At 43.2% G+C, this 244,074-nt stretch overlaps 1 protein-coding gene across 13 annotated transcripts; it reads right to left on the bottom strand.

Annotated features, from left to right (window-relative positions):
- Positions 1-1,583: 1,583 nt before the first annotated feature.
- On the bottom strand, positions 1,584-226,032 carry FAM13A (family with sequence similarity 13 member A). Of its 13 annotated transcripts, none has more exons than XM_030564847.1 (24): positions 214,482-214,551; positions 211,445-211,634; positions 202,048-202,257; positions 189,878-190,058; positions 172,145-172,304; positions 162,706-162,786; positions 123,080-123,252; positions 73,636-73,677; positions 56,725-56,769; positions 53,842-54,021; positions 50,446-50,632; positions 45,486-45,562; positions 44,393-44,435; positions 37,974-38,121; positions 30,075-30,288; positions 28,518-28,656; positions 25,305-25,386; positions 24,956-25,176; positions 23,537-23,620; positions 19,350-19,445; positions 17,593-17,676; positions 11,905-12,101; positions 11,513-11,614; positions 1,585-9,254 (listed from the first exon to the last, which is right to left on the bottom strand). In XM_030564847.1, exons 1-24 carry the CDS (start codon positions 214,506-214,508, stop codon positions 9,128-9,130), a joined length of 3,090 nt encoding a protein of 1,029 aa, XP_030420707.1. In that variant the 5' UTR covers positions 214,509-214,551; the 3' UTR covers positions 1,585-9,127. The 13 variants fall into 13 exon arrangements, with proteins under 13 accessions (XP_030420710.1, XP_030420707.1, XP_030420712.1 ...); XM_030564852.1 differs by having other exon boundaries at positions 1,586-9,254; positions 37,974-38,124; positions 50,563-50,632; positions 214,482-214,550; XM_030564846.1 differs by having other exon boundaries at positions 1,586-9,254; positions 37,974-38,124; positions 214,482-214,549.
- Positions 226,033-244,074: the final 18,042 nt, after the last annotated feature.

Here is a 244,074-nt window from a genome sequence, read left to right as displayed (position 1 = left end):
GCAAGACTGTAACAGGGTTCAAAAAAGGACTAGATAAATTCATGGAGGATAGGTCCATCAATGGCTATTAGTGAGGATGGGCAGGGATGGTGTCCCTAGTCTGTTTGCAGAAGCTGGGAATGGGTAACAGGGGATGGATCACTTGATTCTGTTCTGTTCATTCCCTCTGAAGTACCTGGCATTGGCTGCTGTTAGAAGACAGGATGCTGGGCTAGATGGACTTTTCATGGAATCATTAGGGTTGGAAGGGACCTCAAGAGATCATTTAGTCCAACTCCCTACTCAAAGCAGGACCAATTGCCAAATGGCCCCCTCAAGGATTGAACTCACAACCCTGGGTTTAACAGGCCAATGCTCAAACCACTGAGGTATCCCTCCCCCCTTTGGTCTGATGCAGTGTGGCTGTTTTTATGTAATTGAGTGCTGGTGCCAGAGCCCAGTCACAGCCCTAGAGCCTGCAATCTCCTGTTTATCTATGGCTCCAGCACACCAGAGGCAAATTCTCCCACTCCCACCCCATTGCCTTTGCCAATAAAGCTCCAGTCACAGGCAGAGCCCTCCCAAGTGCTGCTCATTTAGCCTTAAGTTGCAAATTCTCATGCTAGTGCTTAGAGATGATGACCCTTGGCTTCTGCGTGGCTGCTTCATTCTTCCAGCTAGTGCAGTCTGTCCCAACCAGAGCAAGCATCTCTCATTGGTTCCAAGAGAGCTCTTCCTATCTCAGGATTGGGTGACAAATAAGGGTTCTACTGTACCAATGGGAGTTTTGCTTGAGTAAGAAGTGCTTAGCTAAAGCCTCAAAGGGAGACAAGATGCCAGGTTAGAACCTGCTCCTGAGTCTGCTTTGAGAGGAGTTAGCGTGATCAGGTCTATTCAGGAGAGAGAACTTGGATAGGGAGGAGGAACGTCTACTGGCAGCAATCCTGCATTGCTGAGAGTGGCAGATGCTTTCCAGCCCCGCCACCCGAGTAAGAAACTCACAAAGCTTTACAGCGTAGAACTCCTCCACTACGGGAATGAGGGCGGCAGCCTGGAAGGAGGGGATCATGTGCACTTGGCAGTAAGTCAGCACTTTAATGCTCCAAGATTAAAGGAATCTGTGGGATAATTAGAGGATCACAGATGTTTTAAACAAGTGCACCAGTCCCTCCTACTGCATGGAGCACGAGTCCCTATCCCAGAGAGCCACACAGGGATGGAGTTTGCAATGCAATTAAACTGGAAATCTGGGCCACACCCACACCATCACTTCACCACTAGGGAGCAAGTGCTGGAGTCCTTTCAAAATGGCTTCAGGTTTGCCTCTGTTTGCAGAAAACTAAAAGCTTTGAGGTGAGGGTGCGACCTGGAAACATAGATGCCTTTGGCATGACCCGCATCTTGGTTATTATCTTCCTGCACACTTCAGAGTGGCATCCCCCTTTTGCTGCAGCAGACTTCTATAAGGAAGCTCCCTGTGTACCCTATGAGACAACATATCAGAGGGGCAGGGGATGGGCTGAAGGGGGCTCTTGTAAACATTTTCTCACCAAATTCATGGCAGTGGGGTGATTTCTCCACCTCTCGTGGGGTGCATACTTCTCTCTGGATATTGCTAAATCATGCCTGCTGGTGAGAGAGCCTAAAGCTCAGCAAAACACTCTTGCAGGGCAAACATTTTGCCTTTAAATGACCCAGATTTATTTACCAAATCAGCAAAAACTCCCAAGGCAGGATATACCTAACATTTATTTCCGGCCATGGTGATCTGTGCCAAGTGTCTGGGACTAGCAGGGCAGTTTCCTCACACCCCTAGTTGAGGACTTAACATAGCAAGGCCCTCACCTCGGAACGATACCGTATTCTATCCCTGGAGATGGGTGCAGCTGCTTTTTCCCTCTCCTCACCCCTAATCCTCGCCAGCCAGATCCCTCATGAGGGTTACTGAGCCTGTTGATTGTTGCACCAGTCCCTTGTCAGCAATTCATGCAGATGGCAAGGATTGCTAGAGACCTGCAGTCAAAATAGTTTTATTTCCTCTGTTTCATACAAAATACAATCATGTACAAAAATGTACACATAACATTTGTCAATCAGTTTACATTAAAAAAGACACTGTAGATTCAAATTAAATTTGCTTACATAAATCATGTAAACAGAGAACTGGGCCCACACTGGCTAAGATTGCATTATTTGTTAAATATGTCATTTGCATGAGACGGTTATGGAGTTGCTTTCATACAGAGAATGAAGTCTGCAAAAGTGATTTCTCCAGCCACACACCTGGCTGTTACTGGCTTCTGAACTCTAAAATCAAATTGTATACACACATGCACAGTCATTTGTGTAAATATATACCTCTCTATGTATATACATATACACATAATAGAAGATGGTTTACACCAATGCATGCAGATGTCCGCAGAGAGGCACAAGTAGGCACAATGAATACTTCGAACATACAAAGTTGTAGCAAGCATTAAATACCCTGTGTCATACAGAACAGATAATATACAGGTTGGACAGAGTTTGATGCCCCGCATGCCATCATGAATAGCTTGGATGTGCAGATCCTCTAGATGTACAAGGCCAAGAACTTTTACAATTCTTTTTGCCAAGGACAATAAGATATTCAACGATACATCAAAGTGTAAGGCTACCACAGCATATGGTTCCTTCACGGATAAAGCTAATAAGATGACCGGTAGAGGACTCACCAATCTCATGTCCAAAAATAAAGAGGTATTATACACTGCAAATTATGGTTTCCAGGGGCAGAAATCTATTTGCCTCAAAAGAATGCAGCCTTTCCTCATCCTTTTTTGTTTTTAGTACCTTCCTATAAAAAGCACGTAGAAATAGAGTGTGAGAGAAAAGAGGTCAGAGGTCATTCTGGTGAAACCACATTCTCGTCTATCTAATTTGACCTCCAAACAGTCTGCAACATTTGGAAAAGCGAATATAATGCTGTGCATACTTCCTCTACATTTCCACTTCAATCTGCTACGGGTTACCTTGCATTTTCCATCAGTGTTGACAGCAAAGGGTAAATGCATTTTTGGATGGCCTGACAATTACAGCTCCGTTATTATTGATGGGGGAAGAGGAAATATATAAACTGTTAGTTCTGCTTAGTTTTCCTCGTTTCCTAAAAAGAGAAATTTAAACGGACATAGTGGGTGAAAACTGAGTCCTGCTGCAGTCAATGGCAAAACTCAGTGGGGTCAGGATTTCACTCCATGTAATTTTAAGTAGGCTGATTATTAATAATGCATTAGAGATTGAGACAGAGTGAAACTGCAACAAATCTTTTCACCCATCATGCTGTGTGTTTACTTTCACTCAGCAGGGACGTTAACAAACACAGCAGTCAGTCTCACATTCTGGTTTGCATGCACTAGCACACAGCTGCAATGCTGTTTGCAGACACTACCACAGGCATGTTTACATTCAGATGGAAACTGGCCAAAATGAACTTTAAAAAATTTACCCCAATATTAGGGTTTTGAAGGGCCAATTTTTTTTTAAGCCCGGTCATATCCCTTTAAAATCCTAGACCTCCATATCGTGCAATTGAGGATAAAGGGCAGAATTTTCAATAGTGCTGAAGGAAGTTAGATGACTTCCAGACGGAGCTGGGTGCCTTCCTCCCTCAGGCTGCTTTGAGAAACCCACCCTGAATGCACAAACAGGACTTAAAAAAAAATGGCTCTAAGTACCTCCCCTCTTGCCTACCAATAAAGAGACTTGCTGATTGTCAGAGTATTTGCATAAAATACACCCACAGAAATGTCTCCTCCGCTTTCCTCACAGCCCATGTTAACTGGAAGGATTTAGAATGTCTCACATTTCCCACATGTAAATCCCTTCCCCTGCTTAGTAGGGGCCATGCAGACACTTGCAGGCAAATAAGAAAAGAAACCACTTTCCAGAACAGCGAGAGTTGGATTAAGGCTGCTCAGGAGCAGCCGGTCAGACCCATGTGTATGTCACTGTGCAGACGAGGTTCAGAGTCAGACAGGTCTCACATATCGCACTATGTTCTGTGACTCCAAAGTCCACACCCTTTTCCAGCTGGCACTACTAAGGGTAAATGCATTTTTGCTTGGCCTAACTGACAATTACAGCTCCATTCTTTTTGATGAAGGAAGAGGAAATATATAAACTGTTAGTTCTGCTTAGTTTTCCTCGTTTCCTGAAAGAGAAATTTAAAGGGACACGCTGTGGACTTTAGCGGCAGCAGGATCAGGTCCCACATAGCACAGGTATTTCAATAACCCAATGACTCCCTGAGGGGAAAAGCAAGAGGAACCAGTCAATGTTATGCATTTAACTGCACTGCAAGGATTTTGGCAGGAAGTGGGCATACAGTCGATGCACTTAAAAGGTTCCTTCTTGTTCTGCAGATATTGCCAGTTCTAACAATGATCCGAGGTACAGGCTATTGCTAGAGCCAGTAATCTCTCAACAACGAGACAGCAATTTTTAAGTGCATACACTGTAGCAAAGTGCTTCTTACTTTCTGAAATATACAAAAAATGAGAGCCATTCACAACATTAGCAGCTGCAAACAGGCAGCGGCTGTTAACCATGTGCAGTTATCCCCCAAACTAGCACAAAGGCATAGCTAAAGATAACGACTGCAAATGGCAACAGTTCCAGAATGCAAAGTTACTTTCCTCTCTAGGATGAACAAGGGTGCACAAATTCCACGCCCTCGCAATCACTGGCCTCCAACCCAATTTCTCTCCCACATCAATAAGAAACCCCGATGTTGCTGTGGGTCCTCGTAGTGAGTGGGGCACGGAAAATGGGAATAAGTCAACAGTACAACTTTGCATACTGCCTGCAAAGTATTAGTGTTTGACAAAATCCATGCTACAAGCACGCAGCATGTGAACTGCTGTTCTAGGAGCCTTCACAAATTTAACAAACACCGTACCTAAACAATATTACACCAAGGCTGCAAATAAAGCCCTCTCTGACTTCTAACCAGCTACTTCCATTACAACCTAGACATGAGATCTGTACAGAACCAGGCATCGACTGAAAGATCTTATTCTCAGTGATTTATCCACCTTATACTACTGGACAGCAAGCAAGCTTCTATTTCTGTTGTTTCCAGTGTGTCTGAATTACCATTTTGCAAACATTCCCCTAAATAGAAGTCTTGCTGAGATGTCACTAAACTATGCTTTTCCTTCTCAGGCACAAAGGCTTTTACCATGACTTGATGGCACTTACGAATTTTTGCACATACATGTAATAAAAACTGAATCCTAACAGAATAATCAAGAGATAAGATGCTTTAATTACACCATATTTAATATAAACATCTATTAACTGAGTGTTTACACCAAAGTAAACAGAATAAAAGCAAATGCTACCTGTGAAAATTACAAGCTTTTGCCATCTTTAAGTCTTTTCGTTTTATCATTATATTTATACCCTGTTTATCATCATCATCACCATTAAATAAACCCTCAGTCATTTATGATGTTCACATTTGGTAATACACAATCACACATTGCTGAAAAAACAAAAAAGACACGTGCCTGTATCATTCTAGGCCATGCGAAGCCAGATACCAAACAGGCCATAATGCCAGCAGAGAACACACTACAAGTTCTATTGCCATGGAAGTATATTTTGTCTTATTCCAACAGCTTACTCATTTTATTTGAAGCAGATACTTGCTCAGCACTTCACTCCTATTAAAAGAACTCTCACTTGCATTCAAATGTTCTCATGTAAACAGCAATATAAACTGGGCTGTACACTCAAGAGCCTGCAGTAAGTGAAATAACAAAGGAAAACTGAAATGAAAAAATTACAGCAATGATTTGATTTTTGCATGACTATTTTTTTGGAGGTGGCGGGGGTTGATCAGTACCTGAATGGCTATTTTGTAAATTGCAGTAAATTCTACCAAACTCAAATCAGTTTGCAGGAGATACAGAGACTTCATGGAATTGAGCTCAACTGGTGCTATTCATTTTATGTTTTTGTTTAAAGAACAGCCTTTTAACAAGAGAGAGCTAGACAAGGATTTTTAGAGTACAATTTTGGCTATATAGGTTTTATTATTAGCTTTCAAACTTTAAAAATATAATCTCTCTAAAGTGCATCATTATACTTATCATTTATATAAAATATCTGAAATCACAGCAATGTGCCATGAAAACAACAGTAGCTAGGCAGTCAGAAAACCCTATAGTCTTATCAATTTAAAAACAAAATATTCTGCTATATACTGTTGGTCAAGAATTGCTGGGGCAACAAAACAGTTAATTATCAGTACACAGTTCAAGCAGGCTTTTAACAACAAAATGTACTCCTTGTGACTTCTGGAGTTTTGCATGAAGGCTATGGACACTGATGGCTATATCACAGGTAATCACAGCCACTGTAATTTAGGTATTAAGGAGATAAGGCCCTGATTCAGCAAAGTATTTAAGTTTGTGCTTAAGTTCGTGCTTAAGTTCATCTCTACTTACAAAAACACCAGCCACAGGCTTGACTTCAAGCATGCGCTTATTTCAATAGGACTGACACATGGCTAAAGTTAAGCATTGGTCTCAATGCTTCACTTAACTAAACGTATAAAAGGCAACCAGCAATACTGACTTCTGAGGAACGCAGCAGCCATTTTTGTCCTATCATTTCTGCTACTAAACATCACTGTCCTATTAAACAGTTATGCCCCAAATACCCAACCCTCCCATGCATCCTTTCAACTGGCATAAAGCTGGTTTGGAGGACAATGGCACCACCATTATTTACTGGAATTCTCAGACGTCCTGCATGCAGAAGGAAAAGAGGACGGCAGTCAGCCAATCCGGCCCACATTTTCAAAAGTTGCCTCTGCATGTGTGTGCCCAGGTATAGACACCTCTGGGGTCTGGTTCTCAGAGATGCTAAGTGCCTACAACTCCCAGGTCAATGGAAGTTGTGGGTGCTCAACACCGCTGAAAATCAGGCCCTAGGCTGGGCGCCCAAAAACTAGGCTACCTTTTTAAATATAGGCTTCAGTCTCTCCTACTTCTGTTATTTCTTCTAGGTGGAGGGGATAATTCTGTGATCGATGAAGAACCACCTGGAAAATACCCCTAAGTGCAATGAATTTGGTGACTAGCAAAAGAAAAGATCCAACTTATGCTACCTCTTACCAACTGGCGCTGGCTTATCTTTAATGTACTACTTCTCACGGGCACTGTCCGACACCTGACATTCTAGAGAACCTTGCCAGGGTTCATGGATGGGGAAGAGAGACATTTCTTTTTAATAAGTTTTGAGATACAGAAGCTATTGAAACCCGCTGTAGATGTTCTGTATCTATTGTGGCAAGAGTCAACATAACATAGCAACGTGGGGGAAATGCGCTTAGGGAACATGAACTGCCATGTATCTTGGAGCCAGACTGTCCTGGTATGTAAGCACGGGGTAGGGCACAGGCAGGCTTCCCACCCCTTCATCTAATCTACACAAGGGCCAAATACAATTGCAATCCCTGCACTCAATATCACTGCCCTGCTCCTCCACACTGGCTCACTGATGGGATCAATATGCAGGAGGGAACATGCTGGCTTGCTCTACCCATGTGCAGCAGGGATGAATCCTGCCCTGGGAAGTTAGACTTTTTATTCTAGTTCCAACTAGGGGCTTCTCCCTGGGCTGTGTGAAGCTGCACATTGACGCTCTTGAGGGTGACACAAGGAAATAATGGAGCCCAATGGCTCTGCATGACAGAAATAAGAGCCTTCCACTTCTTTTTTTTAGCTCATTTCCCTTCAAAATAGCAAATGTCTAACATGAGTGTCTAAACTACCTGTCTATAATTCATTCATAACAAGGTTTTCCTTTCTGAAAATTGTTCATGTTGATTTGAGTGAGTTAAGTTCCAACTTTTGACCTCAGATTCACACACTTCCAAGGGCAGAATCTGGCTCAAAGTTTCTCATTTCCTGAAGCATCCCCTCTCCTCTAACGTATTTATATTTGCAATTATCATCGGGAAGAAAAGACCATGAGTTCACTGTGTGCTGTATCCCCAACTCTGCAATTCACATTTAGTGCTGCAATCCATGTGGTCTTACCATTTAGGTGCACAAAAGAAAAAAGTTTAGGGTGTGTGCACTATATGTGTATGGACTGTCCAGCTCAGTCTTTAAAGTCAGTATCAGACACTGAAAGATTGGTGGCCTGTCTATGCTGATATGGACAGATCTTCACTCTGCTTACCGGATACCTGAACTGGGAGAGCTGTAGTGACAGAGCAGCGCGTTCATTTCAATAGAACATCTCAGCTACTAAAACCCAATAGGATTCTGACTGCTGCCATCAGAACCTCCACTCTGATCCAAATGCCCAGCCACAGTCCCAATGTCACAATTCAAAATGCCAGCTAAGACGACCCGGCAACTAAGCGTATTGCTGACCTTTCTTTGACAGTGCTTTTCTCATCGGAGGCAGCTACCGTCTACCTAAGCAGCAGTGACAGCTAGAAAACACATGTAAGAAAATCAAACACTGGGAAAAGTCACACTAAAGGCCAATACAGTAGGCAGGGCGTTGATTAATAGCAATTCTCCAGCACTCAGTGGGGTAACTGAAAAGGCCCAATTCCCAAACCTACAGGTAATTTGGGAGCCAAAGCTCACTGTCATGGTAGCTAAGAGAGAACATCCTCAGGACTTCCCGACAGCAGGAACCGTGCATCACTTTCCATCGGACAGGGCACTCGGTTGGGAAAGAAGAGGACATTATTGGACGATTCACCACTATTCATAGCAGTCAGCCTCTCACTATGATTCTCTGGAAAAATGTAATCTGACTCTGATATTCTAAACATGACAGAATTGGTAAGCGAATCAAAACTAAGGACCCTTTCGGCGCCATCTCTGAGCACAGCATTACCTCTCTCTTGCTGGCAACTCCAGTCTAGATGACTGGCCTGGTGGCACAATGGATTACACCGAGTGCAGAGAGTGATAAGCCACCCTTCCTCCACCTCCCATGTCTAAAAATGGCCTTTCAGTTCTTGGGGAGCTGCTAAGCCCCTCATTGTCGGGCTCCTGCTGCACCCTTCATGCATTCATCTGGTTGTCTCGGTCTCTTCTTAGCCTCTCTGTGAAGTCGATCAGCTTCATTACATAATCTTGGAACTAATATCTCTTTTACTGATCAGCACCTCCAGCAACCTCAGCTTTGCCTTAATCTGCTTGTATTCATTGTATTCTTCAGCCATGGGAGTACGATCTTCTTTCTGGACATTTCTAACAGAAAAACGGAGGAGATGTGAGAATTTTCGGGCAGGACATTACTTCCTCAGCCATCCCCCCGCCTCTGTTACTTGTCATTTGAAGAGAAAAATGATGAATGTCATTTTTAGTTAGCTACAAAAGGAAAAAAAGGTGCATAACCTAACCTAATAATGGGGGGGGGGGTGAAACTCAGCATATTTCTGTGTCAAAGCTGAAAGTGATCCTGATGCTATTCTAGAGTCAAAACATACTGACATCCTTGTATCAGAGCCAGTTATGCTATCCCCTCCACCCCTCGATCTCAAGCAGTGGTCAGCTTATCATGTCTTATGACAGCTTCCTGTTCCATTGAAACGCTCTCACTGGCTATAACAGAAGCTATTATGAGTGGGTACCCGTTTCCAAAGGTATAAAAGCTTCCATTTCTAGTTCTGGAGGGTCATGAGATATCAGACCATACATCTGTCAGTGGACCAAGACTGAACACTGCTCATCCTGGGATCCAGGCCACACATTTTGGGCAGAAACTTCTGCGACTATAGAAAGGAGGAAACTTTTTGTTGCAGATTAACCCCGGGTCCTTTTTGAAGCAGCGCAGAGATTCAGCATGTTAGAAAAAGTCTCTTCGAGTGCTGAGCCAGGGCTGGTGAGGTTGTCAAAGGTGCATAAATAGATGAATTTATCACATGGGTATCATCAGCTCACATACTACATAGATATGTGTCCATGTGCAAGTTTACATATGCACACAAACACCAGCAGCTGATGCAACTGAAGTGAATTCCCAGGGGCATTAACTTTCTGAGCTCTGATGCTATTCACAGAGCGAGTGCTCGAGCTGCATGCTTATGGCCAAATTCTCCACATAGATGTACTTGGTTTATACTGAGGCAAACGGGAACCATGCTCATACAAGGAGAAAATTTGGCTCGTAGGGTTTATGATGTCAGTTGAGCCTAGGGTGACCAGATGGCCCAATTTTATAGGGACAGTCCCGATATTTGGGGTTTTTTCTTATATAGGCTCCTATTACTCCCCACCCCGTCCCGATTTTTCACACTTGCTGTCTGGTCAGCCTAGCTGAGCCCTTCCCCAAAGTGGGCCTAGCCTTGTGTTCACTGGGACCATCTTTCCCCCTAGAGCACGTATTTTCAGTATCCAGAATCTCTAAAGTCTATGATGTAGCATGTATTTCTCATTATGGAGACTCAAATATGGAACAGACTCTTCATATACACAATATGTTACAAGAAATCACATGCATTTAACTATTGAGTTTCACATTTCTTTTTGAGAGATGATTACACGTCTTGTTGCATTGTTTTCTTGTGCTGCTATTTAACATTAATTTATTCCATGAATTACCTATTAAGTACCAAAGTAGTGTTTGCGCAGACCCACAGATGGGAGGAAGGGATCGAGAGATACATTTCTATAGTGTCCCTTCAGACAAGATTATTATTCTGTCCAGGGCTTTGGAGCTGTGCTCCAGCTCTAGGCAAAAACCTGCAGTTCCACTGCTCCAGACCTGCTCCGGGCTCCGCTCCAAAGCCCTGATTCTGTCCCAAAGAATTACATTCCTAGGAGTCAGTCCATGAGTTGGCTCTAGATTTTATCTTATGGTTTATGTGATTTACTACTCTGTACATATGAGAAGGAGCTTGGAACACTTGGGTTTTCATCTTGGCTCCACTGCTGTGTTAGGGCAAAATTTTCAAAAGCCCCAAAGTCCCTTAGGAGCCTAACTCCTCATGGGATTTAGGTGCTTTTGAAAATTTTACTCTTAATCTCAATGTGCTGTGTCTCACAGAATTAACGAGAAGACTCTCAGGCCTGGTCTACGCTGGGGGGAGGACGGGGTCGATCTAAGTTATGCAACTTCAGCTACGTGAATAACATAGCTGAAGTCAACATACTTAGATCTACTCACCGCGGTGTCTTCACTGCAGTGAGTCGACTGCTGCCGCTCCCCCATCGACTCCGCCTGCGCCTCTTGTGGCGGCGGCGTACAGGAATCGACGAGAGAGCGCTCGGGGGTCGATGCTGCCCGCCGATCCGGCGGGTAGTATAGACACACCCCTAGTGACTTCAACTGGCCTTGGAACAGATGCACTGTATCCCAGCTTCCCTATCAACAAATTGAGGATGATAAAGTGAGGATTAATTTGGTAGCATACTTAGGGCACTTTTTATTTTCAAAGCCTTTTGCTCTCAGTAAGTATTACTGGCAGTAGCTATAGAGATAGATGGATGAATTAGATATGAAATACCTTCCATTTTCTCGGAAAAAATTATCTTCAAATTCTCTCAACTTTTTTCTGATCTGTTTTTTCTCTTCCCTGACTTCTTGGAGCTGCTCTAAGAGTTCTGGCCTGTAGGGTTAAAGTATAGATATAAAAATTACATATAAAATTAAAACAGGAGTGGTATAGTAATTCTACCAAAATATATGTAGCCAATCCTACAAACACTCCCTAACAAATTGACACGACTCTTAAGTTTAAGAATGTGAACAGTCCCATCACTGATCAGCAAAACAACTAGCATTTGCTTAACTTTAACCATGTGCTAAGGTCCCTTTGGCTTCAATGAGATTTAAGCAAATGCTGTGGTTTGCTGCATCTAGGCCCACACTTGGTATAGTACAAGAAATATGACATACATAGAAGCAGCATGGAGGGTAGACAGCCCCATGTCCTGGCTGCTCTTTGAAGGCATCTTATCATCCACTGGAGAAATGAAGCCATCAGCCTCATCTTCTAGTTGATCCAGGAAACTCCGCACGCTGAAATCTGGTTTCAGGGTGACTGTGAAATCTGGTTTCACGGTGCTGTCCTCGTCGGAACCCTCCTCTTCCTCCTACAGAAAGAGAGACAGAGCCCCCATAACAAGAGGTTACTACTTCTCTCTGCAGACACAACCCGCATATTATATTCTTTCACCACAAGCACTGGGCTACAGATATGGAAAGCGGTCAATAGACAGAGACAGCACCTTAATTGCTCTAAGATTTACAGTGCACTAAAGTATCAGTAGTAACCCCCTTCCACACACACAGAGCCTCAACCCATTATTAGTAGAAACCACCACCACAAATTCAGCTTTGTTAGTGAGACAAAGTGCGGCAGAATCACCATGATGAAGAAAAATCAGAATTCTTGGCAGCCTGCTATTGTTTGTTCATTTGTTTTCAGTATTCTTGATTAAGCTACAAGTACTTCCAAACTTGACAACTATTGGACACAATGTCTCAATGGTGCCAGTCGTCTTCCACACCTAAGCCCATCAGTAATTTAGTTGTGACAAATCCACAAGCTGCCACATTAATTTGCATTAAACCTCCCCTGCGGTGGATGCCTCGCAAAGGGCTCTGTAGCACTTGGCATGTTGCCGATAACTTTACATATGGTGAGGATAGAACACAGCAAGGAACCTGTCAGAACCAGAGAGCTAAAGGACTGATTTGTGTTGCAACAAGGAGTTACAAAGGGAAGGTTTGTGATATTTCTGTCCAGTAGAGGAGTTCAAGAATTAGACTGTCTATCTTGATTAAACTAGAACACTGAACTCAGCCCAGAATTTCAATTATACGATAGAGTGAGAGTGAGTGTATAAAATGCAGTTGTTGCTGACTTGATCTGTTACCAGTTCTGTCCCCACATGGATTGTTTGTTGTCTGGAAAAATACAATGCTAAACATTAAAAAGCTGAAATACTTTAGTGAGAGCGCTTCCTTCAAGATGCACTTGGGGGCCTGGCTAAGTGAAAGCTCCCTTTGTTTACGGCTACGCAATGTGAAGGGCTCTGCACACCCAACTACACACCCACAATCTGGCGCTCCCAAAGAGGAACCTGTTCTGGGATTGAGTTATTTGTTCAGATCTTGTTCTGGCTTCTAAACAATTGAGCCCTGTCCTCCTCTCACATCCAGCTAAGTTGCTGTAAGCCAGTTGTATGCCAAAATATAGGTAGCAAGGGAATGAGATAGCAAATGAGATAAAATAAATAAATAATAGGATAGGGAAGAAATATTTTAAACAGGGACTGACACGCCTGGTTCAGCAAGGTACTGACGGACACTCTAGGTTTAATGAGCTCCTGGGCAGTCCCAATGAAGTCCTGAAGGAAACGATGTATGCTAAAACACATTGCTGAACTGGGGCCAAAAAGAGCCACTTCCTTTGCTGTTTCTCCTGCGTTTCCTTTGCTAGTATTTCAACTGTTTCTATAAAATCTTTCTCCCTTTCAAACCTAGATCTCCTTCTGCTTCACTCAGTAAGGAAGCAACAGAGCCAGATTCAGAGCTTGTGTACTCAGGTCGGAATCCACTGAGGTCAATGATGTGTAATCCTAGAATACTCAACGAGTTAATAGAGGAGGTATCTGAGCCTCTAGCTATTATCTTTGGGAAATCATGGGAGACGGGGGAGATTCCAGAAGACTGGAAAAGGGCAAATATAGTGCCCATCTATAAAAAGGGAAATAAAAACAACCCAGGAAACTACAGACCAGTTAGTTTAACTTCTGTGCCAGGGAAGATAATGGAGCAAGTAATTAAAGAAATCATCTGCAAACACTTGGAAGGTGGTAAGGTGATAAGGAATAGCCAGCATGAATTTGTAAAGAACAAATCGTGTCAAACTAATCTGATAGCATTCTTTGATAGGATAACGAGCCTTGTGGATAAGGGAGAAGCGGTGGATGTGATATACTTAGACTTTAGTAAGGCATTTGATACGGTCTCGCATGACATTCTTATAGATAAACTAGAAAAGTACAATTTAGATGGGGCTACTATAAGGTGGGTGCATAACTGGCTGGATAACCGTACTCACAGAGTAGTTATTAATGGCTCCCAATCCTGCTGGAAAGGTATAACAAGTGGGGTGCCACAGGGGTCTGTTTTGGGACCGGTTCTGTTCAATATCTTCATCAACGATTTAGATGTTGGCATAGAAAGTACGCTTATTAAGTTTGCGGACGATACCAAACTGGGAGGGATTGCAACTGCTTTGGAGGACAGGGTCAAAATTCAAAATGATCTGAACAAATTGGAGAAATGGTCTGAGGTAAACAGGATGAAGTTCAATAAAGATAAATGCAAAGTGCTCCACTTAGGAAGGAACAATCAGTTTCACACATACAGATTGGGAACAGACTGTCTAGGAAGGAGTATGGCAGAAAGAGATCTAGGGGTCATAGTGGACCACAAGCTTAATATGAGTCAACAGTGTGATACTGTTGCAAAAAAAAGCAAACGTGATTCTGGGATGCATTAACAGGTGTCTTGTAAACAAGACACGAGAAGTCATTCATCCGCTTTACTCTGCGCTGGTTAGGCCTCAGCTGGAGTATTGTGTCCAGTTCTGGGCACCGCATTTCAAGAAAGATGTGGAGAAATTGGAGAGGGTCCAGAGAAGAGCAACGAGAATGATTAGAAGTCTTGAGAACATGACCTATGAAGGAAGGCAGAAACAATTGGGTTTGTTTAGTTTGGAAAAGAGAAGACTGAGAGGGGACATGATAGCAGTTTTCAGGTATCTAAAAGGATGTCATCAGGAGGAGGGAGAAAACTTGTTCACCTTAGCCTCCAATGATAGAACAAGAAGCAATGGGCTTAAACTGCGGCAAGGGAGATTTAGGTTGGACATTAGGAAAAAGTTCCTAACTGTCAGGGTAGTTAAACACTGGAATAGATTGCCTAGGGAAGTTGTGGAATCTCCAACTCTGGAGATATTTAAGAGTAGGTTAGATAAATGTCTATTAGGGATGGTCTAGACAGTATTTGGTCCTGCCATGAGGGCAGGGGACTGGACTCGATGACCTCTCAAGGTCCCTTCCAGTCCTAGAGTCTATGAGTCTATAAATTGCCAAAAATATACCAGGTCTGGATTTGGCCCGTAGTCTTGTGGTTATGAGGTCAGTGGCCTTTCCCAGGGAAATGTAATCTGAAGCCACAGACTGAGAATAACGACAGATGGAGCACCCACTGGCTAGCCAGGGACAAACTAAGTAAAAACAGAAACCTGAAAACATCGGAAGGAAAACAGCAGGGAACAGATAAAAGATAATGCGATTTCTGATTGATGATTAGATTTTAAAGCTTTTCTAGAGACAGACCATGGCACAGTTTCATTGCCAGTTATAAAACTTAGGCCAAGGAAAAATGATTGCCAGTGCCTTCGGTTGTGTACTGTTCTCACACCTCATCCTGCTGGCTAATTCAGAGTGCAGTGCGTGGGTTTCTGCATTCAGGTACAGGGTGCTGTGCACATTAGCCGTAAGTGCTATGATAAAAGCAAAGAAGAAGGCAGAAGGTGACAACAGCACCTGCTCAGATGTCTGGGAGTGTCTGCTACTCTCCTTTGCCACAGGGAGAGAAATTTTAAAACTGATTACTTCAGACCCCTCCCCCTCTAGAGGGCTGTGGATATTATGTCAATGAAGTCTATCCCAGTGGGGCTAGTTCAGGTAGCTTTTTCCATTTCTAACTGCACTGTACTTGCTGTCACGACTGCCAAGGAGTAGTGCGATTCAAAAACATGCTACTAGCTTTTGCCAACTGGAACCAGACACCATCAGACATAGCACAGAATTGTCACTTGTCCAGGGCATTAGTGCCTCAGATTATAATTTATAGTCACAGATCATCCGCAAAGATTTCAGCTCCTTGAACTGAAGGGAGTGAATCGGAAGGCTCTTTAGTGAGAATTCAACTGGAAATGCCTGACAGACACGTAGGAGCATGATTTTAAATGGGCCTCAACCTGGCCTGGAATTTTGTCCCCACAATCAATTCACTTCTGCAGCCAATCAGACTGTTACTGCATGTGACTATTTGCATCTGCAATCCATTTATTTTTAGTTATTTTTTCACCTTTGTGGGCATTTGGCGCTCCCAGCACCTTAAAACATTCTAAAATACACAATTACAAATACACAATTTAAAATCCAATACTACAGTGCATCAGTTTTCCGAGTGAACAAACTTTCCAATGAATTGACCTGGCTACGGCCTCTCAGGGAGGTGGACTATTTATGCCAATAGGAGAACCCCTCCCAGTGGCGTAGGTATAGTCTACACTGAAGTGTGGCTGCGACCCAGCTCTGCCGCTGGAGTGTGTTAAGTGCAGACAAGCCCTTGGGCAGATAGCCACAACTTCACTACTGCTGGTACCCATGCTAGCTAGATTAAAGCTAGCTCAGGTATGTCTACACATATTGCAATCACTCCTGGAGTTGGAAAGAAATCGCAGCGCAAAGTTGGTGGTGTAAAATTAGAGGACACTTTAAAAGAATATAGCCCTTAATTCAGGCTTGGTTCAGCAATTATCTATTAAATATTAAGAACAATTCACTGAGGGATAAGCAGCTATGTAAACACAAAGCCACTTAACACGTATGATATTGTAACTTCACCTTAATTCATATGTACTTCATATATGCAATTAATATTTAGCCTGCAATAATTATAATTAAAGAATATTTAGTTCATGGTATCTGCAATATTACCCAGTTTTGGATGGTTAGCATGAAATCAGAATGCATTGCAGCATGTTTCTCTTTTTCATACTGTGATGGCAATAACAAGCATGCAGATAATTGTGTCATATGCTAAGCCCCTTGGTGCTGGTGATTGGACCTTTCTTGGACAAAAGTAATATGGACCAAATTAATCCCTAGGGCGTTAACTATTTAAGGCACATGCAGTAATGAATCTGGCCCAATGTTTTCATATCAGTGCTTAACACTGGGAAATACCAACCCATGGCTGCACAGAGTCAAAAAAAAAAATCCAGCCAAACAAACCAGATCAAAAATTCACTAACGTTACTAAGCTGTACTTACTCTGCTTCTAGAAGTGTAGTTTCAAAGTGTAAAATAAGAACTGAACACAGCCAGAAGGCGAACAGGGGTGGGTAAATTTCCATAACCGATACGAGTGTGCTAGCTATAACCTATTTGTGTTCTGGGAAAGCCCAACCCAGCTGTGATGTGGCATAAACGCCTCAGAGCTTTGGTGCGAGAAAAAGAACAGCAAAAAACTGGTGGGGAATATTCAAAAGCAAAAGAAAGCAGAGGTGCAACCAATAATCATGAAGTTTTTACAAAGTAAAATACGTGTGGAGAGGAAAAACACAAAGCCAAGGAAATACTGTAGGCTGATCTGCAGTAACATAAAGGAGGGATTTGTTCAAAATTGGCTAGGCTTAAGCAGCTACTGATGATTTTTTTTTGGCGACACTGCAAAGAATCAATACTAATGAAAAAAATCAATCAATCTCTGTCATTGGCGGGAAGGGAAAACTGATGCAGACTGAGCAATTAGTTAGCAGCTGGAGGTCTTCACCTTTATCTCCTTGACGAAGGAAGCTGTTTCGCCCTCGATAATTGGCTGCAGCAAAGGGCTTCTCCGCTTGCTGGAGGGGGAACCCTGTGACAGGTGTTAACAAGTAGGTTATATTGTGAACCCCTTTCTCCTCCACCACCTGTTCTCTTGCTCTCCTCATCTCCATGACTCTTTTAGCTCATCCAGATCATCATAAGAAAACTGCTTCTTAAAAAGAAAAAGCTTCTGGAAAAAACCTTGAAGCAGAGAAAGGTTTTGTTTTTTTTCAAGTCGCTGCTTAGCAATGGACATCAGTGCCAAGTGCAGGCAAACACAACACTATGCAAGGAAGGGCCAGCAGTGCATGAGCGGGAAAATAAATGCTTTAAGGAAGGGGAAAACAAAAAAAAGCAACCCCATAGATGTATAACGACAACATGTGGCTCTCTGCAGCTACGTTATATGCCCTGCAAAACTCCACAGGCCGATTTTCGAAAGCACTCAGCACTCACGGCTGAGGCCAAACTTTCAATAAATCAGTTCCCATTTAGGCACTTAATTGACATGGCTGGATCTGCGAAGGTGCTCTGCCCCCATGAGCTCCCACTGTTCTCAGAGAGGTGGGTAAAGGAGAAAGACATGCCCCATTGCTCTCAATGGCAGCTGCTGGGGGCTGACTGAGCACTTTTGAAATTCTGGTCATTTCATTTTGGTGCCTGAATGGGAACTGAGCTCCTTGGAGAAGCTGGCTGTAAACTGCCAAGAGGTGGCTGCTGGGTTGGAAGGCTTCCTTCTACTTGCTAGCCTTACGTATCTAGTTCACACAGGGGACTAATCACAACAGTGATTCCAGGAGTTTCGGGGGTTTTAAAAAAAATACAACAGGACATGCCGAGAACGCCCAGAAAAGTGTGCTTGCCAGTGTGTCTGACTGCTCTGAGTAACACTTCGCCGGTCTGTTCTTCTGAACAGACACCCTGTCCAAACAGCTGCCAAGACACAAGCATGGCCTCGCAATAGTGAAAGGACAAAGGATCATTCATGAAACAAAGAGCAGGCAGAAACCAATATAAAACAGCTTACTTTCACTGGCCGGGCGAAATGAGTGTGCATATGTATTTTATAGTACAATAATTTTAGGGCCAGTGACAAGAGCAATACCAGATGTGTGATGCAAGGCGCTTCAAATTTGGGTCACTGAAGATAAAAGCATGTCGGTGGAGCGGATGACAATGGCCCTGCAGGACAGATGTGTGGGACTCCGTGGAAGCGGTAGCACTCGATTGATTGCATCAACTTAGAAAGCAGCAGCAGAGATTTGTGTATTCTGCTAGTAAGTGTTGCAGACTGGGAGACTGGGCTGTCTGGCTGCTGATGCAGTTGAGCTCCTCAGCAGCGTAGGCCAGACACAAGTCTCTGTTCCTGCCAATGTAAGTAACCAACACCGAGTCTACGATGTTGAGGGAAAAAGGAGGTGAGGCCTTAGCCAAAAACCATGTAATGAAAAATCAACAGCAACCCAGTGGAAGGAGCAGCACCAGAAGGTGAAAAGTGCTCAACATCCAGCTCTGGGGCACTGGAGTCCTTGATCAGCTCGACACTAGTCCCAGTTGCTATGGTATCATTGACTTGCAGTCGTTCAGATACTTGGTTCTTTGGTGACCAGGGAGGTTGGGCCTCTGTAACTGTGCAGACGTGTGATTCTCCTGTCCTCCTCCCACCCAAAAAGCTCCCTCACCAAACCAAAGCAATCCCCCCTAGAGAAGTACTGTACTCACAATAACAGGGATGGTGTTGGCCCTGGAGAGGATCTGTTTGACCAAGCGGTACCTGTCATACAAAGGCTTCATCACCTGGCGCTCATTTTTTGTTACCTGAAAAGCAAGAAAGAATGGGACCATGAGGCTGGCAGCAGATACTCTAGTCTGTAATGTATGCTCCTGCACCCTCATTTATCTGGGTTCAAAAGAACGGTGTGCTAGCGGCAATGGTCCTGAGATTAGTATGGGGGGAGGGAGAGCTCAGTGGTTTGAGCATTGGCCTGCTAAACCTGGGGTTGTGAGTTCAATCCTTGAGGGGGCCATTTAGAGAATTGGGGTAAAAATCTGTCTGGGGATTGGCCCTGCTTTGAGCAGGGGGTTGGACTAGATGATCTCCTGAGGTCCCTTCCAACCTGATATTCTATGAACTTTGCCACTCTGACCTGCCAGTGTACCTTTAGCCCTGCTCTTCCAATCCCTGGCATAACTTCCAGCTGTGTGATGCTTTTGTAATGTGGTTAATCGGAGGTTAAGACATTTAGGCTCAAGCTAGTATTCATTTGTCCTCATCATAACCCCCACCCCAACACACACACACTAGGCAGTCTGCATCTGTGGCCACTTCTGTACTCGTGGCCAAAAGCACAGGGCTCACACCCACAGTCTTGTGTCTGGAATCCCAGAACAGACCTAGGAACAAAGGAAAGGAGCTGTGATGACTAACTGCCTTCCCTTGGAGGCCCCTCCCCAAGCATGCTGATCTACAGCCCTTATGTAAAATGACATTGCAATGACCCTCCTCTGCCTCTGCACTTTCTCCCCTAAGATGCCTGCAAGTTGTTAGCATAGAATTGCTCATTTTACTCTCCAGCTCATCTTCTGGAACAAAGCTAGGGAGCAAAACTCCCTTGTAATGACTGGGGAGAATGTAGGAGAGGAGAGGGGGAGATTTAAAGCGACACTAGCTAAGAGTGGTACATGAGAAAGTGAAGCTCTACACTTCTACAGAATCGTTTGCTTAAATGGGTTTCTGTATCTTTAATATCTTGTGGGTGAGACTGGAAACCAGCAACTAGACTATTTCACATGACCATGTAGTTTATCCTCTTCATTTTATTCACCCCAGTGTCTTACTCCCACCCTGGGTCTGTCCTTCCACTGTATCTTGGCTCTAAGTTTACATTAGGAGGCTCTTAGGGCAGGGCCTTTAACTGTGATGTCATTTCTATCTACCTACATTAGGATTTTAAAATGCTGCTCATCACTGTAGTATCTGAGCAACTCCCACGTAAAACCGATAGCAATAGAAAAGTCCTTCATGTAAAAACTCTGCTTGGGGTAGGGTGTGCACTTCGGACAGTTTAAATTTTATTAATTTACTTTTTTGCTGTTTTGTTTTAGGTTGATTCTTTTCAGGATAGATTTGGGATTTTTTCTCTAAAGGTGTTTTTGCGGGGGTTGGTTGGGTGTTTTGGATAGAAGGGAGGAATGTAACCAGCAGTACGGAGCCCAGAGATACACCACCCATTTACAGGACTCGCAAGGCCAGGTTCACCACTGTCTTCACTGGGTTTCATGCTGATGTGATTATATTCATTACAGGTGCAGTCAGCGTTGCCTTGTAAACTGTGAACTATTGTCTGTAACTAGATGGTTTTAATGGTGTTACAAGGGCACAAAATGGAGTAATGCAGTGGTGAATCCTCCCTGCCTAGGCTATGTTGGGACCGAAAAATGGGTAGAATGCCCTGGCACTGCTTTGCTGTTGGACCATACTGTCCTTAAGGGTTAGAAAACAACATGAGAAGGTGCCTGTTGAGGGAAAGAACCGAACCGTCAGTTAATGCCACCTCAAAGAGGATAAACTCCCATGTTTTGTAAAAAAAATAAAAAAAAATAAGGTTTGGACTGGGAAAAATAATCTCTAAGTGTGCAGAGGAAATGGAGGCTTCTTACCCGTCACTAGAGGTTCTTCCAGATGTGTGGTCCCTATCTGTACATCTGAATATTTTCATTATTGATTTCGATAATAGCATAGAGAGTACACTTATAAAGTTTGTGTCTGATACCAAGCTGGTTTGGGTTGCATGTGCTTTGGAGGATAGGATTAAAATTCAAAACGATCTACACAAACTAGAGAAATGGTCTGAAGTAAATAGGATGAAATTCAATAAGGACAAATGTAAAGTACTCCACTTTGGAAGGAATGATCAGTTGCACATACAAAATGGGAAATGACTGCCTAGGAAAGAGTGCTGCGGAAAGGGATCGAGGGGTCATAGTGGATCAGAAACTAAATATGAGTCAACAGTCTGACAAGGTTGCAAAAAAAAGCAAACATGATTCTGGGATGTATAAGCAGGAGTGTCGTAAGCAAGATACGAGAAGTAATTCTTCTGCTCTACTCTGCACTGATTAGGCCTCAGCTAGAGTATTGTGTCCAGTTCTGGGCACCGCATTTCAGGAAAGATGTGGAGAAGTTGTAGAAAATCCAGAAGAGCAACAAAAATGATTAAAGGTCTAGAAAACATGACCTATGAAGGAAGATTGAACAAACTGAGTTTGTTTAGTCTGGAAAAGAGAAGACAGAGAGGGGACACGATAACAGTTTTCAAGAACATAAAAGATTGTTACATGGAGGAAGGAGAAAAATTATTCTTCTTAACCTCTGAGGATTAATGGCATAAATTGCAGCAAAGGCAGTTTAGGTAGGACATTAGGAAAAACTTCCTGTCAGGGTGGTTAAGCACTGGAATAAATTGCTTAGGGAGGTGGTGGAATCTCACTCAAAGGAGATTTGTAAGAGGAAGTTACATAAACACCTGCCAGGGATGGTCTAGATAATACTTAGTCCTGCCCTGAGCGTAGGGGACTGGACTACATGACCTCTTGAGGTCCCTTCCAATCTTACAATTCTATGAAAAAACAGTTAGCATAATGGAGCCTTTGGTCAAAATTTCAGGCCCACGCCATGTGGCAAATAGCAGCTAATGAAGAACAGATCATTTCTTGCTTCATTAGAGTGGCTCCAGGAATTCTGCAAAAATAGATTCTCTGGTTTAACTATAGCTGTTCAGTCCCTACCTCTGCATGCTCATCTGACACCGATGCAGACCCAGTTACACAATAAATCTGAGCTCCACTGATTTTTGTTGTTTTTTAATTTTATTTTAAGTGGCCCAACTGTCCACATTATCCTAGATCTCTCAGTACTTTTCCACTGCAGTAATGCCAGTAGTTGGAAACAGGAAAGCTGGTCAGCTGTAGCCTTCCTTGCTACTAGGTTCAGTTTTGCTGGGTTGTAAAAGTAGTATATTTAAAAAAATTGAATAGTTATGCTACTAAAAAACAAAGCAAAATATATTATAACAACAGGCCAGATTCTGCCCCCACACTGGTTTTACATGGGTGTACATTCATTAACTTCAGTGGAGGATTACCCCTGATTTACATCACTGTGAGAGCAGAATCCAGACTCAGAAAGGAGACAGGAAAAACAAATTATTTCCCTGGAATGGTTTGTTGCTATGCCTTACACAGTAATAAAAGTCTAATACCTAGATGGCTGAGTGTAGGCAGTAATAATCATGTGGCCTTTGAGCAGCCATGTAGATGGCATTGAGAGGGGGAAATTAAAGTAAATAATTTTAGAACAACAGGCTGAGAAGCAAATATTTCAGGCGTGAGGGAAAAAAAGGGATCAGAGACTCCAAAGCACCAGCACAATGAAGGGGAGAGAGAATTTGCCAGCTTGGCACCTTCGGATACATTGGCAGCAGAAAGCAGGCGAAGTGGAACTAGAAAACTTTAGCATTTACCAGAGGTGTGCACTGTTTAAACAATTGTTACAACGGTCTCAGAAAGGTGACAAATGAATTTGCGCTCTCTCATATTATCAACGTCACAAATGAGTTTCCTTTTACATCCAGCCAGCCTCCACCAGGACAAGACTCAGGGATACCAATCATAATTAAGAGCCTGTTGCTCTGACAGACACGAAACTTTGCAGTTAATGCAAGGCTAAAAGCACTTCTCACCAGATGAGTGATTGCACTGAGTAAAGGGCCTGGGACTGATTAACAAAATCATTGCGCTTTTTTCCCCACCAGCGTAGGTGTTGGTGTACTTGTAAGGTGGAGGGAGGTTAACTATGAAAGGCGAAGACAATTCAAGCAACTATTTTACATGGGTGTGGCTGTACGTACCGGTCTTCCATGAATGCTTTCATAATACAAGAGTGCTTTCTGAAGAGCCACTTTCTCAGCTGATATCTCATCTCTAGTCATGTCCTATATAAAAGATGGAGGGAGGGGGAAGAGAAAAAAAAGTCACATTTCTGCACTCAGAGAACACTGGGCTTTAGCCTTATCTGCATTCATACTGTACTCTGAAAGATTAAGCCATCTTTATTTTGCAATAAAGCCTGCAATACTTGCCACTACTTCCCCGAATCCCTTATCCTGTGATGCACTTTAAAAAATTGTTACCATAACGGACCCATGTTATGTGCCATGGAAACAACTTACAGCTAAATGACATTTAGATTTCAGGGGTATGGGTTTGTGTGTTCATCTAGGGGATTCATTAGTTTTTTCCATGCTTTGAAAATGTAAAATGCTCTATAATTGTTAAAGTTTATTATTTATTTTGAAGTAAGAGGACATAATAGTGTAAGTCCTCTTGCCCTTCGAATCCAACACCATTCATTCTCTTGTCCCATCACTGCACTCAATATTACAGTAGCCCACACAGAACGAGCACTTTTGAAATCTCTCAGCTTGCAGCTTTTTGTCTTGCAAATCCGAAGTGATGAGAGAATTCTGTCTGCACCTTTTCTAAAAGCAGTTTTCAGAGATTACATTTTTGTTTTTGTTTTTCAAAAAAAGGATTTTGCTTAGTGGACATGTCAGCAAACTCAAGGCCTTAATGTACAAGGCTATCAACATTTCAGGAACTAGCTACATCAGATCGAGACCGCTTCTTTGCCAATCACCCTCAAAGACAACCATGTAGCTAACAGGGCCAGATACGAAACTCTTAAGAGTGCAGATAAAGTGCCCTCAGACAAGGGCAATCGACTTTGAACGAGCTAGCAGGAAATATAAGACTAAGCCAAAGCATGCCCGCCTTCAGAAACTGCGAAAAGACCCACGTGATTTGCCTAAACCTTCCCGTCATAACAGAAGATAGAGAAACCCAAACATGAGAAGGAGGAACCCACAAACAAAAGCATATCAAACACTTCTTGGAACCTGGGAGAGGCAAAGAACAAAATCCATTATGAAATTCAGTGTGGATAGTTCTTTGAGAACCTAAATGATCAATTCCGTACTTCAACCCTCTGGTGAGAGATGCCACGGAAAAACGAGAGAGAGAGAGAGAGACTAAGCAAGACCAATGTAGTATCATAATTAGATTATTTGACAAAAATTGATGTTACAGTACTCCAGTGAAAAGTAAAACTACTTTAAAAATGTTGTATGTTATACATATATCACTATCACTAGATTCTAAACTCAGCAGTTTGCAAGATGTTGCATGGATTTCAGAAGATGTCATACAGCTGTGCATTACAGGACTGTATTTGAAGTCCTGATATCTAACCTGACCTGCATGCACTGTACCTTAATGTCCTCAGGCCGGTTCGTCTCTGCTCGTTTTTCTTCCAGCTTCTTTTGGATGGAGTCGAAGGTCACTTCCACTGCAGGTTTTGCAGATTTATCGGACAGATCTTGCTTCTTGTCATCTTCCTTCTCAAGCTGTGACCCAAAGCTCTTGGGGAGCGTGTTGCTCCGCTGGCGCCTCACAGGAGCCAGATCCTCTTCTGATATCTTTAGTTTTGACTCTAGATGGATTTTTTTGGATGGGGATGGAAAAAACAGAATATTTTCAGTTACTGGGTAATAGCTCCACGAAGCGTTTCAAAATAGGTCAAAGTCAATCCAGGACATTTTTCCCCTGCCAGTTACTCACCTTTAAGCTGCTTCCGTAACTTTGCCAGTTCATTTGTCCATTTCAGCACCTCTGGGTTGGCTGCTTTGTCACTGTGGGAAGGCTAGAGGAAGAGAACAGAAATCCACAGTGAAATCATTCTGAAAAGAGCAGTGAGAGAACCTCAAACCGAGATCTGTATAAACAGGTTTACTGCCTACAGCAGAGGTTTGGCCATAGCAGAGGGAGCCAGGAACTTCTGCTTTCCAATCACAATTCTATTTATTAACACCCTCTGTGGCTTGGGGCGACTTTCTTAAAACTTCCTGCCTCAGCTTCTCCCTCTGTAAAACATGGATAACAACTCTCATGCAAGGGTGCTGGAAGGGTTAATTCATATGCATAAAGCACTCTGAATGTGGAAAGTACAAGATATTATATTGTAAAGAAGAAACGTTGAATCATCACTGCTATCTGCCTCAGCTGCCAAACAATGCATGTCTGGTGCTAGCTTTTCCTAACACAGACAAGACTGTTTCAGAACTAACCTTTTCTGGTTAAATCACTAGCAAATGTGGGTGTGTGTGAATCCTTTCTCCCTTAGAAAGCTTCCTGTGCCTCAGAAGAAAACATCAGCAGTGACTGGAGTACAGTTCACATGTCCTGCTCAGCAACACTTTGCAAGTGTGAAGGAACCAAAGTCAAGGAGCGCATTCCCCATCCCTCCCGAGTACACGAATACCCTGGAGTTACTGCTTTCCTCAGAGTGAGAACCTCACTAAAACACGATGTGCATTCCATCAGCCCAATTGTCAATAAATAAGAAGTTTAACTTAGCCATTCTCTCACACAATTACCAGCTTTGGGCAGATTTACTAAACAGGTAATAAAAATCCTAACAGTTTCTTAGGGTATGTCTACACTATGGGATTATTCTGATTTTACATAAATCAGTTTTGTAAAACAGATTGCATAAAGTTGAGTGCACACAGCCACACTAAGCACATTAATTCGGCGGTGTGCGTCCATGTACTGAGGCTAGCGTCGATTTCTGGAGCATTGCACTGTGGGTAGCTATCCCGTAGCTATCCCACAGTTCCCGTGGTCTCCCCCGCCCATTGGAATTCTGGGTTGAGATCCCAATGCATGATGGTGCAAAAACAGTGTTGCGAGTGATTCTGGGTAAATGTCGTCACTCAATCCTTCCTCCGTGAAAGCAACGGCAGACAATCATTTTGCGCCCTTTTTCCCTGGATTGCCCTGGCAGACGCCATAGCATGGCAACCATGGAGCCCATTTTGCCTTGTCACTGTCACCGTATGTGTACTGGATGCTGCTGACAGACGCGGTACTGCAGTGCTACACAGCAGCATTCATTTGCCTTTGCAAGGTAGCAGAGATGGTTACCATCCCTATTGCACTATCTGCCATTGTAAATTGGCGATGAGATGACGGTTATCAATCATTTTGTACCATCTGCTGCTGTCATGGGTGCTTCTGGCTGGCCTCGCTGAGGTCAGCCGGGGGCACATGGACAAAAATGGGAATGACTCCCCGGGTCATTCCCTTCTTTATGTTGTGTCTAAAAATAGAGTCAATCCTGCCTAGAATATGGGGCATGTGCACTAGAGAATCAGAGAGCACAGCCGCTCTGGGTCAGAGCCCCAGAGATCCTGCAGAAATGAAGAGCTGCGTGCCATTTTAGGTGGTGCCCTGCAACAACCCTACCCGTTGCTTCCCTCCTCCCGCAACCCTCCTGGGCTACCGTGGCAGTGTCCCCCCATTTGTGTGATGAAGTAATAAAGAATGCAGGAATAAGAAACACTGACTTGTTAGTGAGATAAAATGAGGGGGAGGAAGCCTCCAGCTGCTATGATAGTCCAGACAGGACATCAAAGGGTGGCGGGGGGGCAGAGGAGTGCATCTTCCCGCTGCTATGATAGTCCAGGCAGTACAAAATCTTTTCTTTAGACATGAAAGGGGGGGGCTGATGGAGCTCAGCCTCCAGTTGCTATGATGAGGACGGTTACCAGCTGTTCTGTACCATCTGCTGGGTATGACCAGGAGTCATTCCCATTTTTACCCAGGCGCCCCCAGCCGACCTCACTGAGGCCAGCCACGAGCACTCATGGGCTGATGATGATGATGGATAGCAGTCATATTGTACCATCTGCCACAAGGAAGGGGATGCTGGTGTTCAGCGCTGCAGCACCCCGTCTACCAGCAGCATGCAATAGACATAGGGTGAAACTGAAAAAGGGCGAGAAACTTTTTTTTCCCCCTTTTCTTTCGGGGGGTGGGGGGAAGGGTGTAAATTGATGACATATACCCTGAAACACCCGGGAAAATGTTTTTGACCCTTCAGGCATTAGGAGCTCAGCCAAGAATGCAAATGATTTTCGGAGACTGCGGGGACTGTGAGATAGCTGGAGTCCTCAGCCCCCCCGCCCCTCTATGAGCGTGCATTTTATTCTTTGGCTTTCCGTTACGCTTGTCACACAGCACTGTGCTGTGGCCTCTGTCTATCATAGCCTGGAGATTTTTTCAAATGCTTTGTCATTTAGTCTTCTGTAACGGAGCTCTGATAGAACAGATTTGTCTCCCCATACAGCGATCAGATCCAGTATCTCCCGTACGGTCCATGCTGGAGCTCTTTTTGGATTTGGGACTGCATCGCCACCCAAGTTGATCAGAGCTCTACGCTGAGCAAACAGGAAATTAAATTCAAAAGTTCTTGGGGCTTTTCCTATCTACCTGGCCAGTGCATCTGAGTTCAGATTGCTGTCCAGAGCGGCCACAATGGTGCACTGTGGGATACCGCCCGGAGGCCAATACCGTCGATTTGCAGCCACACTTACTCTAATCTGACATGGCAATACCGATTTCAGCACTACTTCTCTCATCGGGGAGGAGTACAGAAATCGGTTTAAAGAGGCCTTTATATCGATATAAAGGGCTTCATTGTGTGGATGGGTGCAGGGTTAAATCGGTTTAATGCTGCTAAATTTGGTTTAAATGCGTAGTGTAGACCAGGCCTTAGATTACTTCCTGCATGCACTCCCAGCACCTAATGCTTTGGAAGGGAATTCGCTTGGCGGTGCTAACACATGAATATGTGCTTTCCATTGGTTGTATGGCAGCTCCACCTCCCTTTGTTTCCTGGTACTCAGGCTGTATCTGAAAATCTCCCCTGAAGACCTTGTCAGCTTGGGCTCTATTCCTTTGCTTACATAAGCTCACTTGCGAAGAACTTACTCTGTATTTTCTCTCCTCCTCAAATCTGTCCTCAAACTTCCTGATTTTCTTCTTAAGCCCCTGAATCCTCCGGGTCAGCTGTGCAGGTGTCAGATCCTCTCGGTCATCTTCACAAGATCCTAAAGAAGAACTCCTTCTCCTGTAGGGAGCACAGAAAGCAGACAGATCTTATGCAAGCAGCCAGTTTACATCTGCATGCACAGAGGGTCAATTACACCTGATTGTAAGTACATTCAACTCTTGTAGACATCATAAAGCCAAATTCAGGCGTGATGTAATTGGTAGCTAAAGGGCTAGCATCCCAGGAGCAGTGAGACCAAGAAATGGGGTGTTAAGTCTCTTTAGATTGAAGGTAAACAGGTTGACTGTTGGCTGCGATTCCGAAGAAACTAAGCAGGGAATTTAGGAGAAAGCAGGCCCACTAATTTGCTCTCTAAAATGAGGTACAAGACCTGAAGATTAGGTGGCCAACTCCAGAGAGGTGATGGAGAACTGGTAACTGGCCCTCCCTCCAGAAGCCAGGCTTCCTGCAAGGGAGGGGAGTTTGGGGAGGGAGGTGAGGGAATATTCTCACATTATTCATTGTCCAGAGTTTAAACATTTCCCAAAGAGCAGGAGCTCCGAATAAAAACACCTGAATGTCAGTGATGAGCCACTCTTGCATCGCTATTTTCAGGGTATTTCGTACTTCTGGAGCGGCTCAGGTTCACCTTTAGCCCTCATGCTAAAACAGGATTAACAGCACCTGGGATGAGCTACCATTGGGCCAAAATGCAGAGCTTGTGATGTGCCATTGTTCAGACTGAATTTAAAAATATCAATATATTATATATGACATGGAACTGGTAATAAAAAGGAGGGGGGGGGAGTTCTACATTTGTTTTGCCATTCTTTGCCAGAATTTCCACACTCCCGGGTCCAAATTATTTCCATTAAAAAAAACCCCTCTAATCTCAGACCACATTTCAGCAGGGAGAAAGTTTTTATGGCCAAATGATAAATCCCTTAAAATACATATTGACCAGTATGTAGGAGATCACAACAGTTTTCACCACGCCACCACCTGGGCAACCTCCTCCTCATCTTTAGCACTTCAAGTGCTTTTTATCTGAGGATGCCCTCAAAGCCTTTTACACAGGAAGGTAAGTACCATTATTCCCATGTCATAGATGAAGAAACCTGGGGCATACAAAGTTAAGTAACTTTTCCAAAGCAACACAGAAAATCAATGGCAGAGCTGGGAATCCAATCAGGCATCCACTGCCGCCTCTCTGTAATGACAGACACACTGCAGCAAGATATGACAGCTTCCTTATTGTGACAGAAGAATCCTGGGTATTCAGGCATGAACCTGGAAGCCACTTCTAGAAATCATTGCAATAGCAAGTGAGGAGGCTTCTGTTGGTGGGGATCACCAGCCTCACCCACACATCGGGTTACATGGCATTATCTTGCTAAATGAGATGCTGCTCATTACCACTGTGCAGTCCTTTGCTACTGGGCAGTACTGGGAGCAAAGCCAGCAGCTCAGATGGCTGCTGTGAAACCACCACCTACCTCATGAATGAATGGGAGTTAGGAGGGGAGGGAGGCACTTCTGTATCATCCAGGTACTGCTGGCTTTGCCCATAGGCATAGAAACGAGGGGACAGCATTGGATCGCTGTCCTCATCCAGAAGCTGGCGAATTAGACCTCCAGCCTGTGGGGACAGATGAGCTTCATTGGAGTCTAAGCCATCTCGTTCCCTGGAGGAGAAAGCTGGGACGGGCTCTGGAAATCAATTGAAACCACTCAATGAACATGAGCTTTAATTTTCCTTATTCTAAATGCATTCAATGATCACCACAACCATGGGCCAGTTTTTAAAGTCATATTTGTCTCAAATATGTCCTTCAGAGAGAGGGCCTGATTCTTCACTGGCTGGCACCCATGGTCACCCTTTACTTGTGCGCAAAGTGAGTGCAGGAGGAGTGTGAAATGCTACCAGATTGGAATGGGAGCATGCTGCACAGGTGCATATGACTCCACAAGGTGCCAGGCAGGGGAGAATTAAGCCCTAAATCTGACCAGTCATCACTGCTCATTGATTCCAATAGACACTAAACCTGACAGCAACTGCCCCCTTTGCTGTCCAAACCTTTGGGGCAGGAACCGAACAGACTTGAATATATTCAAGTATAAAGGGGGTAACTCAGGGCAGCAGAACAGTACATGCAGGAGGAATCAATTGATTCACAAGATGTGCAGATGCCATAAATGATTAACAAGGTGATCCCATTGTTGTAAACCCCCCACCCTTCCCCACCTTATTCCTACCCTGCTTTATGATACCCTCAATCACTGCATCATGGCTAACAGTCGATTTTTATCTCAAGGGGGCATGGTTCAGATCTTACTATTTTGTGCTGTGGCGTGCCTAGCCTACTACAGCTGTAAAAGTGTTAACAACAATAAATCATTCAGGCTCAATTATTCTCATGTTAAAAAAAAAAAAGATAACGACGACACCTGGAGCCACTCAGTCTCTCTCACACTAGCACTGCTAATAAATCTCCCACCCACGAGCTGAAGTAACCATCTTGGAAGACTGGGGGTGTGAGAAAGGGAAATATGTTTTGGGAATGCCGATTAGCATACTGGAACAAACCGAAAAAAATCATTTCAATCCCGTGGTCACTCTGTCCAGATGCCATAAGGGGTCTAATATTCTCTGTTCAGATCATTTACTAAGCTGGTTTGCATGCTCCTACTTAGCTCCAGAGGATTAGACGATCTAAGAGTTGTGCTTTGAACATGCAATTCTAACAAGAAGTTCTGAAATCAAATAAAAAAGTTAGAAAAAACATCAAATAGTGGATGATGAATCATTGGAAAGGGCCTTAAAACAGCTACAGAGTCATCTGCTTCCTGCGGATACAGGCTCTGATCCTGATCTTATACCAATCAGAGAGATCAGGCCTTTTTATTTTGTGAATTTTGAAAAATGTAGCACTTCCATTTACTGCATAATGTTACATTTCCGTGTTCCTATCCTCTTGTAAAACCACCGTATGGCCCAATAGCTTTAAGGTACTCCACTGTCCTCTGCACTACTGAATTCAAGGGATACTCAATTCAGTACCAAATGGAGTGTAAAGCGTTTTCCATTATTTATGCATCAAAGGCTAGATGCACGCCTCTGTCTCAAAGACTGATGCTGTTCCCAGAAAGTTGAGCCACTCCTGAAGGAATGGCAGGTGGTATTCGCACAATGGACCTTCTCCAGGGTTCTGAGACGGAAAAGGCAAACTTTCACTTGTGGCCAGCCTCCAGAAAACCCCAAAGGACCACAGTTGCAGAGAAGATGCACTGATTCAGCTATGATGGATGCATAATTTTTTTTAAACCACAACACATGTACATCAAGTTACCACTAGTTTTTATATATATATATAGAGGGCCCTATCAAATTCATTGCTGTGAAAAGTGCATCACAGACCGTGAAATCTGGTCTTTTGGCTATTTTTTTACCCTATACTGTACAGATTTCACAGGGGAGACCCGCGTTTCTCAAACTGGGGGTCCCAACCGAAAAGAGAGTTGTTGGGGAAGTTGCAAAGTTACTGTAGGGGGGTTGCAGTATAGCAACCCTTACTTCTATGCTGCCTTCAGAGCTGAGGGGCTGGAGAGCAGCGGCTTTTGGCCAGGTGTCCAGTTCTGAAGGCAGCGCCCTACCCCCAGCAGGGCAGAAGTAAGTTGCAACACCATACCATGCCACTCTTTCTTCTGCGCTGCTGCCTTCAGAGTTGGGCCAGGATCCCTACCTACACGTACAACACCATGATAGTTCAGATTTAAATATGTGAAATCATGAAATTTACTAATTTAAAAATCCCATGACTGTGAAATTGACCAAAATGGACCCTGAATTTGGTAGGGCCCTATATATATTATGCAGTTCCCTTGCATAATCTCTGCAGCAAATGTTTTCTAAATTGCCTTACCCTGAAGGAACCCAATAATAGAGAGAAAATACAGCAGTTTAAGGTTAAAAAATATACTCGCAATCTACAAGCCATTGAATCAAACTTTGATGATTTGGAGCCATGCACATTCCAGAGTCCAACTATTTCCCTGAATTTTAACACAGCCCAATGTTTTCAGAAAGGTCTTTTGAGACCCTGTGGTAGTGAAATGTGGAAACTAATGTCTTTTGATTCCCCACCCTCACTGGTCAAGTTACTCTCATATAATTCTTCCAGTGATCCCACTTCCCATCATGGAGAATTAACAACTTTAGAGTAGGATCTTCTAAAATAAGAAGTATTTGGGTAGTTTACAGTCAGTGGGATTAGCATTATGCCTTGCTGGGATTTAGAAGAGACAAAATGAGGGCAAAAAGGAATGCATATAGTAGTAAACAAACTCAGCTACTACCCAACCTGTGAACAAAGATGTATGTGACTTTGTCCTGAGGTAGATTTACATTCCAGATATCAGGTACCATATAAAGTATCACAATGACTCCAGAGGGCTCTGAGATAAGAGGTTTTACAGTCAGCAGTGACTGAGGCATGTGCGGTACCACTATTAATTTCAAATACAGATGAAAAACTGAAATGTACATTCTAAAGGAGAATGGGTCAGAAAAGGGAGAGAGGAAGGAAGTCCTAAAAGAAAAGAAAGTTTGAAACTTGGACGGAACAAATGGCAGCTACAGAAAACTGACTATTTCCCACTTTCATTCCTCGAGGTCTTGACTCTTTGAGTTAGTTGTTCCACTTGCGGTATATAATATTTTGAAATAATTAGATCAGGAGGTCAAAATGGCTAACAAAGCCTGAACAGAAACGGAGCAAGTAGCAAAGGAATACATGATCTGCTGTATGGAATCAGATCAATGAATGGCCCAACTAGTCCAGTATCTCATTTCCCACAGTGGTTAATGCCAAATGCTCCTTGTCATGCACAATTATAGAATAACTGACCCAAAGGGGAAAGTTCTCCTAGTCCCTGGTTGGCTTATGGCCTGAAGCATAAGGATTTGTATTATTTGTGTGTTTATCTTACCTAATGTAACACTCTCATAATGGAAGCTCTCATTACCAATATAAACAACTAAGACTTTAAGAAACCTGCTAAATTCTTGGACTGGGTAAGTTCTACAGGTTATTTATGTGTTGTGTTAAAAATATTTTCTCATTACTTTTACATATACTTTCAGCTTTACTGAATGTCCCTTGTCCTTGTGTGAGTAAAACGGTGAACAGGAGTGCTCTATCTTCTCTAAGCCATTGATTAATTTGAATACCTTTATCATGTCTCCTCTTATTCACCTTCTCTCTCAACTAAACAGTGCCAGTCTTGTCAACCTCTCCTCCATAGGGGAGTCCCTCCATGCCTCTAACCAGCAGCCAGAGCACTTCTATTTTAGGATATCTTTTTTCATTCTCCAGTAATAAGGGACATGCATAAATACAGGGAAGAAATTACTTAGAGATTGTGCACATGGGTGTAAACACTTCAGAGTGTCTATGTATAAACATTCTATTTGTTGGTTTGGAACTTCCATTTCAATTCCTTTAGCCTTGCCTCTTCCGAGTTTGTGTGGAAAAGGAAAACTTATGTTTGTAGCCTTCACTCTCTCCTCTTCAATACTGGTCTATTACCTTTCAGAGTCCCACAACTAATCTGCCATTGACGCTTTCAGCCACCTGTTGTGCATGCATGCAACTGTGTAGGTTCACATATATATGTTACCATGTTACCTCTTTAATAAATGGCCATAGGAAGGACAAATGATGGTCTTCAGTTGACAATAAAAGTATTTTAATCAAGAGGTGAGGAGAACGCAGTGTAGTGGTCTCTAGGCTGAATAAATGAATATTTATAATATAATTCTCAAGACCATCTGTTATCCTCTTATAGGGAATTTTTTATATTTTTATTTTGTTTACCCTCAAAAAATTCATGTGGTCCTCTGCAGGACAAAATATCACCTAAGCATATGTAAAATACCTATGCATACAGATGTAAATACAGTTGCAAAATGGGTTCATACACTGAACAATGATATCTAAAGTGCTGTACCAGTACTTCGCGATAAATCAATCTACGACAGATCGATCCCTAGCGGGTAGTGTGGACGTACTCTATGTAGCACAAGACTGGTTTGTGTGCCAGCTATGTGGGGATGGTCCAGGGAGGGCCCACATCAGGAGCTTTTTTTATGCAGATCCACTGGCTCCAGCCCTTGAGAATTTGCAACTGCTATTCCAGCTGAATGGTAGCCCTTGTGTGTATATGGGTGGTGGTGGTCGTGGGGGGATTACACCTCCCCAAACTCCTCCTGCATAGGACCCAAATAGTCAGTCTTTATGCAGACAGAACAAATGTCACTCCATGTCAGGATGACCATTCTGTGTGTGAGGGCCTCTCCATTCATAAAGTTAATCAGCAACAACTCCACATGTAGACTAGCCCCAAATCTGACTTCATTCCAGCTGCCAACAAGCGAGCCACCTCCATAGATCGCTTAGATCAGAGCGAAGAGCACAGAGAGGTGGAGGGGGGGGGGCACAGAGTTATCCATGTCGCAGTGGTCCCAAAGATGAACATTTCTAACCTGATGCTATCTCAGGTGGGCTGGATAATTGCTACTTTGTGCCTCTACCCCCAAAAGATACTCAGTTCTAGTGAAGTGCCTGGAAGAATCCCCTGAGGGAGAGAGACTCTGATGTGCGTTAAGACATTGTGGTTTAAATACGATGAGATTTAGTGTGTGTGTGTAAAGGTAAGAGAACAGTAGCCATTCCTCACACAAGACTATCTTGTACAACTGTTTTCATATCTGCTTCCCCTTAGAGCTTTCCTAAGAATTTTAATCGGAGGCTGTAATACCTGGAGGTGAAGGGAACCTCAGCTACTGAATTTGTGTTCACAAACCAATTAAGAGCCACTCCACCAGAAACCCAGTGTTCTGTGGCTTCTAAATACCTAACAGCGGATACAATCAGGAGTACACAATGCTAGAATTTCACAGGCAGTCCAAACCACAACCTGAGCTGCTTGCCTAAGGAATTGGCCATTTCACTGATTTTAAGGGCAGATTCTGAGCTGTTACACCAGAATTTAATAGAACACAATGATGAACATTGTTACTTGTATTTGAATTTGGAAGATTTTGCTGTTTACCATGGAAGGAGCAGAGCTGTAGTGCCAGTTCAGAGGAAGAGGGAGGACATGCAGTAGACTGCCATGCGGGTCAGACTGCCTAGATCATAAGAATAGAGGCTAGACTGTGAACCCCTTACTCATATTTGTGAGCAGTGATTTATGAGTCATCTCACAGACAAAATCTGACTCTAGATGTGGAAATTATGTCTGAGTTTGGGCTAGCAGCTTCCTCTTTTTAGCCACTGCCAGACTGACTACATGTTCATAGCTGAAATGGGTTCAAAGTCTCCTGTTCACCAAGACACAGAAGCCACCATTTTGCTCCACTCATACTGCAACTACAAAATGGTGGCATTTGGAGACAACTGACACATGTTTCACCTGCTCTGGCTGTCCCTTTTGCCAAACTCCTCTTCCATAACATATGTATTTTAAACAGGGAGGAGGAAGAAAAACAGTCTGAAAAAAGTGCTTTCTAAAAATATATATATACATACACACACACACACATACACACACCCCTTTCATTTTCATGAAAATGGTCCTGAGTCCTTATGGCAAGTCAGAGCATCTCTAGAAAAGTTCTTTGTATCAGAACTAAAATGTGTAACATGAGGTAGGGTAGTTTCTGGGAGACAAGCTTATCAGTCTATTCTCCCCTTGAGGCATACATATGACTCCGTTAATGTCAATGGGAGTTACGTGCAGGAATCAAGGAAAGAAAATAATCTTTATTTCAAAAGGCTCAAGTGACAGCAGAATACACAGGGGAGATTCTTGCCTCTGTCACCTTTAAAAACACAAAAACTCCTATGCTTGTCCAAACCCTTCAGGTTATGGCTAATTAGAATCCCAATAAAATATAATGAATCAGATGTCTCTTGGGAGACTTCCTTGCAGTACGTGTTGCCCTTTAATCAGATGTGTTGTACATGATGATATCATCTAGGGAATTCCCAAGCTGGAGGTGGAGGTGGAGAAATTCAGTGCCACTGAAGGTAGCTGGTGGCCTGACTTTGAATCACTGCTACTGGTTTGGTCTGCCCAGCCCCACACTGTCATCACTAGTCCCTCCTACATGGAAAGCAGAAGACATGTGTCACGTAGGCTGTGGAACCAGGAACAAAGAACCTGTCCATTGTCAACATGCTGCACTGCTCACAGGTTTTGTTTTCCAGAGTAGTAGATGCCTGTTACATGCTTGTCTCTCTCTCTGTCTCTTTTTTTAAACACTCTTTTTCTATACCAAGAGCCCCTCCCAATCCATGCCTGCCAAGTTTCAGGACTAACAACAAAAGCACACTCACTTGCACACTGGAAAAAAGGATATAGGCAGGAATCATAATTGATTTGATCCTAAAAGATGCTGAGCGTCTTCAACTCCTCTTGATGTCACTGGCAGTTGAGTTGCTCAGCATCTCGCAGGATTGGGCCGAAAATGTGTAATTCAACAAATATGCATTTTAAAAAAAGTTATTTTTCTTAGCCACTTGGCCCCTTAGCATCTCTGGGATAGATCAGAATGCCTGGTCATTTTGCTGACAGGAAAATGCTAATGACAGTAAGTGGCTCCCCTCCCCACAAACATGCAGCATATATGGTGTAAATTACTCAGCAGTATGCTTGTAAATAAACACTGAAATCAATGTAAACAACAAACACACCACAACTCCTGCATTAATCTCTGCAAAGCGCTATACTGAAAAGATCGCTTTGTGTGTCTGAATATAGGTAACCCATTAACAAAGTCAGTGCAAAAAAACCTCTAGAAAACCAAACTAAGAGCATTAAGATATTTGAACTGCAAGCAACTTAACATTTTTTTTTAACCTGGTGAATAGAATTCTACACGGAGTATAACACAGACTAGGGAAGCACTGTCCCTAAGGACCACTAAAGGACAGGAAATAGAACCCTGATTTTCATATCTATGTAGGGGGGAGTGGGGAGAGGTAGCACAGGGAGAAAGCAGGATATTCTTTTTTGTCTTTAAAATACTCAGTTTTGCTTAAGTAGGATCCAGCTCCTCACTAGCCTGGGCTGCAAAACACCATGAAAAGAATAATTCTTAATCAGAAAGGAAGAATCATTGCAAGAAAGGAGCAAACACACTCTCCCGCCTTTCTCTACATTACAGTCAGACTTGGCACCAACCCACTGTTCCATTTCCAGTTTCTCCAGACAAAAATATATTTCCTGTTGTTTTTGGCCAGGCACTATAAACCCAAAGATACGCCCACCCTACTCATGTTCCCCTCACTCTCTCTTTCGGTGTCATACCAGCAAGCACACAACTGTACCTTCCCAGCTGTTGTCATCGCACAAGGCTGTCAAGTCCAGGCGAGGCACTTCTGAGACGAAGCTATCTTCCTGACCATCAGCATCTTGGTGCCTCTGTAATTTGGTTTCGGGGATGCTCGGGTGCTCCTGAATCTTCATGCTCGAAATCTGCTATAATCCCAAACACACAGGAAAAGAAAAAAAAAAGAGTAATGTTCAGAAGGAGGTAAAAAATACCTATAGCTGCAGAAACGTGTGTTCCTTTAAACTAAAAGATCAAAAACAAACAGTCCACAATGTTTCCAGCTCAGAAACTAAATTCCCTGTTCAGTGACCCCGAAATTCTAATTGGTCACTCACACTGGCAAAAACATCCGTTCCTCTGCTTTCCTTGAACTTTTCCTTGTTTGGAAAGCCACAAGAAGCTCCCGAAGCTGTTTGTCCAGACAACTGCATGCAGCTGAAAAACGCCTCCAATCATTGACTAGGAAGAACAGAGATGGAGGGGGGAGAGAGGGTGGGTGCCTTTCCTTAAAGAAGTGAAACTCTTTGGAACGACAACAAAAATGCCGCTGTTGTTGCTACGGGTACAGCAGCAACATGGTGTCTTTTAAAAGCAGCTGTCCCTGCTCCTGAGGCAGCAGCAGCAGCTCTGGAGAGTGAGAAGCGCAAGCCCCACACACAAATGCTCTCATGCAGGCTGTGCAGGCTCAGATCAATTAATGCCAGCTAAGCTGTGCTGGCTGCACATGCCCTGATTTCCTGTGGTTGTTTGCTAGCTGGGCGTGGGGAGAGCAGAACTATTTATGGAGGAGCTCTGGGCATTAAAGCAATGTTGCGCAAACCTAAACGGCTGTAGGGTTTGGCATCACAGCTGGAAGTAGTGTGGACCCTGGGAAAAAGCCAAAAAAATGCAGGGAAAGAGCAAGTAGCTTCTTTTTTTAAAAAAAAGCACACAACTTGCTGTCAAGAAAGTGATCCATAATTTATATCTAGCATGAAGCAACTGCTGCTAGCTTCACTATTATTCACCCACTGAATACTACATAGGCTGTGTGTTCATGCAGAAATCACTTCTATTCTCTCACTCCAGACACACTGCAAGTGTGTGCATAAAGTAAAGCATGTATGTATGTATGTATGTATATACACCTAAACAAACACAGAGCATTCGGATATATACATAAACTGTTACATAATACTTGATTTCAGTAAGCATAGTTTATTCTTAGCTGATAAATCATAGTGAAGTAGGTAACTGAAAAGCAGAATGTTAAAAACAAACAAACAAAAAGACCTTCTAGCAATCCAGTGAGTGATATAGAGTAGCACAAATGATTATACTGAGAGTTTGTGTGTCCAAAAAACTTGACTCTAAAGAGAATTGTTATTGTACAGACAGTGACACTGGATCCAGCCCACACTTCAAAGCTGCACAGAATGAGCTGTCAGAATTGACACTGCATACATGCATGTCCCTAAATCACATACAAATTTTGTGTCCTACTTACAATATTCTAAAGCATAACAATTTTTGTATTCAGCATAGCAATGAATATTCGACGTTAGAGAAAATTGCTCAGAGAATATGCATGACATCTTGATTTAAAAAACATTATAACCTTGATACTCAAGTTCCTGGTATTTATAAATACTGCAACATAATGCATTTGCATAACTTTACATTTTGTTTCTCTTTTCGGTAGATTAGCTTTTTTAAACATTAATTAACCATAATAAGGCAATGCCAGCTGATATTACCATGAATTAGAAACTTAACTCTCCCTGTTTTACATTGCACCAAGGAAATACTTAACACTAGAATGTGTGTATCATGAGCACAATGTCAGTTTACTATCCGATATCTTACAAGCTGCTTCCCACATGTGGACTTAAAATATTTCCTTACATTCAACAAAAATGTCTTCTGTTTTGTTTTTTCCGAAGAGATTTAAATGATTGCAAACCCCTATAACAACAGGATTCATGACAGGGCAGAAATAAACACTGTTATCCACTCCCTAAAGGACAAACTGTACCATTTTATAATCTGCCCTCGTGTTGTCATCACACTAATTTAAGACTGAAAATCCTGCAATGAGCTTTCAAAGTGATGTAATTAATAAAATCATCTGAAGGGAAAAACATACTAAGTTTCTACAGCAACTTGAGTAAACTAAACTATTTTCTTTAGCAGTTAACAGAACATTCAGGAATAAATGGAGCATTTAGAAGGCAGCAACCAGAAAAAGTAATTTACCTTATTACCATCATCTATACTTATTACAGAATTAACTGTTTTCCCACAACAACCTTATAATTTCATGATTCATCATGACTCTGAATACATTTATATCTGCTGCAGATATAATGTATGTTCCAGATGGGTACATTTCACCACACTGTAAATATTTCCATTGACATAGTAACTTAATGACATGTGTTTTCCTTTGAGTTCACTTAGCTGATTGCAATATTTGAAATTCTTGCTTAAAAATGGATCTGTCCTGTTATAACAATCAGTTACTCTCAGTTCTTGAGGGTATGGGCTACTTACTCACTCATGTAGCTCCTAATACTATGAATAAACCATTAGGCATTCTGAAAAATAATGGTGGCATAAACCCAAGAGAGACAAGAAGACAGATGTGCACTAGTGTAACCTAATGCATTTGAATTAACAATCTCAACCTACAGTTCCACGGATAGTTCACTATTTTAACGACAACAATTTTCTTTTTGGTTGCCTGATGCAACTAGCTTCCAGCCTTATGAAGCTGAGTTGGAAGTATAAATAGCAACAGAAAAAATGGGAAACAGTATGCTTCAGGGGTCAATATATTACCATTCCTTACAAATCTAAAGAACTCTGTACTGATCTTACTAGCCTGAAGTCATGATATACTGTTGATACTAGTAACATTAACAACAACAAAATCTTACGAGACACTTTGGATATGATTTTTAGAAACCGTTCACAGCTACATTTTCTAAAAACAAATATTGTGGTTGCAAATAACTGGGATTGCAATTGATGCCACCTAGAGTTTAATTACATGACAATCAATAAATCAGGTAGGCTGATATTTACATGATTTATTTGTACCTGGCAAAACTGGAGCTGCAAAATAGAAGGCCAGGTTCTGATCCCTTTCAAAAAATCACGCCCTTTATTGAGCTGTTTATTTTAGGGACGGAAGATTACATAGGGGCAAGCAGCATATTTCAACACCATAGCTGAAATGCTGGTACTAGAGCCAGAATGGAAGTGACTGACATAGATGCAGATCTCTCTCATTCATGGTGCTTCATGGGTAAGACAACAACAAAGCAGAGGTAGCCATTTATGCTTATTTTAATTCTGCCTGGGGAATGATGATAGTGATTATTGTTTTGGTTGCAGTAAGTGTACTAGGTGCTGTCTGAACAGAGAAAGTCGTGATTCTTATTCTGAAGTGTGTATGACAATGTGCTCAGCCATCTCAAAATGTTAGAAAGAAACAGAAACGTCTCGGAATCGAGTTCAGAAGTCTGTATTCTACTGACAGCTGGAAGTGGATCCAAATCTCTTTTGTGTTTGTTTTAAAGGGCTCTCTGACCCTCCCAGTAACAAACTACTAGAACTGTGAAACATGGCACATCTTCCCAAAGCTCCAAGACACTATCCGTTCTGTGGCTAACCCCTGAATTATGCAAATCTCACTGCATCTGGGGAATCATTTGCAGCTTTACATAAATGTAAAAACCTAAAGATTTTAGTGATTTAATTGGGGGAAAAAATAATACCACCCGACAGGACCCCTCTGTTAGTTCATCTGGCATTAAATTCCATTTATTTTACTCAACCCTTGACATGTTTCATGTGCTGCAGAGTTGAATACTGGAAATGCATTAACTGTATTATAAAGATTGGCAGGTGGAAGCTAGAGGTTTTTGCAGTTGAAGCCCCCACATCAGTTTTTTTTTTAAGACCTGGGAAGGTCTGGGAAGCCATTCTAGTTTGTGGAATGAGCACATCAGCTGGATGTCAATATGATCAGCAGTTAATATGCTGACAAACAGACTGGCATCATTACATTTCAAGGTCAACACTGAAATGAATGGGAACAGTTTACATGCCTCTGAGAGCTACTGTTTCAGGATGTATGCAGACCCAGACAGACATCATTTACATTGGTTACATTCAATTCCAGTTTGGAAAGGTTTCCTTCGCAACCGTTAAGTGCTAGAAACCTTTTTTTTTTTTAAAATGAAAGTTTAGATTCTGGAGCACGGCTCTACATGCCTGCATCCAGGGTCCAGTGCAAACCAAAAACTGTATCAGGAAAAACCAATGCCTATTCAATTATCTCAACTTGCAAGCTCCTCATATCTTCTTCAAAATTCTTATACTGGAGATGGTGTGGGTGGGTGGAAGGGTAAGTAAAAGTCTTTCACTTTTAGTCAATGAGTTGTTTGTTACAAAAGGTATGTTTTAAGCTCCCCTAAGCAACAGGCTTACAAAGCACAAGGAATGTAAAACTACCGTGAAGGAATGCAACATTTTCTTGACCTTGTAATTCCTATATAATGCGATCTCAGGGTTAATGCTGCACTTTTCTCATTGAATTTTAAGTTATTTATAAGGAGAAGTTCATTTTGAAACCATAATTTAATATTCCAGATTTTTTAAAATAAAATGAAACAAAACAAAACTAGTTTGAAATCCAAGGGGCAGCTCTTAGAAAGTTACTGTCCATACCATGCAGCAGTTTGGAGACAGCAGCCTCTGCAGACCCGTGTCCTCTCCTACACAGAATGGAGAGGTAGGGGAAAGGCATGGTTGAAACCTGGGCTCTATCCCCAAGCCCCCATAAATGTGCTAGCCAGCCCAGCTGAGCTGATGTGGAGTTATCTGTACCCGGTGCAGGGCTGTCACAGATAGTTCCCCTGGGCTCCAGGGAGGAAAACAGGGGACTATACTGTATTTCTAGTCACAGAGTGAACTCTGGTCAAGTTGAGAGCTTGTGGCAAAGCTACAAATTGAGTCTTAAGTCATTGCCACCTCCCTCAGTGAAAACACGGCCTGCATAACCTCTGTAGCAACATGCCATGACAGGGCCATGCTGAGCCCAATGATTCATCATTTTCAGACAATCACTTCCAGTTCTCTCTATCCTTCCTGCTTCTCGAGAGTACCACTGCTGGAAATCAAAGGGTCTAACAACATCAACAAAACAGCAGCAACTATTTTTAAACAGCGCAAAGAGATGGGTTTAAAAATATCAGCTGCAATACCCCTCTCAACCTCCAACCCATCACGTGGAATACAGACAGCCCTTGTCCACAATAGTTTTTTCTTTTCCCCATCCCTGTTATAAATTAAACTAATGGAGACATCCTATCTCCTAGAACTGGAAGGGACCTTGAAAGGTCATTGAGTCCAGCCCCCTGCCTTCACTAGCAGGACCAAGTACTGATTTTGCCCCAGATCCCTAAGTGGTCCCCTCAAGGACTGAACTCATAACCCTGGGTTTAGCAGGCCAGTGGTCAAATGACTGAGATATCCCTCCCCCCACTGCAAGTATCTAAAGGGCCGCTGGTGCAGATAAGTCTTCAGTGGCATTTTAACTGCTGTGCTGTCTAGACCTGCTGAGAGTGTTAAATGAACCAGTGATTAAAATGCTGGCAGCCCTAGTTACACTGGCACTCCTTTTATGGCACTTACGGCACAGCTGCACTCGCAGTATTGCAACTTTAAGGGAAAAAAAGTCTTGTGCAGGCACAGCCGCAGGGAAAGAAATGTGGTGTAAAAAGATGGCATGAATGCTTTTCAGGTCATAACTCCAATTAAACCATATCTAGCTGGCTTCTCAGGGTACATTTCTTAGAATAGTTACAGAGTCACTGGCAAAAGCCAGGGTGAAAAATGATTAGCATAGGGCAGAAACAGACCCCTTCTAAATAAGCAATTCCCTCCCTCAAGTCACCATCCCCAAGAGAGAAAGGGAAGAAAAAATGAATTTGCATCAGACAGCGTCATGAAAATTTATCCACCAAGATTAGGAAACCACAATGGGAAGTCATATATAAAAGACCAAAATTATTTCAGAAAAAAACAGGAGACACAAAGTTAATCTCAGTACACGGTGAACTAATCAGTCACATGCCCTGCTCACTAGGATCTTTATGGAACTCAATGTCAAACTGCTGACTTCAGTGACTTTTGTTTTTTTGATAAGTAAGAGTTACAGGGAAAGGAACAGATGTTTTAAGCCTCATTGTTCAATTACATCCAGGAGAAAAACAAAGCAAACTTCATTTTGGAGGTCTGGACGCTGCCTCAGAGTTACAACGTTTCATTTGAAGCATTTACCTTCCTGACCGGCTAGTTCTATAAAATTGAACTTTTTTGTTTGTTTTGCCCAGGATCAAATCTCAAAAATATGAAGATACCAACCTGTGAGTGCCTGAAAAACACATCGTCGTTTTCATTTTCTTTGCTATTTAAAAAAAAAGAAAAAGGAAAAACAAAAATAAACCAGACTGTCTCACAGTGAAAGCAAACAAACTTTTGTACCCTCCACTTTTTATGCTTTGGCTACCATTGTCAATAACATCTCTTTTAAAAGGATTGGAGTGTGTTTGCTATTGCTTGTAAATACAGCAATATGTAATACTCAGTGTCACGGCACTCTAAGCTGCTACCCCATCCATTTTGCTTCCTCTTAGAAGCTATTTTTGGAAAATATAATAGAATTAAATTCTTCTGCCCTTAATCCAAACAAATTCACATCTCCCAACAACGCCCACACTCACAAATACAGCGATGGAGTAAAATTCTCCTTACTCAAGCAAAGTTGAGTGATTGGGCTCTATGAGGGCGGAAAATGAAGTGCAGAAAAGGGGGCTGGGATCCCCAAACTTGGGGCTAGGGAGTTCGGCTAAAGTGCATCTGTTGCCATTCTGCAGCAGTTGTTGGGGGGGAGTGGGATTTGGAGTTTACAGTACCCATGAAAACACGGATCCTGGGGCCCTTTTCCTGGGCCTACCCGTCTTCCTACCCTCCATGCTATTCTATGTGGCATGGGGGACGAGCCCTTTTTGGTATATAAGAGGGGGCCAAGGCCTTCCTGCAGAGCCTCTCTCCTCTCTATACAAGTCCAATGTGGGGCTGTGGTGATGAAGCCCCTCTGCAGCAAACTGAAAGTCACCCCCCCATGGACTAATGAGGGTCTGTCTGTACAGCAGATGGGAGCATGCCTGCCAGCACAGAGAGACAGAACACTAAAAGGAGCAGCACAGCCACAGTAACAGGGGTGGCTCAGGCTAGTGCCCGAGTACACACCCACCCATGCGGTGGCTAGCCCGAGCTGCTGCCCATTACCTACGCCACAGCGCTATTTTCAGCAAGCTAGCTTGAGCAGAACTAGCAAGCGTCCGTCTGCTTGCCCTGGGAAGCACGCACCCAGCTGCAGTGTGGACGTACCCTAAGAAGCAACAATCACATCACACAGAGCCACGGAGAGCAAAACGTAAGTTATAAAAGTCACCTTTCGTCAGACAAAACCTCCATGTCATCAGGTCCTGCTCTGGCTATTGGCCTTGAGGAGCTAAAGCTTTCCATACTCTGTAACACAGCAAATATTAAGACAATAAGTTAGATAAAAGGAATAATCATACTGGAGGCCATTACAACACCATATCCAAACCAAATACTACATAGAACTAGGGGACAGTCACGGGTCTTTTATACAATTACAATTTAAAAACCATGCTTTTTTACTATCAATTTCCTGCACTAAAAACAACAGTGTGGCACTAAAACAAGTGCCCCTCACCAGAAGCCCTTAAAGTGTTTCACAAAGAGCAGTTTGTGACACAAGGAGTCTTGTCCCCATTTAACAGACTGGGAAAAAGAACAAGAGAAGGGCAAATCTCTTAACAAGCTGTGGAAGAGCTGGTAACAAAATCCAAGACATCTGCCACCAGCCAATCCTATGCTTTACTCACTAAATCACATTCATATCAAGAATTTTAAGGTAAAAGCAACCAAAGTAATAGAGTTGCCTCAAAACACATTTTAATGACAGCACAGTTTGTGTTTGTCTCAGGAAGGATCATGAAGTGCCTCTTCTTGAAAGAGGAAGAGACTAAGGATGAAAAATGATTACTATATACATGGAGGTTACATAACTACAACAACATGAGTACAGGACAATCAATTACACAATCTTGATTTGAGGTTTGCTCTAGTCACCAGCTATAAGAAATATTAATGATGTCACTCATCTCAAGTTTGAAAAACTATGAAAAGAATCTGAACTTTGATCTATCCTGGTTCGCTTGTGTAAAAAGGCTTATAAATGACGTGTGTCAGTTTTACAGACATGATTTCATTAGACACTGGTTATCCCAGCCACTGACCATAAGGCTGTTTGTGTCTCTTACAGTCTCCACGCTGAATTCTAAATGGAGCACCAAAAAAAACAGGCAAAAAATGGGTGCACAAAAAGACCTACATTTGGACACACAGCACATACAGAGTAATGACATACACAAACAGCTAATTAGGAACACAAGATACAAATGTCAGATTTTACAAGTGTAACTGATGTGAAAATCTAATCCTTAAATTTTTTTTTAACCTTTCATCACTCAAGGTCAAGTCACATACTCTAACTTGTAAGCAACTCACGTAGTTCACTTTCTTTCTGCTCAATATATCTCACCTCTACAGTGCCTATAAAAACAGATAAATGAAAGGGACTGGGAAAGCAGACATATGTGAGCAAGTCTTGTATACACTTGAGTGTCTGCTTACTGAAAATTATTTTCCTACTGAGTTTTTTTCAAACTGGAAGCATGTTTCAAAATCGCCTCTAGTCTCTTACTAGATACGTTGAATATGACCATTTCATGCATGCAAAATACAATTTTTCAGTTCTTATGTTTGGATATGTCTCCTTCCAGAAAGGCAGTCTTCAGTCGTTTTTGAACAGAAGAAAAAGCCCTCTGCTAGTGCATCAGAGTGCAGTTCCTGAACAAGACTACGTGAGAACAGAATTCCCACAGCACTCAGAGACATTCATGATGCGGAACTCCCTTCTCTTTAAAATCCAAGCAGATGTGTTCTTTTGGCTAAACGACTCCATCAGCACAGTCTAGTTATGCTTCAGCATTGCCTTAGGAGCCTCTTCTGATCTCATTTTTATGCCTGGTCATCTTGAATTTTAGCAGTGTAAATAAAAACGGGGCATAACAAGTTTTAATGTTTATTATTTGGTTTTGCTTAGGAGGGTTAATTGAAGAGGATTTCTCTTTGAGTGTCCCTTCACACTCTGGCTCAGATGCTACTGAGCAGATAAGACAAGAGTTCCCACACAATTCCTTACTAACCACTTCAAGCTTCACTGCTGAGGTGGGAAGAGTTAAGAGAAAATGGGAAAGAGGGTGTCGCCTGAGTGCTCTTGGGGCAGAAACTGTCTCTTAGGGCTTTTCTACGGAGTAAAGTTATATTGGGATAAGCTAAGGAAGGAACTTAAACCTGTACAGTAATACCAGTGTAGTATAACCACTCATGTGGACACCCTAATTCTGGTATAAGAGTGCCTTTTTCGGTTTACTTTACATCATTTGGAAAAGGGTTTATGGTAAACTGAAAAAAAGTCACTCATATACCCGAATAAGAGTATCCATGTGGGAGGTTATACTGATATATCTATAATGATATAACTGGACAACAGTGTTTAGACAAGGCCTTACTATGTATCTATACTTCACCAAGAACAATAGGGCCTTCTTCCTGGCTGGGTCTCTGGGTACTACTGTAATACAAATAGGAAATAAATCACATTCATAATAGAGAGTTCAGTCGCCATGCCAGCTCAAGCTGCATCTTAGGGTCCCATAGGAGCAGTAACTTACGAGTATATGTGCATGCTTTGTGTATGATGGGAGATGCAGATCTCCTATTTATTTTCCAAGCAATTTACTGGGCAATGTCCTGTTGGCAGAGGCTGCCTCTCTACAGCTGCATCCTATACTATGTGTATTTTGTGCATTCTGACTTGTGCTTTCTTTAAACTGTCACAGAAATATTCCTCCTGTTTCCATTTGACCGTTCCACAGAGATACACTTTCAGCCACACCACACAAGGTGACAACGTGCCTGGCCATGTCTCATAGGTGTGCTCCAGGTAGGATCTGTGCAGCCAGTGTACGAATGCCAAGCTCCAGCAGATCCACAGTTCAGAGAAGGGCCACAGAAGGGAAATGTATAAGAGACAGAGAAGCTATAGGCAATGCAATTTGATGGCCCTTCATTTGAGAGCGGTTAGAGCAGTGGTCACCAACTGGTTGATCGCGATTGACTGGGCGATCCTAGAGGTGAAAGTGAGTGAGGGTGGGGGAGAGCAAGCAACCGGGGGGGGGGGGGTTAGAGTGAGTAGGGTGGGGCCTCAGGGAAGGGACAGGGTAAATCCTGGGTTGCACTTAGATTCAAAAAGTGATCTTGGGCGTAAAAAGGTTGGAGACCACTGGGTTAGAGACTCCCCAACCCCTCAACCCCAAGGTATTCAGTCAAGTAGGTATTTTGGCAGTCTTTCCTTCTTGAAGGCCACATTCTGGGCCAGATTCTCATTTACTCTTCACTCTGGCAGAGTGAAGGGGCCTGAATGGGGACATCAGTGTAATGTCCTCCCACTTTCAGGCCCCTTTATACTGCCAGAGTGGTATTAAGGGGCCTTAGTGTAAAAGCAAATCAGGCTCTCTATGGCACTTCAGTGGAAGTTGCACATGTGTATCCAGAGCCAGGACATGGTCCCACGTCTGCAGAAACTAATTTGCTTTACGTTTATTTAAAAGAAAAGGAGAAATATTTCCAATGTCTGTGGACGGTCACCGTACCACCCATTAACGCAGTAATGGGAAGTAGAAGAAGAATCCCCCACCAAAGAAAATCATGCAGTCTTCTCCAGTAAAGAGGAGGAAAGGAGGCAACTGCACATACTGTCCCACAGGGAAGCTACTGCATGTTCAGTACTTGCCGCCAGAGGGCAGTTAGCTCTACTCTGGCCAGTTACAATTGTACTTGCAATTCCAAAGTAAGTACAAGAGGGTCTTTTTTGGATGGGGGAGGCTCCTTTCCCACCTCCAGAACACCCACAAAAGAGCCACTTGCACTCTTGGCCCAAATGCTGAAATCTGTCTTATGCAGCAGCTCTAAGGGTGCAGAGATTAAATGTCTATTATATGTGATAGAATATGCTTCGTGCTAAATCTAATACATGGAGCCTATGATTTCTCAGTTTCTTTCCTTAATGTTATCAATACCATTTCTATCTAGCACACAAAAGAACTCAACTCATTCTCTCATTGGTATCTGTGTACATTTTAGACTGATAAATAACCACGGTTGTGTAACCTAAAACAAGTGTGCCAGAACACAATGTACTTTTTCAAAACAAACCTATCACATTTCACGGGCACTCACCTATAGGAGACTTTGGAACTCAACCAAGAACAACCAGAGAAAATACTCCACAGCTGGCAAAGCCTACTCTTTTCTCAGGGTATTGTAATGCTACCAATGGTGCTAAAAGCTTGCGATGTCTCAGGTACCATATGGCATTGCATGCCTGTCTTTATCAAGGGCCCAAGTTGAAAGACTCTGTAGGTTCTAACTGCTAACACAACATTTGGTACCTGTGTTGGCTATGGGGGAAGGAGATGTTGCATCAGCAATTTTTGCGGTTTGTCACTGTGAGCAAACTGTCTTCTACTGGGAAGGTCAAACAGGGATCACAAACATGCTGTGATTCAAAACAAAAACGCTGCGCAGTTTAAACCCGTGTCTTCTATAGGCTCTGGTACATTGCAAACTGGTGCATTTGCAGTAAGAAGGTGTGATGTATCTAGATTCATCACCTTTCATCCTAAATGCTTTGCAGAGTGCATGCATTGAGCACCACTGAAATGCAGCCATTGCTGGGAGGAAGGGCAACCACTGAACTGACCCACTCGCAATGCCCCTGGCACTCATTACAAACACCACACTGATGAGCTACATTGTGATGGAAAACTATCGGACAGAATTAAAAAAAAAAGCCCCCTCCCGCCCCAAGCTGATGGTCCAACCTGCGAAGTGCTGAACAGTCTCAATCCTACTAAACTCTTGCAGAGTTGGGGACAAATTTCACTTCCTTACTCTATTTTTGAAACCATGTTGTTTTGCTTTATTAAAACCAAAAATAGCTATGTGTAGACTAAGAGGGTCAAAGTGTGAATTTGGCCCTTCTGTAACCACAATGCACTTGTTAAAAGTGTAGGGCCTGTTTCTCCATGGCCCTAACTAGCCATTTACAGCTGTGCAAAGTGCAAGTGATCATATGTGTGTAAATGGCTACACAAGGTACAAGGCAGCGGAGAAGTATGATGCTTGCTTGTGAGTGGGATTCTCTCTCCCAGCATGATACTGACCCTCTCTGCAAGCAGTACAGCATGTTCGCTTACCACAGGGCCATCCTGGTTATCATTAAGCTCAGAAAGTTTAGTGCTGGATTTCTGCCGTTTTGGTTTATTCCTTTCTCCAATATACCCCGAGTTGTTTTCTTGTAATTTTTCTACTTCCTGAGGAGTCAGAATACAATCTTCAAGGTTTCCAAATCCAGAAGGAATGTTTTCTTTGTTGATGACCTCTCTGAGGAAGGAAAACAACACTTCAACAAAACTGTTTTTTAAAAACACGATCCTATTGCAATTATGCTACTGGCAGAGAAATGCATTATGCTAACTGGTGCAGTTCTGGATTTGTCTCTTAAACTCCATCTGCGTTTCATCCTATTGCAAGAAACACACACAGGCTGTGACATCCTAAATCCCAACAAGGAGTTAAAAACAGGTGCACTACATTGCATGAGAAAACATGGTGATCAACACCGTGGACCAGATCCAACTCCCACCAAAGTCAGTGGAAAGAATGGATCAGCCCCTGGATGTACTAATTATTTTTATAAGGTTATGAGAGTTAACTTTCCCAGAGACAAATGTTAGTTGCTAAAAAAAAAAACACCAAACAACTTGTAATAATTTCCTGTATAAACTGAAAGCAGAATTTGGGCATGGCTCCCAAACCTACTGTAACTCATCCTTTTACCCAAGTTTGCAGGATAAGAATACATAAGGCATTTCCACTGCACACTCCTTTTCTTTTTTGGGGGGCAGGGGTGGGAGAGAGATCAGTAAGACAACGGGATGGGAATTAAAGTGCCTCATCAACAATAACTGTACTACTATGATAGAGAACTGTGTGATTTGTTGCGCTGCATGGAAATGTGTTAGCTTGCTTAAATGCTTCTTATTGGACACTGTGATAAATTCCTGTTTGTCTAGTCAGAACTGTGTGTTTTCCAGAAATGTAATTTATTTCATCTTTGCCTCCTTGTTTAGGAGGGTGGAGATCTTCTCCTAGCTCCCTTTCCCTGCAGTCATTCTTCTGCAGGGCCACTCCTCTGCCCTCTTTAATAGGTTTTTTTTTATTACGTGCAATAATAGAGACACTTTGAAAAATACAGACATCACTGTATTTCTTCTATTTGTATATTGATATGTATTTCCCTCCTCCCAACCTCTGTGCTCCCTTTGGCTAAAAGCACATCTATCCTGCCAGAGATGGAAGGCTGGAATGGAGGGTAACAGCTGTCAGCATCCACAGCAGTTTTGTACAAGAGAGGCACAAAGCTCAAGTTCTGCTTTCAGTAACACCAGTGAAGTTGCTCTAGAGTGGCACTGGTGTAAATGAGAGAGGAGGATCTGGCCCGAAAGTGTTTTGCTAGTCCTCATGAGGGAGAAAGTATTCAGATTTTTTAAAAACGCTCTAGTTATTTTCTAGGTCACAAGTCAGTTCTATGTTATGTTTCTGGAAAAGGTGACAGAGGCTTTATCCAGAGATCTATACTTCTATCAGACTCATTTAACTTTGTGCAATTATTATTTTTAAACCACTGAGATGTGATTTATTGCATTTAGATGGTAGGTCATGTGTGTGCAAAATGTAAGCCTCTGCATATGTTTATGCCATAAATATTATCCCAGCTGTATGCTGCCACTGTATTGTGTAGCACCATGGGTCTTCTTTAGATCTGTGTCCAGACAGCAAAAAGATAAAGCCAGCCAAAATCAAAAAGATCTCAAATGAAATTTTAAATTTTCAGAATTTTCCATAACAGATCCCAGGACAATTTATGCCTATGAAACCACAGAAATGACCTGATTTCTCAGTGCCATTAAGTTAGGATTTTTGATTTGCTTAAAATTAATGTCTGGGGCTTTGGGGTCTATCCAGTATTGAAGAGTTAACAGCTGAATGGACTAGAAAGCATTAACGGCAAATATACAGTGCAATGCAGAGGCTGTGCAGAAAAAAAATGCAGTGCTATATATGCCGCCAAACACGTACAATAGCCCGCCTCTGATCTACTTACCTGAAAAGCCATTAGAAATGCTTTTACTGCAGTTACATCTCTCTGCTATGTTAACATTCCATATTTACCTAAGTTGTGGCATATTCTCCATTACTGACCATTTTTAAATCAAGACTGGATGTTTTTCTAGAAGACGTACACTAGGGATTATTTTGGGGAAGTTCTATTGCCTGCGTTATACACAATGGTGAACACAATGATCCCTTCTGGCCTTGAAATCTATTAATCTATATTCCTGGATGTTAAGTAGTATGGATTACAATTTTTGAGCCTGGGTGCCTAAAGTGAGGCCCCCTAAATAAAAGTGGCTTGATTTTAAAAGATACTAAGGCCTGTAGTTCCAGTAAAATTTATTGGTGTTCAGCAACTCTAAAATAAGGTAATTTTTATAAAAGCATCTATAACATGTATTTAAGAGCCTAACTTTAGGCTCTCAATTATGCGAACATTTATGCACATGATTAACTTTAATATGACAACTCATATGTTTAATGTTAAACAGACGTGTATATGTTTCCAAGATCAGGGCTTCAGCTTAAAAATGTTGGCCACAGTATACAGTTGTGCTCAGTTACTGCCCTACAAAAAAAAAAATCTTTCAGTTTCCCCTCACACACCCATACTACACATTCTTGGGATTACGTTTTCTATATATGTATTTTGAAACAGTTTAGACTGTGCAAACATCTTGCCCATTTAAAAATACTTTTTATTTGCTAAAAGTGGGGAAAGGTCACATTTTCCATTTCAGTAAAAAAAAATCCTTAGATCTCTGCGTGAATACCACCTCTATTCAGAATGCAATGGTGACACATCTGTAGTATATGCTGTATGTTATCAGTAGGAATACTATGTATGACAAATCCTTGAGAGGCGTTTAAAAAAAAGCTGTCTCAAAATACCGTTGATTTGTCTTATAACCATTTAGACAAAAATGGTTTATTTTTTATTAATAAAAGGGGTACATTCTTCTCTCAAATGCTCATATGGAGCATTGCAAAATCTGAACAGAAGCTGTCTTTCTACATGTGAAATTAGAATTTGGTCCAAATTTTGTATCTGTTTTGTTATAAAGCATTTGAAAGGGTTTTTTGTCCAGTATTAAGTTACAAATGCCCAAACTTATTTTTTCAGGAGTCTTACTATTTCCAGATACATACAATTAAAACAAAAACTGAACACTACTTTTAGCCCATTCTGTTGTGAAATGACCACAAATCAAGGCCCTGGTTCTGCAGTTCACAGCTCCAAGCAAGTCAATGGAGCCCGGCACAGGTGCAGCAGTCACTCTGTATGCTCTCAGCTGCAGAACTGGGGCCAAGGCTTGTAATAACAGAACTACTGACAGTCTTGCCTATTTAATGGGTGTGATTATGATGCTATCAATTAAATATAATTTTTAAAGGACAAGAAATCATGAACATACATGTCTCTATTTCGTCGGCCTTCATCTTGTTCTTTGTGATGCCGCCTCCTCTGCCTGGTGGACACATTTGAAGAGGCTGACGATGTTCCTGATTCAGAGTCTTCTGAACTCTGCCCACCAGAGCCATGAGCATCAAAGAGATGCTGTTCCACTGCTGAGCGGATTGTCTTCTCTAAATATCTGTCAAGATGAAAAAATAAGGTCAATTAAACTTACAAACTTACCAGGAAACCTCTCCCTTTTTAAAAGTCCCAATTTTTTAATAACTACAGTAGTGTCCAAAACATGCTAAGGATGGTACAGAAACATGGCAAGACATCAGCTAAATTGTTCAGATGTGGGTGACTAAAATGGGGCACATAGAATAAAGTGATCCAATTTTCAGAAGCGCTGAGCACTCTCGGCTCCCATTACCATCAACGGCTGTTATGGCCGCTCAATAGTTCTGTAAATGAATCCACTTTTACGAAGATGCCTAACTGGAGCCCCCCGAATTAACAGACCCCAGCATGAAGAGCTTTAGTTTGAAATGAGAATTTAAGATTCAAGTGATTAGACAATCCATACTAAGATAACAGGGTCTATGGTTCTTTAGTGTGTGTTTTTAAATTCACTCCCATTTCTGGAGGGGGGGGGAACTGGGGGTGGTGGCAGAAAGAGGGATACAGCCCGGGCAAAACAAGAATCACCTCATGCTGGGACTCACGACAAACAAACCCAAGGTAGGGGGGTTGCTTTAGGTTTGGATAGCTGGAGCACGCAAATATGTGCAAACGGTCCTGCATCATCCCTTCTCTCACCTGCTCTTCATGTACTGACCCACACAGGGGGTGGAGTGGTGTGTACAGGCGGGGAACACCACTTCTCACAGCTCCCTAGTGCACTAGCAGAATGCTCCTGTTGCACCTCCACTTCCGATGGTGCAGTGCACTCCCCTCACAGCACCTGACCAGCACTGTTGGCCTGGATAATGTGAGGCTGGGGCTATATGCCTCCTCTTTAACTTGCCTCCGTTCTTTTGGGGTGATTGATTCCCAGAGGAGCTAGGAGGGAGCAGTCCCTTGTGACAGAGTGCACAGACTGCAACTGTGATTGGCCCCTGTGAAAGGCTGCCAGAAGGAAAGGCTCTTTGAAGTAAGGACCTTAAGTGACCTATAGATAAAAGGCCATGAACGTGTGTAGCAAGTTCTTTAATAAGTGTATGTTAAGGGCATGCTACTGAAAGCAGGGTTAGACAGGTTATCAGGGTGAATGCTATTCAGATTTACATTCATCATGCATCTCCACCGTCACTGACTAAGGGGGAGATTTTCAAAGGCACAAAGGGCACTGAAATGGGACCTGGGCACCCAACTGTTCATTGTGCCTTTGCCCATCTCCTCCTAAATACACGGAAGTCATTCTAACATTTGCACATTTTTCAACAGAAATCATGCCAATGCCAATAATCAATTCAAAGAAGGTCCATTTTCATTTCGGTAATATTTTTTTAGCTATAATTGCTGCTCTGAAAAGTATCTTTTTATGTGAACTGGTTATTCACTGTATTTTTTTCACATGGCCAGCTATAAAACTCAAAGAATCCACTCTTATTTAAACTAGATTATGGCATTCAATACCCTCCTCGTTTGTTCACAAGACGAGAGCAGTCAGATAGAACGTCTGGATGGTACAACCTGTCTGTGTAACAAAACAAAGCCAGTAGGTCAAATCTGACAATGCCCAGCAGCCTTACAGTGCCCAGGTGAAACTACATTCTATAAGAAATGATAGCATCTATGAGAATGAGGAGTGACTACCTTCTCACAAGTATGTGAACCACACAGTAGGGCAACTCATCATAAACTTTACTCAGTTATATATATAAAAAAATGCCCAAATCTGATCTCATGCTGTTTTAACACTGCTGCAACTTCACTGATTTCAATGGAACGACTCCTGTTTGATTCTGGTGTGAGATTGGAATCAGAACTACTGTGAGCAACAGAGCTTTTATTCACTTCAGTACAGCGATGGAGTCACTGCAGTGACACTGGAGATAAGGTTGCGAGACTGCTTCCGTTGTAAACCTAACTGAATCTTCCCATTCTCACTTTGCGGAAAAAAAAGTTCCTTTTTCCTTGAAATTTCTTCAGCTTATTTTTAGGACAGAGGAGGGTTTGGAGGTAAAGACTGAGATAAATCAAACATTTTTGATACATGACAGTTTGAAAAAAGGAATTTCTCTCCCTGTCCCCCCAATATTTTGAAAAGTCTTATGTTCTCTGGAACATCATGGCTCACAAAAGGTTTGATTAGAAACTCCAGATTTGTTTCATTCATTCATGTTCAATAACATTTAGTGCACGAAAATGATTTATTGAGAGAATCTGATGGTTAATTGTGAACGTGTTAGCTATGAATGTGAATCTGTACATGGGCCATGAGGCCACTGAAGAGTTTATAAACTTGTTGCTAACTACTATGTTAGCTGAGTTTGTAAACCCTCAAAAAAATAGCAATATCATAAAAGTGTATTTTAACTTTGCTGCGTATGTGTGTGCATGCATGTAATATAAGGGCAAGAGTAAATTCATATGTCATAAGTTAGGACTTGAATGTCAGGCAGGTAAGGAGACTCCTTACAGCACAGCGAGGTTGTGCTTCGTGAAATCTCTGTGGTTACATAATAACCATAACATCCCATGGGTGTGGGAAAAAAGCAAGGAACTATGACACCCAGGCCCTTATTTGAGAGGAAGTGGTTTATGATCACTATACCCAATGCACTTTTCTTTGGACAATACTAGGCTATTACAGAAAAATAAGAGAATAACATTTTTAAAACCTTAAATAGACAACAAATGATAGCAACAAAACTTAAAAATAAGCAGAGTCACTTACTCTCCAGTAGCAGGAATGTTACTGCTCACTTGGGATACATGGGTACTGTAGAAAGGGAAGAAAGATCTAATTACCAAAGTAATGTCACAGAACACCTGAAGGACAATGTTGGCTTTTCTTCTCTCATTGCCTTTTCTCAGACACTCCATCATCTACTACATTAATTAAAGGTATGATCTGTGAGCAGGAATTCATGTCCTAGAATTACATACGCATATGACAAGCTTCTGACCCCCACAGAATTTTGACTCGCACTGTTAGAACGCACATTTACACAAGGCTCGTACACTCAGAATTGGATTGCTTGTCATTTACTACCAAGAGACTGCAGTAAAAAGGAAGGCATTTTAGCTATAGCACATTATGATTCTTCTCCGCCTGAATATTCTGCAGTCGTAGATCACACTTAGTTTAATCAAATGAGCTCTGTTCTTTTGAGTCAAGATTTCAAAATGTACACACTATAAAGTGACTTAACATGTTTTAAACTACTCTTATTTCCTCTTCAGATTCCCCTTAACCAACTCCCCATTTTTCACGTTCTTGGCTTCCTATCCACTTTTTTTTTTTAAAGTATATTTTCTCTGCTCTCTGTTTGCCTCTCAGTCTGACTCCAGGCTCAGAAAGAGGTAAAATAACCTAATTCTAGTTGTCACCACTCACTGTTCAAAGCGCTTTCAAGTAAGGTGACGTGCCATCCCGCATGGCCGTTACAGATCTGTTCCCTAACTGCAGGGTCAGATTAAATTAGGCTAAAGAAAGTCCCTCCCATTTCATGTAGCATCAGATTGCTCCCCATGTGTTGACTCAGCTTTGCAGATAAGAGGGCATGTGATATTTCACTCCTGTTCACCCGCCTACAATACTAATTACACCAAATAAGTTAGCTTAAACGTTGCATTTGGCTTTATCCTCTTATCAGCAAGAGGATCAATAGCAGGGATGCCTGGTGTACTCAGACGTAAATTGACCCTACACATTAGATTACAAGAGGGACTTGTGAAAGTCTTACTTCGGAATTCTAGGTTTACTGTGCCACCCTAACAGAAAATTTACTGCTTTTAATCTACACATGCAAGGGGTGTTCTTTCAGAAACTTTAATTGCTGATGATTCAACAATCGCTCTATTACTTTAAACCAATCACAGTTTCTAAGGTTTCTTCTATCCTTTCTCTTTAATATTTCCTCCACCAAACCACTGCAGCTTCCCTGCAGAGACCTGATGCCAGCCGAAAGGCTGGAGCACTCATGCTCCTCAGAAGGCAAGCACACTGTCGCTTCGCTGGTAGCAAGTGGTAGGGAGAGGGGGTTGAACTGGTGTGAGGAGGTAAAATAAAAAAAAGTGTCACAAAAATCAGTTTAGTAAAGCCACACAACAGCACACATCTCTACAGGTCTAGAGGACAGAACTACTGTAAGCCTATATGTTGTAGATAAGCCAGCATGTTGCAAGGAAATCAGTGAACCCTCACTAACCAGCTTGGTGTGTGTAAATTAGTGCAGTGCACCCACACATGCCACTCCCTTCAACTGTGCAATCTGACTTCTACCCCAGACACAGTTCCTCAAAGGATTCACATACCATGAAAGCACATGTATATTTGGAAGTCTATTCCATGTATACATAGATGTTATACCTATATAATACACATACAGGTGTATATTTCCGATTAATACATTTATCGTCTGTATCATCTTATTGTATTTAATATTACCCTTACACACACAGAGTTGCATAATAAATGTAATTTCTCACAAATGTGTAACTGGCACAAGTGTGGTTGTACTTTAACTTTACATCAAATTTCTGTACTTTCTCATTTCTAATATTTACATACAATACATATCAAATACTGATACCTAACACACACACACGCATTCACTTGCCCTTTATCTCATCTCTCTTCATCCTCCATCCCTAATAAGCTTTCTGTTTCAGGGTCGTTTTTTATTGTTTGTTTGTTTTTAAGACATGGGGTCTGAAAAGGAAAGGACACTTGAGGATATTAAACTCAGAAAATAGCATTTTCCTTCACATTATGCCATATAATTCCAGCAAAATTACTGTTGTGTAAAAATGCAAACGCCTGTTTCATGACTGTAGTCTTGAGCTCTTCCTTCCATTTGTTTACTGGTGATATTTCACGCTTTGGGCAGAATTCTGAAGGTTTATGCGGGAATGATTATTATTCCCTAAAATTATTTTTCACCTTTTATCATTTAACTTCATTTAAACCTGGGGAGAAAGGATTATTAGAGCATGCAGTTCCTTCTTCCAGGAAAAAAGTAAATAAAAATCAAATGCATAACAGTGTATAAAATTCCAAACATTTTCATAATTTCAACATATACTTAGTAGTGATTTTAACCTATAACAAAAGTGACCTCATCAACACTGATTCAGTTTTAGTCCATTAAACCTGCTATTTTCTAATGACACATATACATATGGCAATCATTTTGGGGCAGCTATTAAAATATCTACTAAGGGACTGTAGGTTCTGAGAGCTAAACAACACTGATTTTAAAATTACTTCATGGACATAGAGAGCATGAAGTAAATACATCGCCACCCCCTGCCAACCACCACCACCTGGTGAAGAGAAAAAAAAAAAAAAAGCTTCATTAGCCCTTTTAAATTTAGAAACTACCTTTTTCTTGGTCCCGTGATATGTTAATGCTCTTTACTGGGCCTTTCTCTCAATAGCAGTGGGATTTTGAAGAAGTTTTCAGATATACTAAATTTCTTGTAATTCCACAGTAATTGGCTTTCCATGCTATTTAAGCTCAAAGCTTAATTAAAATGCACTGCCAAATTGGTTCTATTCTGTACCATTAGCCAGGAGGTTACACCACTTTTAAAAAAATATCTTGATGGAGTAAACAGAATTAGGAAATAGCTTTAGAATGTTAGGCACAAATGGTATGTGTGTATTATTGCCTATGTTAATAACCTCCAGCACATGGAGATATTTAATGAGAAATTGTCAAAAAGCTACAGCAAAGAAACACTTCTGGTAACAAATTCGAAGGGGTTTGCTGAACTTCTTGGGTGGCTGAAGTCACTTGGTCCTCAGCTTCATGCTTCTCAAAGCACCCAAAGGCATGCTATGAATGCCCAAAACACATTATTTGTCATATCTTACTGCGTAATTAATTGCCTCTAAACAGCAGCTTTGTTCATTAAATCAGTGAAACAATGTGAATGCATGTCCTGCTTGGTTAATAATTTTCTCCTTCTGTGTTTGACGCATTGATATATACAGTCGATTATTTTCATTACATTATACTGTACTTCTACCGCTCCACCCCACACCCCACTGACATCATTTTGGAGAGTTATCCAGTTCTGGGACTTCATGCTCCCTCAGAACGAGCCAAGGCCATAAATTCCTGACAAAAGTCTTGTTTTAAACACCAACCCCTCACTGACCTGCTCCCACAACCCCTTCATACTTCTTTCCCTGGGGGGGGGGGGGCTGAATCACCAAAGTGCCTCACTGTTAGCTTACATTAGAGGTGGGCAAACTATGGCCCGCAGGTCATACCTAGCCCGTGGGACCATCCTGCCTGGCCCCTGACCTCCCGGCCCAGGAAGCTAGCCCCAGGCCCCTCCCCCGCTGTCCCACCTCTCCGAGGGTCTCAGTGCACTGTACCACCAGCACTTTGGCCCACCACTCCTGCCAGACAGCACAGGCGGCATGGCTGGCTTCAGCTGGGTGGCGGGGCTGAGAGCTCCTGCTGCTCTGAGCAGCATGATAAAGGGGCAGGGGGGTTAGATAAGGGGCAGAGGGTCCCGGGGACAGTCAGGTGACAAGGAGTGATTGGATGGGGCGTAGGTTTGGGGGGGGGCAGTCAAGGGACAGGGGACATTGGACAGGCATGGAAGTCTCAGGGTGGCCTGTCAGGGGGCGGGGATGTGGATAGGAGTTGGGGCACTCAGGGGACTGGGGGCAGGGGGGTTGGAAAGGGAGTGGGGCCCCAGGAGCGGTTAGGGGTGGGAGTCCCAAAAGGGGGTAGTCAAGGGACAAGAAGCAAGGGGGGTTGGACAGGTCGGGAGTCCTGAGGGGGGCAGTCGGGGGTGGGAAGTGAGAGGGGATGAATGGGGGGCGGAGGCCAGGCTGTTTGGGGAGGCATAGCCTTCCCTACCTGGCCCTCCAGACAGTTTTGCAACCCCGATGTGGCGCTTGGGCAAAAAAGTTTGCCCACCCCGGCTTACACCCAGCTCCCTAGACTTGCAAATACAACCTAAGTCTCATGGACCCCTCAGCCTCTGTCAAGTGTACCTTATCACCTCAAGGGCACCTTCTCCCATGCATAGGAAAAAATGATTTACTTCATGGGCCACATCCTCCAAGTCCCTGTCCATCTCGGACAACAGATGCTAATCTTTTCTAGCACTACTCCATTATTACAGGGCAAAATATTAATATCCAGCTACGGTACATAAAGGCCAAATCATTCAAACCTGGGTGTCTAAAAGTAGGCCTCCAAATTCATATTTAGGCACCTAGTTATGGGCATCTGACTTTATTTACAGGTACTGACCAACCCCAGCTCCCAGTGCTATTAACTCCAGTGAAAGGAGAGTCTTGTGGGGGGAGGTCGCATATACTGTTCCATTTAGGCCCGTTAGGCAAGTGGACTGATTTATTTCTGTTACTGTTCAATAGACCAGTTTTTATTAGAATTAGTTCCAATCTCACCTAAATATTACAAAGGTGGGCATGTTCATTGTAAGGGGCTTGATTTTCCTTGCACACAAGGGCAAAACAGGAGTAACTTCACAAAATTAATGGAGTTCCAGTGGGGTCAAACTGATGTAAGAGAAGAATCTGATCCAAAGAATCTGTTAGCAAAGGGAAAGCCTTCATCACTTGCTCGATCATTTTGGCCTCCGTTCTCCTTATTTATGTTATTTTTAAATATTGCAAAGAAACTTCTGACACTAATACACTGAAAGCTGGAAATTACAATCAGCGTAGTTTAGAATTAGTCAGACTGAACACAGCAATGTTACGGAGAGGCATGCATCTCCAGATAACTAGTTACTGCTTGGATATCTTTGGAAATTAATGTTAAAAGATCTTGATTGTGATTTTACATGTAAGTCATCAAGGTAAAAATACAGGGTGAGATTCTCATCTCTGCTCTGGTACCTTTACACCAGGTAAAAGGGCTGGAGTGATGTAAATGGGCCCTAAAAACCTCGGTTCTGCCTTGAGGAGGATTCCTCTCCAATGTAAGCACTGCAGAAGACAGTTATAAGGTTGCCCTCTGAGACCTCCATTACAATGCCAGGAGTAGCAAGGCTGCTGGGAAAGGGGGATGGAGACAGGAGGGAGGTTCGGGGTGGGGGTGGGGGGCTGCAACACACAGTACTGTGGAGATTCTGGGCAGAGGCAGCCCAAGGAAGTAGCCATAACTTAGACAGGCCCTCAGGGTTGTCTAAATTATGCCAGAGTCCTCTCCAGCTCCCAGGGCAGTTCAAGACTTGCAGGTTTCGTAGGTGGCTTAAGCCACTTTAGCCACACCCCACTTGGTCTACAAGCTCTATGTTTGTGTCTCTTAAGCCTGGTCTACAGTACGCGTTTATACCGAATTTAGCAGAGTTAAACCGATTTAATCCTGCACACAATGAAGCCCTTTATATTGATATAAAGCGCTCTTAAAACCGATTTCTGTACTCCTCCCCGACGAGGGGAGTAGTGCTGAAATTGATATTGCCATGTTGGATTAGGGTTAATGTGGCCGCAAATCGACGGTATTGGCCTCCGGGCGGTATCCCACAGTGCACCATTGTGACTGCTCTGGAAAGCCATCTAAACTCGGATGCACTGGCCAGGTAGACAGGAAAAGCCCCGCGAACTTTTGAATTTCATTTCCTGTTTGGCCAGCGTGGAGCGCTCACCAGCACAGGTGACCACGCAGAGCTCATCCGCACAGGTAACAATGCAGTCTCCTGAGAATCGAAAAAGAACTACAGCATGGACTGCACTGGAGGTACTGGATCTGATTGCTGTATGGGGAGAGGATTCCGTGCTAACAGGAGTCTGTTCCAAAAGATGAAATGAAAAAACATTTGAAAAAATTTCCAAGACCATGATGCAGAGAGGCCACACCAGGGACTCAGTACAGTGCTGTGTGAAAGTTAAGGAACTCAGACAAGCCTACCAGAAAACCAAAGAAGCAAACAGAAGGTCCTGGGCAGGGCCGAAAACATGCCACTTCTACGCTGAGCTGCATGCAATTCTCGAGGGGTCCACCACCAGTTCCCCACCCCTGTCCGTGGATTCCGAGGTGGGGGTGGTAATCTCAGCCATGGCTGTGGAGTCTGCGGAAGGGGAAGATGAGGAGAAGGAAGAGGAGGACGAGCTTGCCAAGAGCACACAGCACTCCGTTCTCCCAACAGCCAGGAGCTTTTTCTCACCGTGATGGAATTACTCTCCCAGCCCTCCCAAGCCACTAGCCCACACAATGAAGCCATGGAAGGGACCTCTGGTGAGTGTACCTTTGTAAATATAAAACATGGTTTAAAAGCAAGCGTTTTTTAATGATTAATTTGCCCTGAGGACTTAGGATGCATTCGCAGCCAGTACAGTTACTGGAAAAGTCTGTTAACATGTCTGGGGATGGAGCGGAAATCCTCCAGGGACATCTCCATGAAGCTCTCCTGGAGGTACTCCAAAAGCCTTTGCAGAAGGTTTCTGGGCAGGGCAGCCTTATTCCGTCCTCCATGGTAGGACACTTTACCACGCCATGCATGTAGCAAGTAATTGGGTATCATTGCATAACAAAGCCTAGCTGCATATAGTCCCAGTGTTTGCTGGCATTCAAGTAACATCCGTTCTTTATCTCGCTGTGTTATCCTCAGGAGAGTGATATTGTTCATGGTAACCTGGTGGCCACTCCTACTCGGCTGTTTGCCTGTTGCTTAAAAGAAATCCTTCCTTGCAGGTAGCCAAGCAGGGGGCAGGGGGGCGGGTGATTGGCGCTGAGCTTTTTCGCGTTTGGCTAGCAGAGATCTTCCCTGCTACCAGCCACGTGGTGGGAGGAGGGGTAAAGCAATCATCCCAGAGAATTGGATGGGGGGCTGATTTCTGCTGCTGCGTGTCAACAGGAAAGAAGCAGCACTGAATGGGATTTGCTTGGTATTTGGGAAAGGAGGGTGCTGGATATATGAAGGCTGCAGAAGCCGAAAGACAATTTCTTACCATGACCGCATGCAAGCCAAATTCTGCTGCCTGGACCTGCGTCTGTGAGATCTCTAACACCAGAGCCGCAGGCACTCAATATTAAGATGCAAAATGCGACCTTGTAGTGAAATCACATGTGCTATGTAAGGTGAATAGTGTTGTTTACCGTGAAAGAGTATAAGCATTGTTCTATAAAATGTATCTTTTTAAATACTTCTCTCCCTTTTTTCCCTCCCTTATGCAGCTGACAATTTTTCGAGCCTCCCTACTCCATCCCGAAGGCTAGCTCAGATAAGGTGGCGGAAAAAAAAAAAAGACTCAAGACGAAATGTTCTCGGAAATCATGGAAGTGACGCGCAATGAAAGAGCTCATCTGAATGAGTGGAAGGACGTGGCATCAAATTACAGGAAAGATGACAGTGAACGTGAGGACAGGAGAGACACTCGAGTGAGAGGTGTAGGCAGGAAGATCAGAGGTGACGGGATACAACTCTGGGGCTGCTGCGTGATCAAACTGACATGCTCCGACGTCTGGTGGAGCTTCAGGAACAGCAGCAGGGTCACAGAGTGCCGCTGCAGCCCCTGTGTAACCACCCTCACCACTCACCATGTTCCTTAGCCTCGTCACCCAGACGTGTAAGAACGCATGGGGGAGGCTCCGTGCACCCGCCCATTCCACCCCAGTGGACAGCCCAACCAAAAGGCTGTCATTACTTTGAAATTTTTTTAATGGCCTTTTCCCTCCCTCCTATCCTCCTAAACCCCACCTGGGCTACCTTATCAGTTCTCTCCCTCTTTTTATAAAGAATTAATAAAGAATACATGATTTTTAAATGATAGTGACTTTATTTCCTTAAGCAAGCTGTAATTGAAGGGGGAGGGTGGGTTGTTTACAGGGAATGAGTCAATCAAGGGGGGGGGGGATTCATCAAGGGGAAACAAACACAGCAGTCAAACCATACCCTGGCCCATGATGAAACTGGTTTTCAAAGCTTCTCTGATGCGCACCGCTTCCTGGTGTGCCCTTCTAATCGCCCTGGTGTCTGGCTGCACGTAATCAGCGGCCAGGTGATTTGCCTCAGCCTCCTACCCCGCCATAAAGGTCTCCCCCTTACTCTCACAGAGATTGTGGAGCACACAGCAAGCAGCAATAACAAAGGGGACATTGGTTTGGCTGAGGTCAGAGCGAGTCAGTAATGTGCGCCAGCGTGCCTTTAAACGGCTAAATGCACATTCTACCACCATTCTGCACTTGCTCAGCCTGTAGTTGAACAACTCCTGACTACTGTCCAGGCTGCCTGTGTATGGCTTCATGAGCCATGGCATCAAGGGGTAGGGCTGGGTCCCCCAGGATAACTACAGGCATTTCAACATCCCCAACTGTTATTTTCTGATCTGGGAAGTAATTCCCTTGCTGGAGCCATTTAAACAGAGTAGTGTTCCTGAAGACACGAGTGTCATGAACCCTTCCTGTCCATCCCACGTGGATGTTGGTGAAACGTCCCTTGTGATCCACCAGTGCTTGCAGCACCACTGAAAAGTACCTATTGCAGTTTACATACTGGGTACCCTGGTGCTCCGGTGCCAAGATAAGGAGATGGGTTCCATCTATTGCCCCACTACAGTTAGGGAATCCCATTGCAGCAAAGCCATCCACTATGACCTGCACCATTTCCCAGAGTCACAACCTTTCATAGCAGCAGCTTAATGACTGCTTTGGCTACTTGCATCACAGGAGCCCCCACAGTAGATTTTCCCACTCCAAATTGATTCCCGACTGACTGGTAGCTATCTGGTGTTGCATGCTTCCAGAGGGCTATCGCCACTCGCTTCTCAACTGTGAGGGCTGCTCTCATCTTGGTATTCTGGCGTTTCAGGGCAGGGGAAAGCAAGTCACAAAGTGCCATGAAAGTGCCCTCAGGCATGTGAAAGTTTCGCAGCCACTGGGAATCGACCCAAACTTGCAAAACTATGCAGTCCCACCAGTCTATGCTTGTTTCCCGGGCCCAAAATCGGCGTTCAATGGCTAGAACCTGCCTCATTACCAGCAGGATCTCCAAAGCACAGGGGCCCGCGGTTTGAGAGAATTCTGTGTCCATGTCCTCATCACTCTCGTCGCTGTGCTGCCGTAGCCACCTCCTCCTCGCCTGGTTTTGCTGGTCCTGGTTCAGCATAGACTGCACGAGAATGTGCAAGGTGTTTACAACATCCATGATTGTTGTCTTGAGCTCAGCAGAGTTCATGCTTGCTGTGCTATGGCATTTGCATAGTTCACCCAGGAAAAAAGGCGCGGAACAGCTGTCTGCTGCTTTCATGGAGGGAGGGTGAGGCTGTACCCAGAACCACCCGCGACAATGTTTTTTGCCCCATCAGGCACTGGGATCTCAACCCAGAATTCCAAGGGCAGGGGAGACTGCAAGAACTATGGGATAGCTATGGGATAGCTACCCACAGTGCAACGCTCTGGAAATCGACACCAGCCTTGGTACATGGATGCACACCGCCGAATTAATGTGCTTAGTGTGGCCGCGTGCACTCGACTTTATACAATCTGTTTTAAAAAACCAGTTTCTGTGAAATCAGTATAATCCCGTAGTGCAGACATACCCTTAGAGAAAGTCTACACTGGAAAAAAAATAAAAATAAAAAAGATGTGTTCTGAACACAGGTTAACTAATTTGCATTAAAATAGTAGCAAAGACCCAGCAACTAGGCATTTAATTCATGATCAACCCCAGGGAGCCCTGCTCTCTAGGTTTTAACTAACACTGTTAGCCTGAGTTTAAAGCCAAGTCTCTCTCTCTTCACTGTTATTTTAACCCCAGTTAAGAACATGCTTTTTTCTGCAGTGTAGACACTCTTAAGAGGCACAGTCCAGAATTTCACCTATTGTCCTTTGCTACAATAAAGCTACCAAAAATGTGCAAACGACAGATTTCATTTTGCACTTGGTCTCACACATTTGTCATGGCTCCCACAGAGGCCACAACTGGAAAAGTTTGGGTACCACAACTCTTTACCTCTTTAATGAATCCTAGTCTTTTAATCTAAACTGAATATACCTTGTCATGATTTTGAATTAAACTTCCCAATATCTGCACCTTCTGCAGAGTGTATCATTAACCTATTATTGCATTAGCCACATGATTGATGTTACTCAGGAACTGAAAACCTTCCCCCCACCTCCCCTGCAATAATAGAGGCACTGCAGAGCAAAATGTATTACTGTTAAATATTAAGAATTGTAATTAAAATTAGTCAGAACCTACCATACTATAATCTTGCACAGGATTATAGGATATACCTAGACTTTAGTAAGGCATTTGATACGGTCTCGCATGATATTCTTATAGATAAACTTGGAAAGTACAATTTAGATGGGGCTACTATAAGGTGGGTGCATAACTGGCTGGATAACCGTACTCACAGAGTAGTTGTTAATGGCTCCCAATCCTGCTGGAAAGGTATAACAAGTGGGGTTCCGCAGGGGTCTGTTTTGGGACCGGCTCTGTTCAATATCTTCATCAACGATTTAGATGTTGGCATAGAAAGTACACTTATTAAGTTTGCGGACGATACCAAACTGGGAGGGATTGCAACTGCTTTGGAGGACAGGGTCAAAATTCAAAATGATCTGAACAAATTGGAGAAATGGTCTGAGGTAAACAGGATGAAGTTCAATAAAGATAAATGCAAAGTGTTCCACCTAGGAAGGAACAATCAGTTTCACACATACAGAATGGGAAGAGACTGTCTAGGAAGGAGTATGGCAGAAAGAGATCTAGGGGTCATAGTGGACCACAAGCTTAATATGAGTCAACAGTGTGATACTGTTGCAAAAAAAAGCAAACGTGATTCTGGGATGCATTAATAGGTGTGTTGTAAACAAGACACGAGAAGTCATTCTTCCGCTTTACTCTGCGCTGGTTAGGCCTCAACTGGAGTATTGTGTCCAGTTCTGGGCACTGCATTTCAAGAAAGATGTGGAGAAATTGGAGAGGGTCCAGAGAAGAGCAACAAGAATGATTAAAGGTCTTGAGAACATGACCTATGAAGGAAGGCTGAAGGAATTGGATTTGTTTAGTTTGGAAAAGAGAAGACTGAGAGGGGACATGATAGCAGTTTTCAGGTATCTAAAAGGGTGTCATCAGGAGGAGGGAGAAAACTTGTTCACCTTAGCCTCCAATGATAGAACAAGAAGCAATGGGCTTAAACTGCAGCAAGGGAGATTTAGGTTGGACATTAGGAAAAAGTTCCTAACTGTCAGGGTAGTTAAACACTGGAATAGATTGCCTAGGGAAGTTGTGGAATCTCCATCTCTGAAGATATTTAAGAGTAGGTTAGATAAATGTCTATTATGGATGGTCTAGACAGTATTTGGTCCTGCCATGAGGGCAGGGGACTGGACTCGATGACCTCTCAAGGTCCCTTCCAGTCCTAGAGCCTATGAGTCTATGAGGATTGGCTTTTCCCTTCTGCCCTAGGGAAGGTGCATTACAACAGCATGGAAACATCTATAAATTTAATCTAAAACATTAAAAATATATTAAAAGCATACAGTGTTGCTTCCTGGCCATCAGTAATGACCTATAATTACCAAGGTCTCAGGCTATGGAGAGCTCAAAGCTTGGAACTAATGCTATCATTTGCACAAGGGGTTACTTATAATGCACATACTTAATGCAGATAAACAAAATGTTCAAAAAGAAAATGTAAATGAAAAACGAAGGAAAATTACAGAAGAGGCAAACAAGTTCACTCTTCTAGCAAAGCTGCTTGAGGAAAAATGCCAACGAAAACAGTTTCTACAGCTTTTTAAAAACAGAACAATTCCAAAGTCTAGTTGGTACATAATTCCTCTGGTTTAACAATGGGACTTTTCAATGTTTAAATGTACCAGAAGACATTGGAATCGGTCTAAAAGTTATTTATTATCCAGAATTGTAATGCTAGGTGCTTTCCCCTTTACAGTTCAAGGTATGTAACATACCTTGTGTTTTGTCTAGAAGTTACAATTCCATTATAAGAAATTTGCTTCATGCTGTAATTTGATGTACAAATCTTCAAAGCAGGAGAGGATTGTTTTTTGTATATAAAATCTGAAAATGGTGATGTGCTGCAAATGCCCAGCTATGTTCAACCATGGTATGGACTTACTTGATTTCAACCTTCTCTTAATAGTTTCATATTTTTGAAAGCTCAAATACAACACAATTAGCCTTGCCTTAATGTGGTATATTGTATTTGCACGATTATCTTAATGTTAGGAAAAATGAATCCTATGAAGAACAGTGATTCTCCTTTGCTTTTCGTATATATGCCTCCCTTTATCCCTTGTTCTGGTATAATCTCCTGTGACTGGCACCTACCGTTCAAAGCAGAGATATCTGAGTGATGCAAGTACCCTGGCTAAGGCTAGAACTCTACTGGAGTGGAGCACTAAATATACAGAGATCTACACTCCAAGCTTCTTTCCCCCCCTACCACTTTCATCTACTGCACATGCAGTGGAGCACAGAGCCACCAGCCCAGCAACGTTTCGTTTGTTAAAAGGGCCCAACACTCAAAGGGGTGTGACTAGCTAACATTAGGACTCTGATTCTCTCAGGATCAGCCCCTTAAGTAACAGCCAGTAACTCTACAAACAGATTTTCAATGTTGTCCTGAAAGGCTGACATCAGAACAGACACAGTAAATGTCACTGCATGACTTGCCCATACGCACCACACAGGCTAAGACTCTTGTCAGTAATGCTGCACCGACAAGACCATTTCTCTTGTGTAACATGGGACAGATGTTAAAGAGAGGAGGGGCATTACCACCGAGAAAGTGGGATTGAAAGACAAAACACAAGGATAACACTGGGGAATACCACCTGATGTATGAATGCAGTGTGTGCAGGGCCAGACCCAAAGTCAATGCACGCTTTGTCACACACTTCAGTAACAGCTGGGTTGGGCATGGTATCATTTCAATATAGTACTCATCAGTGGTGCTGGAACCCTTTTAATAGTGGGGAATGCTGAAAGCCAGCCCCCTTACGCCTGTCTGTGCCCTCCTACCCCACAGCTGGGGCCGGGAGTAGTGACATGTCGGGGGGAGGGGGGAGCTGGATGGGGTAAGAGGGCAAAGGCTGGGGACAGGCACGGGGCCAGTTGCAGAGCCCCAGCTTCAGGGCCAGCGGCCCGGATCCTGAGAGCACAGTCCTGAGAGTGGTGGGGCCAGGCACATGGCCAGTGACCCCGTGTAAAACCTGAGGGTGCTGCAGCACCCCCTGCACGTCTAGTTCCTGTGGCTATGGTACTCATTAGTGAGATAGCCCTGCATCTCAAAGCAGCCCATTAATAGTGACTCAGGAATCATGCTATTTTCTTTTTCCATTCCTTTGGTTTACGTCAGGATATACCCACTGAGAAATTTCTTTAAAAACAGTCTATATGACAGTGTAATTTCTAGAACATACATGTCACCACAGATCACTATTACCTTCTATTAGTTCATCCCCACCAGGCTGGGCGCAACTGCCCTTACTTGGAATTGACTTTGCCAGCTGCTATTTGTATGTGAAACTGCGTTATCTAACACAACAGACATTAGCTTTCCTGTTGTATAAGCTAAATAGTCCAGAACACACCATCTTATGTAACCATTTCAGTTCTAATGTTCACATGGCTTTCAGTATAAGACGTTCTGGAACATAGATACCCTTCAAGCACGAACAGGTCTGTCACATTTTACGCTGGGGTTACGTTCCGCAGTCAGCGCAAAAAGCGAAAATCACATATAGTCAAAATTACATTGAGTGTAATGACGGGCAGAATCACCTGCACTACAGATACATTATTCAATTTGTTGTTTTTTAATTTTTTTTTGGTTTTTGCCAACCGCATAAAGCGGAAATCACACATGTTAAATAAGCATGAGGTGCGACAGACCTGAACTTCTAGGACAAGCAGACGCCAGTAAGGTTTTCCTTTTCTTTTATTATTCAATATTCACATTGCAAGATATTCAATACAGCACTGCTGAGAAAATGAACTAGATCTTCTTGATCAGGCTCACTTGAGTTGTATTCTCCCCCCAATTTCCAATAAAATCCCCTAAAGATGGATTTTTTATTAGTATATTTTAATAATAGTGGGTTAAGAACACTTTTGATTCACAATAACACATGGAACATCATTTAAGTACTAATTCTTGCCCTTCTTTTTGTTTGTTTATTTGAAGTAAGATCAAGGAAAAGAAAGTTGTTTCTCACTAGTCATGGACTATGAAATACAGAATCAAGTAAAAGAGTTTAATAGAAACATCATGACATTGGCAAAAGTGATAGAATGTTCTGCTGATTGGCAGAAGCCAAGTATTACGTAGCATTTGGAATATGAACAGCTCTTGTTCACATCCAACCAGCCTGTTACATAACAGTCTGCATGAAATTACTGTACTACAGTACAAACCAAGAAATAACTATACCCCCAGCAACCCACATCCCTATGTATTTACATTAATTATTCCACTGTTGCATCACATGAATAAGGCTGCAGACTATGTAAGCTTAGTTAACAGCAAACCAGGGCAAATAAAATGGACCACCAGACAGACTTATGCACTGATTCAAAGGGCTCCCCCGGCCCCTTGCATGGAATAAAGTTGATTACAACACATGTCATCTGCTTCCCTGAAGCAGCAATAAAAATGGTAAAAGTCACATGGGAAAATCTGCCACCCACTACAGGAGCTCTGAACCTGGCACCTAGCCTAACATTTACACATTTCTGATGTGTGACAAATAACAGCAAGAGTTACAAGCAGTTGCTTTTCTTTACCAGTAATTGCTCGTCAGTGTTGTCACAAGCGAAACAAGCTAGGCAGGAGGGCTGATATCACAAGGTGTGCTACTCCCTCTTTGTTCTTGTTTGCCATTTCTTCAAACTACTTATTGGCTCTCATTTACTCCTCTTCAAAATTTGCAAAGTATATCTTCCCATTCCCTTAGAAGTCACCCTCCTTCAGAGCTCTCTCATCCATTCCTATTAAAGCCAAACCCATACTTAAGAGATCACTTGAATCTTCCTAATTTCCTCCTCCTAAGAAATATTGTTCCTCTAATCCCATAGAGTCCATCTTTCCCTCTAATAGGCTTCTTGATTCTTCATCAATAACTCCACTCAAACCATGCATCCTAATCTCTCTTGATCACTCCAGCTCAACTGATATTCTCCTGGATCCTTTCCAGATTTCTGCTCTAAGGGAGGTCTCAGCTCTCACTAGGTCCCAAATCAGGAATGCACTTAGGCATGTGTTTAGTCCATCCCTCTTCAGAAAAGTACAGGCTTAAGAGCTTTCCTGAATAGGGATGCTTTCATGAGTTTGATCTTGAAGAAATATACACTTCATTTTTAACAGAAAGGAAACTTGAAGGAAAACAGTATGGTACATAATTAGTAAGAGTCCTTATTATATTCCCTCCGCCTGCCACAACCTCCAGGGTTAGTTAGAAAGAAGTATATCTGTTTCAATTTTTGTCCAATGATCTTTTATTTTTAGCTATTGTTGTAACAATATCTACAAGGAATTGTCTATTAGAGTAAAAATAAAACACAGCATTAAGGGTAATACAGAAATGAAAATGCAATGAGATGTGGGGAAGCTGCATAGCATGGATACTACAGATCTTACTTACATCTTCATTAATGATCTGGGAGGTGGAACGAACAGCATGCTAATGAAATTTGCAGATGATGCTAAAGTGGGTAGAGTTACAAACACCAGGCAAGATGGAGACACAACAATAAAGGAAACTAAAGCGGTTAGAAATATGGGTAGAAAATAACAAAAATGAGACTCCACAAGGAAAAATGTAAGATAAGGAAAAATAATCTGGAACATGTACACTAAATGGGAGAGAGAAACATGGGAATCAGTTATTCTGACAGAGAGCTAGGAGTGAAGTTTCTAGGCAACAACTAAAAGGGGAAGGGGGAAATACAGTGAGAGTCCACCAGTATCTGAGTGTAAACACCGAAGAGGGAGGGGAATTATTCAGTGGGGTAGACAGAGGCATAGCTTGGAGTGATGGGCTGAAATTGTAGGCTACTTAGCAAGCTGCAAATGTATCTCCACTGCTATGACAATCAATAAACCACCCCCCAAACACACCTTTCAAGATCTCTGAGTCCTACACAAGCCTCTCTCTCATACAAACAGATGGTCACTCCTCTCCCCCCCACCAAAACAGGCATGTCTGGAAGTAAGGCATTTTCTTATTTTCCTGCACTGCCTTCCTGCAATAGCAGGAAAGCTGCCACTGCATGGCTGCTAACTTTCAGTCAGATCTGGGGCAGCTAACTATGTGCTGTCTCTTACTCAGGGCTTGTGGCAAAGCTGCCATTAAGCTTGTACAGCAGGAGTTGTTTATAATGAATACTATTTAATGAAGTTATATAATCAACATGAAAATCAAGTTAATCCGCTAACTGAAAAGTTTACCAGTCTGATGTTAAATCAAACCCCACGCCCACAAGCTTTCAATCTTTTTACATCTCAGAGGATTCACCCACCCCACTGGCTGCTGAGGTGATCATGACAGTAAACAATAATCTCAGACTTGATTAGAGACTGTTGGCACATTTCTGGCATCACCCCCAACATTATGTTAAAATATTAAAGCCTTCCCACACAGAGAAACCAACCAAAAGGAGGAGGAGTAAATACCTCAAATAGAAGGGTGACATGGGCCGCTCATCTTCTTGGGAACTAAAAATAAAACACATTTTTGAAGTTAGTATGTAGTTCTGTTCTTTATTTGCAAGTTAATTTGTAGCAAAACATTTGCTCTTTCAAAAACAAGATAAAAATAGAACACCATGTGTCTGGCCCAGAGGCTATATTTAATATGTGTATTTTGTTCTACAATAACTCATGAAAGGGAATTTTAAATTACAGTCCTCAAAGTTACGAAATCTCAACTAATTTGCCAGTGATCATGAATGTGGAACAATCTGCTGTAGAACTGTCCAGAGTCACTGCAGTTCTGCAGCACTTCAGGGATTATTCCCATAGCAACAATATAGAAATTCTGCAACAGAATAACAGGGCCTTTTGCTTCGTGCAATACCAGAATTGAATAATCTGCTAGTAAAGGTAAACAGAAAAGCTTCTGTTAAACAAGGGAGATTATTTAAAAACATTTAAGATGCCAATTTAGTAACTAACTATGCACAGAGTGAAACATTCCAGGCTTGATTCACCATGCAATACGCTGGTTTTACTCTACTTAAATGAAACTGAGTTGCACTGGTATAAAACTGAAGTGGCACAGTGGTGAGTCAGGCCTGAATAAAACTCAATCATTTTAAAAATAAATATAGATGAAAAAAAGCAGCTCCTCCTTGACTTGAGTCCATTGAGTCCCTGATTTGAGATTACTGGCCAAATTCCAACTCCATTGATTGCAGGGCTGTGTTGACAATTAGAATCAATTTAACACTAAAGGATTCTCCTCTCTGAAGTGTTATTCAGTGTTTTGCCTTTGTATTATTTAAAGACCCGTTTGTTCTAGCACCCTAATTCTACTTACATTTACACATGTTCTTAATTTTCATGCTGCGAATAGTCCAAGTTAATAGGACTATTCACAACAGTAAGGTTAAGCACCTAAGTGTTTGTAGGATCAGGGCCTAGAAGTCTAATTGTGTCAGGGAACAGCTAGAAGTGTTTACCTGTTTACTATTTGTAGTGTGGAAAAAAAAAAGATTAGAGACTCATGTCAAGGAACTGTGTTGCAGTCTAGGTCATACCTAGTCACTTCAGTGTTCCCACTTCAGCAGTGGGATGTCCAGATTCTAAAGCAGATTGAACAGTGGAGGAAAATACTGTTTCTGGTATTATCAACTCCTATCCACAGATTGTAACACCCTTCTCCAACACGGTTATATGATCACCTCCTAGCCATCATACAAACCCAGTGTTAGAACACAAACTTCTCTAATCAAGCCATACAAAAATAAACGTTATGGTGAGATGTATAGGGTAGATAGACACTTAGACTGTAAATCTTTGGGGCAAGAAACTTGCCTTACTCTATATGCATATAGCACATGATCCAAAGCCCATTGAAATCAGTGAAAGTCTTTCCAATGTCATCACTGAGCTGTGAATCAGGCCCATAAAGAGCTGTGTAAATTTGGGGGTCTGTATAAAGTATTTTAAAGAAAATAAATAATCATAGTAAAAGATTTGAGAAACAGAGAATTTATAGTCTTTCCATTGTTTCAGAAGCTTGATGTCAGGAGATCACAACCAGGACATGGGTGGTCATGCCCAATGGTCAGAGCCAGGGGTGGCCAGGCCTCAAGGTTAGCGTGGCGCCAGAGTCAAGAATCAAGACATCGAGACACACCTGGGAGCATGGCTGGGAAGCAGAAGCTGAATGCCACAGCCAAAGGGTGAACCAGAGATATGGCTGAGAAGCAGAGCCAGGGGAGTCAAGGATGGAGAAGGGCAGGAATTGAAGTGGGCACAAGAACAGACTAGGCAGGAACAGGCACAGGAAGCAGGACCATGGAATGTGTTGAGCAGCCAGGCAAGCTCTGGCTGCTGCTTGGTTAAGTAGCAGCTTAGCTATACCCCTCACCCAGTGAGGAAGTGCAGTCAACCAGGCAGCCCCTGCCAGCTGTGCCCAGTGTGTGGCCAGGAGACTGATCACAACAACATACGCAGTCCTTATGTGTGTATATTAATCTGTGGCATTCTTTATTAAATCAATATAGTTTATTATGACTCATAAGGCTAGAGGCAGAGTTTCCATCATTTGCTCATTACGCTTCAATAACATAACAGTTTTACTTATAGCCTGAATACCAGTACAGCCCCTATGGTCTAAGCAGAACATAAAAAATAAAGCCGAAGTGCCGAACAATCCACAGTGCTGTCAGAACTTCTAGACATCAGTGTAATTTGGTATGATAACACAAAATGCATTTCTGTATAGAACAGACATTAACTTCATCACAACCACACACATTGTCTTCCCCTATCTTAGGCTTACCAGTTAGCTCCCAGGTCATAGAAAACATTACAATGACATTAAAAGGTCAAAATGACTTCCTTATATAGATAGCCACTCTAGATTTTTTAGTGGGTTTGTTGGAGTGGTAGCATTAGTAGAAGTTTCTGCTTGTTTCAGTTATCATATTTTCATTTGATTGCTAGTAAAATCATTGCATTATGAGTTCCATTTAACAAGTTTTATATGTACACAAACATATTCACCACTAGATATTTTTGCAAAGTAAACCAGAAGAAAAACTATTCTGACAGCATTAGTCGGGCGGGGGCTCGGGGAGAACCATTTCATTTACCTCACAGACTTATGAATTTTCACAGACTAAATAATAACTTTAAATGCTTTATAACTGTCTATACCAAGCAGCACTAACATACAGCCACCTCTGGGATGAATGGTGGCAACTTATCATGTCACAGCATCTTCATAGGGAGAGGGGAAGACTTTGGACAGGAACACTGGTGTTACTCTAACCGTACGAAGTATGCTATGGTGCTTTGATATCCACAAAGAGCAGGTTCTCTCCATTTCTAAGATCTATTCCAAAAAGCACCTCCTCCCCCTGACAAGTGCATGTTAGTCACTCGATCTACTGCGCACTGGAAGGTTGAAGACCTGCGTAAACCATGCTCAGATTTGAACCACTGGTTCCATGTAATCTAGAGATTCCCAAAATCGGATGTCAGACCATCAAGCCCCCTGAAAATCCAAATAAAATTCCCATATATAAATTGTTACATTTTTTTAATTTAAAACTACGTTTTGTAGCCTGCTGCTGTAAGGTAACACCTTGTTTATACAAACACAAATTGTAGTATGAGTAGAATTGGGAGCATGATACAAGAGCTTTTAAACTAATTTCTATCTACTTTAATGTTTTGAAAAATCAGATGCGAGATATAAAAAACAAACCAATAAGCAATATGATTTAAACCATAAAGGGTTATCTTCCAGTCATTATGCCATAAAAGTAGGATGGTAATACATTTTAAAGTATTTTGCACAAGACTCCTTTACTGCCAGCAACACTAATGATGTTTCCTCAAAGAAAGATCGCTGACTGGCACAGTGAAACGTTTTGTTCGGAGGGATCTATCATTGATGACACACAGCAAAAAGGGTTCCTCACCCTGCAACCTTTCAGAACACAGCCATGAACAACATGCTTGAAGTCCTTAAGAAATCTTAAACATTTAAGTGGACTGCAATGCGTAATAGGAATTCGACAAGGACCTTTTCAGAAAGAAAGGATTACTTAGCACTTAACACTGTAAAACCAAGTCAACTGCTTGCACAGCGGTAGAATGAGTGAGCAATTCTAAAGTTAATTTCTGGTACATTCTAGACTTCTATAGTCCTCAGCAGAATATTCACCCATTAGTCCTTCTGTAAACTACAGAACACACGTAGAAAATAGTAACTACTGGAGTTTCCGTTGTAAATTATGATTTTCCACTCCCACCTCCCTGTTAAACGTTATACACTATTTATAGCCACAAAGCACTGAATATATATTGGGAGGGGAGAAGTGATTTAAGTTAATAGTTGTCTGTTCAGCTGCCATTCGCTGGCACGGCTAAGCAGTTGACTGGGGAGCAGAGTGGACTAACTCTGCTCCAGACATTCATATGTTTCCCACAATTAGGATTTTGAACAGACATGCATGGTACTTTCAGCCAATCCTTCAAAAGGAGGCAATTTCTCACTCACCCCTCAGCAACATCTAAATCCTGACCATGTCCTTGCTGCTAAAACACATAAAATAACAATCTCAATGCATTTATCTTTAGTTGTCCTTGCTGCTAAAGAAATGTTGCAATTCCTGTCTCCTACTGAGCTGATGAAAAAAAAATCTTATTTGAATGACTGGGAGAATGCCAGTAATGTTCCCTAGCTGGTGTAACACCTAATAGGAGACACGATCTTTAAGCAAATATTTTCCTTATGGAAAACAACAAAACGTTATCCATAAAAAATAAAACAAGACAATATTTAACGCAATAACATCAGTGAAGTTTGAACTGTTTATTGATACACTGTCATAATCCAAACAAGCAAAAACACCCTTGTGCTATATTTAGCCAGCGGTCAATAGCCTGGCAGGAACTGTGCCTTGCAGGTAACACACTGTAAGGGATGTATTCATGAGTTCTGACTCCATTCAAGTCAAAAGAGGATTATTGGTTTTCCTGAAAAAACTGACACACACACTGGACGACTGTGTGTGTGTGTGCGCGCGCTTAAATTTCTGAATGCTTATAAAATACAGAGCTGTGCCACTCCTTTCCCTGAGCCTTTGTAAGGGTGGACTACATTGGCTCCCCAAAGATGTTCCCACCATCATATGGCAAGTTCTTAAAGTTCCACTGTGCCTCTGGCTGAAGGCCAAACATTCACAGCCAATGCATCTGTGAGCATCTATCCTGGAAGCTATTTCCCTTCCTTTTGCAACATAGTCATTACGGGTAGGCTGTACCTGCTGCTGGCCTGTGTTCATGCTCTCAGTGGGAGTATTTTTTTTAAATATTCCTCATATTTCTAGTTAGATAAAATAAGAGAACAGGCAAGCCTTTCCCAGAGCTCAAGCTAATTCTTGTCCATTTGGACTGATAGTCTTTAATGAGGGTAACCAATACTGAGGATGGATAAACTTTTCATCCCAGGATATCCCAGAATCCTGGCCCCAGGATGCCAAATGAACAATCTTGTCCTTGGCTACAGCTTTCCACAACCACACCCTTGTCAGAAATGCAGCTCTACAAAAAGTACAAAGACTGGGAAGGACCTTTATTTTAATCCTTCATTTGTTTTAAATTAGAATAGTTCAAAATGTACTTTGACTGAAAGGTCATTGTTTCGCACTGGAGACAAAGCAGCTAGACATCAGCAGGGTATGCTACTCAGCCAAGGTCATGTTTTCCTATGGCTGTGCCATAGACTGCATGTTTGTTCTGTCCCCAAAAGTTAGATAAAAATAAAGGCTCTCCTTTCCTCTCCATTGCATTTCAAAAAGCTATTCTGGACTGCACTTTATCAATTTATTTTTTGTCACAACACTATCTTTATGGAAATACACTGTTGTTGCTACTTTTAATACGGACAAACAGAGGAGCCACGGAAAAGCCAATGGTATCAGTTTACCACTGGAATCTATGCTAAAACAGGTTTTGTTATTTTGGGCTCAACTGGGAGATCTGCTATTCTGAGACCAAAAAGGCATCACAGTCTAGTCTTCTTCCTTCCATTCAAAATGAGCATGTCAGGCTAATCTACATGTGTAAGAGACAGCAACACTTTTCTTTCGCAAAAGATTTTAGTGGCACTTTTTGGTTTTGCTTATTTTGATATTCAATATTTATAAATCTCTATAGAATATTTCGTAATGAAGTTATTGGACACAAACAGTCCTCACAAAAAGCCGGTATCTTATGGTTTGGTAGTATTTTGCACCGACTGTATAAGTTTTCCCCACAGATTCTTCAGCACTCCATTATTTTTTAAAGCCGACGTGGTTTGAGTGAAAGGTGAAAGACTGAAATACCTGATTCATCTTTATTGCATGTGATTTCTTAACATCACAACTGTTCCCTTGTACTCCCCTCCTCCACAACCCTGGGCGAAAGGGAAGGATTGCTAATGAGAAATATTATCAGGCTATTTCAGGTTCTTTGAAGAGAAGAAGCTGCAGACTAAAAACATTAGCAATAATACCGAGGTGGGTGATGGAGAAAAAAGGAAGGAGAAGGCATAATAACTAGTAGAAATAAAATCCAGCTTCCTTTATGCAAATAAGAGGAAACAAGTTTAACTTAATGTTGTAACACAGCTGTTTCAGCACACTGAGTGGTCACCATTAAAAATCAACATTTACTTCAGTTATTAAGAGATACCACTGTGATTTCCTACTTTAATTACAGAGGGGGTGTTGTGGCATTTCAGAAACCATGGTATAGTAACTGTGGGCATGTCCTGACTTTTTTTAAGCAGAGACCAGTTCTCTTCATTAGTTCTGTGGATGCCCTAAAGATCAACTTTCATATCCAGCAAATTTCAGAAAGATTTTATGTCTGTAGCACTTCTCTTCCCAATGGCCTCAATGCAGTAAAGTACTTAAGGACGTGTATAACTTTAAGCATGTCAGCAGTCCTACTGAAATCAAGTTAGGCAAATAAGTACTTTTGCTGACTGGGGCCTACGCAACAAAGCATTAGACAGTTATTCAATAACAGTTATCTTTCTTCTGAACCTATGCCACATATATAATCTAAAAGGCCCTTAACAATATTTCAGCGACCAGCTTGGCATTGACTTAGGAGTCTCCTACTCCATGTTCCACAAAACCTGAGCTTTTCTCTCAAGGTGTCTCATCCAAGGGTTGACCCAAGCAGACCTTGCCTTAACTTGTAAGATTATGGCTTGGGGGGGGGGGGGGGGGCAGGGTATGACTGCAGGCTGTGAGGAAGGCAGGGTGACCTCTTAGTATGAGATCTCCATATTAGATATCAACGTGGGCGAGCCTCTGTGTTGATTAAAGCACTGATTTATCTGGCATTCAATAAATGGCCAATTTTATAATAAAAAACAGAGAAATGTGCAGGATCAGTATGTCATACCACTGAGAAGGTCTTATTAGCTAACCTATGTCTCAACAACAAGTCTCAGGCATCAGTACCAAGTCTATAATGGGAAGTCATTCTCTTCTAACCCTAGAGAATGCCACCATACAGTATATGCATGTATCATTTAAACCACTACTAAGTATCTACATGTGCACTGCCTCAATAATATACACTGATTCCTGAGGACGAGGAGATGAAGGACTGCAGACTCAATAATAGCAATGACATTTCCTTCAGCCTGGGCAGGGTTTTGGTATATATTTTGCCAGTGTTCTCTCATTACAAAACAGCAGTGTGGAAAGAGACATTAATTTAATAAGGCTACCATTTTGGGGGAGAGGTCACCATGAATTTGAATGAAGGTAACCATCAAGGTAATCGTGAATCTGAATGAAGTCCATGACCTATCAGCAGTACCTACTATCCCACAGAGCTCGGCCTGGCTCCCCGTTCCAGGCATTGTGACCTGGCCAACTCCGGTTTGGCACATCCCCCCTTCTGTAGATGGAGACAGAGGGGCAGTGAGCCAAATTTGATCAGCGTTGTGACCGAGAGCATGGGATTGCAATGCCACTCAGTTTTGGCCCATCTGTCTCCATCGATGGAATGGTGCTACAACCACGTGGGCCCTGGTGCAACACCCAGAGCAGGGAGCTGGAGCCAGGCCCAGTCCCAGGAGACAGGAGCCATCGCAGAAGGGTGAGTGGGGGTGGGCTTGCTCTCCAACACCCCCCTATGGGCTCCTTGCTCTCCACTTTCCCTGACTTATCTTTTTCCTCACACCTCTATTCTGAAATTTATTAAAAATGTCTGTGACAAAACTCTAGCGCTAATTATAACACAGGGCAATAAGCAGAGTGGAACCACCCCCTTTCCATTGCAAACTACAGTCCATATTTTACATTTCACTTTGTTTATTTATATGTCGTGGAAACTTCTGATTGTGGAATTTTGTACAATTATTTTCCTCTCGTATCGTTATATTACTGATAAGTTTGTCTTTGTAAGCTGCTGTAAATAGTATTCAACCCTGTTCCTTCCTTTTTATTTTATTTTTTTTAAGATTAAAATTAGTTGAGGTTTATAATAAAAAAAAAGAAAGGGCAGCGTTTTGTCTCATTTGCAGTTTGGCAACGGTAAGATAAAATCAGAAAATAGGTTAGAAAGAGGTGGAAGGAATGACTCCACGTGTACTCCAGCCAAAGTTGCACCCTTTCCTAGAATTTAACAGTGGCAAGTTGTACAATCGCTTACACACACCTTGCATAATAATGGAACGAAACTGACTATAACTGCAGGCTTTTTTGTTTCAGGATTGCTTCTAAAATGTTGATGGGTGTCAAGTGAACATTGTTGAAAGGCCCAATCTTTCAGTATAAAAAGCTAGATTTTCTTCTTTAATCTGCCGATTCTGGCAAGAGAAAATAATCAAACGTGGTTACAGAGAGCTCAAGTTAACAATACTATATTTCATTCACAAAGTTTATCACATCCAGAATATTTATCACAGAAAAAAAATTGGAAGCAAAGCTTAATACATGAGAAGATTTACAGATCAGATTGCACTTTAGGAGCTGGAAGCCAACTCGCACTGAAGTCAATGGAAAGACTCCTATCCAATGGTTTCAATGGGCACTGAGTCACAGAGCTAGCAGATCAGGCCTGGGACTTGAAGTCAAGAGATATGGACAGTATTCCTGGCTCTGTCGTGGCCTTCATATCTGACCTTGCACACGTCATTTATTATCTGTACCTCAGTTTCCCCTACCTGTAAAATGGGTTTAATAATTCCAACCCCCTACCCCCAGAGTTAAACTGTGAAGCTTATTTCACTAATGTTTGTAAAGCACTTTGAGTTCCTGGGAGGGAAGGTGATACAGAAGTTCAAAGGATCAATATGATTTCATCAAGCTTATCTTACAATATGACTTTCTGATCAGCTGCTCATTGCTCTGAAAAAGAAAAGCTAAAATAAACAACCTGTCTACAGTTCCAACAAGAAGAAAACGCACTAGAATAGGAACATTTTACGCCAGCTAAAATACAGTTGTACTCATAAAAACAGACCGTAAATGAAACAATCAGATGGGGAACGAAGGGAGTTCGGCCTTACCAGCAACCCAGTTGGAAATCATTAGCCACACTCATCAGCCCATAAAAGGGTTTAAAAATATCTGACATGGTTTTCTTACTCCTTCCTCCAATTTATTTATTTCTGGCAGAGTAAAAACATTAGAGGTCACTGGACTGCACACAGAATCTAAATCACATACATGGCTCTCTTAACAGCCAGCTCCTTGAACCTGAGATGTGGCAGGTACATTTTGCAAAAGCAGCCTCATGAAGTCTGTAATATGATACATACATTCAGCTAGAATAAATAAGATAAAATATGAGTCAATAGTACTGCTAATAAGATAACTTAATAAAATGATGTTACTGTTATTCAGAAGAATACTTTATGTATTAACTCAGCAGTTCTCAAACTGTGGGTCGGGGCCCCAAAGTTGGAGAAACTCTGTTTTATTTAAATGAAATGAAAAATGTCATTGACTGATGCTGACTTTGGAAAACAGGAATGTGGTTAAGTGTTTTGGGAACAGTGAAGTACCAGCTGCACTCAACATTCCACCTCGTATGCCACAATAAAGTGCATCCTGGGCATGCATACTGTGTTTCTCTCTTACAAAGACAGCATGCCTATTCACATACCATTCCTTAGACAAACATCTATACATGGTATGAAATGCATATGTACAGTACACATGGTTATGTGCACACATAATTATATAATATGTGATATCTAGACAGACCGTCCCCTACATGAATATCTTGATTAGAGCTGGGCAAATTTTTCAGCTGAAACTTTCTTGGCTGACAAATGGAGATTTGGGTCAACCAACCAAAACATGTTGCCAATGTGTGTCTATTTTGCCAAAATGCTTCGGCTGAAATGAAAACAAAACAAAAATTCAGAAGTATTAAAATGGTTCATGTTGTCATTTACAAAATGAAATATTTTGATTTTTTGGGCTAGATTCAGATATAGATCAAGGAACAACAGTTGTGGACGTAGCACAGACACATCACAGAAAAATGGTCTGTGTCGCCAACACCTCACAATCAATTTTGTGCTTATGAGCCCCGGTCCATGATGCAGAGGTCTATCTGCACAGATCTTATTGAAGGATTCAGGCCAGAATTTGGTGGTTGCTGGGAAGAGATTTGTTTTCTGAAAAAGGTACAAGGAGACTGAAGCTCATTGTACAAGTGCTTCCATTTGCTAGTCTGTGGAGTAGCACTTGAAGTTGTCATTAGCCTGCCTATCAAGTAAGCCAATGGGAGCAGTGCACCCAGGAATCAAAGGCTCTGTCTTCGCTGCTGAAAAAATTGTGTTTTACCACAGGATATTGTAACACACATCAACTCTCCAGCTGTAAAGTATTAATGGTGCCAAGGCACTGCAGTTTTATCACAAAGTAAACTAAGCAAGGTCAACACCCGGTGCCTTGTCTCCATTAGGATAGGTAAGACACAGGATACGTAAGCACAGGGATCCCAGTGTAACCCCCCGCCACCTTTTCTGCAGTGAAACGACAGCATGGAAAGAAAGATGATATTAGGTTAGGGAGTTCTAGGAGAGAATGATGTTGTAGGACTTTATGTGCATCTGCCTAGATAAGGGAAATTGGGTGTAGAAACTAAGGAGCAGGGCCGGTGCTAGGATATTTTGAGCCCTAGGCGAAACTTCCATCTTGCGCCCTTCTCCCCTGCCCCCAAACAAAAAATCACATACATTATACACAATACACGGTCACAGAGTAATATGTTATAATTTAGAATTTATGTTTCCGCGCTTTAAGTTTAGCAAATTTAGAAACAAGTTCCTCCAAGTCAATGCTGTGAGCAATGTCATGTTCTAGTGACCAGGTAGATAGCCCAACAAGTCTTTGTTGCAACATTGATGTTCGCATGTATGTTTTTATCAACTTGAGCTTCGAGAAGCTTCGCTCACCACTGGCCACAGAAACTGGGAGAGTCAAGAGGATGCGAAGAGCAATAACTGTGTTGGGGACAATCAGCTGGGGGTCAGGGGGTTTCCAGCTCAGAGGGACTGGGCTCGGAGCTGGGGGTCAGGGCTGTGGGGGGATGGGGTTGAGGGGGTTTCCAGCTCAGAGGGACTGGGCTCGGAGCTGGGGGTCAGGGCTGTGGGGGGCATGGGGTCAGGGGGGTGCCTGGGGGCACTGGGACAGCTCAGCTCTGCAGGCTGCTGTTCTCTCCAGCCATCCAGGCACAAGGGGAGCAGCAGCAGGGACCAGCCAAGGACCAAGGGGGCAGGAGCACAGGCACCTGAGGCCAAGCTGTGGGGAAGCACTTGCTTACCTTGCCCAACGCATGAGCATCGGGGTCCTCTTTCTTCCTCCACTCCACCAGACCACCACTGAGGCTCTTTTCTTCTCCGTGCCCCTCGCTGGGGCTGACGTGGAGGCTAAGCCAGGGGGCAGCCCCCGCTTTCCTCCAGAAGCCCTGGTGTCGTGCTGCCCTCACAGGGCTCCTGCCACGTGCCCTAAGCAGAGCTGCGCAGCTCTGCCCCGCCGGCAACGAGAAAAATGGCATAGGCTGGAGCCCCTGCTCTGGGAGGGAGAGGGATTCTGAGTCTCTGCCTGCAGCCCAGGGATTCCCCTGGGTCAGCGCGCGGTGGGCAGCCCGAACCTCTGGGCTGCTGCGGCGGAGCCCTGACCCGGGGGGGCCCTGGGCTGCTGGTTGTCACGGTGGCGCCCTGACCCGGGGGTGGGGGGACCTCCTGGGCTGCCGGCTGCCACGGCGGCGCCCTGACCCAGGGGGAGGACCCGCTGGGCTGCCAGTGGCGCCCTGACCGGGGGGGGGGGGGGGGGGTGGAGGGGCTGGGCTGCTGGCCGCCGGCAGCTCAGACTCCCTCTCTGTCCCAGCAGCAGCGGCTGCTCAACCATTTAAAAAAAATTGGGAGGAACTGCTTTTTGGCACCCCAGGCAACCGCCTAGTCCGCCTAAATGGTTGCACCGGCCCTGCTAAGGAGATACAATATTCATGTGTCTATTCTAAGCTGTCACTTTAAAATAGGCAACCCAAATGATTCTACACCACATGCACAGTTTCATCACCAACTAAGAATTTTAAAAAAGCTTCCTTTTATAATTGCTCTCAGGTTAATCATTTCAACTAACAGAAACAAGGAGCATAGTTAAGACAGCCCTGTGAATAAGAGCTACTTTCCCCAGCAGAGCACACCTTTACGGTCAAGAGGCTGCTACAGGGAACACAGTAACAGCCACTGGTTCTGACAGCAGAGAGACAGTATCTTGGAACTGAAATCAGCACAGTGAATATTCGATCCTGTAAGGCACAGTCAGTATTTCTGTTTCTCTGCAGACATCAACATGAAGGCGTCTTGACTGCATTACCGCAAAACAGAGCTGCCTGCATAGGACTGATTCTCCATGTTCCACAGTACATTGAGTCCAGGATCAGGGCAATAAGATTTGGACATCAAATTCAATTACTATTTATCATTGCAAAGAACACACAGCAACTTCAGAGAAGCTGTTAAAATAACAACGCTAACTCCTTAGAACTATATTGAAAAAGCATGATCACTCACTCACTGCATTTACTGGTCTTTAGTTTGCATTGAAAGTGACTATTCACCATATTTTATTGAAGAGGGAGGCAAACACAACAACATTTAGAAAATTAACACACCAACCAGCAAAAATATTAATAATGACACAATCAAGGGATTGATTACATTTCCCCCAACTGGTTATATATTTCCATGTTAAGAGCCCAGTAGCAGTTCACCCTACACTGTTTTAGCACAGGCACACAACAGCACACACTGCTAAGGAGCTGTGCATCCAGGTGCTATGAAAAAAGAACAGTCCAGTGAAAAGCCCTGCTTTCCCACTGTTTCTAAGGCAACTATAAAGGAAGATTACACCTGACATGTATCTGGGTGAAAGTATTCAGAGGTTCAGGGAATCTCTAGTTGTGTTCTGTCAGTCCAGCTGTTAATTCTTCATTCCTGCATTACAGCCATACATTACAGGAAAGAGATGGGAAACCCCTATCAATCAATAGGAGAGAAATTTACAAAGGCAAAAAGGGCTTTCAAGCACTCAAATCCCATTGAAAGTCAATGGGATTTGGGTATCGAAATCTGTTAGTGCCCTTTCAAAATATCTGTCTGTGTCACCATGGTAGGCTCCCCGGAAAGGAATGGGGGTCATCTTTGTACTAAGCACTGAAATCAGGGGCACTGGAACAAGTTTTATAGTGGGTGCTGAGAGCCATTGAACCAAACTGTAAACCATGGATATAATGGAAACCACTTCAAGCCAGGGGTGCTGCAGCACCCCCCGCACCCTTAGTTCCAGCACTTATGACTGAAACCTTCACACAGAAAACAAAGCAAAGATGTGGCTCATATGCTCCAAAGGACCGGTAAGGAGCTGGTCAGACACATCCTGTAAACCTGCCTCAGGAACTCTAGAAATTCAGGTATTTGCTATAAAGAATATGCAACTAGGTTTGAAGTGGAGGAGGTTAAGGAGGCAAGTCTAGTATTTTACATTGAGCTGCACAGGAATAAGACGAACTTTTAAACAACTACACAAGTTTCACTCAGCAACGAAAAGAAAATCATATCCTGTAAACTATCAGAAAAACATCATCCATATATAATATACAGCGCTATGACAAGGCACAAGTACTACTGGCATTGCATCACTTCAGCCCTGGTAATGATTAATGTCTACATGAATCCAAATAATAGCTAGTAAAAAAACCCAGCAATATACCTTTGCAGAGGCATGATTTCACAAGCCATTCCTGAAATGAAAGTCTATATTGGTAACATACAACTGTTTCTTCCACAACCGGTTTTTCTCTGCAGTGAAGGTCTTCTCACACTACCAACAGTGCATTCCTATTTGCTAGCCACAGAGAGAGGCACGGGATTACCACTGCAATAGGCTACACAGAGAAAACTCACTGGAGAGTACAGCAAGCTACTATCACCCAAGGAAGCTAGCGAAGTACTGCACCCTTCCAAACTTCTCCGAGTAAAAGTAATGCTGCGTTATCTGCTGCTTCGCTGTGCTACAATATGCTGCTGCAGTACTCTTTGACCTTTTGTTCCAGAGAAGCAGCTGAAGCATGTAGCCAATCAGGAATAGCAGCTGCAACTGTTCTGTCTGCCTACCTCCGCCTCTTCTGTGGGCTTGCCATCCTGGTAACTTGAAACTTTCCCACTGCTGAGGCTGACAGTCAGAGGACACGCAACCAATGGCTGCTCCTGAGAAAAGCACACGCAGCCTCGTCAGGAGACAAAAGGTTCCAGTAAGAAACTGCATTGACACGAGGAAGTAATTGCCAGTCAACCAGACTAAGATCACCAGCCAGATTAAAAAACAACAGCAACACAGGTATCATCAGTAGGAATGCGTGTGCTTTTCAAACTGACGTGACTACGCGAAAAGGCACAGCAGGTTTCTCTAGGGGAAACATTCTACGTGATCCCTGTCCATGCCATGCCTGCTTCTATTTCCTGTCGATATTTGTTTTCACCCTGCTGCAGGCATGTCTGCTGCAGATTGCAGTACTGACTCCAGACCTGTGACATCACGTTAGGCACGTAGCTCTCGCTTCTTGGGGGAGGACAAGAACAGAACATCTTTTGATGCAACCCGTTGCGTCTTGCTCTTAATAAACAAAGAGGTGCCACCAAACACTGGGAGCCAGCCACATACACACAATCAATGAATGTCAAACCCAAGCAAGTTGGAAAAACAACTGGGTTTCTAATGACTAAGGGATTGGATGGGTCCTGAGTCACAGTGAAAAAATTAAAAAAAAAATATGTAGCTTTGGGGGTTTAAACAGCCATAAAGTCATGTACATAATCCAAGGGAGAGCAGAATCCAGTTATACTGAAAATGCAAGTTACAGCTGTTGAGCCATTAAGTGGAAAAGATCTTTTTCTTTCAAGTGAATTTTGTGCAAGGCAAAGTGCCAGACTGAAAGCCCTGATGACTGAAATCTATTTGTCCTCAGAACAGGCAAAACATGGGAAGCAGCAGCACTTCAGTTATTCTTTATCTATATACAGCACCTAACACAGAGAGCACTAATTTCAGTTACTGTCTGTAGGTGCTACCACAAAGCAAATAATTAATAATAATGTTAACATAGTGCAGAGAGGCCAACCAGGTTAGGCCCTCTTAGTCTACAGTAGAAAGGATGCTATATCAGCAAATGCTCCTAGTCTAGATGCAGCTTATACTTGTAAAAGGGTGTTTTTGCTGGTATAGGTTATACCAGTTTCCCGAAAGAAAGAAGCTACAGTGGCAGAAGTACTGTTATACTGGTATAATTTCATTTACACCAAAGCTGGTGCCAGTATAGAAATGTCATTTTAAAAAAAAGTCACTCCTGAATCGACACTACTGTACTGGCATAAATTGCTAGCACAGACCCAAGCTTAGAGGCTACTGGAAATGCTACATACCTAAGCAAGATGCCAAACTTATATCCTTTTTGTTTACAGCACAGATACAAGTTAATGAAACACTGAGCAAAGCCTCTTGCCTAATTCCCCATAACTGAACTAGAAGTTTATTTGTGTTTCAAAAATGTCATCCTGAGTTTTAAATGAGTGACTAAGAAACATCAAAAATACAATGATCTATTCCAGCCATGCGGACAGCTCCGTGGTGGAGCTGTGCAGCCTAGTGAACTGGACTAATGGTATAAGACTGAGATACAACCAAACTGTCTCCCTTAGCCCTCGTCCAGACTAACCCGCGGCATCGGCGGGTTAAAATCGATTGCTCGGGGATCGATATATCACGTCTAGTCTGGACGCGATGTATCGATCCCCGAGCGCGCTTACATCGATTCCGGAACTCCATCAACCCGAACGGAGTTCCGGAATCGACACGGAGACCCGCGGACATCGATGCAGCGCCGTCCAGACGGGTGAGTACCTCGATTTTAGAAATTCGACTTCAGCTATGTTATTCCCGTAGCTGAAGTTGCGTATCTAAAATCGATTTTAATATCTAGTCTGGACGTGGCCTTAGACACCTACTAGCTGCAAAGGGATTCTCAAGGAATCACTGCTATCCTCAGCAATGTGTGCCAATGTTTCTAAAGACATTTAGAATGCACCAGCCCAAAGTGCTCTCTCTAAACCTTAATGATGACCACCATTTATTATTTGTATTGTGGTAGTGCCAAGGAACTGCTGTCATAGACCAAGTCCTGTACAAACACAACAAAAATATGTTCCCTGCCCCAAAGAGCATAAGCTTTAATGTCAGAAATCAGTCTCTTAATAACAATGGACCAAACTGAAACCTAGTATAAGCAAGCACAAAACTAGTAACTTCAGTGGAGTTGCATCAGGTTTGAATCTGGCCCAGTGCCTTTTTCTAATGTAAACACCCTTCAGTGTTCAGCAATTATATAGAAAAAGCATCAAATAACTGAATTTTTGCAATAAAATTGAGCAGATATTCTAATTACTTGTACACTTGCTAATATTTTACAGTATATACAGTGACTGCTGTTGATATAAAAAAGATCCTAAAGTGCTTTAGTAATTAGACACACATCTCTGAAATGCAGCCATCTCTGACGTTGAAGGTAAAAAGCACACATCACACTACAGAAAAATGCAAGGAGGTGAAATTCTCACCAAGTACACAGTATACATTCTCTACTCTTATGAAAAACACCATGAGATCTTTCATACACACCACAGAGACAGAACCTTCATTTAAGTAATATCTCGCTAGCCTGACTCGTGTATTCTACTCTACTACTTCTATCCTGGTTTTAAAATCCATGTATCAGGATAGACCTATTGAATAGCAGGGAATGAACAGAACAGGGCAATCATCAAGTGGTCCATCCCCTGTCATCTAGTCTTAGCATCTGGTAGTCAGAGGCCTAGGGACAACCCAGAGCATGGGGTTGCAGATTTGATTTCTCCTCCCCAACCACACAAAGGATCTGAGTCATAGGCGCCGACCTGGAGCACCCACGGAAAAAACTTAGCGGCAGCCAAGCTCCTCCCCCCTCTCCCGGCGCCCCCTACACACCGCGCCACTCCTGCGGCGTGGAGGCGCTGGGTGAGAGGGGAAGGAGCAGGGATGGGTCACACTCAGGCTAGGGAAGAGGCAGGGTTAGGGTGACCAGATGTCCCAATTGTATAGGGACAATCCCAATTTTTTGAGCTTTTTCTTACATAGGCACCTATTACCCCCCCCACCCTCTGTCCTGATTTTTCACACCTGCTATCTGGTCAATCTAGGCAGGGGGAGGTTGGGGACTTGGGGGAAGAGGCGGGTGGGGATGGGGTTTGATGAAGGGGTGGAGTGGGGGCGGGAAAAGGTTGGGGGGCTTGGAAGAAGGAGTGGAGTGGGGGTGGGCTAGGAGAGGGGGGAGGAGGAAATCAAGCATCCCCCCCAGGTAAAGAGGAAGTCAGCGCCTATGATCTGAGAAAATCTGTTTTAACAAGGTGCTTATACTATTAATAATACTTTATATGGATTTTGTTTTATTTAGATCTTAGGCTCTTCAAGCCAGCGACTGACTCTTACTCTGGGTATGTACCTGGCCCAGCACAACAGAGCCTCAGTCTCAGCTGGGGCCCCTAGCCACCAGCGTAATGCAAATAAATAATAAATAGTTGACACGGTATTTAACAACATAAAGCCAGGCTCCATACAGAGGAGTAGAATGGACAGGAACTGTACATTTTCAAATGGTATAGGGAGAGTGCACTGCAGCAACAGCACAGGTTAGTTTGACTGATGTTCCCAATATGCCCCTTCTGACTAGGTTTGCCAACTTTCCAATTTCTTAAAACCAGACACTACACCCTCCCACCCCATTGCTTGATCCCCCTGCCCTCGCCCCACTGGTTGCAGTCTCCCTGCCCTCTCAGGACTTACCTGTGGCCTGCAGAGCCAGGCTTGGTAAGGCCTGGCCTGCTTACCTGCCTGCCCAGGAGTTGCAGGTAGGAAGTGGCCCTGGCTGAGAAGGAGCTGGCATGGGCTGACTATCCGGTGCCCGCCCTGTGCTGCTCTGGCCCCCTGCCTTGGCCCCTCCCAATCCACAGGCCAGGCTGGCAGGGGGAAGGCTGGTGGGCTGGCAGTGGCATTTGGAGGCAGCAATTCCCTGTTTCGGTGCCCTGGCAAGTGGTAACTGGGCTTTTAGTGTCCGGGCAGAACTTTTGACCGGACACCTTACAGGTCCCCCTTCAACTGGACTTTCTGGTCGAAAACTGGACACCTGGCAATCCTACTTCTGATGCCCTCAAAATCTGCTGCCTCCACATCCTCTGTAAACCCTGACCCTCGATCTTCACGTTCCAAGATGAGGAAAGCTGGGGGGCGTAGGGTGGGACAACCAATGGTGGGATGCGTGGGGCCACTAACCAGTTGTTCTGGGACACTGGGGTCTTGGAAAGCAAATTCTCCGATATCTGGAACATGATCCTGCATTCAAGGAACAGTGAGGCAGGCATGCAGAGAGTTTCTGGCATCCCCGCATTACGCACTGGCCAAGAATTCCCAGGAAATGAGCAATGACTTTGCTGCCACATCTAAAATAAATAAAAACCCATCATGCAGCAAAAGTTACTCCTTGGAAATGAACGATTTTGCTAGCTGGATAGGGAAGCTTTCTGCCATCTTCCTCACTGAAAATGAGAAGGATCTCAGATTAAAGGAAGGCATAAACAGTGCTCTGAATAATGCCCTTGGTCATTCTCATGTAGGAGCTAAAATTCTAATGATCTGTGGGCAGGTTCTAACACAGTGATTCCAATCCCATCTTGTAACCCTGATTTAATATCAACATTGACAGCATCAGCCTTAAGAGACATTAAGGCTCAGAGGAGCCAGACACAGACTCCGGGGAAGCAGTGGCCAGAGTCTGTTAACTACATGTTTAAAGCTTCCATGTGGATGTAGGTCATATGAATTAGTTATGAGCAGTCAGATCCTTTGAGAACCAAAAGACCCTCATAGATTAGCAGAGGTTTGCCAGACATCAGACAAGGATGCCTAAAATCTGCACCTCCTGGTCCCTCACAGCAGGAGAAGGAACAGTTTGCATTTAAAAAACAAAACCGAACAAAAACAATGGACAGGCCTGCAGACACACAGGAGTAGGGGGCGTGTCATGGAAACACATAAAAGAGGCTAATAAACTGAGAAGTGGCTCTGCTTCAGCTTGTTAAGCTGTTTGTTTAGTGCTTGCTACCGTTGACAGGCTCACTGAAAGGTCATTAACAATGCTTCCGTAAATTGTTTCAGATGTAGCGCTCTGTTGCATAACAATCACACCCATACACATTATAACATGATGCTGTTTTTAAAAAAAGAACAAGCAGTGCTAACATACGCTTCTCTGCCATCTCAGATCTTTGGTGTTATTATCTCACCTCTCTCTAAGTAAGTGACTATTCACAGCACATAAGCCTCCATGGTTTCCTGTTAAATTAAATGTGTTTTTATTTATCTAAAATCAGGTACAACATAAAAGAGGAAGATTTAAATAATCTTATATATAAAATTGCTCTTTAGCTGGGAAAAAAAACTCTTGTACAGTATAGTTTCCTGACTTGATATTAAATGCACCTGATATTTATCAGGAAATGCCTTATTTATCATATAAAACAGCAATTATTGCCATAGTATATTTCTATAAATCCTGGTACAGTAGAATCTCAGTTATGAACATCAGAGTTATGAACTGACCAGTCAACCACACATGTCATTTGGAACTGGAGGTGTGCAATCAGGCAGCAGCAGACACAAACAAACAAAAGCAAATACACTACAGGATTGTGTTAAATGTAAACTACTAAATAAAGGGAAAGCAGCATTTTTCTTCTGCATAGTGAAGTTTCAAAGCTGTATTAAGTCAATGTTCAGTTGTAAACTTTTGAAACAACCACCATAGCATTTTGTTCAGAGTTATGAACAACATTCATTCCTGAGTTGTTCAGAACTCTGATGTTCTACTGTATTGCCATCAGGATGCAAAATCAGCTACCAAAAAAAAATCAACTAAAATTTACCTAAAAGTCTATTGATTGAAGAGAATTTTCAGATGAAAGGGGAGCTGGTAATTACCAAAAGATTTTAATTTGGAAATCTGCATCAGAAAAGAAAGACCATTCCTGGCATTATTCTAAAATAAGTTGTAGGGCTCGGGCGAGTATTAGTTGTTATTCCTTAATGTGCTCTATGAAACTCAGCATCACCCTCTTTTGCCTTTTTCCCATGGTGTTTCCCTTCAAGGGGCCTTCGCTTCCTGCACTGCCTCCCTCAGCTGCGTCTTTAACATTTCTACAATGCCAAGTCTGTGGCACGGTATCATGGCTCATGTTTCCCCACACGTTCACTGGTATGAAACTTTAATGCCCATTAAGTGCAGAGAGATCAAAGATGGAAAAACGTAACTGCTGGCCTTTTGCTAGAAGGCCTGCTTTCCCAAGGCTTTAATTATTTCTGGAGTAAAGGCAGCTTTAAGAATCAAATGGTGTAGACATTGGAAAATGTGAAGAGGAGTAAAAAAAGTACTGTATGGGACTGAGGTCAGCCATGTCTGTGCCTGGGACTATCTGCTATTCAAACTGGGGAAAGTCGCACCAGTGCAAACTTGCATTTACACTGGTGCAGCACATCACTGGGGATTTTATCCCATCACTACATCTGTGTCGCTACACCAGTGCAAAATTCCCTAATCTTTGATCTCTCAATATGAGAAATTTCTCACTATACACTATGCAGACCATGAACACTTTATATATTCCTCCTTTAACAGTAACTACCTGTAATAATGACAGGTTTCAGAGTAGCAGCCATGTTAGTCTGTATCCGCAAAAAGAACAGGAGTACTTGTGGCACCTTAGAGACTAACAAATTTATTTGAGCATAAGCTTTCGTGGGCTACAGCCCACTTCTTCGGATGCATGCTGTAGCCCATGAAAGCTTATGCTCAAATAAATTCGTTAGTCTCTAGGGTGCCACAAGTACTCCTGCTCTTTTTACCTGTAATGGTAATAGCAGACTAGACAATGCATGGTTAATTTGAAGTCATTTCGCTACCTTAAAGGTAGCAGAGATTTTTTTCTGTCCCCCCAATCATACTTTTAACTTATGCTCCCACATAACTGAGGCTATTTATCACATGTAAAACTTGGGCATCACATAATTTTTGTTGTTGATTGTTGTCTGTACTTGTTAAATCTGTTTCCAAGACTAAACAAAAAAAATTCTTTTATGCACGTTTTCTCTATCAAATTTCTATTGCTTAGGCCTGGTCTACACTACGCATTTAAACCGATTTTAGCAGCGTTAAACTGATTTAATGCAGTACCCGCCCACACAAGGCCCTTTATATAGATATAAAGGGCTCTTTAAACCGGTTTCTGTACTCCTCCCCAACGAGAGGAGTAGCGCTAAAATCGGTATTACCATATCGGATTAGGGTTAGTGTGGCCGCAAACAGACAGTATTGGCCTCCGGGTGGTATCCCACAGTGCTCCACTGTGACTGCTCTGGACAGCAATCTGAAATCGGATGCGGTGGCCAGGTAGACAGGAAAAGCCCCGTGAACTTTTGAATTTCATTTCCTGTTTGCCCAGCATGGAGCACTGATCAGCATGGGTGGCAATGCAGTCCCAAATCCAAAAAGAGCTCCAGCATGGACCGCACGGGAGATACTGGATCTGACCGCTGTATGGGGAGACAAATCTGTTCTATCAGAGCTCATTACAGAAGACAAAATGACAAAGCATTTGAAAAAAATTTCCAGGCTGTGATACAGAGTCCACAGCACAGTGCTGCGTGACATGCGTAACGAAAGCCAAAGAATCAAATGGAAGCTCATGGAGGGAGGGAGGGGATACCGAGGACTCCAGCTATCCCACAGTCCCCGCAGTCTCCGAAAATCATTTGCATTCTTGGCTGAGCTCCTCGTGCCTGTAGGGTCAAACACATTGTCCAAGGTGGTTCAGGGTCTGTCTCGTCAATTTACCCCCTCTCCCCCTCCGTGATAGAAAAGGGGAAAAAATTGTTTCTTGACTTTTTTATATGTCACCCTATGTCTACTGCTGGTAGAAACACTGCTGCAGCAGTAAACAGTAGCATCCTCTCCCGTCCCCTCCCCTCCCCTCCCCTCGCTGGTGGCAGATGGTGCAGTGCAGTAGGACTGATAGCCGTCATCTCATTGCCAATTTACAATGGCACAGCAGACAGTACAAAATGACTGATAACCATCTCTGCTATCATGCAAAGGCAAATGAATGCTGCTGTGTAGCGCTGCAGTACCGCCTCTGTCAGCGGCATCTGGTACACATACAGTGACAAAAGGCAAAACAGGCTCCACGGTTGCCGTGCTATAGCGTCTGCCAGGGCAATCCAGGGAAAAAGAGTGCGAAATGATTGTCTGCCGTTGCTTTCCCGGAGAAAGGAATGACTGACGACATTTACCCAGAACCACCCGTGACAATGATTTTTGCCCCATCAGGCACTGGGATCTAACCCAGAATTCCAAGGGCCGGGGGAGACTGTGGGAACTATGGGATAGCTACGGAATAGCTACCCACAGTGCAACGCTCCAGAAATCGATGCTAGCCTCGGACCATGGACACACACCACCGAATTAATGTGCTTAGTGTGGCCGCGTGCACTCGACTTTATACAATCTGTTTTACAAAGCCAGTTATGTAAAATCGGAATAATCCCGTAGTGTAAACATACCCTTAGGCTGGCAAAACTAATTTGTTCACAGGGGGGTGTATATTTCAGCGGCTGCGTACTTATCCTGGGATAAATGGCATCACCACTTCAAGAGAACGTTAGCCCACGGTTTATCCCCACCATATATCAGGAAGGGCTCAGAGTGGAATCAACCATCATTCTTACATTAGAGGCAGAATGGTCTAATGGACAGAGCTTTGGCATGGGAGAACCTGGGTTCTATTTCCAGCTATGCCGCTAGCCTGGTGGATAAACTTGGGCAAGTCACGTCACCTTTCCAAAGCTCAGTTTCCCCATCTATAAAATGGGGATAATACTCTCCTCCTTTGTAAGCTCTTTGAGAGCAACTGCTGAAAAGATGTAAGAGGGAGGGATTGTTATTATACAACCCCTACTCTCATACACAAAGGTGTGTGTACTTGCATAGAAAGATTACAGGCACTATAGAAATTAGCTAATGTAGGCAGGGACAGGGCCGCCTTCTTAGCATATTGTATGTGCTATCAGAAATAAACAACAAAAGAAAGAGTGAAAAAAGTGTCTGAGGCCAAATATTCCAACTGGGTTACTTAAAACTAGGCATCTAAATTCATATCGGCACCCAAATTTGAACAACTTGCGCTCATAATCTTTTATCAAGGTTTCTTTAAAAATATATATATATACCTAAAAGACACTGGCTGAGACCACACAAATAATCTCAGCTTCCCAAAAATCAATGTTTAGAGATTGAACGTAAGGATTTGGGCAGGAAGCATCATGACAATCATTATTATACTGTTGTTTTCTATTCTTTCTTTACTTTAAACACTTTTCTCCCAGAGTATGAAAAAAAAAAAGACAAGAGACCAGGAACTGTGAACTGCACAGAGGCTGAGGAAATAACGGATCTACTTAATGGATTTTATAAGGATTGTGGCGGTGTCTGCCACTTGAAAAGCATTATAGCAATTATCCAGTGCCTCCCTTCACTGTGATACACACTTAAGATATCCATTGAAACAGTAAGATCCTGACTGTTCTGATGAAAGTTTTAGTTAAAGCTAAAGATCAGTTCAGTGCCTCTTAAACATTGCTTTAAGACAGGGGTCAGCAACCTTTCAGAAGTGGTGTGCTGAATCTTCATTTGTTCACTCTAATTTAAGGTTTCGTGTGCCAGTAATACACTTTAAGGTTTTTAGAAGGTCTCTTTCTATAAGTCTATAAACTATTGTTGTATGTAAAGTAAACAAGTTTTTTAAATGTTTAAGAAGATTCAATTAAAATTAAATTAAAATGAGGACCTATCAGTTTAGTGCAGTGGTTCTTAACCTGGGGTGCACACACCCCCTGGGGCAGGGCCAGTGCAAGAATATTTTGTGCCCTAGGTGAAATTTCCACCTTGTGCCCTCCTCCCCCCTTGCACATCGGTTCATTGAGGGGCAAATCCCAATGAGCCTTTACAGACCCCAGGGGCCAGCCATGTTCAGCCGTGCCCAGGGACTGCTCCCCAGACCAGGTTCTCCCCTCCCCACCCCCTGAACTCCCCTGGAAGGTGCACAACCCCCCCCCAAGCCTTCCCCTCCCCACCCCACCCCAGTGGCCCCCGCCCTGAGTCCACTCACTGGCTTTGCCGAGCGTGGGCCGCTGCAGCAGCACGGCAGGGAGAAGCCGCCTTCCGGAGACACTGGAGAGCCACAGCATCCCGCTTGGAGCAGCATCAAGCCCCAGCCATGGAGGAGCCGGCGCATTGCAAGGAGGCAGCAGCTCTGCAAAGGCGGCAGTGCCGCTAGTGGGGAACAGCCGTAACCCCCCTGCCCCTCCTGCCCAGGCTGCGGCCCGGCGCCCCCCTGGGGACTCCTGCAGGCTGCAGTGGATGTATGCACCCCCCAGCTCTCCCCTCGCCTAGGGTTACCATATTTCAACAATCAAAAAGAGGGGAGAGCCCTACTCTAGCCCCGCCTCCATCCACTCCCTCCCACTTCCCACCCCGATGGCCCTGGTCAGAACCCCCAACCCCCCTGCTCCTTGTCCCCTGACTGCCCCCTCCTGGGACCCCTGCCCCTAACTGCCCCCCAGAAACCCTACCCCTAGGGTGACCAGATTTCCCAATTTTATAGAGACAGTCCCAATTTTGGGGTCTTTTTCTTATATAGGCTTCTATTACCCCTGACCCCTGTCCCGATTTTTCACATTTGCTGTCTGGTCACCCTACCCACCCCCTACCTAAGCCTCCCTGCTCCTTGTCCCCTGACTACCTCTTCCTGAGATCCCCTCACCTTAACTGCCCCCCTAGGACCGTACCCCTACCTGTCCCCTGACTGCCCCAACCCTTATTCAAACCCCCACCCCCAGACAGACCCCCAGGACTCCCATGCCCCATCCAACCACTCCCTTGCCCCTGAGAGGACCCCCAGAATTCCCAACCCATCCAATCCTCCCCCTGCTCCCTGACTGCCCCCAGGACTGCCCTTACCATGCCCATGCCGGTCAGACACTGGCTCCATGTGGAGGCAAAACTCCATGTGGAGTGCTGGGGCAGCGGGAGTGGGGGAGCTGTGGGAAAGGTGGCAGCAACAGCGGCTCACATTTCCGGGAGCCGCAGAACCTGATCGCGGTGAGGGGGAGCCAGAGGATGCGCTTGCCTGGGCTGCGGCCTGGTGCCCCCCCTGGGGGAGTCCTGCAGCGGATGCATGGGGCGGCGGTCTCTGTGTACCCCTCAGCTCCTCTCTCGCCGCCGGGGCCCCTGAGCCTGCTGCAGGAGAGGCAGCAGCTCACACTCCCGGGAGCCACAGAACCCGAGTGTGGTGAGGGGAGAGCCGGGGCCCGCGCCTGCCGCCAGTCTGGGGTCCCGACTGCCGGACCCGCTCAGCCTCCTGCTGGCTGCGTGATCGGAACCCCAGGCTGGCAGGATGCTGAGTGGGGCCAGCGGCCAGGACTCCGGCTGGCAGCTGTGTGCCAGGCAAAATCAGCTTGCATACCAAAGGTGGCACATGTGCTGTAGGTTGCCAACCCCTGCTTTAATATTTACTAAATTATGTAGTAGCTTCTTCTTTTCAGAAACATCAGATGTGAAGCAGTGGTATAAGCACCTCCTAATCAGATGCCTGATGGAAGTCTTATGTACATTACAAGGAAAATAAAGTATCTAAACAACTTAAAAAAAAACCAACCCAATACTATTTGTGAACACACTGGATAGGTGCAGATTTTGGTGTAATATAATTTGTGCAAGTAAATGATGGCATTTCTATGTGAAAAATCCATTGGAAAGAGTTTTGCGTATGTAAGATGGTCCGTGTGCATATAAATAGAAGGTGCATTTTCAAAATGTAGCTCTTAATTGTCCATGTAAAGCAGCCCGAATATCACACTTAAACAGTCCTCTCCAAAATATCTATATACATTGCATGGGATTCAGTTTATTTCAAAAGGACGAATTAATAATTGATAGATTTCAAAGCGTAACTGTAAACAGGGAACTGTCATCAAGCAAGTGTGTTTACACTCAGCATCGCAGGACTTAGTTCCTGGCCCTATGCTATTTTTAACATTTTTATCAATGACCTGGAAGAAAACATTACTGATCAAGTTTTCAAATGACAAGGATTGTGGTAGTGGTAAAAATGTAGAGGACTGGCCAGTGATACAGAGCAATCTGGATCGTTTGGTGAACTGGAAGCAAGCGAACAATCATAGAAATGTAGGGCTGGAAGAGGCGTCAAGCGGTCGTCTAGTCCAGTGGTTCTCAAAGCTGGTCCACCGCTTGTTCAGGGAAAGTCCCTGGCGGGCCAGGCAGGTTTGTTTACCTGCCGCATCCAGCTGCGGTTCACTGCTCCAGGCCAATGGGGGCTGTGGGAAGTGTGGCCAGCACATCCTCGGCCCACGTCGCTTCCTGCAGCCCCCATTGGCCTGAAGTGGCAAACCATGGCCAGTGGGAGCCGCGATTGGCCAAACCTGTGGACATGGCAGGTAAACACACTGGCCTGGACCACCAGGGGCTCTCCTGAACAAGTGGTGGACTGGCTTTGAGAACCACTGATCTAGTCCATCCCCCTGTGCTGTGGCAGAATCAAATAAACCCAGACCATCCCTGACGGATGTTTGTCTAACCACAACCACATTTCAGAACAGCCGAAGTCACACATCTAGGAACAAAGAACGCAGGTCATATTTACAGGACAGGGGACTCTATCGTGGGAAGCATTGACTCTGATAAAGACATGAAGGTCATGGTGGCTAATCAGCTGAACATGAGCTCCCAGTGCAACACTGGCTAAATGGGCTAATGTGATCCTTTGAGGTATAAGTAGGAGTAGGAAGGTTATATTACCTCTGTATCTGGCACAATACAATTGCTACTGAAAATTCTGTCGAGTTCTGGTGTCCACAATTCAAGATAGATGGTGCTAAGTTGAAGAGGGTTCAGAGAAGAGCAACAAAAAAGGATTCAAGGACTGGAACACATGCCTTACGGTGAAAGATGCAAGGAGCTCCATCTATTTAGCTTAACAAAGAAACCATTAAGGAGTGACCTGATGAACACAGTCTTTAAGTATCTACATGGGGAACAAAAATTTGAAAAAAAGTGTTCTTCAATCTAGCAGATAAAAGTATAACAAGATCTAATGGCTGGAAGCTGAAGCTAGACAAATTCAGATTAGAAATATGATTTTAAAAATTATCAGTGAGGATAATTAACCACTGAAACAACTTACCAAGGGTTGTGGTGGATTCTCTATTGCTGGAAAATTTTAAATCATAATTGGATGTTTTACTAAGAGATATGCTCTTGTTTAAACACAGATACTCGATTCAAAGCAGGAATTAATTAATGGAAGCCCTAAAGCATGTTTTACACAGGGAGATCAGACTAGATCAGGTGTTGGCAACCTGTGGCACGCGAGCTGATTTACTATGGCACGCTGCTCCTGGCCCAGGGTCCTGGCCGCCGGCCCCGCTCAGCCCGCTGCCGGCCTGGATGGACGGAACCCCGGGCTGGCAGCGGGCTGAGCAGAGCTGGCAGCTGAGACCCTGGCTTGCAGGGGCCAGCGGCCAGAACCCAAGACTGGCAGCGGGCTGAGTGGCTCAGCCCACTGCCTGCCTGGGGTTCCATCCGCCAGCCCCTGTAAATGTAAAACGTATTACTGGCATGCAAAACTTTAAATTACAGCAAGTGAAGACTTGGCACACCACTTCTCTTACCAACTCCTGGACTAGATGATCACAATGGTCCTTCAAAATGGTCCTCCAGGACTGGAGCACCCACAAGGAAAAAAAATGGTGGGTGCGGAGCACCCACTGGCTGCCTATCAGCTCCCTCACACTCCCCAGTGCAGCCCACCTACTGGCAGGCCCCATGGATCAGCACCTCCCCCTGCCTCACACCCATGGTGATCAACTATTTTGTGGCATGAAGGAGGCTCAGGGGATGGGGTGAGGATATGGCATGCTCGGGGAGGGGGTAGAACTGGGTGGGAAGAGGCGGGGCAGGGGTGGGGACTTGGGGGAAGGAGTGGAGTGGAGGTGGGCCTGGGGTAGAGCCCGGGGTCGAGCACCCCTCGACACTTTGGAAAGTCAGCATCTGTGACCCTATGGTTCCAGAAATTGACAATAGTTCAAATCTGATGCTTACAGTATATCACTAAGACATGTTTGTCCCCTTTTATCAAAGTCCAGTAATAATTAAAACATGGTACTTGTGGAAACAAAACCCAGTCAAATTACTTGAGGTCCGTATTAAAAGGGATTATGAAAATAAGTGTATAATGAGTAAATTACTAAATGAAGTAAGATTTACTAGACATGTAACGTATAAAGTAGGAAATTAAGAGAAAAGAGTTATCCTAAAGGGCCTGTAATGCACATATCAACGATTTCAGACACACAAAACATATACCATGCCACAAAGAGATCTTGTTGGAAAGCTGAGAAGATAGCTGTTACCTTAAGTAAGGACGGGCTAGTGCTCCTCCATAATGAGTGTGCTGTCTACATCCATATTGTGACCTTTGTGGCCTTTAACAATGCATAGACGTTCCAACTGGCAGACTGCCCCTACTCTGGAAACTCACTTGCAGCTGCCCATGTGGGAGAAGACTGAGCTTTCGATAAGCTGCAGAGATGGGATTTCTTTAATCATCTATATATTTCCCCAACATCACTAACTGATTCCCTCTTGTTCAAAAGAAAAATAAGCCAACCTCAGCTAAATGTTGTCAGGTTTTATTTTCTGCATTGATGACTAAAGACTATAAAAGGATAACCCTTAGACAAAAAGGAGCAGAATATGAAGTGCTTTTTTCCTGCAATTCTACTGGTCCTTGTTGAAAATGCAGGAGCTGAAATTCCTTTTCAACAGATAGCTAAAAAATTGTACAATTTACGTAATTGTTCCTTAACTCACTGGGACAGCAGGAAAGCATCCACCTCAGCCATGGGGTTCTCAGTTACTGATTGTAGTCTGTAACTATGTTCTCAGCTACATTTCCTATAGAACTGGACATCCAGAGCTCTTCCAGTCTCTCCCAGGGGTGTCAGATTAGATGCCACTGCTATTCTTGAAAAAGAAGCAGTGTCCTTTAGAGGGGATTCTACACACAAGATCAGCTGCTTTAATTTGTTCCAATGGCCTATCACCTCATGAGATGGCACAGAAGTTCCTTCTTGGCTTCCCTGCTGGAGAAAGGAGGAGGAGGACTAGGAATAGGTTTCTAAAGGGCTTTCCAGGAACGTATCACGTAAGGAATGACTGTGCCAGTCGATGTGCCATGGGATCAGGATAAGACATATGGTACAAAAGTTCACTGGGTTCTTCCTTTGCACCACTCAGTTCAAGTTCCAGAATATAGGACACCAAGCAAATAAAAAGTCTGGTTTTGCACGAGTCTTTTCAACAGTAGGCTTTTTCCTTAGCACCGCAAGCTGATGAAGTCCCTGTATGTTCATGTCTAGTGAAATTTCTCAGGTCACGCTCTTCTAAAAATGATTATAATGTTATAAAACTATTCACCTCTCTCTCTCTCACACACACACACACACACACACATACACACACACTCTCTAATTTTAACAATTCTGCACTGTAAAAGCAGTGGGGAAAAAGGTATCCAATACCCAAGTAAAAGCAAGTATTAGTGACAAATATTAAAACTTCCCATTTCAGGGATGATCCATGTACATTCTCTGCATAAAATTCTCCCCCTCCTCCCCACACTTCATCCATTTTACTGTTTGCCATTCCAAAAATAACTCCCACAATCATGACACACAGGTCACTCACAAAACACTCACTCTTTCCCTCGTGCTCTGGACCTCATATCTCTCCACCCACTGTACTTCCTAAAACACCTCATTGAAGTTCTTAAGATGTCAGCCCATCAGGCAATTGATTCTTATGGTAGTGGTGGTGGTGAACGATGATGATCATCCTGTGGAAACTGGCTGGCTGAAGGAGAATGTCTTGGGTGTCTGGTGGTAGGCTGGATGGTAAGTAGCCTGTCGGGAATGTGCTCCTTTGGTTCCAAAAGTGAGCAGCTCTCCCCTGACTACTGGTAGTTTCCCCTAGCTGGTGACGATATAGAAGGCTCTCTCTCTCCAGATGATTAATGAGAGGGTCAGGTTGATGTGGGTGTGAGCAGTTCCCAGCTCATGCTGGAGGAAGTGTGGGGCTCCAGACTTGCTCCCAGTAGCAGCTCTTCACACTCCAGGCTGGGGCTGGGCAAGAAGACACCACTGATGGAAGGGGTGGGGCTGCAGGACTCACGTTTAGGGCAGCAAGAGCAGTTTAGCTCCAGCTCCTCTTTTCTTCTCACTGCACTGAGCTGCTCCTGGGAGGGAGCACGTTTCTGAGAGCTGTTTGGTATGTGTGCGCCTGGGGAGGCTGAAACCTGGAGAATGTAGGCAAATGATGCAACGGCTCAATTGACACACCTGAGGAATACACATGACCCCACTGGCCTGCTCTGGGTTTGCTTTTTTCCGTTTTCTACTCCTGCCCCCTCACCACAGTACCTGTTGCTCTGCTACAGTAACAGGAATATCACAGCGATCAGTTAAAATACATAATGTTACTAGCCATTTAGGTGCCCTAGAAACAGTGAAAGATAAATACAAACTTACGGCAGACACCTGGAAATAGGACTTTAAAACCATTGTTCATTGACACCTGATGGCAGGGAGGGGGCGGGGGGACGCGGGTCCTTGTGTCAGAAACTTCAGCAGCCACCAAAAGAGGGCAAGCAAATAACACAAACATCCGGGGCGGGGAGGGGACCATATCCCTGAGATTTCTGGTTCGTTCAGGGGAGACTGTATCTCTGGGTGTTGGTTTGGACTCACCTGCCTAGCTCAGTGAGAGGTGGGATCCTCGAGGACTATTCCAGTGCCTGCTCTGCCATTGCTGCTGGCCCTGCTCCTCTCACCACAGCTCTTGCTGTGAAAGCCCCTCCCGGTTACACATGGGGAGCTAAGCTGGCTACCTGCAATACAATGCATTATCTCTGTGCTCTGAGAAGAAGTGGGGATGAGATGCTCTGCCCACATGCTTCTAGTCTCTCTGGCCTCAACTTGGTTCCACCGTCGTTAGATTAAAGTAACCTAGCTGAGACCACAGAAAGCAGAAGCATTTGAGAGTACATCTTACCTCCACTTTCTGTTTAAGTCTCCTTCTTTTCCCAGGAGATTCAGACTCCTAATTAGGAGCTTAAGAGAGAGCTCCCGAAATCAGGAGCCCACCAGGGAAGATAGGAGATTTCACAGGTACGTGTAGCAGCATTTACTGCGATCGTACATGCAAATACATGTGCAGGTGGCTAGTTATGCATCTGTGAATCCGTTTCAGAAGTTCAGTTCTTGGTGCAGAAGTTACTGGGTGAAGTTCTTTGGCCTGTTATGTCAGAGTAGATGGTCATAATGATCCCTTCAGACCTTAAAATCTATGAGTCTATGAATCTAATCCTGACTGGTGTCTTTCCATGCTACATGTAGCATGGAATACAAATATTCCATGTAATACAAATAAATAAAACAACAGACAAGATCCCCTAGCAGTGTGGTGCTTCTACATCGAAAGCTCACTACTCCTCCAGCGCAGTGGCACAGAAGATTAAAAACAGACTTTTTTCATGCAGATTAAGAGCATATTTAACATTAACCAGATTTAACATCAATTTTGGTTGAAGATAATGAACAATTATGCTCTCTGGGATGGGGGGGGGGTTACCACTGGGCGAAATGCTTGTGCAGACAAGGCCTTGAACCATTTTTATAACCTTCTTGAGCAAGAGGGACAGCTACAAAGTGGCTGGGGAATGCAGAGGTTGTGTGAGGATAGTGCCACAGACAGAGCAGCTTTCCCAAAGATAGTGAGGAAAGACAAGATAAGGGTGAGCCCATGATGACGAGAAACCCATTCTCTGGTTGCTAGTTAGAGCTGGCAGAATGCCGGGGCAAGCAAATACTTTCAGCCACTGCAATGTAAGCTCCCCGTCAGAGCTAGCGAGATAATTCTGCCTCAGTCAGCCCCTGCCATGCCATCTCTGAGTGCAATGCTACATTCACATTGATTGGCTAGTGTGAGCTGATTTTGCCTGCCTTTGCGATGACAAACACTTTGAATATTAACTGCTGCAGGTGAGATTTTTGCACGTGCTCCTCACCTAACTCTGCTCCTAGCAATGACAACTGTAAAACTCCCCCTAATTTCAGAGGGAGCAGAGTTCGAACAACCATGAGCGCTTTGGAAAAGTCCACTCTAATGGCCAGATTTTATTCTGCACCCGGCAGCTCCAATTGTTAAAAATCAAGCCCTAACAGTTACAATTACAAACAGGTTTTTATTTAATTGATGTGACAAACTCTGACAAATACATGCCGCATTTAAAGGTCCAATCTTCATTTCCATCTAGAAATAAAAGAGACAATCCTACAAAAATGTCTTTTTTGTTGATTAAAGGCTAATCCATCGCTCTGTGTATTTACAGCACGTTGTTTACTCTGGAGCAGACAGTATGGAAGGGCATGAGCTGAAACTGTTTACAAGAAGTTTTAGACAAATCACACAAAAATCCAGTTCTCAATCGTTTTCCAATGCAAGCAGCAGAGTCATGGAAGCGAACTCTGACTAAGATGGGTTGCGTGACAGGTGGTATAATACCCTCCAGAGTGAGCGCCTCTTCCTGAGCAAATGATATACTACAAGGAATGCTCTTTTTGAAGCAATTACCAGGCAGTCAAATGGTTCATGAGAGGGGTATTGGGAGGAAATGACTGGGCTCAGGCTCTGCTGGAAGGCACTATGAGAAAAGTGAGCTGTAGACAGTAACTTGATCTCTGCATTTGGACAGAACTGGCAGTCAGACCAATGCTGGGAGGAGGGGAGATGTAGGCTGTGAGAAACCCTTTGATGTCTACACAGCCGACTAAGAAAGTTTCAGCGCTGTAAGTGCCAGTGTAGACAAGGCCTTACACGTATTAAACCCCCACTACAAGAATCCTGTTTGCCTTTAGCTCTCTGAACCGAAAATTGTGGGCTGTTTCTGTTGCACCCTAGCTTCAGTTTACCTAACCTATCACATTAATGAACATGAATGTTGCTTTCCTGCACAGCTGAATACAATGGTGCCAGCCATTCACTGCTATGGCCAGTCTTTAAGGGCTTGGCTACACTCAGAACTTCAAAGTGCTACCGTGGCAGCGCTTTGAAGTGCGAGTGTGGTTGCAGCGCCAGCGCTGGGAGAGAGCTCTCCCAGCGCTGCAGGTACTCCAGCTCCCCGTGGGGATTAGCTTGCAGCGCTGGGAGCTGCGTTCCCAGCGCTGCGGCACTGTTTACACTGGCGCTTTACAGCGCTGTATCTTACAGCGCTCAGGGAGGTGTTTTTTTCACACCCATGAGCAAGAAAGTTGCAGCACTATAAAGCGCCAGTGTAGCCAAGGCCTAAGATTCACATTAGATCCTTAGCTCTCAGGCTGATACAGGCTGTAAGCACTGCAAAATGAACACACTTTGCCTCTGAAGTCTGAGACAGAGGATGCTCTTGTCATTCTGAAGTGATCATTCTGAACAATTAATGAGTGAACAAGATCTCACCGAGGGCAAGAGCTTAGATGGATTCATAGATTCATTGACTTTAGGGTCAGAAGGGACCAATATGATCATCTAGTCTGACCTCCTGCACAAAGCAGGCCACAGAACCCTACCCATCCACTTCTATAACAACCCCCTAACCTATGTCTGAGTTATTGAAGTCTTCAAATTGTGGTTTGAAGACCTCAAGCTGCAGAGAATCCAGAAAAGGCCTGGCCATTTGCATAGATAACAAGAACATCCAGCGTTACAATAGAAAAGATTAAAACAACAAAATCAAATCCCAAGTAGTTTGGATGGGATATAAACCCTCATGCTTCAAGGCATAAGATGATCACAAGCTAATGAGGGCTTTAAGAGAAAACTTTCCCTACAGACCTGTTATTTTATAACTGCTTACTGCAGTATTTCTTACACTTTCCTCTTAAGCATCTGGTACTGGCCACGGCAACTAGTAATTCCTGAAATGACCAGACAACATGCCAGGCCTGTGCAGTAATAGATGTTTAGACATGGCAATGATATGAACACTTGAGCCACTCATTTTTAAAATCTGATTAGATTTTAAAAAGCCAGAGCTGCCCAGAGGGGCAACTACATCTCTAAGAATAGCCTGCAATCACTTCCTAGAGTCTCATGATACCAACAACCAAAGCAAGGTAAACAATTCATGGTAAGAAGATTTGGAACAAGTGTGCTAGCTTGTAAGCATCTTGGAGCAGGGAACTTCTTTTTGTATGTGTTTGCAAAATGCTGCATGAATCAACGATGCACTATGCAAAGCAAAAATAATCAATTTATGTTTGGGTAATTTCCAGGGTCGTCCTTAGCCATAGGCAGAATAGGCAGCCACCTAGGGCACCACTAGGTCTGGGGGCACTCCTCTGCCAGATAGACGGGAAGCAGTGGAGCATGTGAGAGCAGGGCTGCTGGGTCCTAGAGAGAGCCGAATGCAGCACAGTCTGAGGGAGGGGACTGGCTGCTGGGGTCTCTGGGATGGGGTGGGGGAAGGAACTCACCTGTGAGTGTGACTCTTTCCCCTGGTTTGAAGTGAGGCAGGCTTGGCGGCTCTGGCAGTATCCTTTGCTGTCCCCCATAACATCCATTCTTCTCCTCCCTGCCCCACGGAGCAACCCTCTCTCCTCCCTGGCTGCCTGCTGAAGAATGAAAGTGAAAGTAACTCACTTCCTTGGCAGGCAGCCAGGATTGGAAGGGTCGCACAGGTCTGGGCTTGGGATAGCCAGATAGCATATGCAAGAAATCAGGACAGGGGGTTGGGGTAGGGTGAGCAGATGTCCCACTTTTATAGGGACAGTCCCAATTTTGGGGTCTTTTTCTTATATAGGCTCTGGTGCCTATATAAGACAAAGCCCCATATATCGGGACTGGGCCTATAAAATCAGGACATCTAGATCTGGTCACCCTAGCTGGGGAGCGCATCTCTCCCCTGGGCGGAGCTGCACAGGGCAGGACAAGCTGCTGTGGCTCCGTGGGTGCCCCCCGAGATCAGATGCTGTGCTAACTTCACTATGGCCCGTTGGGCTGGTGGAGATGCCTATTGGTGTGCAATCGGACCTGAGGGTTTGTTGCTGCTGTTGCCACTCTGCACCCTAAGAAGTGGATTTTGGGGTCCTGCAGTTTTCCACCTATCTCCTCCTCTACTTCAGCTGTTGGACCAGCATGCTGGGGGGTGAGCCAAGCATGAAAGCAGTGCTGTGTTGCCATTTAGATTGTCATTTAACAAATTTGTTTGCCAAAAATGCTTGCTAACAATCCTGAATTCAATTTCAATTTAAAAAAAAATCAATATCTTAGCCAAAAAACAGAAAATTAAGTTGTTGACAATTATTTGTGATAAGTTTGCTATGGGTAAGGGAGTGGGCCAGTTTTCATCAGAAAAACAAAAAATGTTGACTGACTTTCCTATAGCCTTGTTACTGCTAAATAGAGCCCTCCAACAACTGTAAGATGCTCATCTCCTTACTAGTGTATAGAGCAGGGGTTCCCAAACTTTAACAGCTCGTGAACCCCTTTCACTAAATTGTGAAGTGTCATGAACCCCCTTCTAAAAATGAATATTTTCAGGGATTTAAGTTTAAAATTTTCTCAGTGTGATGGATGCCCCAACTGCCTGCCCCGCTCTTCCTGGGGCTCAGGCTGGGGTTCGGGGTGCCGGTTCCCCCGCTGACGGGGGCAGGGCTCAGTCTGCCAGCCCCAACTGCCCAGCCCCACTCTTCCTGTTACTCAGGCTGCCAGCCCGCACAGAGCACTGGGGTTCAGGTGCCGGCTCCCTTGCTGACTGCCGGGACTCGGGCTGCCAGCCCAAACTGCCCGGCCCCGCTCTCCCTGGGGCTTGGGGTGTCTGCCCTGCAACCGGGTCCCACCTGCTGTCTCCAATGCCCGGGGTCCTCTGGCCGCAATTAGTGAAATATTTCTGGCAAATCCCCTGTAACATTCTGCAAAACCCCCAGGGGTTCGCGAACCCCAGTTTGGGAGCCACTGGTATAGAGCAGGGGTTGGCAACCTATGGCACACGTGCCAAAGGTGGCATGCCAGCAGATTTTTGATGCTCTGGGGTTCCGGCTGCTGCCCCATTGCCAGCCGGGGTCCCGGCCACTGGCCCCACTCAGCACCCATTGCTGGCCTGGGGACCCCCAAGGAACCCCAGGCTGGCAGCGAGCTAAGCAGGCCAGCGGCTGAGACCCCGCTGAGCCACTCAATCCACTGTCGGCCTGGGGTTCCATTCACTCAGCTGGCAGCAGGCTGAGCGGGACTAAATTCAACGAAATAAGAAAACAAGAGCAACTAATGACAAAGTGCAAGAACCTAGAGAGCCTCCTGAAGCACGGTGATAGTTTTGATTTAAATGGACTTGAACTGTACGAAGAACTGAGTACACTGTCATCGATGTTGCCACATGCAAAATCAGTGATGGACATTGTACAGTTTATTCATACCAGCAAACTTGTTGATTATATATATATATATATATATATATATATATATATATATATATATATATATATCCTAATGTGTACATTGCCACTCGTATTCTACTGACAATTCCTGTAGCAGGAGCATCAGGAGAACAGAGTTTCTCAAAACTAAAGCTCATTAAAAACTATCTCCGCTCTACAATGAGTCAGGAACACTTGACTGGTCTTGCTATTCTTGCAGTCAAACAAGACATCACTTTGTCTTTGTCATACAATGACATTATTACTGATTTTGCAGCCATAAAAGCCAGAAAGATTGCTTTTAATTAAAAACTAATCCTTGTTTCAATACCTCTTCATAGAAATTTAGAATAATATGTTGACAAATTAAAAAAAATTATATTATTTGCATCATTTTGTCAAATCAGAATTTTTTCTATAGTGCTACTTCTTTAGTGCTAGTCCATCAGCATTACAGTGGCTTCACAATGTTAAACTGGTTTTAATAACATGCATGTGGCAAGTTTTCCAATACTGTAAGCTTATGTTTGTGTTGCTCACATCAAGTCAGGCACAGGGGAACCAGTTTAATAATCCTGCCTAGGGCACCATAAATCCTAAGGACGGCCCTGGTAATTTCTAACAGTAATTTAACTAGAACACATCACCAGACATCATGAATACCAGGAGACATGAGCTGGAGTGCCAATGAGAAGTGCAATTGGGAAAGTAACTGAAATATTTCCCCCATGGATTGTATTTTCTAACGGACAACCTATCCTAAATTCTCAGTTACTGAGGGACAATCTTCACTCAGTCATCAATTTGCTTTCTGCAACCAACTCTCTGTATAACTTTTCATGAGTGATACACTCGAATACTCAGATGCTAACATCTAAATTGTATCGTTACATTTATTAATCTTACTTGGGGTTATTGCTGATTATGTACTATGTATATTGTATTACTTTTAAATCAACCTTTGTACTTTTCAATAATTTAAGCACTATAGCCATATGCACAGACACTCTTTTCTTAACCTATGTATTATATCATTTTAACATTCACTCACTAGAAAATCACAGCTTTATGAATCCATACCTACTTGATCCTAAAATTCTGATGGAGTAAAATAAAATAACGAAGTACAGAAATCATGAGAGGCCTGGTTGACTCGGTGAATTGGCAATGGGATAACAGAACCTTTTGACTGTGGGTCACTAGTCAGATTTCTGCCAAGTCATTAATGACTGGAAGTCATTCACAACAGATAGACATTTGGGAGTTTCCCAGTGATACACAGCACCATAGCACTCAAATCATGCTACCACAATTCACAGAGTGACTAGGGACCAAACAGATATGGAGACAAAACTACTTTTTGACCCCTAAACCAGCGGTCCTTCTGAGTCAAGTCTGAGGCATGCTGCTGATGCAGTGAAGTGCGGATTCCACTATTTCTGGGTAAGCAGACCCTTTCAGTACCCAAATCACTTACAAAAAATAAAAATAAAACTGTTTTTCCTTAGGCCATGAGGGAGGAGGATTTTACAGGATTGAAAATCCAATCAAAATGACAGGAGCACCGAGTGACAAGCCTACCCTTCTAACCTCTCTCTTCATCTAGATGACTACCGTGATTAAAAATATCTGTTTGTCATGGGAAATCATAGTTGAACTCCTTCAGCAAACACTGCACTGCACAAAACATTCCACACCACATTTCTAGTCACTGAACTGGGGAAAGTGGACAAGTAAAAACATGATTCTGATTCAGAACTGGTGACCTTTTATACCAGTTTTTACTGGAGATGGCCAAGAAAAATGCTCTCTGGAAAGCACAACAGGAAGAAAAATCACACAACTTCAAATGCAAAAACAGCTGGTATATTCATGTCTGAAAAGGAATCCTGCTACATTGATCTTCAGCGCTGAACAATGCAACTGGCATGTTAGGAAAAACACCAAGAATAAAATAGAAAAGGACTCACTGATTCTCGAGAATTAAACATTAAGTGGTCAGTGCTCTGAACTGACAATTTTATCTGTTTATAATGAACTGCTGGGGATGTGCAGAGATGGACAGCTAGGTGTCACAGTTAAAAATCATCTGACTTTTCAAGCATAGGCTGAAACTTCATTTGAGTACTACCTCTTCTTCTGTGCAAGAGCCCATTGATCCCTCGTGCTTGAAAAGGCCTCCAACCTCTTCAAGGAGGAGTGAAGTTCAATTTAATTAAGGCGAAATGTAGCCTGACTACCCCATCTGACTCCTCAGCCACCAAAGCAAGGAGTTCTCACTGGCCTCATGAGAAGAAAAGGCTTTCTCCACCAGGGAAAAGCAGAAAGTAAAAAACAATCCTCTTATTCAGTGAGGAAAACCCTGAACTGTGGAATGAGTTTCATTTCAGATTTCTCTTTGTGCCTCAACTGTGATAAAGAATTAGAGGAGAGGAAAGTGATCAGGAACCGTCAGCATGGATTCACCAAGGGCAAGTCATGCTTGACTAACCTAATTGCCTTCTATGAGGAGATAACTGGGCCTGTGGATGAGGGGAAAGCAGTGGATGTGTTATTCCTTGACATTAGCAAAGCTTTTGATATGTCTGCCACAGTATTCTTGCCAGCAAGCTAAAGAAGTATGGGCTGGATGAATGGACTATAATGTGGATAGAAAACTGGCTAGATCGTCGGGCTCAACGGGTAGTGATCAATGGCTCTATGTCTAGTTGGCAGCTAGGGTCAGTCCTGGGGCCAGTTTTGTTCAATATCTTCATTAATGATCTGGAGGATGGCGTGGACTGCACCCTCAGAAAGTCTGCAGATAACACTAAACTAGGAGCAGTGGTAGATACGCCGGAGGGTAGGGATAGCGTACAGAGGGACCTAGACAAATTAGAGGATTGGGCCAAAAGAAACCTGATGAGGTTCAACAAGGACAAGTGCAGAGTTCTGCACTTAGGATGGAAGAATCCCATTCACTGTTACAGACTAGGGACCGAATGGCTAGGAAGCAGTTCTGCAGAAAAGGACCTAGGGGTTACAGTGGATGAAAAGCTGGATATGAGTCAACAGTGTGCCCTTGTTGCAAAGAAGGCTAATGGCATTTTGGGCTGTATAAGTAAGGGCACTGACAGCAGATCAAGGGACGTGATCATTCCCCTCTATTCGACATTGGTAAGGCCTCATCCGGAGTACTGTGTCCAGTTTTGGGCCCCACACTACAAGAAGGATGTGGAAAAATTGGAGTTCAGTGGAGAGCAACAAAAATGATTAGGGGGCTGGAGCACATGACTTATGAGGAGAGGCTGAGGGAATTGGGATTGTTTAGTCTGCAGAAGAGAAGAATGAGGGCGGATTTGATAGCTGTTTTCAGCTACCTGAAAGGGGGTTCCAAAGGGGATGGATCTAGACTGTTCTCAGTGGTACCTGATGACAGAACAAGGAGTAATGGTCTCAAGTTGCAGTGGGGGAGGTTTAGGTTGGATGTTAGGAAAAACTTTTTCACTAGGAGGGTGGTGAAGCACTGCAATGGGTTATCTAGTGAGGTGGTGGAATCGCCTTCCTTAGAGGTTTTTAAGGTCAGGCTTGACAAAGCCCTGGCTGGGATGATTTAGTTGGGGATTGATCCTGCTTTGAGCAGGCGGTTGGACTAGATGACCTCCTGAGATCCCTTCCAACCCTGATATTCTATGATTCTATGATCATTCTTAAAATGGCATGCTTGTTGGAGCCTCTTAGGCTACATCTACGCTGCAAACAACAAGATGCAGCAGTCCCGGGACAGCCGACTTGGGCACCTGGAGCTCAAGCTGCAGGACTTTCATTGCAGCGTAGACTTGGGCTGCAGTCTGAGCTCTGAGACCTTCCCACCTCACAGGGTCTGAGAGCCCAGGCTCCAGTCTGAGCCTGGAAGTCTACACTGCAATTAAACAGCCTCGCAGCCCCAGCCCAAGTCAACTGGCACAGACCAGCCGCAGGTGTCCAATTGCAGTGTAGACAGACCCTTAAAGTCCTTGAATCCCCACAACAGTTTCCACACAAAGGAAAAAAAGTTCACTTTGCACACAAAATGAAAGAAGAATCTTTTTTCCAGATCAGCCACTAAAAAGATGAGTCAATCAAATGCAGTCGCACACGTGCAGCTGGCGATATCTCTCACATGTACAACTCTCAATTTTTTGTCCCATCAAGAACTCTTGCTGTTTCCATTGGTTGAACCTCTACTTACGATGCACTGTTCAAACCACTATATTTAGAATGCTTTTCAGCTCGCCAGCCACCACTGTGTCACCAGAGAAATTCTAGGCAGAGACAAAAATATGATTGCTAGAAACAAGAAGGTGCCAATGCCCACATGGCTTGATAGTAAGGTGTTTTGAGTCTAGCACACACACCCTAAGCCCAAAGAGGTAGCAATGTACCTGTCCTGGGCTGATGAAGAGGTGGGCAACTGAAATTTTTTTTTCCCCCAAACCAGGTGAATTACAGGAGGAAAAATAATGTGTTCACATGTTATTTTAATTGACAAGGTGACCTGATTATACATGGCCAAGGGACAATAAAGGGAAAGTTGATACCACACCCAACTCCTAGATCACAATCACCTAAGCTGACGAAAAACATAAATTGCAATAGTCTTTGTTGACTGTGCCTTGGGAGAATATAGTTCTTGAAAACTCGTTATGTAACAGTTCATACTGCCAAGGTCTCACAATGCAAGAAAGAAGGGAATTGATTACATATGAGGGTGGAGACAAATGTACTCTCAAAATTAAATGAGTCAGCTTGGAAAAACTAACAACAGAGCCTAAAGCACAGAGAGAGTCAGACACAGAGAAAACAAATCTCGATTAAATGAAAAATAGTACCTCACTGACTCATTATTTATTCAGGATATTACTACAGCCCCACAAAGGTGCTAGGCACTATGCAGACATATAGGAAGATATTCCTTGTCCCAAAGAACTTACCACTCTCTATAATCAACCTCATCCTAAATCTTTGCTCCATTGTTGAGAAATCAGCAGATTTCTCCAAGATTCCGGAGAGCTCACAAGGCAGGGATTGTTGCTTAGTTCTGATCCCTTATGTAAGCCTGTTATAGAGGCTCCTGAGTGATAAGTGAAGTTGTTAGTTTGGGTAATAAATATGTACCAAATGTAATGCCCAGATAAACAAAAAAAAAACACCAGGTCTGCTTGGTTTGTTCTATCAGCAGCAAGTAATTAAGTTCTTATCACATCACATACCACAGAACAATGACAAGTTTTTGCTTGTGTTGCTTTTAAAGGAGAGTTACTAAAAAGAAAGCCAGAAGTGAGCAAAAGAAAAGGCAAGTGTTTATATTATGTACATATTTTAAAGTGCGCAGATATTCATATTGACACCTCAGCAGTTTACAGTTTGAACACACAAACATCGTCCTTAAGAACAGGATGCAGCTATGTACACAAACCTACACCTTGTTTTAACGATATATGAGCATGTGACCAATACGATGGTAGGAATTAGGACAAGAGGCAGTTAAGTTACTTTGTGAAAGAAATGTTGAAGTAAACAAAGCTTCCCTTTGAAAACATTCAAAGGTTGGAAAGCTACTACAGGGTAGCTCTGCTGGCAAATCCCGCGGTAGCTGAAACTGCAGCCATAAACAAGAGTCTATGATCTATGATACAAGGGGAGAATGGATGGAAAGCACTCCAAAAGCTGGTTTACACTTTATGATCCCCAAGTGACTTCAGACTGGCTGCTCTAAGATTTCAGGTCCTGGAATCTGCATGTCATTTTTCTTTCCCTGCAGATTTTTCCCCCACCACCTGAGTATGTAAATTGGTGATGAGGCAGGTATCTGGAAAAACACTTCTTAGCTGGGTAAGCCTGTGTGTAATGGCTATGTCTAGTAAATAAGGTGTTAATCTCCTAGTATAGGCAGATGTACTTGAAAATGCTGCCAGGATCGAGAACAGATACAGCCCCAATATGCAATGGCTACGAGAGATATGCAGCAAAGCCTTATTAATTGGCCGGGGATTCATGATGGTGATGCTAACAAGTCTGTAGGTAGCAAACATCTGGTGCTTTACAATAATATAAACAGCATCTGGGAAGGACCTCTGCTCAACACAATACGCTCCCACCTTGGGCTTTGGCTGTGGGAAGCATTTTTCACTCTTACCTTTGGGCTGTAGAAAACGTTACGCTTTCTGTTAGTGTTATATCTGGGCACATGAAGCATCAAACTTTTATGTTCTAGACTTTGGCAGAAGGAGGTCTTTCCTCCTTTGTGACTGAATAAGCTTCACGCACCCTGTTCCTGAAACATAAAATCCATTTGAACCTCAATCCAAAGCACTTAAGCCATGCAAAACTTGCAAAACTTTAAGTAAACAATTAATCCCCATGAAGTCAATGGGACCAGTGCTTAAAGTTAAGCATGTGCTTTACTGGATAAGATCCTTATGCATGTTCCTCTTTTCTAGCTGGTAGAGCTCTGACAGGCAGTTATACCTATACACTTTCAAAAATGGGAGAAGTCCTACAAAAATGTGTGTGCACATGTTTATTCACTTCACCTCTTCTTCCACAGTGCCTGGCTTAAAGTTGTGTTTTTCTGCTACTGTATGCAATGCAGTTTGCCCTTAGCACATAGTTTTAAAGATGGTGTAATTCTTGAGAGAACATATATTATAGGTACTGGCACAGATTGCTGGTACAAACAGTACTCCACCTATTTTGGAAAGACAAAATTATCTCTTTTTATACATACAGAAATACATCAACCTCAACAAAAAATTGTTCTCTATAGCAACAGTCAACATGGTGTAGGGCAGGGACTTCAAAAACGGTAAAATACATATTTTATGCATTGCAATATACCTTGACGGCAAACAATACTTTGCATGTTTAAATTTGTAAAGGGAAATCATGCCCCACCAATCTATGAGAATTCTTTGAGAGTGTCAAGAAGCATGTGGACAAGGATAATCCAGTGGATATAGTATACTTGGACTTTCAAAAAGTCTTTGAAAAGGTCAGCACCAAATGCTCTTAAGCAAAGTACGCAGTCATGGGATAAGAGAGAGAGTCCTCTTGTGGATCAGTAACTGGTTGAAAGACAGGAAACAAAGGAGAGAGGTAAATAGTGGGATCTGTACTAGGACCTGTGCCATGCAAAATATTCATAAATGATTTGGAAAAAAAAGGGTGAACAGTGAGGTGGCAACATTTGCAGAAAATACTAAATTACTCAAGATAGTTAAAACCAAAGTGGACTGAGAATTCCAAAGGGATCTCACAAAACTGGGTGACTGGGCAACAAAATGGCAGAAGAAATTCAATGTTAATAAGTTCAAAGTAATATACATAGGAAAACATAATTCCAACTATACATACAAAATGAAGGGATCTAAATTACCATTCAAGAAAAATCTTACAGTCATGGAGGATAGTTTTCTGAAAACATCTGCACAAAGTGCAGTCAAAAAAGCTAAAAATATTAGGAACCTTAGGAAAGTGACAGATAATAAGAGATAAAATATCATATTGCTACTAGATAAGTCTATGGTATGTCTACATCTTGAAGACTGTGTGCAGTTCTGGTTGCCCCATCTCAAAAAAAAGTATATTACAAATGAAAAAAGTACAGAGAAGGTCAACAAAAATGATATGTGTGTGGAACAGTTCCATACGAGAGATTAAAAAGACAGGGGCTGTTCAGCTTGGAAAGGAGATGACTAAGGGGGGATATGATTGAGGTCTATAAAATTGTGAATGGTGTGGAGAAAGTGAATAAGGAAGTGTTATTTTAACACAAGAACCAGGGGTCACCCAATTACTAGGCAGCAGGTTTAAAACAAATGTAAGGAAGTTCTTCTTCACACAATGCACGGTCAACCTGTGGAACTCATTGGCAGGGGATGTTGTGAAGGCCAGAAGCATAACTGGGTTCAAAAAAGGATTGGGTAAGTTCATAGAGGATAAGTTCATCAATGGCTACTATCCAAGATGGTCAGGGATGCATGCCCATGCTATGGAGTGTCTCTAAGACTCTGACTACCAGAAGCTGGGACTGGACAATAGGGGATGGATCCGTTGATAAGTGCCCTGTTCTGTTCATTCCTCTGAAGTATCTGGCACTGGCCACTGATGGAAGACAGGAGACTGGGTTAGATGGACTGGTCTGACCCAGTATAGCTGTTTTTATATTCTTACATTATTTTCTTATCAAGGAAACTATAGCAGAATCTTTTTTTAAAAATACCCTGGAATAAATAATATCATACCTGCAAAGGGACAAACAGTACTATTAACATGAAAAGGTAATAAGCCATTCCACAGCCAACAGTGAACATTGTATCTGGTACCTAATACTTAGGGTTTTAATTACAAGTATATTGTATAATGACAACATAACATTGAAGTGGTGTTCTAAATATTGCCAAAACATGAATACAAACAACCTAAGGCTCCTTTTCTTCTTCCTAGAGACTCTTTCTGTAAGTGCAGTTGAAAATTCTTGATCCATATTAAATGTTATAACCCATTACTATGGTTCCAATCTGAAGAAAACCTTCTTTATTAGTGGGATCCAAAATCAAACCAAAAATGATTTTGGAAAAATTACACCAATTAAGAGTTACAAAATTCATTTGTACTCAAATAAAGGAAGTGTGTCCTTTTTCCAGTTAATGATTCAAGCTGAACGATGAGCACCATTGTAGAACAGATTCAGGCAGCTGCAACTGTGGTGGCAGCAGCCTTCTACGTGAGATTACTGGCAAATGGTTAAATCTGACAGCCCACACGACAGAAAGCTGAGCCAAGACTATGCTTCTGGGAAAAATTACTATGGATTAATGTGCTCGATGCGTGAGGGAGAATAACTCAAACAGGAGGTATAGTCAGGTGAACGTTTTTCCAAACAGGCACTGAGCAGCCTTGTCTGATGAATACTAGAACAGAAGAGAGCCTGGAACACCACCAACAACAAAAAATGGGTTTCTCTGTTCTGTTTGTTTCGCCACGTTCCATCTCTCCCCCTCAGAACCAACTTTTCCCCCTCCTCAGTCCAGCTTGCTTCTTTTTGTTACTAGTGGCAGCCACAGGAGGATAGGACCTATGGAAAGGAGCAGGAGCTTCATAGCTCCTTTCCTCCAGTAATTCCAGAAGACCCTTCCCTGCGGAGAAGCTGGGTTAGCAGGGAGGCCTAGTATCCCTTCCTCCGTCAGACAACAAGAGAGGAAACCTCCAGTGGAGGGGAGATCTCTACTAGTAAAGGAAGCTTCACAACACAGTAGACAGTGTTCAATGTGCAGTGGCTGCCAGCAGGGCGTGCAGCTGGGCATTCTTTCAATTGAGAGGGAACCTTGCTTGCAACCATGATCCTCTCAACACAAAACCATCAATGGCAGAATGAGTACAGTACAGGAATACTGTTTCCATTCCAAATACTTCCCCCAGCTCTGCAAATATTAGAAGCCACAGTATTTGTGTATTGTGCATATGCCAGAGCCACATCATTAACATTACTTTTGTGAAAAGAACAACATTCTCCATCCATTTTTTCAGATAAAAAATCTGAGTTTGCAAACAGGCTATCCTCAGTAACATGAGCACATAAAAGCAAGACTTTCTTCTGAACTAGGCCATGGCATTTCATAGGTAGCTCATAATTCGTTCTCATTAAGACTGGAACTATGCAAGCAGTAAGTGATACTTATGAAAAATCAGCCCTACCCCTTTTCCCCTACCCTAGACATTTAATATAATCTGTCATTCATTGGGGAAAGGGATTTTCAAAAGTTCAAGGAGTGCTAAAGAAAGATGAATTGTCTTGAAATTGCCTCAGTTTGAAAGGAATGTTTTGAATATAATTCAATGGAGAAGAGAGCTTAGAAGTTATGCAGCACAATATACATAATCTTATAAGTGCTTCTCCTCAGTAGATCACAAAGAGCTTTACGAAGTAGGTGAGTATCATCGTTATGTGTGTATATGTATATATTACACACAAAATCTATGTTAAAAGAACATCAAGTTAGCAAAGTCAAGCACGCAAAGGTTAGGAAATGCCAGAATTAAGGTTGCCACGCAGCTTTAGTTTGGCCGCTTTTGCGCATGCATTATGATACAGTCTTTAATTATATGATCAGATACTCAACATAATTTTTTCCCCCACGGGACCCTGGTCTCATTCAGTGCACAGAATGGAAAGGGTTCACTAAATGGGCAGCTATTCCATATTTTTTAATCCTCATTGTTCCATATGAGGATATCACACACCCTAATGAATTTATTTCCACCATACCATCCCACAGATGGGGAACTGAGACACGTAGATATTAAGCTCAGTAGTGCCCAGTTTGAGATGCTTTGGGCATAATTCTTCAGAGGACCAAGCATTTTTATAGCTCATTATATGTCCAAGGGGCAGCTCCTGTTGAACTTGGCTGCAGCTTAAGTGCTCAGCACTTCTACAAACCAGCCCCTAGGGTCTCAAGTAGGGCACCCAGAAAATGCAGAACTCACAGTTGGTGACCAACTGGGAAAATCTGGTGTAAGTGACTTACTCATCACCACACGGGAATTCTGTGGTAGAGGCAGAGACAGAATTCAATTCTACAATATTCAACATGTATCACAGCATTCAACGTGCATCATAGCACTGAAAAGCCTTAACCACAAGACCATCCTATTTCTTCCTGCAGTTTGATGCCTCATTCACGGCACATCTTCCAACTCCTACAAGCTGAGACAGGAGACCTACAGACCATAGCTCCGTTCACTACACCAGTGGCTCTCCACCTTTCCAGATGACTGTACCCTCCTTTCAGGAGTCTGATTTGTCTGGTGTACCCCCAAGATTCATCTTACTTAAAAACTACTTCTTACAAAAACAGATATAAAAATACAAAAGTGTCACAGAGCGCTATTACTGAAAAATGGCTCACTTTCTCATTTTTACCATATAAATATAAAATAGATCAATTGGAATATAAATATTGTATTTACATTTCACTGTATAGTATATAGTAGAGCATAAACAAGTCATTGTATGAAATATTAGTTTGTACTGACTTTGCTAGTGCTTTTTATGTTGCCTGTTGTAAATCCAGGCAAATATCTAGATGTAACCCCAGAAGACCTCTCTGTACCCTATGGCTATGCGTACCCCTGGTTGAGAACCACTGCTCTACACAACTCATTCATTCCCAGAGTATCGTCCATCCTGTGTGTGCGCGCGCACGCAGACACACAGATGTAATATATAATGTACATATACACACATTTTCAGTGTGCTCGCATTTACACAGAAGCCTCAGAAACCACGGCACCATATTGACCATTTTTTAAAAGTATTATAATGTTTTGTACTTCCTTCCATTCAAGGGTGACTTCAAAAACTTTAATAAATTTAGCTTCAAAACCTTCCTATAAGCCAAGTAAGTATTATCCCATTTTACTAACAGAGAAACTCAGGCACAGAAAGATTCAGTCACAAGACTAAAGTAATATAGGACCCCTGCGGCAAGACCAACCTTCCATCAGTTTGTGTGTTCAGTTATTCCAGAAACACATGTACATTTCTCAACACAGTTTCAAACATGTAACAGCTTTCTCAATCACAATCCTTTACATAACAGGCCAGCTTTATATGCATGCAAATTTTTATGGGGAACAAACATGTGTGTTCTTTTTATATATGCATCTATCTGTTTGCACATATTACTCCACTTGGAGCATGCATGTTTTCAATAATTTAGCCCTATGGGTAAGTGTCCCATAAGAGTAGGCACATGTGTGCATGAACATGTGCATAAATAAAGAAAAGAGCTGGATTGCCAGGTAATGGTATATAAAGAAAGCAGTATGGGATTAAGTTCTACCACTTAGTGAAATTTGTTTCAATATTAAACTTAATGTAAGAAACTGAAAAAAGCAAAAAATGAATTGATGCCCTTTTATTACAATATGGCTGAGAAATTTTATTTTTTAAAAGTATGTTTAAACTACCCTTCTTCCCTCTTCACTGGCTCACAACTGGAGTGCTTAAAAATTGCCCCCACATGCCTATGAACAGGGCCACCCAGAGGATTCAGGGGTCTGGGGCAAAGCAATTTCGGGGGCCCCTTCCATAAAAAAAAGTTGCAATACTATAAAATACTACATCTCGTGGGGGCCCCTCTGGGGCCCAGGGAAAATTGCCCCACTTGCCCCCCGTGGGCGACCCTGCCTATGAAACATAAAATTGTAGACATTATAAAAATGGCTGTATCCTCTGCTTAAGAGTATATTTGAATATTTTCCATAGTTTACAGTTAGTATCTTAGAAATACATTAGTCTTAAATCATGGATGTCTTACACCACATTTCAAAGAGTGTCAGGGAATTTGGGAATCTGGGTGAATTATGGTGCTCTTGCTTAGTTAGGCATGTAGCATAACGTTTTATTCCATGCAGACGGTAACATGACGCAGGCCCTATTTAATGTAAAAGGAACTGCTGCTTTAAGATTAAAAATGGAGCATCAGCAGCATTTACAATATTGATACAAAGCTACACACCTGCTTTATGTTCTGGCGACGTATTAGTACTCTGAATATAAACACATCCACAGATGTATTTTATGAAAAGAAAAGAGCACTAACCTGGAGAAGAATGCAGCACTGTTAATGAAAGAGATTTCATCTGGTAAATCCATTTCCTCCAAACATGCACTACTGTCAGTTAATCGGAGGCTGACTTGAGGAATTCCATCCGACAACTCTGGTTGTGGCAAGAGGCGTTCCTGTACAGATCCTTCCCTCGTGGACTTTGTGATCTAGAGAGGAAAAGAAATAACAAAATGAAAATGAAAGAAGGGCACAGCAACCTTTCCAGCCAATTTGTAGCAGAAAGCGATGTTAGAATAGTGTATACATAACAAAGAATGACAGGCTGCAAAACATTTGTATAAAATACATAAAAACCAAACCTTTTACTAGATGAAAACAATTAAACAAATAAAGACTGAAAAGATGTGTCAGCTGATCATTAAGGAAATTAACCAAAGGAAGGTAATTGCAATCACTGGAAGGTTATTTTCTACATGATGGTAGGATATTATAGATCACAAAAGACAAATTCATTATTTCTCCTTGTGATCAATAGGAAAAATAGACTGTAAAAGATAGGAAGTACTAGCAATGGAATTAAAATCTGTAAGGACAGCTCATACTTCATTTTTTTTGAACTGCAGTTAATGTCAATACATACTGCATGTCTGCTCCCCAGGATAAATATATCAACAAGGATGTTCAAAAATAGTATGGTTTAATTTTGGACAAAATCCCTCAGTGATGAATTCTGCACTCATATGTCTATGCATGACTCACACTGACTTGGACAGGTGAGACGCACACACATCCAAATCAAGAATTTGGATTGGAAAGGTTAGGAAGTATAAACAGGAGCCGAAAGAAAAATATTTTTACAACACAGGAAAAATGTTAGTTCTTGGGGACAGCAATTGACAGCAGTCATGCAGGAATTAGACGTAAAAGGAGGGACAAGATGGATTTTCTTGAAGTAATTACATATGGAACCAGGTTACTTGGGGAGGAAAGGGATTTATATTTTTCTATTGCCAAAACTTTTGCTATGAAGCCACTGTGATGTTTTTGAAATACCCAGACCTGTGAGAGGTTCTGTCACCGCCTGCCCTGTAACCTTAAGGTGTCTTAATTCTGTGTTACTATGGCTCAGATCCCTGACACCAGTATCCTGCCCACAAGCACAAGGTCTCACTCTGGTTTCCACCAGCCTAGTTACCCCTTGGAGGGTGACACCAACAGCATTTCTAGTCCCAAGTCTCCCCATATCTGTGCTCTCTGAGTTCTTAACCACCAGATACTCGGACAGTTCCCCTCTGGTTCGTCACCCCTGACGAGTTAAACCAGCCCCCCAGTTATCACGTCACTTTGGCTCCCCACAATTTATACATCAGAAACCTGCTTGGAATAAATAACAAAAGTTTATTTAATAGAAAACCCACAGATTCAAAGATGAAATAATATGGGGAAGCAAACACATGCAGATTACACAGAAACTAAACATAAAGTCGCATCCTCGGACTTTACAATTCCATAGTAGATAACTTGTATTAGAAAAAAGGATTTTAACTATTGCCATTGCACAGTTTCCCAGCGTACCTCCTTTCTATCAGGGGGTAGGGAAAAACAGGGGACGACACCAATGTTCACACCCAGCCTCCCACCTAGAGGCTGTACCTCAGTTTCTGGATGGATTTCACTTCAAACCCCTTCCATTTTAAAAGGGGTTGCAGTACTTTTCTTCACTCGCAATAGGTATGAAATGTGAGGAAATTCTCAGCTGATTCAATGTCTTCACATTAACTCTAATGGTCCCTCATTGTCATTTCCTGGGCTGGATAATGGAAGGGTACTTGAAATTGGTGGTGTGTAAACATCTGGCTTGGGAGATGCTTCTCCCTTCTTGACTGCTTCACCACCCTGCTGTGAGGTGGAGCTGAAGCTGCCCCACAGATTAGGAGTACAGTTTTCTATATACACAAATACATACATTTATAACCATAGTCTGTATACATATCTGATAGCAACAATCAAGTTCAGAACAGCACGTGGTTTCATAAAAGACCTTACTCAATATATTTTATACAGGTCTGTCGCATTTTAGGCGCATTTAACATGTGCGATTTCAGCTTTACACAGTTGCCAAAAACAAGAAAACAACAAAACAAGAAAAGAGAAAAATAACAATTTAAATACTGTTTCTGTAGTGCAGGTGATTCTGCCCGCCATTACACTCAATGTAATTTTGACTATACGCGATTTTCGCTTTATGTGCTGACTGCAGAACATAACCCCAGCGTAAGATGAGACAGATCTCTATTACAATAGCATTGGATACAATCAGTTGATTTAGCTGCTTATTTGGGGGTTTTAAACCTTCTGTTCTCCCCTTGAGGTGACTGGACCCTGATTGTTACATAAGAACATAAGAACGGCCATACTGGGTCAGACCAAAGGTCCATCCAGCCCAGTATCCTGTGTACCGACAGTGGCCAATGCCAGGTGCCCCAGAGGGAGTGAACCTAACAGGTAATGATCAGGTGATCTCTCCTCTGCTATCCATCTCCACCCTCTGACAAACAGAGACTAGGGACACCATTCCTTACCCATCCTGGCTAAAAGCCATTAATGGACTTAACCTCCATGAATTTATATTACAGACACTCCTGTCTGTTCTGAATAACAACAATATATCTTTGAGACAAAAGGTGGGTGAGCTAATATCTTTTATTAGATCAACTTCTGTTGTTGAGAGAGACAAGCTTTTGAGCTTACACAGAGCTCTTCTTCAGGCCCTGAAGGTCATTTCATAATGACCTGAAGAAAAGCTCTGTGTGGCTCGAAAGCTTGTCTCATAGACTCATAGGTCAGAAGGGACCAATATGATCATCTAGTCTGACCTCCTGCACAAGGCAGGCCACAGAACCCTACCCATCCACTTTTATACAACCCTTAATCCAGGACTGAGTTATTGAAATCCTCAAAACTGGTTTGAAGACCTCAAACTGCAGAGAATCCACCAGCAAGCAACCCATGCCCCATGCTGCAGAGGAAGGCGAAAAACCTCCAGGGCCCCTGCCAATCCGCCCTGGAGGAAAATTCCTTCCTGACCCCAAATATGGCGATCAGCTAAACCCTGAGCATGTGGGCAAGACTCACCAGCCAGCACCCAGGAAGGAATTCTCTGCAGTAACTCAGTTCCCATCCCATCCAACATCTCCCCGCAGACCATTGAGCAGACTTATCTGGTGATAATCCAAGATCAATTGCCCAAATTAAACTATCCTATCATAACATCCCCTCCATATACTTATCAAGCTTAGTCTTGAAGCCAGATAAGTCTTTTGCCCCCACTACTTCCCTCGGAAGGCTGTTCCAAAACTTCACTCCTCTAATGGTTAGAAACCTTCGTCTAATTTCAAGTCTAAACTTCCTAATATCCAGTTTGTACCCATTCGTCCTCGTGCCTACATTAGAACTAAACTTAAATAATTCCTCTCCCTCCCTAACGTTAACCCCCCTCATATATTTATATAGAGCAAGCATATCCCCCCGCAGCCTTCTTTTGGCCAGGCTAAACAAGCCAAGCTCTTTGAGTCTCCTTTCATAAGGCAGGTTTTCCATTCCTCGGATCATCCTAGTAGCCCATCTCTGGACCTGTTCCAGTTTGAATTCATCCTTCTTGAACATGGGACACCAGAACTGCACACAATATTCCAGATGGAGTCTCACCAGCGCCTTATATAATGGTACTAACACCTCCTTATCCTTGCTGGAAATACCTCACCTAATGCATCCTAAAATCACATTTGCTTTTTTAACAGCCGTATCACATTGGCGGCTCATAGTCATCCTGCTATCGACCAATACCCCAAGGTCCTTCTCCTCCTCCGTCGCTTCCAACTGATGCGTCCCCAACATATATCTAAAATTCTTATTATTAATCCCTAAGTGCATGACCTTGCACTTTTCACTATTGTATTTCATCCTATTACTCTTACTCCAGTTTACAAGGTGGTCCAGATCTTCCTGAATAGTATCCCTGTCCTTCTCCGTGTTAGCAATACCCCCCAACTTTGTGTCATCCGCAAACTTTATTAGCACATTCCCGCTCTTTGTGCCAAGGTCAGTAATAAAAAGGTTAAATAAGATCGGTCCCAAAACCGATCCTTGAGGGACTCCACTAGTAACCTCCTTCCAGCCTGACAGTTCACCCTTCAATACGACCCGCTGGAGTCTCCCCTTTAACCAGTTCCTTATCCACCTTGTCTCTCTCACCAATAGAAGTTGATCCAATAAAAGATATTACCTCACGCACCCTGTGTCTCTAATATCCTGGGACTACAACACTGCATAAGATAATTCTCAGATGCTCTACTAGAGATTCTCAGATTTATAAGAGAGAATTATAGATGTCTCTGGAAATTGGTTATGAATAAGTTTATGAAAAGGATCATAATAGTTGCACTCATATCTACCTAGTTTCAGGCTTTTGGCCTGTGACTTTCACTTTTGGGGAATTTCTTAAGCTGTCAGAACACTGTCCAAAATCTCAGGACCACTGGTGGTGATGCGGCTGCAGGTGCTGGGGCTGGTATGAAATTGTCAGTAGACGAGCAATGGAGAGGTCCTGTTCCAACAGGTATACAGGAGACAATTCCTACCACCCTCCGGATTCCTTTAAAGGGGGCATGTGACCCAGGAACTTCTTGGTGCCAACTGGGAGAGGGCACAGGGGTTTATAGGAATCCTCTGGGTCTGATGTGTACATAGTGTGGCAAAGGTGGCATGCACGGTCTTTACCAAGAACCAGGAATACACTGGTCATCCTAGTCATAATGAAATGTATGTATCAGTAATATTTATGATGTTAAGTATCAATACTGGAAATTAAGTTCTCAAAGCCTTGAAGTTAAAAGTGGGTCACCAGGAGGTGACATGCTGTGGAGAGATTCTGTTCAGGCAGGGGATAGAATATGCTTCTCTCTCTGTGTCTGGTCAACTGTATATTGTGCATTTTGTGTCCCACAACGTAAACCTATCTGCATGTGGAGCCAGATACAAATTAAAAGACTGTTAGGTCAACAAGAAATTTGGAGACCACAGGAGACCACAGGAAAGAACAATGAGTAGAGGGTGTCCTGTATACAAATTATAAGATCAAAGGACTATTATGATATTGCAAAGAGATTGCAAAGAGATTGCAAAGAGATGGGATCTTTCCACTGAGGACCTCTATCTTTCCACTGAGGAGGCAAGGGGACAGTGTGACTTATCTCATGAACATGAGACCACAGCCAAGTCCGGCTGTAATACATTGGAAGGATTTGGGGTAAGATTTTGCTCTATGTGATACAACAATAACTATCTAAGCAAGTTTAGGCTCTAGAAAACATGTTATAATTTTATTTTATATATGTAACCATTTGTTTCCATTAATTCTACTTGCCTCTTCTCAAATCTTGCTTCTTTTTTAAACAAAATTCTTCTTTTTACAGTAAATGTATCTAATGTGCTGTGTGATGAGCAGAGTAGTGATCCCGAGGAGTAACTGGTAAGCTGGTGTGTACCGGTTCTTTGGAAGTTCTGAGTGTCCAGTGGAAGAGGGACCAAACACTCCCGGGCATGCTCAGAATGCTAAGGGGGCGGGGGAGGTTGGAGGGTACCTATTGCTTACCTGCAGAGAGACAGCCAAGCCTGCATGGGCTGAGAGGGGAACGCTTGTGTTGCCTGTTGGAGTCCTCCTCAGACTAAGGCAGGTATTAGCAAGGTGCCTCATAGAGCATTATTAATTTCCTCATGTAAAATGAAAACTGTAAATGTATCTGAGATGTTAGTGCAAAGAGAAACCCAGATACACCGGTACAGGCCTGTGTGGAAGTGGAGGCGTCACTAAAAAGGGAAATCTCACACTTTCAATTTTCCACTGTAGGCAGGCATAATTTCATGTCACTTGGCCACCGTTTCACCACGTGTATGCACAGGCACGGGAGAAGGCCTGGAGTTGGCATGATTTAAGTTTCTACAGTAGATAAGGGTACAGATGACCATAAGAAGCATTTACCCTTGTTCCTGCATGAGCACGGGACTGACACTACTGGAATAAAGGAGGAAGGTGGGATTAAAATGAACTGAGAAGAGACAGGCATGTCAGGCAGAGTGACCTTTCCCTGTTCTACCATTTATGTCACATGCCCCAGAGGCAGAGTGAATTCAGCAACAAATAAACTAAGTGAAAGAGCATTTGTTCAGTGTCTCTGGCTTACAGCCTCTAGACTGCACACCTAGGGGGTAATCCTGGTCTCCCTGAAGTCAACAGGCATTTTTCCAGGGGTAAATAGAGCCCATTTGTCAATGGGGCCAGGATTTCACCTGTGGAATGTTACAGCCAGATTTTGCCACCCCATCTCATGCAGTAACAATATTCTATTGAAATCAGTGGGACTGTGTGCATAGAAGTATGAGTTCAGAATCTGGCTCTTAGCAGCTCTATACTGCAGGTTGGACTGGTTTGAGGGTGACTGGAGGAAACAAAAAGTGAAACTGTGTGTTCTTCTGGGAGATATAGGAGATGTCTGAAGCCAGCACGAGGGGTACTGGGGTGTGAGGATTCCAGTTCATTAAGCCTGTTGGATACTTTTTTGACAACATGGAGTGCTTTATTGATCCAGATATCCCTGATGCTACTACAGTTTATGTAGCATGATGAGATGTATATATATTAGCTGATAGAGATATCATTCAGTTGTGCTGCTTTGAAAGCTATAAACATTGATGACTGAGTTTGCAAACAGGCTATCCTCAGTAACACGAGCACATAAAAGCAAAACTTTTTTCTGAACTAGGCCGTGGCCATTATTATAAGCCTTAAATAGAACAGAATTTGCTCGGTGTACTTCAAAGAGCCAAGAGGATATGGGCCTGATGCTCCAATCCTTACAAACGCCAAGAGCTTCTTACTTACCCGGACAGCCATTGAGCTTCAAAGAGGCTCCTCATGCATTTTAAGAACTGCAATACCAGGCTCATAATTATCTGGTTTTTACTGAACATAGAAGAAGAAGACTATTGAAAAATCACAGTTAAAACTAGAATCACAGCATTATACAACAAACACTCTTAAGTAGCCACTAAACTCATCAGGGGAAGAAGAAATGACCTCTCAGTGGCAATATCTTTTCTTAAAGTGGCAAGTGTATTTTTCTTTGAAAGCTGGCACCCCTAGGCTTCACTTTCCTGAGGCTGTGGGGGCTGTTGTCATTTGTTTTATGTCTGCACAGGGCCTAGCACTACCTGACTGTGGCCTTTAGGTGCTACCGCAATATAAATGTTAAACAACAACAACTCCATTCAAGTCACAGCAGCAGAAAACTCCATGCAATTAATAAAACAATAAATTATTATTATTATTTGAATAGAGAGCTTTTCTGCTGCTGTGACTTGAATGCAATTGTTGTTATTCTATATTTGTGTGTACACACACACACACTATTCTGTGCAAAATACAAGGCTCAGTTGTGACTTTAAGATACAGCTCCATGTTAGGGGCAGCAGGAATTACACTCTCGAAGATGAAAACAATTCCACTAGAACACTGTAATGAATAAGGAATAAATAAATAAATAGATGTGCGTGTAAACAGAGCCGACTAACATGCCATGCTAGATATGGGGATTAGTGATCCAAGCCCAGGAAGTAGCAGAAAGTTCCCCTTATGCCCTTAACAAATTGTAGGCAAACTGATTTAAGTACATGATATAAGCAGTCATGGGATAAGACGGAATGTCCTCTTATAAGTAAGCAGTCACAGATAAGAGGGAAGGTCCCCTCATGGATGAGTAACTGGTTAAAACACAGGAAACAAAGGGTAAGAATAAATGGTCAGTTTTCAGAATGGAAAGAAGTAAATAATGGGGTCCTCCAGGGATGTGTACCGGGACCAGTGCTGTTCAGCATATTTATAAATGATCTGTAAAAGAGATAAATAGTGAGGTGGCAAAGTTTGCAGAGAAAACAAAACTACTCAAGATAGTTAAGCCCAAAGCACACTGTGAAGAGTTACCAAGGGATCTCACAAAACTGGGCGACTGGGCAGATGAAATTCAATACTGATAAATGCAAATTAATTCACATTGGAAAACATAATCCTAACTATACATACAAAATAATGGGATCTAAATTTGCTGTTACCACAGATCCTGGAGTCACTGTGAACAGTTCTCTACTTAATGTGCAGAGGCAGCCAAAAAAGCTAACAATGTTAGGAACCATTAGGAAAAGGATAGAGAAGACACAAAATATCATAATGACACTATATAAACCCACAGTACACGCACATCTTCAAAAAATATATATTAGAATTGGAAAAGGTACAGAGAAGGGCAACAAAAATGATTAACGGTATGGAACAGTTTCTGTATGAGGAGAGATTAAAAAGACTGGAATTTTTCATTTTAGAAAAGAAACGACTAAGAGGGGACATGATAGAGGTCTATAAAATCGTGAATGGTGGCAGAAAAAGTGATATTTACTCCTTTATATAACATAAGAACCAAGGGGTAACCTGATGAATTAATAGGCAACAGGTTTAAAACAAATAAAAAGAAGTACTACTTCACACAACACACAGTCAATCTGTGCAACTCATTGCCAGGGTATGATGCGAAGGCCAAAATTACAACTGGGTTCAAAAAGGATTAGATAAGTTCATTAAGGTTAGTCCATCAGTGGTTATTAGCCAAGATGGTCAGGGATGCAACCCCATGCTCTGGGTATCCCTAGCCTCTGATTGCCAGAAGCTGGGAGTGGATGATAGGATGGAGCACTCAATGATTGCCCTGTTATATTCATTCTCTGTGAAGCACCTGGCATTGACCTCCGCTGGATGATAGTATATTAGGCTAGACAGACCCTCATACTGACCCAGTATGGCCATTCTTATGTTCATGATCAATGCAGCCACATAACATTTCTGTCAAACATTTAATCTGTAGAATCTGCCTCACACAATGCTAGAAAAAGTAATGGAAAGAGGGCCTTTTGGCAAGTTTGCAAAACAAACAAGACACTATGCGTCAGACTGAATTCTTTAGAGCTGTTCAAACCCCTTGGTCTGTAACACCATGACACATAAATCCTTCGATATTTTGAGACTTTCCAAATAAAAACTGATTTATTGTTCAGGTGTTCATAGGAGGGAAAAAATTCTAGCGAATCATTTTATTCTTTCCTAAAGTTTCCCCCCCCTCTTTACAGTGTTGGTATTGGGATCGCTTATATAATGCCACTGCTACAAGCCAATATATGCACCACACACAAACTCCAAGGGACAATTATGCTTGTAAAACCAGATTTTCGGCTAGGATTTTCATTGCACAATTACAACACACCAGTCCAAATAGGTAAAGGGAGAAAAAAAGGAATGCTTCTTTCTCAATTCCATACTGCTTGTAACCTAGCAACATGACAACATTGTAACACAACACCATAGTATTGTGGTTATTTGCCCTGCAACATAACACACAAATAGCAAGAACCCTACTTAAATCTGACCTCACTACATTTTTTTACACTCTTTCTAGCCCAAATTCTGCTTTCAGTTACACCAGTGTAAAATTGGAGCAACTTCCTCTAATTAAGTAACGTTACTAGGGGTTTAGAACCTCTTTCACCCAGGGTATGTCTACACTACGAGCAGCAAAGAATCCTGTGGCACCCTATAGACTAACAGACGTTTTGGAGCATGAGCTTTCGTGGGTGAATACCCACTTCCTCAGATGCATGCACTACGAGATTATTCCGATTTTACATAAATCGGTTTTGTAAAACAGATTGTATAAAGTCGAGTGCACGCGGCCACACTGAGCACATTAATTCGGCGGTGTGCGTTCATGTACCGAGACTAGCGTCAATTTCTAGAGCATTGCACTGTGGGTAGCTATCCCGTAGCTATCCGATAGTTCCCGCAGTCTCCTCCGCCCATTGGAATTCTGGGTTGAGATCCCAATGCAAAAACAGTGTCGCGGGTGATTCTGGGTAAATGTTATCACTCAATCCTTCCTCCGTGAAAGCAATGGCAGACAATCATTTCGCGCCCTTTTTCCCTGGATTGCCCTGGGAGGTGCCATAGCATGGCAACCATGGAGCCCATTTTGCCTTTTGTCACTGTCACCATATGTTTACTGGATGCTGCTGACAGACGTGGTACTGCAGTGCTACACAGCAGCATTCATTTGCCTTTGCAAGGTAGCAGAGACGGTTACCATCCCTATTGCACCGTCTGCCATGCCATTGTAAACTGGCGATGAGATGATGGTTATCAGTCGTTCTGTACCGTCTGCTGCTGTCATGGGTGCTCCCGGCTGGCCTCGCTAAGGTCGGCCGGGGGCGCATGGACAAAAATGGGAATGACTCCTCGGGTCATTCCCTTCTTTATCTAAAATATGGGGAAAGTGTACTAGAGAACCAGAGAGCACAGCCGCTCCGGGTCAGAGCCCCAGAAATCCCACAGAAATGATGAGCTGCGTGCCATTCTAGGGGGTGCCCCTGCAACAACCCCACCCCTTGCTTCCCTCCTCCTCCAACCCTCCTGGGCTACCGTGGCAGTGTTCCCCCATTTGTGTGATGAAGTAATAAAGAATGCAGGAATAAGAAACACTAACTTGTTAGTGAGATAAAATGAGGGGGAGGAAGCCTCCAGCTGCTATGATAGTCCAGGCTGGACATTAAAGGGTGGTGGGGGAGAGGAGCCCAGCCTCCCGCTGCTATGATAGTCCAGGCAGTACAGAATCTTTTCTTTAGACATGAAAGGGGCGGGGCTGATGGAGCTCAGCCTCCAGTTGCTATGATGAAGAAGGTTACCAGCCGTTCTGTACCATCTGCCAGGAATGACCTGGAGTCATTCCCATTTTTACCCAGGCGTCCCTGGCCGACCTCACCGAGGCCAGCCAGGAGCACTCATGGGCTGATGATGACAATGGATAGCAGTCATATTGTACCATCTGCCACAAGGAAGGGGATGCTGGTGTTCAGCGCTGCAGCACCCCGTCTACCAGCAGCATGCAATAGACATAGGGTGACACTGAAAAAGGGCGAGAAACTTTTTTTTCCCCTTTTCTTTCGGGGGGGGGGGAGGGAGTGTGTAAATTGACGACATATACCTTGAAACATCTGGGAAAATGTTTTTGACCCTTCAGGCATTGGGAGCTCAGCCAAGAATGCAAATGCTTTTCAGAGACTGCGGGGACTGTGGGATAGCTGGAGTCCTCAGTACCCCCTCCCTCCATGAGCGTCCATTTGATTCTTTGGCTTTCCATTACGCTTGTCACACAGCACTGTGCTGTGGCCTCTGTCTATCATAGCCTGGAGATTTTTTCAAATGCTTAGTCATTTCGTCTTCTGTAACGGAGCTCTGATAGAACAGATTTGTCTCCCCATACAGCGATCAGATCCAGTATCTCCCATACGGACCATGCTGGAGCTCTTTTTGGATTTGGGACTGCATCGCCACCCGTGCTAATCAGAGCTCCAGGTTGGGCAAACAGGAAATGAAATTCAAAAGTTCGCGGGGCTTTTCCTGTCTACCTGGCCAGTGTATCCAAGTTCAGATGGCTTTCCAGAGCGGTCACAATGGTGCACTGTGGGATACCGCCCGGAGGCCAATACCGTTGATTTGCGGCCACACTAACCCTAATCCAACATGGCAATACCGATTTCAGCACTACCCCTCTCATCGGCGAGAAGTAGAGAAATCGGTTAAAAGAGCCTTTTATATCGATATAAAGGGCCTCGTTATGTGGACGGGTGCAGCGTTAAATAGGTTTAACGCTGTTAAATTCAGTTTAAACACTTAGTGTAGACCAGGTCCCTGATGAATGGCTGGAAGACACAATGCCAATTAGCCGGTACTACAGTTTTTAGTGAATCTATGAAGAAAGTAACATCATAACAATAAGAACCCAGGATACTGCATCAAAGAAATGAACAGAAGAACCCCACTCAAGAGGTTCAGCATGAACCGGGGAGGCATGCAGATGAGTGAGCGCTGGCAACAGAGAGGAGCACCTGCACTGCTGGCCATTTGCTCATATCCTAGTTGTGTTCCAGGGCCCAGCTGAGTACCACTGGAGGAACCACAAAGTTACGTAGTGGTCCCCCATCAGCCCACAAGGAGGGTGGCATTGCCCATAACGGCCCCACCTTGACATGGCAGCAGGACTCAGACTATGATTCAATGAACTTCCCCGTCACTCCACACATTTATTTTCAGTGAGAGCTGATGGGGATGTGTTACCTATCAGTTCTATGTTCTTGGGGAACCGGGGCGCAGTACCCAGCCTGTCTGACTCACGAAAGACCTCCCACTTCCCAGCCTCTGCTTGACCCAAAGCCGATCAGAAGAAAAGCTTACAAAAAGCAATGAAAAGGTAGGAAGAGACACACCTAAACCCCTCCAGACAAGGGTGACAGGATTAAGGAAACTCCCCTAGCTTCATTTGCATCAAAGATGGGACATGGAGGCATCTCAATTAGCATACAGAATGGAGAACAGAGATTCCAAGGCAGGAACTGCACTGAACTCTGGGACCAGAAAAGCAGGGAAGCAGTGCATGATGGGGGGATCTCTGCTCCAGATGTTAATGAATCCATGCCTGCACACACCCAGCTCAATGCTTTTCAGACCAATTCTAGGAATAAATCCTTTATTGGTATCCAAAATACTGAAGCTGCCTAACTGCACTGTAAGCTCCCTCGAAGGACCACCACACATAGGAATGATCAGTTCCTATTATCGAGCCTGAACAAAACAACTTTGGTATTCTCCCTTGAGTCATCAGTTTACGCACAAACAAATCTAGTGTTCTCCCTTGAACCATTGTTCTTTCCCTACAAAACCCCCTACCCATGCTCAAGTAAGTGCTCTGATGCCTGGATCCAAAATCTGCATCAGTTCCATTGGGACTTCATCTTCTCCTGACTGATTGTGCTGGGGGCTCTGCCTGTCTCCAGCACTCAAGACCTTCAGCTACCACCACCACCTGGGACTCCCGATTGATTGAAGCTTCATGGAGTGATGAGAACCCAGCTCTCTCTCTCAGTATAGTCTTCAGACCCTGATTTGTGTGATCAGTCATAGTTTTCTAAACATGACTTTTATAATCTATTTTAAGTTAGATTTAATATTATAACTGTTTTGTTTGGTTGGTTCCCCTATGGTTATTACCTGGCAATAATATTCATGGTTAAGCTGGCTGCTTCTCTTTCTCTCTCTCTCTTCCCCTCGTGGGTGTTTTTTGGCTTCCTCATTCGCTCTGCAGCAACGTTCCTTGTGCCTAAGCTAAAGATCCCTGCAGCACCCAAAAATCCTCTGGGGTTTGCTCATCAAGTGGGTTACTATCAGAACAATTGTAACGTGAAAGTGGGGATAGGGACATGCTGAACCTGAGGCATATGAGGGTGGCAGCTTGGAAGTGCTGCTCGACCCAGCCTGCTCAGGCATACTCTATTCCGGTGCGGTGCCCACGGCATATGAGGGTGACAGCTTTGAGGCAGTGTTCGACCCAGCCTGCTGAGTCCAAGGGCATATAAGGGTCACAGCTTGGACGTGCTGCTTGACCCAGCCTGCTGAGACCAAGGACATATAAAGGGTCAGCTAGGGAGTGCTGATTAACCTGGTCCTCTCAGATGCGCTGTGTTAATAGGTGTGGGGTGTGTGTGTGTGCGTGTGTGTTCGTTCAATTCTGGGGCTGGGAGAACCCAGCCCTGGGGAACCTAGGTCCTGCAGGATAGCTCCGTTGGGAGGGAACATGCAGAAGTAGAACTCCATATGAGAACACACATGACACAAACAGTACATTGATAGAATTACAGAATACCCCACCCACCACCCCCAAGAACAGTAACTGTAATAAATGAGCATACCCCAAAGTAATGGGCAAATCTGGTAACAAGATGGGAGGGTAAATGTCATGAATCTGAGATGTCAGCACTAGCAACCTTTGCCTTCTCATGGTGGGATTAATTGGTCTGCCAGTCCTGGCCTGAACTCCTGCCCATGTATGTCTCTGTTCCATCCCCAAATCTCTCTCTGCAAGGAGCCCCTTCCTCCAGATCATCAGACACACATGGCTGGGCACTGTAGGGGTAAGATTTGCTGCAATCCCAAATGTATCCTTAATTCCTCACAAACAGGACATGGAAAGTTTGTGCAGGTAACTAGTCTTACGAAAAGAACAGAAACCATTCCTCATTCATGACAAATAACTTCTCATGTAGGCAATAGTTTTGCCTCCCTCGGGCTAACCTTTGGACACAGCAGAGTGTTTCTGATTTTGGCTTAAGGCCACTTGTTTTTGCTTTGGGAGAGGCCTTCAAAAATTCTGCATGTTCACCATCCCATCCACAAAAGTTGTTAACCTCTGTATGCTTGTTATTCATCTCCTGCATTCCCACCCACTAGGGCACAGTAATCCTGCTAAAATTCGGAGCTGCTGCAGATCGCACCAGAGAAAAGCGTTGGGTTTTTATCTGGCATGATGTTAACTCTATCAGATGGGGACTGTCTCCTGATAGAATTCAAGCTAGTGCGTAAGCTTCACACCAAGCTGAACCACAGAACAGAAATCTTTCTAAATGAGTAAACAACTTAACCTTGTTTGATGTTAAGAGATACTGATAAACTCAAGGACAGCCCAAACAGCAAGGCTTGTTTAGGGAAAAGTGAAATGTCTAACATCTGTCTGCTGATAACCTTTTCATTGATGAAGCTGAACCTCAAATGACACATGACAAAGACAGGAGTACGCCTGACCCTCTATGCAAAGACTGTGCTAAAACTGCTATTAGCTATCCCAGCGGGACAGCAGGAAGGTGAGCAATGGTTCCCACTGGAGGGAAGGAGGCTTTCATAGAGGAGTGCACATGCTGCCGCATATTAAGAGGTGGGTCTGTGCCGGAGGGGTACACAGCAGTGGGAAGGGTGCTTCCCAAGCATAGGTGCTGACTCCACCCCCCCGCCCAGCAGCCCCGCTGATCAACTCCTCCCCCTCCCTCCCAGTACCTCCCACCTGTCTCAATCAGCTGTTTTGCGGCATACAGGACATGCTGGGGGGTAAAAAGGGGGAGTGGGAAAAGGGCACACTCGGAGGAAGGGGCAGAAGTGGGTGGGAAGAGGTGGGACAGGGTCCTTGGGAGAAGAGGGTGATTGGGGATGGGGCTGAAGCAGGAGGGCGGGGGTTAGCACCTGGGTCTGCAGGAAGCTGGTGCCTGTATTCCCAAGTCAGGTAGACAAGACATGCTAGCAGAGTGGCTGTGTGGCCCAGGCAGTGGCTCAGGCTAGCTGCCTGAGTACATACCAGGGTGGCAGGTGGGACTGTACTTGGGCAGCTAACCCAAGCCACTGCCCATGCTGCCATGGACACACTGTAATTTTTAGCATCCTAGCTCAAGCAGAGCTAGGGCGTGTCTGTTTTTAGCATCCTAGCTCAAGCACAGCTAGGGCGTGTCTGTTTACATACATTTTACTGTATGTATATTATTTCAGACAATAAAAATACCTATATTTTAAATCCAGAGACAGCTATTTCATGACTTGAAATGCGAATTGATTTTGTGCTGAATACACAGAAAGGAAAGCAGGATGTTGCTCTGATTCAGGTGTAAGGGGCTGAAAACAAAGTCTCAGAGTGAAATTAGCTGTAGGATCATTTAGAATTAATACAAGGAAATACCACTTCACACGGACTGGATTCAGCCATTTACTGTCCCAGCAAAGTCACAGAAGTCAGTAACTGTATCTGGACTTTAAAAGAGGCTGGATACTTTTATGCCAATATAAAAAATTCGTATTGATTCACACTAAAATAAGGATAATTTAATCTCTCTCCCTCAGGGCATAAACTGACCATTCAGAAAGGCATCCATTCGCAGTCCCCACTGTTACTATTTCACAACTGGCTAGGTGCACTATGGGATTTTTTTCCATCTTCCTTTGAAGTATCAGACATTGGCTAAGTTCAGAGGAAAGATAACAGAGCGTATAGACTAAAGATCTGGTGGAGAACTGCAAATCCTAGCTTTCTGTATTCCTAAAGAGGAGGCTGTGATGCTCCCCAGAGATATTCAGGGTTGAGAGGCACCTCACCATTACCTGCCCTTAGCATAAGGAAATCTTGTCTGTGCTTGCTATGGGTCAACTCCCTGAAACCACCAGGCTCCTGGCAATACAAACACTACCTTCCAGGCCCCCACAGGCCTTGCTTTCTCTGTATGGGTCAGCAATAGGCACACACCAACCTCTGAGTTCTCAGAACATTTCCTGTGGCATCCAGCCCCTTATCCACTGGACACTCACAGAATTACCAGACCAGCTGTTCACAAGGAACAAAACATACCAGCCTATAAAATTCAGTTAGGATCATCACTTTGATTAACATCACAACACTTAGATATATTTATAGTGAAAACAAGGATAAGTTTATTATCAAAGAACAGAGATTCAAGTGACAGTGAATAAGAACATTGGAAATGAATGGTTACATATAAAAACAAAATCATAACATGCTTCTAGAGACTAACTTAATTAACAAGTTACCTCCTGTCTAAAGAAACTTATCTCATCCAAATTTCTCTCCAGAGTTTTCAACAATGCCTGGCTGAGACCCCTCTTTCATGAAGCAAACTCACTGTCCGTTTAGTACTTATGTGAAGGATGATAGAGTGTCTTTGCCCCTCGAGTATACTAGATCAAAACACTGATGTGCATCACAATTTAGGTCCCCTCCTCCTGTTTCTTTTATCTTTCTCAAGTTTTCACAGTCCTTCATTAGCATTCGGTTCAGAGTGGTGAGAGGAGATCCAGCATGAAAGTATACAACATGTTTCCAGATAAACATTTCTCATCTGATAGAAATCCTGTTTCTTACCTTTCCTGGAGACTGGTCCCTAGCCATAGACTTTAAGAACATAATTTTCAGTGTACGTACTGTCATCTTTCACACCATTGGTATACACGTTTCACAATAATACTGATGACCAGCATGACACTGGCTCTTCTTGAGACCTCATATGACACTCTTTGGTGCACTAGAATGTATACACCAGAACCAGGAGACCCCTGTAGCCCTTATACACCCTTTCTGTACTCCTGGCCAGTTGGCAGTAAGAGTCACAAGAGATTACAAGTATTCTGTGAGTAAGGCAGTGAAGATATCTAGGTATATCTCCATTGGCACGCAATAAAGACGCAGATCCTAATACAAATCATCCTTCTTCACCAAAGACCTTCCCTTCCCTCATCCTCTGGGGGAGGAAAAAAGATACTCTCCAGTATCTCAAGTTATACATCCACGTAAATATATAGTTAGGATAACTTCATAATTATATACATTTAAACAAAGATGAAGTCAGAATAAGGCAATCAAAATAAAGTGGAAATAACATCAGCTAGTTATAATTTAAAATAGTATACACAAAAATATGCCTTCAGTTAGTATTTCATTAAAACAGCACTCTCCTGGTTGTAAAATCAGCTACATTCAATACATGATTTATACAAGTGAAACTGCAATCTTAAAAATATAAAAGTGAATTGATACTACGATGATAGGAACTATATATGTACCTAGATAGATGAACATATTATTTGAGGGGCTCCACATATTACCAATCTAATCTGTTGCAAAGACACTTCTCATTGCAGGTTGATGTATGGAGCCTAACCGCTATACTGAACAGGTAAAGGCTAAAGCTGAGACAAGACAGACTGATTTAGAACCTGCAGAATGCTATTTTAACTTCATACCAGTTTAAGATTCTGCCTAAAACACTTCAACTAGGTATCAGTGTAAGCTGTATATTTTAACATGCAATCTATCTATCAGCATTATCTCTGCTTCATGAACAACAATTGGGGAAGTGAGAGGAGCCTTAGTGAGATGCATGTCTCACCTGTAGGACAACTAACGCGCTCTCACTGAACTTGACTTACCCAATTTGTCTAACCAAGTAACTTGGAAACGAGCCACCTGCCTAGTTAACTACATTTTGTATTTGACCACTGGTGCCTCTTCATGCAAACATATTCACTCCATTTGAACGATCAATAGTTTTGATGTGGTTTCAAATCACACATACACAGACCTGTAAGCTTAACATATGGGTCATTCAAGATAAAGTATTTTAGGTTCTGCTTTAAGATAGATTTTTGCAAGAACTTCATGTTGTTCCTATTTGTTTATTCCCAGATGGTGGGGGGAAGGACACGTTTTTGGGACAGTAGCATCCTTTAAGTCCCTTACAAAACTCCCAGAGATATCTCAATTTCTTCCTGCATTATACTCCCTCAGACGTTGTTGGGCTGGGAGGAAGGTTGCTACACTGCACATCTCAGCCATTCACGACAGCTACAGACTTATCAGGAGACTGGAGCAAAGTCATGAGGACGCTGTGTCTGGAGACACCCCCCCCACCCGTGCCATCCCAGGATGGAGGAACTAAATTTCTGATTTAAAATCTGGGGATTCATTTAAAAAAAATTATCCTCCCCCTTGGTGCCATCCTCTCTCAAGTACTATTTGTGTCTAACAATTCAGGGCCTGATTCATTACACGCAGAACACATTACAGAACATCCCAGTATGCAGAAGTAAGTGCCAGTCTTGATTTTGCACATCTACCAGGCTTCATTTCCATCTCTCCCAAGATAGGCTCTTACAAGTGTCACTCATTTCCCATGATACTTTATTAACCAAATAAATGAGAACTATAGTGGCATTTCCCCCAACAACTATGGCACCAATTCAGCAAAGTCCTTAAGCACATGCCTAACTTTAAGCACAAGTACCCTATTGACATCAGTGGGATTACTCATGGGCTTAGAGTCAGGCATGTGCTTAAACACCCTGCTGAACTGGGGCCTAAATCCTGAGAATATTTAAGAAAATAACTTCACCAATCATTTAAAATACTGTAGACATTATGTTCAAAATATACACACAAAGCATATCTGAAGAGGTTAATACAGATCAAGTTTTCAACCAGAAAACACACCACCATGTGCATCTGAAGAAAGTGAGAGAAATCTTAGTAGTCCGATTCTTCTTACCAAGATTTATGCAAAACGCCAGAAAGGTTAGTATAGGCAGCAAAGGCAGCTGAACACACCAGAGGAGTGAAGTTCTGGAACGGCCTTCCAATGGGATGAGTGGGGGCAAAAGACATATCTGGCTTCAAGACTAAGCTTGATACGTTTATGGAGGGGATGGTATGATGGGATAGCCTAATTTTGGCAATTAATTGATCTTTGACTATTAGCGGTAAATATGCCCAATAGCCTGTGATAGGACATTAGATGGCGTGGGATCTGAGTTACTACAGAAAATTCTTTCCTGGGTGTCTGGCTGGTGAGTCTTGCCCACATGCTCAGGGTTTAGCTGATCGCCATATTTGGAATGGGGAAGTAATTTTCCTCCAGGGCAGACTAGCAAAGGCCCTGGGGGGTTTTCACCATCCTCTGCAGCGTGGCGCAGGGGTCACTTGCTGGAGGATTCTCTGCACCTTGAAGTCTTTAAACCATGATTTGAGGACTTCAATAGCTCAGACATAGGTCAGGGTCTATCACAGGAGTGGGTGGGTGAGGTTTTGTGACCTACATTGTGCACGAGGTCAGACTAGATGATCATAATGGTCCCTTCTGACCTTAAAGTCTATGAGTTTATGAGATTCAGTCTTTAATTTTCACTCACTCAAAATAAAAGCTCAAACTCTTCCTTTCCAAACTGCCACAGCAATGTCACAAAATTCCACATACTCTGTCATCACATTCTACGCTGCTGTTACCACATCCAGCACTGTCTATGCCAAATTCTGACCTCAGTTACACAGCTGAAACTTCACTTTAGTGGAGTTACTCTGGATTTACAACAGTGTAGCAGAGATTAGAAACTTGGCCTCTGTTATGCAGGGTCCTGGTATATCAAATGCTGCTGGCAACTTCTGAAGAAACATGGTTGAGCCATTTTGGCCGTCAATAACTTCTTTAAAAAAAATCAAAATAATTACCAGGGATGGGAAGGGTTAAAATAAGGTTTATTACTAAAACAACATGTCAGATAAATCCTTCACACATAAAGCATCAAAAATCTTAACTGAATACAGATTGAATGGTTACTGTATCTGTATGTTTAAATAATATATCACTAAACCATTTACTCTGTGCAGCTGGCCTTTTCAAACATCAATGCTTTTGGTTCAGTGCTATACTAAAATGTCTGAAGCTTTAAGACTCAACCTGGCACTGATATTTTAAGGAGTGTTTCTCCACCCTCAACCTTATGGAGGACAAAGTTTGTTGGGATTTACAGGGTTGGATATTACTTTGGGGCCTGATCCTCCTAAGCACATGCTATCTTTAAGTATGCGATTACCCCCGCAGAAGTCAACAGGACTTGCTCAAAGTTAAGCGCACATTGCTCAAAGTTAAGCGCACATTAAAATACACTGCTGGACTGGAGCAGAGAGGAGATGTCAGAAGATACTAATTACTGAGGATAAATCTGTGTCAGAAATGCTGGCATATATAGCACAATATTCCACTAGTAGGGTGGGGTTCTGCCGGGATGACTTCCAAGCAACAGGTCACTCATTCAAGAAATCTTGGTTCTAGAAACCTCTTAATTTGATTTAAAAAGCAAATTTACTCTGGAAAATACTTGCACACACTGTATACAGGGCATTATGGGGTTCCCTATTTATTACCCCTCAGTGAATTCCTCATCAAGTGTGCTCCATTTACGAGGGAAAAGGTATTTCACCTGATCCTGCTGTTCCCTTTGAAGGCAAAGTGCTTTCTTTCTTGCTCAAGAATCACCATCAATAACAAAGATTCTGTGAGTTAAATTTGATCCTCAGTTATGCCTGTCCAATCCCACTGGTTTCAAACAGCACACAAATTACTTTTATTCTGGTTTGCATATCAATAACAGAATTGTTAACTAATTGCAATTACAGGGCCAACTTTTGCCTTCACTTATAGCTAGCCAACCTGGTCAATGGATTGAACAGGTATCGCTCAAAGTATAATTTGGCATTGTAAACGCAATTTTGTTAACAATTCTGTTGCTGATATGCAAAACTTCACTGTTTCTCACTTGCATTGGCTCTGAAGGGCAAACTCAAGTAAAGAGTAATAAGTTTAGTTACTCAAGTGAACAGACATGATTCTGAACATAGACAAGGAGTAGATCTGTTGTGAAAGACGATGCCATTTCTCCATAGGCACTTTTCTGATCTTAAGCACTTTTATAAAAGGCTTTTGAGACTTAACTTCAGAGGAATCAAGAAATCAGATGGAGGAATTTGTTCTGAGAAGGAGGGAAAAATCAATACTGGGAGAGAGATTCTGTTCCAGAGACGTGAGACCAGTTTGGGAAACTGCTTTCTGCATGGCTTTATCAGAGCTCCTAAAACGATGGCAGCATGCTAAGCATATCTGAACTTATTTATTCACTGCTCTTGGTAACAGCACATAAAGAAAGAAGGCACTAAAAGGAATAGACTGCAGCAGTCCTAATCCTTAATAAGAAAATGCAGCCCATGTATACCACATGTCTCAGGCTACTTAAATCATTACATTATTAATATAACTCAAGAGTCTGTATTAAGAAGAAGGGCAGCTTTGAACAGCTTTGCAGAATTCCAAATGCCACACTTTGCCATCCCTGGCCTCAGCTGCGTTTAATGGTGCGTGTGTGTGTGTGTTGAGGGAAAGGCCTATCCATATGCCTGCTGCTTCTTGATGCAGCAAGACGCACTTCATTTCCTTGTGCCTCCACACTTGTTGACGTAAGCAGCTGCTGTCCTGATCCTAACTGTTCCTTGTTTGACCCGGAAGGGCTGGTGTTAGGCTAAATGATGCTCTACACGTACGGGCTCATGAAAAGATCCCAATCCTGACCCCCACTTTTTTTTTAAACTAAGTTCTTCCCCGAAATTCCTATCACATGGCCTATCAAATTATCCAAGCTTCAAATGTTAGAAGGCCTCTTACTATAAATCAGCTGTTGTACAGTTTGGGAAGGATTAGTCCAATACCAAGAACTGCATTAGAAAAATGGTCATTTGTGATGATATAGGGCAAATAATTACCACATTTTTTTTTTTAAAAAATACCACTCTCTCATTTGCTCTGTGCAGCGGGTGTTTTCAAAGAGTATCAAAGCTCTTGCTTTGCTGTATTAAAAATGACTGAAGCTCTAAGGCTCAGCTAAGTACTGACAGAACAATGAAGCTGAAGAACTAACTCTGGAAGCATTTCTGACAGGATGGATTGATTACACGAGTTTCCAAATCTCTCTCACACTAACAGAAAAGACAGAACATAATATAAACACACCCCCAAAGCCATGTCATTCTAAAAATCATCACATGCAATAAACCAAAGAATTTGACTATGTTGGAACCTAGGATTTTCCCACATGGCAAACAAAGAACTCAATGTAGGGGCAACTGGGTGAAATTCTGTGGCTTGTTTTATAATGGGGGAACCGGAGCTCTGATTTTAGCTTCACTTTTCATGACTGACATTGGGTGCCATGAACAGGCAGTAGACTTGCTCCACTGTTATGCAGGAGCTCAGATTAAAATGATCTAATGGTCCCTCCTGGCCTGGAAAACCTATGAAATCTATGAGTAGTTTTGCCAAAATTCCAACAATATCCAACATATTTACAGCTCAGTCCAGAATATGTTCTGTACTCAGAATGCTCATTGATTGCCATGTGAGTTCTGCCTGCAGTATGTAGCAGATAGTGGATCCGGCCCTTGTTGAAAGAAGTGTGGGACAGACCTTGCCCTGAGAATGAGCACGCAGGGGATATTCCATGTGAAGCGTCCCGCTCTGCTCATGGAAGAGGGGGCTCAATCTACAGCGCTCTTTGTAAGTCAACAAACTGTGACTGGGCAGGGAGGGGTTGCCTGCAGCAAGATGACACAAATGGTGCCCACTGCACCGAGTGCAAACAGAAAAGGAATGTGAATATGGTCTCTGCACTGGGGAACCTCAGTAGATGGGGTTCCAGAGGAAGGTGTTTGCTGGCAGCATTGGAACAGAGCACAGCGTACCCAGTCTCTGCATGCACAGTCCTGTACCCTATCCAATGGGCTGGAAGCTGCTTCCTTTTGAGGGTGGGGTGTTGCCTATAATCAAAAGATTCAGATGAAACTCTACAAAGGGAACTGCATTGATCATTCTGTCCTCTGTGCATGTATTTCCACACAGAGCCAGAAATCTTCTTTATCCACCAGAAATGGGGATTCTAGCTCATGAGTGTCTTTTTCCCCCTTCAATTTTCTGTTTATTTTTTAGGGATGTATTTAGTTTGATGACGACTGGTTTGTTTAAATTGGTGTGGAAAAAGAAGAAGATTTTTCTTGGATTCTAGAAAAGGAATGGATGAGATCCTTGCAAGCACAGGGGACCTTTTAGTGCTTGCCGCATACAATTTTCAATAATGGACCAACTCTGAGTCACAAGAGATACGGATGGACTTTGTTTTCCAAAGATCTGTTCTCAAAAACTGCACTGGAGAGTTTTATTGGTTTTAATCTAAAATAAGAAGCCCTAATCATTAATACCTCCACCCCAGATGTAAATGTGATTTTTCACTGTCTTGCACACCCTGTGGTTCTCACACTTGTGCAGAGCACTGATATCACAATGGTTGTGTTTCACATGCTCTATGTTCAGTCCATACATGGTGCAAACGCAACCACCAACTGCAAAGTAGCAGCGAATCAGGACTAATATGTCAATAATTCTTTAGCTGTAAATCCTTTTTCTTTCCTCTCTCCAACATTTCTATTTTGCGTACAGACAGGGGTAAAAAAATATATGCAAAATGTCTTGTGTTTGCATGAATCTGACAAGATGACACTTCTGATGCTATAGCAGGTAACTGATGTTTGGAATGGTCCTATCTGGATGTTGGGGACTACATTTTAGAGACAGATTTTTAAATCACAGGGCTTACAGTATAGTAATGTTTCAGTATGTCAAATTACTAAATTAAGCTTTGTTGTCAGCCCTTTGATGACTCTCTTATTTTTAAACATACACAGTAAAGTAAAACTAGTAGAGAAGAACACCAAGATTTATGCAGAATAATGTACTCCTGGCTAATTATCACCCTAAGAAAGCGAGCAGGGAAAGGAGGCAGACAGGGAGGGAATAGGGGATTTGCAAATTTTGGAATGAACTGTCAGTCTGTACCGTTTCTGAAGAACTACAGAAATGTATTTGTGTACTGCTGTCCAGTACAAACAATATCTCTTGCCACAGTCAATAGGAGAGAGACACATACAGGTTGATATTTAAAGCAGGAGTTCTCAGCCTTTTGTACTGATGACCCCTTTCGAACAGCAAGCCTCTTAGTGCAAACCCCTCACTCCTTATACATTAAAACACTTTTTTATATGTTTAACACCATTATAAATGCTGGAGGAAAAGCAGGATTTGGAGTGGAGGCTGACAGCTCACGACCCCCCACATAATAACCTTGCAACCCCCTGAGGGGTCCCAACCCCCACTTTGAGAACCCCTGGTTGAAAGGATTCCTGAGTGCTTTTGTTGCGTTGTCTGTGTGCATACCCCCAGTTCATTCTGAAGTGTCATCCTGTATAAACAAAATGCAATTTTATATTAAAATGCATCTGTCTACATTGTGCCGTTTAGTATCCATGATGAATCACTTACTAGTGTGCTATCAAAGGGTCGCCGGCTTTCAGGCTCTTTCTGTTTTTCATCCCAGTGCAGCATAATGAAAGCAATTATTGTACTACTTCATTCCTGCAATAACAGAGTCTTACATGGTCATCTTTGTGGTGTTCTCATCTTCAGTGGGTTTCTGATTCTCCTCTCACTTAACTCCCAGTTTTAAATTCTCTTCAGGGGCATTACTTCTAGCTTCCACCAGTGTTAGTGAAAGAAGAATCTGGCCCAGCCTGACGAAATGAGTAACTTCCCTTATGAGTCACTTGTCTGTCATAACTCTTACTTAAAATTAGAGGTGTGCCAACACTAAAAGCATCATGTTATGAAAATTGGGGATGGAGAAGATGTATGAGATCACCCTGCGTCAATACAAGATTATTGTCCACAGCGTATTTTCCTATGCTTTGTCTACTCTAGTTCTAAACGTTCCAAGAGATGGAAGCTTCTGCCTCTTCTCATGGCATATTTTTATACAGTCGCACCATTCTGGAGATTTTCCTAATAATCATCCTACATTTGTTAACGTAATCCTGTCATTAGATTTGTACCACTTTAAATAAAGTCTCTCCAAATGAGAAACACGAGAGGCTACAAAATGGACATCTTACAGTGGATCACTTTTATTCCGCTGTGGTTCTCTGCTCTTGATTCAGATGGCCACAACAAACTAACAGCTGTGAGAGACCAAATGTGTTTCTGTTGCTGTTTTACTTGGGAAGGATAAGGTACTACTCAGTGTGAGTAACAGTGGCAGAATTGAACCCAGGATAATTATTTCAGTGCTTTAGATTCTTCCCCTTTTTAATGAGCTGTTAATATATGGTATGGGTAGGAGAAAAATAGGGTGTAAACATAAACTATTCACTTTCCTTGAAGGACCTGCCCATGTCTCTTGATTTATCGTGCAGGATAGGACAATGCCAATGATGTCAGTCAGGCACCACAAATACTTTTATTAGTCTGTAATTCTTTGTGATGATGGCTAGTTGAGCAACACCATAAATGGAGAAAGACAAGTTTCCCAGCGATGTATTCTAACCTTTCAAACCTACATACATGGACTTCAGTGGAGCAGCTCTGTCATACTGGCACATCTGCTTCTTTTACCAGTGCAGAAATCTTATTTCCATATTTATAGCAAAAGCACTTTGCTAAAAGGAAGAATGGAAATATGAAATTGGCACGTTGTTTCCTTACGTCTCAAGCCTACCCTTTGGTGGTCATATTACTATTTGTTTTTTTAACACTAGGGCTGATCTTTTCAGAGTCTCTGCTTGAAGATTCCTTTACTGCAAGCTGTACATTTGTTTTCAGAATATGTTAAAACAGCCAATAATCAGCATCCATTGTGATTACTTCAGATTATTTATTATTATTGTTATTATTCTGGTGCCGTGCAAGCGCTAAATGTAGGTCATACACGTAGCAGGGGCAACTCATTAGGTCAAAATGCTTGCAGAAAATCTGCTCAGCCACGGGATGATAAGAGAAGTCCTACATCATGGTTTGCAGAGATGTTGAATTTTTCCTAGGGCCCTCCTCTGCATGTCATTTATGGCCATGATGTGCACTCCTTATCCAGGCAAAACACCCATTCAAATCAATGAGAATTCAAAGAACCAAATAAATGAATAACAGGAGTTCTGTCAGAGTAAGAAGTAAGAGATTGTTCCTATTTGTAATATGGCTCAGTCCTTCACTTGTTGAAGTCAGCAGCAACATTCTTATTGGCTTCAGTGATTGTTAACAAATCCACCTTTTTAAAGATCAAAAATAAGGGCACAAACAAAAATGAAAACATGGTACCTGAAGGCCTAACATTTGCAGGATATTCGTGTTCATATATTGGCTCAAACTTAAAGAAAAAGTCTATTAAATTCCTTGTGAGTGCCAATTTTGCTTTTACATATTAACTAGCCAATATTACCGTCACTCCGTCTGATGTTGTTATTCTTTAAATCCGTCATTGCTCTTTTGTTAATGGGTCCTTTTGTTTTTCAGTCCTGCTAGAAACTCAGGGCTTAAAAAGAACAAACAGGTTAGCTAGAGGAGGGGTTACATTAATAGCAAAAGGGGAAGGTAAGAAGGAAGATATTAGCGCTAGGCACAAAATTGAGATATTGAGAACAAAATTAATCAAGGAACCAAAAGACATGAAGAGAAGAAATTCTTGATTTGCCTATACACAAATGCTTGGGGCCCACGTAACAAACAAGAGGAACAGGAATTGCTCATTTAAGAGCATAAATTCAATCTAGTTGGTATTACTGAAACTTGGTAGGCTGACTAGCACCACTGGACTGTTAAAATCTATAACCAATTTAGGAAGTTAGTTTAACTTCTGTGCCAGGGAAGATAATGGAGCAAATAATTAAAGAAACCATCTGCAAACATTTGGAAGGTGGTAAGGTGATAGGGAATAGCCAGCATGGATTTGTAAAGAACAAATCATGTCAAACTAATCTGATAGCATTCTTTGATAGGATAACGAGCCTTGTGGATAAGGGAGAAGCGGTGGATGTGGTATACTTAGACTTTAGTAAGGCATTTGATACGGTCTCGCATGAAATTCTTATAGATAAACTAGGAAAGTACAATTTAGATGGGGCTACTATAAGGTGGGTGCATAACTGGCTGGATAACCGTACTCAGAGAGTAGTTGTTAATGGCTCCCAATCCTGCTGGAAAGGTATAACAAGTGGGGTTCCGCAGGGGTCTGTTTTGGGACCGGCTCTGTTCAATATCTTCATCAACGATTTAGATGTTGGCATAGAAAGTACGCTTATTAAGTTTGCGGACGATACCAAACTGGGAGGGATTGCAACTGCTTTGCAGGACAGGGTTAAAATTCAAAATGATCTGGACAAATTGGAGAAATGGTCTGAGGTAAACAGGATGAAGTTCAATAAAGATAAATGCAAAGTGCTCCACTTAGGAAGGAACAATCAGTTTCACACATACAGAATGGGAAGAGACTGTCTAGGAAGGAGTATGGCAGAAAGAGATCTAGGGGTCATAGTGGACCACAAGCTTAATATGAGTCAACAGTGTGATACTGTTGCAAAAAAAGCAAACGTGATTCTGGGATTCATTAACAGGTGTCTTGTAAACAAGACACGAGAAGTCATTCTTCCGCCTTACTCTGCGCTGGTTAGGCCTCAACTGGAGTATTGTGTCCAGTTCTGGGCACCGCATTTCAAGAAAGATGTGGAGAAATTGGAGCGGGTCCAGAGAAGAGCAACAAGAATGATTAAAGGTCTTGAGAACATGACCTATGAAGGAAGGCTGAAGGAATTGGGTTTGTTAGTTTGGAAAAGAGAAGACTGAGAGGGGACATGATAGCAGTTTTCAGGTATCTAAAAGGGTGTCATCAGGAGGAGGAAGAAAACTTGTTCACCTTAGCCTCCAATGATAGAACAAGAAGCAATGGGCTTAAACTGCAGCAAGGGAGATTTAGGTTGGACATTAGGAAAAAGTTCCTAACTGTCAGGGTAGTTAAACACTGGAATAGATTGCCTAGGGAAGTTGTGGAATCTCCATCTCTGGAGATATTTAAGAGTAGGTTAGATAAATGTCTTTTAGGGATGGTCTAAGACAGTATTTGGTCCTGCCATGAGGGCAGGGGACTGGACTCGATGACCTCTCGAGGTCCCTTCCAGTCCTAGAGTCTATGAGTCTATGAAGTCTAGGATTGGCAAAAAGCAAGGGGGAGTGGCACTCTATGCCAAAATTGGCATTACCTATTACTGAGACACTGATAACTCAGATGGATCTAGGTCCTAACAGATAAAGCATAATATAAGGCACTAGTTGGTGACTACTAAAGACCACCAAATCAAACTAGGGAGCAGGATGACAGCTTCATTAAGCACCTATCTACAAAGAATGGAGGAGAGGAACTGTGTGATCATGGGGAACTTCAATCTGTGTGATGTATGCTGTAGATCTCATGCTACCAGTACTAAAACATTCTTGGAATTTCTAAATATTATAGATGACAAATCTCCTAACTCACAAAGTGCTGCCGCCAGCATAGGAGAGTTCTATATTATACCTTGTCATAACAGATAAAGAGGAACTGATCACACAATTAAAATTTAATGGTAGCTTAGGTACACGTGATCATGACTTGATCACATTTATAATGTGCAGGCAAAATAAAGTCTGGACCAGTGACATATATATACTTGGTGCTTTAATATGGCCAATTTCACAAACCTGAAAATAAGTATGAGCCAAATCAGGTGAGAGGAAGAATTTAATCATAAAAATGTGAACGACAATTGGAAATCATTTAAGAACACCTTCCTAGATGCCCCAAAATCCCACAGGCTGCTGTGAGGATTTAAAAAATAACCTAGTTTAGAGGGGAAGCAAAGGCAGCTGTAAAAAATGGACAAAAGGGATGGATGATAGTAATGAATATAAATCAGAAGTTAGGAATGGCAGGAAATTGATAAGGGAAGCCAAGAGACACAAAAAGAAATCTATAGCCAGTAGAGTTAAGGACAATAAGTAGTTTTAAAAATGTATTAGGAACAAAAAAAAATCTTGACAATGGTATCAGTCCATTACTAGATGGAAATGGTAGAATTATCTGTAACAATGCAGAAAAGGCAGAAGTGTTCAATAAATATTTCAGTTCTATATTTGGGGGAAAAAACAGATGATGCAGTCTCATCATGTGGTGACAACACTCTTTCCATTCCACTAGTATCTCTGGAGGATGTTAAAATGGAAGTTACTAAAAAGTTAGACATTTTCAAATCAGCTGGTCCAGATAGCTTTCATCCAAGAGTTTTAAAAGAGCTGGCCGAGGAGCTTGCTATAAGCCCTAGAGCACCAGGGAAGTTCCAGAAGACTGGAAGAAAGTTAATGTGAGACATTTTTTAAATACAGTAAAGATGACAAGCCAGGTAATTATAGGCCTGCCAGCCTGACATCGCTCCCAGGCAAAATAATGGAGTGGCTGAGTCAGGACTCAATAATGAACTAAAGGAGTGAAAAATAATTCATGCAAATCAATATGGGTTTATGGAAAATACATCCTATCAGGGTGGATTTGATTGAAATCAAACTGATTTAAAACATGATTTAAATCACTAGTCAGGAAGACTCAATTTAATCATAGTTTTCTACATAAAAGTACATTCTTGTTAGTTGTTATAACCTTAATACATATTCTTTGCAACTCAGAGATGTAGGTTTCATTTTTAGAAGGTACTTACTATACATTTTTAAACGGTGATTTATTTTGAAAACTTTGCAGATTAGTTTTACAGCTACACCTCTACCTCAATATAACGCTGTCCTTGGGAGCCAAAAAATCTTACCGCGTTATAGATGAAACTGTATTATATTGAACTTACTTTTATCCATTAGAGTGCACAGCCCCGTCCCCCCAGAGCAGTGCTTTACCGCGTTATATCCAAATTAATGTTATATCAGGTGGCGTTATATCGAGGTCGCAGTGTATATCAGAAAACGAATGATTGTTTGGTTACTGTGTGCGTGTAAACAAGTAACACAGAGTCAATCCCTTACCTCTCTCTAAAAGTGCCAAGTTTCAAAAAGTTCAATGAATAGAAGATTGTTGGGGATAGAATAGATCTAGACAAGGAGAAGAAGTCTGGAGATAAATGTGAGAAGTTAGGAACATATGCTTGTTTTGTTAAAATATTATGTGATTGTTGTTGAACAAAATAATCCAGAATACATAACGTTGTTGTTTTAGTTAAATAAAACAATTTAAATGCCTCTCTGGTGACATTCTCCTACTAATACAGCATAGCAAGAAAATCCTTCAGCACCTGCAGAGACTTCTCCCATGTCGGGTTTACTGCCAGTAATCAAACCCCACAGTGTAAGTCCACATCTTGGTAGGCTGAAATAAATAGCTAATATCCTTATGGCAAACTGTCAGAACCCATCTTTTGGGTCATATCACTTAACAGCACTCCCCTCACAAGCAGGTAGGTGCAAAGTAATAAGAAATGGCAGAGAACGCACATTTAACTTGCTTTCTTTGATAAGCAGTGACTCCTGTCACAAATCTGCCAGCATGAAGTGTCAGCTCTGTCATCCCTTACATATTTGCTCATGGACTGAGGCACTTTTAGAGCAACCTTTATTAAAAAAACAAAACAACAAACAACAACAACAAAAAAAACCCTTTCTGTTGCAACAAAAGCTTTCGTTAACCCCTTCTGGACCATGTATTTGGCTCAAAATGGCTGCCATTATAATTTATAATTTGCATTATAATAGCATCTAGAGGCCCCAACCAACGTACTTGCTACTGTACCAATTAAGGCTAATCTCTATGGAGCATGGACAGTCCTTTTGCTCTGAGTTTGTACAGCTCCTAGCACAACAGGGGCCTGGTTCCTAGCTATGGCTTCCAGGCACAATGGTAATACAAATAATAAATAATAATAGTGAAAGATGGAGCCCAGAAGAGGTCACAGTCCAATAGACAAGCCAGATAAGGAGTGGAAGTAGAAACAGAGAAGTGATTTACCCAGGATCACACATCAGGTCAGTGGCAAAGCCACAAAGAGAATCTAGTTCTCCCAGATCCCAATCCAGTACCCTGCATCATGCTGACTGCATATTTCCTCAAGCAATAAGCTCCTTCTCCCGACCACCATAAACATCTTGCTGGCCAAGAATCTCTCTCGCACGCTCCCAAGCTCCTCACACAATCCGTAAGTGACTCTAAATGCCGTTTCTGTTTTTTCAATGTATTAGAGAGCTCACTTTGATATTATTTTGAACCCTGCTTAGAAAAGATTGCACCACTTCAATAATGCTTTTTGTCCTACTTGTTTTGTAGGTGAATAATCTCTTACTGTGAGATTTAGTTGACATTGCTCAAGACAGGTAGAAAGGAGGAGAATAAAGCCCAGGGTGTTCCTAGAGGTGATAATGGAACAGCATATGTGGGGGAGAATGGCCAGAGAGAAAGGGGAATACTGTGCAGGGCAGGCAGCCTTAGCCTGTGAGCCACAGCTTGACCACACGCCGAGGAGTGATAAAGCAAGAGCCAGGGGGTGGGATCAATATATGAGGTTATATAGGAGAACATGGCTGGCAGAGCAAATCTGGAGAGGATGGCATGTCCGAAGGGAGGCAGGCAAAGTGGGGCCCTCAGTTGCCAAGTGAGGAGATTCCCTGTCAGCTCCAATCACTGATAAAGATGACAGCTGTTAGAGTTGAAAGTGCATCAACTATGCCTGCCTGTTGTGTCCACTGAGTCTGCACCAGTTCAGATTATCCCACTTCTTATCCAGACAGTTTTTGAGTAAGGCATATGGATTGCTACCTTTCCAGAAAATTGAGCGTGGTCCTTTTGCATGTGGGCATGCAAATTCTTGATGGGGGAGCAATTAGAATAATTTTTCTAACTGCCCAAAGCTGACAGTGCTCAGAAAGCAGGATGGGACTCAGTCATCTAGCCAATGACTTAACTTTCAGTAAGTGCTTTGTAATTATGAGGCAAATCCTTTCTTACTAGCCCCAGTTGCCAAGTGCCCAGGGAATCCTGCTGCAGGCTGCAGAGCAGGCTCCACACCCCCTTACACTGACCTCATAGAGGTGGGGCGGAAAAGGAGAATCTGCATCCTAATGGATTCTCTGGCTCCACTGCTCAACTGGTCCTCCCATGGCCTTCCCCCAAGGTGCTAATGCACCGGGGACCCTCCTGGGGCTGAGCTCTCTGCAGGGACTATGCACTTGCTAGATTTCTCTGTGACACACATCAGTGAAGACTGGACTGAAGAAATGACAAAAAGACTTTGAATAGTGCAGATCTGCAGCCATGTATTTATTTTTGACAGTACGGCCTGCATTAGTTCCTTTTTAGGCTATCACGACTCAGTAGGAATAGTCCATATTACAACTTGTATCTTGCATTATTGTCCTGTTATGACATGAAACTCAAACTGGACAGGATATTACATTTGTTTTTGCCCTCTTAAACAAAATGCTGAACAAGTGTAAACCGTCTGCCAGGCATTAACCTTTAATATAGTGTAACCTCAGAGCTGTAAAGCCTCTCCATAAAAGAGCAGAGTTATAAAGGAAAATTTGACAGATCTTTTGTATCTGTAGCACACCACTGCTTTGTATTGCAGTCACTTAAGTGCATTCAGTTTATATTAAGTTTGAGGTTTTAAAACTAAGCTTTTTTTAGGTATTAACAGATACCACAACACATTAGAACCTTCTGTCAACATTTCAAATATGACTTGCCTCTCCATTCAGCTGGGTCAGTTTCCTTGGAACTTGGCAAAATGTAAATAAATAAATATCCTTCCTCTGAGACTAAGCATGGCATTTTGAGAGGCCAAAAGGAGGTTACTTAATTAAATTAACACAGGAAGGAGGAGGGAGGTTGAAAATAGGGCTGGAAATGGGACACTGGCAAATCTGACAGTTTTATTACCTCCATAGTATTTAGCAAAGAAAGTTAATATCCACCAATAAACCAAAACGAACTGTGCTTACCAACCTCTGTTCCCTAGTGCCATTGATCTAATCACAACCAATGCATTTCTGATACCACAATGCAGAGCAGTTGTGATATTTAAAAATACAGAATAACTATTCATCAAGTTTGTGGGTGAGTATTAGACCAACTATCATGGCCCTCTCCCTTTTTAATGAAAACTTAGATTAGCTCTGACAATGGCAGACAATCTCCAAATGCTTAATAACTGGTTTCTCCAGTTGGAGCTGCTCACACAGACTCAGTCAGTAAGCAAACAAACCTTTACCAACACTTTCGCTTCAATTCATAGAGCCAAATTCCCTGATGATATCAAGGCGGGGCTGCTGCTCTGAAGTCAATGGAGCTGGGCCTTGTATCAGCACTGAATATGCCACATGGTTTCTGCAAAACTAGTCTGTGAGTGTGGGGGGTGGGGGTGTGTGCGCGTGCATGCAGATGGGCGGGGGGAGTGTAAAATCTGTGCCAGACTTACACCTGGTATAGACTTCTTCCCACCTGCCGCAGCGGCAATGTGCGGGTATAAGAGGGAGTAGCTACTTCACAGAAGCTCTTCCACTCACCCATGCAGTGCAGATAGTTCAGCTAAGGACATAAGAGGGCAGTTTACTCCACCTCTCTCCCCTGCATGGTTGTGTAAAGTGGTTCACTAGTGAGCCCTAATGCATTAAGCCTCACAGCAGCCCTGTGAGATGGTAGTAATCTTCACCTATTCTACAGACAGATAAATTAAGGTACAAAGAGGCTAAGCCTGGGATCTTCAAAGGAGCTTAAGGGAATTAGGTGCACAACTCCCATCAAATTTCAATGGGATTTGGGTATCTGCCTCCCTTAGGCTCCTTAGAAAAACACAACAACTGAGCCTGAATAGATTGGACAGGGTCAAAGAGTGCTTGGAACAGAATCCAAGAGCCTCGACTTCCAGCCCCCTGCTTTAACACTCCCTTCCTTGCACAAACAACCATGTTCAAACACACACAACTTTATTCTTATAGCAACAAGTCCTTAAGTTAAAATACTGACCTAAAAAAAACAAAAAAGTCTGCCCAGAAGTCAAGAAAGCTAGCCTAATGGAACAACTCCATCAACAGGTCCATCAGTGGCTATTAGCCAAGGTACCCACGGACACAACCTCATGCTCTGAGTGTCCCTAAACCTCTGACTGCCAGAAGCTGGGACCGGATGACTGGGGATGGATCACTCAATAAATTGCCCTGTTCTGTTGATTCCCTCTGAAGCACCCAGCATTGGCCACTGTCAGAAAACAGGATGCTGGGCTAGATGGGCCATTGGTCTGACCTAGTATAGCCGTTCTTATGTTCTTAACTCATTTATCAATTCATGAAACCACCACTGTGGTACAATTTTCTTCTGGGTAAAAACAAACATGTACAGTGATTTAACATAAGCAATAAAAAACCTTTGCTGCTACTGGTGTTCCACTCCACATCCCCCACTATGTAATCCTATTTGTTTTCGGCTTCACAGAAAAAGAAGAAAACATCCTTGTTGAAAGAGGAAATTATGTAAGCAAAGTTGTTTAAATAAAAGAATGATTAACAAGCCATATAATGAAGTAAAAAACTCCTGTTTTAAACATACTGATTTCATCTCAATTGCTACTGAGGCCTGGGAAGAAAAGCTAAGGTACATCAGAACCTATTTTACAATCTTTCCAAAAATTCAACAGGGACTTTTGAGATGGAAGTAATAAAAAGCACAGCCAAATAGCTTTCAAATATAGACCACCACTGTTTCACTGCGTAATGAATACCCACATTCAGTTGTCCTTTCATTTCCTTTTGTCCTCCCAAGATTATTTATATATGCAACCTTTTACCTGAGACCATATCTCTTACTAAAAGATAACACGCGACTTTGCTCCACTTTGACACAGCCTTAATCTGCTTCATTTATTTGTTATAGATATTGCAACAAAACACAAACAAGGGTCCTGAAATGTAGTTTGTGATGAGAAAGAGATGGAGACACCCATTTTTTAGAAAACACTACAGTATACAATAGCAATGGTCCAAACACAGCAGGAACACTCTGATAAGCTGGAATGTTGGAGACTGGTGCTAGAGAATGTAGCAGTATTTCTATAAGGAAAAGCAAAGCATCTACAAAAAAGTTTTGCTACACATATAAAATACACTCTTTCCCTGTTGCCATGTTGCCCTTAATTGGTCATCTTTTAAAATGTGTCATTTTCTTCTGTTCTTAAAAGTGTTCTCTCCACAGTTGCCAGATCGGGATTTTATTTAATTATATGAGTGAGGCAGAGACACTTTTCCATATTGATAAAGTAAAACATGCATTTTGGTAATCAAGGGGCATTCAATAATGAATACATGAAGGGTTAAACAGACAACACTGCAAGCATGTGCTGAGCTTGTATTTCCTGAGTTTGGATAGGGCACATCCATAATATTTTAGGGTGGCTCATTTTCTCCCCTTTCCGTGACTGTAACCCCCACTGTTATTAGTTCAATAAGTGGTCTCAGGAGACAAAAGACCCACACGTGTTTCCATCTAGCATAGCTATCTGCACACATTCAGCATCTGTCACATCTGACACGTTGAGAGCTAAGATGCCATAAGCAAAGTTAATGAGAATGATTCAAGATCTCATGACCATCAGGACACTGCAACGTAAGCCCTGGCTGAGACCAGACTTGAGCCCAAAACCCCATTTCCATCTATACACAAATCTCTCAGGTTAGGGCAGGGGTAGAGAGTTTGAGCCCAAGTCAAGCCAGGACCCGCGGTTTGAGCCTATTGCTTTGCAGTTTAATGGAAGTCCCCCCAACAGGTCCTGGGAGTCTGGCAAAATTATCCCAAAATCCCATGGGCCAATTTCCTCTCTAGCCCAATTGACTCCAGGGAAGAGGACGCAATCCTTCTTAGTATAGTATAGCAACTCAATGAGTCAGCGTTTAACCTTCCATTGGTTTCTGAACACACCAGGAGAGAGCCTTCTGTGCCGACAACAGAGACTGACCAGAAGTCGTCTTTCAGCTTCAAGATCACAGGTGCAAGGCCAGCAAAAGAGCAGACTTCAGTATGAGGACCAGGAATTACCATGCATACCAGCAAATAACGAAGAAACTGGAAATGATGCAAATTTACTGGATCAATGACCAGTGCAGGGAACAGATTAAGCATCTCAAGATTGAGTACAGGAAAACCAGAGACCAGAAACGCACCTCAGGCAACCCATCACCACACCTATTTTATAAGGAGTTTGATTGGGTGCTGTGCTGAGCATGGGGTCAATGGTGGTGCATGATGACCTGGTCAGCCAGAATGGTGCCTACTGGCCCCAGAACCCAGCATGAGGCCTAATGGAAGCCAACAGCAGGTGCCGAGTGAAGACAGTGAAGTGACCTGTTGCATCCAGCAGCCCCTCGCTGTCACATGTCCGTTCAGAGCGACATGGCTCACCTGGGGCAGCACAAAGACACAGCAAGCTACAGTAATGCAGATAGCACTGATATGGAATCCATACAGATCTGCAAACACTTCCACAGAGATTTCAATCTGTCAGAGCACATTCAATCACCATTCTATACCTGCTGAGAGTGTAATTAAATTGTCTTCTGTCAGGGCCTCAGAAATCAGGACACAGTTTCATGAGCCTGGGCAAAAGGAGGTACTCAGGGTCCTCCAAAACAATGGTGGGGACAGTAATTCAATTTATGACGATGTCATTTGGTGGAAATAGCATCCCAGCCTGCCCATGAATGTAGACTCCCAACCGGCAAAAAACCCTGGCATCATGAACTTTTTCAGTGCACCCCCTGTTGACAATCATAAATCAACCTCTGTGATCCACAAAAGCCTACATCTTTGTGGTTTATGCCCTCATGTACAACTCGAGGATGACAAACTATGGGCACAAGTCCCACCAATGGCCCCGATGCAGACTGGAAACCCCATTCTCTCAAGGCCAGCAATTACTTCAGGAATATCCCATCACGTTGGGGTAAACCACATGCCTCATTGTCTCAGAAAACCTCTGCCACTGCTTTCCCACAATTGATTTTCTGACACCCAACTGGTTAGCAATGGACTTGTAGCGGTCTGGGGTAGCCAGGTTCCAGACAGTTAAAGCAATCCGCTTTGGGACCAGCAAGGGTGCTCTCATGTGTGTGTTTTTATGCTGGAAGGTTGAGGTAAGCAGCTCGCAAAGTTCCAGAAATGTACCTTTCTTCACGCGGAAGCTCTGGAACATCTGCTGATCATCCCAGGTCTGCATGACAATGGGATCCCACCAGTCTGAGCTTGTGGCCATGCTTCAGAAGCGGCTGTCTATCTAGGGGGCATCAGCGACTATACCAAGTGTCATATGCAGCATCAACTAGTTTGAGTCCGCAGGTCTGTGTGCTTCTTCTCCATCGTAAGCTCTATGAGGAGCCTTTGGTGGTTCAGAAAACACAGCTGAAACATCCACCCGCACCTCATGCATCCTGACAGAGGAGTGAAAGTGCAAGAAAGTGAAGTTCATCAAAAGATTTCTCCTCCATGTTGCTGGGTCCAGTAGCTAGGAGCACAAAGACCAAAAGACTGCTTGGCAGGGTGTGTTGTGGGCTGTTCAAACTTCCTGTAAGGTGCAGGATGGACAGTCGTGTTTTCTCACAATGCATCACAGTCAAAAGGCTAGAGCAGCCACATTTCAGGAGGGCGCTAGGGAGCCTGGATCTGCGTGCTGCAGCGTGGACATCAAGATCCAGGCTAGAGCCTGAGTTAGAAAGTTCTTAAAACAGGGTTAACAATCAATGTAGACACTCAAGCTCTGGGTTCTTGAAGCCAGGGTTGTTGATTCGAGTCCCACTAACCTGGGGCTTACATTACCATCTAGACAAACCCTCATGCTAAATAAGAAATCAGTATCAAAACTAAAATAAAACCCGCAAACAAACATTGCCAAAGCAAATGCCTGGCTAAAATTCCTTGCAACTCACCAGAAAGATAAGTGTATGTGCTGTAACGTGGGTTTGTTTATGGAAGCTTGGATCAGCACTAAGGACCTTTATTGTTCTCTCTGAGTAGTTTAAGAACAGGTGTCTGATTTATCTATTTATTGTAAAGTAATCCATAAATAGAATATGATCTCAAAGAAAAGCATGACCTAGATGTGAGAGAAATTCAGGCTCTCCAGACTAGCATCTCATGTTACTCTTGCTTTGAGTCAGCCCTGAAAAAGTAGAAGTTGTGCTGCTGATCTGAAGGTCAAGCACACGCACAATAACAGAAACTTGCCATAGGGAAACAGCCCAAAGAGAATTCATCAATTTAAATTTTAAAATAAGTATTTGCCATTTCAGTAAATTATTTACTTTTAAATTTACTTACATAGTTCATTCAATGACTGTCCCAGAGATTCCCTATGTACACAACACAGGACCTTTCTAATGACTGGAAATGTGCTATTAACTACACGCAAGCTAGTTCCTTCTACGTATAGACAATCAGGGCCCAAGGGTGCTTGGACCTGGTAGACTAGACAAAGAATGTGCATAACAGGTAGCTAGAGCTTTTGTCCCCTCTCGTACCTGCACAGGAACCAGTCACGATTGCAGCTACTGGGCTGTCCTGAGAACAGAGATTGCTTACTTCTAGAACACCCTGGGGCGCAAGCCACAACCTAAAGAGGTATCGTAGAGGTGGGGCAAGGACCCCAACCTCCATGCTCCGCAAAGACCAGCAGAAATGGCCAGAAATGAGAGGAGATGATGTTGAACTCTCTTAAGAAATAGTGCAGCAGCTGTGCTTAGCCTGTGCACTCAAGAACCCATTCTGCCTTCCAGCACTGCCCCTGGGATGGTGTGACCACTCAGACCCAAACACAGGCCAGTGTGCTATTAGGCACTATCTGTCCTTAAACATATTTAATGATGGGATTTTCACAAGTGCACAGTGTCTGCCATACTCTGCTCCCACTGAAGTCAGTGGGAGTTTTGCCACTGAGTACAATGGGAGAAGAGCTGCACCAATTTGAAGCCCTTTTGAAAATCCTACCCTAAAAGTAGTGTATATCAATACACCATAGTTCAGAATCTGGTGAATTCCCCGTAGTGAAAAATATCTACACTTAACCTGTCTGGAGTAGGTCTGCCTGCTTGTAACATGCCCTTCTTCTAAACACGGTCTCAACTTTATCAAACTTTAAAATGGTTATAATACGTAGCTATCACACAGGGTTGCTGTGAAACTTGACTGATCAATTGTGTGACTAATTAATGAGAAGCAGCATGAAGATTGAGGAATCTGAAGAAGAGAACCAAAGTGATCTTGGCAACATGAAAACTCTCATTCCCTTTACCCCTCAAATTCTTGTTTGCCATCTGGCAGGGAAACTGAACAACAGAATGGTGTGTCTGCGAATATGCCAATTTTACTGTACCTTGCTTCGTGGCGTTGACTTCGGTGCCTCTCTTTGTAAAGCTCTTGTCAGATTGATAGGCAGGGACTGCTCACAACTGGCCTAATACAAGGAGACCCCAAAAATAAACAGACAATAAAAACACTTAAAACTAAACATGCACACACACACAAATAACTATTTCTATTTACTCAGATCACTCAGCATTACTGCCAAGCACCTGCCTGCTTATATATACAATAGGCAAAGCTCCCTGATGATTTCAGTGACAAAAATGTGTCAGTTATCTTTAAAGAAGGTACTCGAGAAATAGAGATGGAAGGAAGGGAGGAAAAGATCTGCTCTCTGATTCAATCCTAGTTGAGATGTGCTATACCTGAAGTACTCAATTTCATTCTCACAATACACTGAATTTAAATATTCTATCACTTCACATATGGTGCAGCCAAAGTTTACATCATTTGTGCATATGCAGATCTGTGTATTTATTCAAGATTATATTAAGGGCTCATTAAACTAGCTCTCCCAGTGACAAACTATACCAGCAACTTATACTTCGGTTTAAGTTGTGCCTACATGGAGGGAGGGAGCCTAGCTATGATGGTTAGGGATGTGATTTTCACTTTCCTAATTAATAAAGCTATGCCAATAAAACTTTGCAGTGTAGACCTGACTTTAGTAACACCACCATCTATTGCTTTATAATTTTGCAAGTGCTTCAGCTAAATTCAACTAAATGAACTATTATGTATTAATAACACTAACACAATAACTCTGTTTTACATAAGTACAATGGGATCCTGGTCCATTAATAGGGCTTCCAGGTACTAAAGTAATACAAATAATTATAATTGATGATAATAATAATAATTAATAATAATACTTAAAGCTGCTGAGTCAAAAGCATTAGAAAGAGATGCCAAAATTATACATGCGATTATTTGAGGGTCATCTGACCTTTTCTGTTCCTACTTGACTTATACATAGACTAAACATCATAGCATTCCTTTCCCCTTTGGCATACAACACATTACTGTAGGTCAGTGGTCCCCAACGTGGTGCCCGCGGGCACCATGGCGCCCTCCAGGGCATTTATGTGCGCCTGCCTAGTGCCCTGCAGGGGAGAGAAGCCGCAGCCCCGCACCTGACAGGGACATAGAACTCAGGCTGCGAGCATGATGTTCTCTGTTCCCAGCAGGCGCAGGGCCCACCTAGTGCCCAGCAGGGGAGACAAGCCGCTGCCCTGTGCCTGACGGGGACAGAGAACTCCGGGGCTGCTGGCTGTGGGCGCCGGTGTTCTCTGTCCTCGCAGCTTCTCTCCAGCTTCTCTCTGGATTCATATATTATGTTATATTAAATATGATGTTTTTCGTATTATTTAATGTACAAATACAAAATAAGCCTTGAAAAATTGTTGGCGCCCGCCACACTCTTCTGAAAACATGAATGTACTACTGGCCACAAAAAGGTTGGGGACCACTGCTGTAGGTGAAGCATTTGGAGGCTTGTAAACTTTCCCTTACACAGCTCATATTGCTCATTTCCTGTCAGCTCTCATCTTAAAATGTCATCCTGGCTGAATCACTTTCTGCTCCTATTATAAATATGCCCATCTGCTCATTGGTGGACAACACTGAAGTACAACATTCACTAAACAAGGAAACATTATCCATAAAGCTAAAGAAAGATATCCACAGGTGCTTTCCCCCACACTGCTCTATGCTCTTTTATTTGAGTCTGCTATCATAAACACTGATTGCTCTTTGGACCAGATGGGAGAGACCTGTTGTTGTCTTGTCCAAATACGGTAATACAGAAAGAAAAGAAAGCCTGCACCGTTCATCAGGGCTACTATATCGTTAAGGTGGGGTTTTCAAACAGGATCAGTTCCCACTGACTTCAATGGGAGAACAGTTGAGCAATGCTGAGCCCTTTAGAATACCCTAGCCTTAGTACAATGTTAGAATGGCACGGAAAAATGTTAAACTAGACATAAGTAGAATGAAGCTGTTCAGAACTTCAAAAGCTTCCCCGCGGCAAGACACACATTTGGGACTAGAACACGGGTCTTTTCCTGACCAGTGGAGGGACAACTCTTTTGTGTTTGTTACATGTATAATGTCCAGTAACTCAGCAGAGATGAGGGAAGGAGAAGATCAATCGATTAAAATTAAGGAGGAAGGTGAGGGACTTCACCACAAGACTCCCATTGGAACAGTTTTGGGCAACTCTTTCTGGCCATTGTCATAGAAGTGTCTAGGCTGTTTTAAATACTTGCGAGAAGAGGGCTAAGGAAAGGGAGGGAGACTATTATTTTAAAAATTGCTGCATGCCAGATGTTTTCTCTCCAGTAATCTCACGGTGGAGTTTGCAAAAGTACAAAGTGGAAATGGAGTTTTACCACTGACTTAAATGGGAGCAAAGTTAGACCAATGCTAACTACTTTTGAACAACCACCTTCATTGTTCTACCTGGAGATAACATGCTTGATTCTGCAAGGGGCTGAGTCCTCTGGCCTGATCCAATTAAGCAATTAAGCATGTGGCTAAGATTGAAGTCAAAGGGATCACTCATACTCTTAAAGTAAGGCACATGCTTAAGTATTTTGCTTTGCTGGCCTCGGCCCAGGGCGTTCAAGCATCCTGAGGATCAGGCTCCAAATGACTTAAATTCCAAACACAATTGCACTTGATAGTTCTCTCACAAAAATCCAACTAAGCATTCATAGACCAACAGTGGACATAACGTTGTGCTAGCAGCATACACATTTCTGCTAGAATACGGCTGTGACTTAAAGTACAAAGTGCAGAAATCTGTTTTGCCAGCTAATCCCCTATGTGAAGTGGAACCATTTAGCTGAACAGTAGAAATGGGTGAAGGGAAAAGTACATTCCACATAAAAAGAAAAAGCTGGCAGGAGACCAGTTTTCGTATCACTCCACAGTTTTAAATCCCCTAACTAACTTGCCCTCCCACTCATTGGAATGTACCTAGAGATTGCTTGTAATTTTATAAACAGAGTTTACTTGGTATTTTGCATCCAGGCAAACAGGGGATGTCTGCTCTGTCACTAAAAGGGGAAGAAAAGGACAGTTATGGCTTTGCCACATCTCCTATAGCAGTGTTTCTCAAACTGGGAGACAGTTTGAGAAACTGCTTGCGTAGGGAAAGCCCCTGGCGGGCCAGACCAGTTTGTTTATCTGCCCTATCCGCAGGTCCAGCTGATGGCGGCTCCCACTGGCCGCAGTTCACTGCTGCAGGCCAACTGAAGCTGCTGGAAGCGGCGGCCAGTAAGTCCCTCGGCCAGTGCCGCTTCCAGCAGCTCCTATTGGCTTAGAGCAGCGAACTGTGGCTAGTGAGAGCTGCGATCAGCCGGACCTGAGGATGGGGCAGGTAAACAAACCGGCCCGGCCCACCAGGGGCTTTCCCTACACAAGCGGTGTCCCCAGTTTGAGAAACACTGTCCTATAGCTAAACGTGGAGCAGAATCAAGTCCTGTTCAACTCACTGCTGAAGAAGGTTCTGTTGTGTTTCAGTGCAAGCATTTAAATGTAATGACACTCTTCTGCGCTGTCAGCTGGTCAGTTATTACAAATTTAAAGTGTTCTGCTAAAAAGATATTTGGGTGGGAGACCTCCAAAGGAAAACATTGCGTGTGGCTGGGAGGTAGGTTGCACTTTTCCATCCAAGTCAGCACTCAACCAAGGCCTTAGCTTTCTGCTGAGAGGCACCCTGCTACTGGAGTGTCATCTTTCACCTGAGATATACTATAAGACTGAGGTCTTGATGGTTTCTGGTCATTAAAAAGCCCACTTTTTTTTTGGAAGGAGTGGTAATCTGGCCAGACTCTCGCTGGAGTAATTATATTCTACCTGCCTAGATTCCCTCCGCAATTCAAACTCAATAAGAGGCATTCTTCACTTCTAATTCATAACTGTTGGGTAACATTGTTGATCACTGCTAATCAGTAGTCACATTTCATCACAGATGTGATTGCATAACAATGGATAATTGTGCATTATTGGACTGTCTATAATTGCAGTTTGAATAGCACTTTGAGATCCTCTAGAATGAAAGGCACTAGATAAAAATGGAAGGAAGCACTTAAACCACTGTATTTACAGGTCAGGTGATAAAATGGCAATAGTGAAATGGGGAACTGATTTATATTTTAATTATGTGCGTTATTTTTCAGTTTAATGCCACAAAACTCAGTCAAGATCACATCTAAACACCCTAAGAATTCTGCTCTAAAGCATAATATGAGTAACATTTTCTTTTAGCATACACACACCCACAGTGCAATTCACACACAGCAGTCCAGTTATACTGTCCCCTTTTCTGGATGGATTGTCACATAATAACTAGTTCTGATGTGACACTACTCCACAAATGCAGAAATTAGGAGGGTGCACTGAGGTTTTATTTTATGGCTCTTGTAAATCAGAGGTATGCACCACATGATAGATATCTAATCTGTACACATAATCCTCTTGTTAATGAGTGCCTACTCTACTAGTTTCTCTCTTCTTATCTTTAGGCTAGCAAATACTACCGAAAGGAGTCACCCCCAATTTGACATTTATGGCTCTATATGATAACGGTCCAGAAACTTTCTCAAGGTAATTGAACAGTACCCAAAATTAAGGAATAACAGTCTTGATGATTTTTTCATTACTTTGATATTATAATCTTACAATATGGCCTGAGTAACAAGCAGCATGCAGCTGTGCTGTCCCAGGAGCAAAGCAGGGACTGAACTGTAACTTGGAAAGTCTTCATTCAGCCCCTGCTTCCCTACTGATCCATGGGGAAAGCCAGCCCTCTCCCTGGCACATCTTATATTTCTGTGCACAGCGACTGAGCACGAAGGGGAGTGGAGCCAATGTCCTGTCCACACTCTTACCCCTCTGTGCCCACGTCCAGACTACCCCGCCGTATGCAGCGAGTTAAAATCGATTGCTCGGGGATCGATATATCGCGTCTAGTCTAGACGCGATATATCGATCCCCAAGCGTGCTTACATCGATTCCGGAACTCCATCAACCCGAACGGAGTTCCGGAATCGACACGGAGAGCCGCGGACATCGATCCCGCGCCGTCTGGACAGGTGAGTAATTCGATCTTAGATATTCGACTTCAGCAAGTTGCGTATCTAAGATCGATTTTCCTCCCCTAGTCTGGACGAGGCCTGTGAGAGAGGCGAAACAGACACAGGGATGAAGACGCTCATTCCCTGCCCTCTGCAGACAAACAGCAAGAGTCACAATCTCACCTTTGATATTTTACATGGTTATAGCATTGTGGAGTCACTTCTCTTTTTTCCTTCTCATAAAGCTATTTACTTTTGGTTTCCCCCAAAACACTGAATTTCTCAAAATACGTGCACTTTGCACAATAATAAAACTACGAGGTGCTGAGTTTTAAATGCTTTGCATCTTGCATGGCTTTCGAATTCAAGTGTTTTTTCAAAATGCAACTCAAAAACCACCTGTGATCTTTGTATGGTCTTGGTTGAAAAAGCCATGTTTTTATTTTTAAAAAGAGCACATTCTCTTCCTTTAAGGAAGCAAAGGGTTTTATTTGTAGTCTGGGAAGATCTTAAGATACCCTGGCCACAGGGCGTCATGCGTCACGTGAGGTCAAGAAGGTGATGAGCATACCGGAGTTCAAGGGAAGATGCTACAGTTCCAAAGTGAGAAGGGATGGCAAAAGCCATAATCCCCTTGTATCATGTTTTACCAGCAAATACCCAGAATAGGCCTGGCGCCTGTTCTAAAAGTAGAGCATTATGTATGCAGGATATGAGGACAGCTGGCAATCACGTGCCTGAAATGCACTCATGAAAGAAAGGGGAGATACAGGGGAAGGGAAGAAAAGAAAGATCTGTACTAAGGCTCTGTCTAAGAGCAGGTTCCTGATTTCAGCAACAAAACAGAAGCACAGAACCATACAAAAAACACAAAAGGCCTTTGTCCAAGGCCCTTGGCACTTGCTCCCAGCTCTGCAGCAGGAAGCTTTCTGTGCCAATACTGATGTTTTTAAAAGTCTAAACAGGCGCTGGACAAACACATTTTTAATTACTTTCCTCCACCTATTTACCCCTCTGTTCCCTGGGCTCTTCATCTAGTGTTTCAAAACAAAGGATTCCAACAGAATTGTGTCCCAATGCCCTAGTGTTGCAGCACACACCCAGGAGGAAACAAGGCTAAAAATACACCAATAAGGGTGGAGGAAACATGCAGACACAGTGATATGGGGTAGGAGGGACCTTGACCTGATAGCACCAGGTGGTTATTTTATTTAACAACATTTGTTTTATTATACAAACTTGATTTGGGGGCAGAAAGACAAGTTGGGGTTAAAGTATGAGAACAGGAATTGTGGGATGAAGGGAGGAGAAAGGGAGCAGCGAAGAGGCAGGGAAGGGGAAAGATGGGCACAGTGGACAGGGAAGGTGAGGTTGAGCACCTGGAGGACTGCAATGATAGACTCATAGACTCTAGGACTGGAAGGGACCTCGAGAGGTCATCGAGTCCAGTCCACTGCCCTCATGGCAGGACCAAATATTGTCTAGACCATCCCTAAAAGACATTTATCTAACCTACTCTTAAATATCTCCAGAGATGGAGATTCCACAACTTCCCTAGGCAATCTATTCCAGTGTTTAACTACCCTGACAGTTAGGAACTTTTTCCTAATGTCCAACCTAAATCTCCCTTCCTGCAGTTTAAGCCCATTGCTTCTTGTTCTATCATTGGAGGCTAAGGTGAACAAGTTTTCTCCCTCCTCCTGATGACACCCTTTTAGATACCTGAAAACTGCTATCATGTCCCCTCTCAGTCTTCTCTTTTCCAAACTAAACAAACCCAATTCCTTCAGCCTTCCTTCATAGGTCATGTTCTCAAGACCTTTAATCATTCTCGTTGCTCTTCTCTGGACCCTCTCCAATTTCTCCACATCTTTCTTGAAATGCGGTGCCCAGAACTGGACACAATACTCCAGCTGAGGCCTAACCAGCACAGAGTAAAGCGGAAGAATGACTTCTCGTGTCTTGTTTACAACACACCTGTTAATGCATCCCAGAATCACGTTTGCTTTTTTTGCAACAGTATCACACTGTTGACTCATATTAAGCTTGTGGTCCACTATGACCCCTAGATCTCTTTCTGCCATACTCCTTCCTAGACAGTCTCTTCCCATTCTGTATGTGTGAAACTGATTGTTCCTTCCTAAGTGGAGCACTTTGCATTTATCTTTATTGAATTTCATCCTGTTTACCTCAGACCATTTCTCCAATTTGTCCAGATCGTTTTGAATTTTGACCCTGTCCTGCAAAGCAGTTGCAATCCCTCCCAGTTTGGTATCGTCCGCAAACTTAATAAGCGTACTTTCTATGCCAACATCTAAATCGTTGATGAAGATATTGAACAGAGCCGGTCCCAAAACAGACCTCTGCGGAACCCCGCTTGTTATACCTTTCCAGCAGGATTGGGAGCCATTAATAACTACTCTCTGAGTACGGTTATCCAGCCAGTTATGCACCCACCTTATAGTAGCCCCATCTAAATTGTACTTTCCTAATTTATCTATAAGAATATCATGCGAGACCGTATCAAATGCCTTACTGAAGTCTAGGTATATCACATCCACCGCTTCTCTCTTATCCACAAAGCTCGTTATCCTATCAAAGAATGCTATCAGATTAGCTTGACATGATTTGTTCTTTACAAATCCATGCTGGCTATTCCCTATCACCTTATCACCTTCCAAGAGTTCACAGATGATTTCTTTAATTACCTGCTCCATTATCTTCCCTGGCACAGAAGTTAAACTAACTGGTCTGCAGTTTCCTGGGTTGTTTTTATTTCCCTTTTTATAGATGGGCACTATATTTGCCCCCTTCCAGTCTTCTGGAATCTCCCCCGTCTCCCATGATTTCCCAAAGATAATAGCTAGAGGCTCAGATACCTCCTCTATTAACTCCTTGAGTATTCTAGGATGCATTTCATCAGGCCCTGGTGACTTGCAGGCATCTAACTTTTCTAAGTGATTTTTTACTTGCTCTTTTTTTATTTTAGGAGAGGGAGCTGGCAGTACCAACCAATGCCAATACAGATAATGATGAAGGGGTGGAAATACCCCACATTCAAATTTATGAGTCCAGGGAATGATGATGTCAGGAAGCTGCAAAGGCTCCCCTCAGCTGCTCTCCATGTGGAAAGAAGGTTGGGAGGCCACTGAGATTGGCACCCTAGGATGAACCAACTGGACCCAGCAAAGAGGAGCTGGAAGGCTCTGTATTTTCAAACTGTAGCCACTGCTCGCTGCACCAGATTCTGTCCTGGTTCATACCCCATGCAACACTACAGAGTTTAACGGGGTTGGACGAGGGTGTAAATCAGAACAGAATCTGGACCAGACTCTTCACTTGTGCAAACATTGCAGTGACTAAGTCTCCCACTAGCCAGCAGTCCTGGGAATTACTCAATAGCTTTGCAAGAAGAATAGACTTTGCACACAAACCACATGCAAGTTGCTGGACTACGTGACCCAGAGCAAGCCAATAAATCTGTAAAGTAATTGTATTTTTGTGACAGGGAGCAACGCGCTTCTACCTTCTGCTGATGCATGAGCTTTTGTAATCTGGAATCTCATTGACTCTCTCCTACATACTGAACTAATTTATTATCATTCCTTTTTTACCTTCCACGGCGCCATCCAGATTTTATTACACAATCAGCAGATTTAGGGATATGTGCCAGGACACAAGGAAGGTGACTTTTAGAAATGGCGAACACACACCCTCAAAGGGCCCATTAAGTATTTATGCAGCTTTGAGTAAACAGGTTGCTCTTATTCCTTTTGCCTGAGCGTTCGGTTAGATCATACCAGATCAACTGTGAGTAACACCAAACTTTAGCCACAGGTCTACAACTAATTGCTTCCAGAAGTACAAGTCTTTCCAGGAAGGTGATACTTTCTTTACTGCAGGTCAATGGTGAGGGACTATGACGTTTTAGGTCGGTGCATGACTGAACCTTTGCCAAGGTGGCCCCTGGGCTTTATACTTGCTTGTCTTGGACACCGACCTCAGTCATCCCCTCCACCCCACCATTATTAGATCCACCTTTTTTATTTTAAATAAATAAAATTATTAGAGTTGTTTCCTGTTTAATCATAGGCACTCCCTATGTTAATTTAATAGAGAATAAATGTGTTAAATAGAATAAACTCCCAAGGCATCAAAAGGTAGCAAAAAACTGACCTGCTAAAGGACAGAGTTGTTAGAAAAGTGAAAAGGTGGTAGCAGCATATGAAGGTCAATATCAGAGAAATGTATTATACCAGCACCAATGCCTCCCATCCAGCCTGTGAAGATTTCTAGACTGCCCCCTGCATAGTCTCACCTGTCACAGTATTGCATCAAAACTCAAAGGGCAACATTCCAGATACTCACTTTCACTAAAATAATTCTTGCTAGCTCTTCACATGCATGATTTTCATCATCCTTCTGTGGGCACTCCAGCTCAAACAAGGTATTATAGTTTTCCAGCATTTTGGCCATTATTTTGTTGCAGATTTCCTGTTCCTTCATACCTTCAAATCCAGAAGGCACGCTACAAAATTGGATGAAACATCAAGCAGAGCATTAGAAGGACTCAAATACCAGTGATCTTGCACATAGCCATCATATTGTAATAGATATTCTTGCTGGTACATAGAAAAAACTCGCTTTACCTATGAATAGACTTTCAATGAAAGAAAGTCCAAACATTCAAACTTTACCTTGTTTACAATTATTGCAATTTGTTCTCAATTAATTTGACCTGCTATTGAAAATGTGGTCACACCTTATATTATATGATACATTTATAAATAATTTACAATGAGTTTAGCAATTGTTAAATAGAGGTTAAGCATATTACAGACATGAGCAGTATGTTGTACAGATGGTTATAAGTAATCTGTTAACACATTGGACTTTAACAACAACAACTGATTAGCAATTAGTCATTTATAACCCCTTATTTATAAGTGGACACTTAAAAGAGTGACCAAAGAGTGACAAAAGAGTCAAAGAGTGACTATTTATAAGTGGACACTTAAAAGAACAAAAATGCAAACATTTAAAAGGACAGCAGCAGCATGTAATCTAGTCAATTTAAAAAAAAATTAAAACTTAGTAAAAGGTAGTTTCCAACATTAACCCTGCCCTTGTCTCTCTCTGACAATTTTTGCGGTTTTACAATAATATTTTATTATTTTAAAAATATTTTTCTGTCTCCTGTTGCAATGTGACAGACCCACATAAACAACAGGGGAACTAACTACTTAACTAACTATACTGGTGAAACAGACTAATCACAAAAGTGCTATTACATGTACAACATAAACACACTGAAACATTAGAGGAATAACATCCTGTCTCTGTCACTCCCCTTGCTATCTCAACACTGGGTTCCACTTCAGGGCAAACTGTTCAACAACAGGAAAGTTAACTGCACTGCTTAATAACTCCCTATGCTTTTGCCAGCCTTAAGATCAAATGTAAACAGCGCCTTTGAAAATCCCAGTCCTTCTTGATACCATGTAAATGTACCCCTGTGATATCAGAGCCCTTTCACCGTAATATCACAGAAAATCCAAGTTCCTCTGTTCCCGTAGGACCAAACACATACCATCGGTCCGTTCCTCCTCATATCTCCCTCTTGGCCTCCTTAACCCAATAAGACAACACTAAGTCCGATCCTGTAATAAACTTACCTAGACTTCATTCATTTTAAATGAAAATGTAGCAAGAAACAGTTGAACAAGAATACTAAAGAGACAGACAAAGATAAACTCAGGTTATTATTTTATAAAACTTCTGATCAAAGTAACGAAGTCTTATAGGTTCAGCTTCTGAGGCTTATCCCAGCTGTGGCAGCCAAGGGTCCTTTACCTGGCAGACAAAGTCATTGCCTTGTAGGACCCAGTCTGGTAAAAAGAAACTTGTTTCCTTCCATTAGTCAGCTTTTACCCCAAAACCCTGCCATATGACTGTTCTGACCCCAGTGCTCACAGATGCAAAAGGTGATGGGGGGAGTCCATGAGATAATTCTTCAGTGAAGTCATCCTGTGTGGGAGTTCCCCCTTCTGCATTGTCCTGTAAGGCTTGTAAGCTGTTTGCTACCTATTGTATTGAGACTCAAGGAGTTTCCTCTGGACATGCTGCTTTTTAATGGGCATCAACTGACCACTCTCTCGTCTAAGTGGTGTACCCAAAACTCAGCAATGACTCATTACCATGAAGAATGTCCCAGACATATGAGAATTATATAACACACATGGACAGATATTACTCTCAGCAGGAGAAATACAGAGATTAGCATGAGTATTACAGTCATCTGTTCACCAGCATTTAGAAAAGTCCAAACACTATATATTTTACTGCAATTTTATTAACATTCCACCAGCATGAAGCCTCAGAGACTCTCAGTTGATATGTAGGCCTAGAGTTGGCTGAAGCCTTTATAGTCTCTCTGATTGGTCTTAGATCTGGTCTAAACTACTAAGCTATGTCACAAAAGCTGCCTTGCATTGCCCTAGTTGTTCATGCATCTACACTTAAATTTGCCTCCCACTGATGTAAGTGGCCCATTACGCTGACACAGTAACACCATCTCCACGAGTGGCATTGCAATCTTTACTAGTCACCAGTTCATTTCATATACAGGAGGTCAAGTGATAGAACAGACATCTGATAATTACCACTGAAACCCAATTGTGCAACAGAAACTCAACAAGTGGGGCAAATATAAAAAATAATCTACCTAGATATGCAATAGCCTATAAAATGCACCAGAGGAATGGCACCCCTGCAAATATTTTCATGTTAGTTAGGAACATGACTGGGTGCAATTTTGGTGTTATCATCCTATGTCTAACATTAATAATTTGAATTATAAGTAGTAGTGTGCTAGATTTCTATTGAATCAATTATGTTCATTCCCATTGGCTATCACATTACTTCAGATTTCCACTAACACTCTACAAACATTCCAGACATTTTATTTACATAGACACACAATTTTACAATGCAATTCTACTCTTAACAACAACTATTTGTTCCTTTCATGCATTCAGAGTCATATCTGTCAACAATAGTGAGAAAAATAATGTTTTTACTGCACTTTACTTCTGCTCCTCCTTCCGAGTTGACAGAGCTAAGAGAGAATGAGCTGAATTCTATTCCATTTCATGCATCCTCAGATTTACTAAAATCCAATCACTGGCACTTCTACACCACAACCGAAAGATCACCGAGGGCATCATGCAATAACAACAGAGTTGTAAGTCCAACAACTGGTGTGACCAGGGGCCTAGTTTGCCCTACCTTGTAACCAGAGACCTTGAACCTTTTTAGCAGTGCTGATGCACATAATGGAAATAAACCATGACTCTGATTGCAGGGTGAGTCTGAAGAGCTGACAGTTAGAAAAGTAAATGCTTCTTTACTTGTAAACTGAGCATTTATAACCTAGAGTTCAGCAGAAGACAAAAAAACCCACAAATTACTTTTCGGGAACGTTTTCCCCCCCCCTAAAACATTATTACTGCCTCTAAGGCCATGATAGTCTAGTTTGGATGAGGTTATGAGTGAAAATTACACTGGTAGTGGGTTCACATCACAAGACTAACACCTAACCACACACAAGAGGCAGCCTGTAGTCTGAGGCAGCAGCCTAGGTCTACACTAACAGGTGTGTTACAGGTCAACGACTGAGCACTAACGTGAAAACTTTAATCTCCAGCCAGTAATATTCATCCCTCACCTTCAAAAACAATAAATCCACGCACAGAATATAAACAAATAAACAAAAAAAATAACACCTCCACTTAGGTAACTGCTAAAATGCTACATTGCTGGGGAATAGAACTAACTTTGGAATGCTTTAGAAATGATAAATCTTTAGGCTTTGCCTCAGGTTATGTTGTTCTCATCCGGAGTCTACAGCAGTGCTGGCCACACAATTGGTTTCCCTGCCAGAACTTCCTGCGCTATTGAAACTCCCCAAAGAGGGCGAACACTAGGTCTGATCTAAAGTCTACGGAGGTCCATGGAAATCTTTCTTCTGACTTCAGTGGGTTTTTGACTCAGTCCCATTTTGCTCAAGAACAACTTTTCCAGAACTCACTTAGCATCTTACAGGATTATAGTATTGTAACTAATAATCAGATGCCAACAATTATATTATGGCAATTTAATAATTTATACACGAAAAAAGTCAGACAATATTAAAAGTTAAGGCCCTCAGAATAACATTACCTCCTCCAGGTTACTCCAACTGTGTAGTAAATTGTAAATGTAACTGCCTAATTAATAATAGTTATTATATAGATATGTGAAACAGGAATGATTTGACACTTCTCTGAGAATCTTAGATTTTTCATTTTCTGGTATTTCCCATGTTGCAGTTTACTGCCCTAACATGGCATTGAAATAAGGAAATTAAATGCCCAAAACTTGGTATTTTTGTGAACGGGAAAAAGAAACAAAGAGGACTCCCTGAAACTCCCCCACACACATTCATTATTTCTACTTCTCCTCTCCTCCTACTCACAGCCATCCAACTTTGCAATAAGTCCAGAAACAGACTCCTTTTGATCCCTGCCCTGTGAGGAAAATCCCTGTGAGCCCTGCCCATCTCAATGAAGGCTCCAGTAGCATCACAGAGAAGGAATGGCTACAGAGGCTCCCCTCATACCTCACTGATGAGCCGTTCAATGGGGAGCAGAAACAATGCTTAATCCTACTTTGCTGAACATGATCACTGGGGACCAGAGGAGTGAGCTGCTGTAGCTGCGGCAGTACTAAAGTCCTGACTAGTGTTGGGTCTAGCAAGAGAAGGAAAATCATACTCTTTGGTCACATCTTTGTGGAGAAATACACAGGAAAAATCAACAACGCTTCTTCCCAAGCAGCACCAGGGATTAATTCCAGCTCAACCCCTAGCAAGGCAGGACAAATGTTCAGAAATCCCCTCATACCTGCCTGTGACAAAATGATGTTTGTATGTAGGTCTGGCTCTAGTGCTGGCCCACACATAGGATATGGGGCCTAGCTCTACTGCCTGATAACAAGTTCTTTTTTTAGCTCAAGCATTAAGGGCCTGTGCTTTGGAGCTGTAGGACCAGAATTTTACTCCTGGCTGGGCGATTTTATCAAGTAACCCACATCTGTAGCATTTGGATTTCATTATATCAAGACTTCCTTAGACTCTGCAAAAGTCTTAGACATTTCCTACTCTTCAGGCTCACAAGCAAATATTTCAACTCTTGTAATTTTATTTTAAACTCAGAATTTTCTTCCTTCACAGTTGACAATAACTATTCCTCTCTGAGGACTAGGTATATGCCTCCTCTGAATTTTTTGTCTAAGGGTATGTTTATACTACCTGCTGGATCGGCGGGTAGCGATCAATCCAGTGGGGGTCTATTTATCGTGGCTAGTCTAGATGTGATAAATCAACCCCCGAATGCTCTCCTGTTGACTCCTGTACTCCATCACCATGAGAGGTGCAGGCAGAGTTGACGGGGGAGCGGCAGCAGTCAACTCACCGCAATGAAGACACCACGGTGAGTAGATCTAAGTATGTTGACCTCACCTACGTTATTCATGTAGCTGAAGTTGCATAACTTAGATCGATACCTCCCGCACCCCCCTGTGTAGACCAGGCCTAAGTGATTTTGGGCTACCAGTCAACAAAAAAAGGGCAGTTATATATTTTAGTTTAAAAACATATTTCCTTTATTCTTCAGCAGCTCAAAATGGATTAAATTGCTTTCTTCAAACCCAAAATTACAAACAAACAAAAAATATCTGGAGCAGTGCCAGCTCCAGGTTTTCTGCCGCCCCAAGGGGCAGGGAAAAAAAAAGCTGATCGGCTCTTCAGCAGCGGGTCCTTCATACCCTCTCTTCCTCTTCATTGGCAACTCAAAGAGGAAGAGAGGGACTGAGGGACCCGCCACCGAATTCCTGCAGAAGACCCAGACATGCCGCCCCTTTCTATTGACTGCCCCAAGCACCTGATTCCTTAGCTGGTGCCAGCCCTGATCTGGAGTGAGCTCCTAAAGAGTTTCACCCCAAAAGGAAAGTTTTTCAAAAAAGTTTCAACAAGTGTCAATCGCACAGTACATAACGGGAGTTATATTCCAAGCTTAATTTGCGATAGTGACTATTACATCAATTCATGCTCTGAGGTATCTTTTTTAATGAATACCCAGGCCTCAATCTTATAGTCCAGATGTGTAGAGCTCACTGCAGGGGCAGGAGCAGTGGGGCCAACGCTAAAAGTTACACGACAATTCTAATTTGAAAGACTACTTTCATTCTAATAGTCTGTGCACTATGTCTGTATACGTAACGTCACCAGCAGCCAAAATAGTTACAATTCAAATGAATAACCCCTGTTGAAATTTACGTCACATTTTTAACTTTTGCAAATTAAGTAATAAACCAAAAGCACAGTTTGGATCCTTGGCTTTTGTACAGCAAATAGCCCTTTTGCACAATCAATACATTCCACTCTGGAATCCCAAGAAATGCCTGACAAATTGTAGAGGGGGAAAACAAATCTGAGTCTCACCCATTACAAATATTAAAATCCCATTTTGTTTTTTTACACAGAGATTTTAGTCTTCCCAGTAAACAGAAGTTGAAAAGCTAATTTGGTTCATTTGTACTACTAGAGTTACATTGCGGTCTAGCTCCACACCTTTTCTTCCGTTTCCTTGCGTTCTTCAGACATAGTGATGCAAGAGTAAACCAGAGACAATTTACTTAAAACACACACACATTGGAGTTTATACCCTGGCAATCTACCGGGGGGTATGATGATTTAGATGTGGGTGAAATAGTTATCTAGGGCAAATAAATGAAGCAGAAGTGCAGTCTGTGCAATGGTGCAATTCACTGTTGGCCTAAAACCCCGTAGCCCAGGGTTGGAGTGCAGGAGAATTGTGGGAGCAGGGAAACAGGAGAATATGCACCCTCTCTAGTTCCAAGAGATCACAAGTCAAACTACTGTTGTTTGGCCATGACTTCAACCCTATTCCTAGCAGGGCATCTGTCAATGTCCAAACTTACCTGCCCAAGCAAAAGAACACGTCTCACTAAAAAAGAAAAGAAACCCCAACGGATGTTTTTTTCCTACATGCGCAGCCCCACACTATCATCTGTGAGTGGGTTTCAAGTAGGCTGCAATTTATTAGTTGCAGGTGCACAAACTGAGAGTTGTACAAAGTACTAGGCCGTACAGGTTTGATTAAGGGGACAGAGTGGGGAGGACTCTTATTCAGAACCCACAGTAATCCTCCATATGAAATATTTCAGATATTCATAGGGGCAGATCCTAAAAAAATTATTCAGCACAAGTAATCCTCCTGAAATCAAACATTTGCATACTTTTGTAGGGGTGAACCAATAGCGATTGGATTAAACAGCCAATATTTGTTGCCCATTTGATCTCTGTAAGTTTCCTCCGTTCCCTATTATAAAATGTGTAAGATGTGTTATAAAATCCTGAGGCATCAAAATCCATGTATGACAACAACCAAATGGACATGTACAAAATTCTTCTGAAGAGTTATCACATCCTCTGGAAAATGTTCTCCCGGTACCATCAACAAAGAAGAAATACACAAGGGACAAGAAAAGGGCACAATGCCTATTTATGGAACCCAGCTGCAAAACAATAATATCAGAAAGAAAAATGTTCTTGTCCATCACAATAATAAACCTCCACTTGCGGCAATTAGACTTATTTTGTCATCACAAAAGGGCAAATATCTAGCAAGCAGAAAAAACAACAACATTCAGCGCCTTTTAATACTGTGCTTTAAAATCTCATCCATCTGCTTTCAAAGGTACTCACAATTTGAACCATTTTAAATTTCATCACTGTGGCAGCTTTGTCTTTCCTGATGATCCATCACATCATCATTCCATAAAGGAGCTTTCACATAGACCTTCATGCACCAATTTACAGATTTAAGTAATGCAAATGCAGAATGAAGTAATAAGCAGAAAAATCAGAAGATATAAAAGAAAGAAACGTGTTTTTAACTATGATTTCAAGAAAAAATTATACAGGACCAGAGTTTACCAGCTGGCAGAGGAAGATATAAAATTATACTTTCCTAAAGAGCTGTTTCCAGAATAGAAGCTGTTTGGTTTGCAGAGCTTACAAATGTTGCTCTGTCAAACTTCCAAACTCCTTGAATAAGGCTATTTATGGAGTTTACAAAATGTTTTGTGGAGCTTATAAACAAGGTAGAGTTTCAATGGCTAAGCATATCCTTTCAAAATTACAGGGAAGGAGCATAGAGCTTATAAACCATGGTAAGCAAAACCTTTCAGATGTGGGACAGTTTCTACGGCAGTCAGTTGCAGTTGAAAGGAATCTGGAGACAACATCCCAAAATAAAGTAGCTTAAATAAGGATCCCTCACACTGTGCCGAACAATTCACTTTGTCACTTTATTTGTGTTGTTGCTGCTGCTCTGAACCAGTGAAAGACACTGTGGTTAATTAAAAAGTCATGTTTTGTTTAATGAATTTTTGGGAGACACACGAAATGTCCCAACATGGTGTTAGAGGGACTGTGGTGTCTTTCAGATGACACACAAACCTACAGTCATAATCACACGTGCTCTTTGGGATCCTATGGAAACAGGAGTGTTAGCCATAACAGCATTTCAGCCATATTCCAATTAGCGAGATCATAATGGGCCTGAACCAAACAAAAGGTTCCCATTGGCTTCAGTGGGCTTTGGATCAGCCCACTCTGCCTACAAAGTCTCCTGTCAGTTGCAACTAGCTGGAGTAATTTTCTTTGTTTCCTGTTCTAAATGGGTATGTCGGTTGTTGTGCACTAATAGTAATAGTTGTCACATTCAACCCTGAAGATGGCTTAACTCCACTGAGGAACAGAGAGATTCCTAAATACAGCTCAAAAAGTTATTTGGATGTCCTTCCAGACACCAAGTTCTACATAGCTACACGGTTTTATTGTTATTAATTGTAGAATATGACAGGAACACTAGGCCACCACCAGCCCTGATATTCAAGGCTAGATGCTGTCCATGGCTACATTTTATTTTATAAACCAATTATTAGTTTGTTGTGCAAGGTCTTCTCTATTTATTTCAGCTGGGCACATCTTTCTAAAGGCTCTCTCTTTCTGCCCCATTTACACCGGGTGCTAAAACTTTGCAACACTTTGTGACAGTTCACAAATACATGTGCAACTGCGTTCCAAAGGAGACAAGAAAGTCAAATGAGCACAGTGCATTGTTCTGACCAAGTGTTTTGGCTAGCATTTAATTTACTAATAAAAATAGATCTCCATGTTGCTGACACTGAGAGCCTTGCTCATTGTTTAATAGATTTGTTAAAAAAAACCACTCGATTAAATTGTTAGTCGGGACTCATTTACCATGCAATCAAACTCAAATAAGAAATGTTACTGTAGAACAATCCATAAAACAATCAAGGCCTTAAATTGTTAGTCGACAAACAGGTCTGAAACAAACACCAAGTAATTGACACTACTAGAAATCACTTTAGCATTCACTGACCTCTCTCTTAATCAATATTGGGAAATTAACAGTAGTCAGTGAGCACTGTAAAAGTGTCAACAGAAAAGAAGTGGTGCGAGGGGGAAATTGTCATGCAGCATGAAAAGCAACAATGTAAAAAAATACTCATGATTGATCTAATAATTATTTACACACCAGTATCACATTTCTGGCATTTGTTAATTTTTAGTAGCTTAAACTTTGGGGCAGTTCTGCAACTTTTGATGCCTTAACTGCTATTTCTATTCTCCTAGTTCATGTCAGAATGCAATTTTCTCTTTTGTCTTATGGGGGCTAGAGCTTCCAGCGTGCTCCTAGTCTGCCTCCGTCTTTACATGAAGAAATTAAGAAAAAAAGTCAAGGGTTTGGACATGAAAATCTCCACCAGTTCAAACAACTGCTGCGATGTATAGATTATGAAGTAGGACTGACAGAAATGGAAGAGATGTTCGAGGAACTAGGAGAGTATTACAAAAAACAGTATTCAAATCAGAGCTACAAAAATAAATCCCTTATTTTCCTAATTCAAAATACACTCTTACTAAATATTTCACTTTGGACTATACTGGAACTGGAATTAGTGGTTAGGATTTACTGAACTCCTCTTCCTCCCAGCTCCACTCCTCAGTGGACAAGTCAGCATGTCTGCAACTCTTAGCTTTTGCCCACACTCAGGAATAGCCTTATTCAGCAATAGATACAGCTGCATCAATGCTGACTCCCAAGCATAGATAAAGGCATGCAAGGGTTTGCACAGACAGAGCTCATGTAGGTTTATCTCTTCCTATAATCGGGGTAAAACCTGATTAGCTCAATTACTGCAAAACTCGGTTTGCCCTTGTCTACTCTTAGGGGTCAGTCCCAGCACAGCTCCATCAACTGCTTAATCGGAGCAATTCCCGATTGCAGACAAGACTTTGGGGGAGACGAGGAAACCTACATTTTTATTATATTTTTCTTGGCTTTACAATGGCATGTGGTATGGCCTTGTCCAAATAAAAACAGACATACACTGGAGGGACCACACTATGCCCTCCTATGGATATAGCCATGGGAGGTGTACAGAGGACCTAGGTGATTCTAAGAAGCTCACCTATGGAGTTCCCATCTGATGCATCTCCCATAAAGGGAAGAATTTCCTAATCCCCACAGATCCTCATGTTGGCAAGATGCTCTACTTCTATGCATGGTCAGTTCCTGCATGCTCCTCCTCTCTCCTCCCTTCACCCCTACAGGAGAAAGCCACCATTCACCGCCCATCCTGTTACACAAAATTCCCTTTTCTAGCTGACATGCAGGCATGGACCCTTCCAGCAGCACTCACTTAGGTATGAATATCAACTCGGTTGTCGGCAGACTCTGCAGAGTAAAATGGAAGTGTGCAGCTGCATCCCAGCTCCATCTCTGCACCGCAGCCCCTGTAGAAGACCTTCCATGAACCCTCTCCCTCCCAAGTAGAAGAGGCCTGATTAGGAGTATGGTGCTCAGAGGATGATTGGGCAAGCTAAGCTAAAGAAGAAGGGAAGCGTCAGAGGAAAATATCCCATTGCTAACTAAGCTCCCCTCCACAGATCAGACTAGGAAACTCTCTTGTACTATTTCCAAGCAATGTAACCAGCATCACTGGACAACTTATATCAGCACTTACAGTTGGATGCATGAACTTCTCCCTCCCAACACAAACCTCTGTGTGGGGGGGAAAAAGACCAACAATATTGTTCATCTACTTCAGAATGAGATAGATTTGTTCAGGACAGAAACCCTGGGGTGACACACAGTGTTCTGTTAGCCAGAGAACTCTGAAAGGGGGACTAGGAGAAGAGGCAGCGCAAGGAGCCTCCCTCCTCACTGCACCCCGTACAGGTGACCATCCATGAGCCGACATTTAGCGCTTCCTGAGCTGAAAAACAGGATACGTTTGGGGTGCCTCTGGTACTAGATGCAAAAAAGGTAGGGAAGGGTAGTGTGAGGCCAGAGCCTTGGTCCTACATTCCCCTTCCATGCTAGCCAGGAGAGCTGAACAGGATGCAATACCACTGACTTTCAGTTTCATGCACTTACACAACCAGAGAACTGGGCTGAAGAAATCTGAATTATTGCTCATGGTTTAGAACTCTCTCTCCTCACTGTAATGTATAATTACCTATTACCAGCAGATCCCTGAACAGCTGAGGACCATTCCTTCAATAGCACCATGCTGCTAGAAGAATGGGTCTGATGAAATGCTTAAAAGAATTTTCTTGGGTTGAAAATAAATGTGGACTTATAATAAGAAGAATCTACATCTCTTCTCTCTGACATGTCTTGATCTTGTAAAGATATAGCAGCCAACTGTCAAAAGCTAAGAAGAAAAATAAGCCAACGGGGATCGGCACCTGCATGTCTTACCTTTGGGAGATTAGCATCAGCAGTGAATACCAGACATTTTTCTCAAACCAGAGTACTGTTTAATTTTAGCAGCTGAAACAAAGCATAACAAGAAGCTTATAGGCGTGTCTGTCTTACCCAAGCCCCATTACCCTGTGGCAGGGGGCCAGGAAGGTTTTGATTTTTCAGATCCTCCAGCATGTCTCTGTATCAATTTGTTCCCAAGGGACAGTTCCCTGATAATGACTCCCCTGCCCAAGAGAGGGACTATTGAATTGCTTAGTGTCCTTCTGAGCTTCTGGATGCCAGCTGTGGCAAAATAAGGCTTATTACTTTGCTAGTACTTCCCAGCTAATAGCTCAGGCAGGAGGCTGCTCATCTGGGGCCACTGTGTTGCCTTCCTGTTCGTTTCCTATCAGCCCTGCCATTAAACTAAACCAGCCTACGTATAAAACATTCTCCTAACTCATTTACAGTCATACTGTTACCATCCCCAACACTGGGTAACATATAGTATTTGTAAATGAATACAGACCAGCCCCATGTCCTCTCAGTCACTTCGACCTCAAAACAACAGTAACTAGGCATAGAGGCTTTATCTTTTCTGTACGGAGAACTACACTGACCTGGTATTTTCATCTTTCCTTTTTTTCCACTTGAGAAATAGTGAATAAAAAGGTGGAAACGCACAGAAACATGGCACTTCACTTTCCTTGGCATAACACTCACTTTTCCTTTGTCTCTAAATTCTGACCATTGCCAACACCAGTGGCAGAGCTCTAGTACAGACCAGACAGCACCACTGTAACCACCTGGTTCTTCAACCCTTTCGGAGCAGATCTAAAATGCCAGTAGCTACCAGGCCACCATCTATGCCAGCACTCCCCATTGCTATCACGGTGCAGTTGGCAGCAATGATGGAAATTTTAAGCAAATAAATCTAATCCACACTAGGCTAAAGGCATCCCCATCTGCCCTGTGTCCAGATACATCCCTCAACTCTAGCATACCAAATACTTCAGTGGATTTCAAACCTATCTGCTTTTCTTTGGAAGTTTTCCATTTCCACCTGTGGGTCATGCTACCTTTTCCTTCCCTCCTCACCAAAATACATCATTGGATGGACACTTCATCTTGAGAGTCATTCATTAAGAAAATGAACGAGGAGTCATGAGGAGTTGAAGGCTATAATGCAGAACTTCACTTTCTTCTTGTAAAGCTTTTTATTCTGCTTTGTTAAAAAAATTAACTTCTCTGCTTGCTCATTGATGAACAAGACCACAGATTCCAATGACAAAAAGAAGCCCCAAAAGAACAATTTTTTTAATATTCAGTGTCCTGCATAGCCGCTGTGATACCCATTTCTAGAGCTGAGTGGCAGCACTCTTCCTGTCCTGCGAAGCTTTGAGATTTCAGATATATTCCTGTTGCACATCAAAGAAAAAACCAAGACTTTTCAACATTTTTTTAAAACAAAAAAACAAAGACACATCCAACCCAAACTAGCCAAGAGGCTGGTGGTCAGAGCACTCACCTGGGATGTGGCAGACCCAGCTTCAAGTCCTGCCTGATTCGGAGCAGACACTTGAACCTGAGTCTCCCATTACCCAGGCGAGTGTTCTGACCAGAAATACCATCCCGGACCTTAGAAACCTTCCCCAACAAAAGTGTCATTGAAACTTGCCAATTTCCAGGAAAAGTTTCAGTTTCAACAAAGCAGCGTTTTCCAATAAAAATCTTCAGTCACACAATTCATGACCATTTCTATCCCTGTGTGTAAGTGCTGGTAAACGTTAGCTTCTTAATGGTGACTCACATATGTGACTCTGTATAAACCAATGTTTGCAATCCTATGGTACTGAGTTGTTTTTTCTGATTCCAGTAATGAATGAAAACTAACACTATAAAAATTACAAGATTATCTGTAACTTTCAGGTTTATTTATGAGCTCTTCAACTCTAAGAAACCAAACACATCATGTCACCACCACAAACAGGCTGGTTAAAGTTTCAAACAAATATAATCTGACACAGAATCATAGAAGATTAGGGTTTGAAGAGACCTCAGGAGGTCATCTAGTCCAACTCCCTTGTGACAGTCCATGCCCCTAGGGTCAGGTCAGTGTGGGCTATCCGTCACAGTTCACAAAGCAGCCCTTCGGCGCAGGGCAGCGTGGCCTAGCAGACAGAGTCTATAGCACCCTCTCTGGTGCAGGGGTGTGTGGCCTAATGACCAGAGTCTATGGCGCCCCCTTTGGAGTAGGGTGGCATGGCCTAACAACCAGAGTCTATGGCACCCCCTTTGGTGTAGGGCGGTGTGGCCCAATAGCCAGTGTCTAGAGCACCCCTTTTGGTGTACGGTGGCGTGGCCTCGCCGCCAGAGTCTATAGCACCCCCTTTGGTGTGGGGCGGCATGGCCTAATGACCAGAGTCTATAATGCCCCCTTTGGTGTAGGGTGGCGTGGCCTAACAGCCAAATTCTACAAAACAACCCTTTGGCACCAGGTAGCGTGGCCTAGTGGCCAGAGTCTATAACGTTGGGGTTTGATAGCCCCAGTAGGGGGGACTTGGGCCCACCCGACTTCACTGTGCCCCGACCCAGGGCCCTAGCAGTGGCAGAGCAGCTTGCCACTGACTCAGTGGGGGGGTCCTACCGAAACATGCTGAGTTTCCTCGGGCAGCAGGTACCACTTTAGCACCCTCCCTGGGTCACTTCCTACCAGAGTCTGTGTTGGGGTTTCCCATGAGACATCGGGTCCTCTGTGTTCAGCAGGTCCAGTCATCTCCAGGGTCTGCTCCAGTCACTGGGGTGCAGGCGGGCCGTGAACAGCTTCAATGCACAGCATAGTCAGAGGCTGTGGCTGGCTCTCCACAGGAGCTTCCCAAGCAGGTCCTTCCCTTGCGGTCTCCAGCCCAGAATGAGCTGGTCTCTCTCCCTTTATACTACTAGAGCACTTGGAGCATGCCCAGTCTTGCCAGGGAGGCGGGACTTCTGCTGTCAATACCTGGGGCTTAACCCCGTCTGTGGTAGTGCAGGGTAAGCGGACCCCATCACACCCCTGCTCAGAGCAGGATTAACACCAAATAAATCATCCCAATCAGGGCTTTGTCAAGCCGGGCCTTAAAAACCTCTAAGGATGGAGTTTCCACCACCTCCCTAGGTAACCCATTCCAGTGCTTCACCACCCTCCTAGTGAAACTGTGCTTCCTAACATCCAACATAGACCTCCCCGACTGCAATTTGAGACCATTGCTCCTTGTTCTGTCATTTGCCACCACTGAGAACAGCCGAGTTCCATCCTCTTTGGAACCCTCCTTCAGGTAGTTGAAGCTGTTATCAAATCCCCCCTCACTCTTCTCTTCTGCAGACTAAACAAGCCCAGTTCCCTCAGCCTCTCCTTTTAAGTCATGTGCCCCAGCCCCCTAATCATTTTTGTTGCCCTCCGCTGGACTCTGTCCAATTTGTCCACATCCCTTCTGTAGTGTGGGGCTACAAACTGGAAGCAATACTTCAGATGTGGCCTCACCAGTCCCAAATGGAGGGGAATAATCACTTCCCTTGATCTGCTGGCAATGCTCCTACTAATGCAGCCCAATATGCCGTTAGCCTTCTTGGCAACAAGGGCACACTGTTGACTCATATCCAGCTTCTCATCCACTGTAATCTCCAGGTTCTTTTCTGCAAAACTACTGCTTAGCCAGTCGGTACCCAGCCTGAAGCAGTGCACTGGATTCATCCATCCTAAGTGTAGGACTCTGCACTTGTCCTTGTTGAACCTCATCAGATTTCCCAATTCTCCAATTTGTCTAGGTCACACTGGACCCTACCTCTCCCCCCAGCTGTGTCATCTGCGAACTTGCTGAGGGTGCAATCTATCCCATTTTCCAGATCATTAATAAAGATGTACAAAACCGGCCTCAGGAGCACTCCACTTGATACCAGCTGCCAACTAGACATCGAGCTGTTGATCACTACCTGTTGAGCTTGACGACCTAGCCAGCTTTCTATCCACCTTATAGTCCATTCATCCAATCCATACTTTTTAACTTGCTGGCAAGAATTCTGTAGGAGATCATATAAAAAGCTTTGCTGAAGTCAAGATATATCATGTCCATTGCTTTCCCATATCCACAGAGCCAGTTATCCTCATCGTAGAAGGCAATCAGGTTGGTCAGGCATGACTTGCTCTTGATGAATCCATGTTGACTGTTCCTGATCACCTTCCTCTCCTCCAGCTGCTTCAAATTGGTTTCCTTGAGGACCTGCTCCATGATTTTTCCAGGGACCGAGGTGAGGCTGACTGATTCGTAGTTCCCCAGGTTCTCCTTCTTCCCTTTTTCAAAGATGGGCACTATATTTGCCTTTTTCCAATCATCCGGGACCTCCCTTAATCGCCACAACTTTTCAAAGATAATGGCCAATGGCTCTGCAATCACATCCGCCAACTCCCTCAGCTCCCTCGGATGCATTAGATCTGGACCCATGGACTTATGCATGTCCAGCTTTTCTAAATAGTCCTTAACCTGTTCTTTCACGACTGAGGGCTGCTCACCTCCTCCCCATACTGTGTTGCCCAGCACAGAAGCGTGGAAGCTGATCTCATCTGTGAAGATTGAGGAAAAAAGGCATTGAGTACTTCAGCTTTTTCCACATCATCTGTCATTAGGTTGCCTCCCCCATGCCTTAAGGGTCCCACACTTTCCCTGACCTATTTCTTATTGCTAACATGTCTATAGAAACCCTTGCTAGCTACAACTCCAGTTGTGTTTTGGCCTTCCTGATTACACCCTTGCATGCTCGAGCAATATTTTTATACTTCTCCCTAGTCATCTGACCAAGTTTCCACTTCTCGTAAGCTTCCTTTTTGTGTTTAAGCTCACCGAAGATTTCACTGTTAAACGAAGCTGGTCACCTGCCATATTTGCTGTTCTTTCTGTACATCAGAATGATTTGTTCCTGTGCCCTCAATCAGGCTTCTTTAAATTACAGCCAGCTTTCCTGGACTCCTTTCCCCCTCATATTAGCCTCCCAGGGGATCCTTCCCAACAGTTCCCTACAAGAGTCAAAGTCTGCTTTTTTGAAGTCCAGGGTCCGGATTTTGCTGCTCTCCTTTCTTCCTTCTGTGAGGATCCTGAACTCAACCATCTCATGGTCACTGCTGCCCAGGTTGCCACTCACTTCTACTTCCTCTACGAAGTCTTCCCAGTTTGTAAGCAGCAGGTCAAGAGAAGAACAGCCCCTGGTTGGTTTCTCCAGTAATTGCACCAGGAAGTTGTCCCCACCACTCTCCAAAACCTTCCTGGATTGTCTGTGTATTGCTGTATTGCTCTCCTAGCAGATGTCCAGGCAGCACTGACTGAGAACACTCATCACTTAATGCAGTGCAGTTATCTAAAATAATCATTGTTCTGACAACCACCTGGGATTTTGAATCACGGAGGTTAATGGCTGTAAGAACAAGTGAGTAGGAAGCAACTCTGCATCTCTGTGCAGGCCCTACGATCTGAAGCTCCCTCACAACGTACGCAGAAGTTCACATTAGCCCTGGAGGAGTCCATTACATCCTTGCCTCAAGAAAGGAGGAGGAGTCTGGACCAGACGAAAGCAGTCAGCAGAATCAATGAATCTCATGGCAACTCCCATTCGCTCTCTGCAGAGCCGCATCCCTCCAGATAGGTCTCTGGGCCCTCTAGGAGCACAGCTCCCATCAGCGCCACAGCGCCACTGGATCTGGATCACACACTCCTAAATCAAGAGGGTTTGCCTGTCTCGCCACCTGAAAGCCTGGAGCAGGCAGCATCCACCAGCTGCCCTGTGATGCCATCTTCCCTAAATGCCCTCTCTCTAGATGTTCTGCAGAGAAGCCTCCATGGTGTGTGGCAGAAAAGGAAGAATGTTGTGTAGATGCAACTTTCTTCCTTCTAAAAATTTGGGGAATTTTCTGCTCCATTTTCTCCTGTTTACATCACCTAACAAACTGCTTAAAAAAAGTGTTTCAAAATGCCAACAAATTCCCTCCCCCTACCCCAAAAGGACAACCCAAACCGCAAATGTTACCCTTAAAGTCTGCATCTGTTGTTTAGGGAATTTATAGGATCAACGGAAACGGTGAGAATTCTGAGCTGCGTCTCTTGCCACCTGCTTCAAAATGTGCTCAGCTGAAGTGACAGAAAGGAGGGGGAAAAAAACCACATGAACTTACTGAAAACAACTTGGTCCAAAAATGATGGCCAGACTGAAAATGTTCATTCTGTTCACCGTGTGATGATCTGCAACTCGGGTCAAGAACCGGCACAGGTACTTCAGCAGGCAGTAGTTGGCATCAGGTAGCTCTTTTATGAGTTCTTTCAAGTTGTTCTCCTTCTCAGCATCATTTCTAGGATCTGGGAAGAAGAGGGGAAGGAGAACATGGTTTCTGAGCTCAATCCTTCATCACCTCCAATTTACTGATGGACATTAACTAAAGTAGTTAAATAGACAGGATCAGATTCTTTTGTAAGGGCTGATCTCCACACAAACCTCCACTGAAATAACTAAATTGGAAACTGATGCAAGTTTGTGTGCAGACCAGCCCTTATTTACACAGGATTAAATCCAGATTAACTCAATTAAACTCGGTGCAGTTATGCCTGTGCGACAAACCTCTGCCCACAAATCCTGCCTCAAAACAAACTTTTACCATTCAATCAGCCTGTCTTTTTCTAATCCACCTCTCCAAACAGTGCACCCATGGCACTCGTATATAGGAACTTCCTGTTCATCTTATTAGACTGAAATTTCTTTGGGCAGGACACTAAATGCATTCTGAGCAATAAAATAATCGGGGCTTGAAACACTTGCTTGAAACCTCTCAACTGAAGCAGGGCTGGATTTACACTCAGGCACCTCCAGGCACAGCATCTTCAATGCCCCCCCCCCCGCACCTTACAACTGACCGTGTTTTCTGTAAAAAATGAAACTTTTAACCTACTTTTAACTTTTAGGTGCCCCTAGAATGCTGCTACCCCTTGGCATATGCCCTCCTGTGCCTAATGAGAAATCTGGCCCTGAGCTTAAGGACTAACCAGAGCGAAACTGCCATCACAACACTCAGAGCCACCCTCGCTGTAGTTTATTCTGTACTGGTTATTTGGCATTGGATTTATTTGCATGTTCATACCTTTGTGTTATTCTTCTTGGTTTCACTACACTTTCCTTCCCACATATCACCACATCTTTTCTTAAGGGCTTTTTTTGTGGGGAGGAGGGCGGGGGGGCTACGATTTCCCTTTCCCCTCTCCCCCTCTCTACTGTACTTGACTATCTTCTCCCCTTTCCTCTTTCACCAGTCACAACACCTCTTTCTTTGTACCATACTTCTCTAATTTACCCTACTGCTTTTTCCGGCTCATCCAGTCCATGGGCTCTTTCCCAATCCCAGAGGATGGGTCTTGGATACTGCATCTTGCTGCAGCTCTCCCAGTCCCTTTGCTCTGTGGCTGTATGCAGAAGGTCTCTGTGCTACCCTATCCCTCCCTCAATCTTTGGTTTTCAGTTCCCCTCCTCCTGATTAGCTCCAGTGATATTTGATTAGTGCTTGTGAAGTGTTCAAATGCCATAGCAAGAAGTACCATAAGAAAAGCTAATAAACATATTCGTAAAAATGTACATTAGACTTTTCAAAACTTTTTTTTTTTTTTAAAACTCTGACCCCCTTTTTCTTGGTCATTTGTTTTAGTATAGCACAAAAAACCCAGTTGTATAAGAATGATCTATAGAGCGAGCAAGAACTGCATGATGGTTCAGGTGGTGTATAGTTCCTGAACTACAATTTTAACATTCTGTTATTGGAATATGTTTTGGCAAATACTCCCTGAAGTGTACTTTCATATAGGTCCAATTCTGTAACCTTTGCTCACGCTGAATAACACTTACATGAGCAGTCTTGCTGAAGTCAAAGGGCTAAGTCACAGGGGTAAGTGCAGCTGTATGTAAGGGGTGCGGAATCAGGACTGTTTGGGGAAACAGGAAATGTAGCTCTATTGCTGTATTCTATATGTAAACAAGTCTTTTTTTCCCTGTGTACAAATGGAAAAAGAAAGGGTGATGTTTGTTAGTAGCTATGTTCTGTGGGTGAAACTGCAGCGTGCTATTGGGGTCTCTAATGTGAATCTGCTCACCTGTGGATTTTTAGAAGAAATTGCACGAATTGTGAGGGTATTATATTACAAGTAGAGCTGGGAAGCGAATGGGAATTGCATTTTGTGGAGAACTTCGAGATTTTGAAATTCTGATTTATTCTGAATTGGAACAAAACGCAGACATGTCAAAAGTTCTCTGATTTTTTTAAAAAGTAATTTTGGATCAATAAGATCATTTTCTTTAGACAAAATCATTTTGTTCAGAAATGTTGTTTTGCTTCTACCTAGTTTTAATGCTGCAGGTAAAACTGACAGGTAATGAAGTTTTTTTAACCTCTGTGATTGAGTTAAGATATATTCAGTAACACTTTTAGCTCCTCATGTTTCTTTCTTGCTACTGGAGGGGCATCCTTGCTCTATGTAACCCCAGTTGAACTTTTCTGTCTCCCTGATACTGACCTACTTTGTCAGGGATGGACAACTGGGGCCGTACCCAATCTAACAGATAACTTTACTTGGCCTGAACTTTACCAGCTCAGGGCAGGCAAGCCGACAGCACCAGGGCCAAGAAGGGGGCAGGACATGGAATCACAAGGGGAGGCCCAACCTGTGCGCAGATGTGTATGTCACATGAGACCATGGCATGAGCCAACGGGCCGAAGCAAAGAGCCATGCCACCTCTTCAGGACAGCAGCCACGCTGAGGGGTGAGCACGGGGTGGGCTCACTCTCAACACGCCTACGCAGACCCTCCCCAGGACCTGACCTCTCTCCCCCCACCACATCGCATCCCCAGGCCCACCAAAGGTTTTCAGTGGATTGTGTCACCATGTACTACCTTAAAGTTGCCCATCCCTGTACTATGTGCTCCTAGCAGAAGAGTATCTTGTCCCAAAGCAGCTAGTGGTTTGACGAGAGAATACATAATACTGTGAGTCAAAAGAGCTTCTTTAGTTCAAGAGGTAAAGCCTTTTGGTTTTGGAACAAAAAGTCCTCTGGTTAAGTCCCAACTAGGTCAGGGACTTCTGAGACTCGTGTCTGGTAAACAGCCTAAACCATGCATGCTCTCTCTGAGGTAGCTCAGCAAGTGCCTACTGGAACAATAGACATGCCAAGTATGTGCTGCTTTGGAACAGTTCTCTGTTTTGTGCACTCTGTGCAGAATGTTTTGCAAAAGAAGGAAAAGGACATTGTGTGGTGGGTTTGCCTTCTCATGGCTGGAGGCTAGGATAGAGGATACATAAAATGCTGTTACTTCTACTGACAGCAGAGATGGAGGTTCTGCTTTAGCACTAATGCCTGAACCAATGTTTTTGAACTAGTGCCCTCAGTTTCAAATACCAGTAGAGGACAATTCCATACATTAATTCATAGGTACAAGGACTTTCAAGGCAATCATATTTTTGGCTTACATTTTCCCAAACCTCTTTAACAGAGACTGTGAACACAAAGAAAGAGTTGGTGTTTTTACAATACTTCTGTGTCCAGTAACTATTTTCAAGGTGAATTACCGAGTACCCTGGGGAAAGAAGAGCGCTAGGAAGAAAAATACGAATGAGCAATGTTGTTAAAACTGCCACAGTTTGGGGACTAAGGGCATGATCATTAGGTTGGGATGTGCTTTATATTTTGCACAGTCAGACATTCTTACAGTTAAAAATTAAACAAGACTTATCTTGCATATAATTTAGGAAGGCCAGGCAATAAATGTTCTCTCATCTGTCACTCAGTATAGTTTCTCATAAATTATATTAACTGGAATTACAGCATGCTGAAATACCAGTGACAACTGTTTCTCAGGCTATGGTTTAATGCAGGGGTTGGCAACCTCTGGCATGTGGCTAGCCAGGGTAAGCACTCTGGCGGGCCGGGCCAGTTTATTTACCTGTCGGGTCAGCAGGTTCAGCCAATCGCGGCTCCCACTGGCCGCGGTTCGCCGTCCCAGGCCAATCGGGGCGGTGTGAAGCCGCGGCCAGCACATCCCTCGGCCCATGGCACTTCTCACCACCTCCATTGGCCTGGGATGACGAACCGCGACCAGTAGGAGCCGCAATCGGTTGAACCTGCCGAAGCGGCAGCTAAATAAACTGGCCTGACCTGCCAGGGTGCTTACCCTGATGAGCCATGTGCCGGAGGTTGCTGACCCCTGGTTTAGTAATTATGTGATGTACTGATTTGAGAAGCCCTTTAAAAAAATTTTTCAATGCACATTACAAATTAAGCTTATTTCTATCTCTTTTTACACTACAAGCTTAAATTAGAATTCATTCAGGATTTGTGTTGTCAAATGTATGTGTAAACATTCCTGACAATTCCAGCACACACATTAATTTTAATTGTGCTGTTCTCTCTGCAACCAAAAGCTAGTTTCTTCCTCAAAGGGAAAAGTCAAACATTGCATGGAGCAGATTTGCAAAATTCTTCTGACCCACTTAATCTAGGGAAAGTAATTTTTTTTTTGAAAGACATATGTTAAAATATCATTAGATCCCTCATTATCATCCATCAACATACGGTGAGATAGTAGGGTTTTTCTTCTCTCTCTCTTTTTTTCTCTTTCTTTTTACTGGGGCAGGTCAAACTTATTATTATCATCCCAACCTTTCAAAATTGTCACAAGGAACTTAATAGTATCTCAATTCGCACAGATAAATGGTTATCCCTTTGATTTGATCACTAACTACCTTTCTGTTTTAACAACAACTGGTTAAAAAGCCAGGTCAGTATCACGGCCACGTTGCCAGCACATTAGAATTAAACCTCTACAAATACTTCTGATTAGGCAGCAAACACTGCCTACTATTCTAAATATTTGTTCCCCTAAGAAGCTTACAGTTATGATCAGTAAAGCCAAATCCTAACACGCAGGGAAAACATGTCTCCTCACACCTAACTACCTGATTAGGAAATGCCTTTGAGAGCTAATTGTCTTTCTCACTTCCAACTGGCAACTGAGATTGTTAGGTACTTTTCCATCTACTGAAGGTTCTTTCATCCCTGGAAAAACTGGCAAGATGCTCATCCCATCTACACTATATTTTGAAGCCAGGAGGGCATTCTTGCTGTAAGCAAAGCTACCAACATCACAGCAGCAGACTTAACTCAATGGGTTTGATTTCCCTATTCACTAAATGTACTACCCTGCAAGGTATTGATCAGGAGCAGTAGGAATATTTAGCCCTGGGCAGGATCCAACCCATGGCCCTCGCCAAGCATTACTCTGATCTTAGGTGTGCCATGTCCAGTGATTTCAGGAGAAGCTCAGATTGTTCGGTCGTCAGAGAGAAATTGTCTGGGCACGAGAGCACATTTCCACTGAACAGCATGAAAGACCGATCCCTCTTCTCCTTCACTGAACAGGCATCCATCTAGCAGCTTCTCCTCATCAATCTGAAACGGGATAGGTAAAGGCGGCTGCTCTCTCTTGACACCCCCTGCAAGGCAGAGTGCGGAGGTGGAGGGAAGAGAAGCTTGAGAGGGGCTGGAAGTCAAGCCTTCCCTCGCCACCACAATTTAAAAAAAGAGGCACAAATCTACACTCTATTTTATTCAGTCATCTTAATACTTACAATAAATATAAAGACTGATGAATTGGGAGGAGGCCAGGAAAGACACACATAGCATTGCACAGGCTTTGTAAATGTTAGGGTAAGTCTGTCTCAACTACACTTGACAGTATCTCTCTAAATGGGGAAATCTCTTTGCAGCTCACCAGAGGCACAAATGTTTTCGTGCCATGACAACCCAGCACACAAACTACTCCTGGCTTGTCTGATCATCTGCTATTCAAGTTTTCTATTCTATTTTAAATCGAGCATTAAGAACTACTTAACAACTAGCAGACAGCACAGAAAACACAATTATTTATAGAGTGCCACCGCTGTACACAGTACTATATAGACAAATAAATAGCAAACAGGCAAAGTCCCTGTCTCAGGACTTCACAATCTAAAGCTCTGATCCTTATGCACATGCTCAACTTTATGCACTGTGAGTAATCTTACTGAAGTCAGTAATTTTTATAGATTTTGTATATCCTATTGGCTTCAATAAGACTACATACAATGCACAAAAGTTAAGCATGTGCTTAAGTCTTTGCAGCATTGTGATCTAAATTACCTGGTGAACATCATTATAACAACACATGAAGGCCCTGATTTTTAAGAAAGCACAGCTCCAATTTAGGCACTTGAATCAGGGCCCTATTTTCAGAAGTGCTCAGCAGCCAGCAGCTCTGACTGTGACACATAAAGGCCAGCTTGTGTGTGAGCATGCATATTATTTAAAAAAAAAAATTTCAGGCAACACGAGAGCAGAGATGAACAAGAGAAGCTCAGCTAGAAGAAGTGCGCTTTGATGGAGGACTTGAAGAAAGGAGGAGAAGTTGGAGGAAAAGGGAGCTACTTTTAGGCATAATGCACAACATCAAGAAATGCCCAGAACTGTGACTGGGGCATTAAAGAGAGAGAAGTAAGCAGACTACAGGTCGTGATGGGAGAGAGAGTTTGAACTGGATACAGTTGTGTGGTCGTTTTTAGGCTCCTGGCATGTCACTACCCATTCACATAACTGAACAAAGCGGACAGCTTTGTAATGGGTCATCATATCTATACGTACTGGATTTCTCTGAAGGAGCAGTAAGCATTAGCTACTCATCTAATTCAATCCCTTTTGCCCCATAATCATTTCCCTCTCATTTCAAAACACAATGACTGAGCATAACTAAGAAGTGCCATGCAATGAGTTAAGTTTTACAATTGCCATTGTGGCTAATGGGGAGTTTGAAAACTTTGAAACCCTCTTTTATTCACTCATTCACCACCCAAAAAATATACCTATATCAGCTCATTTGTCAGACACAGTGACATGTTTAAGATGTGGCCCTGCCTTACGGCAACAGATCACACCTCATTTAAGTCAATAAAAGAAATACCAAAAAAAACCCACCTTCTATAATAATGTAAACAGGTAGCTCAGGGGTAAACCACCCAAACCGGGAACATAATGACGCAGAGACGGGTCTCACAATCCACTTCATAAAGTAGCATTTATTCTCCCTCTCTAAAGTTATCTAAAGTGAAATGCAGCTTCAAGTGTTATTATTGGTTGATACGTATCTTGTGTATTTAGAAAACAAACAAGTTGTTCTTCTAGTTTCCAGTTAACCATGATATTAATCAAAAGGAAAATACAAGCCAAGCAACACTGAAAAAATGACCAGACATAGCCAATAACAATGCACCAAAACAGAAGTCAGGCCAGCTTTATTACAATGCTGGATTTGAAATACTTTGATGAAGAGGTCAGCTCCCATTTCCGTTCTTGGACCCATTTCTCAGGCTGAAACTTGACCTACAGAAGTTGAGAACCCATATTTTAGCTCCGTCTTTAAGGAGTTAATTGGGACAGTGCTTGGCTATGAAGCATGATATAAAGGGCTGCACCGGAATGAACTGTTGCAGAACAGATCTTCCCTTCTCTCATACTAGAAAGACCTTCCAATGATACTACAATAGCCTCGTGTGGCAAGGTGAGGCAAGAAGAGACTGAGGAATACATGAGCTCACTCTAGATGCAACATGTGACAAACACAACACTCTCAGATGGAGCCGCGACCACACATGAACGATCTTTAGCAAGCATTATGATCAGGTTGCTCTTCAACATAAATACACGGAGTGCCAAAAAATAAACAATACAGAATGGGGCCCACTTTTCAATACATACCTATGCAAAGGAGGAACGCCACAAAAGGATTATACAAGAAAAAGTTTCCTGTGTTCTGGAAGGAAAGTTACAGTAACAACTTGGCCTGCTGAAAGGAAGTGTCTTGTGGAAGGGGATAAGGGCTGGATGTACAGAGCTTGTGCTTGACTGGTTCCTAGAATGTACCAGGGTCTTTACAAGGCAGAGATCAAGAAATAAAAGACAACACATGAACAAATAAACCATCTTCTACAGGGGACCCTGGTCTGGGGGCTGCAGAGCACTTCCAAGGGGAACTTCCATCACAACAACAAAATCTCCAAGCAGTGATGCTTCCTGTTAGTCTATAGGTTTGATCCACCTGCTTGGGCAGGCAAACACCAATCACACTTCCCTGTACCAGTAAGACACTGTATAGGCGGAGGGAGGGAGGGGCATGTCCTCCACCATGGCAGGGAGCATTAATTTCTGCCAGGTGCACCACAGGAGCCAGTTGGCAGAGCCTGCATAGGGATGTGCTAGAACCAGTGCATCACCTACCCATGCATCTTCTCTGGCCAATGCCACCCACTTCTGGGGCAATGGTGGCCTGCTACAAGCACCTTGCCAAAAGCATGGCAGCGACCTGCACTGCTGCAAACCGTCTCCTGGTAGACTTGTCCCAGGGCCTGGGTGAGAATATGGAGCGGAGAGAAGGGTGCCTTTAGAATATGTTGTAATATTTTCTCTGGGATTGTATAAATTGAGAGTGTATTTGTGTTCATTTCCATACATTTAAATCCTCTTTTCAGCGGAAATAAATATTAACAACCTTAAAGCTAATACACTTGGTTGTCAATTTCACTTAAACAATTTTTTAAAACTAAATTATGGGGTTAGGAGCTCTCTCTCTCTTTCATACCCACCCACCCTGCCTTGCAAAGTGGAAGTTCATTACCTGGCAGTGCTCCTGGTTTCCCACCAGTGGACTCTGTCATTCCGAACTCTAAAGCTCTACAAGATTCTCAGCTTTCCAAAGATTCTATTTGCTGTTTTAGATAGGTTGTTCTACACCCTGATCACCAGAGTATCTGAGCACCATCCAGTAGTGCATGAAATGATGAGACTAACTTCTGTCACATGTGGTTCACTCTCTCTCTTTCTCATCCCCTCCCCAGGGGGAGGGCTGTATATTCAGTGTTTTGTTTTGGTAGGGTTTTGTTTTTAAAATGTGCACACTGCTCTGTGCTTATGTTAGAGAAGGCAGATTGAAGAAATGTGCCCTGCATTTGAAGCAGAAGGTGGTGAGGACAGGTTCTTAGTTCCTGGGGGGAAGTACTGCACAATTCTGGACCAACCCCTGAGAAACCTCAGTCTCCTCTACGGACTAGATAACCAGTGCTGTGGGACTCAGGTGTTCCACTGGTTCTCCATCTCCTCTTGCCTCTTCTAGCTCTGCAGATCTCTCTCTCTCTCTCATATCTTGCATACCCTTTGGCATTTAGGAGCCTTCTGCTGGGCTCCTGTTTCACCTTGCCATACATAGACCAGTGATACTCAGACTGGGCTTGCAAGCCACAAGTGGCTCTTTAATGTGTCTCCTGTGGCTCTTTGCAGCACATGATATTATAACACTGTGTGATTTAATTATTAACCAATCTAAGTTATTTACCAATGAGGATGTTTTTACTATGTTATTAAAGCAATAGTAGTTGATAAAATAATAATACTTGGTCAGTCACTTTGCTGTGAGAATAATATAAACTAAATGTTTACCCGGTCATACTGTTTAAATATGGATATATAATACTACATTAAATGAAACAATGAAGTCATCCTACTGTGGCTCTATTGGGTAATACTGATTGCCAGTTTGGCTCCTGTACCACTGAAATTTGAGTATCACTGGCATAGACTTTAGAAAGCACATTAAGCCATGTTGACTTTATAAAGTACTTGTTGCTGTACTACACAATTATGGTTTGTTTGTTTTTAATAAGATTTCTGCTTTAATTAAACTATGCCCTATACTTTAACAGCATATAAAGACAGTAAAGTTTGTAGTTTTTTAATTAAGTTATATTTATGGCAAGAGGGATTCCTCTCACTCCACAATTAGGCATTTTAAAAAGTTACTTTTAGGCTCAGATAACTTAGATGTTTTGCCACCAATCCCCTCAAACCTTTCCAAATGAATTCTAGCGTACCCTGAAGCATTCACAAAAGTACATTCCCTGATCTTAGTTTTAATGGGAGTGAATACAGATTTGTAATGAAACCTTAGTAGTAATCTCCATTGTGGAGTCGCAGATGAGTGGCCCCAGACTCAAAGTTATTTTTAACAATTTGTAACCCAAAAATAGCTTGACCCACTGTCTTCATGGTTTGCAAGAGAAGAGAAAACCACGCATACACAAAAGAGGGTGCCATTTTGCAATGAATCTGCCAGTAAACCCATACATAAATACCTGGATAACTCACACAAACCTGCACTGCAGAAACTAGAACTCTGATCCTTCAGCTTCAAAAACACAGATACCTACTAAGTGAACGAAGGTAAAACTCCTACCAAAGTCAACATTTCAGATCAAGGTTATTTGTTAATGACCTGTATATGCCACAGAAAAAAATTCACTCACACTTCAATATTAACAGAAAAATTCTTCTTAGCTTTCAGCATCCATCTGGCATTTTTCAGATCAGATCCTAGCTTTCCTGCCAAAGTTATAACAGAACTAAAATTAGGATTTACTGTGGAATAGGGTGAAAACCTTAATCATCAAGGTGCTTTCACAGCTTCCCAATTAAACTGCCTGGTGCAGAGAAAAAGTTTGTACGTCACACAAATAACTGCACAAATGTGTTTTAAATTCAACAGTGGCATTCAGTGGCCAGATCTCTCTGTTAGTTAGAGAGGTGTTTCCCATGGAAATGAGATCTATATACCCAGAGGAATTCTCCATTCCTAGGGGAAATTGCCTGTGGATTCCAAAGTATGAATGGAGCTTTCCAAATGGCTGGCTACCTGTGTTGTTCATACCACGTGTTGGTAATTCCAAACATAATGCACTGGTATACCTTTTGGAGGACAAGGTACTAAACAATTTTCCATTTCAGAACAGCAATGAAATACAAGAGGCACCATTGGTAGATAAGTCACAGCTGATGAAATCTTAAAATATTAATAATCATCATCGTAAGCGTGGCTGTAACCAGGAAAGGACCCTTCTAAACAATGACATCTTCTTCTCAACTATGGGACAGTGTGTCTTTGTGCATGTACACAGTGGGGAGAAGGGTGCAAAGAGCTTTCCCCTGCATTTGCATGGCCTGCAGAAGGGCCAGTTACAAAAGCAATTCCTGCACTTCTGGACTGCTTCTGCACTGCATGTCCAAGAGAACACATCATCCCAAGGGGGGCACGGAGAAAGTGGGACTGTGGCCTTGCTCTCTCTTCTCATCAGCCTCCAGGCACTGAATCCCATCCCCACTCATTACTCCAGCCAATCTAGGGTGGGGACTGAGACCGGGGTGAGTGTAACCTTTGCACGGTCCTTTACTCAGGGCTATGCTTTAAAACGCACACTCTAGTCCCTAGTGTGTGCAGTCACAACCACTCACTTTACTGACAAGATACATTTCTATTACTTTTATTCATTAGCTTTGCTGCTTCTGCAGGTGGTGAGAAAGCAAGAAGGGACCCAGACCTCCTGCAACTGGATAAAATAGTTCCCCCCAAATCAATGGGACCCACTCGTATCCTCTGGAAGGACAGTAGGGCCACTGAAGTCTATTCTGGCCCATACAATAAAGAGATCAGATCAATGCATTATTCAACAGAACCGTTAATTAAAGTTCCGAATGAGGAATCTTTATTACTGCTGATGATGCATGAGCCATGGGGAAGAATGTAGCTTGACAGTCACCTCCCAGGTTGAGTCTGAGCCTGGCAATAAAGAAGGCGAGGAAGAATAATATTTTGTACCTGTAAGCTGAGTAATCTGGATCTGGACACACTGCGAGATAAACAATGTTTGGGCCCCTGTAGGTGTTCAGTTTAATAAGCAGGTCACGTTCAGCTATAAATTTTCCTTTCCCAGAGTCCACCAGCAAATCTTTTAACAAAAATAAGTCTCTGTCCTCAGAGAATGACAGGAAAGCTTTGTCCGGAAAAGACCACATCTTACTATATAGGGCTCATGTCAACAAGAATGGTTAACAAACTTAATTGTCCATTTTAGAAAGCAACGTTAAGATCAGAAGCTTTTAACTGGATTATCAGAGTCACATCAAACCACGCAGGTTTTGCCACTTATAGAAGAAACCATTTTCTATCTAAAGATGTAATAGCTATCTCATACACAACCACGATGTTTTCAACTCAAATTGTTAGGAGTGTGTGTGTAAGCATATGCATTGGGACGAGATGGCAGGTGATGCCAAGGGAAATCCAAAATGGAAAGAGCAAGAAAATAAGAAATGATATACAGGCAGGTGGTGTCTGTAAATTCTGGTCCCCAAGAAAGCAACTACATGTCAGGTTATCAAGGGATTTTACTTGTACTCACCCTGGTAAAGCTGTATAAATCTGGGATGCAATGCAGAAGTGATCACCCCATCTGGCAGCTCCCTCAGAAATAATTTCAGCAGACTGGCTACTGAGCACACATCAGCATCTTTAGCCAGCTCCACTTCCTCCCCTTGGTCATATTTCAGACGCAACCGATCCACCATTTTCTTGTTACCATTCACCCTGAAGATACCTTCCTGTGTCAGCCCTGTAATTACATATTAAACATGAGTAAAACAAACAACATGCACTTGGCTTTCAATTAGCACACTCTGTTGATAACAGTACAATTCTGTAAGTAACCAAGACACCACAAATATCATAAAGCTATTAGCCAGTGGATTCTCTGGATAATGAATGTTGAAGACCAGATCCTGATTCCTATAAATATCTACCAAGCACCCACAATGCCTAATGACTTCAGTATAACTTGTCAATATTCAGCATCATTCTGGATTTGGGTCCAAATGGCTGGAAGCTATTTCCACATACTTCAATTGGTGCCCAGTCAGGTCCTGATCCTGCTCGACTTATGTGTGTAACTTCATTCATGTGAAAAGTCCCTTGTTTGCTTCAGTGGATCTGTTCGGGTAAGTAAAAGAAATCTACATCTTCCATAGAGGATGCCAGGAGAATATTGTCATATTAAAAAGTTCCAAGGACATTCCTGGATTCAAACACTTTAGAACAACTCCACAAAACTGAAGAGTCAGTATATTTTTTTTTAAAGCACCCCAGTAACCAAAACGCTGCATTCGTTCAAACCAGTTCTGGAGAATTATTCTTTCATGCTGAAGCTTAATACTAAAAGGGTTACAAACATAGCATGGAACATTTTAAAGAGTCAGAAAGAGACATCATTAAAACACAAGGCCCAACTTGCAGAATACACCTGTGCACAGAAACCAATGTTGCAATGTGAAATGCTATTCTGACATCTGCTGGACAATGGGAAGCACTGCAGAACAGTAACAGCATTGCTGTGCGAGAAGTTGGGCAAAGTAACAAATTCCCCACACAGATAAGACATTCTTTATCTTCCAGTAAGAAAGTCATTCTGGAAAAAGGCTAGGCTAGATGGTTTTGGGGGAAAAATGGGCTATTTTTAACATTTGCAGAGGTAACTTCCCCCATAAAATGCCACTGTCTGTATAACAGAGCGTGTCTAGATGATACAGCTGACCTACAGCCAGCTCAGCTAGCTTGGATAGGTATTCAGTTCAACATGAACTTGACCAGGGGTTCTCCAGTGAGTTGTCCATGTTTAACTTCAGATGTCAGCAGTGACCATTCACGTGGGTCTTCACTCTAGTAAGAGTGTCAGGATGGAACTGAATTGGCATTAGTGGTGCAGCATTGTGTACCTCCTATTTCCCATCCAAATTAACTGAGCTCACATGGAGGGCCAGGTTAGTTATTCTTCCTAGTTAAGATCAACATCTATGCAGAAAATTGCCCTTCCAGGTTACCTGAGGAGCTCATGGCTGCCTTGAAAACCATGAGTTTATCCCAGGTTCTTCTCACACAAGTGGACATCTTTTAGATCTTGTTTTCACATTGGAGAAGGGATAGGGATGATATCTTTATCAGACCATCACCTTCTCAGTTTAGAACCCAAGGGTCACTTAAGTTTCCACCGGGGACGAGGATCTAATTCAATCAGTTTATGTTGGCAGACAGACGGGGGCATTTGGGTTTCAGGTTTCTTTAAGGAGCGTAGTGTGCTGCCACCAGTCCATTTTATCAATACACCAGTAGGATGCTACCATGATCTTTTCCCCTTGACTATTAATTGATTGGCTCCCAAGCATCTTCTCCCTATACATTGTCCTCACAAGTCATTGTGCTACATGAATAAAAACACTGAAGCATGCTGGTGGCAATCTCATTCCAACCATCTGTAATACACAGAGAATGTCTATACTGCAATGAGATGCCTGGGACTGGCCTATGACAGCTGACTGGGCTCACAGGGCTTAGGCTAAGGGGCTGTTCCATTACAATGCAGATGTTTGGGATTGGGCTGCAGGCCAAGCTTCGCGACCCTCCCACCTCACAGAGTCCTAGAGCCAAGGCTCCAGCCCAAGCCCAAACACTTACATTGCAAGTAAAGAGCCTCCTCACCAGAGCCCCATGAGCCCAAGTCAGCTGACACAGGCCAGCTTTGGGTTTTTAATTGCAGTGAAAACAAACCCACAGAGTCTCTTCACCCTAGAACGTGGTAGTAGAAGGCAGCCCATGGTAGGGTGACCAGGTGTTTGGATAAGGACGGATACACCTGGTCAAAAAGGGATCCTGGTAGGCCGCTGACTGGTGGTTTGCGGCAGTCCCTGATAGCTGCCGCGTGGCTCCCGGGTCCAGAAGCAGCTGGCATGTCCAGCTCCTAGCCTTAGGGGCAGTCACAGTCTGTCTGTCACCCCATCGCCGGAACCTAGGAGTTCAAGGTATGCGTATACTCCTCTCCGAATGCTGGGAATGGGGTTGCATCCCCATTCCCCTCACTGCATCCCTTCCCCCGTCCCATCCTGTCCTGCCCCCCACATCTACTCATCCGAGCCCTGTACCCCTTACAGCACTCTCCCACCCATCCTTTCCACCTCCCAGAGCCACCACCCCCATGTTCCTCACCCCCCACAGCCCTGTACCCCATTCATCTCCATACACGGCTGCATTCCCATTATATCCCTATACCCTCTTGTAACCCTCACATCCTCATTCACCTGTAGCCTTCTGCCACCCCTGCATCCCCATCCACCCCACATACCTCTGCACACTCCCCCCTCTCTCCTTCACTGCCTCCTCTCACCCCCACCCTGCTCTCGTCCCTCCCCATCCTCTCTCCTCCATCCCCCCCAGACCCCTTTTCCCCTCCAGCCCACCCTCCTCCCTTCCCGGCTGGTGATTTAGGCAGCCCCTGGAAAAGCGTATGAAAAAGTGTCTCTGTGTAGGCAAGTGTGTGCATGCATGCATTGTATGTGTGTAAGACACTCTCTCCTTGTGTAGGGAGGTGCGTGTATTGCCGCATATGTGTATACCTGTGTGAATAAAATTTGCAGCCTAACTCTTCGACTTTTATTCCTTTTGCAGGCTTGCGCACAAAAAAATTGATGACTTAAACAATTTGTCATGAAATGAATATATACATATTTTATAAGAGAAGGAAACTCTAAAAGAAATGTATTATTTCTTAAAAAGTGAATGTTGTTCACTAGTAGCTACAGAAGAGCCAATGTACCATACCTTTCTCCCCACCATTGTCTAGCTACATTATAAATTCTTTGTTGCAGATTCTCTCTTTTTATGTATATGTCCAGCACCTACCAACCTGGAGTTCTGATCTTCGTTGGGGTCTCTAGGCACTAAGCAACAATTGTAATATTAAACAATGTGGAAGTATATGTGTTAGTGCATGTTAGATGTGTACATATGAATACACATGTGTATCTGCATGTAGGCGTGGGAGTCAACAGGTTTATTTATATAGGTATCTGGACAGGTCCATTTCTGTGGTTGTGCTCTGTGGATTTGTATTTGGGTTTCAGGGGTGGGCCTTTAATGGACCCATTGCAGCTGTGATAATGTGTGGTCCTAATTCCACACATAAAGTTACAATAACTTTAGTGAGCAAAATACATGGAGCTGGTTACGAAAAATGGGAAGAGGTGAGGGAAAGAATCATGAAAACCTTGTGAAATTTCATTTTTGTTTAAATTACGCTTTTTGACTATTTTGCTGCCAGCTCTAGCATCCTGTAACAAATAAAACCTGAACTTAGCATAATACATCTGTCAAAACAATAACTCTGCCTGTTTGGGCCTTGCAGTGAAAATGAGCACGTGAGAGAGGGTGAGTGAGAGCAAGTGACAGAGGGAGGGGGGAATGGAGTGTGTGGGGGTGGGGGCCTCAGGAAGGGGTGAGGCCCCAAGAAAGGGTGAAGCAAGGGTGTTCAGTTTTCTGGAATTAGAAAGTTGGCAGCCCTAACCCACAGCCTCGTGAATCTACTGGGAAAGAAGAGTATTTCTCATCTTGCAGACTAGATCAGTAAAAAAAACAAGTTGATTCTATTCTGCTGTTGCTTGTCAAAAAAACAGAGGATATCCCCAGGCTCAACAATGGAGGTTGGAAGAAGGGCACAGTAACAGACACCTCCCCTTTTCTCTCAATAAATGTAGCCAGACGGTTGAGGGGTAGAATAGCAAAGAATCCTTTCCTCCATCCTGACCTGTCTCTACACAACCCTCCTCACTCACAGAAGCCAGGAATCTCTGTCATTTGGAGTCCTAGGATTTGTCTTCCTTGTACCATCCCCTAGGTCTTTTGACCTAGGGCAGTGGTCTCCGAAGTGGGGTGCGCAAGAGGATCCTTCAAGGTGCGTGGCAGGAGGAGTGCCACCGGAGCAGCACCACTGCCCCCTCCCCCCCCGCTTTGGCAGTTCGGCCAGGAGCCGAAGTTCCCCTCCTCCCCCCTTAGGAGTTCAGCTGGGAGTCTGAGTGGCTTTCCCCCCCCCCCCCCCCCATTCGACAGTTCAGCCAGGAGCAGGGGGTGCATGCTCAAAACATTTTTACCGATGGGCTGTGTGACCAAAAAAGGTTGGATACCACTGACCTAGGGGATGGTACGAGACTTGCTGATGAATGCTCTCACATTAGCTGTTATTACATGCTTGCAGTTGCACAAGTCAGCAATATCTACACAGCCCCTGCCTTGGGAAGCTTACAATCTAACGATCAGAGATGCACGGAGCAACCGAGAGGAAGGAGTCACGTATCTAAAGAAAAGGGTACATTCACCAGATGGGTCTCAGCCAATCCCCTACCTGATTTCAGTACAATTCCTCACCAAGTAACACACTGCTCAGAATGAAGAGAGGTGACAAAATCGGGCACTTCACTGATTCATATTTGGAAGGTTATGTTTCCAGACATACAGGCCTTTAAAGGGTTCATGGGTGGTTGTTGTTTTTTTTAAATCCTGCAGAAACTGACTGCTCCAGTTCCTCGATCCCTGCTTCCCTACCGTCCTCATGCAAGTGATAGTACAGAAGGAAAATATGTCAATGTAAAATTAAACTCAAACAGCAAGGTGTTGGGACAATAAAGAGAAGTTTGTTTCTCTTGCTAACCAGAAGATGCGAAGCTGTTAAGTTTGGATAAAGGAGAATCCAAACAAAACAAAAACAAAACCAGACGAAGAGTCCCCGAGGAAACCCAAGTGAAAGACAACACGATGATGGCCAGAAAGGTTCCATGGGAAAACAGAAGGAGCTGAAGAAGCTGTGCAAAACCCAGCAACATCTCGTGTACACTCATTTGAGTGGTCATGGCACTATGGGAGGCTTGTTCATTCACACCCACCCAGCACTGGGGATCAATGCCAAGAAGCCTTCTAAAGAAAGTCCGCATTCTTGCTCAGAGAATTTGGGAGAGCAAACTGTAGTTGCACAGAAATGTTTTCAGTGGAGAGAGGAAAAATCCAGAGGAACATCTGCTCTAGGAACCTTCTTACAAAAACTACCGAGTGTTCCAGCCAACTTCCATTGCTGTATGCGATCACAGTCCACAATGCTCTCTCATGCCAGTTAAGGAACAACACTGGAAGACTCCAAAGGGAGCACCAATCAATCTTCATCCCCAGCCTGACCACACTTTAGACACATTGGGGTAATACAGGTGCAGCACTGCACCACTATAAAATACATGAGGCTTGAGATCCCACTGCGCTGTACCAGTTTATGACAATGACCTTGTGTCAGACAAAGTAGTGGAGAATCTGGCCCAAGCACTGTATGTTACTTCCCAAGGTAAGACGATTGGCCCTTCACAATGCATACAACAGAGAATACGTATTACTAATCTTCTCAAGGGTTTAGGGAAGATTTCACCATAATGTATGCTAGGGTGACCAGATCGCAAGAGTGGGGAGTGTGGGGGAGGGAGAGAGAGACAGACAAAGGTGCATAGCCCCGACCAGAGCCAGGAGCACAATGGTCCGCCTGGCCCTGTGCTACCAGCGTGCCCCTTCCTGTTGGGGATGGGCCCATGCTGCGCCACACAGCTCCCTTGCCCAGCATCCCCTGGATCCACTATACCCAAAGCCCCTCTACAACCCTTCCACCACAAATGCACAGTGCTGTGCATACACTCTGCCCAGCGCCCCCCTGTCCAAAGTCCCACCACAGCTGCCCAACACCCCAGACAGAACCCCCCACTCACTAGTTTCCCAATAAACACAGATTTCTGCTCCCTTCCTCACAGCCCCGCCACCACAACTACACAATGCCGCACACAGACCCAGACTGCCCAGTGCCCTGATGCACACAGATATCCTCCACTGCATAGCATCCCCCAACAGGCCCCCATTGTCTAGAATCCCAGAACACACAAACCTCCCCCACAGCTCAGTGCCCTCCACACCCTCACAGCCCAGCACCCCACCACACACACCTCCCAGACACTCACTCCACCACACCCTGCCTCCTTCCCTGGCTGCACTCACTAGCCCCGCTGGAAGGTCTCTGGCTCCTAAGGGTGAGAGCGGCGAGGGGAGTCTCCAGACTCTCCACATGCTGCGCCCGCCACAAGCGCCAGCACTGTGGCTCCCACTAGCTGGGAAAAGCACCAAAGGGAGCTGCCAGAGCTGTGGAACAGGGCTTGCAGGCACTGGCAGCATGCAGAGCCCCCTGACCATAAAAGCCAGAGGGACCTGCCAGGGGGCGAGGTGGGGAGTCCTGGCAGTACTCACCTGGGGCAGCTCCCGTCCTGGGAAGCATCCAGCAGGCTGGTCCCTCTGGCTCCTAGGGTCGCGGGTCGGATCGGGGAGCAGAGGGCTCTCTGCCCACTCCTGGCGCCTGCAAGCCCCGCCCCTGCAGCACGTGACGCTCCTGCTGGCGGGCAGACAGACACAGGGAGCTGCACCAGGAAGCGGTGGCGCCATGGCTGCGGTCCGGACAGTCCGCCATATCGGGACAAAAAGCATCCTGACCGATGTAAGGTCAGGATGCAGGACAAGTCCCCTAATATCGGGATGTCTGGTCACCCTAATGTATGCTGAGAATCCTAATCATTCTCCAATGTACAATATAACCCCCAGTGGACTGGTATTGTGCCTCCAATTCCAAAGGGTTGTACATGCTACAAGTACTACATCAAGGCATTACCAAATTGGCCTCCTCATTGATATGACACAAAATGAAAATGAATCTAAAAATGATCAACCTTCCTTCCCACTAACCAAATCAATTAAACAAAAGTGAGGTCCAAACCATGCCCCCAAACAGCAATCACCCACATCACCTGCTATGAAAAGATCTTGGGGGGTGACTGAGATCTCACACCTCTTTTATACCAGTGTACCTCTACTGACTGAAATGGAGTTATATAAATTGAAGTGAGAAGAGACTCAGGACCTTGATTTCTCCCTCCTCCATCACATCTGAAATATCTTACAGCTTGTCTGACCATGGAATTATCCAGGAACAGCTGTTCCTGAATAACTCTATACGTGGACACTGTTATTCCAGAATAAGAGTGCTTTGACCCTGTTTAGCTTAACCTACGTGGAAAGTCATTTGTTGAGAGTCAGTCACGAACAGCTATTGCACTGTGAATTCACTTCCTATACTAAGCCCTGTTAGCTTATGTACATACCCTCTGCTATGTACATCGGCCAAACTGGACAGTCGCTACGGAAAAGGATAAATGGACACAAATCAGATATTAGGAATGGCAATATACAAAAACCTGTAGGAGAACACTTCAACCTCCCTGGCCACACTATAGCAGACCTTAAGGTGGCCATCCTGCAGCAAAAAAACTTCAGGACCAGACTTCAAAGAGAAACTGCTGAGCTTCAGTTCATCTGCAAATTTGACACCATCGGCTCAGGATTAAACAAAGACTGTGAATGGCTTGCCAATTACAGAACCAGTTTCTCCTCCCTTGGTTTTCACATCTCAACTGCTAGAACAGGGCCTCATCCTCCCTGATTGAACTACCTCATTATCTCTAGCTTGCCTGCATATATATACCTGCCCCTGGAAATTTCCACTACATGCATCTGACGAAGTGGGTATTCACCCGCGAAAGCTCATGCTCCAAAACGTCTGTTAGTCTATAAGGTGCCACAGGACTCTATGCTGCTTGTTAGCTTATTGTGAGTTGTTTTTTTTTAAAAGCTTGGTTATTTTCTCAAAGTGTGGGCTGGAAACCTAAACATTGCAATTTAACCAGTATTACAGGGCTTTTATAAAGCAGACATGAAGGAGAATCCTAAAAAAGGACATTGTTCCACTCTCTAGGGTGAGACCAGAAGATGTAAATTCTCACAGGGTGAAATTCACTCCCATGTAGCAGGCCAGCACAAGGCTTAGGGCTTGGCTACACTCGAAACTCCAAAGTGCTGCCACGGGACCACTCCCGCGGCAGCGCTTTGAAGTGCAAGTGTGGTCGCGGGGCCAGCGCTGGGAAAGAGCTCTCCCAGCGCTGCACGTACTCCACCTCCCTGTGGGGATTAGCTTGCAGCGTTGGGAGCCACGCTCCCAAGGCTGGGGCACTGTTTACACTGGTGCTTTGCAGCGCTGTAACTTGCTGCGTTCAGGGGTGTGTTTTTTCACACCCCTGAGCGAGAAAGTTGCAGCGCTGTGAAGCGCCAGTGTAGCCAAGGACTTAGCCATCGTTTAAGAGCCACAGATGTGCTTCGCATTTGTACCAACGGCCTTGCATTGGTCCTCTGCAAAGAGATGTATTTTATCCACTGAGAAAGAAGTTCATTCTGTTCTACAACTTAAACGTATGGAAGGAGAGGTTGGAAGTTTAGAGGCTTACATGAAACCTTCCAGTGCTAGTTGATAAAAACCAAAAGCCCATTCTGGGGCTTACACTTACACACAGCATTCTATTCACAATCATACACACTCACTACTATGCTTATTTCAGAGTAGCGGCCATATTAGTCTGTATCCGCAAAAAGAACAGGAGTATTTGTGGCACCTTAGAGACTAACAAAAGTGCCACAAGTACTCCTGTTCTTTTTACTATGCTTATGTGTAGGACCTAGAGTCAGAAATGATGGACATAGCTGGTTAATTTGAATCAAGCAATAATGCAAGTCTAGTTATGAAAACTGTTTAAATTATAAAATGAACAGATTCTTTATAGTCACTTTATAACACAGCAGATTACATTTGCGAATGTCCCTTTGAACATACTTCCACATAAAGGCAACCAAACAAAAAAAGGAAAGCCAAATGCATTATTTTTTTCAGCACCCAGTTTGAGCCACAACTTGATTCAGTTTTCATGCCGAACAAACGAAAATAAATCAACAAACAGAAAACTTCCTTTGAAGAGACTTACATAAAAAACACAATTAAATGAAAGAGACTGTGTCAACTTTACCGTGCTGGGTGAGATATTCTACTGTATTCCACACCACCGCTGGGAGGCCATTCTTGGTAAGTCCCTGCTGCTGGAGGTCCTGGAGGCTCACACCGAACACCTTCTGACAGCTATCATCCCTCTGCTTGCTCAGTGGCAGCGCAGCTATCTTTTTCATGTCTTCCTTCAGCCTCACTGCTGATTTACTTTGCTTAAGAGAGCAGAGGAAAAGAGAGCAGTCGGTCACATTTACTACAGGAGGTTGCATGTCAGTTAAAAATTAAGTTTTTGAAATAGAACAGTCTGTAGGGCTGGTGGGTTTTTTTTTTTGTTTTACTTTGGCCCACAGCAAAAATCTCTATAATGTACTACTTCATAAACAGGTAGGACAGAGAACAAGGGGAGGGAAAGGAAAAAGAAAGTAAGGAGGAGGAGTCCAAAACCACAACTTATCTGTAGCTAGGAGATAGAGTGGATAATACACTGCAGTAGCCAAGCTATACTGCTACAGTAACCAGTGGGCCAGACTCAGAAGGGACCACTTACGTTAGCTGCAAAATCTCAATCATCAACTTATACTCCGATTTTAAGGCCAGAAGGGACCACTCTGACCGCCTATATAACACAGAGAAAAGAACCTCCCTCACCCAATAATTTCTGCATCAAGCCCATAACTTCTGTTTGAACGATAGCATTATCTTTTGGAAAGATAACCCTCCCGGACTTAAGACTGCAAGAGATGAAGAATCCACAAGATAAAGTGTCCAGATAAAACCTATTGGTAACAGGGTAAGTAATAGATAAGTGTAGAAATGTAAACCAAGATAAGATAGTTTGTGGTTGAAAGGAGAACTCTCTTCATCTAGCAGTAGCTTAATGCATCATACATCACATCATCTTTGGTTTATTTATTATAGGCAAGCAGAATATAACTCACCTAAATCCATTCAACCAGCATTTTTTAAAAAGTGTTTTCACATATTTCTGGCATCAAGTTTATTAGCAGCTAACAAGACTGGTGGCGATGACCCACGACACCATAGAATTCAAAGTGTGGCATATAAGAAACAGCTGAATCTGGGAATGTATTGATAATAAGCACTGATACCTCGCTGAAAGCTGGTAGAAATGTCTCAAGTCGTCTGCAAATTGTGCATTACAACACATAGGGATAGAGCTATTTAACGATACTCACACCTATGGTTTTATTTTCAAATAAACATTACTATTTTCTAATCTCTTTAAATGCAACATGATGTTTCAACTCCACCTCATTAATTAACTTGAACACTTGCCCAGACTATGCTATTAAGCCAGGTTGTACCTTGTTCCAGGTACAAGAGAGAATTTGCATTAATCGTTTCTTACCAAGATTGATGCATCTTTTTGCTAAGCACAACTTCTCTGAAGAAATGTGTACTAGAATCATCTGTTTGATACCAGGACCTGGCAACTTCATGCTATCTGGTATGTCAATGACTTTCTTGGACTGTGCTGGTCTGACATATAAAGAAGATGTTGCTTGTGTATCTAAGGTTATGGAGTATTTATAATTTATTCTATATTATTTGAGAAAGGGTATTAGTCCATATAATTAAAAATTGTGTTGTAATGATCACCTTATAAATACATATGATAAATAAGTATAGTCAATGTTCAAATTCCAGCTTCCACTGACTGTTGCCACGATATCATTTTAAAAATAATATTTCTTATGAGAATTACAAGTGACTACCGTAAGCTATTTTCATTTAAGATATATGCCAGCGCAAAGATTGGGTTGTATGGACCAGACAAATAATAATGATAATAATAATACTTCCATTAGAGGATTTTGAAACACTTTTCTAATTAAGGCCCCAAACTTGTAAACTCTTATGCATGTCTTAGCCGCATATCACTGGGAAGCTGGTAAGTGGTCACCCATCTCGATTTCACAATGGGGAAACTGAAGCCCGAGGGATGTGTGTTGCTCAGGTTTACAAGGGAAGTCTGTAAAAGATCCAGAAACAGAATCCAGAGCTCCCAGTCCTATTCTTTAACATAGATTAGAAAAAGGAAATTGTTTAAAGCCGACATATCCTGTGTAATTCCTGACATATTTATAAAACTTTGTTAGACCTATGTAAAATATAAAAGTCTTGCCTCTAGCAGAAAGAAAAAACCTACTTAAGTGATCAGTAAGAAATCATTCCCCGTGGCAGTCTCTAAGCAGTGAACTGAATCCTACTTAATTTATTTCACCAACCAAAATATGGTTATACTTGTCTTTTTCAAATTCACTGATTCCTGTAATCAGTTGTTTTTTTTTAGATAAAGGTATAAATGATTGGCCCACTTAACCATTTTTTGCTTAATGGCATTGCAGACTGTAACGAGAGACAGCAGTATGATTTTACAAGACTAGTCATACACTTCAGAAACGTGTTTTTTCACTTCTGCCCTTTCCAAATTATCTTAATTCAACTATATGTTGCAGTTGGCCTGTCATTAAAAAACAAAACTGTCAATCAATTTCACCATCACTAGACACTGTTTCGAAGGGGCAACAGGTCATCTAAACATAAAATAGAGTGAAAAGATTAGGATCAAAAACAAGAGAGGAGAAATACCAATCATACCATTTCAGTTTACTGAATCAACCAAAAACATGTCAGTTCTAGTACATGTATCGTGTTCCCACTGTAACAGCTTCCTGGAGTAGGTGTCCAATATAAACAGGGGGGAGAGAGTGAGAGCCTGTATTTCAGTTCAGAGTAAAAGTGAGAAGGAAACTAGGAAATACTCACTCATTCCTCCCCCCCCACCATGAAATTAACAATGGCTCACAGTGCAAGGATGTTGTGGATGGAGCAGAAGAGGAAAATCCTGAATAGATCCACAGTGATTGGTTAGTTTAGATTTGAAAGATAAAAAAGCAAGTCATCCAATCTCAGACATGTTGATACTATCCAACATCTTCCCCCTGCAGATGCACACACTGTTAAGTTTATGCAATTTAATAAACTAGTGACTGGAAGAGGCCTCCCTCTGCATACAACAGACAGTCTGTACTCACACAGATGGCTAATGCGCCTGCCCCCATTCTTTCAGGAAGTGTCTGGACGAACTGATGAAGATGGGATGAAAGCATTAAGCAGAGCACTGAAGGCTATTAAGTTTCCATGACATGAAAGCCTCACAGATCAGGGAAAAAAGGCAAAAATAGCCCCAAAAATGGGCCAAAAATTGCTACGGAACTCTTATTATTTTGTTGGCTGAATCTCCTGCAAAGTTTGCTTTTGCTTCTTTGATTCAACACGCATGGCTGGGATCAGCCCCTGCAGTTGAAATCTGATTCCGGGGAGTCTTTTATTGGCAGTCTGGAGGAGTCATGTGACTTGGTACTTAAGTCCTTAACATCTCTTCATTAATTACCAGGCATTTCTTACAGGCAGGCAGTCCAAAGACTTTACAGAAGATGTGTCCCACAGAGTAACATCACCCTGACAACAATCTCGCCTCAGGCAGAGGCTAACACTCGGTGACTCTGCCTCATTAGCATCATTATTCCCATTTCTGAGTTAGTGATACTAATACTTCTCTCCTCCTTCCAGCCTGTTACAAAACTCAAACATACCTTCAGGCTGAATAAATCCCTTTGTGAAGACTCCACAGTACAATACTAGCCAACACACAAACTTCTCAACTTTCTGAAGCAATGCTGATTTCTCAAAACAAAATGCATTCTGCATAGAGTGCATATAGCACACGTCACTTCCACTGCATCACTTTAACTGCTCCATGTAGCCTAACCTAGTAAATGGCAGTTGCCATTCAATTTAAAGTAGCAAATGCATTAATTCCTTTTAAAATTGTGGCAACAAAATAATTACGTAGCTTGACAAATAACAAATAACATGACAAATAACTGGATGGCATAAGAACAAGGGCAACATCTAGGCCTTTTGCATTAATGGGGCATGTTCCTACAGAAATTTACAGTGGCATTTTTCACTTGACACATTTAACGGTTAAAGTAAAAAAGTCTTAGACATCATAGTTCTGTCACCAATATAATGTATGATTAAATCAGCCTTGCAAAACATGTCCATTCACCCGCAGAGAATTATTATTAATTATTATTTTTACACAGGTGAATGTTATCTTTTCCCCCTCCTATTAGCTTCAATCATGGCAAAGGACAGGCAAGTAGATTTTGCACATGAGCTGATAAATTTTCATGCAAGGTTTCCTAAGGCGTAATTCTATTAACCTCAAATTCAGTACTAATATGCCACCTCATCTCAATCCAGTACTGTACTTAGAAGTGCCAAGTTAGAATACAGTACTATGAGACCCATTACGTGAACTGAATTTTGAAATGCCTGTGATACCGCTCATTCCCCTTTCCTCTCCCCTGAAGCTTAAATGACACAAACATAATCCTCTTGGATGGCCCTCTTCTCCTGTGGTACTGGTCAGATGGCAAAAGAAACAGAGAGAATAATGGCTTGTCTACACAGAGACTTAGTGGATGGCAAGTCAGGGTTTAAATCTACAGCATGGTAGCCTGTCGTATACTGGGCAAGTGGACCCTGCTACCATACACGTCAAAGTGCACTACAGAACGTATAGCATGTGGTACCAGGGTGGGAGGAGCATGAGACAGTAACTGACAGTATTCAAGCATCAATAAAATTCCAGAACACTTTACAACACTTGGACGAGAACTAGAGACAGTTCCAGACTCTGCCCAGTTCCCTTTCATTCAGGCTTCTACCAGAGTTTGATTTCCAGCAAGGGTTAGAAATTACTCAACTAGGAATTGAAATTCAGGGCCAGATTTTCAAAACAGCTCAGCTCCCATTAGGCACTAAAATAAGGGCCCAGATCTTCCAACTGCATTCCAAGTGCTGAGCTCTTTTGAATATTCGGCTCTCTTTTGGAACCTGACCTCACAAGAGCACTTTAGCATGTACTTAAATCTATTTCTATTCAGAACAGCACTGGCATGTGTTTAACTTTAAACGCATGATTATAGTGCTGTCAGGAATACCTGCTGCTTTCCTGAATCAGGACCTAAATGCCTAAGTAGAAGTTGAGCTCCTTTGAAAATCTGGCCCTTGGAAGTGGGCTAGGTCATCAGGTACAGGAGAACTTAACTTCAAGAGAGAAGGTGAGGTGTCCAGAGACTGAGTGAAAATGGAGCAAAGAGAATAGAGTTTTTTCAGGGGTAGGTGGGAAGGGACTGAATTGCAAGTCAGAGGGGAAGGGGATGGGCCCAGCTGACATCAGCCACATAAATATTGCCTTGGGACCAAGGAGGTTTTTTCTGTAAGTGATTGAGTCTTTTTTGTAATTAGGTGAAATTATTAGAATCACCTATATTAAATTTCAGTTCTCCTTTAAGAACAGATTTGTCAATTTAATATGTACCTGCACCTGCAAAGTGAGGGAATGGACCAGTAAAAGACGGTTACTATTACCTTAACATCAACTGTCTTTTAGTTTTCTGTTTCCTTCAAGGAATTATAGGACTCAAAAGCAGATTTGAGTCAACATGCTCCTACTCCATTCCTCTCCTTAAGCCACTAATGTGCTTTTCACAAAAATCACACAGAGCTGTGTTCTTCTTAACCTTCACTGTAGTTACAAAGGTGAAACCAGATAACATGTCTCAGACTAGGACCTGGGCAATAGTCTCTGGGGAAAAGACTGTCCATGTGGACAGTAAGAGTGATGGATTAAAACCATGATCCCAAGAGATATAACAAGCGCTTTACTACAAGGCTTTCAAAAACTTATTTATCAGAGTGGACAAGAAATTCTCATTTTCATAACAGTGGAAGAGTAAAAACTGATCTGTTGGCCAAAGGTGGCAATGACCAGGAGTGTTCCCAGGGAGAAGTTACTGCAGCTGAAAGACGCAATTAACAAGGACTGTCAGGAGCCAGAGTCTGCATTTTTTTAAACAAGCTATCTTCATTAACATGCAACAGGTCTCCTCCCTCAGTACTATTATGATGTACTTGCTTAACCTCTTCAGAGAGATGACAAGTATATGCATCATCTACTCCCCTATCCTCTTCCAAACAAGAAATGCTTCCCAAGTGCAGCTATCCCCATCCCACCTCCACTTACTTTGCCCATTGCAGCACCGCAACTCAACCTCCCATTGTCCACACAGATGCAGTCCAATCTTTTCTTGCACCTACCATCTAATACCAGCCTAAGTTTAAGCATTCCCTGGTCCTTCCCCTGGAAACATGCTCCAGGTGACTTGTTCCCTCACTTCCAGCAGTTTCTGGACCAGGGGTCAGGCTGAGAATTATTAGGAGGAAAGCATGCTGCATCAACAGCTCCAAGGATCAGTTCATATTTCTGGCACTGAAAAAGTAAGGCAGACACTGACACACTCTGGTTATTAACTGCAGTGAATCTCCCTACCTAGGAAACCTTCAGTGATTTGCCATAAGTGATTCTCAACATAGGTATAGAACAAAATCAGCAGGAATCATCCCTGTCACAGAGAGCCACCAAATAATCCCAGTATGACACCCCTACACTGCTTCGGGTATTTGGTTGTGGCAATGCATGAAACTAATGTGGTAAAGTCACAGTGATACAACATAGCAACTAAAACATTGCAACTTAATGCCATGATCCCCCATGATTGCCTTTTGCTTCTATACCACCATTTGACATAACATTGCTTCTCTTTACCTCTTCCTTACCCCACTTCCTAGGCACTTAAATGTGTCAGGCAGCAAGGAGAGTGCTCTTGTATGGGAAACATTTATGCAACCACTATTTCGACCCCAAGACCAGCCACCATGTCAAGGGATCCCAACAGTGCCGTCCTTACCCATATGCAAAGTACATAACTGTGTAGGGCACCAGGAAATTTGGGGCACCACATTTCCTGGTGCCCTGCACAGCTGTGTACTGTTCTAGCCCCTGCTCCGCCTCTTCTCGCCCCAGACTCACCCCACTCCACCCCTTATCCAGAGCCCCTGCCCCATCCCACCCCTGCTCTGCCCCCACTCCCCTGAGGACTGCTGTAGGGGATGGGCCTGCATTCACCACATGGTAAGTGGAGTGACCCGGCCCCAGCGCTGCCAGTGAGTGCTAGGGAGTGGTGCTCCCCCTGCCTCCCCATAGAGGCCTGGGGGCACCCACACAGCCTCCCTGTGGGGGACCTGCATAGGGCACCAAAATGGTTAGGGAAGGCCCTGGGTTCCGACCAGACTGTGCATTTCACAGGAGATATATGCAGGGCCCTCTAGAGCATGGGTGGGCGGCCCTTCAGATGTTTTAATCCGGCCCTCAAGCTTCCTCTAGGGCTTGCCCCGCTCCATACGGCTCCTGAAAGCAGTGAAATGTCCCACTTCTGGCTCGTATGTGTGGGGCAGCCAGGGGGCTCCGAACACGGCCCCCGGCCCAAACGCAACCCCTGCAGCTCCCATTGGCAGGGAACCAGGGCCAATGGGGGCTGCAGGGGCAGCACCTGCAGACAGGGCACCATGCAGAGCTGCCTGGCTGTGCCTTCGCATAGGAGCTGGAGAACAGACATGCTGCTGCTTCTGGGAGTTGCTTGAGGTAAGTGCCATTAAGAGCCTGCACCCCTGACTCCTTCCCATGCCCCAACTCCATGCCCCTGCCCTGATCCCCCTCCCGCCCTCCAAACCCCTCAGTCCCAGCCTGCAGCACCCTCCTGCACCCCCAACCCCTCATCTCCAGCCCCACTCCAGAGCCCACACCACTAGCCAGAGCCCCCATCCCCTCCCACACCTCAACCCCTAATTTCATCAGAATTCATGGCTTGCAATGCAATTTCCATACCCAGATGTGGCCCACGGGCCAAAAAGTTTGCCCACCCCTGTGCTAGGGCCACAAGCTGAGTATCACTGGCCACCAAGCTAGCTTTCATCACATACAGGTTTCCTGCAGCGCGCAACTGTACTGCCATCTTAATGCCTGCACAAGATATTGCTCAAAGGCTTTCGAAATAACTGTTGTAATCCAGAGAGCATACTTTGCATGCCTTGAGGTACAGGTCTATATTATCTGCTCTCTAATTAGAGTTAATAACCAGCATGTGATGCAAAGACACTCAATAGCACAAGCTAGCTTATCTGGCCATGCATATAAATCTAAACTTCAGGTGATAATCAACACTCCCCAGAGGGAAGGAACGGTTGGAGAAGTATTTATATGTTCAAAGGAACTTCCCCTCCTCCCACAGTACGTAATATCACAATGGTTGAAAGTGACTATTATTCACGGTTTCCACCGTGACACCAGAATTCAGCATCGCTACCGTGACAGCCCACACATGAACAGGGAGCTGGCCGTGACAACAGTCCATCTATGTTTTCCTGGACCCATCCCTCATACGTTTCTTGCTCATACCGAGCCAGAGGATTCTTTGCTAATGCTGTGGACAGCAGCAGTAAGAAAGCAGCTACTGCTGATCGCACTGCCTGACCTTCTGCTGGACTGAAGGACTTCCACACTCCCAATTCCATTTTTTTTTAAATTTAAGTTCCATCTTCCCACTAATAATTCCAGTGGGGTGGGAGGCATGTGCATGCCTGGATACCACAACTTAGAAAGGTGGGTGGGGGGAAATAAACTCAGATACTATGGTGATTAGCACAGATCTGGAGAGATTAAAGGAATTGGATATGACAAGAAACCTCAGGTGTGGTTGGAGAACAGAAAGCACTGGAAATGCACAGACTGACCCAATCTGGTCCACTTCCTCTCACAGCAGTTTCTCTGGCATCATAAGTAGCATCATGTGTCCCGACTGTGAAATGAGCTCATCTGTTTAGTTTACCAAAGAGAAGATTAATGGGTGACTTGATTACAATGTATAACTACCTACACTGGGAACAAAATAATTAATAATGAGCTCTTCAATTTAGCAGACAAAGGTGGCTGGAAGCCATACAAATTCAGATTGGGAATAAGGTTTTCCATGAAATCAGATCTCCTTGTGCTCCTGGGAGCACCGCAGCTGAGGGCTCCTAGCTGCTAGTCTGCTGGGATGGAGAGGGACAGGACTTGTTCTTCCTCTGCATTGCCACTCTCGGTGGGGAGATGAGACCCACCTCCAGAGGCAGTGCAGCTCTGAGCGCCTAGGCCTGGGGCTTCAGTCCCCTGCAGCTCCAGCCACGGTGCCCAGGCTTGGGGTTTTCACTTTCCACCCCACCTCCAGCCAGGGCTCAGGGCTTCCACCCCCCACTGCTCCAGCCAGGGCTCGGGGTGCCCGGTTCACGGCTTCTGCCCCCCGCCGCACCAGCCAGGGCTTGGGGCGTCCGGGGTTTCCACCCTTCACCCCACCTCCAGCCAGGGCTCGGGGCACCCGGATTGGGGCCTCCCCTGACCCCGCCACGCCAGCCAGGGCTTGGGGCGCCCAGCTCGGGGCTTCTGCCCCCCATCGCACCAGCCAGGGCTCAGGGCACCCAGCTCAGGGTTTCCATTCCCAACAGCTCTAGTCAGGGCTCAGGGTGCCTAGCTTGGGGGGTTCTGCCCCCTGCGGCTCTAGCCAGGGCTCAGGGTTCCCATTTTTATGGGGGCCCCCAAGTTGGCCAGGGCCCATTCGTTAATCTGCCAGAGGACTAGTAGCAAGGAGCCCCCAGCTGAGGCACTCCCAGCGACTGGGACCCACCTCCACCTCCAGGAACCTCCTCTAGCTTCAGGAAGGTTGGTGGCTGCAGCCTTCAGAGCTCAGCTCTGATGTCAGAACCAAAGTGAGGGTGGCAATCCTGTGACACCCCTCAACAACCTTCAATCTCTGCATTGTCCCATTTTGGGCCGGGATCCCCACAATTACAACACCTTGAAATTTCAGATGTAAACATCTGAAATCATGAAATTGACTAATTTTAAAACCCTCTGACCGTGAAATTGACCAAAATGGTCCATGTATTTGGTAGGTCCCCTAACCATAAATGCAAACTACTCCAACACAGCATCGTCAAAAAAAGGCCTCATTGCTGCAGTGACCTCCTATGTAACACAGACCACAGAACTTCTCCCAAAATAACTCCTAAAGCAGATCTTTTAGAAATACATCCCAAATTGATTTTAAAATGGTCAGTGATGGAGAATCCCACACGCCCCTTGGTAAATTGTTCCAGTGGTTAACTCCCCTTGCTGTTAAAAATGTAAACCTTATTCCCAATCTGAATTTGTATGGCTTCCAGCCACCTTTGTCTGCTAAATTGAAGAGCTCATTATTAATTATTTTGTTCCCAGTGTAGGTAGTTATACATTGTAATCAAGTCACCCATTAATCTTCTCTTTGGTAAACTAAACAGATGAGCTCTTTGAGTCTATCATTAAAAGGTGGGTATTCTAATCCTTTAATCATTCTTTTGGTTCTTCTCTGAACCTGCTTCAATTTTCCAATAATAGAATCACTGAATATCAGAGTTGGAAAGGACCTCAGGAGGTCATCTAGTCCAACCCCCTGCTCAAAGCAGGACCAATCCCCAACTAAATCATCCTAGCCAGGGCTTTGTCAAGCCTAACCTTAAAAACCTCTAAGGAATGAGATTCCACCACCTCCCTAGGTAACCCATTCCAGTGTTTCACACCCTCCCAGTGAAAAAGTTTTTCCTAAGATCCAACCTAAACCTCCCCCACTGCAACTTGAAACCATTACTCCTTGTTCTCATCAGGCACTACTGAGAACAGTCTAGATCCATTCTCTTGGGAACTCCCTTTCAAGGAGTTGAAAGCAGCTATCAAATCCCCTCTCATTCTTCTCTTCTGCAGACAAAACAATCCTAGTTCCCTCAGCCTCTCCTCGTAAGTCATGTGCTCCAGCCCCCTAATCATTTCTGTTGCCCTCCACTGGACTCTTTCCAATTTTTCCACATCCTTCTTGTAGTGTGGGACCCAAAAATAGTACTCCGGATGAGGCCTCACCAATGTCAAATAGAAGGGAATGATCAACTCCCTCGATCTGCTGGCAACGCCCTTACTTATACAGCCCAAAATGCCGTTAGCCTTCTTAACAAGGGCACACTGTTGACTCATATCCAGCTTCTCATCCACTGTAACCCCTAGGTCATTGTCTGCAGAACTGCTTCCTAGCCATTCAGTCCGTAGTCTATAATAGTGAATGGGATTCTTCCGTTCTAAGTGCAGGACTCTGCACTTGTCCTTGTTGAACCTCATCAGGTTTCTTTTGGCCCAGTTCTCTAATTTGTCTAGGTCCCTCTGTATCCTATCCCTACCCTCCAGCATATCTACCACTCCTCCAAGTTTAGTGTCATCTGCAAACTTGCTGAGAGTGCAGTCCATGCCATCCTCCAGATCATTAATGAAGATATTGAACAAAACCAGCCCCGGGACCGACCCTTGGGGCACTCTGCTTGAAACCAGCTGCCAACTAGACATGGAGCCATTGATCACTACATCTTTTGTGTTCAGTTCTAGTGCCCACAATTCATGGTGTTCCTGCAGTGTTTGCCCCAGTCCCAATACAGAAATAAAATAACCTCTCTACTAATTGAAATTCTCCTGTTTATGCATCCCAGGATCGCATTTGCCCTTTTGGGCACAGCGTCACATTGGGAGTTCATGTTCAGCTGATCATCCACCATGACCCCCAAATCTTTCTCAGAGTCACTGCTTCCCATGATAGAGTCCCTTATTCTGAAAGTATGGTATATATTCATAATCATTTATTTTGCAGCTTGTGCAGGCAGAGCACCAGCACTGAAATGCCTTGCTGTTTTCATGCTCTACAACTAGTTCAACACCAATAGTTTAAATACCAATTTAAATTTAGAATAAATATTTGTGGATGTTTTTTCTACATTTACCAATATATTGAAAATTCAATATTTTCAATTACAATGAAGAATATAAAGTGTAGAGTGCTCACTTTATATTATTATTTTTTTATTACAAATATTTGCACTGTAAAAACAGATAAATAAAAGATAGTGCAATCTATAAGTTAAAGCACAAAGGGGCATACAAATGTTTAGCATATCTGGCACATAAAGACCTTGCAATGCCAGCTACAAAAGTGCCATGCAATCACCTGTTCTTACTTTCCGGTGACATTGTAAATAAGAAGCAAGCAGCATTATCTCCCCATAAATGTAAACAAACTTGTTTGTCTTAGAAATTTGCTGAACAAGAAGTAGGACTGAGTGGACTCGTAGGCTCTGAAGTTCTACATTGTTTTGTTTTTGAGTGCAGCTATGTAACAAAATTTGTAAGTTGCACTTTAATGATAAAAGCAGCAAAGAGATTGCACTACAGTACTTGTATGATGTGAACTGAAAAAACTTGTATTTTTTACAGTACAAACATTTGTAATAAAAATACAGAGTACTGTGCACTTGGTATTTTGTGTTGTAATTGATATTAATATATCTGAAAATGTAGAGAGACATCCCAAAATATTTACAATAAATTTAAATTGGCATTCTATCATTAACATTGCAATTAAAACTGCAATTAATCATGATTAATTTTGAATTTGTTTTGCGTGAGTTAACTGCAATTAATTGACAGCCTTGCTGTACAGTAATTACAAGGCTGAGCTGGAAAAAAAAAATCTACAGAGATGGGTCTGACTCCTTAACCTCCACCCCATTTCATAAGTGATTGCACAAGCATACCTGCACAGAATCCTACTGACTTTAGAAGCTTCTGCCAGGGCAGAAGGTCCACCTGTGCAGAATCTCTGGCCAGACAGCCCTACAGCAGGAAAAACACTCAAACAACCTTAACTGCACCTTACTGTGGTTCACTGCCTCTGTGGGGAAAGAGACTAGTGAAATTAGATTGACTATATGAACTGTTCAGACCAATTCAGTTGCCCAAGAAGAGAACTTAAGATGACTTCAAGGATTTCACTCCCAACCCAGGTTATCATAGCAACACTAGGTAAAATAAAGTTATATTATAGCAAAGTTGTACCAGATAAAAACTGAAGCTGAAGGCAGTATAGGAAAATATAGCGTAGTGCATCCAACCTGCACTGACAACTGGTTGGACTAAACCAGTGGTTCTCAACCAGGGGTACACATACCTCTGGGGTACACAGAGGTCTTCTAAGGGGTATATCAACTCATCTAGATATCTGCCTAGGTTTACAACAGGCTACGTAAAAAGCAAAGTCAGTACAAACTAGTATTTTATACAGAAAATAACTTTTTTATACTGGTCTGTATACTCTTTTCACTGAAATGTAAGTACAATATTTATATTCCACTTGATTTATTGTATAATTATATGGTAAAAATCAAAATAAGCAATGTTTCAGTACTAGTGTGCTGAGACAACTTTTGTATTTTGATGTCTGATTTTGTAAGCAAGTAGTTTTCAAGTGAGGTGAAACTTGGGGGTCTGCAAGCCAGATGAGACTCCTGAAAGCTACAGTGGTGTGGAAAGGTTGAGAACCACTGCTAGATAACAGCACCTCTTTAAGAGACCCATCAGTTTGCCCAAGGGTTAGAAGCCAGGGCTGAGGCTGGAGTCAGAGCGCCTAGATTCCATTCACACCTTTGCCACTAACTCTTTGGGTCTGGGCAAATCCTGTAGGGCCATGTTGCCAGCTGCTGCTTCCAAGTAGCCGCCTTCGCAGGCTTCGGTTTTGGAAACGTGGAGCCCCCCAGAAGGCGAGTTCCCGTGATCGGGGTCACTTTGGAAAATGTAGGTCTTGGCGTCCCTGCTTTTCGTTTCACCAACTGCAAAGCTGGTCTGTTACCTCACAGACAGGGCACGGGGAGGCTTCACTCGTTAATGTACGAAGTACGATCATTAGTCCTAGCCTCGTAGCGGCGGTATAAACAGGCCTGCTCCCCCCCCAGCTCTCCGGGAAAGAGAGCGGCCGAGGGCAAAGGTAGGTGTGCGCTCGCTCCCCCCACGCTACCACGAGGAAGTGCGCGAGATCCCAAGGGAGGTTCCCCTGGCCACCCCCGCAGTCTGGCGCAGCCTTTGTTTTCCTCCAAGCGCGATCCCACGGGGAAGGGAAAGCCCACGGCGCCGGAGCAGGGACTATGGGCGCGGGCGGTGCTGCCAACCCCCTTCCTTCCTCACCCACGCCTGTGCTCCCCACGCGGGACAGAGCCAGGGGTTCCCGCAGGGGGGGATGGAAGCAGGGCGACCCCCCCGCGGTTCGTAGCTGCGAAAGCACAGGCACGCTCCTGGCTGGCAAGCTGGGGGGCACTGCCCTCCCTTAACCACGGGGGTTTGGGGGTGGTCACACCTCCTGGCCGCTGCGGGCTCCTCCTCCGCCTAGACCAATCCCCGCTGCCCTGCGCGGCGGCAGCTGCACTCACGGGCTAGAGGGCCGAGCCCCCCAGCGGCTCCGGCCCCACGTCTTCTCCTACCTGCTGCCGCTGCTCAAGCCGCTTCGTAGCCTAACGTGGCACCTTCCGCCTCATTGTCTGTAGCTGGAGGCGGGGGAGTGCGGCAGGAACCCCCCCACCGAACTCCCCCGGGCTGTGCTTGGGTGGGGTAAGGCAGGGGCACCGCCCCCTCCCAACTCTGTTTGTAAACACACTCCACGTGGACGCTGCCTCCCAGCGATTCACCATCGCTTTACGGCCCGGCCGCCGCCCTCCTCCCTGCTCAGGAATAAGGCGCTACGCCGAGCGCTTGCGGAGGCTCCGCCCGAGGCCACCAGGCGCCCGCAAAGCAGCCGAGGTGGGTGCAACAGCGGCCCTGTCTCGCGCCTGCCGACACAACGTTCCATCCGCTCCCGCAGGGGGGCAGCCCACGCCCCACCCAAAGCACGTTAATAGCGTTCCAGCGCCTGTTTGGCTCTAGCAAGGAGGAGAAGTGGGGCAGGGATGCACCCATGTGAAATCCATGGGAGCCTTGGCATTCACTTCAATGCCAGCTGTATCTCTGCCGCTGCAAGCGCACAGCAGGAAGGGACGCAGTCGCGCAGCAAACATATCTTTCCCCTTCTTACTACAATGCTGCCTCTGTGCTGAGTGCAGGGTTACTATGGGACATGCAGCAGGGCAGGCTTGTCCAGGGAACCCTGGCAGACAAGCATTTGGTCCTCCAGCAGGCCTCCTGTGAAAGTGAGAACTTGCCAGTGATACTTGAGTCCATAACAGTGATTTCCCTACCCTCCCCCACCAGTTTTGTGAACTAGTTACCTGCCGATTTAATGGCTGTTTGGAAATTTGAATTGAAATTGAAACATTAATACACACTTTAAAAGCGTATACAGTGTATGATAAAATACATGTATCTGAAAAAGTATAATAGATTTGAAAAGTATGAACATAGACTAGCTTCCTTATGCAGCTGTTGTTTTTATGACCAGTGCATTCATTTCCGTGATGTTGGCCAACCTAATAATTTCAGATGATGATTTGTAAGGAAAGTCTAAATGAGCTCTCCCTGACAGCTAGCCATGAGCTGGGAGAAAAGGCTTCAGGACCACATTGTATTTACAGTCACGCCTAATCTAATGAGGTATCCAGCAAACAGAGCTATGTTGCCCAAGTGATAGATTTTGGCTGGGGTTGGGTTACAAGTCACTTAAAGGGAGCTGTGGGGAGTTGAAATGTTGTTGTTCTTATTGTATGAGTAAAGGGCAGTAGAACTGTACTTAGCCTGTGCTGTTTGAGGGCATCAAGAGAGGGTGGGACCTGCCCCTCTCCACTGTTTAAAGACAGCACTGATTAGGCTCCATAGATAGTCTTTTGTTCTGTTAAGTGACCACTACAGCTGAAGTCACTGATAATCAGGTCTAAGTGCTTAGACCTGCTGTGGTACAGTGTTCCTGTGGAAAAGAGAGCCCAGTCTGCACTAGCAGTGAGGTTCCCCCACTGGGAGCTCAGCTGAAATCACTGAGGGTATGGCTACACTTGAAATTTCAAAGCGCTGCTGTGGCAGTGCTTTGAAGTGTGAGTGTGGTCGGAGCGCCAGCGCTGAGAGAGAGCTCTCCTAGTGCTGTACGTAAACCACATCCGTTATGGGTGTAGCTTGCAGCGCTGGGAGCCGTGCTCCCAGCGCTGCGGCACTGATTACACTGAGGCTTTACAGCGCTGTATCTTGCAGCGCTCAAGGGGGTGTTTTTTCACACCCCTGAATGTGAAAGTTGCAGCGCTGTAAAGTGCCAGTGTAGCTAAGCCCTGAGAGCTGGGTAGAACCTTAAGAGACCAACTCGCAGAGGTCACAGTGGCAGCGGAAGGTGATTGTGCAAGGCCACTGGTAACAGAGTGGTAGAGTGAATGGTAGCATAATAAACAGCAGTGGCCAGAGCGAACAGTGAGCAGCTAGAGGAACAGGCAAGGTGCTTTCGTGCCTCCCACATGGGAGACATACGCACATGAAAGCACCTCTGAACTCTTGAGTCGCCACTGACGAAGGACAACACTGGTGTGTGGGGTGTGGTGAAAGGAAAAGTGAGGGGCACATTAAATAAACATTTGTTTGTTGAACTATATTTTAGTGACTTCGCTTTAAAATGCTAGATTTGTGACTGGGAATGGAAACTTATATAAATGTTTCCTAGTAGGCCAAGATTTTTAAAATGCATTATTTGCCACGGTTGTTATCTCACATCGTTGCTATCTTGAGAGGTCATTATGTTGGGGAGTTTCTGTACTAAACATTTTTATTATTATAATTAATTTTTACATAAGAATGGTCATACTGGGTAAGACCAATGGCCCATATAGCCCAGTCTCCTGTCTTCTGACAGGGTCAAGGCCAGGTGCTTCAGAGGGAATGAACAGAACAGGTAATCATCAAGTGATCCATCCCCCCCCCCCCCCGTTGCCCATTCCCAGCTTCTGGAAAACAGGCTAGGGACACTCAGAGCATGGTGTTGCATCCCTCCCCATCCTGTCTGATAGCCACTGATAGACCTATTCTCCAGGAATTTATCTAGTTCTTTTTTTAATCCTGTTATAGTTTTGATCTTCACAGCATCCTCTGGCAAAGAAATCCACGGCTTGACTATGTTGTGTGAAGAAATACTTCCTTTTGGTTTTTTAAAACCTGCTGCCTATTAATTTCATTGGGTGACTGCTAGTTCTTCTGTTATGTGAAGGATTAAAGAATATTTCCTTATTCACTTTCTTCACACCAGTCAAGATTTTATAGACCTCTATCATATCCCCCCTTAGTCATCTCTTTTCTAAACTGAAAATTCCCAGTCATTTTAATCTCTCCTCCTGTTTCATACCCCTAATCATTTTAGTTGCCCATCTCTGTACCTTTTCCAATTCCAATATATCTTTTTTGGGATGGAGTGACCAGATCTGCACACAGTATTCAAGATGTGCACGTACCATGGATTTATATAGAGGCAATATGATATTTTCTGTCTTATTATCTATCCCTTTCTTAATGATTTCCAACATTCTGTTGGCCCTTTTGATTGCTGCTGCACATTGAATGGATGTTTTCAGAGAACTAGTCACAATGACCCTAATCCAGACTCCATCATTTTGTATGTATAGTTGAGATTGTTTTCCAATGTGCAATACATTGCATTTATCAACATTGAATTTCTCCTGCCATTTTGTTGTCCAGCCACCCAGTTTTCTGAGATCCCTTTGTAACTCTTCGCAGTCTGTCTGGGACTTAACTATCTTGAATAGTTTTGTATCATCTGCAAATTTTGCCATCTCACTGTTTACCCATTTTTCCAGATCATTTATGAATATGTTAAACAGTAATGGTCACAGTACCGACCCCTCAGGGATACCACTATTTAGCTCTCTCAATTCTGAAAACTGGTAATTTATTCCTACCCTTTGTTTCCCATGTTTTAACCAGTTACTGATCCATGAGAAGACTGCCCTCTTATCTCATGATGGCTTACTTTTCAAAATTCAATTTAAATTAAATACATTTTTTAAAAAATAATTATATATTTTTTAGAAAACTAGACCTGTTATGTGTTTTGGTGTAACTTGCATTATCCTTATGTTAAATTTGTATTATCCTAACAAAATATTTACTTTATTCATATCTCTTTTATATGTTGCAGGTCAAAGTGAAAATGAAAAGCCAAAAAACAGTACAACAATTTTTCCACTCAAAGGCCTCAACAATTAATCAAGGTGAAGAACACATCAAGAACCAAGAATATCTCAACATGTCATCTGAAAGTTCAAGTGGTGTATTTACATCCGACCAGTCGAAGCACAAATACAGCTACCTGCTGAAGAAACAGTGTCTCCAAAACAAAAAGGCAGTTCCCAATGTTTGTCAGTCAAAATGTTCCCATTTATTGAAGTTACAAAAGATGGCTACTGGTGCACCTCTTGCAAAAAAGCTTATGAAGAAGGAAAGCTTCCCAGTGCTGTAAATGGTAAAAGTGGAGGAGCTTGGTTTGTCAGACCGATCAGCAAAGCCAATGCTGACAAACTACGTGAAAGGGCTGCAAAACACCAGGCCTCTGGAGTGCATCAACATGCAGAAAGCCTTATAAGCCCACTTTCAAAGCCAATTTTAGAAGTACTTCATGAGGCTGCTAAGAATGCTGGAGACACAACACAGTTCATGTAAACAAATCTGGCTGTGACATCCTACTTTCTATTTAAGCAACAGATACCACGCACTACAAACTGGAGGCCAATGTTAAGTGCATTGTCACTTGTTCATCCTGAAGTGGAACACTGGTTCCGAACAAGACCAGCAAATGCTCACTATTTTTCTGCAAGAAACTCAGCTGACTGGCTAGAAGACTTCTACTTCTTTTTTATCATCACTAGTGGCTCGACCTGATCTTTGTGTTCTGTTTCCTGGGATGAAAGAAGTAGGAATTCATCTCTTGTTACTCCCAGTCACAACAGCTACAGTTGAGCGTTCTTTTTCATCCTTGCATAGAATTGTGTGTTCTGAAAGATGTCGCCCTCTGCCTGACCATGTGAATGGACTAATGAGCTTATCAATTGAAGGAATGGAAGTACCGGACACACGAGAAACCACCAAAGATGAACACATTGCATTCAAGAAGTTCATCAAGAAGGCTTGAGTAGCCAACTTTAATTGGTGTGATTGATTTAAAAACATGAGTTAAATCTAATAAAATGGTCATGAAACATTTTTTTCAGTTTTTACTACGGTGCCATACAGCCCACCTTCACCCTCACAGCCTCACCCCTCAAAGGCCCTGACACCTTCCCCTCCCCGCTAATTTCAATTCCTGGGGAAACTACTGCTCCATAACTAGTCCTAGCCTAAAACCAGAGGGCTTCTAGTCAGGGAGCAGATTACCATGGAGAGTGACATGGGTTTTCCAAATTCTTTCCCTTTCAATAGTCGCTTGATGCTTCATGACCCTCACCACCGCAGGCTGAAGGGAGTGAAGTATAACACTTCACCTGCCCAAGAACAGTGGAAGCATTCACTGTATGATACCATTTCCTAGCCTGGTCACAGGGAAAAGATAGGAGTGGATCACAATGCCTAAGCCTGTGGAGAATAATAAGGGTTCATGTGGAAGAGGGTGGGGAGGCTAGGAAAAAGAAGTTTTCCACCAGGAAGAGGTAGAAAGGCCATTCTCTTTGGGGGACAAGAGCTTGTCCTTGGCTGCCTACCAAACCTTTCTGCTGATTATGGCAAGGCAGGAAACTCTTGACGATCCCACCACCCCTACATTCCTTTTCTTACATTCATGGTTATTGAGGCATCTGATCCTGCTCTGCCTCACCCTGCTGCTTCCCCCACATAAAAACAAAAGCCAGGGCCCAGCTCCTCACAGATATTTAGACACACAACTTCCACTGACAATCTGGGCCCATGGAACTAGCCAGCTGTTCCCATTCTTCACCACATTTACTCTCTTTCATGTTGTTTTCCCTTCCCCAGGTCTTCCTGATTGGTGCCTTTTAGATAGTGAATCTCTGCAGCAGGGACTGTCTTATTTATATTTGTGCAGCCCCAAGCCCCACCGGAGTCTTTGGGCACTTGTCTAATCAATATTTTTTTATTGCCATTCCTAATAATACCAGTTAATAATAGCAAGGGAGATAAATGTGTACACACACATTATAGTTCTGGCATTTAATAGCATGAAGAATGCCAAAGAATAAATTAGTCAAACAACAGTGGAAACAGCTGAGAAGCAAGTACTCTGCTGCTGGCTTTGGAATTGCTTTGACACAGAGTGGAATAACAATTGCAAGCATCACCATTTTGCTGATCTAAAGCACCTGTAGCAAATAGGAACACAGGAACTCACTTGAATTTCATCTCAGCCTATACACATACATTGAGAGATAATTAACACTTTAGTTATAGAACTGACAACTTTACAAAGCAGATGGCCAACAACTGTGACACTAAGCACATGAATGGTCCCCATTAAGTAATGTTAATGAAATATGCTTACATGTTTTGCTGGCTAGGAGCCTTTTGCTTCACCTTTTTTAATGTCTTTGGCTAAGAAAAATCACACAATGTAATAATAAACTCAAGCACCATGTTCTGTATGGGAGTTTCTTTAAAAAAAAAAAAAAAAAAAGGACTTTTTCTCCTTAGCTCAGATGAACTGAGGACACTTTGTAGATGAAAGTTTCTGGGCCCTAAAATAACCCTTCGATCTCAGTGAGAGAAAAGGCCACAGAAGCAGTGCTAGGGCTGGAGGCATTTGGGAGGCCTGCTGACGTACATTAGTTCTCTCTCTGCTCGCTAAAGTCTGTAGCCTACATAATCATTATAAGATCCACGCCTTAGTCTTTCCTACCTCACTGAGGGACTGACAGAATGTGTTTTCAGCAAAGGAAGAAACTATGGATTTTACTAAAAAAAAAAATTCCTTTTTATTCCAGTTTTTACTAGGAAATTGAAGATAGTCACCTACATTCTGTTCAGAGGAACAGCTTATCTGCTGAAGCAGATGAGTAATTCCTTCTAACGGACTTCAATCCTAAACCATTTAATCTTTCCACCTGTGCACCTGAGTTACTGTATGTTTTTAATTATTGCTTTGTAAGAACAGCTGAGGATTGCCTCCTCTGAAACTAAATTCCTAGAAGTCAAACTTTAATAAGATTTATTTCTGATTCAAAATCATTATATCACCTTTCCAACAGTGTTCTTGGCACTACATTTTGACAGACCTGAAAATTAGCTGCAATTAAGTTGATGCAGAATAAGACTGAGGCATTCTAGGATGGGTTGTGTTATTTTCAAGACATCATTCAACACAATAAAACGCTAAGTCTAAGAACACAAGTATCAGAGGGGTAGCCATGTTAGTCTGGATCTGTAAAAGCAGCAAAGAATCCTGTGGCACCTTATAGACTAACAGACGTTTTGGAGCATGAGCTTTCGTGGGTGAATACCCACTTCGTCAGATGCATGTAATGGAAATTTCCAGGGGCAGGTATTTATATGAAGGCAAGCTAGAGATAATGAGGTAGTTCAATCAGGGAGGATGAGGCCCTGTTCTAGCAGTTGAGGTGTGAAAACCAAGGGAGGAGAAACTGGTTTTGTAATTGGCAAGCCATTCACAGTCTTTGTTTAATCCTGAGCTGATGGTGTCAAATTTGCAGATGAACTGAAGCTCAGCAGTTTCTCTTTGAAGTCTGGTCCTGAAGTTTTTTTGCTGCAGGATGGCCACCTTAAGGTCTGCTATAGTGTGGCCAGGGAGGTTGAAGTGTTCTTCTACAGGTTTTTGTATATTGCCATTCCTAATATCTGATTTGTGTCAGTTTATCCTTTTCCATAGCGACTGTCCAGTTTGGCCGATGTACATAGCAGAGGGGCATTGCTGGCATATGATGGCGTATATTACATTGGTGGACGTGCAGGTGAATGAACCGGTGATGGTGTGGCTGATCTGGTTAGGTCCTGTGATGGTGTTGCTGGTGTAGATATGTGGGCAGAGTTGGCATCGAGATTTGTTGCATGGATTGGTTCCTGAGCTAGAGTTCCTATGGTGTGGTGTGCAGTTACTGGTGAGAATATGTTTCAGGTTGGCAGGTTGTCTGTGGGCGAGGACTGGCCTGCCACCCAAGGCCTGTGACAGTGTGGGATCATTGTCCAGGATGGGTTGTAGACCCCTGATGATGCGTTGGAGAGGTTTTAGCTGGGGACTGTATGTGATGGCCAGTGGAGTCCTGTTGGTTTCTTTCTTGGGTTTGTCTTGCAGTAGGAGTCTTTTGGGTACACGTCTGGCTCTGTTGATCTGTTTCCTTATTTCCTCATTCGGGTATTGTAGTTTTGAGAATGCTTGGTGGAGATTTTGTAGGTGTTGGTCTCTGTCTGAGGGTTTAGAGCAGATGCGGTTGTACCTCAGTACTTGGCTGTGGACAATGGATCGTATGATGTGCCCGGGATGGAAGCTGGAGGCATGAAGGTAGGCACAGCGGTCGGTAGATTTTTGGTATAGGGTGGTGGTAATATGACCATCACTTATTTGCACCGTGGTGTCAGGAAGTGGACCTCCCGTATAGGTGGTCCAGGCTGAGGTTGATGGTGGGGTGGAAGCCGTTGAAATCGTGGTGGAATTTTTCCAGAGTCTCCTTCCCATGGGTCCAGATGATGAAGATGTCATCAATGTAGCGTAGGTAGAGAAGGGGCGTAAGTGGACGAGAGCTGAGGAAGCCTAGGTCGGCCATAAAAATATTGGGATATTGTGGGGCCTTGGGTGGCCTTGGGTGGCAGGCCAGTCCTCACCCACAGACAACCTGCCAACCTGAAACATATTCTCACCAGTAACTGCACACCGCACCATAGGAACTCTAGCTCAGGAACCAATCCGTGCAACAAACCTCGATGCCAACTCTGCCCACATATCTACACCAGCAACACCATTACAGGACCTAACCAGATCAGCCACACCATCACCGGTTCATTCACCTGCACGTCCACCAATGTAATATATGCCATCATATGCCAGCAATGCCCCTCTGCTATGTACATCGGCCAAACTGGACAGTCGCTACGGAAAAGGATAAACTGACACAAATCAGATATTAGGAATGGCAATATACAAAAACCTGTAGGAGAACACTTCAACCTCCCTGGCCGCACTATAGCAGACCTTAAGGTGGCCATCCTGCAGCAAAAAAAACTTCAGGACCAGACTTCAAAAAGAAACTGCTGAGCTTCAGTTCATCTGCAAATTTGACACCATCAGCTCAGGATTAAACAAAGACTGTGAATGGCTTGCCAATTACAAAACTAGTTTCTCCTCCCTTGGTTTTCACACCTCAACTGCTAGAACAGGGCCTCATTCTCTCTGATTGAACTACCTCATTATCTCTAGCTTGCCTGCATATATATATCTGCTCCTGGAAATTTCCACTACATGCATCTGATGAAGTGAGTATTCACCCATGAAAACTCATGCTCCAAAACGTCTGTTAGTCTATAAGGTGCCACAGGATTCTTTGCTGCTTCTAAGAACACAATTTCAGCTTCCCTCTCTCTTCAATCTACCCCGAACCACAATTTTCCATACTGAGTATTTGGTTCGTAGAGGGTAGCCCTACACATCATTTCCAACACTAGCTTCCTGAACGGGGACTTAAGAGCTGCAGATGAAAGATTCTTTGAATAGTGAAAATCTGGGGAGTCAATGACATTATTGCATAGAGACCACACTGACAGTTCCTGTGATGTATTTCCTCAGATACTTCTATGGTAATGACTTTGATTCAGCCTCTAAAAAGAATGTTCATACACCTTGGATTCTGTAGCTGCTGCAATGCAAGCAGTTCCTATTGGCCTTTCCAGGAGTTGCTCATATGCAGGGGGTGCACAATCAGGCCCAAGCAGATGAGAAAGGGTGAAAAATGGAGAGGAGGGAGAGAGCAGTGCTGGAATTATGCCAGGATTGAGCACTCCTACATAGCTCACCAAGGAGCCCAGGTACCTTTCATGATGGCAGGTCTGGCTACATCACAGTGGGTCCCTTGGAGCTGGCAGGCAAATTCCAATACTAGAGAAAATAGTTGAAGTCATATGCCTCAAGCCTTTTGGCAAAAGTTCGGGAACGCAGAATCTTACCAGACAAGATTCATACAGTGACCTACTGAAAATAACTGTAGTTTGAGTCAAACACACCTTTTTCAACTTGCAAAACTCCTGCAGAAAGGCCACAAAATCACCAATCACTTGGAAAAGGCAGAACTGTTTGCACAAATAGCAGCCAGAAGAGAGGGAAACTGCAGTATTTGCTAGCCCTAGGCATTCAACAGTCATGCATCAGGCTCCCTAGAAATCATGAAATTGGCTTAAAAACATGACATTTTGAAATAATGGATTTTGCATTTTTTCTTGGTCTTCTAGATTTTGAACCATTAGAGGTTACATTTTCAATCTTTTCTCTGCAACAAGGGCTAGAAACTTACTTTAAAAAAAAAAAAACAAGCAAGCAAGCTGTGATCCCGGTGTATTTATCCCAAGGTCTAGGGCTTTAAGAAAAAACCCCACCAAATATTGTGGATTACAATGAAAAAAAACAACAAAAAACAGCATTGTAAGAGTGTCAATATTGACTGCTTAAATTGGCCTGTAAACTAGTTCACTGCACACAGATCGATACTTACAGATCCAATCAGTGCTTGAAAATTCAAGCTCTGCTGGCACAATTATACAACCATTACTGAGAAATGAGTTTGTTAAGCTGGATTGTGGATGCGGTTGTATTTGCCACTCTAGTTTAGTCAGCTTTCCATTCATCTTTGCTTGATGAAATAAAATAAAAAAAGAGCAAGTAAAAAATCACTTAGAAAAGTTAGATGCCTGCAAGTCACCAGGGCCTGATGAAATGCATCCTAGAATACTCAAGGAGTTAATAGAAGAGGTATCTGAGCCTCTAGCTATTATCTTTGGGAAATCATGGGAGACGGTGGATATTCCAGAAGACTGGAAGGGGGCAAATATAGTGCCCATCTATAAAAAGGGAAATAAAAACAACCCAGGAAACTACAGACCAGTTAGTTTAACTTCTGTGCCAGGGAAGATAATGGAGCAGGTAATTAAAGAAATCATCTGCAAACACTTGGAAGGTGGTAAGGTGATAGGGAATAGCCAGCATGGATTTGTAAAGAACAAATCGTGTCAAACTAAACTGATAGCGTTCTTTGATAGGATAACGAGCCTTGTGGATAAGGGAGAAGCAGTGGATGTGATATACCTAGACTTTAGTAAGGCATTTGATATGGTCTCGCATGATATTCTTATAGATAAACTAGGAAAGTACAATTTAGATGGGGCTACTATAAGGTGGGTGCATAACTGGCTGGCAGAGAGTAGTTGTTAATGGCTCCCAATCCTGCTGGAAAGGTATAACAAATGGGGTTCCACTGGGGTCTGTTTTGGGACCGGTTCTGTTCAATATCTTCATCAACGATTTAGATGTTGGCATAGAAAATACGCTTATTAAGTTTGCGGATGATACCAAACTGGGAGGGATTGCAACTGCTTTGGAGGACAGGGTCAAAATTCAAAATGATCTGGACAAATTGGAGAAATGGTCTGAGGTAAACAGGATGAAGTTCAATAAAGATAAATGCAAAGTGCTCCACTTAGGAAGGAACAATCAGTTTCACACATACAGAATGGGAAGAGACTGTCTAGGAAGGAGTATGGCAGAAAGAGATCTAGGGGTCATAGTGGACCACAATCTTAATATGAGTCAACAGTGTGATACTGTTGCAAAAAAAGCAAACGTGATTCTGGGATGCATTAACAGGTGTGTTGTAAACAAGACATGAGAAGTCATTCTTCCGCTTTACTCTGCGCTGGTCAGGCCTCAGCTGGAGTATTGTGTCCAGTTCTGGGCACCGCATTTCAAGAAAGATGTGGAGAAATTGGAGAGGGTCCAGAGAAGAGCAACAAGAATGATTAAAGGTCTTGAGAACATGACCTATGAAGGAAGGCTGAAGGAATTGGGTTTGTTTAGTTTGGAAAAGAGAAGACTGAGAGGGGACATGATAGCAGTTTTCAGGTATCTAAAAGGGTGTCATCAGGAGGAGAGAGAAAACTTGTTCACCTTAGCCTCCAATGATAGAACAAGAAGCAATGGGCTTAAACTGCAGGAAGGGAGATTTAGGTTGGACATTAGGAAAAAGTTTCTAAATGTCAGGGTAGTTAAACACTGGAATAGATTGCCTAGGGAAGTTGTGGAATCTCCATCTCTGGAGATATTTAAGAGTAGGTTAGATAAATGTCTATTAGGGATGGTCTAGACAATATTTGTTCCTGCCATGAGGGCAGGGGACTGGACTTGATGACCTCTCGAGGTCCCTTCCAGTCCTAGAGTCTATGAATCTATGACAGTAGTATAGTGTCACCTGCCAAATACAGTCACTGAAGGGTCAGTAGAATACCACGCCTTCCCCCAAAATGTTTTTTGTTTTATTATAAAAAACTATCAAAACATTTTTGAAAATCTAAGAATAATAGAAATGTTTCCTTGTTTTTAGTTTGATTCAGTTGAAAACATAAAGAAACCATGTAAAGAAACACCCATGTAGTGTGCCAGCATTGTACGAATGCATGAAAATCAGGAAGTAAAATGTACTGGAAACTGACTAGCCTATGTTCATTGTCCAAACTTAGAGAAATGAATATGGTGGCACAAACAGTGAAGAATAAATCAGATCTTGAAAATGCTTTCAGTTTTAATAACCTAGGGCATATGATTGTGTTACTCCAGTTTTACATCAATGTAACTCAGAATATTGGAGATGAATTTGAACCCCACTCCCTTCAAACTCATCCTGTTTCTTGCTGGAGGGGAGAGAGCGAGAGATCATTATTCTTACTCTTAGAACAGGGGTGGCCAACCTGAGCCTGAGAAGGAGCCAGAATTTACCAATGTACATTGCCAAAGAGCCACAGTAAGATGTCAGCAGCCCCCCGATTGGCTCCCCCATCCTGCTCCCAGTGCCTCCCACCCACTGGCAGCCCCAGTGATCAGCGTCTCCCCCTCCCTCCCCGCACCTCCCGATCAGCTGTTTTGTGGCATGCAGGAGACTCTAGGAGGGAGGGGGAGGAGGGAGGGTATGGCAGGCTGAGGGGAGGGAGCGGGAAGGGGTGGAATGGGGGCAGGGCCTGTGGCAGAGCCAGGGGTTGAGCAGTGAGCACCCCCAGGCACATTGAAAGTTGGCACCTGTAGCTCCAGCCTCAGAGTTGGTGCCTATTCAAGGAGCCGCATATTAACTTCTGAAGAGCCACATGTGGCTCCGGAGCCATAGGTTGGCCACCTCTGCTCTGAGAAGGTGCTTAGCTACTATGATGATGGACACCAATGTAAAAGCCAACAGAGGAGGGACACTCCTTGTATTTATTTTAGCTCTTAATACAATTAACCATGTGATGAGCTAGAATGATGTTGTTCCGCAGGATGAGTTTTCCCTGAGCTGTCTTTTTAACCCCCACTTTATTGATAGATCCAATATTTCAGTTAATGTTAGTTCTTGTTGGGGGCAACAAATTCCTATGTGTGGCTACTTTGATGAAAAAAATAAATAGCTTAAAAAGTCTGTCTCTTGACTATTTGCCAGACTAAAATTATCAGTTCAGGAAACTTTCCATGCATGAAGAAAAAAATGAGTGGCAACTTCTAGGAGAAATTGTTTTTGCTAACACCAAATATCTATCTAACCATTTGTATATCTGCTATTTGACTTCTTGCCTGTAGGAAATGTTGAAGATAATAAAATACAGGTACTTACATATAGTATTTGTTTTGGATAGTACTTGAAGATTTAGGACATTTGGAAATAATCCACCATTATCTCTTTTCTCCAAATAATATTGCATAAACTGGGTTAGAGATCTCACAATGTGATATCCCTATGGAAGATGATCCAATGGCCGAACTCCTATTGACTTCTATGAGCACTAGATCAGGTCTGTAGTGGTGAGCGAGCTAGTTAATGAAGGTGTCACAGACTAACATATAGCAATAAAGATTTAGTAGGACACTGGCCAAGAGTGCAAGACACTGAATTAGCTCAGAAGGGGATGGGAGAATACATGGTACAAAAATTAAAACAAACATATAAGTCATGCCAAAGTTCCACCAAAACCAGCAAGGGATGACTATAGCACTATGATACAATGTGTAATGAGTTCTTATTATGTCCAACTTGTCAGCCGCTTCCAATTTATCTCCCTCTATATTTCCCCACTTTCATATCCATAGCAAATAATTGCCAATTTAGCAAGACAGCACAGTGATCCTCCAGCTTTACAGGGCAAATCTGCTGAATAGCAGTCTAATGAAGAGAGTTTTTAGACTGGACCTTTCCCCCTCAGTGGTCATATTATAACTACGGTATTATTGTTACATACTGATGCCTTATTCAAAAGAGATGATAAAAGTGTCTCAGATTAGCCTAGTTTAGTTTTAGCTGTCTGTAAGGAGAATATTAGCCTGTACTAATTGATATAAAATTCTTTAGATAGAGGCTTGTCTCCTACTGATGCTACTGTAATTCTGACGTGCAGTTGTCACAAGCCCATATTATATAAAATATAATTGACTACATCAGGCAAATGTTTTATCCTCAGTGAAGGGAAGGAGTGTTTCAGATGCAGACTTCTGAAAATAATTACAGGGAAAAATTCAAAGTGGTACTTCTAAATGAACAAAATCTTGCTTGTGTGGACACTATAGACAATAGCTGCAATATTAAATAAATCCCCAAGTGGGAGAATGCCCTGGAGATTCATCCTCACAGTGTAGAAAGCTGATTGCTACACTTGTCTGATAGAAGTTAATCTAGACTTCAAAGCCAAATCTGTGTTCTCTGTAGAGAATTTGAAGTGTTATCAACATTTTTAACAGCTTTAGGAAATTATCCTCATTTTAAATACATATATAGCCAATGAAACAAACCAACCAAGTGCATGTGAGAAATCTCCAGCATGCTGGTCCTGGGACTGAGGGTAGTGTCCCCTTGGAGCGACAAACTATGTTCCACCATCACTGATCCTTTGCACACTGTTGGTGAGGAGCGAAAATTGGCCAGCCAGGGGAGTCCAAATGCATTCCTCCCAGCTGCTGTTACCTTCCTGGGGAGGTACCTCAGGAAACTGGAGGAAATTTTAGGGTATCAAAAAGATGAAGAGGTGACTTGATTGTGGTGAGTAAGTACCTTCAGGAAGAAAACACCCTTGGAGGAAAAAAAAAGGGGGGTGGGGATCTTTCATCTAGCAGAGAAAGACAGAGCAAGAACCAGTGCCCGGAAGCTGAAGCCAGACAACTACAAATCAGCAACAAGGCACACATTTTTAACCATCAGTTTGTTAACGGTCTCATGAACAACCCCCACAGGCGCTCACTAGGCTGCTGTTCTGGACCGAAACCATGTGCTCTTGGCTTGCTGGGTAGAGCTGAGGCAGCATCCCTGGGTCTGCCCTGGAGAGTGCAGCTAACTTGGCAGAAGAGACTATCTAGGCCAATAGCCTAGGCCCTGGAATAGTGCCAGCTCTCCCATGCCACCCTAGTAGCTGTTAGTGTTCTGAGTTCCTCCAAAGCTGTGGACTCTCTGGTTTACTATTTCCCTCCTCAGGGAGTGCATGACAGTGTAAGCAAGTAACATCCGGACTCCGCAAAGGGATTATCATCTCACACTTTCCTCACAGAGAAGGAACAAGAGGTGTACAGATCTATAGAACAAACAAAACCTGCACACAAATCCCTCTTCCACTGCCCTCACCACTCCAAGACCCTGCCCCTTTGGGCATTGGACAGTCATTGCTGGGGTCTCAGGCCCTCCCCACACACCTCTCCTCCTGCTTAGCCGTCAAGGTATTGTCATCCCCACAACCCCGGAGAAAGAGCTCTCGGTTCAGGTCCCACAGTCAAAAGGCCTCCCCACACAGAAAGCATGTGTCTTTTGAACTTCAGCACCTAACACTTCTTTGTTCCTTTTCTTTCCTGGGGATTTTCCATTCCAGCCCCATCCCCAAAAGACAGCCTGGGAGAACCAGCTTCTGTTAAGGTAGACAATCACTTTACCACATTCATTTTTCTACTAGCGCACGGTAACATTTTGATTGTCTTCCCATAGCAGCTTCCACACAGGGTTTGTGAGATACGTGACCAGTCTTTGCTAGCAAATGGCAGTTTCCGTACACATTGATGGTCAGTGTTATACATACACTTCATAAAATCAATCAGAATTCTTAAGTTTTACATAGACAAATTCCCTAAACTATCACAGAGGATGATCAACCACTAGAATAAACTATCAAGGGAAGTGGTGGATAAACACAAGTTATTAGGCTCAATACAGGGGTAACTGGGTGAAATTCAGTGGCCTGTGTTTATACAAGAGGTCAGAGTAGAGGATCATGAAGGTTCCTTCTGGCCTTAAAAATCTATGATCTTCCTATGAAGAGAATCTCAAATTTTACTACAGAAAATTTCCCCTCCTTCTGGAGCAGAAAAGCATTCAGGGCCCAAGTGCTACGTGGTAAGTCCATCCTTATTCAGAAAAAATTCTCACTAGCATATGCACTTTGGCACTGGAACCTGAGTCAGTTCTGATCTAAAACACAGAGCAAATTTTCAACAGAGGGGCAGTGATGGTGCATCCATAACCAGCATTATTTGCACCTGCCCATTCAGTGAGTGAGTGTGCAAGAGAGTCATTAATTAGTTAGTGAGTCACGTTGAGAGCACAGAATTAGGAGAGGAGACATAGGTTCCAGTCCCAGCTCTGACTCTGACGTGCTACATTAGCTGGGGTCAGTCACTCAACCTTTCTGTGCCTCAGTTTCCACATTTGTTTTGAGACCTTTAAATGAAATTTGCTATATAAAGGCCCAGTTCTGCAAACCCTTTCTCACACATGAAGATCCATTGAAGTAAAGGGATTACTTGTGTATGTATATTATTCACGTGATTAAGGGTTGCTGGGCTACGTCCTACGTGCAAAATTACTATTTATTCCCATCTTTGAAAAATCTGTCCTTCCGTGGCAAAACTCCACCCCTCCTGCCTATGTGAGCGTCCCTTGGGCAGTTCCCCCTACATCTGGGGAAAAAGCTTGGGAAGCCCTTGGAGGGAATGCATGATTCCCCTGTGCTGAACAGCTTTGCTCCTTGTGATTTTCCTGTGCATTAAGAAGCAGCTGGGCGTGGGCAGAAGGGTGAGGCTGGTGGATCTGCCATTATACAGCCCCAGGGCCTACATACATCTCACAATGATTATGCGGATCAGTATGACATCAGCTGTTATTATATATCTCATGTGTTATTCTTTATGGGTGAACATTATGAAAGCAGTGTGCTAGGTGTAGTGAGTTTGTCAGGCCTGGTAGGAGTTGCTGATGGAGTAGTGAACCTTTTGCCAGCTGGCATCAATGGGCCTCTGTGTCATAAATGCACACTGGAGGGAACAATTTAAACTACTCACACACCTTATAGGGTTCTAACTTAACTGTATCAACCCAAGAAAGGGACATGGGTATTACTGTAGACTGGTCAGTGAAGACCACTGCTCAAAGCACAATCACAGTAAAAAAACCAAAGACTTTAGGATTAAGGAATAGGCAAGAGAATAATAGGGAGACTATTATAATGCCTTTATATAGATCAATGGTGTGGCCTCATCTGGAATACTGTGTGCAGTGTGAGCCAGGCAATGAAACATTTTTTACACGATGTATAATTAGACTGTGGAACTCACTGCCACATGAAATTGAGACTAGGAATTTAGCCAGATTCAAAAAGGGATGGGCATGTATATGGATATTAAGAGTATTCACAGTTATCAGAATTAATGATAATTTTCTGAACCTCATGCTTCAGGGTTTAAGACTCTCTCTAACTATTAGAGATCAGGATGAGAACTAATGTTTGTGGAGGATAGGAAGGGGGAAATTATCCCACATTTACCTCACAGACTGACCTGACCCATGGCCAAACTTTAGAGACTTGTTAGGAAAATATGTAAATGAATAAAGCTTTGAAATGCAAATCTGCATTGTTAGAGATAGAAGGGGAGAGGTTTGCTCAGGTCTTGTAATATAAGCAAACAAGTCTTGACTATGGCTATAGCTTTGATTCAAAGATCAAAAAAGGAATATTAACATTTAGGAAGATACTTGAGTGAAATAGTATTATTGTCTATATGTCTCTTTGAAGGTTGTGATAAACTGTATCTGAACTGTTTAATGGATAAATTACCCTGTGCTAATTACCAGGATGTTTGGGAGAAGAAAAGTTAAGCCTATTGTTGTCTCAAGCCAAAAGGCTGCTGGAAACGTATAAGAACCCTGGGACACGATCCAACTTCATCTCAGATCTGCTTTGGGTTTCAAGAAGGGGAAACCTTAAGCCATAAGGATTGAGATCCCCAGTCACTGACTGGAGTCACTCTGAAAATGGACTATTTCTTAAAAGGACTTTTGGCAACTACAAGCTCACCTCTACTATATATCTGAACCTCAAGAAGTGAATTCAAGTCTGTATGTATATTGATCTTTTAACCAACTCTCTCTCTCTCTTTTCTTTTTTAATAATTTTTAGCTTAGTTAATAATTGGCTAATAGTGTGTATTTTGGGTAAGATCTAAGTTATAATTGGACCTGGGTATGTGGCTGACTCTTTGGGGTTGGAAGAACCTTTTCTTTTATATGATGAGATAAGGTTTTCAGTAATCATCATAGTATCTGACAGGTGTGTCTGGATGGAGGCCTGAGGCTGGACACTTTAAGGGAACTGCATTGTTTGAA

Source organism: Gopherus evgoodei, chromosome 5 (genome assembly GCF_007399415.2).
Source record: "Gopherus evgoodei ecotype Sinaloan lineage chromosome 5, rGopEvg1_v1.p, whole genome shotgun sequence".
Classification (NCBI taxonomy): domain Eukaryota; kingdom Metazoa; phylum Chordata; order Testudines; family Testudinidae; genus Gopherus; species Gopherus evgoodei.
This window is presented reverse-complemented; position numbering and strand designations above follow the sequence as displayed.

Bases quoted from the DNA above. Each gene is read 5' to 3' on its own strand.
- FAM13A (XM_030564849.1), bottom strand. From the start codon at position 211,691: ATGCAACCTCCTGTAGTAAATGTGACCGACTGCTCTCTTTTCCTCTGC. The intron at 30,289-37,973 runs GTACAGTTGTGT...ATTGATTTCCAG, and splicing joins CGATGACAACAGCTGGGAAG to AGCCCGTCCCAGCTTTCTCC. The intron at 11,615-11,904 runs GTATGTCATATT...TTAACCCTACAG, and splicing joins ACCCTCCATGCTGCTTCTAT to GCCAGAACTCTTAGAGCAGC.